The sequence below is a fragment of the Hemiscyllium ocellatum genome, chromosome 33 (genome assembly GCF_020745735.1).
Source record: "Hemiscyllium ocellatum isolate sHemOce1 chromosome 33, sHemOce1.pat.X.cur, whole genome shotgun sequence".
In the NCBI taxonomy this organism is placed as follows: domain Eukaryota; kingdom Metazoa; phylum Chordata; class Chondrichthyes; order Orectolobiformes; family Hemiscylliidae; genus Hemiscyllium; species Hemiscyllium ocellatum.
This window is the reverse complement of record NC_083433.1, coordinates 2,851,241-3,139,598: the sequence shown is the minus strand read 5'-3', so window position 1 is coordinate 3,139,598 and position 288,358 is coordinate 2,851,241. Positions and strand designations below refer to the sequence as shown.

Genomic DNA, 288,358 nt, shown 5'->3' with positions numbered 1-288,358 from the left:
CCTGATTTCTTCACTGCATGTGTAGTTGTACGTTTGTGGGAGAGAAAGGCACAGCCAAGGGGACCAGGGATCTCAACATGGAGACAGTGCCACTGTCTCAACATGGCGTCCCAGTCCCATCCACCCACACCCCAGAGCCCATCCTTTGGCCATTACTCACTCGCTCTTCCTCACTCACTGAGTCTCCAGACCGGGGAGAACTCCCAGGAGAGGTGACCGATTAGGAGGAGCTGGAATGGGGAGTTACGCCATAGAGTCTTGGAGTTACACCGCATGGAAACAGGCCCTTCGGTCCAACTCATCCATGCTGACCAGATATCCCAACCTAATCTAATCCCATTTGCCAGCACTTGGCCCATATCCCTCCAAACCCTTCCTATTCATATACCTATCCAGATGCCTCTTAAATGTTACAATTGTACCAGCCTCCACCACATCCTCTGGCAGCTCATTCCATACACACACCACCCTCTGAGTGAAAACGTTGCCCCCGAGGTCCCTTTTAAATCTTGTCCCTCTCATCCTGAACCTATTCCCTCTCAGTGTGGACTCCCCCCACCCCTGGGGACAAGACTTTGTCTATTTACTCTATCCATGTCCCTCAGGTAGTTCAAGACTTTGAGAAGCTGATTGAATTCACTGTGTTTCTGGCAATCGACGTCCTTCATTCACTGAGAAGTACTTTGGGACATCCTGAGGTTTTGAAGATTCTATGGAAGTAAATGAAAATAAATAAAAATCCTGATAATAGTCTGTATGTAGTGGTGAGTCAGTACTCAGTGAGGGCATACCTGCATCCATCACTCCCTCAGGAAGGACATTCACATACAAACCACCCTCTGTGTCAAAGATTTGCCTCATGTCTTTTTTAAATCTCTCTCCTCTCACCTTACAAAAGTGCCCCCTCGTCTTGAAATAGCCCCACCCTAGGGAAAAGAAACCTCCCTCGGCTCTATCAGGACCCCTCATGATTTTGTAACCTCAGGTCGCTTCTCAATCTCCTACATTCTAGCGAGAAAGATCACATCCTCGCTTTATAACACAAACCTTCCATATCCAGCGACATCCTGGGAAATCTCTTCTGAATCCTCTGCAAAAATGCAGTTATATTTATCACCACACATTATGGTTTTATGGTCAAATTTATGGGTTTAATTGTGATAAAGTTTGAGTCCAGGTAAAAATTCATATGAGAATTGATAAACCTTGTATATATTTTTCAAATAATATTTGTCACGTGCTGAATTTTCAAAACATGGAGCCTGGGGAAATCTGTACAGCACCTGGAGACTCGTCCTGACAGAATCAGGATGAGAATTGGCTGGGAGATCTGACACTTGGAAACAGCGCAACCTGAGACTATTTTAAAGTTTGCACGATTCTCTGACGCTCTGAGCAGAACCTCTTTCCTCTTTCTATCGATATTATTGGCACCTTCTCGATCACCTTGCTTCTGCAGAACAGTGAGATGTCCAAAACTGGGCATGAGTTAACCAGAACCCCACTGATATACCCAATGGAGTACCAGCAGGTGGTGAAAAGGTGGAATTCACCAGAGCAGAGAGCGCCCGAGGTGGATGGTACTGATCCATTGAAGAGGAGGTGATGAAGAAGACTTGAACAGAAAGCTGTGATATCATGATGAGAGGGAGTGAGGGGGAGCAAGGCTGAGGCAGATCAGAAACACCAACATGAACTTGATGGACACAACGTCCTGTTTCTCGGCCTTACGCACTCTCTCTCTCTCTTTCACTCTCTCTCCCTCTCTCTCCTTCTCCCTCTCTCTCTCTCTCTCTCTCTCTCTCACTTCGTCTCCCTCTCTGTCTCCCTCTCCCTCTCTCTCTCCCTCTCTCTCCCTCTCCCTCTCCCTCTCCTTCTCCCTCTCCCTCTCCCTCTCTCCCTGTGTTGAGGTACTGCATTAGCACCAAGCAATCTACGTTAACAAAAGAAAAGGAGGAAGAAACATCAATAGCTTTGCAATCTGAAGAGGTTGTGCTGTGGTTTACATCACAATCAGCACCAAATCCTCTCTCTCTGCTCATTAAAACTCTCGGAGGGAGCAGCCAGACGCCCACGTCCCATCAGGACAGACAAGGCCGTCTGCCCCTGTGCCCATTTCTTGGGGTAAAGGGCACCTTTCCACCTGGCAGTGATGGGGGCAGCTGCCTCTCCAGATCCTGTCAGTCTGATTGCCCCACCTGGCCATAATACCTGGCTCCCCCTCCCCCACCCTGGGACCCTGCCGCTGTCTCCCAGGTCAGTGGGGAGCTGGGGGTGTGGGGGGAATTGTGCGCATGGGTTAGTAACGGTTCCAACCTTCCAGAGCACCCTGTACTCTCCAGGATTGACCAGTCGGAACGGAGAGCCAAAAGTAACGAGAAATGAATTGTTTCCCTGTCTCATGTTTTCAAACAGACTGTGTGTGTGTGTGTGTGTGTGTGTGTGTGTGTGTGTGTGTCTGTGTATGTGTGTGTGTGTGTCAGTGTGTGTGTGGGTCTGTGTCTGTGTTTGTCTGTGTGTGTGTCTCTGTATGTGTGTCTCTGTGTGTGTGTCTGTGTGTGTGTGTATCTGTGTATGTGTGTGTGTGTCAGTGTGTGTGTGTGTGGGTCTGTGTGTGTGTGTGTCTGTGTGTGTGTGTCTCTGTGTGTGTCTGTGTGTGTGTGTCTGTGTGTGTGTATGTGTGTGTCTGTGTGCGTGTGTCTGTGTATGTGCGTGTGTGTCTGTGTGTGTGTGTGGGTCTGTGTGTGTGTCTGTGTGTGTATCTGTGTCTGTGTGTGTGTGTGTGGGTCTGTGTCTGTGTGTTGTGTGTGTATCTGTGTGTGTGTGGGTCTGTGTCTGTGTGTGTGTATGTGTTGGGGGGGTTGGGGAATGTTGAAGAACAAGGTAAAGGTGTTTACTGTGAGGCATCTGGAGATACTTTGTGATGGAATGCCCAGGATTGCAATTCTAGCCAATATCCAGCCAGCATCGGGGGCCAGCTGTGAGACCAGGCAGGGACGCTGGGACAATCACTGTCCTATGCAGGGCAGTTGGTTAGAGTCTGTGGGCAAGGTCTGGGGAAGGCCAGGGATAGGCCGAACAGCTTCTGAAAGTTGAACCTTATAAAATCTGTCCCCTGGGTGAAGGCTGGATGTGGCCACACAGACGTCCCTTTCACATTCGAACACTTACCTTTTCACCTTTGACCCAGAACAGCATTTGATGCCAGGAAGCCATGCACTCGGTGGTGCCAAAGAGCTAATCATTTGTTGACAACATCTCATCATTTCCATTTTAATTACTTGTCAGCAGGAACGTGACTCTAAACCTTAGGCTTCAGCTAAAATATTGTGTCCCATCCTTCAGGAAGGTCATCAGGTCCTCATGGGAACTGCGGAGGAGATTCTCTGGAATGGTACCAAGTTTGAGAGACCTTAGCTTCACTGAGACTGGAGAAGGTGTGATAGTCCCAGCGAAGACCAGAAGGTACACAGGAGGTTTGACTGAGCATTCAAACCGATGAAGGAACAGATAAAGAGAAACTGTCTCCATACGCAGATGGGCGAGAAACCAGAGAGAGACAGATAATTGGTGAAAGAACCAGGATGTTGCCTGGTCTGGAGGGAAGGTCTTATGAGGAAAGGCTGTGAGACTTGGGTCTGTTTTCATTGGAAGGAAGAAGGCTAAGGGGGGGATTTGATAGAAATATCTGAGATGATCAGAGGATTAGATAGTGTAGACAGTGAAATGCTTTTTCCTAGGATGATGACATCAGTGTGTACGAGAGGGCATAGCTACAAATTGAGGGCTGATAGATTTAAGACAGATATCAGATGCAGGTTCTTTACTCAGAGAGTGGTAAGGGTGTGGAATGCCCTACCTGTCAATGTAGGTAACTCAGCCACATTAGGGAGAGTTAAACAATCCTTGGATAAGCACATGGATGATTTTGGGATAGTGTAGGGGGACGAGCTGAGAATAGTTCACAGGTCGGTGCAACATGGAGGGCCGAAGGGCCTGTTCTGTGCTGTATTGTTCTATGTTCTGTGTTCTATGAACCCAAAACAGCATGAGGAAGGTTTCATTTATCAGGGTAAGTAGTTGGGATCTGGAAAGGACTGTCCAAAAGGGCGGTGGAAGCAGATTCAAGAGGAAGGTTCGCAGGGAATTGGATAAAAACTAATGAAAGGTGGGATATAGGCCGGGTCCTGGCAGGTGGGACTAGATTGGGTTGGGATATCTGGTCAGCATGGACAAATTGGACCGAAGGATCTGTTTCCATGCTGTACTTCTCTATGACTCTATGACAAAAAAACACAGGACGGTGGACAAACAGCATTGTGATTGGTCAGCCCCTCCCCCTAGTCCCTCCTCCCTACCTTTTATCTTAGCCTGCTTGGCTACTCTCTCTTATTCCTGATGAAGGGCTTATGCTCGAAACGTCGAATTCTCTATTCCTGAGATGCTGCCTGGCCTGCTGTGCTTTGACCAGCAACACATTTGCAGCTGTGATCTCCAGCATCTGCAGACCTCATTTTTTACTTGAAGATTTTAACCTACTGCGAATCCTCTTACAAGGATGCCTTCCTTGAAGAAGCTCTCTTCCTCCCTCTACAAGGGTTTCAGTGAGTCCCTCTCTCACTGCACCCCCCAGGTCATCTCCTCTGCACAGAAACTCTTCAGCCACGTTCTCAAACAGACTCGTTACCACAGATCACCCTCACCTTGACCTCCTTCCACCTATCCCACCTCCATCGCCCCTCCCCCTAGTCCCTCCTCCCTACCTTTTATCTTAGCCTGCTTGGCTACTCTCTCTTATTCCTGATGAAGGGCTTATGCTCGAAACGTCGAATTCTCTATTCCTGAGATGCTGCCTGGCCTGCTGTGCTTTGACCAGCAACACATTTGCACCCTGGACTGAATGGCCTCCCTTCAGTCCCCTTTGTTGTAACGAGTCAATGGGACGGATGAGGAAGGGGGTGATATCATCGGCTGTCTCCCTCAGAATTGACCTTGGTGTGAAAGAAAAAGACAATGCCGTTAACTTTGTTTAATTGAGTTATAGGAAGGACATTATTGAACAGGAGAGTGTTCAGAGGAGATTTACCAGGATGTTGCCAGGTATGGAGGGTTTGAGTTATAACGAAAGGCTGGATGTGTTGCTTGTGCACACAGCAGCCTTCGGATATCCAGGGAATGGTGAATTCTTCCAGGAATGGCAAGTCACAGAGTGGGGCTAGAGTTGGGCGAGAGGGATACCCTAGGACTGGGGTAGGTCATTACTGAGGTGAGTTTGATGTGATACGGTGAGGGATCCCGTGATGGTCTCACTGTGAGAAACCCTCCAAATAATCCCAGCACAACCCACACTGAGCCACAAAAAGGTAAGATTCAGCTCTAAGTGACTGACTGAGCACATCAAACACAACAACTGATTGGTTAGTCCCACGGGTGTGCATTCCCAAAAAGAAAAATAAACACCTTGACCTTCATCGAGTCATAGAGCCGTACAGCTCGGAAACAGACCCTTTGGCCCAACTGGTCCGTGCTGACCATAATCCCAAACTAAACCACTCCCACCTGCCTGCTCCTGGCCCATATCCCTTTCCTATTCATGTACTTATATACATGTGTTTTAAACACTGCAACTGTACCCACACCCACTACTTCCTCAGGGAGATCATTCCACACCCGAACCACCCTCTGTGTAAAGGATTTGTCCCTCGTGTCTTTTTTAAATTTCTCTCCTCTCACCTTAAAAAACGTGCCCCCTAGTTTTGAAATCCCCCCCATCCCAGGGAAAAGACAACGACCATTAACCCTCTCTATACCCTTCATTATTACACAAACCTCTATCAGGGCGCCTCTGCTGGGTGATCTAATTCTGCTCCTGTGTTTTATGCGGGGCAGTGGGGGGAGGGTGGGGAATTGAAGTCAAACCCCTCACAAGGAGAGAGGGAGAGTGTGTGTGTGTGTGTGTGTGTGTGTGTGTGTGTGTGTTCCCCCAGCTCCACAGCTGACTGATCTCCTGCTCAGTGCCAGCCAGCCCTCTCCATCTTGATTCAGGGTGTCCGTTCCAATTTGCTCTCTGGCGTGGCTGTTTTTATTTCCCTCCTTTCTCAGCCTTTCCTGCCCCCACCCCTCCACCACCTCTCCCACAATCCGTGGCAACCAGCCAAATGCAGAGAGTTTGGTGAGAGTGCCGGGAGGCTACGACAATTCATTAAACAGGTCTCTGTGCATCAATTAACTGGGAGACGGCGCAAACCCATCAGCAGCTCATTCCCTCAGGGACCTGTTGTTGCTGAGTCTCCCCCAGGCTGGGGGTGGAGGTGGTAGCGTTGTCCACTTCAATCCCTCACCTCCCTCCCCCCCGTGCCCCCCACCCCGAGCCCTGCACTCTGGGTCCTGTTGGTGGTGGTGGTGGTTTATCTATTTGTTCCCTGTTAAACTCCGATTGCTCTTTCTCTCTGGTTCCAAGTTCCTTGTAGGCGGGGCCAGACTCACACCTCTCCCTCTCCCCACCCCCATACCGGGGGCAGGGGGTGGGTGACACAACACCTACAGGCCATTCAGCCCATACACCTCCCCCCTCCCCTCACCCGCCATTCATGGTTTGACTTCCACCTCCCTCCCAGAGAGCAAGTACCTGTCTGTTCTCAGACTCAGGCACACCCACCGGTAACCACTCAGCCACCTTGAACAGCACCAACTCTTTGAAGAGCATCCCATCTAGTTCCACTTGCTACCCCATCCCTGAAACCTCACAATTGCCCACATAGCTCAATCCACCCTGACCCACCCAGTCCCATTTCCCTCTGACTAATGCACCTCACACTATGGGCAATTTATCCTGGCCAATTCACCCGACCTGCACATCTTTGGACTGTGGGAGGAAACCGGAGCACCCGGAGGAAACCCACGCAGACACGGAGAGAATGTGCAAACTCCACACAGACCGTCGTCCAAGGCTGGAATTGATCCCGGGTCCCTGGCGCTGTGAGGCAGCAATGCTAACCACTGAGCCATCATGCCATCAACAGGGACTCAAGGTCATTTTTCTCTTTATTTATTGGACGTAAGCATCACTGGCCAGGCCAGTAGTTATTGCCCATCCCTAATTGCCCAGTTAAAAGACAACCCCATTGCTGTGGGTCTGGAGTCACATGTAGGCCAGACCAGATAAAGATGGCAGATTTCCTTCACTGAAGAACATTAGTGTCCCAGATGAATTTTGTTCCTGAACACCAGTTTCACTGTCATCATGAGACTCTTCATTCTAAGTTTCTATTTGATTGAATTCCAATTCCACCCTCTGCCAGGGCAGCATTCGAACCCCTGTCCCAGGGACACACCCTGGCTCACTTAAATTTTGACCAGTGCAGGTGCTTTCTGAAGAAGGGTCACTGGACCCGAAACGTTAACTCTGTTTCTCTCTCCACAGATGCTGTGAGACCTATTGAGCTTTCTCAGCAATTTCTGTGTTGTTCCTGATTTACAGTATCTACAGTTCTTTCAATTCTCCCTGTAACCCTTGACCCCCCCCGTACTAATCAGGAGCCGATCTGTCCCTGTCTTAAGGACACTCAAGCACTTGGTCTCCACAGCCCTCTGCTGCAATCAGTCCCTCAGATTCCCCACTGCCTGGCTGAAGAAATTCCTCCTCATCTCCGTTCTAAAGAACATTCCCTTCATTCTGACCCACACTCTTGTCGAGGCCTCCTGAACATACCTAAACCAGAATCAGAGAATCCCCACTGTGTGGGGAACCAGGCCATTCGGCCCATCGGAACAGCACCAACTCTCTGAAAAGCATCCCATCTAGTCCCACTTGCTACCCCATCCCTGTAACCTCACAATTGCCCACATAGGCCAATCCACCCTGACCTCCACATTCGGAGGCTGTGCCCTTGGGTCCTAGTCTTGCGTACTAGTGGAAACTTTTCCATGTCCACTCTATCCTCTCATGATTTGAGACGTCGGTGTTGGACTGGGGTCTACAACATTATAAGGTGATTGTCTATTTGGAAGCACTAGCTTTTGGAACGCTATTTTCCACCTGTTGGACTATGACCTGGTGTTGTGGGATTGTTAACTCTAACCTCCCAGTATGCTGTAATCCTTCCGAACTTGAGGTGTTTGGTGCTGGATCCACTTAGGATTGGACAGCCTCTGGTTAAATAGAATTTTCATGCTTTTAGCCTTTGGCTCTGCCCAGAAGTTGGATAAATTGACCAAAAATAAGAGGACCACAGTTAGCTGCCAAAGTTAGCCAATGCCATGGAATATGGCGATGGGGCTGCAGTGAGGGTGTTGTGTGCAGTTCTGGGAGGGATGTGATCGACCTGGAGAGGGCTCAGAGGAGATTTACCCGGATGTTGCCTGGGCTGGAGTGAGGAAGAGATTGGACAGGCTGGAGTTGTTTTCCCTAGAGCAGAGGAGACTGAGAGGGACACGACTGGGATGTATAAAGGGATGAGGGGCATAGACAGGAAGGAATGTTTCCCCTTGGTGGAGAGACCAATGACCGGGGTGTAGATTTAAGGGGAGGGGCAGGAAAGGAGATTTAAGAAATGCTTTTCACCCAGAGGGTGGTGAGGATCTGGAAGTCACTGCCTGTTAGGGTGGGAGAGGCAGAAACCTGCATCACATTTCAGGGGATTTAGAGGTGCACTTGTGATGCCAAAGCATGCATGACTAATGGCCAAGTGTTGGGAAATGGGATTAGAACAGTCAGGCAGTTGATTTTGAATTCCTCTTCAAAAGCATTGAATGCCATGTGAGTCTGGGGACTCCCCGGTGGTGGGAAAGGCGCTATTGAAATGCAATTTCTTCCTGTAGGAGAAAGATGTAACAGAGCTGGGCCAGTCCACGCTGGTATCCCTGTGGCCAAGTGACACACTCATACTCACACACACCACACACATACACACACACATGCACGCACTCACACTCTCTCTCTCACACACACACACACTCGCACTCACACACACGCACTCACACTCTCTCACACACACACTCACACTCATACACACTCTCACACACACTCACTCACACTCTCCCACACACACTCACAATCTCACACACACACACTCACACACACACTCACATACACACACACTCACACTCACACACACACTCACATACTCATACACACACTCACACACTCACACACACTCACACTCACACACATACACACACACATGCACGCACTCACACTCTCTCTCACACACACACACTCACACACACACACACACACACAGTCACACTCTCACACACACACACACACACTCACACACGTACACACACACATGCACGCACTCACACTCTCTCTCTCTCACACACACGCACTCACACTCTCTCACACACACACTCACACTCATACACACTCTCACACACACTCACTCACACTCTCCCACACACACTCACAATCTCGCACACACACTCACACACGCACTCACGCACACACACACTCACACTCACACACACACTCACATACTCACACACACTCACACACTCACACACGTACACACACACATGCACGCACTCACACTCTCTCTCTCTCACACACACTCACACACACGCACTCACACTCTCTCACACACACACTCACACTCATACACACTCTCACACACACTCACTCACACTCTCCCACACACACTCACAATCTCGCACACACACTCACACACGCACTCACGCACACACACACTCACACTCACACACACACTCACATACTCACACACACTCACACACTCACACACACACACACACACACTTACACACACACACTCACAAACACACACACACTCTCACACACACACACTCACACACTCACAAACACACACACACACACTCATACTCACAAACACACACTCACACACACACACTCCTCACATACACAAACACAATCTCATTCACACACACAAACACACTCACACACGCACATACACACACAGACAAGCATACTCTCACCCACACACTCTCACTCACACCTCCCGAGCTAGTGTGAGGTAGTGGTAGGAGGGGGTTGATCAGTGAGTGTGTGGAGGCTGGGGACTGACAGCGATCATTGCTGGATCTGAGCCAGCCCCTGGCCAACTGTCAGTCTGTACGTTCAGAGGATTGAATCAATGCTCCAGCAGCAAATCACTGTGAGCTGTATCGATCCGAGAGCAGCCCCAGTCAAACACACCCCCTGCCACCGGGCCAGCCTGTATTGGGCAATCCTGCAAGAACACCCCTCCCTTTCATCTGCGTGGCACCTGTCACCTCCTCAGCATGCCCAAAACACTTTGCAGCCGATTGTAACTTGGGAAACACAGTGGCCATTTTGCACAACACTACCTCCCCCACTCCCACCCTGGGAATAATGTGGGGTTCCCTCACTCCCACCCTGGGAATAGCATGGGGCTCCCCCACTATCACCCTGGGAATAGCGTGGACTCATGTCTCTACAGTGAATGTAAAAACGCCCATTATTTCCTTAAGCCCAGTAGCTAGGGAATAGGTGAAGATAAGAAATAGGAGCAGGAGTAAGCCACTCGGCCCATCAAACCTGCTCTGCCATTGACTGAGATCGTGGCTGACATGATTGTGGCATCACCATCACTTTCCGTCTTAGTCCCGTCAAAACCTTCGATTCTGTTATTGATCAAAAATCTGTCTGATTCAGCATTGCAGTCCCTCTCACCCCAATATTCTCCAGGGAGGATTCCCAAAGACCAACTCGAATCATAGAATCCCTACTGTGTGGAAGGAGACCATTCAGCCTATACTGACCTTCACTCCCAAACCCATCCTACCCCTGTAACACTGCTTTTCCCCATGACTAACCCCCACCCAGCAAGCACACTCCTGAGCACTATGGGTAATTTCCAATGACCAATGTACCCAAACCTGCACACATTTGGACTGTGGGAGGAAACCCACACAGACACGGGGAGAATGTGCAAACTCCGCACAGACAGTCTCCCGAGGCTGGAATCGAACCTGGGTTCTTGGCACCATGAGGCAGCAGTGCTAACCACTGAGCCACCGTGCCGCCCCAATCTTTAGAGAGGAGAAATTCTTCCTCGTCTCTGTCAGAAATAGGATGGTGGGGTGTGTTATTCTGAAATTGTGAGCCCTCTTTCTAGTCTCCCCCCATGAGGAGGAAGTGCCCTTTGAGCATCCCCTCGTCAAGCCTCTCAGAATGTGTTTCAATCTGACCCTCCCTCCTTCCGAGAAAATCCAATAAGTCCAGGCTCCTTGTGGTGCCCCGGTTAATACAGCTCCCTCACACGTCATCACTGTAATCAGAGGGGTGGGTCATTACTATATCACTCTGTGTGGAAATGTTCCCTGAATGATTGAAAAACTGGTTTCTAGAAGGTCACTAGTCCGGAGTACCTAGGAGCAGTTTTGGTTCCTTATTTAAGGAGATCTCATTAATTGGAGGCAGCTTGGAGGATGTTCAGTAGGATGGTCCCCGGGATGGAGGGATGTTCAGTAGGATGGTCCCCGGGATGGAGGGATGTTCAGTAGGATGGTCCCCGGGATGGAGGGATGTTCAGTAGGATGGTCCCCGGGATGGAGGGATGTTCAGTAGGATGGTCCCCGGGATGGAGGGATGTTCAGTAGGATGGTCCCCGGGATGGAGGGATGCTCAGTAGGATGGTCCCCGGGATGGAGGGATTGTCTTATGAGCAAAGGCTAAACAGGCTGGGTCTCTACTCCCTGGAGTTTCGAAGAATGGGAGGTGATCCCGTTGAAACATCTCGGAGTCTGAAGGGGTTTGACGGGGTGGATGCTGAGAGGGTGTTTCCCATCAGGGGAGAGGCTCAGAGCAGAGGGCACAGCCTCAGAATAAAGGGGCACCAATTTAAGACCGAGCTGAGGAGGAATCTCTTCTGTCAGAGGGTTCAGAGTCTTTGGAACTCTTTGTCACCGAGAGAGCTGTGGGGGCAGAGGCCTTGTGTATGTTTAAGGCTGAGATCGAGAGATTCTCGATCAGTCAGGGAATCAAGGGGCAAGGGCAAGAAGGTGGACGTGAAGATCAACCACGATCCCATTGAATGGCAGAGCAGGTGTGAGGGGCCGAATGGCCTGCTGCTTATGGACAGAATCACAGAAGGCTTACGGTGCAGAAGGAGACCATTCAGCCCATTGCTCCAGCACTGAGTCTTCAAACGAGCATCATTTTCTCTTGCTGGTCTCCTGCTTTACCCCCAGACCCCTGCACACCATTTCAATCGAATGCCCCTCTCAAATGCCTCATTTGGATTTGCCTCCAGCACATTTCCAGGCAGGGTATACCATCCTCTAAAGACTGGCTGGGTGAATACGTTATATCTCATATCGCCCGTACTGCTTTGCCCAACAGCCCATTGAATCTGGAGGCTGCTGGATTATAGTGAATGCAATTTCTCAAATGTAACATTGCCTGGATCTCACGGCCATGCAGGAGAGAGTGGGGACCAGGCCTGGCTTCCTGTTGACTTGTGAAGATCTTTATAAAACACTGACAGCAGTTGTTATAGAATCCTGACCTGCACAACTGCCCCACTGCTAGATTCCCTTGTCACAGATTCATAGAGTCATAGAGATGTATGGCGCGGAAACAGACCCTTCGGTCCAACCCGTCCATGCCGACCAGATATCCCAACCCAATCTAGTCCCACCTGCCAGCACCCGGCCCATATCCCTCCAAACCCTTCCTATTCATATACCCATCCAAATGCCTCTTAAATGTTGCAATTGTACCAACCTCCACCACATCCTCTGGCAGCTCATTCCATACATATACCACCCTCTGGGTGAAAACGTTGCCCCTTAGGTCTCTTTTATATCTTTCCCCTCTCACCCTAAACCTATGCCCTCTAGTTCTGGACTCCCTGACCCCAGGGAAAAGACTTCGTCTATTTACCCTATCCATGCCCCTCATAATTTTGTAAACCTTTATAAGGTCACCCCTCAGTCTCCGACGCTCCAGGGAAAACAGCCCCAGCCTGTTCAGCCTCTCCATGTAGCTCAAACCCTCCAACCCTGGCAACATCCTTGTAAATCTTTTCCGAACCCTTTCAAGTTTCACAACATCTTTCCAATAGGAAGGAGACCAGAATTGCACGCAATATTCCAACAGTGGCCTAACCAATGTCCTGTACAGCCGCAACATGACCTCTCAAGTCCTGTACTCAATACTCTGACCAATAAAGGAAAGCATACCAAACACCTTCTTCATTATCCTATCTACTTGCGACTTCACTTTCAAGGAGTTATAAACCTTGTCATTGGTGGCCTTTCGAGAGCGGAAGCACTCAACGTATTTCAGAGTCACTCCTACACCTTACAAAGAAGGCCTGGATACTTGGCTGATGGACCAGTCACTGTATTGGCCACGAACTCTTTCCTTTCTCAACTCCTGATGGTCCAGTCCTCCCAGACAGACGGAGAGGAATAACTTCAAAGGTAATGTGAAGCCCACCCTTGCGGAGCGACAGCATTGACGTTAGTGACCAGGAGGAGCTCAATCCCAAACCTTCAGCATAGCCACCACAGTGCGAGGCATGAAATCCCGAGGGAAGAGGCAGAGGCCAAGAGGGAGCAGACAGGGAAAGGAAAGGAAGTCAAAAACAGGAGCTATTCAGAATCCAAAGGTTCCCCAGTTACTCCCAAAGATCATGGTGGGCCCAGTCCAGGCTGTAATCCCCTTTCACAAAGTCCCACAGCACAGATACAGGCCCTTCAGCCCAACCCATCCATGCTGACCAGGTTTCCCAGACCCAATCACTCCCATTTGCCTGCATATGGCCCATATCCCTCTGATCTTTCCCATCCATCTACCTTCCTTTGAAATGCTGTCACCTTCCTGATATCTCAGAAACCCTCACACCTCTGCTCCAACCTCCACCGCATTGGAAAGTAGAGAGTTCCATTTTCACCACCTGCCGTGGGTGGGATTTGAACCCATGGCCCCCAGGACATTAGGCTGGGGCTCTGATTATTAGCCCAGTGACTTCACCACTTCACCACCATCCGGAAAGAAAGCAGGCCCTACCCTCCAGATACCACCAGCCCACAAAATGTCCTGGCCCATGTAGATATCAGTCATATAACCCAGCGTGGGGTGGATGAGTACACTTAAGAAGCAGACAGTTTTTAATTAGTAATGGGTTGAAGGGGTATGGAGGGGGTGGTGGGGGGCGGGGGGAGGGGTGGAACTGGGCTTGAAGGCAACATGAGATCTGCCATGAGCATAGTAAACGGTAGAGCAGGCTGGAGGGGCCGAATGACCTACTCCAGCTCTGAGTTGTTATGAGTCTGCAATCAGAAACCCATATCCCCCTGAGGGACTGCCGACAGGTACAACAGTTTGTGGGATCCTGCTGCACCCAGATTGGCGATAGAATTACAGTAACCGCATTTCAACAAGTTATCTCATGTCAGGTGCTTTGCACTGGCACTGTAAAGGGCACTATAGAAATGCAAGTTCTTCCTTTCCTTGGCCGTACAGCCTGCTAAATCCGCTCTGTCATGGGACCGGGAACAGGGATGAGAACAAGTCTGAGCCCCGAGCAGCTCAGCAAAGTCAAGCTTTGATATTTTGGCTTGAGATACTCACGATGCGTCATGAGATTATTTGCAGGAATCCATGCTGAAGCATTAGTTCAGTCACTTCCTATTGGGTCATTAACCTGTTTCACCAGAGAGCTCTGGTTACCAGGGACTAGTCACCTCACATGAGCCCTGTGCTGAAATATGATAGCAGTCAATTCCTGTCAGTGTAATGATCTGCCGAGAGACAGATCCATTTATTACAAAGTCATGAACTAACAGCTTTCACTTGGAACACTCTGCTTAGCAGGAACAGTTCCTGTATGAGTCTGTGTGTGTGTAAGTGACCCTGGACTGTTCCTGACAACACACTCTGTGGAATTCATGATTTGGAGACACCGGTGTTGGACTGGGGTGGACAAAGTTAAAAATCACACAACACCAGGTTATAGTCCAACAGGTTTAATTGGAAGCACTAGCTTTCGGAGCAACGTTCCTTCATCAGGTGATTGTGTGAAGGAGCGTCGCTCCAAAAGCTAGTGCTTCCAAATAAACCTGTTGGACTATAACCCGGTGTTGTGGGATTTTTAACGTTGTGGTAGCTGCAAATCCCTTTTAGTCATCGGGGATGTGGGCATCACTGGCCAGGCCAGTATTTATTGACCCAGAGGGCAGTAAAGAATCAAGCCCATCACTGTGGGTCTGGAGTCACATGTAGGTCAGACCACGCAAGGATGGCAGATTTCCTTCCCTAAGGAACATTAGTGGAACCAGGTAGGATTTTTTGACAATGGATTCATGGTCATCATTAGACTCTTAATTCCAGATTTTTATTGAATTCTAATTGCACCATCTGCTGTGGCAGTGTTCAAACCCATGTCCCCAGAACATCAGCTGGGTCATTGGATTAACAGCGATAATACCACGCGGCCATCGCCTCCCTTCATATGCACAGCATCACAGAATTATTACAGGGCCAAAGGAAGCCATTTGGCCCGTTGTGTCTGCACTGGCTCTATTCCCTAATGGCAATCTCCTGTCTTTTCCCCAGCACACCATTACCATCCAAAAAAACACTCCAACCAATGCACTCTTGAATGCCTCAATTGCACCTGTGTGACAATGTTGTGGCTGTAAGAGGTGTGTGTTGTTTTGATTCCCTTGAGAGAGAGAGAGATAGAGGGAGGGACAGGTGTCAAACAGTCTATGAGGAGATAAGCAACTTATAAAGCCTTGGGAATTTTTGTAAATGCTGGAACAATAGAAGCAACCTGAATGGGTGTAGTCAAGCTCACACCCACAGTACAAGGGAGTTTTATAAACGTACAGCACAGAACAGGTTCTTTGGCCTATGATGTTGTGTCAAGGATTATTCCTATTCTAAAATAAAATAAACTCACCTACATATCCCTCAACTCACTGCTATCCATGTGCACATCCAGCAGTCACTTAAATGTCCCCAATGACTCTGTTTCCACCACAACCTCTGGCAATGCATTCCATGCATTCACAACTCTCTGCATTAAGAACCTACCTCTGATGTCTCCTTTATACCTTCCTCCTAATATCTTCAAACTATGACTCCTCGTACCAGTCAATCCTGCCCTGGGGAAAAGTCTCTGGCTATTGACTCTATCTATGCCTCTCATTATTTTGTACACCTTGATTAGGTCTCCTCTCTTCTTCCTTCTCTCCAGAGAGAAAAGTCAGAGCTTATTCAACCTTTCTTCATAAGACACGCCCTCCAGTCCAGGCAGCATCCTGGTAAACCTTCTTTGCATCCTCTCCAAAGCCTCTTTCCTATAGTAGGGCGACCAGAACTGGACACAATATTCCAAGTGTGGTCTCACCAGGGGCTTGTAGAGCTGCAGCAAAACCTCGTGGCTCTTAAACCCGATCCCCCTGTTCATGAAAGGCAAAACACCATATGCTTTCTTAACAATCCTATCCACTTGGGTGGCAACTTTGAGGGATCTATGTACTTGCACACCCAGATCCCTCTGTTCCTCCACATTGCCAAGAATCCTGTCTTTAATCCTATATTCAGCATTCGAGTTCAACCTTCCAAAATACATCACTTCACATTTATCCAGGTTGAACTCCACCTGCCATTTCTCAGTCCAGCTCTGCATCCTGTCTATGGCGCACTGCAGCCTGTAATAGCCCTCGATACTATCGACGGCACCTCCAACCTTTGTGTCATCTGCAAATTTACTAACCCACCCCTCAACCACTTCATCCAAGTCATTTATAAAAACTACAAAGAGCAGAGGCCCAAGAACAGAGCCCTGCGGGACCCCACTCACCACTGACCTCCAGGCAGAATACCTTCCACCTACAATCACTCTCTGCCTTCTGTCAGCCAGCCAATTCTGAATCCAGATAACCAAACCTCCCTGTATCCCATACCTCCTGACTTTATGAATGAGCCTACGGTGGGGAACCTTATCAAATGCCTTGCTGAAGTCCATATACACCACATCCACTGCTCGACCTTCGTTGACCTGTCTCGTCACCTGCTCAACGAACTCAGTAAGATTTGTGAGGCATGACCTGCCCCTCACAAAGCCATGCTGACTGCCTTTAATCACGCTATCCTTTTCTAAATAGTTATATATCCTATCCCTCAGAATTCTTTCCAAAACTTTGCTGATCACAGATGTAAGACTGACTGGTCTGTAATTGCCAGGGATTTCTCTATTACCCTTCTTGAAAAGAGGAACAACATTCACCTCCTTCCAATCCTCCGGTACGACTCCCGTAGAGAGTGAGGAGGCAAATATCCTCACCAGCGGCTTAGCAACCTCCTTTCTCGGTCCCCGGAGCTGCCTGGGATAAATCTGGTCTGGCCCTGGGGACTTATCAATCTTAATGCTTTCCAAAATTTCCAGCCCATCAACTTCATCAATCTTGATCTGGTCAAGACTGTATCCCAGCTCCTCAAAGTTTTCATTCACAACAAGTTCCCTTTCCTTGGTGAAAACCGAAGCAAAAAACTCACTTAGGGCTTCCCCTGTCTGCTCAGACCCTATACACAAGTTCCCTATGCTGTCCCTGACCAGCCCTACCTTCTCCCTGATTATTCTCTTATTCCTCACGTATGAGTAAAATGCCTTTGGGTTCTCCCTAATCCTTCCTGCCAAGCCTTTTTCGTGCCCCCTCCTGGTTCTCCTCAGTCCATTTCTGAGCTCCTTTCTACCAAGCCTGTAATCCTCTAAAGCTGTGCTAGACACATGCTTCCTCCACCTTATGTAAGCTGTCTTCTTCCTTTTGATGAGAAGCTTCTCTGTTCTGGTCATCCAAGGTTCCTTAATCTTATTCCTCTTTGCCTGTCGCACAGGAACAATTTGTGCATCACTCACAACAACTGCATTTTTCCAAAATCTGCCTGCCTAAGAGATCTTCAATCTCTCTACTGCTATTGGGGGGGGAGGGTGTAGAAAACCCCCAACGAGGTGGCTGCTCCCTTGCTGTTCCTAACTTCCACCCCATACTGACTCAGTAGACAAACCTTCCTCAACGACCTTCATTTCTGTAGCTATGATGCACTCTCTGATTAGCAATGTTACACCGCCCCCCCCCCTCTTTTCCACCCTCCCTGTTCTTTATAAACGTTCTAAACCCTGAAACATCTAGCAACCATTCCTGACCCTGTGAAACCCACATCTCTGTTATGGCCACAACATCATAGCCCCAAGTACTGATCCATGCTCTATGTACATTACTCTTATTTCTGACACTCCTTGCGTTAAAGCAGACTTACTTTAACCGATCCCTTTGGAGGGAGGGAGACACTGAGGGAAGGAGGCAGTGAGGGAGGGAGACACTGAGGGAGGGAGACACTGAGGGAGGGAGACAGTGAGGGAGGAGACAGTGTGGGAGGGAGGGAGGCACTGAGGGAGGGGGCACTGAGGTGGATGCTGTTTCTCAGAGGAGATGCTAAATTAAGGGCCAGAAAACCCACTCAAGTGGCTGGAGAAGACAGAACTACTCCATGGAGGGGAAGGGGACATTTTAATAAGTTGCCTCACATAAGGTGACTGGCCAAGGTAGGAGCTTGTGGTGAAGAATCGGGAGCTGGGGGGCGGGGGGGTCTCTGAGAGAAACCTATAAAATTCTAATGGTGCTAGGCCACAGCAAGGATGTTCCCAATGACCTAAATGTATGACCTTGTATCCTTTAGACTGTGACCCCATGGTGCTGGACTCCCTGGTGCTTAGGAACATCCTTACTCTCTTCACCCTGTGTACTCCCATTAGAATTTTAGTGGTTTCTATGAGATCCCTCCTCATTTTTCTAAAGAGCCCTAACCAATCCAGTATCTCTGCTTCTGTCAGTCCTGCCATCAGTCTGGGAAACTCCCTCCATCATTCCTCAGGTATGGGGACCCAAACTGCACGGAATACTCCAGGTACGGCCTCACCAACTCGCCGTACAGTTCCACTGAGACATCCTGCTCCTGTAGTCGAAGGCCTCCTGTTACATCCTTTAGCCAATACCCTGAGCGGCGGATGCACATGTGGATAGGTTGGCACCATGCACCCGACAGTCCGGCTGTGAGTTCACATCACGGCAACACCTACTGAGCTGCTGAGAGAAAGTCTGATCAAAGCAACAAACTCGCGACGAAAGAAAGTTGTGTTTCTCTGTAGTGCCCCTTCCTGAGGATGACACTTGCGTGCTGACAAATCAAAATATCACAAGTCAGTACTTAGAATAAATGCGACAAATATCTCTCTGTGACAGGACGTTCCAGAATCAGCATATTGAAATTGGAGTGAAATGAGGGATGGGTTAGGGGCCTTGCAATGAATAACAGTTAGGTTACATTTGACACACAAACAAATTTTTTTGCAAAAAAACAAACATCAGTGTTAATAAAACAAAGCCTGGGTGCAATCCTCCCAGCAATGCATCTTTCCTTTCTCTGTCTATGTAGCTTTCATTTAATGACAGATTTTTTAACAAGAATAAATTATCTGTTATTTTGCACTTCTTCACAAAAGATAAATGATCCCCGAACAGTATTTATCTTATCCCAGCTCTAATCCAGCGATGTAGCATCTCCCAGCCAATCTGTACCATTATACAACATAGCACCATTTTGGAACCCCTCATCCAGGACAATTTAACCAGAATCCACATCCCAGGCCTCCCCTGCTCTTTGTGAAACCCTCAGGAAATCAAAGTGCAAAGACCAGGAATAGTCCAGGGTATGGGCTAGAGCTGTACCTTGTGTTAACTTGGTCTATTTCAGATCGACTCCAAGTCCCGCCCTGTAGTAAGGCAGCACATGAAACAACACCCTCCTGAGGGTTGGATGGACACTGTAAGAGTGGACGGTCTTCCCTGTTCTGGAGATCTATCACTGAAAGCTCTGTTACACTCACTGCATTGTGAGACACTTGGATTGTGCACGGGGTAACCAGTCAGCTCAATCTGAGCTGAATTTCCACTCTCTCCCCTCCTCGCGCCAATATTTATCATTCCCCCCACAGCACCAATTCGGTAAGTATCGCTGCTTTTCTCAGTGTTGGAGCGTGCTGTGTGTAAATTGGCTCCTGCATTCTCCCGGGTTTGCTTTTATAGACCAACGATCCAGGGATTTTCAGTTTGAAACTTTGCCAGAGTTTTTTTGGGAATTCAGAAGGGGTTTAAATAATCGGGAAACACAAATTTACGGTCAGTAAATGCGATTGGGATTGTTCTGAAAATCTGAACTGGTGCCTGGTTTGAGAAGGTGGACAGTGTAAAGTTCTGATCGGCCTGGCCAGCAGCTCCTGTCTCACAGGGCCGTGAACAAAGGCCACTGCTACTGATGTCAGCTTCAGAATGCTCTGCTGGTTTGCCTGTGGAGGGGCAGGAAGGAAAGGAGAGAGAGGCCCCTTTAAACAGCTGAGGCTGAGAAACTATTCCACTGCATAATCACAGATCCCAATCCCCCTGGGAGCTGCTTCCCTGACACCATCATTCAGAGATTCCAATCTATCGCAATTAGAAGCTGTCTCTCAAAGAGCCTGCAGCCTGACAGAGTCTGCTGACACAAGGAATCAGTCACAGTCTCTGCAGCACCGTTGCCTATGCTTTTTGTTTCAATTAGTATCCTGGAGATGGGAGTGGAACAGGAGATTGGCCACTGGCAGCTCTCCCTCTCAATGAGGATCAGCACCTTCCCACCAACTTTTCAGTCAGTCAAACACAAGAACAAGAACCAAGCAGAGGCCACTCGGCCCTTCAATCCTGCTGCCCCATTCAATAAGATCGTGCCTGGCCTGGTTTTAACCTCATTCTACATTCCTGCGTATCCCCGATAATCTTCCATTAGGAGGGGAATTCAATGCAAGAAAAGGACGTTCTGCATCAGCTGTACAGGGCACTGGTGAGACCACATCTGGAGTATGGTGTACAGTACTGGTATACTGGTCACTGTACTGGTGTACTGTCATCAAGGAGCTATCTCCCTTAGCCTTCAAGATATTTAAAGAGTTTGTATCCCCTGCCGAATGAGGAAGGGAATTCCAAAGACTCACAACTCTCTGAGAGAACCAAATGTTTCCTCCTGTCTGTGTTAAATGGGCGCTCCCTTATTTTTAAACATTGAGCCCTAGCCCTAGATTCTCCCACAAGAGGAAACATCCTTTCCACATCCACACAGTCAATTCCTCTCAGGATCTGAGATATTTCAATTAAGTCACCTCTAACTCTTCTAAAACCCAGAGGATACAGGGCCCAGCCTCGCTCACCTTTCCTCATCAGGCAATCCATTTCTTCCACGGATAAGTCTGGCAAACCTTTTCTGAACCGCTTCCAGTGGATTTACATCCTTCCATAAGTACAGTGACCAGTACAGTGACCAGTACAGTGACCAGTACAGTGACCAGTAGAGTACATCGTACTCTAGTGCAGTAACCAGTAGAGTACAATGATCAGTACAATACAGTATACCAGTACAGTGACTAGTACAGTACACAGTACAGCAATACAGTACAGTGACCAGTACAGTACACCAGTACAGAAGACAGTACACCAGTACAGTGACCAGTACAGAAGACAGTACACCAGTAGAGTACAGTACAGTACTCCAGTACAGTGACCAGTATACCAGTACTGTACACCATACTCCAGATGTGGTCTCACCAGTGCCCTGTACAGCTGATGCAGAACGTCCTTATTCTTGCATTGAATTCCCCTCCTAATGAAAGATAACATTTGATGAGCTTTCCTGGTTATTTGCTGTACCTGCAGACTCACCTTCTGTGATACATGCACTTGGAATCCCAGCTCTCTCTGTACCTCGATCTGCAGCCTCTCACTATTTACATAAAATGCTTTTGTTTATTCTTGCCGTCAACATGGATAATTTCCTACTTCCCCACACTGTGCTGGAATTGCTGGATCTTTGCCCAGTGCCTCCATCTCTCTGTATCCCTTTGTCGGTGCTCGTTACGTCCTCTTCACAACTCACCTTCCCAGTGAGCCTTGTGTCAGCAACTTTACAGATCATGGCTCCTCTCCTCTAGCTGAGACATTTCAAGAAACTGTAGAGAGGTGAGGCCCCCACCACCGACCCCTGTGGTACACCACCCGTGACATCCTGCCAGCCAGAAAAAGACCCACTTGGTCCCACTCTCGGCCTCCTGTTCACCAGCCGATCCTTGATCACTGCCAATCTGTTACCCTCTACACCATCTTCCACAAAGCCTTCTGGAATTCTAAATACAGTACATCGACTGATTCCCCTTCAGCTATACCACAAGTTACCTCTTTACAGCATTCCAATAAATTGCACAGTGGCTGAGTGGTCAACGCTGCTGCCTGACAGCCCCAGGGACCTGGGTTCAATCCCACCCTTGGGTGACTGTCTGTGTAGATTTCCCCTGGGTGATTGAGCTTCCTCCCACAGTCCAATGATGTACAGGTTCGTGTGGATTGGGCCTAGGAAAAGCAGGGTTATAGGGATTGGATGGGATGCTCTTCAGAGGGTCAGTGTGGACTCAATAGGCCGAATGGCCTTCTTCCAAACTTTAGGGATTCTGTGATAACTTCTATGAAATTGGTTCAACATGATTTCCTTTGACAAAACCATGTTGACTCTGCCTGATGAGTTTGAACTTATCCGTGTCCCCGTCATTGTCTATAATCATCGCTTCTGGTGTTTTCCCTACGAGAGATGTTCAACTAACCATCAACTATCTCAGCGGCTGCTTCCTTTAAAACCCTGGGATGGAATCCATCAGCGCGCTGGGGACTTGCCAACTCTCAGTTCCAATAACTCACTTCCCCGAAAGGGAGTTGAGTACCCCTCTCGCTACAATTCCGGATTTACCGTCATTTCCAGGAAACTGCTTCTGTCCGTTCTAGTGAAGACTGATGCAAAATACCTGTTCAATTCATCTGCCACCTCTTTATCCTGCGTTACTTATTCCCTCGGCTAATTTTTTACAACTTACTTTGTTAACTCTGGAGTGCTGCACCCCAGTTCTGGTCTCCCTGTTATAGGAAGGATATTATTAAAGCTGGAAAGGATTCTGAAGAGAGTGACCAGGATGCTGCTGGGTATGGAAGGTTTGGGTGATAAAGAGAGGCTGGTTAGGCTGATGCTTTTCATTGGCTGTGTAGGGGGTTGAGAGGTGACCACATAGAGGTTTATAAAATCACGAGAGGTATAGAGAGTGTGTCTTTTTCTGAGGTGGGGGGAGGGAGGTATTTCAAGATTAGAGGTCACATGAGAGGAGGGAGATTTAAAAAAGACATGAGGGGCACATGTTTTACACGGAGAGTGTTTTACACGTGGAATGAACTTCCTGGTGGGTTTGGGCACAATTACAATGTGTAAAAGACACTAAGGTAAGTATGTGAAGAGCTTACTTCACGTTAACTCATCTCTGCAAAAACTGCCCCACCGAACACATCCCTGCAAAAATCCACCACCTCCAACCTCATAGTCCCACAACCGCGCACCGCCCGTTTCTACCTCCTGCCCAAAATCCACAAACCTGACTGCCCCGGCCGACCCAATGTCTCAGCCTGCTCCTGCCCCACCGAACTCATCGCTGCAAACCCCACACTCTAAGTACGTGAAGAGGGAACGTTTGGAGGGATATGGAGTAGGAGCAGGCAGGTGGGACTGGTTTAGTTTGGAATTGTGGTTGAACCAAATGGTCTGTTTCTGTGCTGTTTAACTCAATGACTCTACGAAGAAACTTTTCCAATCTGTTTTTATATCTTTGGCTAACTTTCTCTCATACTCAACGGGAGCCACAGAGCTAATACAGTAAATTTTGCTGCCATTTTAAAATCACACAGTTTTTCTCAATTTTATATTTCTACTCCAGTCCGTATTTAGGTCAGAAATACCCTGCATAAGTTTGCCTTGCCATAATTATAGCCTCTTGCCAGTTGCAGCAACCCCCACTGATAAAAGGTGTCATTACACTGTGACAACTTTACATAGACTTTGGTTGTAAGTTGACTTGAAGTGGACTCAAGTCTATAAAGTCTGATATACTGTCTAGCTAGCAGAAGGATAGGAAGTATTGGCATAATGGAAGGATCAACTGACAGGATGAACCATGAGCGATTGCACCATTCCCTATTATCTGTACATTACAAGGCTAATTCTTGTTCAGGAAGTTGCCAGGTGATTTGCTACCTTGCTTCTCTTCAGTTATTGACGGCTGTGAGTCAGCAGTTAATTGAAGGGTTCACATATAAAGCAGGAGAGCAAAGCTAAAACAATACATTGGCACCTGCTGACCCCTCAAGATGAAATTACAACGTAAAAGCCACTTTCTACACTGACCTCCGGCAGTGAGAGCAATGTTAATGTGGAGCACTGTGACACAACAGGCAGTGAGAGAACATCATTGACAAGGCAAAGAGTTAGGGAACTACAGCATTATGAAGGTTTAAAGGAGAATTAAGTGGCTGTTACTTCTCACATACATTCGAGCGCAGGATCTCATGGAAACCTGTAAGATTCTGTAAGGACTGCGCGGGTTGGAGGCAGGAAGGAGGTTCCTGATGGTGGGCGAGGTCAGAGCCCAGGGGTGATAGGTTAAGGATAAGGGGGAAACCATTCAGGGCCAGGATGAGGAGACATTGGGGTGGCACGGTGGCTCAGTGGTTAGCACTGCTGCCTCACAGCGCCAGGGACCCGGGTTTGATTCCACCCTCGGGCGACTGTCTGTGTGGAGTTTGCACGTTCTCCCCGCGTCTGTGCGGGTTTGCTCCAGTTCTGTCCCACAGTCTAAAGATGTGCAGGTCAGGGTGGATTGGCCAGGGCTGAATTACCCAAACTGTGCAGGCTAAGTGGGTTAGCCATGGGAAATGCAGGGTTACAGGGATGGGGTGGGTCTGGGTGGATTGCTCTTCAAAGGGTTAGTGTGGACTCAGTGGGCTGAATGGCCTGCTTCTGTGCTGTAGGGATTCTAAACGTTCTTCACCCAGAGAGTGGTGAGCTTGTAGGGTTCATTACCAAAGACAAACCATCATTCATCCTCATGAATGAGGTAGATATGGCTCTTGAAGCTAAAGGGATATGAGGGGAGGGCAGGATTAGGGTATTGAGCTCGATGATCAGCCATGATTGGAGTGGTCAGCCACAGGGCAGTGGGGTTGACTGGTGCATGTGTCCCAGAGATGTTCCCTGAAATGTTCTGCTTATCATCCTATTCCCACTTTCTCTCTGACCCCTTTAGCCTGAAGGACTATATCTAACTCCTTCTTGAAAAGTGAAAAAAACTGCAGATGCTGTAAATCAGAAACAAAATCAGAAATTGCTGAAAAAGCTCAGCACATCTGTCAGCATCTGTGGAGAGAAATCAGAGTTAACATCTCAGGTCGAGTGATCCTTCTTCAGAACTCTAACCCTTCCTCAAACCCAAAATGCAAACTCTGATTTCTCTCCACAGATGCTTCCAGACCTGTTGAGCTTTTCCAACAATTTCTGATTTTATTCCTTCTTGAAAACACTCAATGTTCTGGTCTGAACAGCTTTCTGTGGCAGAGAATTCCCCAGGCTCCCCACTCTCTGGGTGAAGACATTTCTCCTCAGCTCAGTCCCAATGGCCTCCCCTGTATCCTTAGGCCATGACCCCCCTGGTTCTGGGTTCCCCTGTCATCAGGAATGGCCTTCCTGTGTTTACCCTGTCTAGTCCTGTTAGAATTTTAGAGGTTTCTATGCAATCACACCTCATCCTCTGGAACCTCAGGGAATATGGTCTCTCCCTGAACATCCCCCCACCCATCCCCCACCACGGCTTTAATGAGTGAAGCTCCGGGACATCTCTGCAGGAGTTTCTCAGGGGACTGTCTTAGGCCCATCTCCAGCTGCTCAATCCTCCCCCCACCATAAGGTCAGAAGTCAGGATGGATGTTCACTGATGATTGCACAATGTTCAGCCCCATTCACCGCTCCTTAGATACTGAAACAGTCTGTGTCCAAATGCAGCAAGGTCTGACCAATATCCAGGCCTGGGCTGACAAGTGGCAGGTAACATTCACTCCACACAATGACCATCTATAGCCAGAGAAAATCTAACCACCATCCCTTGGTTTGTAACTACTGTCAATGATTGTAAAACCACTGATGGTTCACTGATGTCCTTTCGGTACAGACGGTGCCACTCTTACCCAGTCTGGCCTACATGTGACTCCAGACCCACAGCAACAGGGCTGACTCTTAGCTCCCCTTTCAAATGACCTGGCAAACCATTCCATTAAGGATGGGTGACATGGTAGCTCAGTGGTTAGCACTGCTGCCTCACAGCGCCAGGGACCCAGGTTCAATTCCAGCCTTGGGTGACTGTCTGTGTGGAGTTTGCACATTCTCCCCGTGTCTGCATGGGTTTCCTCCAGGTGCTCCGGTTTCCTCCCACAGTCCAGAGATGTGTAGGTTAGGGTGGATTGGCCATGGGAAATTGCCCACAGTGTCCAGGGATGTGTACGCTAGAAGAATTGGGTAAAACAATGACTGCAGATGCTGGAAACCAGATTCTGGATCAGTGGTGCTGGAAGAGCACAGCAGTTCAGGCAGCATCTGAGGAGCAGTAAAATCGCGTTTCGGGCAAAAGCCCTTCATCAGGAATAAAGGCAGTGAGCCTGAAGCGTGGAGAGATAAGCTAGAGGAGGGTGGGGAGAAAGTAGCATAAATTACAATGGGTGAGTGGAGGAGGGGATGAAGGTGATAGGTCAGGGAGGAGTGGGTGGAGTGGATCGGTGAAAAAGAAGATAGGCAGTCCGGACAAGTCCTGACAAGTCGTGGGGACAGTGCTGAGCTGGAAGTTTGGAACTAGGGTGAGGTGGGGGAAGGGAAAATGAGGAAACTGTTGAAGTCCACATTGATGCCCTGGGTTTGAAGTGTTCCGAGGCGGAAGATGAGGCGTTCTTCCTCCAGGTGTCTGGTGGTGAGGGAGCAGCGGTGAAGGAGGCCCAGGACCTCCATGTCCTCGGCAGAGTGGGAGGGGGAGTTGAAATGTTGGGCCACGGGGCGGTGTGGTTGATTGGTGCAAGAATTAGGCTAGAAGAATTAGTCAGGGGTAAATGTAGGGGAATGGGTCTGGGTGGGATACTCTTCAGAGGGTCAGTGTGGACTTGTTGGGCCAATGGCCTGTTTCCACACTGCAGGGATTCTATGAGAGTGAGTCTATCAGGGAAGCCTACATCGATGAAGAAAATGTTTTTGGCAACTCTGTGTCCGTAAGGGCGGCTGTTCCCATGGCTCAGTGTGTTTGTGTGCACTTGTGTTGGTCCAAATTGGCCAGAGCCCCCCGCGCTCCCCCCACCCATCCAATTAAACTGAATTCAACTGAAGTGAACCATTGAGCTCCATGCCCTGAACTCAGGCTGTTTGCTAATCCTGATTACAATCTGGGCACTGCTGTGGTTTAGAAAGGCAGCCCAGCCCCACCTTCTCCGGGGGGGCAACTAGGGATGGGGGCAATAAACACTGGGCCCAGCCAGCGATGCCCACATCCCACCAATACATTGACAAGAAGTACCTCTCGCAAACTGCGTGGATCGGCAAGATCCCCCCCAAGTGTCGAACAGAGAGGAAAGACAATTTGCTGAGGGTCAGCCACACTTGATACCAGCTCCATTGGCCCCCAGGAGACTGTAGGCAGGAGCAGGAACCCTTTCCAAACCGTGAATCCTTCCCAGCTTTTATCTGAGCGAAGAAAACAGAACTGCAAGGTCATTAGTTTGAGAACAGGAAAATTCATTTGTTTGGGCACAGTTAGAGTGGCTGAGACTGCTTTAAATCCTAGTGATCTCCGTGAAGGGATGGCTGGTTTTGACAAGCTGTCAGCCTCTGACAAAGGATGGAACATCTCAGCCTTGATTCAGACATTGATTTACAGCAGCCCTGAACACCACGCTGGGATTTTACAGAATCCCTCGACGATACGGCCAGACCTTTCTGCTTTTCTTGAAGCTCACGGTCTGCAAACACTCCAATTTTGGGATCAGGGATCTTCCGGAGGAGGGATAGCGAGGGGTAGCTCTGGATCAGCTCCCACCATTTCCTGAACTAGTGGTCAGTGGGGAAAAAAAAATATGAAATCTGAACAATGCAGACGTGCATTTGTATGGCACCTTCACCCATCCTTTACAAACAAGGAAGTACCTGCACATCAGAGTCACTGTTGTATTGTGGGTAACACAAGTGACAAAGTTGTTGTAAAGCAAGATCCCAGAAATAACGGTGCATGATGATCAGAGAAACTGCTCGTGTGACTCCCACACCCACCCACCTAGTCCATCTCCACCCCCCCCCTCCCCAGGCCCCATCCAGGAAACCAGAGGAAGACACCCCCTGTCCCATCTGGGAATGTTGGATATGGGATCTTTCAGTGCACCGAAGAATAAAGAGGGCACCAGTTCAAAATCTGATTTTAACGCTGGCACAGGACAGTGCAGCATTCCCTCAGCGCCCACCCTGGCTCTTTCACTCTGGATTATTGGCTGAACTCCTGGAGAGAGATTTAAAGTCAGATCCTAAAAGCTCTCCTCCTGTCTTTCTTTCAGTGTCTCAGTCTGGGATTATCCGTCTCTTGTCTGTAACTGCCTGTTGTTCTGTCTGTCTGCTTCCCTCTCACCGTCACAGAATCAAAGAGTGATACAGCGCAGGACGGTGGCACAGTGGTTAGCACTGCTGCCTCACAGCGCCAGGGACCTGGGTTCAATTCCTGCCTCAGGCGACTGTCTGTGTGGAGTTTGCACGTTCTCCCCGTGTCTGCGTGGGTTTCCTCTGGGTGCTCCGGTTTCCTCCCACAGTCCAAAGATGTGCGGGTCAGGTGAATTGACCATGCTAAATTGCCCGTGGTGTTAGGTAAGGGGTATATGTAGGGGTATAGGTGGGTTGCACTTCGACGGGTCGGTGTGGACTTGTTGGGCCGAAGGGCCTGTTTCCACACTGTAAGTAATCTAATCTAATCTAAAAGGAGGCCATTCAGCCCACTGGGTCAGCTCTGTCCAATTCCTCCCAGCGCCCTTCCTTATAGCCACAGAGCCCAGCGATAACTCTCCCTTTTCAAACATTCCTCCAGTTCCTTTTGGAAAGTTTGGTTTGAATCCACCACCCTTCCCGGCAGACCATTCCGGATCCAATACGACCACGGTGCCTCTGCTCTCTTGATCCTTTTCACCAATTACATTGTTCCTCCCGGCGTTCCTTCAGCATCGCTGGGTCAAAATGCTGGAACTCTCTTCCCAACGGCATTGTGGGTCTCCCCACAGCAAGTGGACTGCAGCGGTTCAAGAAGGCAGCTCCCCCCACCCTCTCATGGGGCAAATAAGGACGGGGCAATAAACGGGCTACAAACACACCCAACCAGTGACTGAAAAACAATGCCCTTAAACCTGTGTTCATCCTCTGGTGACCAACACCTCTGTCAGGGGTAACGACCCATCCTCACTTTGTGAGCACTTTCTAAATTTCCCCTGTCCTTGGTGGATTTATTCCTGGTTAGGAGTCACACGATACCAGGTTATAGTCCAACAGGTTTATGTGAAGTCACAAGCTCTCAGACCATCGGACTATAACCTGGCATCGGTCTGGCCTTGCCCACCCCGGTCCAACACCGGCAGCTCCACACCATTTTTATTCCTGAGCTTTGGGAGGCGCAGGGTGAGTGCCCGAGGAGGAAGGGCTTCTCACTCTCGGCAGGCTGGTCAGACAAAGGAATGCAGTCTCTGTTCAGCTTCCAGGGGCCTTGCTGCAGGCTGAGGGTGAGCTTTCCATTTGGAAACACCTCAGATCCCTGTTCCTGGTGGACAGAACAAGGGGATTGGGAGCGAGCTGGGCCAACAGCAGGCACCTGGCCTTGAAGGGACGTGACAGGGGAGCTGAGACTATCTTGGCAATGGAACGCAGTATATTGATTAGAACTACTGCCAGGCTCAATCTGTCCGATAATATCGCAGCTCCAACAGCAATGAGGGCCAACGTAAGGGAAGCTTCTAAATAGGGAACGTGCAGAACAACAGGGAGGGTCCATTAGTGAGGACAGTGGGTACATGTGGAGAGGGTTAACCTGACTGGGGCCTAACAAAGGGGGCTTGATAGAGACAGGGCACAAAAACTGTTGCCATTTGTGATAGCGGGCGGATGAGACCAGAACGAGGGTCACTGTTGTGAAATTCAGGAGAAACCTCCTTATCCAGAGACTGGTGAGAATGTGGAACCCACTGCCACAGGGAGAGGTTAAGGGGAACAGGGTGAAGTGGAGAGGAGAATAGAAGGATACATTGGGAATGATGGTGAGGGCTGAGGGGAGGTTTATGAGGAGTGTAAGTAACAGAAAGGCCCGATTGTGTCCTGAGGCAGTGAGTTAGCTCAGAGGAGTTCTCTGTGCAGATTATTCTGTCACTGCGTCATGTCCCAGCTCCCAGTTTCCTCTGTTCCTGCCCCAAGACTCTTGGCCAATCCTGAGGGAGTTCTCCTGGGCCTGGACACTGAGTGCCCCCCTTTCCTGCAGCATCAAATGCTTCCGCAACACTTCCCCACCCCCCACCCCTCCCCACCCCTACCATATCTGTCATGAAGAGAGACAGACAGACTGATGGAGAGAGAGAGTGAGGCAGAGACAGGGAGACAGAGGGGGAGAGAGAGATAGACAGACAGAGAAAAGATGGACATACAGAGAGAGAGAGAAAGGGGGAGTGAAACAAAGAGAGAGACAGACAGACAGACAGAGAGAGGGAGACATAGAGAGAGACAGAGAGAGAGAGGTAGACATCAAGGAAGAGAGATGGACAGGGAGGAAGAGAAAGTGAGAGATAGACATAGATGGAGAGAAACAGAGAGCGCGACAGAGACAAATAGACTGATAGAGAGGGAGAGAGAGAAAGAGAGATAGACAGAGAGAGCAAAAGACAGAACAAAGAGGAGGATAAAGAGAGATAAAGAGAGATGAACATAGAGCAAGAGACAGAACAAATAAGAAACGAGAAAGAGAAAGAGAGCGAGTAAAAGAGAGAGCCAATCGCAGACTCGGGGCATGGTCAACAGAATGTATGGCCGGGCACAAAGGTCGGCCAAGGTAAGATGCTGCAAGGGATTGAACACCAGGGTGAGAATTTTAAAATCAACGCTGGGTGAGCAGCCAAAGCAGGTCATCAAGTCGACAGTAAAAGCCCTCTGACACATCCTGAGATATTATTTTTATGTTGATCTGACTGATGACAGACTGTCAACTTGAGAGCCTGAGGGAATTAATTGAGTTAATAGGTTGACTTGTTTCAGATTAGACTGAGTTTCCCTCCATCAATGACAAAGCAGACAAAGCACGTGCTCCCACCTGTCACTGTACCTGGGAGAGGTGATTGTACTGTCACCACGGCCACCACAGCAGCACCAGCCCAGTGTGGAGAGGCCTTACTGCTGTGTATCAGAGGAACCCTGTAGCTTGGTTCGTGTGTGGCTGTACCTTCCTTGGTTATTAAAGTCCTGGAGTTAGATTGTGAACTCAGAGAGCTAGGCTGAAAGGCAGCAACTCCACCACAGGGTCACGAAGCTTCATTCGAGATTGTTGAGGTCAGACGTCTCACAACACCAGGTTATAGTCCAACAAGCTTTCAGAGCACTGCTCCTTCATCAGGGGAACCCGCTCCGAAAGCCTGTGATTTCAAGTAAACCTGTTGGTCTATCACTTGGTGTCATGTGATTTCTGACCTTGTCCACCCCAGTCCAACACCGGCCCTTCCACATCATGGAATCGCTCACTTTACCCACTGAATGGATCTTTTTCAGAGCACTCCAGGTTTTTTTGGATAATGAGGAAATCTGAAAGAGTCCGCTTTTCCTAATTTACAAAAACTGGGCATAATTAGCCTGTTAGTTTGCTGCCATTTTTCAGCTGAAGGCTATTCGGCATCTTGAGTCTGCTCACTACTTAATAAGATCACGGCTGACCTTTTACTTCAACAACCCTGGATGTAGGTTTGCTCACTGAGCTGGAAGGTTCATTTTCAGTTGTTTCGTCGCCATACTAGGGAATGTCTTCAGTGATCCTCCAGACAAAGCACTGCTGATGTTTCCTGCTTTCTATTTATATGTTTGGGTTTCTTTGGGTTGGGAATGTCATTTCCTGCGGTGATGTCATTTCCTATGACGATGTCATTGCCTATAGTGACGAAACATCTGAAAACGAACTGTCCAGCTCAGCAAGAAAACCGACACCCAGTACCTCAACCTGAGCTATAAATCATCTCAAAACTCACCTTAGTTATACTTTCCACCCCATCCCATAACACTTCAGACCCTAAGTATTCCAAACTCCGTTTGCCTCAACCTTGAATCAATTAAATGGTCAGTAGTTGCCTGGGATAACGAGTTCCAAAAATGCACAGAGGGAAGGAGTACTTCCTCAGCTCAGTCCGAAACAGCTGACTCCTTATCCTGAGACGGTGACTCTACAACCAATCTGTCCAGCCTCTCAGCATTGACCCTTCAACCCCTGTCAAAATCAGAGATGTGAGAATGCTGAAGGCTCTTGTGGTGTGCTGATAGTGTCCCACCTCTGAGCCAGGAGGCAAAGGTTCACATACAACCTACTCCAGAGAGGGTGCAGTGACACCCCCCGGACAGGTTGAGTAAAAGCAACTTGTGAGAGCAAGGACCCCCTTCCAACCACCCTTAGATTCATCCCCCACCCCCTCTCTGTCACCTTTAGTCTGTATTACTCTGAAGGGGCTCTGTGTGGTAGGGAGCACTGGGGATTTACTGATGGTCATTATTCCACGTAAAATACCACAGGTGAGATAGTGATGGGAAAACACAAGCTTTCAGTCATGTGTACGAGTGCATTAATTGGATATTAATTGAAGAGAGGTGTGAGCTCTCGGGTCTTGTGGTGTTGTGGTAGTGTCCCTATCTCTGAGCTAGGGGACACAGGTTCAGGTGTAACCTACTCCAAAGGTGTGTAATAACAGACTGATCTGTGAGTGGTGTCAAATTGTGTCGGTGTTACACTTGTGTTCTCCTACACCTGCCAGCCTTATGCTCTCTAAACCAGGTCACACAATCGCTGTGAATTGTTGCTGACCTCTGACTGTAGTGGCATAGATGCACAGCTGTTGGGAACAGGAACATAGCTCCCCAAATTCCCAGTAATCAGGTCAGTCAACATCTGCCAGTGCAACAGGCAGAAGGAAGGATGGAGAATGACTGGGAAATTAAGAGACAGATCTCATTAAAGCACATACAGTTTTGACAGGGATTGGCAGAGTCAATGCTGAGAGGCTGGACAGACTGGTTGTAGAGTCACCATCTCAGGATAAGGAGTCAGCTGTTTCAGACTGAGCTGAGGAAGTACTCCTTACCTCTGGAACTTTGGAACTTGTTAACCAAGGCAACTGCTGACCATTTAATCGATTCAAGGTTAAAACAAATGGAGTTTGAAATAATTAGGGTCTGAAGTGTTATGGGATGGGGTGGAAAGTATAATTGAGGTTGAAGGTCAGCCATAATATTAATAAATGGTGTGGCAGGCTCAAGGGGCCGAATGGCCTACAGCTGAACAAGTAATAAGAACGAAAACACTGATGTACAATAGAAAGCTAGCTAGAAATATAAAAGCAGGGGGTAAAAGTCTCTATAGATATTTAAAAAGGAAATGAGTTAGCAAAGTGAGCACTGGACCTGTAGAAAATTGAATCTGACAAAGAAAATTAGGAAATAAGGAGATAGTAGATGAATTGAGATGCAAGTAACATCCCAACAATGGTTCGAAACCAGAAAATGGAAGGTAGGAAGAACTCAAGAAAATGGCAAACACCAGGGAAGAGGGTGAAGGAAAAGTTGGAGCTTTGGGCGAACAGGGGTCTGGGGGCTGATGACCCTCACTCTGGGATCTTTAAGGAAGAAGCTCATGAGAGAATTAACACATTCGAAGAGCTTGAGCTGAACAGAAACTAGTGAATGTAGTCAACATTGTAGAAAAAGGGAGGGAGGAGGAAAGCAGGGAACTATGAGCAAGTTTGATTATTATTGGATAATTGATTGTCATGTGTATCCAAAATAAAATAAGTGTGTCATCGTCCTGAACTATTCTCATTAACTTGAAATAAAATGAAAAATGAAGGAGGAAACCTTACAGAGAGTCTAACTTTTCCTTTTCTGCTGCTACAGACCCCTCTCTGGGCTACACCAGCCCCACACCACGCTGCTGTGAGGGACACAATCTGGGCTACAGCAGCCCACACCACGCTGCTGTGAGGGACACACTCGGGGCTACACCAGCCCCACACCACGCTGCTGTGAGGGACACAATCTGGGCTACACCAGCCCCACACCACGCTGCTGTGAGGGACACACTCGGGGCTACACCAGCCCCACACCACGCTGCTGTGAGGGACACAATCTGGGCTACACCAGCCCCACACCACGCTGCTGTGAGGGACACAATCTGGGCTACACCAGCCCCACACCACGCTGCTGTGAGGGACACACTCGGGGCTACACCAGCCCCACACCACGCTGCTGTGAGGGACACAATCTGGGCTACACCAGCCCCACACCACGCTGCTGTGAGGGACACAATCTGGGCTACACCAGCCCCACACCACGCTGCTGTGAGGGACACACTCGGGGCTACACCAGCCCCACACCACGCTGCTGTGAGGGACACAATCTGGGCTACACCAGCCCCACACCACGCTGCTGTGAGGGACAGACTCTGGGCTACACCAGCCCCACACCACGCTGCTGTGAGGGACACAATCTGGGCTACACCAGCCCCACACCACGCTGCTGTGAGGGACAGACTCTGGGCTACAGCAGCCCACACCACGCTGCTGTGAGGGACAGACTCTGGGCTACACCAGCCCCACACCACGCTGCTGTGAGGGACACAATCTGGGCTACACCAGCCCCACACCACGCTGCTGTGAGGGACACAATCTGGGCTACACCAGCCCCACGCCACGCTGCTGTGAGGGACACAATCTGGGCTACACCAGCCCCACACCACGCTGCTGTGAGGGACACAATCTGGGCTACACCAGCCCACACCACGATGCTGTGAGGGACACACTCTGGGCTACACCAGCCCACACCACGCTGCTGTGAGGGACACACTCTGGGCTACACCAGCCCACACCACACTGCTGTGAGGGACAGACTCTGGGCTACACCAGCCCTCACCACGCTGCTGTGAGGGACACACTCGGGGCTACAGCAGCCCACACCACGCTGCCGTGAGGGACAGACTCTGGGCTACACCAGCACACACCACGCTGCTGTGAGGAACACACTCTGGGCTACACCAGCCCTCACCACGCTGCTGTGAGGGACACACTCGGGGCTACACCAGCCCACACCACGCTGCTGTGAGGGACACACTCTGGGCTACAGCAGCCCACACCACGCTGCTGTGAGGGACACACTCTGGGCTACACCAGCCCACACCACGCTGCTGTGAGAGACACACTCTGGGCTACAGCAGCCCACACCACGCTGCTGTGAGGGACAGACTCTGGGCTACACCAGCCCACACCACGCTGCTGTGAGGGACATACTCTGGGCTACACCAGCCCACACCACGCTGCTGTGAGGGACAGACTCTGCGCTACACCAGCCCACACCACGCTGCTGTGAGGGACATACTCTGGGCTACACCATCCCACACCACGCTGCTGTGAGGGACACACTCTGCCTCATAGCGCCAGAGACCTGGGTTCAGTTCCCGACTCAGGCGACTGACTGTGTGGAGTTTGCACATTCTCCCCATGTCTGCGTGGGTTTCCTCCGGAAGCTCCGGTTTCCTCCCACAGTCCAAAGATGTGCAGGTCAGGTGAATTCAGGTGAATTGGCCATGCTAAATTGCCCGTAGTGTTAGGTAAAGGGGTAAATGTAGGGGAATGGGTGGGTTGCGCTTCGGCGGGTCGGTGTGGACTTGTTGGGCCGAAGGGCCTGTTTCCACACTATAAGTAATCTAATCTGGACTACACCAGCCCACACCACACTGCTGTGAGGGACAGACTCTGGGCTACACCAGCCCACACCACGCTGCTGTGAGGGACAGACTCTGGGCTACACCAGCCTTCACCACGCTGCTGTGAGGGACAGACTCTGGGCTACACCAGCCCACACCACGCTGCTGTGAGGGACACACTTGGGGCTACACCAGCCCACACCACGCTGCTGTGAGGGACACACTCTGGGCTACACCATCTCTCACCACACTGCTGTGAGGGACAGACTCTGGACTACACCAGCCCTCACCACGCTGCTGTGAGGGACACACTCGGGGCTACACCAGCCCACACCACGCTGCTGTGAGGGACATACTCGTGGCTACACCAGCCCACACCACGCTGCTGTGAGGGACACACTCTGGGCTACACCATCTCTCACCACGCTGCTGTGAGGGACAGACTCTGGGCTACACCAGCCCACACCACGCTGCTGTGAGGGACACACTTGGGGCTACACCAGCCCACATCACGCTGCTGTGAGGGACACACTCTGGGCTACACCATCTCTCACCACGCTGCTGTGAGGGACGGACTCTGGGCTACACCATCCTACACCACGCTGCTGTGAGGGACAGACTCTGGGCTACACCAGCCTTCACCACGCTGCTGTGAGGGACAGACTCTGGGCTACACCAGCCCACACCACGCTGCTGTGAGGGACAGACTCTGGGCTACACCAGCCTTCACCACGCTGCTGTGAGGGACAGACTCTGGGCTACACCAGCCCACATCACGCTGCTGTGAGGGACACACTCTGGGCTACACCATCTCTCACCACGCTGCTGTGAGGGACAGACTCTGGGCTACACCAGCCTTCACCACGCTGCTGTGAGGGACAGACTCTGGGCTACACCAGCCTTCACCACGCTGCTGTGAGGGACAGACTCTGGGCTACACCAGCCCACACCACGCTGCTGTGAGGGACAGACTCTGGGCTACACCAGCCTTCACCACGCTGCTGTGAGGGACAGACTCTGGGCTACACCAGCCCACACCACGCTGCTGTGAGGGACAGACTCTGGGCTACACCAGCCTTCACCACGCTGCTGTGAGGGACAGACTCTGGGCTACACCAGCCCACACCACGCTGCTGTGAGGGACAGACTCTGGGCTACACCAGCCTTCACCACGCTGCTGTGAGGGACAGACTCTGAGCTACACCAGCCCACACCACGCTGCTGTGAGGGACACACTTGGGGCTACACCATCTCTCACCACGCTGCTGTGAGGGACAGACTCTGGGCTACACCAGCCCACACCACGCTGCTGTGAGGGACACACTCTGGGCTACACCAGCCCACACCACGCTGCTGTGAGGGACAGACTCTGGGCTACACCAGCCCCACACCACACTGCTGTGAGGGACAGACTCTGGGCTACACCATCCTACACCACGCTGCTGTGAGGGACACACTCTGGGCTACACCATCTCTCACCACGCTGCTGTGAGGGACAGACTCTGGGCTACACCAGCCCACACCATGCTGCTGTGAGGGACAGACTCTGGGCTACACCATCCTACACCACGCTGCTGTGAGGGACAGACTCTGGGCTACACCATCTCTCACCATGCTGCTGTGAGGGACAGACTCTGGGCTACACCAGCCCACACCACGCTGCTGTGAGGGACAGACTCTGGGCTACACCATCCTACACCACGCTGCTGTGAGGGACAGACTCTGGGCTACACCAGCCCACACCATGCTGCTGTGAGGGACAGACTCTGGGCTACACCAGCCCACACCACGCTGCTGTGAGGGACACACTCTGGGCTACACCATCCTACACCACGCTGCTGTGAGGGACAGACTCTGGGCTACACCAGCCCTCACCACGCTGCTGTGAGGGACAGACTCTGGGCTACACCATCCTACACCACGCTGCTGTGAGGGACACACTCTGGGCTACACCAGCCCACACCACGCTGCTGTGAGGGACAGACTCTGGGCTACACCATCCTACATCACGCTGCTGTGAGGGACAGACTCTGGGCTACACCAGCCCACACCACGCTGCTGTGAGGGACAGACTCTGGGCTACACCAGCCCACACCATGCTGCTGTGAGGGACAGACTCTGGGCTACACCATCCTACACCACGCTGCTGTGAGGGACAGACTCTGGGCTACACCATCTCTCACCATGCTGCTGTGAGGGACAGACTCTGGGCTACACCAGCCCACACCACGCTGCTGTGAGGGACAGACTCTGGGCTACACCATCCTACACCACGCTGCTGTGAGGGACAGACTCTGGGCTACACCAGCCCACACCATGCTGCTGTGAGGGACAGACTCTGGGCTACACCAGCCCACACCACGCTGCTGTGAGGGACACACTCTGGGCTACACCATCCTACACCACGCTGCTGTGAGGGACAGACTCTGGGCTACACCAGCCCTCACCACGCTGCTGTGAGGGACAGACTCTGGGCTACACCATCCTACACCACGCTGCTGTGAGGGACACACTCTGGGCTACACCAGCCCACACCACGCTGCTGTGAGGGACAGACTCTGGGCTACACCATCCTACATCACGCTGCTGTGAGGGACAGACTCTGGGCTACACCAGCCCACACCACGCTGCTGTGAGGGACAGACTCTGGGCTACACCAGCCCACACCATGCTGCTGTGAGGGACAGACTCTGGGCTACACCAGCCCACACCATGCTGCTGTGAGGGACAGACTCTGGGCTACACCAGCCCATGCCATGCTGCTGTGAGGGACACACTCTGGGCTACACCAGCCCACACCATGCTGCTGTGAGGGACAGACTCTGGGCTACACCAGCCCATGCCATGCTGCTGTGAGGGACAACACACCAACGGGATAGAAGGTACACCTGCTAACTTTGCCAAAGACACAGAGACAGGGAGGATAGAAGAGGACACACGAATATAAACATAGTTGAAGGGAGTGGGCAAATGGAGTATAATGGCGGAAAAGGAGAAACGTCTATTTACAGGGAGAATGAAGGAGAAGCTGGTTATCTCCATGTTGAGGGGGTTACAGAGCTCTGAGCTCTGAGCTGCAGAGTGTGTCCTGATGCATGAATTGCAAACGTTTATTTTCAGGTTCAGCCAGGCAAGTGAATAGGACAATATCCATTATTGCAATGGAATTGAATTCAAAAGTAGCACTGGGGACAGCAGATCTGGAGGACTGTGCACTGTATTGGTCACCCGAGCTAAGGAAGCATGTGAACACATTCGAACCAGATCAGGGAGGGCTTACCAGACTGAAGGCAGGAATGGCTGGGGTCTCTTTCCATCAGACGTTATTGTGGAAGACACCAGCAGCTGACCAGAACCTTCAAGACAGTCAGGGGTCAGAGGTGAATGCAGTGGCCATCACGAAGGAGAAGGTGCTGGGGAAGCAGAAAGGTCTGAAAATGGATAAATCACCTGAATCAATGGACTATACACCAGAGTTCTGATAAAGATAGCTGAGGAGATTGTAGAGGCATTGGTGGTGATCTTTCAGGAAACACTGGAGTCAGGGAGCGTCCCAGAGGACTGGAAAATAGCAAATGCAACACCCCGGATAAGACGTGAGGGAGGCAGAAGGCAGGAAACTATAGGCCGGTTAGCCTGACCTCAGTTGGTGCTAAGATTTTAGAGTTCATTATTAAGCATGAGATTGCGGAGTATTTGGAAGTGCTTAGTAACATAGGGCTGAGTCAAGGGTGGTCATGCCTAACAAATCTGATAGACTTCTTTGAGGAGATAATGAGAAAGTTAGACAAAGGAGAGCCAATGGACCTGATCTATTTGGATTTCCAAAAGGCCTTTGATAAGATGCCATACAGGAGGCTGCTAAATAGGATTACAGCCCACGATGTTAGGGGCAAGGTATCAGCATGGATAGAGGATTGGCTGACTGGCAGAAGGCAGAGAGTGGGAATAAAGGGACCTTTCTCAGGATGGCAGCTGGTGACTAGTGGAGCTGCATAGTGGTCTCTGTTGGGATCACAACTACTCACATTATGTATGAACAATCTGGATGAAGGAACTAAGGGCATTGTTGTTAAGTTTGCAGATGACACAAAGGTAGGTGGAGAGATAGGTAGTGTTGAGGAAATGGGGAGGCTGCAGAAGGACTTGAACAGGTAGGAGAGTGATGTGGCAGATGGAATACAATGTGGAAAAACTTTGGTGATGCTGTTTGATAGGTAGAATAGAGGTATAGGCTACTTCCTAAATGGGGAAAGGCTTTGAAAATCTGAAGCACAAAGGGAGTCCTGGTTCAGGATTTTGTCAAGGTTTAACATTCAGTTTGGAAGACAAATGTAATGTTAGTGTTCAGTTTGAGAGGACTAGAGTACCAGAGCAGGGACATAGTGCTGAAGCTGAATAAAGCTCTGGTCAGACCACATTTGGAATATTGTGAGCAGTTTGGGCCCTGTATCTAAGGAATGATGTACTGGCAGTGTAGGGGACCCAGAGGAGGTTTAAATAAATGATCCAAGGATGAAGGGCTTGTCATATGAGCAGTGGGTGAGGACTCTGAGTCTGTACTCAGTGGGGTTTAGAATGATGGAGGTGGGGATCTGGTTGAAACTTACAGAATATTGAGAGGCCTAGCTAGAGTAGATGTCGGAGAGACTAGAGCACAGGCTCAGAGCGAAGGGAGGACCCTTTAGAACCGAGATGAGGAGGAATTTCTTCAGCCAGAGGGTGGGGAATCTGTGGAACGCATTGTCAGAGAGGGGTGCGGAGGCCAAGTCACTGAGTGTATCTAAGACTGAAGTAGATAGGTTCTTGATCAGTGAGAGGGGGGTCAAACGTTACAAGGAAAAGGCTGGAGAATGGGGTTGAAAAACAAAGTCAGCCATGATCAAGTGGTGGACCAGACTCGAAGGGCTGAATGGCCTAATTTTGCTCCGACATCTGATGAGGAAAGCTTGGACAGGCTGGAATTCAGAAACGAAGAAGAGGTTTCATTAACACAGGGGATCCTAAGGGGATCTTGACTGGGTGGATATGGAGAGGGGGGTTTCTCTTGTGAGGGAATCTCAAACAGGCAGTCACTCTCTGAAAATAAATTGTCATCCATTCAAGTCAAAGATGGTGAGAACATTTTTCTCACAGAGAGTCGAGAGTTTTGGAATTCTCTTCCTCGGAAGACAGTACTGTAGAAGGAAAGTCTGTGAAGGCTTTGAAGACAGAAGTGACGAGATTCTCAATAAGCGAGTGGTGGGGTGGGGGGCAGGGAGAACCGAGAGATTTTCAGGGCCTGTGGGGAAGTGATTAGATCAGCCATGATCTCACTGAATAACACAAAAGGTTTGAGTGACTTACTCCACCTCCTTGTTCATATCTTCACATGCTTGTGTTTCTGAGGCTGTTCGTGGGATCTTGCTGTGTGCGAATTAGACGTCATGTTTCCCAGCAACAACAGTTAAAATACACTTTGCTCAATGCAAAAGGCTTTGGGATGTGCTAGGCCGCTCTATAAATGTAAGTCTTTGCTGTCTTTCTTTATCTCTCGGTCATTGAGGGAGCTTCTGTGGTTATTGGCTTGAACAAAGCTTTCAGGTCATTTCTGATTCAGAGTGGGATTAGCTCATCAGTCAGCGAGAGTTGGTCACTGAGGCAGCATCTCATCGAATGTGTCAAAGGGACTAATTCCCTCCCAGCCTATGAAATATGACTTTTATTAGCAGGAGGCAGTGGCAGATGGAGCAGAAAACCTTCGACAATAAAATGAAATAAAATATTCTCAGCAAGGTCACTCTCTCGATTCATTCAGCAATAGCCTGCTCACAGGAACCGAAATTTACAAACAATCACAAACCAAAACCGAAACATTTTAAGAAACATTCGTATTTTTGTTTCTGCTTTGAAGAAATAAGCGAAAGAGGTTTTCTTTGGGGTGTGGAGTGGAGGGGAGGGGAGGTTGGTATTTTTGTGTTACTGATTTTTTTTTGTACTGAATGGAATATTTATGAGACAATTTTCTACACACTTCCCCTTACTGACCAGGCTGAGACAGAGCCAGGCTTAAGCAGTTCATTGGAGAGTGGAGCATGAAAAAACAAAATTAGATTTCCATAGCACCACTCACATCCTTAGGACATCCCAATGTACCTTAAGTCAGTTAATTACTTTGTGATGCATGGTCAGCGGTAATACAGGGAACAAGACGAGGGGTGGGAGGTGAGGGGTAGGGGGGTGGGGGTGGGGGCTGGGTGAGGGGGGAAGGTGCTTGAGGGGAACTCACACACGGCAAGCTCCAACACACGCACAATAAGCCCCGACTCACACCCAGCAAGCTGTGATAATGACTGGATCACCAGTCTTAGTGATGCTGGCTGGAGGATAAATATCAGCCGGGGAGAATTCCCCACCTTGTTTCCAAAATAGTGGCCTTGGAATCTTTTCCGGCCCTACAGAGGGCAGTTGAGGCCCTGAATTTAATATCATAACTGAAAAACGGTACCATCAACAGTGCTGCACTCTCTCTCCTTGAGTATCGTTTTGCTCTCCCAGTCTGAGAAAAGACATTCCTATATCTGGTCAGCATAGACGGGTTGGACCGAAGGGTCTGTTTCCATGCTGTATATCTCTATGACTCTATGACAGATTCCCAGGATAGCAGGGCTGACGTACGAAGAAAGCTCAGATCGACTGGGCTTGTACTCAGTGGAATTTTAAATGAGTGAGGGGAGAATCTCATAGAGCGCAGCAGGTCAGGCAGCATCCAAGGAGCAGGAGAATCGATGTTTCGGGCATGAGCCCTTCTTCAGGAATTGACGTTTCGGATCATGCCCGAAATGTCGATTCTCCTGTTCCTTGGATGCTGCCTGACCTGCTGCGCTTTTCCAGCAACACATTTTCAGCTCTGATCTCCAGCATCTGCAGTCCTCACTTTCTCCGAGAATCTCACAGAACCAAATACAATCTTGATGGGAATGGACAGGCTAAATACAGGAAGAATGTTTCCAATGTTGCAGAAGTCCAGCACAAGGGGTCACAGTTTAAGAATACAATTACAACACTTAAAAAGCATCTGGATGGGTACATGAATAGGAAGGATTTAGAAAGATATAGGCCAAATGTTGACAACTGGGACTAGGTTAATTAAGAATATCTGGTGAGTTGGACCAAAGGGTATGTTTCTGTGCTGTACATCCCTTTGACTCTATGACTCCAATAAGGGGTAAGCCATTCAGGACTGAGATGATGAAGAATTTCTTCCCTCAAAGAATTGTGAACCTGTGGAATTCACTCCCACAGGAAGCTGTTGGGACCGGTTCATTAAGTATATACAAGAGGGGGCTAGATGTGGCATTTGCAGTTAAAGGGATCGCGGGGTATGGGAAGGAAATGGGAATGGGAGACTGAGATTGCATGGTCAGCCCTGATTGTATTGAATGGCAATGCAGGCTCAAAGGGCCGAATGGCCTACTCCTGCACCGACATCCTATGTGTCTATGTTTCATCTCTCTACCCCTAAGCATGTGAAGATGTGAATGTTGCCTGGTGTGCGTTCTAAAGACCAAAGCCCCATGGATTCTCACATGACTATCTCAGAGGTAGGGTTGGTAACTTCCCCCAGCTGACTGGAAAGGACAACAACAGTCTTTGTCATCCCACAGGACTAACCTTGGCCATTTATGGAAATAAATTGAAGCAGGTCATGGCTAAATGCAGAAAGCCCTGGATAATATTTAGGTTTGGGCTGACAAGTGGCAATAACCTTCACAGCACTCAATAACCATCTCCAGCGAAAGAGAATCGAACTACTGCCCCTTGATGTTCAATGGTATTATCATCACTGAGTCTTCCTCTGTCAATAACCAGGGGCATACCATTGATCAGAAACTGAACTGGACTAGTTGTATAAACCAGTCAGAGGCTGGGAATTCTGCAGTGAGTAACTCACCTCCTCACTCTCCAGAAACTGTCCACCCTCAATATGCACAAGTCAGGAGTGTGATGGAATATTCCCCACTCGCCCTGGATGGGGGCAGCTCCAACAACACTCAAGAAGCTCAACACCATCCAGGGACAAAGCAGCCCCTGCCTGATTGACAACTCATCCACAACCTGCAACATCCAATCTGTCCCCCACTGATGCACACCATCCACAAGATCCACTTCAGAAATCCGCCAAGGCTCCCTGGACAACACCTTCCAAACCTACAGACGCTACCATCTAGAAGGACAAGGTGAGTGATACATGGGAACTGTACCACGTGCAAATTTCCCTGCAAACCACTTACCATTATCACTTGGAAATATATCGATGTGGAAGCGCCAGTGTTGGACTGGGGTGGGCAAAGTCAGAAGTCACACAACACCTGGTTATAGTACAACAGGTTTATTTGAAATCACAAGCTTTCAGAGTGTTGCCCCTTTGTCGGGTGGATGGGAAATATATCGCTGTCCTTCAGTGTCACTGGGTCAAAATCCTGGAATTCCCTCCTGAAAGGCAACATAGGTGTATATGAAGCAAATAGCCAAGGAACTGGGGCAGGGGGCAGGGATTCAGATTTTTGGATCATTAGGATGCCTCCTGGGGCAGGAGTGGCCAGTATAAGAGGGACAGGTTGCACCAGAACTGGAGGAGGAGAATATCCAGGAGGGGAGATTTACCAGAGCTACTCGGGAGAGTTTAAACTAGGCAGCGAGGTGGGACCTTAGTGAGCCAAGGCAGAATGTTGAGGCTGGTAAAGAGAGAACGTTAAATAGACAAGACAGGCAAGAGCATGACAGGGAACGAGGGAAGACTGATGAATTAAAGTGTATTTATTTCTGTTTGTAAAGTTAAACAAAATTTGCTAATAAATATATTTACAAAAAAAAAAGTACATTTATTTCAATGCAAGAGGCCTGACCTGTAACACAGATTAACTCAGGGCATGGATTGGTACTTGGGACTGGGGTATCATTGCTATTACAGAGACATGGCTCAGGGAGGAATATGACTGGCAGCTCAATGTTCCCAGGTTTAGGTGCTATAGGAAGTTAGAAAGGGAAGCAAGAGAGGAAGGAGAGTGGTGTTCCTGATTAGGGACAAGATTACTGCTGTACTTAGAGAGGATATTCCTGAGGGATCGTCCAGTGAAGCTGTACAGGTGGAACTGAGGAATGAGATGGGGATGATCATATTAATGGGATTGTACTGTAGGTCCCTCCAATTGCCAGCAGGAAATTGAGAAACAAGTATGGAGAGAGATCTCAGATAGCTGTAAGGATAGGGTTGGACGAGTAGGGGATTTTAACTTCCCAAACATAGACTGAGACTGCCATAGTGTTAAAACTTAGATGGGAGGAGTTTATTAAATGCATTCAAGAAATCTTTCTCAGTCAGTATGTAGATGGACCTACCAGAGAAAGGGGCAAAACCTGATCTCCTCTTGGGAAATAAGGCAAGGCAAGTGAACGAGGTGTAGGGGGTGGCAGGGTGTTCAGAAACGAAACTGAACTGAAGAAGAGTCATGGGACCCAAAATGTTAACTCTGATTTCTCTGCACATTTGTTGCTAGACTTGCTGAGCTTTTCCAGCAATTTTGGTTTTTGCTTTTGTTTCTGATTTCCAGCATCTGCACTTCTTCTGGGTTTTTTTTGTTTACTGGGGAGCACTTTGGGAACAGTGACTATAACTCTATAAGCTTTAAAATAATTATCGAACAAGATAAAGTTCCACAAGTTAAAGTTCTCAACTGGGGCAATGCCAACTTTGACAGGAGCTTTCAAACGTTGATTGGGGGAAGTTGATCGTAGGTAAAGGGGTATCTGGTAAGTGGGGGGCTTTCAAAAGTGAGATGATGACAGTTTAGGAACAGCATGTTCCTGTTAGTGTGAAGGGTAAGGTTGGCAGGAGTAGGGTACACTGGATGATGATAGATACTGAGGCTCTGGTTAAGAAAAAGGAGGCATATGTCAGGAAGAGACAGCTGGGTACAAGTGAATCCCTTGAGGAATATATGGGCTGTAGGAGTACACTGAGGAGGGAAATCAGGAGGGCAAATAGGGGACATGCAATAACTTTGGCAGATAAGGCAGAGGAGAATCCAAAGGGATTCTACAAGTAAATTACAGGCAAAAGAGTAACTAGGGAGAGAATAGGACCCCTTAAGGATCAATGAGGCCAGCTGTGTGTGCACCTACAGGAGATGGGAGTGATCCTGAACAAATATTTCATGTCAGTGTTTACAGCAGAGAAAGAGACGGAAGCTGGGGAACTTGGGGGAATAAACAGGGATGTCTTGAAAAGGGCCCACATTACAGTAGAGAAGGTATAGGTGGTCTTAAAATGCATAAAGGCAGAAAAATCCCCAGGAGTTGATCAGGTGTATCCCAGGATATTGTGGGAAGTTAGGGAAGAAATTGCAGGGTTCCTAGCAGAGATATTTCTACCATCGACAGCAACAGGTGAGGTGCCAGAGGACCGGAGGGTGGTTAATGTTGTGCCATTATTTAAGGAAGGCAGTAAGGAGAAGCCAGGGGACTACAGACCGGAGAGCCTGACGGCTGTGGTGAGTAAGTTGTTGGAGGGAATTCTGAGAGACAGGATCTCCATGTATTTGGAAAGGCAAGGACTGATTAGGGTGAGTCAACATGGCTTTGTGTGTGGGAAATCATGTCTCATTAACTTGATGGAGGGTTTTGAAGAGGTGACCAAGAGGATTGATGAGGACAGGTCAGTGGGCATTGCCTACATGAAGTTTTGCCAAACCTTTGACAAGGTTCTGCACGGCAGACGGGTTAGTAAGATTAGATCACATGGGATCCAGGGGAGCGAGCCAATTGGATACAAAATTGACTTGACAATAGGAGACAGAGGGTAGTGGTTAGATCAGATTAGATTCCCTACAGTAGCGAAACAGGCCCTTTGGTCCAACAAGTCCACACCGACCCTCCGAAGAGTAACCCACCCAGACCCCTTCCCCTACGTTTACTTCTGACTAATGCACCTAACACTAACTCACCTGACCTGCACATTGGGAGGAAACTGGAGCACCCGGAGGAAACCCACACAGACACGAGGAGAGTGTGTAAACTCCACACAGACAGTTACCCAATGGGGGAATTGAACCTGGGACCCTGGCAGCAGTGCTAACCACTGAGCCACCGTGCCACCCAGAGGTAGAGGGTTGTTGTTCAGAATGGAGGCCTGTGACCAGTGATGAGCCACATGGTTCGGTGCTGGGTCCACTGCTGTTCCTCATTTATATAAACGATTTGGATCCGAATATAGGAGACATGGTTAGTAAGTTTGACACCAAAACTGGTGGCACAGTGGACAGAGAAGAAGGCTATCTAAGAGTACAATAGAATCTTGATCAACTGGGCCAGTGGGCTGAGGAGTTGCAGATGGAGATTAATTCAGATCAATGTGAGGTGCTGCACTTTGATAAGACAAACTGGGGCAGGACTTACACAGTTAACTATCACATTCCTGATGAAGGACTTATCTTCGAAAGATCGATTCTCCTGCTGCTCGGATGCTGCCTGAGCGACTGTGCTTTTCCAGCCCCACACGTTTTATCTCTGATCTCCAGCATCTGCAATCCTCACTTTCTCCTCACACAGTTAATGGTCGGGCCCTAGGGAGTGTTGTTGGATGGAGAGATCTAAGGATGCGGGTACATAGTCCCTCGAAAGTGGTGTCACAGCTAGACAGGATGGAAAAGAAGGCATTTGGCAAACTGAACACGGAGCAGTTGGGGTCATCATGTTATGGCTGGACAGGACATTGGTAAGGCCGCATCTGGTGTACTGGGTACAATTCTGGTCACCGTACTACAGGAAGGATGGCATTAAACTGGAAAGGGTGCAAAAAAGATTGACAAAGATGTTACCGAGACAGGAGAGTTTGAGTTAGAAGGAGAGGCTGGGAGTTTTTTCACTGGAGCAAGGAGGCTGAGGGAGTGACCTGATAGAGGTTTATAAAATCATGAGGGACATAGATAGGATGAATAGACAAGGTTTTTTTTCCCCAGGGCTGGTGGTTCCAAACCTGGAGGGCATAGGTTTAGGGTGAGAGGGAAAAGATTTAAAAGGGACCTAAGGGGTAACTTTTTCACACAGAAGGTGGTGCATGTATGGAATGAGCTGCCAGAGGAAGTGGTGGAGGCTGGTACAATTACAACATTTAAAAGGCATCTGGATGGGTATATGAACAGGAAGGGTTTAGAGGGATATGGGCCGGGTGCTGGCAAATGGGACTAGGATTTGCAGTAGTGAGCAGAGTGGGTTCTTTCTTGATTGTATGTTTTTGGAGATATGTCTCTTGATTAAACTTTAAATATAAGCCATAACTATTAATTTAACCTGGGGAAATGTTTTGTAGAGGAATAAGTCGGTATTATTTTCTGGGTCTATAGATTGTGAAGGAGCAAAAATGGCCTTTAGTACAGTGATATATACTTCTTGTCAGATGTGGGAGTTTAAAGTCAATTTAAGGGTTACTGCAGATTATATCTGCAATAAATGTTGGTTGCGAATCTTATCAGATCAAATGGATCGGTTGGAGAGATAGAAGCAATGAGGAATTTGCAACAGCAACAGTATGTGATTAATGGCAGGTCTAGGAAGGGGGGGTAAATCTCAGATACAGTCACAGAGATGGGTTAACTCCAGGAACGGTAAGAGAGGTCGGCAGCTAGTGCAGGAGTCTTTTGTGGCTATACCCATTTCAAACAGGTATGCTGTTTTGGAAAATGTAGGGGGTGATGGATTCACAGGGGAACGTAGCACAAACAGCAAAGTTTCTGATACTAAGACTGGGTCTAAAACAACGAGGGGTACGTCGGGTTCCAAGAGATCAATTGTGTTTGGGGACTTTCTAGTCTGAGGTACAGATACACGTTTCTGTGGCCAGCAGAATGGTGTGTTGTTTCCCTGGTGCCAAGATCAAGGATGTCTCAGAGAGGGTGCAGAATGTTCTCACGGGGGAGAGGGGCCAGCAGGAGATCATTGTCCACATTGGAACCAATGATGTAGGAAGGGAAAAGGTTGAGATTCTGAAGGGAGATTAAAGAGAGTTAGGCAGGAATTTAAAAAGGAGGTCCTCAAGGGTAGTAATATCTGGATTACTCCCAGTGCTACGAGTTAGTGAGGGCAGGAATAGGAGGATAGAGCAAATGAATGCATGGCTGAGGAGCTGGTGTATGGGAGAAGGCTTCACATTTTTGGATCAGTGGAATGTTTGGGGAGGGTAGAAGTGACCTGTACAAGAAGGACGGATTGCACCTAAATTGGAAGGGGACTAATATACTGGCAGGGAGGTTTGGTGGAACTGCTTGGGAGGATTTGAACTAGTAATGTGGAGGGGGGGACCCAGGAGATCATGAGAAAAGAGTTCAGTCTGAGGCAGGTACAGCTGAGAACAGAAAGAGTCAAACCGTCAGGGCAGGCAGGGACAAGGTAGGACTAATAAATTAAACTGCATTTATTTCAATGCAAGGGGCCTAACAGGGAAGGCAGATGGACTCAGGACATGGTCAGGAACATGGGACTGGGATATCATAGCAATTACAGAAACATGGCTCAGGGATGGGCAGAACTGGCAGCTTAATGTTCCAGGAAACAAATGCTACAGGAAGGATAGAAAGGGAGGTGAGAGAGGAGGGGGAGTGGTGTTTTTGATAAGGAATAGCATTACAGCTGTGCTGAGGGAGGATATTCCCGGAAATACATCCAGGGAAGGTATTTGGGTGGAACTGAGAAACACGAAAGGGACGATCACCTTATTGGGATTGTATTAAAAACCTCCCAATAGTTAGAGGGAAATTGAGAAACAAACTTGTAAGGAGATCTCAGCTATCTGTAAGAATAACAGGGTAGTTATGGTAGGGGATTTTAACTTTCCAAACATCGACTGGGACATCCATAGTGTTAAAGGTTTAGATGGAGAGGAATTTCTTAAGTGTGTACAAGACAATTTTCTGATTCAGTATGTGGATGTACCTACTAGAGAAGGTGCAATACTTGATCTACTCTTGGGAAATAAGGCAAGGCAGGTGACTGAGGTGTCAGTGGGGGAGCGCTTTGGGACCAGCGACCATAATTCTATTAGATTTAAAATAGCGATGGAAAAGGATAGACCAGATCTAAAAGTTGAAGTCCTAAATTGGAGAAAGGCCAATTTTGATGGTATTAGGCAAGACATACAAGAAGATCAGAGGATTAGATAGGGTAGACAGTGAAAGTCTTTTTCCTAGGATGATGATGTCAGAAGGGAGCATAGCTACAAATTGAGGGCTGATGGATTTACGGCAGATGTCAGAGGCAGGTTCTTTACTCAGAGAGTGGTAAGGGTGTGGAATGCCTGACCTGCTAATGTAGTCAACTCAGTCACATTAGGGAGAGTTAAACAATCCTTGGATAAGCACATGGATGATTTTGGGATAGTGTAGGGGGATGAGCTGAGAATAGTTCACAGGTCGGTGCAACATGGAGGGCCGAAGGGCCTGTTCTGCGCTGTATTGTTCTATGTTCTAACTTTCGAAAGCTGATTGGACACAGATGTTCGCAGGTAAAGGGACGGCTGGAAAATGGGAAGCCTTCAGAAATGAGATAATGAGAGTCCAGAGAAAGTATATTCCTGTCAGGGTGAAAGGAACATAGAACATAGAACAAAGAACATTACAGCGCAGTACAGGCCCTTCGGCCCTCGATGTTGTGCCGACCTGTCATACCAATCTGAAGCCCATCTAACCTACACTATTCCATGTACGTCCATATGCTTGTCCAATGACGACTTAAATGTACTTAAAGTTGGCGAATCTACTACCGTTGCAGGCAAAGCATTCCATACCCTTACTACTCTCTGAGTAAAGAAACTACCTCTGACATCTGTCTTATATCTATCTCCCCTCACTTTAAAGTTGTGTCCCCTTGTGTTTGCCGTCCCCATACTTGGAAAAAGGCTCTCCCTGTCCACCCTATCTAACCTTCTGATTATCTTGTATGTCTCAATTAAGTCACCTCTCAACCTTCTTCTCTCTAACGAGAAAAGCCTCGAGGCCCTCAGCCTTTCCTCGTAAGACCTTCCCTCCATACCAGGCAACATCCCAGTAAATCTCCTCTGCACCCTTTCCAAAGCTTCCACATCCTTCTTATAATGCAGTGACCAGAACTGTACACAATACTCCAAGTGTGGCCGTGCCAAAGTTTTGTACAGCTGCAGCATAACCTCCTGGTTCTGGAACTCAATCCCTCTATTAATAAAGGCCAAAACACTGTATCCCTTCTTAACAACCCTGTCAATCTGGGTGGGAACTTTCAGGGATCTGTCTACATGGACACCAAGATCTCTCAGCTCATCTGCACTCCCAAGAATCTTACCATTAGCCCAGTACTTTGCATTCTGATTACTCCATCCAAAGTGTATCACCTCACATTTGTCCACATTAAACTCCATTTGCCACCTCTCAGCCCAGCTCTGCATCCTATCTATGTTTCTTTGCAACCTATTACATCCTTCGTCACTATCCACAACTCCACCAACCTTAGTGTCGTCCACAAATTTACTAACCCACCCTTCTACGCCCTCATCCAGGTCATTTATAAAAATGAACAGCAATGGACCCAACACTGACCCTTGCGGTACGCCGCTAGTAACTAGACACAAAGATGAACATGTTCCATCATCTACAACCCTCTGTTTTCTTCCAACAAGCCAATTACTGATCCAAACTGCTATATCTCCCACAATCCCATTCCCCTGCATTTTGTATAATAGCCTGCTGTGGGGAACCTTATCGAACGCCTTGCTGAAATCCATATACACCACATCAACCGGTTTACTCTCATCTACCTATTTGGTCACTTTGTCAAAATACTCAATAAGATTCGTTAGGCACAACCTACCCTCACAAAACCGTGCTGACTGTCCCTGATCAGATTATTCTTTTCTAGATGGTTACGAATCCTATCGCTTATAACCTTTTCCAACATTTTACCAACAACTGAAGTGAGACTCACTGGTCTGTAATTCCCAGGGTTGTCTCTACTACCCTTTTTGAACAAGGGAACCACATTTGCTATCCTCCAGTCCTCAGGCACTATTCCTGTAGACAATGGTGATTTGGAGATCAATGCCAAAGGCTCAGCAATCTCTTCCCTTGCTTCCCAGAGGATCCTAGGATAGATCCCATCCGGCCCAGGGGGCTTGTCTATTTTCACACTCTGCAGTATTTCTAATACCTCTTCTTTGTGAACCTCAATCTCTCTTCTAGTCTAGATGCAAGTACCTCTGTATCTTCCTCGCCAACATTTTCATTTTCTATTGTGAACACTGTCAAAAAATATTTATTTAGTGCTTCCCCTATCTCCTCTGACTCCCCACACAACTTCCCACTATTATCCTTGATTGGCCCTAATTTAACTCTCATCATTCTTTTATTCCTGACATACCTATGGAAAGCCTTAGGGTTAACCCTGATCCTATCAGCCAACAACTTCTCATGTCTCCTCCTGGCTCTTCTGAGCTCTCTTAGGTCTTTCCTGACTTCCTTGTAACCCTCAACCGCCCTGGGTTTTCATATTTTGTCCGAACATAAGCCTTCTTCTTCTTCTTGACCAGGGATTCCACTTCCTTAGTAAACCACGGCTCACGCGTTCTATATCTTCCTCCCTGCCTGACAGGTACATACTTATCTAGGACACACAGGAGCTTTTCCTTGAATAAGCTCCACATTTTTAATGTGCTCATCCCCTGCAGTTTCCTTCCCCATTCTACGCTTCCTAAATCTTTCCTAATTGCATCGTAATTTCCCTTCCCCCAGTTGTAACTCTTGCTCGGTGGAGTACACCTATCCCTTTTCACCTCTTGGGCTGAGAAGTAGCAGATGGAATTTAATTCAGATAAATGCGAGGTGCTGCATTTTGGGAAAGCAAATCTTAGCAGGACTTATACACTTCATGGTAAAGTCCTAGGGAGCGTTGCTGAACAAAGGGACCTTGGAGTGCAGGTTCATAGCTCCTTGAAAGTGGAGTCACAGGTAGATAGGATAGTGAAGAAGGCATTAGGTATGCTTTCTTTTATTGGTCAGAGTATTGAGTACAGGAGTTGGGAGGTCATGTTGCAGCTGTACAGGACATTGGTTAGACCACTGTTGGAATATTGCGTGCAATTCTGGTCTCCTTCCTATCGGAAAGATGTTCTGAAACTTGAAAGAGTTCAAAAAAGATTTACAAGGATGTTGCCAGGGTTGGAGGGTTTGAGCTATAGGGAGAGGCTGAACAGGCTGGGGCTGTTTTCCCTGGAGCGTCAGAGGTTGAGGGGTGACCTTATAGAGGTTTACAAAATTATGATGGACATAGATAGGGTAAATAGACAAGATCTTTTCCCTGGGGTCAGGGAGTCCAGAACTAGAGGGCATAGGTTTAGGGTGAGAGGGGAAAGATATAAAAGGGACCTAAAGGGCAACTTTTTCACACAGAGGGTGGTACGTGTATGGAATGAGCTGCCAGAGGAAGTGGTGGAGGTTGGTACAATTGCAACATTTAAGAGGCATTTGGATGGGTATATGAATAGGAAGGGTTTGGAGGGATATGGGCCGGGTACTGGCAGGTGGGTCTAGATTGGGTTGGGATATCTGGTCGGAATGGATAGGTTGAACCGAAGGGTCTGTTTCCATGCTGTACATCTCTCTGACTCTATGATATTTGGTTGGCATGGACGAGTTGGGCCGAAGGGTCTGTTTCTGTGCTATATGACTCGAGACTGCAGTGGTTGAAGAAGGCAGTTTATGTTTATGTTCGCTAGGGCAGCTAGGCACGGGGAATGAATACCAGCCCAGCCATTCCATGAAGGAATTTGAAAGGAACAACAATTTTGTTGTAATATTCCAACGATTTTACTCACTGGAATTGCTTGACAATTAATTTTGAATTTCTGAGAGACTTCAGGACATTCCTGAAGGAATGTTGATCTCTAACACAAGATCAATCCTTCACTCGGCATTACACTTTAATGAAGGTTTCCAGCAAAGTGCCTGGAGCTTACCATGGCACTGATAAAGTGAGAGGAGATCTCACACTGTCAATCAGCTGTCGGACAGTGACAATGAGGGACTGTGTCAGAAATGTGACATTTATTTTGGCGAGAGATTAGTGGTGGGTCCACAGCATTACATCAAACTCACCAGAAATGGGCAAATTGTAATAGATTAGTGTTTGCAACACTCAGAATGGGGTCATTAATCTGTAGTTTAGGTGTGTACTACCTACAAGAATCGCACAGTAACATATTTCAGAGCGCGTTTTCGTGTCGTTCACACAGTGTCAGACATCCTGGCTTCCGTGGCTTTAACTGATTACAATTTCAATTCTGATCTGATGCTGTGGGTCCAAACCTGCACTCCAGTGAAGAGAAGCGTAGCAGGTCAGGCAGCATCCAAGGAAGAGGAAATTCGACGTTTCGGGCATAAGCCCTTCTTCAGGCCGAAGAAGGCCTGAAGGCCTGAAGCTTATGCCCGAAACGTCGAATCTCCTGCTCCTTGGATGCTGCCTGACCTGCTGCGCTTTTCCAGCAACACATTTTCAGCTCTGATCTCCAGCATCTGCAGACCTCACTTTCTCCTCCAGTGAAGAGAGTCCACACTAAGACTGTGTCTCCGTACAGTGCTGACAGAGTGCGGTGAAGCAGGGGGTCACATTTAAGACAGAGATGAGGAGAATTTATTTCTCAACAGAAGATCCTGAGTCCTTGGAACTCTCTGCCTCAACAGGTGGTAGAAACTAAGCCTTGAGTATTTTTCAAGGTTTTGGTGGATGGATTGCTGATAAGTAAGGGGGTAAGAGGTTAATGGGGAGTAGGGGTAAGACAGTGCCTTTCAGAGGGATTTGTTCTGTGTTGTTCCTGTTGTAGAGAGGTATTGTCACTGTGGCACCAGACTACCTGCTTCACAAGCTGACGATAAACAGCTCTGAGCTCCCCTGAACATTTTTCTTCAATTGTGGCTGGAGTCAGGTTCCCACAGATCCAGGGTTTTAGATGTCGTGGGGGTCCGGAGTTGGCTGTTGAAGCTGATTGTTACAAAGAGTTTGGAATCAGAGTTTGGAATCAGTGAGTTGGGAATAGAACAACATAGAACAATACAGCGCAGAACAGGCCCTTCCACCCTCGATGTTGTGCCGACCTGTGAACTAATCTAAGCCCATCATCCTACACTATCCCATCATCATCCATGTGCTTATCCAAGGATTGTTTAAATCTCTCTAATGTGACTGAGTTGACTACATTAGCAGGTAGGGCATTCCACACCCTTACCCTGCCTCTGACATCTGTCTTAAATCTATCACCCCTCAATTTGTAGCTATGCCCCCTTGTACAAGTTGACATCATCATCCTAGGAAAAAGACTCTCACTCTCCACCCTATCTAATCCTCTGACCATATTGTATGTCTTTATCAAATCCCCTCTTAGCCTTCTTCTCTCCAATGAGAACAGACCCAAGTCCCTCAGCCTTTCCTCATAAGACCTTCCCTCCAGACCAGGCAACATCCTGGTAAATCTCCTCTGCACCTTTTCCAATGCTTCCATATCCTTCCTGTAATGAGACGATTAGAACTGTACACAATATTCCAAGTGAGGCCGCACTAGCGTTTGTACAGTCATGATTTGGAGATGTCGGTGTTGGACTGGGGTGTACAAAGTTAAAAATCACACAACACCAGGTTATAGTCCAACAGGTTTAATTGGAAGCACCCTAGCTTTCGGAGCGACGCTCCTTCATCAGTTCAACCACCTGATGAAGAAGCGACGCTCCAAAAGCTTGTTGCAGCATGACATCACAGCTCCAGAACTCAATCCCTCTATGAATAAAACCTAACACACCGTATGCCTTCTTAACAGCACTATCCACCTGGGTGGCAACTTTCAGGGATCTATGTACATGGACTCAAAGAACCCTCTGCACATCCACACTACCAAGAATCTTTCCATTGACCCAGTACTCTGCCTTCCTGTTATTCTTCCCAAGGTGCATCACCTCACATTTAGCTGCATTGAATTCCATTTGCCACCTCTCAGCCCAATTCTGCAGTTTATCCAAGTCCCCCTGCAACCTGTAACATTCTTCCAAACTGTCCACTACTCCAATGACTTTAGTGTCGTCTGCAAATTTACTAATCCATTCACCTATGCCTGCGTCTAAGTCATTTATAAAAATGACAAACAGCAGTGGTCCCAAAACAGATCCCGCAGCACACCACTAGTAACCGGACTCCAGGCTGAATATTTCCCATCAACCACCACTCGCTGCCTTCTTTCAGAAAGCCAGTTTCTAATTCAAACTGCGAAATCACCCTCAATCCCATGTCTCTGCATTTTCTCCAACAGCTTACCATGTGGAACCTTATCAAAGGCTTTACTGAAGTCCATGTACACCACATCAACTGCCCTACCCTCAGCTACATGCTTGGTCACCTTCTCAAAGAGTCATAGAGTCATAGAGATGTACATCATGGAAACAGACCCTTCGGTCCAACCCATCCATGCCGACCAGATATCCCAACCCAATCTAGTCCCATCTGCCAGGACCCAGCCCATATCCCTCCAAACCCTTCCTATTCATATACCCATCCAAATGCCTCTTAAATGTTGTAATTGTACCAGCCTCCACCACATCCTCTGGCAGCTCATTCCATACACATACCACCCTCTGCATGAAAAAGTTGCCCCTTAGGTCTCTTTTATATCTTTCCTCTCTCACCCTAAACCTATGCCCTCTAGTTCTTGACTCCCCAACCCGAGGGAAAAGACTTTGCCTATTTACCCTATCCATGCCCCTCATAATTTGTAAACTTCTATAAGGTCACCCCTCAGTCTCCGATGCTCCAGGGAAAACAGCCCCAGCCTGTTCAGCCTATCCCTGTAGCTCAAACCCTCCAACCCTGGCAACATCCTTGTAAATCTTTTCTGAACCCTTTCAAGTTTCACAACATTTTTCCAATAGGAAGGAGACCAGAATTGCACACAATATTCCAACAGTGGCCTAACTAATGTCCTGTACAGCTGCAACATGACCTCCCAACTCCTGTACTCAATACTCTGACCAATAAAGGAAAGCATACCAAATGCCTTCTTCACTATCCTATCTACCTGCGACTCCACTTTCAAGGAGCTATGAACTTGCACTCCAAGGTCTCTTTGTTCAGCAACACTCCCTAGGACCTTACCATTAAGTGTATAAGTCCTGCTAAGATTTGCTTTCCCAAAATGCAGCACCTCATATTTATCTGAATTAAATTCCATCTGCTACTTCTCAGCCCATTGGTCCGTCTGGTCAAGGTCCTGTTGTAACCTAAGGTAACCCTCTTTGCTGTCCACTACACCTCCAATTTTGGTGTCATCTGCAAACTTACTAACTGTACCTGAAATGCTCACATCCAAATCATTTATGTAAATGACAAAAAGTCGTGGACCCAGCACCAATCCTTGTGGCACTCCACTGGTCACAGGCCTCCAGTCTGAAAAACAACCCACCACCACCACCCTCTGTCTTCTAACTTTGAGCCAGTTCTGTATCCAAATGGCTAGTTCTCCCTGTATTCCATGAGATCTAACCTTGCTAAACAGTCTCCCATGTGGAACCTTTTTGAACGCCTTACTGAAGTCCATATAGATCACATCTACTGCTCTGCCTTCATCAATCCTATTTGTTACTTCTTGAATAAACTCAATCAAGTTTGAGAGACATGATTTCCCATGCACAAAGCCATGTTGACTATCCCTAATCAGTCCTTGCCTTTCCAAATACATGTACATCCTGTCCCTCAGGATTCCCTCCAACAAATTGCCGAACACTGTCGTCAGGCTCACTGGTCTGTAGTTCCCTGGCTTGTCCTTACCACCCTTCTTAAACAGTGGCACTATGTTAGCCAACCTCCAGTCTTCCGGCACCTCACCTGTGACTATCAAAAAACTCAATGAGGTTTGTAAGACACGACTTGCCCTTGACAAAACCATGCTGACTATTTCCAGTTAAATTGTTGCTTGCTAGGTGATTATAAATCCTATCTCTTATAATCCTTTCTAAAACTTTGCCTACAACAGACATAAGGCTCACTGGTCTATGATTACCTGGGTCATCTCTACTGTCTTTCTTAAACAAGGGCACACCATTTGCAATCCTCCAGTCCTCTGGTACTAAACCTGTAGACAATGATGACTCAAAGATCAAGGCCAAAGGCTTGGCCATCTCCTTCCTAGATTCCCAGAGAATTCTTGGAAAAATCCCATCTGGCCCAGGGGAGTTATCTACTTTCACACCTTCTAGAATTGATAACACCTCCTCCTTACTAATTTTAATCCTTTCAAGTCTAATAGCCCGTATCTCAGTCTTCTCCTTTACAATATTCTCCTTTTCCTGAGTGAGAAAAATCAGAGAATTTGGAATCATAGAATTGGGAATTAGAGCGCTCTGCATGGAGTCACAGTTCACACTGAATTTACTGCCACATTCTGTCTCTGTGACTGGAAAACCCACAGGGATCAACACTCCAACGACAAGTGACAAGTCGATAAATACTTGGAAGTTGTTGATGCTGGCATCGGCTTCAGACTAGAGCATGCCAGAGGATAGAATCCGAGATCAGAGAGTAAAGTCAAAGCCCCTCGGCCTGCACCCCGTGGGGAGCAGAACAAAGTGCTCAGGCAGGAAGCCTTGCAACCTGAGACTGTGTTCGATAGATCAAAACATGGCTGTGTACAAACGGAATAGGGTCACCTTCTCAGTTTGCCAGGCTGCTCCGGGTCCTTCCCAACGCTGAGATCAATAGATGGTTTAAGTCAGTTAAGAGTATCATGAAGTTAAAGAGACAGAATGGAAAGGAATTGTGGATCAGCCATGGCATCATGAACAGAGCGTTTGCCCCATTCTCTGAAAGTGTACCCGCTGACCAGCGTAATTACAGAGAGGGCTATTTGCATTGTGGATTAAACAGTAACAGCACAGGAGGCTTTACTTATCGGGTGCTTTTTTTTTGAAGACTAAGAGGCTTGGATAGGGTGAATAGACAAGAACTTTTCCCTGGGGTAGGGGAGTCCAGAACTAGAGGGCATAGGTTTAGGGTGAGAAAGGAAAGATTTAAAAGGGACCTAAGGGGCAACTTTTTCACACAGAGGGTGGTACGTGTATGGAATGAGCTGCCAGAGGAAGTGGTGGAAGCTGGTACAATTACAATATTTAAAAGGCATCTGGATGGGTATATGAATAGGAAGGGTTTAGAGGGATATGGGCCAGGTGCTGGCAAACGGGACTAGATTAGTTTAGGATATTTGGTCAGCATGGATGGGATGGACTGAAGGGACTGTGCTGTACATCTCTGTGAGTCTAAGCCAGTGAATTGTGAGTGGGGGCCTTTCAGATGTGGGTGAGTGCGTCACAGCCCTCTCCCCTGAATCACAAGGATCTGGATTCAAGAGCCATTCCATATATCTGAGCCCACTATCCAGGAGGTACACTCAGTGCAGAACTGAGGGAGCAGTGTGTCTGAACTCCTGCTGTATTTATGGAATAACACCAATAAAGGTAGTTTCCATGGTGACAAGACTTCAGGAACTGATGACATCCTTTGTGTTTACGTGATCTGTGTTTAGTAATGTTTAAGCAGAAATCAAACCAGAGATTTATAAAAGGAGTGAGGCCTCATTGCTGACGGCCTTGGGGTGGATTGTCCCCACTCCTGGGGGGCAGGAGGGTGAAGAGAATGAGGAACCCACCTCGAGACTATGCCTACTCCCCAGGCTCCCGGACAAAGCTCCTGGGAACTGGCGAGAAGTGACCCAGCTGCAACGGGATGTTATTAACAAGGTAAATGAGCAGCCGGTTTCTCAAGCGATAGAATTGTACCCCCAGGAGGGGAGGCTGAATGTCATGAAAATAACATGCAGTCTGCACATTAACATTACTGATTGGAGAGTCTGCAGCTCCCCTCAGGTGGTGGTCTAGTGGTAATATCGCTGGACTAGCAAATCCCAAATGCCCCAGCTCATACCCTGGAAACATGGGTTCAAATCCCATCACAGGAGCTAGTGGAATTTCAACTCAATGAATACATCTGGAATTCAGCAGTAATGGTAACACTGATTAAATTATTGTTTTAAAAACCCATTTAATCCATCGGTGAAGGAAACTGCCATCTTTACCCAGTCTGGCCTCCATGTGATCTCAGACCCACAGCAATGTGGTTGAATCTTAACTGCCCTCTGAAATGGCCTAGCCGCCCCACGGTTCAGGGACTATTTGGAAGGGTTCAGAAAAGCTTTACATGGATGTTGCTAGGGTTGGACGGTTTGAGCTATAGGGTGAGGCTGGAGCTGTTTTCCCTGGAGCGTTGGAGGCTGAGGGGTGACCTTATAGAGATTTATAAAATCATGAGGGGCATGGATAGGGTAAATAGACAAGGTGTTTTGCTCAGGGTGGGGGAGTCCAGAACTATAGGGCATAGGTTTAGGGTGAGGGGGAAAAGACATAAAAGGGACCTAAGGGGCAATTTTTTCACACAGGGGGTGGTATGTGTATGGAATGAGCTGCCAGAGGAAGTGGTGGAGGCTGGTACAATTGTAACATTTAAGAGGCATTTGGATGGGTATATGAATAGGAAGGGTTTGGGGAGATATGGGCTGGGTGCTGGCAAATGGGAATATCTGGTCGGCATTGATACGTTCCACCGAAGGGTCTGTTTTTATGCTGTACATCTCGATGACTCTATGACTCTCCTAGAGATGGCCAATAAACAGTGGCCTTTTCGATTGAAAAAGGAGCAAGAAAGAATCCACATGTAGAGACCTTCTCCTGCAGCGCCTCGGGCAGGTTCTTGTTGCTGTCTCAGCCTCACTACCAGGAATCCATCAGCACTAGAACCCCATCCCACAACCCCCAACACCTCCATTCCCAAACTGACACCTCAATCCCCAATCTTACCATGACCATGTCAACCTCCCAATCAACACTTTAACCCCCTGTCCTAGCGGGTTGACCTTTACAAATAAATAGTGTGCATTTGGAAAGGGGTGGCCAGGGAGAATGGTCAGTAACCGTGCATCCAATGCCCCAGGGAGGGGAAAGGTCAGAGCAAGTTGGCAGCAAGCCACACTGCTTGATTAAAGAGAGAACAAAATCTGAGAGCACTTTGCATGCTACACATGTATTTAATTTAAAACCGCTTGTTGGAATTTGAGTTCAGCGGCACTGCTGAAGGAATTATCTCATTTATAATGCATAGAGCACTCTGCTTGTCAGCGTTGTCAGGTTGTTCTGTATTCCCCCATTCCTCGCACATCACCCCCACCCCCGCAACCTCTGCAACTTCCCCCCCCCTCTCCTGCTCAAAGCCATCTTGCAAGCTGCAGATTTGGAACAGCACCACACACTGCGAGAGAGCTTCTTCCTGAGCTGTTCCGATTTGATTCACATATCCTCCCAGCAGAGTGTGTCGTCAGAACCCTGCTCCCTCTGTGGCATAACACAAGGTTCATCACTGAGAACAACAGCACTCAGATGGGCACCTTTTTACACAGTGACAAATCATCAGGTAGTTCACAGGGGCAGTCAGCAGACAAAGAAACAAACACTCAGTCTCGGAGGGAGATGTTCAGACAAATTAGAAATGTCTTGGTGATAGAGGAGGGTTCACAGCCTTAAATGAGGGAGGCAGAAGTTCGTTGGGATATTCCAGAGTCTTGATGGACTGCTAGCAATCCAGAATGTTCAAGAGGCTGGATGTGGAAGAACATGACCCAGGCAAGAGTTTCATCCACTGAGCAAAGACTGACATTCGGCCCATCTACTGAACCTTGTCAGCAAACATCACGGAGAACTGCTTTTTTAAGAATTGCAAACTGTACTCAGCGAGCACCTTTCAGTCATGAATCATTCTGTATTCCTGAGTCTGGCCTTGTGCAGGGTGTGGTGGGTTAACAGGAACCGAGAATTAACCCTTCCCTTTCCATGGTGAAGTGCTATGTCTCATAAGCAGTGTGTCAGTGTGCCTTTAAGAGACAGGCTCATAGTTTCATCCCTGCATCATAACATGGGAGCCGAGGGTCTCAGGCTCCATCTTACTTTCAATCACTTGAAGCATGACACGCTACTGGAAACATTGTGTAATCTACTACTTGACATTAGCCCAGACACTTATGTACCTAAAGAAAGGAATGGTTTACCTTATCAATTAGTTGTAGTAAATGTCTGTTGGATTCTTCAATACCATAAAACCCACATCCAGTTACTGAAGTTGTGGGAGATAACGAGAATGCTGCAGCACCAGGTAAAACACGTAACAGGAGACTAACTCACACCAAGCAGTGCCCTTGTCACTGGGTCATTAGTTTAAAACTCACTCCAAAGACTTAGCCTTGCAATCCAGACTGACCCTTGCGTTTTTATTTATTTGTGGGATGTGGGGCAGCATTTATTGCCCGTCCCTAGTTGCTAAGAGACAGTGAGGACTGCAGACGCTGGAAAGTCAGAGTCAACAAAAATGTGGAGCTGGAAAAGCAGGGCAGGTCAAGCAGCATCCGAGGAGCTGGAGATCGGAACCATTCCTGATGAAAGCTCCTGCTCCTCTGATGCTGCATGGCCCCTTGTGCGTTTTCCAGCTCCACACTTTACTGCCCTGTCCCTAGTTGCTCCTTGAGAGGGTGGGGGAGAGTTGCCTCCATGAATTGCTGCAGTCTACCTGACCCACAATTCCCTGGGGGAGGGAATTCTGGGATTTTGACCCAATGACGAAACATCAGGATTTGTGTGCCCGAACCGTCTGCGGTAAATAAGAACAACAAAAGGCATAAACACGGTAAGAGGGATTCACGAGCATCTCTGAGGCATTTCAACGGTCAACTCTAAACAACATCAACCTTTCAATGTTCTCAATTATTCTCCTGGAGTTCTCTTGGTTTCTAAAGGGAGTTCTTTCGAATCTTCATTCACCCTGATCACTATGTGGACCCACCTCCAATGGGTGACACCTTCATCATAGAATCCCCACAACATGGAAGCAGGTCATTCAGCCCATTGAGTCCCCACCAACCCTCCAAAAAATGGATCCAACCCCCTCTCACCCTATCCCTATAACCCTGCATTTCCTGTGGCTAACTCATCTAGTCTGTACTTCCCTGGGCGCTATGGGTAATTTAACATGGCGAAAGTGAGGACTGCAGATGCTGGAGATTAGAGTCATGCTGGAAAAGCAGGTCAGGCAGCATCTGAGGAGCAGGAAAATTGATATTTTGGGCAGGAGCCCTTGGTCAGGAATTTAACATGGCAAATCCACCCTAACCTGCACATCTTTGGACTGTGGGAGGAAATCCACACAGACATGGGGAGAATGTACAGACTCCACGCAAATTGAACCTGGGTCCCTGGCGCTGTGAGGCAGCAGTGCCAATCACTGAGCCACTGCGCCAGTAAATGCCCATACCATCTCCAAATCAGACCCACAGTTATACCCAGCATCAATCCAACATATGACAGAGCAGAGGGAGAGTACAGCCCTTCTGCAATGTACCATTCCTTCCCTGGGTGGCGGGAACTGCTGCACAAACTCACTGGCATTGATAGAATGTGCTAGAATGGGAATGGGTTCCTTCATTCATTCACAGCAGCATTGGTTAGGCCAGCATTGATTGCCCATCCGTACAGGAACACAAACCCTAGAGAGCCAGGGGTAGGTAAGGCCGGGGGGATACTGAGCACAGTCACTTAGAATTCGAACCCTGTCTGTGTGCTGAGTATGTTTGAAGCATTTCAAAGGTTTACCCTCTCAGGGCCAAGTATGAACATCAAAGCACAGACACCTCTCAAACTCACCAGTTTATGACAAATTCAAACATCACCCCGGAGCTCAGAGAAGAGATCATTCAGCCCATTGTTCTTGTTCTAGCTCTACTAATTTATCCAGTACCCTAAAAACTCATCTCTTTAATCGAACTTTTTAGGGGAGGTGTATTGGTCATGTCATTGGTAATCCAGATCGCCAAGCTAATGTTCTGAGGTCATGGGTTGGAATTGATAGCAAAGAGTGACATTTAAGTTCAATAAAAATCTGAAATAAGAAAAGAGATATCCCTACGGTGACCACCTAACCATTTGTCATAAAAACCCATCTGGTTCACTCATGTCCTTTAGGGGCAAAATCTACCATCCTTACCCAGTCTGGCCTACATGTGACTCCTGACCCACAGCAACACGGTTAGTTCTTAACTTCCCCCTGGGCAATTAGGGGATGGGCAATAAATGTTGGGCTAGTCAGTGACATCCACAATCCAGGAACAAAGCTTTTAAAACTTCACTCGTCTTTGGATAGTTCCTATTGAATCTGCCCTTTCAGGCAGAGGATTCCAAATCACTGTGGAAACTAAAAATTCTTTTCCCACCTCCTCCACCCCCTCGTTATTTGCAAATAATTTTAATTATCTGTCCCTCTGCTTAACCAGCCCTCTTCCTGCAAAGCAACGGAACTGAAACAGTTCAACATGTTGCACACTCCTATCGAATCTCTTTGGAATTCTCTCTCTACTCAGACAGGAGCTGCCTTGGCTTAGGGTCATAGAATTATCAAGATGTACAGCCCAGAAACAGACCCTTTGGTCCAACTCAATCCATGCCAACCAGATATCCTAAATTAATCTTGTCCCATTTGGCTCACATCTCTCTAAACCCTTCCTATCGATGTATTATCCAGATGCCTTTGAAATGTTGTAATTGTACCAGCCTCCACCAATGTCCAGTGTCTTCCCAGGACTAAGGTCTGTCATCCCTGGCAGCCCCACCAAGATCTTGACCCTGTTCCTAATGATTAGAACTTAGAATTGGAACGATTCTCCAGGTGGGGCCTGTAGCCAGTGCTTGGTAGAAGCTTGGTTAGATGTTTAATTCTTTTTTTAAAATCAACCTGTTCAGAGATGTTATGACACACCCTCTTGAACCCAAGCCTCAGAGGTATGGACACTACCTGAAATAATTCTACAGCGTCATGACCAAGTCACCTGTATGTACATTTGAACAGTGCTTGGCTACAGTCCTAGTCCTGCCTCGTACAGAGTCAGCTACTGCAGTGGCACTTCATCTTTTTATGTTAGCCAGGGGTCCCTGAATGGACCAGATTACCACCGTAACCCAGGGAGACTAGTTGGCTGACCTCGCTACAATCGGTACATTACCTCGGGACCAAAGAATTCCCTGGCATTTGCTTTTAACTTTTGACTCCTTTTTATATCCAGAAATACTATCACACACAACTGAACGACTTCCCAACCAACAAATCACCATGACCTTTTTATTTGTTTGTAACCACAAACCTTCACCAGTAACAACTCGTGTCAATAATTAAATCTTTACAAGCAAAACCCATCACGGGGAATGTGAACCACCAACAGAGAAGGGGAGGGTAAGGGACAGCAGGAAGGAGCAAAACCAAAATGGAGTTGGAGAGGGAGAATGTGTTGCTGGAAAATGTGTTGCGCTTTTCCAGCAACACATTTTCAGCTCTGATCTCCAGCATCTGCAGTCCTCACTTTCTCCTTGGAGAGGGAGAAGCCTGGCTATTTTGTTTTTAATCCTATTTTTCAAATCGACCTGTTAGGAGATTTATTACACACATTAGGGAGATTTAAACAACCTTGGATAAGCACATGGATGATGATGAGATAGTGTAGGGGGAATGAACTGAGAATAGTTCACAGGTCGGCGCAACATCGAGGGCCGAAGGGCCTGTTCTGTGCTGTATTGTTCTATGATCTATGTTCTATCTGCAGAAGGGGGGACTTGAATCCAGGCCTCCTAGTCCAAGGATAGGGCCACTACCATCACAGCACAAGAGGGCAGAAGCTTGACAAGTTTGGAAACTGATCAGTTGGGAGCACAGGAGATCTCCCGGTGGTGGTTAATGGGTGAACACTGCTGAAGATGTTTTGGTGATAGAACAAGCTGTTTGCTTTGTGTGTGAGAATACTGGGGTATGAGACAAAAAGAGAGTTGGTTCATAAAGTAGAGAAATCACTTGGAGTGTCTCAGGAATGCAGTGAGGAGGAAGGGGGCGTTAGACAACAATTATCTCGACAGTGAAGTGCAGCAACGTCAGTGGGTCAGCCGAACGATTCCTCACATCCCGCACAGTAGCATTTAAAAATAACTTTTACATAAAAATTATTCTTGTGAGAAACCAGGACAGATCAGGGTGAAATCAAGGTGAATTCACAAGGCCAAAAAACTGTACAAAAACCAGGATTCTGTTCAACTCATCTGTATCAAATATTTATCAATTGTCCTGTCAATTTTCCAGGTTAATTGCAGACCCACATTCTTCAGCATTCCCCGTGTCCTTTCGGCTAACCCTGTGCTGTTCCTCCACAGACAGCACTCTGAGGCATTTGGCCTACAGAGAGAGAGCGGGCGCTCTTGTAGTTTCATGAATGAATTTATTGAGCAGTCTCAGTTGACATGGGAAAAATATAAAATATATATCACTAAACTGTCAGTCTCAGTCAGACAGCCACAGTATGGGTCTTGTGCCAAGTACAATAATGTCTGACAGGCAGGGAAGATGTAGAGAGAGCTTTACTCTGTATCTAACACTGTGCTAACCCTGTCGTGGGAGTGTTTGATGGGGACAGTGTAGAGGGAGCTTTACTCTGTATCTAACTCTGTGCTGACCCTGTCCTGGGAGTGTTGATGGGGGACAGTGTAGAGAGAGCTTTACTCTGTATCTAACCCCGTGCTGTCCTTGTCCTGGGAGTGTTTAATGGGGACAGTGTAGAGAGAGCTTTACTCTGTATCTAACTCTGTGCTATCTCTATCCTGGGAGTGTTTGATGGAGAAAAAAGTATTCCCACCTGAAGTAAGGAACAAAGGGACTGTGCACATTCGTGCCCTGTGATTGTTCCCTGCTGTCTATGCAGAGTAATTTCAAGGCCTGTATTTTTATTGAAGTCCCTGTGTGTGTGGGTGTTGCTGTTTTAATTTTTTTATATATGCTTTGCCCTTGTGGTCACCCAGAGATGGAAACACGCTCTTTGCTGCCATCTGGAGGCCATAGTCAAATGTCCCCACTCATCAGCAATTCACAGCCAGTACTGATGACTTGTTACCTTGCTGCCTGTCCTGATGGTGCTGACTCCGTACAGGGGCACAGTCTCACATCATGGCAAAGCCCAGCCACTCACCTGGGCATCCTCCATCTCCACAGCCACCTACCAGCAGGTAATAACCACCCGGGAGGAATGCAAGAAATATTAAAAAGAGTTATCACCCCATATTCCCAGATGCTGCAGGTTACTGCTGACCCTCCTTTGGCAGCTTTGTTCCTTCCCATTCCTGCAGCAGTTTAGGGAACTCACTGAAACAAAGGTAATGGGGAAAAGGCAGGATACAGGAGGTGAGAATGATCAGAGCAGCCATGATCTCATTGAATGGCAGAATATGCTCGATGGGCTGAGTGGTCTGTTTCTGCTTCCGTGCTTTATGGATCATGGTCAGGGATTGCAGCTTATTATCCCTGTGCTTGCAGAGAGTACAGGGTTTCCTTCAGCTTTCAGTAAGAATGTCACTCTTGTCAGTGTTTATGTGCATTTCCCACTTATATAACAATTCTGCAGGTTTATCTTTTTTTTTTGCATTTATTTCACAGTCCTCTGTTGTGTTAACTGAATTCTCCAATTTACTATCAGCCTCAGATTGTATTTCTGAATCCTGTTGAAAAGTGATGAACAGCAATGATCCCAGAGCTGACAACTCCACTATTTGATATTCAAAGTAACAGAGAATAATTATACAGAGACGGGCCATTCAGCCCATCCACTTTGTGCTGTGTTTGTATTCCATTTGAATCTTCTGCCTCATCTTAAACTGTCAGCATCTCTCTGTGTTCCCTTCTCTTTCCTGCATTTGCCTTGCTTTCTTTCACAATCAATCAAAGTTTTAGCTGCAGCCATTTGGACTAGGTGCACATTTTTAAACTGAGAGGAGAGAGATTAAAAAAGATATGAGGGGCAAATGTTTTACACAAGAGGGTAGTTCATATATGGAATGAACTAGATGTGGGCACAATTACAACATTTAAAAGACATTTGGATAAGTACATACACAGGAAAGGGTTGGAGGGATATGGGCCGGGGGCAGGCAGGTGGCAGTTTGGGGTTATGGTCGGTATAGATCGGTTGGGCTGAAGGGCCTGTTTCCGTGCTGCATGACTATATGACTCTTAAAATCTCTGAGGAAATTTTTTTTAAATCATTTTTCTCTTGGGTTTGTTAGTAATGTGTATTTAAGGTTTCTCAGTTTGGATTCGCTGTACATCTATCCAATTCAACATGTTCATCATTTTAAGGACTTCAGTCAGGTGTCCTCTCACTTACTCAAAGTCCCACTTGTTCAATCCTTCCGATAGTCGTAATCTCTCAGTTTAAGTCTGATCCTGGTAAGATCTCCTTATGGTTTCTGCAGTGTTTCTATATTCATTCTCCGGTGTAGCTAGAACTGTGCATGTTACTCCATGTACATAATTACATGATTTTTAGATATTATATTGAGAGGGCTCAATCACTTGGAAGGCCAGGCTAATGTTGGGAACATGGATTTGACCTGAAAATGTGTTGCTGGAAAAGCGCAGCACGTCAAGCAGCATCCAAGTAACAGGAGATTCAACGTTTCGGGCATAAGCCCTTCATTCCTGAAGAAGAGCTTATGCCCGAAATATCGAATCTCCTGTTCTTTGGGTGCTGCCTGACCTGCTGCGCTTTTCCAGCAACACATTTTCAGCTCTGATCTCCAGCATCTGCAGTCCTCACTTTCTCCTCCAACATGGATTTGACCCCAGCAAAGCTGTTGGTGAAATGTGAGTTCAATTAAAATCTGAATTAAAAGCTGAGCTAATGATGACCATGCAACCACTGTCGATTGCTGTGAACACCCACCTGGTTCACCGTTATCCTTGAGAGAAGGAAATCTGCTTTCCACATCTGGTCTGGCCTATGTGTGACTCCCGTAGCAATGGAGCAGATCGTTAAATGCCCTCTGAAATAGACCTAGCAAGCTACTCTAACCAAAGGGCAACTAGGCATGGCAATAACCACGGAGCCAGCAAGTGACTCCCACATCCCATAAATGAATAAAAAAGTAAATTTACATAAGTCCCAGTGCTTTATTCGCATTTTTAATTGTTTTGCAAAGTTGGAAAGAATGATGTTTTTTGCTTTGAAAGGTTAAGTCTGCCAGCACCCATCCAACTCTTTACCCAAGAAAAGTGATTACCCTGCAGAAAATTATCGAGTGTTCATTATTCAGTCTATTCAAAACTTCAAATCCAATTCTCTTTGTGCCTGTGTTTCAAGGCTGAGCCCCAGCTACAGGTAAGTTACCAATATACTCCTTTAAATTTCTCAAGGAACGTTACTGGGTTACAGCCTCCCAGGTAAATAGTGCTGTGAGGAAGGCATACGGCGTACTGGCTTTTATTGGTAGAGGAATTGAGTTCCAGAGTCCTGAGGTCATGTTGCAGTTGTATAAGACTTTGGTGCGGCCACATCTGGAGTATTGTGTGCAGTTTTGGTCGCCATACTATAGGAAGGATGTGGAGGCACTGGAACGGGTGCAGAGGAGGTTTAACCAGGATGTTGCCTGGTATGGTAGGAAGATCGTATGAGGAAAGGCTGAGGCACTTGGGGCCGTTTTCATTGGAGAAAAGAAGGTTTAGAGGTGTACAAGATGATTAGGGGTTTAGATAGGGTTGACCATGAGAACCTTTTTCCACGTATGGAGTCAGCTATTACGAGGGGCATAGCTTTAAATTAAGGGGAGGTAGGTATAGGACAGGTGTTAGGGGTAGATTCTTTACTCAGCGAGTCGTGAGTTCATGGAATGCCCTGCCAGTAGCAGTGGTGGACTCTCCCTCTTTATGGGCATTTAAACGGGCATTGGATAGGCATATGGAGGAAAGTGGGCTAGTGTAGGTTAGGTGGGCTTGGGTCGGCGCAACATCGAGGGCCGAAGGGCCTGTACTGCGCTGTATTTTTCTATGTTCTATAAGTATTTTGACTCTGCTTTCACTCCACAGACCTGCTGAGTTTCTCCAGCACATTCTGTTTTTCTTCCCCCATATTTGCTTTATTGTGCCTGTCTTCTTTGTTCTGATGTGTCAAACTATTCCTTTTGCATAGCATCCACAGATGCTGGAGATCAGTGTCGAAGGGTGTGGTGCTGGAAAAGCACAGCCGGTCAGGCAGCATCCGAGAAGCAGGGAAGTCGATGTTTCAGGCTTAAGTCCTTCATCAGGAAGCCTGATGAAGGGCTTATGCCTGAAACATCAATTTTCCTGCTCCTCGGATGCTGCCTGACCGGCTGTGCTTTTCCAGCACCACACCCTTCGACACTGATCTCCAGCATCTGCAGCCCTCGCTTTCTCCTAGTAAACAATTTGACCAGACTGAATGACAGTGTCCAATTGAGTGTTCAGTCCCTCATGAACCCAGTTTAGCAGAGCCTAGCTAGTCACTCTTCCACACCTCACTCAAAGGGAGGACCTGAACATGTGCAGCAGCACCGAAAGGAGTGAGAGAGGGAGGAGGGATGTAAACTGAGAAAGTTAATCAAACAAACTGGTCCACGGACTGGCTACGTTCTGAGAAAAAAAATCAAAGTGTGAAGTGGAAGAAAAACAGGTTATCAATCAGTGGTAAGTGTTTTTCTCACTCATATTTCAAACTGGGATAATTTTCATAATTATAAAATTAAGGCTTCTTGATAGTAAAGCTTAGTAGAATGATGGATGAGTAGTTTCTGTTCATTTTAACTATATTTCATACTATTTATTTTTGTCTTTGCTAATGACTCACTGAAAGTTAACATATTGTTATATAAACCATAACATAAATTAAATCATGGGGACACAATTGTCTAGGGGTATTATTGCTGGACATTAATCCAGAAACTCAGCTAATATTCTGGGGACCCGGGTTCAAATCCCACAACAGATGGTGGAATCTGAATTCAATAAGAATCAAGAATCCAATGATGACCATGAATCATTGTCGATTGTTGGAAAACCCCATCTGGTTCACTAATACCCTTCAGGGAAGGAAAGTGCCATCCTTACCTGGTATGGCCTACATGTGACTCCAGACCCACAGCAACATGGTTGACTCTTAACTGCCCTGTGGGCAATTAGGGACAGGCAATAAATGCTGGCCCAGCCAGTGACACCCACATCCAGTGAGTAGTTTTTTTAAAACACTGGTATGAGAAGTAATTAGGAAAGTTAATACTGTATGTTGATCATTCTTGCAAGAGGGTTTGAGTTCAAGAATAAAGCCATCTTACTGCAATTTTATAGCAACTTGGTGAGACCATAGCCCAGATAATCGATACAATTTTAATTTCTTTTGAGAGACGTGGGCATCCCTGGCTGACCAGCATTTATTACCCCACCCCTAGTTGCCCCTTGAGAAGATGGTGCTGAGCTGTTTTCTTGAACTGCTGCAGTCCACTCATAGTGGGTAGATCCACAATGCCCTCAGGGAGGGAATTCCAAGACTTTGATCCAGCGATGCTGATTGAACGGCGATATATTTCCAAGTCAGATGATAAGTGACTTGGAGGGGTGCAGAGGGTTGTGTTCCGAAGTATCTGCTGCTCTCGTTCTTCTCGATGGAAGTGGGGTCGTGGGTTTGGAAGGTGCTGTCTGAGGATCCTGTACAAAGTACACGCTGCTACTACAGGCATTGGTGGTGGAGGTAGTGGGTGTGTGTGGATGTGGTACCAATGATGCAGGCTACTTTGGCCTGGATGGGTGTCAAGCTTCGTGAGTATTGTTGTAAGGAGGAATATACCTGCTACAGAGTCAGTGCGATGGAGGTTCACCACACTGATTCCTGGAACAGCTGACTGTCCAAAACGGAGAGATTGGGGAGACTGCCTTTTCAAAACACTTTTTTTAAAATGGGGCTTGATGGAGAGATGTAGGATGTTTTCGGACTGGGGGTGTTGTCGAGAACCAAGAAACAAAGTCTCAAAATAATGAGGAGGCTATTTGGGACAGGGATGAGGAAATCGTTGGGATTTCCTACTTCAGAGGAATTGTGCTGACTTTGTCATTGAGTAAGAGTTTGTAAGATTTCTAAATATTACAGATATGAAGGGAAATGGGACCATGCAGGGAAACATCATGGAGGTCAATGAGCCATGGTCTAACTGAACGTTGAAGAACAGCCTACACCTGCCCATATTTCCCCTCTGTCAAAGGAGAGTTCAAACAACACTGTCAGGCATTCATTCCTGATGACTGTCACAGCTGAACCCGATCCCGTTCCTCCCAATGGGCCAATCAGCAGGGAATCACTGGACAGTGATCAGGAGCAGGAACCCAGGCTGATTAAAAATCTGTCTTAGCCTCGAATACTCTTTACAACACAGCTTCGACAGCCCTCTGCAGTAGAGAATTATCAAAGGGAATTCCTCTTCATCTTTATCTTAAATCAGTGATTCTTTTCTTGAAAGCCCTGTGCCCTTAGACATTCCCAAACAACCTCTCCACATCTACCCTGTTAAATCCCCAAAGAATCTTAAGTAGTTCCATAAGGTCATTTCTTACTCTCCTAAACTCCAATGAGTACAGGCCCAACCTGCTTAACCTTTCCTCAAAGAAAATCCCTCCAGTCCTGGGATCAACTTCTCTCTGGACCACATCCAACGCTGATATTTGCAAGTTAACATTATTTACCCAGCTGCCTTGATACTGATGAGATGAACTTCTGACGCAATCTCAAACTAGCTAATAAACAGAAGAGTGGTTCAACCGGAAGAGAAATGGCCACTCGCTCGGTGTCTCTATATAGAAGTTGGGCTCCTTTACCTTGTCATTTGTGACAGATTTGATTGCCAGTGTGCAGTCCAATGTTTAAACTGGCAAGCTTCCTACTCTACAGGATCGATTTTAAATATCGTAATCTGCACATCAATGTGATCAATAAGGTATCCTGACAGAAAAGGGTCCAGCTATCTTTTAATTTTCCTAAAACTGTAATTATTTAGCTTGCCAGAAGAGCAGTGAGCTCCTACTGACTGCTACTCTCTGCTGTTTTCACCATTCATAGTTAGAGACAAAACAAACTGCAGGTGCTGGAATCCAAGGTAGACAAGCAGGAGGCTGGAAGAACACAACATACAGACAGCATCAGGAGGTGGAGTAGTTGACGTTTTGGGTGTAACCCTTCTTCAGGACTGGGGGTGGGGGTGGGGGGGGAGCTGCAGATAAAGGGGGTGGTGGGGGCAAGGTGGTGAAGTGGGGATAGGTGAAGACAGGTAGAGGGTACAACCTGGTTGGTCAATGGGAGGATTGGATCAGGTTGGTGACAGGGAGGAGGAGGGGAAGGGGTGGGAATGGGAAAGGTGGTTATTTGAAATTGGAGAATGTTGAGTCCTCCAGGCAGTAGGCTGCCCAGGTGGAAGGTGAGGTGTTGTTCCAAAACTGTAAATTGGAGGAACAACACCTCATCTCCCGCCTGGAGGACTCAACATTCAGTTCTCCAATTTCAATAACCTCCCTTCCCATCCCACAGGACCATTCCAAACAGGAGATGGGGAGTTTTCCCAATGTCCTAACGAATATTCATTCCTGAGCAAACGTCAAAGCACTTCACTGGCTTAAAGATGCACCTGCACGGTGTGAGGTGGTTATCAAAATGCTTTTCCAAAGCAAAAATTGTGTTTACAAGAAGTGACGAACTTTTATAGCCAAGCAAACATTGTGAAGTGGATTTTCTTTTTAATAAAAACGGCTGTGTAAAAGATACTCCACAAAATCGAGCAGGAGCTTTAAAACTAATACAATGCAACAACTGATGGATATGTGGTCCTCTCCCTCCACTCCGTGACCCACAGGATCCTGGGAAAGAGAAGGCTGTGGCCTGCCAACCTAATGTCTGTATTGGTCACGGAACACAGACCGAATCACTGTCATATCAGCTGAATTACTTCGCAGGAAACCCTTCCCCAGTGGTAACAATAACCCCACACCCTCACCCCTAACAGTACCCACCCAAGGTGAAGCTTGGAGCTTTTACAACCCCCAACTGCTGCTTAAAATGCAGCACCGTGTATGTGGTGTTGCAGTGGATCATGTGGTACCTCTTCTGTTTGACTAATTGGTGCATATAGAGAGAGAGAGAGAGAGAGAGAGAGAGAGAGAAGGAGAGACAAAGAAACAGTGTCAGAGACACAGGCACAGAGAGGGTATGAAGCCTGGCTAATTTCACCTCACCCTTACCTAGGGTTATTGTACAGAGATTAGAAGCAGAACAGATAGACAGACAGACACATGGAAACAGAGCTATATAAAAGGACACAGTGTGGCCCCGCTCAGACCAGAGTAGGATGGGTCACAGGAGAAATGGAAAACACAGGGGTCAACACAGAATACTACACTCTGGTACAAGCAAGAGTTGCTATGTCTTCATGATTGAAGTTGGGGGGAGGGATGTCTTTGGATATAATGCAGGGCCTCTGCAGGGCCTGCCTGTGAGGGGAGAGGGTCAGACAATGGACTGGATGTGTCCCAGTTTCTCTTCATACATGCGGTGAAATGCTTTGGCAAGACTCTGAAATGGAGCATCGCAGTTCTCCATCTCTTTCTGTAAAATAAGACAGAACAAAAAATAATGCAGCCAAATTGCAACAAGAAGCTTAATCAATCGGCTGCACCCCAATCGCCCACTGACCCCAAATACCTATAACCCAATCATCTCCTGCCTCATTAACAACTTCTGCCATTCTCTATCCCTGTCTCTGGGATTTGCATTTAGAGTCATACAGATACATACAATACAGAAACAGACCCTTCAGTCCAACTCGCCCATGCTGACCAGATATCCTGAATTAATCTAGTCCCATTTCCCTGGAGCGTCGGAGGTTGAGGGATGACCTTATAAAGGTTTATAAAATCATGACGGACATGGATAGAGTAAACAGACTAGGTCTTTTACCTGGGGTGGGGATTAACGTCCCATTGTACTCGGAGGTAACCTTCTTTACTGTCCACTACACCTCCAACTTTGGTGTCATCTGCAAACATCCAACTGACTCTCCAATTTCAACACCCAGGGAGTTCTACACAACTTGGTGGGTCAATTTGAAGGTAGTGTTAACCACAAGAGGGGTCAGCACAAAAACAGCATCTCACTGTCATAAGTGCAGAATGCAAAGTTCATTAGTAACTAAAGAGGCATCTATCAGGTAAGAAATTAACTCAAGACTCTGTCAGATGAACATTAAAAAATATCCCAGTGCTACTTGGAAGAAATTTTCTGGTGACCTGGCTAATGCTCATCTCATTATTACATGGCACAGCAGGTTTCCACAAAGCTAATTGGTTCCTGTGTTTCCTACAATACATGAGTGACTATGGTGTTGGCTGTGAAATGCCCCTGTGATGGAGAAAGGTGCTCCAATAGTCTCGTTGATAATCAGACTGGCATACAGTGAGTTACCAGCTGATTCTCAGGCTGCTACAACGGTGAGAAGGGGAGGAGAAAGAGAAAGTTGGGATTGTCCCCTTCACTTACCGCAGAGGTCTCAAAGTATTCCAAGCCCTGGCCCGCTGCCCATTCCTGTGCCTGGCTGTACTCCACGGTACGCCTCCCTGCTAAATCCGTCTTATTGCCCACAAGAACTCCTGCAAACCAATCAAAGGCAATGAATGTTTGAGGTACCGGGTTCACTGTGCAACTTTACTACTTTATACAGCGACATTCTCAGAGACAGGGAGACACTGACCTGCCAGCTGGCCACTGGGTGCCTGGGCTCGGGCCCTCTCCAACCATTTTGTGCAACTGTTAAAGGACGCCTCACTGGTGATGTCGTACACAAGACAAATGGCAGCCACAAGCTCCCACTGTTTTAAATGAAGGAAAGGCAAGATTTAACAGAGCTGGGGAATACGTTCAATATCCTCTTGTAGACTCTAGAGATTCTCTAAGAAAGGTTCTGATTGACTAAAAGACAGTCTTCATTTCAATACCATATCCAATTCAGAGAGCAAGCTCCAACCCCACCACAAGGACACAACACACTGAGCAATGGAGCAATAAAATGCCAAGAACAGCTTTCATCTTTCTGAACTAATAACCAGCACATAGTAAGTGCGTTACTTGGCTCGTAAAAGTCACCAAAAAAAACTGTTGAGTTATTGTGAAAAGGAAGATAAGCTGCCTATAGCAATATAACATATACACTTTTAACTTCTGCAGTTGAGTGAAACTGGCAATATCAGACCAGGAGTCCATTTGGCTCCTCAGCTGCAGGTTGATTCCTGGGTGCCTGGAGTCAGATCTGGGCCAGCCAGGTCCTATTAGCAGGTTTCCTTTCTTGAAGGTAATTTTACCAGCTTAGAGACAACCTTTATTTATTACTGTACAGTCATGTTTAACTTATCACACTGCCTCAGCAGGATCTGAACTTGCTTTCTCTGTGTTGCTAGTTTAGGAACATCTTTTCAGGCAGCCCCTCAGTATTTGAGGACAACTTGTTTGCGCTCAGGTTCAATGGGTATTGAGATGCTGATAAGTCCAACATACAATGTATTTCAAGGGTCGACTATATGAGAAGTCTGGAGATGTTTGTGCTCTCTCCGAGGCCTCAACCTCCCTTCTGTGTCTTCCCGTTCAGTATTTTAGCCACTACACCTCATATCAGAGAGTCACCGCTGGGGTATGCTTCTTCTAGGAGAAATTGAGGACTGCAGATGCTGGAGATCAGAGCTGAAAATGTGTTGCTGGAAAAGCGCAGCAGGTCAGGCATAATCCAAGGAGCAGGAGAATTGACGTTTCGGGTATGAACCCTTCTTCAGGCTCCTGAAGAAGGGCTCATGCCCGAAAAGTCGACTCTCCTGCTCCTTGGATGCTGCCTGACCTGCTGCGCTTTTCCAGCAACATATTTTCAGCTATGCTTCTTCTAGATAGCCTTGCCACAGGCTTTTGAGTGACCTTGGCAGAGACCTGATAATGAGTGTCTACCTGCCCTTGCAGGCCCAGATGGTGGGCGCACCCTGCTCGGGAGGCAACTATAGGATCAAATACTTACAAGAAACCCACCAACGGAACTCAGTACCTGGCTTTCCACCATGTCATAGAAGATTTCTTTCCCTGAAGAATCAAATAAGAAGAGTTCCTGGACACCGGGAGGGAAAGAGAGAACAAAAAAAATCAACATCCGTTCACTGAAAACATCTCAGAATTCTCATTCAAACAAAATGGCCGCTTTGTAAGTACTCACCACACAGTCAGCAGTGTCTGGGATGGGTACCGGATTAACAAAGACTTCCACTCCAGTTGTCTGGACAAAATAAGAGCATTGAAATCACTTTCAGACCTGGGTAACCTCAGCAAAGAGGTATCCATAACTAAACCTCACACCTGTAAGATTCAAACTGGGACAAAGTGAGGACTTGAGCTATAGGGAGAGGCTGAACAGGCTGGGGCTGTTTTCCCTGGAGCGTTGGAGGCTGAGGGGTGACCTTATAGAGATTTATAAAATCATGAGGGGCATGGAAGGGTAAATTAACAAGGTCTTTTCCCTGGGGTGGGGGAGTCCAGAACAAGAGGGGCATAGATTTAGGGTGAGAGGGGAAAGATATAAAAGAAACCTAAGGGGCAACTTTTTCATGCAGAGGGTGGTGCATGCGTGGAATGAGCTGCCAGAGGAAGTGATGGAGGGTACAATTGCAGCATTTAAAAGGCATCTGGATGGGTATATGAATAGGAAGGGTTTGGAGGGATATGAGCCAGGTGCTGGCAGGTGGGACTTGATTGGGTTAGGATATCTGGTCGGCATGGACGAGTTGGACCGAAGGGTTTGTTTCTGTGCTGTACATCTCTATGACTCTATGATGCAGCTGCTGGAGAGTCAGAGTCAGTGTGGTGCTGGAAAAGCACAGCAGGTCAGGCAGCATCCGAGGAGCAGGAGAGTTGCCCTTTCGGGCATAAGCCCTTCATCAGGAATGTGGAAGGGAAAGGAGGCTGAGAGATTAATAGCAGGCTGGGGATTCAAATTGAACCAAACTATCAAAAACAAAACGAGCTGTGAGATTGGGGATTGAACACAGTGAAATGTGAAAACATCAGAGCTGACCGCCTAACACTGTGCTGGCAATTTTGTTGCCTGTCTCCCGACAGGCGGACAATCACACCTTCAAACATACCCAACAAAAATCTATCCGTCTTAATCCTGGAAGCCTCAACTGACCCTCAGCATCCACACTCTTTCTGGGAGGGGGTTTAGGGACAGGGAAATTGTTCCAAATTTCCACCACTCTTTGTGTGAAACTGAACTCCCTGATTTCAATCTTAAATAGTGTGGGGGCTCATCGCTGAAATTTGAACAGTTTAGGGGGCTTTATCAACAATTTGAATAGATTGGGTCTGGGGTTTGGGATGAGAACTGGTTTAGACAGATTTGAATAGATTTGGGGCTACGAAAAGTCCCAGCTGGTTTAAACACTTGCAGGTTAGTGTCCTCAATCTTTAAATAAAACGTGGGTGAGACAATTTATTTAATTTCGGTGACTTATGACTGATTAAATTAAAAGTGAGAGAAAAGACTCTTAAAGTTGCTAAAGAGGCTCGGGGATTTGAAGATGATTCTCAAATTTGCCAAGCAAGTTTAGAAGGAAAGAAAAAGGCCATACTTTTAGAATTAGCAAGTATGTTAGATTTAGGTTTAACAAGGACAAAAGTAAAGCTGAAATGTAAGGGAGTTACTCAAATACTTAGGTGTGTCTGAGAATTGCCACCAGACCAATAGCTGTAAACCTCTCTCTGAGAGGTACTTGTCTAGAGAAGGAGTTTGCCCAGAGAAAATCCTCATCGCTGACCTGGAGAGCCAATCTACAAAGAGAAGATTCGACAGCTGGCTGGTTTTGAAATTTGAATTTTTCAGTAAATCTTAATCGTGGGTTTTATCGAAGTAGTATTACAGAAGGGAAAGTAAAAGATAGGTTAGAGGAAGGAGTTGTAAATAGTTGCTAGTTAATTATTATCTGTTATACTTTAAGAAATTAAGCTGTTAATTTTTACTTTAAATAGTCCTCGGCCTCTTGAATTTTCAGAGATTATCTGTTTGTGTAAAACGGGATAATTTTTTTGTGTTGCTGGTTTAAATTAAGCAGGAGGGTTTAAGATTATCCTTTGATCTGAAGAGAGGTGATTGACACAGCGACAGATAGGTGTTCCTATTTCCCCCTTTTTGCTAACCAGTGGCTCCCACATGGGAACAGCTGATGTTTGGGGCCTGCTTGCTAGACGCACGAGCGTCCTTGAAATCTTGCTGGTCATCTAATTCTGACAACCCCACAACACCGAGGTTTCAAGATTTAAGAATTTTAAGATTACATCTCCTTGTTCTGAGATCCCCATGTGAAGAAATAGTTACTCCCCATCTAGCAATTCCCTTTATCACTTTAAGTACTTCGATCAGATCACACTTAAAACTTCTCCACACAAGCCAACTTCCTACAGACTATCCTCCAAATGTAACACTTAAACCTTGATAACAAGTTTATTAGAGGTCTTAAATTAAAATTGTTTCCAAGATAGTTATGCTCTTTTTTTTGTCATAATTCTCACACTAAATAGCATGTACTACAATACCTCCAGGTAGTTTTGAAAACCAGCATTTGGAAAAATTTTTAAAATGAACCATATTAATTACATTTGCAAACTCTCAATTAAAACAGAAGGCACAATCTCAGCAATCATACCTTGATGATTCTGACTACAATATTGACACAAATAAAGATGAAGCCCCTTGATTCTCAGTCATCGCTTGAGGGGGCTGTGATGGTGAATGAGAAGACATTTCTGCCCCTCCACTACTCCACTCATGTTCTGATCATTGTACATGAAATGTACCAGGTTGTGTTCATCCATCAGCTCCTTTACTTTCTGATTATTGTCTGCCTGTCCTCCAATGCCTCAAGTCTAAATTTATCATCCTCGCTTCAAACCTCACCAGGCTTCATCCTCTCCCCATCTTTGTATCCTTCTCCAGTTTCTGAATTCATTACACTCCTCCAATTCTAAACTTCTTGCACACCTCTGCTTTTAATCAGTCTACTGTCAGTCTTTAACTTCTCTAACATCCCACCTCTCACTGCTCCCTTAAAGCTACCTCTTTGACCAACCATTTCCTTATATATCCTACCGACCTGATGTAACATGGTGTCCAAAGCCTTGAAGAAATTTTATTATGTTAAAGACACTTTATAAGTCCAAGTTATTGCTTTGAGTACCATTATTTGAATCCATCATCAGAGTGTGGACATTTTTAATCAAGGCTGATGTTCATGGTCATTTACCTTGCTTTTTACTACTATATGTACTGCTGCAAGGGCTTATAAACCTGACATTACCTCCTTTCAAAGCTATAGCTTTGCTGATTAGACATACCAGAGTATAATTCTTCAGAAAGTGAGCACTTTCACTGCGAAACGCATGCACCAGTGCACTCTTCCCAACAGTGGAGTCACCTGGAAAACAACAAAGTACAACAAGAACTCATTCAAAAAGAAACAGCAAGTAGCACAGAGACAACACAGCACAAATTCAACTGTATACACAGCTTTTGAATTTTCCTTTACAAATGACAGAATATAAATTTGTTGTCATGGAAGTAAGTCCATCACAAGCACCAATTCTGATGAAAGTCTTCAGTCTGTTTTTCTCTCCACAGATTCAGTCTGGCCCGCTGATTACACGCAGCATTTTCTGCTCTGATTTCAGGTCTCAATAATCGAAATGGTTCGCCGGTATCCCTTTAGGGAAAGCACACTAACATTCTGACTCAGTCTGGGGCTCCAGGCTCAGCGTGATTGACTCTTAATGGCCTTTCTATCTACACAGCTGTTACTTAACGGCCAACCAGGGGTTTAGGACCCACTACTCTCTCAAAAAATACATGCAACATTTGTCAAACCTGCTAGAAACACCGCATCCAAAAAAAAAGTTTCTTTTAAAGTTACTGAAATAGCCAATATGCAATTAAGTCATAAAAGGTCTGTGTTGTATCTACTAGAGAAGGTGCAAAACTTGACCTACTCTTGGGAACGAAGGCAGGGCAGGTGACTGAGGTGTCAGTGGGGGGAGCACTTTGGGACCAGCGACCATAATTCTATTAGATTTAAAATAGTGATGGAAAAGGATAGACCAGATCTAAAAGTTGAAATTCTAAATTGGAGGAAGACAAATTTTGACCATATTAGGCAAGAACTTTCAAAAGTTGATAGGGAGCAGATGTTTGCAGGTAAAGGGACAGCTGGAAAATGGGAAGCCTTCAGAAATGAGATAATGAGAGTCCAGCAACAGTGTGTTCCTGTTAGGATGAAAGGAAAGGCTGGTAGGTATAGGGAATGCTGGATAACTAGAGAAATTGAGAGTTTTGTTAAGAAAAAGAAGGAAGCATTTGTCAGGAATAGACAGGATAGATTGAGTGAATCCAGAGAAGAGTTTAAAGGCAGTAGGAGCATACTTAAGAGGGAAATCAGGAGGGAAAAAGGGGGACATGAGATAGCTTTGGCAATTAGGGTCAAGGAGAATCCAAAGGGTTTTTACAAATACATTAAGGACTAAAAGGGTAATTTGGGAGAGAATAAGGCCCACTGCATCAGCGCCACCTCATCCTCCCACGAGGAGGTTGGTTGAACAGTTTATCAACTTCACCAACACATTCCACCCCAACCTTAAATTCATCTGGACCATCTTTGGCACTTTCCTCCCCTTCCTGGACCTCTCCACCTCCACCAACGGTGACCGATTCAACACGAATATCTTCCACAGCTACCTGGACTACACCTCCTCCCATCCTGCCTCCTGTAAAAATGCTATCCCTTATTCCCAATTCCTCTGCCTCCGCCATATCTGCTCCCAGGAGGACCAGTTCCACCACAGAACACACCAGATGGCCTCCTTCTTTAAAGACCACAATTTCCCCTCCCACATGGTCGGTGATGCCCTCAAGCGAAACTCATCCACTTCCCACACCTCCGCCCTCAATCCCCACTCCTCCAACTGCAACAAGGACAGAAAATCCCTGGTCCTCACCTTCCATCCCACCAACCTCAGTATGCATCGCATCATCCTCACGTCATTTCCACCACCTACAAATGGACCCTATCACCAGGGATATATTTCCCTCCCCACCCCTATCCACCTTCTGTAAAGACGTATCCCTCCGCGACTACCCTGTCACGTCCACGCCCCACACCAACCCACCCTCCCCTCCGGCACCTTCCCCTCGAAACCTGTGCCCATACCTCCTCTCACACCTCCATCCAAGGCCCCAAAGGAGCTTTCCACATCCATCAGAGTTTTACCTGCACTTCCACACATCATTTACCGTATCTGTTGCTCCTGATGCAGTCTCCTCCACACTGGGGAGACAGGACAACTATGTGCAGAGCGCTTCAGAGAACATCTCCAGGACACCAACACTAAACAACCCCACCGCCCCGTAGCCGAACACTTCAACTCCCCCTCCCACTCTGCCAAGAACATGCAGGTCTGGGGCCCTCTCCATCACCACTCCCTAACCACCCGACGCCTGAAGGAAGAACACCTCATCTTCTGCCTGAGGACCCTCCAACCACACGGCATCAATGTGGATTTCACCAGTTTCCTCAATTCCCTCCCCCTACCTTATCCCAGATCCAACATTCTAACTCGGCACTGCCCTCATGACCTGTCCATCTTCCTTCCCACCTATCCACTCCATCCTCCTCTCCGACCTAACACCTAACATCCCCACCTCCATCTACTTATCGCACTGTCAGCTACACTCACCACCACCCCCAGCCCCACTGCCCTCCGATTTATCTCACCACCCCCTTGGCTCACAGCCTCATCCCTGATGAAGTGCTTTTGCCCAAAACGTAGACTCTCCTGCTCCTCAGATGCTGCCTGACCAGCTGTGCTTTTCCAGCACGACACTCACGAATCTCCCCTCAAAGATCAGCAAGGTGGCCTTTGTGTAGAGCCGCAAGAGATGGGTGAAGATATTAAATGCATATTTTGCATCAACGTTTACTGTGGAGAACAACATGGAAGATAGAGAATGTGAGAAATAGATGGTGACATCTTGAAAAATGTCCATATTACAGAGGAGGAAGTGCTGGATGTCTTGAAACGCATAAAAGTGGATAAATCCCCAAGACCAGACCAGGTGTACCCTAAAACTCTGTGGGAAGCTAGAGAAGTGATTGCTGGGCCCCGAGATATTTGTATCATCGATAGTCACAGGTGAGATTCCAGAAGACTGGAGGTTGGCTAACGTGGTGCCACTATTTAAGAAAGGTGGTCAGGAAAAGCCAGGGAACTATTGACCAGTGAGCCTGATATCAGTGGTGGGCAAGTTGTTAGAGGGAATCATGAGGGACAGGATGTACATGTATTTGGAAAGGTAAGGACTGATTAGGGATAGTCAGCATGGCTTTGTGCATGGAAAATCATGTCTCACAAACTTGATTGAGTTTTTTGAAGAAGTAACAAAGAAGATTGATGAGAGCAAAGCGGTAGAATGATCTATATGGACTTCAGTAAGGCATTCGACAAGATTCCCCATGGGAGACTGATTAGCAAGGTTAGATCTCACAGAATACAGGGAGAACTAGCCATTTAGATACAGAACTGGCTCAAAGTTAGAAGAGAGAGGGTGGTGGTGGAGGGTTGTTTTTCAGACTGGAGGTCTGTGACCAGTAGAGTGCCACAAGGATCGGTGCTGGGTCCACTACTTTTTGTCATTTACATAAATGATTTGGATGTGAACATTACAGGGACAGTTAGTAAGTTTGCAGATGACACCAAGATTGGAGGTGTAGTGGACAGCGAAGAAGGTTACTTCAGATTACAACGGGATCTTGATGAGATGGGCCAATGGGTTGAGGAGTGGCAGATGGAGTTTAATTTAGATAAGTGCAAGTCCAGATCTAGAGGGCATAGGTTTAGGGTGAGAGGGGAAAGATTTAAAAGGGACCTAAGGGGCAACGTTTTCATGCAGAGGGTGGTACATGTATGGAATGAGCTGCCAGAGGAAGTGGTGGAGGCTGGTGGAATTGCAACATTTAAGAGGCATTTGGATGGGTATATGAACAGGAAGGGTTTAGAGGGATATGGGTTGGGTGCTGGCAGGTGGGACTAGGTTAGGTGGGGATATCTGTTCGACATGGATGAGTTGGAGTGAAAGGTCTGTTTCTGTGCTGTACATCTCTATGACTAAGTGAGGAATATCCCCCCCCGCACCAAATCTGGACTGTTAATTACTTGCCAGAGGTTAGAATGCTGGTTAGATAGAATCCAGTCATGTACTTTTCTAGTCAGTTTTACTTCTAATTCCACATCAGAAACTCCGATAAAACTGATTACTTATTCCCCACATCCAGTTGAGTAACTAACCCTTGATTAATATAACCATTAACTGGTTGCCAGATTTTCATCTCAGACATCCTTAGAGGACCCGACTAGATGATAATAGCATGGACTAGGTCAGTGATGTGATGAAATAAAACAGAACAGGAGCACACAAGGAGCATAAAGGCAACACAACACAACACACACCCAACTGTATACACATGTTGGTGATATGATGTGTCACTAGACAATCTAGTTATCAATGAGGGTTCAAGTTTCACCCTATTTGAGCTTTCGAATTTTCCATCATGTGAGGGAATACAAACTTGTCATGAAAGTAAAGCAGTGACCAGTGCATCCATGCTGCAAGATTTTATGCAATTCTTCTGCACAGCACAAGGTAATATTTTCATTTCTACAGTAGCGCCTCGACATACGAACGACCCCGTTCAGGTACAAATCGGTTTACAAACAGGAGTGTACGTAAAAGTTTGCTTCAATATGCGTATGAAATTCAAGGTACGAACGAAGGTACAAACGCAAAAAGCCCGTGAGCGACCACGTGGTTTCATTGCTCTGCTTTGCTACGCACTTGTTGAATGCAAAAGCTCTCGGGCCCCGCATGATCTCATTCAGTTCATCTTTGACGCGTGCGCTGTGAACAGCCGTCCAAGCATTCTTATGCCATCCGAACAACGCGAAAAATTGATTCAGTTCAAGAACTTTTCGGTTTGCGAACCGGGTCCCGGAACGGATTAAGTTTGTAAGTCGAGGCACGACTGTAGTTGCATTGCTGAAGCTGCTGACACACAGTTTGGGTCCACAGGTGGGTGTCAGCAGCCGATCACACTGTGTTGGCACCCACTCTCCACAATGTGAGGCCAAAAGGCAGGAAATGTCAACAGGAACTTTCCAGGGGGATGCTAGGTAGTGAGTAAAAAAACCTCCCTCAGAAGGTTCTTTGAAAGGTGAACCCCATGTGCTGGTTCAGGATTATCCAGAACGCTAGCCAATGCTGATGCTTTTAGAATGTTGAGGTGAAAAATAAAAGGCATTCTAGGAACAAAAAACACTTGCACACTCAATCTCTTATCATAATCATTTTACCCACAAACAAACAAGGCTGGAGTTGACATAGGTCAGCATAACTGTAACTACGAAGATCACATGACATAACCAACAACAGTGTCTGTTACTCATTTATTATTTAGAGTTTAGAAACACAATTAGCCAAATCTGAACGTCCAATTAGCCATTCGCTTTGAAGACCAACATTGAAGGCTTTAGGACATTATTTGAAGTGGAGCTGGAGAGACCCATGTGTTAGCTGAAAATGTGTTGCTGGTTAAAGCACAGCAGGTTAGGCAGCATCCAAGGGACAGGAAATTCGACGTTTCGGGCCAGAGACCCATGTGTTATACTTGATAATGGGTCTCAGAAGAGCTGAAGGGACAAGTGAGGGTGAAAAAAACTGGAGGTCTTTTATTGACCTTTCACCCATTCACAATCAACATAATTGAAAAGCTAATTGATTATACAGTGAAGTTCCTTGATAGTGGAGTCGCAGGTAGATAGGATAGTGAAGGTGACGTTTAGTATGCCTTCCTTTATTGTTCAGAGATGGAGTACAGGAGCAGGGAGGTCATGTTGTGGCTGTACAGGACATTGGTTAGGCCACCTTTGAAATATTGCGTGTAATTCTGGTCTCCTTCCTATTGGAAAGATGTTGTGAAACTTGAAAGGGTTCAGAAAAGATTTACAAGGATTTTTTGCAAGGTTTGTGAAGGTCTGTAGCTCAGGTTGAGGTTTAGGATGTAGGTTTGTTAGTTTTTTGCTTTTGGGTCCGCTACGTAGATGACACCTTTATCATCACAAAAACGAAACAAGATAGAAGAGACATTTAACATCATCAACAACACCCTCACAGGCATAAAGTTCATCAAGGAGGAAGAAACCGACAACAAACTCGCATTCCTGGATGTCACAGTTGAAAGAAAGGACAACGGAGAACTACAAACCTGCATATACAGGAAAACCGACAAAACACTGACCAAAATACTTAACTACACCAGCAACCATCCCAACATACACAAAACGAAGCCGTATCAGAACACCATTCCAACGAGCTACCCCACACTGCAGCACAGGCAAACTTTGGAAAAACAGAGGACAACCACCTATACAATGTATTCAAGAAAAACGGATACTCAAAAAAATACAGTCCGCAGATTCCTCAGGAACAAACCACGACAAGCAGACCTAACACAGCCAGAAACCCGAACCACCTTACCATACATCAAAGAAGTCTCAGAAAATGACAGCCAGACTACAAAGACCCCTCGGAATCCTAGTAGCACACAAACCCACCAACACTCTCAAACAAAAAGCTAACAAACTTAAAAAGACCCAGTACAACCCATGGACAAAAAAACCAACGTCATCTACAAATTCCATGCAAGGACTGCCACAAACACAACGTAGGACAAACAGGGAGAAAGTTAGCCACCAGGATACACAAACACCAGCTAGCCACAAAAAAGACACGACTCTCTCTCCCTCGTAGCCCTACACACGGATGAAAAAAAAAACCCACCATTTCGACTGGGACAACACATCTATCCTGGGACAGGCTAAGCAAAGACATGCCAGATAATTCCTAGAGGCCTGGCACTCCAAGCACAACGCCATAAACAAACACATTGATCGAGATACCATCTATCAACCCCTCAGAAAGACGAACAGGAAAATTACAACATCACAAACCCTAGGAACCCCACATCCAGGAGAAAGATATAAATAGACAGCAGGAGACAACAGCTTCGCTTCACTTGGAGGTCGCCACTGATGATGTTACCAAGCCAGGTAATGAAACGTCTGGATATCAAACCTACAGCTCAGCGAGCAAACCTACACCCTAAATTTACAAGGATGTTGCGAGGGTTGGAGGATTTGAGTTATAGGGAGAAGCTGAACAGGCTGGGGCTGTTTTCCCTGGAGCGTCGGAAGCTGAGGGGTGACCTTATAAAGGTTTACAAAAATATGAGGAGCATGGAGAGGGTAAATAGGCATAGCCTTTTCCCTGGAGTGGGAGAGTCCAGAACTAGAGGGCATAGGTTTAGGGTGAGAGGAGAAAGATATAAAAGAGACCTAAGGGGCAACTGTTTCACACAGATGGTGGTACCTGTATGGAATGAGCTGCCAGAGGAAGTGGTGGAGGCTGGTACAATTGCAACATTTAAGAGGCATTTGGATGGGAATATGAATAGGAAGGGTTTGGAGGGATATGGGCCGGGTCCTGACAGGTGGGGCTAGACTGGGTTGAGATATCTGGCATGGACAGGTTGGACCGAAGGGTCTGTTTCCATGCTGTACATCTCTATGACTCTATACAGTCATTGTTACAATTCTAGTTGGTTTCTGCAGTACACTACAATGAAAGGTCAAATACATGTCATGGGCTGAGGTATTCCAGGAGGAACCTGACAAGCTCTATAGCAACTTGGGTCCTTCTGTCAGAATGTCTTGGTTGAAGAATATACTGAGGGAGCGCCGCACTGTCGGAGGGTCAGTGCTGAGGGAGCGCCGCACTGTCGGAGGGTCAGTGCTGAGGGAGTGCTGCACTGTCGGAGGGTCAGTACTGAGGGGGTGCTGCACTGTCGGAGGGTCAGTGCTGAGGGAGTGCTGCACTGTCGGAGGGTCAGTACTGAGGGGGTGCTGCACTGTCGGACGGTCAGTGCTGAGGGAGTGGGCACTGTCGGAGGGTCAATGCTGAGGGAGCGCCGCACTGTCGGAGGGTCAGTGCTGAGGGAGTGCCGCACTGTCGGAGGGTCAGTGCTGAGGGAGTGCCGCACTGTCGGAGGGTCAGTGCTGAGGGAGTGCCGCACTGTCGGAGGGTCAGTGCTGAGGGAGTGCCGCACTGTCGGAGGGTCAGTGCTGAGGGAAAACAAAACCTGATCATTTGCAGATGGCAGCGCCGGGGATTTTGGTGTTCGCTGTTTCACTGCTGCCCTTGAACACTGACTGGGGGACGGGGTCGGCGCTCTACAAATGTAAAGTCCTCGCCTGTTCTAATTACTCACCAGCCAGCACACATTTGGCTCGTAGTTTGACCATGACTCCTCCCGCTCGGTTCTGAAGCCCATGGGCCTCGTCACTCCATCGGTAATAACCTGGCTACTCCTAGGCCAGGCCTCAGTTTCGGGTAGGCCGCAAGCCGCAGTCACGGACTCCTTGGTTACTGCGCCCTAGCAACACCCTCCCATTGGCTGCGGCTGAAAGGGGGTGCGTCCGGCTCTAATTGGCCAGCACTCCATCCATCAGAATCCCCACCGTTCTGATTTGAATATTTTGGTTCAGTCAGGGAGTATCACCTGATAATTGGCCAATATCTTGTCCATCACAACGTACTGCAATATGATTGGATGTCCCTAATGTCGATCAAGGAATATGGCCACCTCATAACCCGCCCCCCCCTCAATGAGCTATTGCATCCGTGCTCTCTTTAGAAATATACTCTTGGTAACAGATGCAAATGAGCTATTATTCCTTCATATTTCCGAAAATAAAAACTAATTCACGGTTTTTATATAATTTACATATGAAACAAGAATAAAACTACTGGATAACCCTAGATTGAGATCTGCCAGTCCAGTCACCAGTAATTTATTATTAGAATACCTTTTCATTGCTGCTTATTCTGGAAAGCTCATCACAAACTGTTCCAAATCCAGATTCGCCAGTCCTTTCTCCCGTTTTAAATCAGCTGCCTAGTTAGCCTAACGTTATGACCCCTTGATCTACATTTACACATATTCAATCCCAGTGGGTTATCCAAGCAAACATTCATTCCTTTTTGAAATAAAAGCCAAACACCAAAAAAAAAGTCATCTGCTAAGATTACACTAGATACTTTGTGAACAGTTTTGGTCCCTTTATCCAAGGCATTTGAAGGCAGTCCAGAAAAACGTTCACTTTGTCAAACTTGAGCAACTCGATCGGTATTACCTCATCTTTTTAAACTGGCAATGCCTAGTTCTAGACTTTCCAACAAGAAAACATCCTCTCCCCATCAACTCCATCAAGGCATCTCAGGATGGTTTGGTATCAAGTCACCTCCCTCTACAAAACCCCACCAATAATCCAACTTTTCTTTACAACACAGCCCACCCGTTCTAGATGTTAGTCTGATCATCTCTGCTGCAATGGGAGCAAAAGATTAGTGCTAGTATTAAATACAAATGTAGTATTTAACCAAAGCACATCCTGACTGCTACAAAACTATAGGAAAACAGAACAATTTTTAAATATAAAAGTCTTTATTGAACACTGGAACAATGTCACAATTGGCCCATGGTTTACGCAGTTTCTTCCTTGGCAATGCGATCCTTCTTCAGTGGTCCCTGAAAACAAAAATGAGACAAAAAAAAAGTGTTAAGTAGAGCTGGGTGAGGCAACTTTTAAAAAAAAAGAGCCACAAGATTATGTGCTCATCACACCTACAAGACAATTCTTGTAACTAAAGCGGTCAGTCAATTTGCAAATCTACAAAAGGTCCACCACAGGAAAGACACTGGTGAATAGATGACTCACCATAAATGCCTTCTTCTCCTCAATGGTCTGGAAGCGGCCATGACCAAATTTGGAAGAGGTATCAATAAACTTCAGGTCGATCTTCTCCACAGCACGGCGGTTGGTCTGCACCAACAAGGACTGCAGGGATGAAAAGAACTTGTCAACATTCTATACCACAACCAGCTTTAAACTAAAAAAAGTGTATATAGTGTGTGGACAGAAGAGAGACAGGCAGTCTGCACATCAACCGAAACAGGAATGGCATCTCACTTGGCAAGACACTGGGAGGTTAATATAGTTAGCTATTCCTTTGTCACAGGATCAAGCATCTACAGAGTGAAAAGAGCATCTTTAGCAGAGACTGCATGATGTGTGGATACCATTACCTTTCAATGTAACTAGGAACAAACAACAATGGACCTTTTATCTGCACAACTTACTCAGCACCCCATGGAGAAACCATTTAATACATTCAATGGCAAGACAGTTTTGGTCTCTGAAAACCAAATGATACAGGAGTGGGCAAGAAGGTGCAGTCAAATCTAAATATCAGCTTTTGACAGCGACAGATTATGCAGTGTGACTCCTGCTCCTGTTTCTTATTGCATCATCAAATGCTATGTGTATTGCCATCTCTAGGAAACTAAAAATGCTCAAGGGTAGCTACCAACAGGGAAGAGGACTGAAAATGACTATGTAGTCATATCAAGACAGACAAGTAGTTACCTTGCGCAGTGTAAGCACACGTTTCTTGGTACCAACAACACAGCCCTTCACCATTACAAAATCATTTGTCACTTCACCATAGTGAGGAAATCCTCCCTGTTGAGAGATGAGAACAACAGTTAACAGAAGAGCCCCAGGAAATGAGCCACAACGTGTAATGATAGCTCGTCAAAAAGCTTACTAGTGGGTTGATGCTCTTGTCTGTCAGGTCGTACTCTGTAGCAGCATTGTTCTTCACCAGCTTACCATCCTTGGTTTGGTAACCTGATCCAATCCTGTAGATCTAGGGAAGTACAGAATTCAGTTGAAGTACTATTTTTCAGGAAAACCTGGTAACAGTGCATTCTGAGACAAGGTGCAATGATTTCAATCCTTGAAAATGTATTTAACTAATAAAGGATAGAGAAGTCATTATCATAAAAATGATAATGTTATCTGCATTAAAAAAGAAATGAGAACAGCAGTTTTGGTTCTGGTTAATGCCAAAAAGGTGTGGCCAACAATCAATTGGCTGGGCATAACAGTAAGTGCATGAAACTGGGACTATTAACCCACAATCCTTACACCTTCATGGACAACTGAGCCCACGGCATTAATGGCAAGGTATGGCTAGAGGATTGGCTGACTGGAAGGCACCACACGAGTGGGGAATAAAAAGGTGTCCTTTTCAGAATGTGATGGTTATAGCTCCACAGGGAAGAGTGTTGGGACTATAATTATTCACATTATACATTAAACAAACCTGGACAAAGAAACTAAGGGCATGTTGCCAAGTTTGCAGATGATACAAAGATAGGTAGAGGGACATGTAGCATTGGGGAAGAATTAAATAAAATCTTGGAAAATTAGGAGGCACAAACTATTTTCTAAACAGGGAAAAGCTTTGGAAATCTGAAGCACAAAAGGGAATTGGAGCATAGTTCAGGATTCTTAGTTTAACATGCAGGTTCAGCTGGCAGTTAGGAAGGCAAAAGCAATGTTACCATTCATCGAGAGGACTGGAATACAAGAATAGGGATATACTATTGAGATTGTACAAAGGTTCTGGTCAGACTGCATTTGAAGTGTTGAATAGTTTTGGGCCCCACATTTAAAGGATTTGGTGGCCTTGGAATGGCACAACAGGAGGTTTACAAGAATGATCTTAGGAATGAAGGGCTTGTCATATAAAACAGTTGAGAATCTGGGTTTGTACTTTGGAGTTTAGGAAGATGATGGGAAACTGGATTTAAGCTAACAGAACACTGATGCCTGCAGAGTGAATGTGGAGTGTTTCCACTAGGAGAGATTAGGACCCAAGGGCATAATTCAAGTAAAAAGAGGACTCTACAGAGAATTTATTCAGGCACAGGATGATGAATCTGTGGAGCTCATGGGCTCCAAAAGGCCTCTGCAGCAGTCATTTAGTGTCTTAAAGACAGATAGACAAGTTATTTATCAGTAAGGGGATCAAGGTTACAGGGAGAAGGAGGAATGGGATTGAAGAACATATCAGCCATAACTGAATGGTGGAGCAGTCTCAAATGGGCCAAATGGCCCAATTCTGCTCAATATCTTGAGGATGAAGCAATTTGCATTTGAGAATGGAGGCATGTTTTTAAGAGAGAGTGCGCGCGAGAGAGAGCGCGCGCACGAGATTGTTCAGCACAGACTGGTTAGATTGAAGGGTCTGTTTCTGTGCCGTGTCTTTATGACTCCGTTGGACTGATGACCCAACTACCATCCTTTAGAGAAGGGTACCTGCCATTCTGACCCAATGTAGCCAAAGTGTGACAGTGTATCCACTGACTTTGACAGTGACCGTGTCAAGTCCTGGACAGCTATGTTCATACTTTGGCACAACACTTACATCTCAAGTGAGACCCGCATCCATTTCAGACCACACTTTAAAGTGCTTTTACCTTCTTGTTGATCTCTGTACGGTGATGGTATCCCTTCTGACCTGCACGAGCAACGGAGAAGGCTACACGGGCAGGATGCCAAGCTCCAATACAGGCAACTTTACGCAGTCCCTTGTGAGTCTTCCTTGGCAGTTTCTTTGTGTGCCAACGGCTGGTGACCCCTAGGGACAAAGAACTGACCATTTAAATGAACACCCAAGATGCTGACAATTCTTCATTAATCCCTGAAATGAAGACTACCTCAGAAGGAAGGCAGCATGGAATGGCTCCTCATCAGAGTCAGATGCTGTTACCAACATATAATCCATGTCAATCATCACAGAATGCTTCAAGTGTCAAATGTGACTGTGGTCAACCAAAGCTGTATTACAAGTCCAATATTACCAATGCATATAAACAAAAATTCAAAGTTACAATTGTTTGAGACCCACCACACTCAGCAGCAAATTCACAATTTCCACACCTTTGAAGCCATGGCCTTTGGTTACACCAATGACATCGATCATCTCATCCTGACCAAACACCAGGTTAACAGCAACCTGCTGTTCCAGTTTCTCTCTTGCCCAATCAACCTTCTCTGCAATTGTCCCACCATTCAACTGGATCTCCATGATATGGGACTTCTTCTGACGCAAGGGAAGCAGGCGCATCTGTAGAGAGAAAATATTCCCAAAATGAAGTTAGAACAAGAGTCAACTTTAGTGGAACGCATCTCTTTAGGACGCAAAGGCTCCAATCCTTTTGGGGGGCAAGAAAGAGGGTGGAGTGAATAGCTGGAAAGAAGATAGGCAGGTAGGACAAGTCATGGGGACAGTGCGGAGCTGGAAGTTTGGAACTGGGGTGGGATGGGGGAAGGTGGACCTGACTAGGTAGTTGCTGGGGGAACGGTCTTTGTGAAAGGCGGAAGGGGGTGGGGAGGGAAATATATCCCTGGTGGTAGAGTCCATTTGGAGATGGCGGAAATGTCGGCGAATGAGTTGGTTTATGCAAAGGTTGGTAGGGTGGAAGGTGTCCTTGTTCCAGTTGGAGGGTGGGGTCTGTGGGCAGAGGTGCGGGATGTGGACGAGATGCATTGGAGGGCATCTTTAACCACATGGGAAGGGAAATTGCAGTCTCTAAAAGGAGGCCATCTGGTGTGTTCTGTGGTGGAACTAGTCTTCCTAGGAGCAGATACAGCAGAGGCATTGGGAATACAGGTAGCATTTTTGCAGGAGGTAAGATGGGAAGAGGTGTAATCCAGTTAGCTGTGGGAGTCGGTGGGTTTGTAAAGAAATGTCGGTATCAAGTCGGTTGTCATTAATGGAGATGGAGAGATCTAGGAAAAGGGAGGAGGTGTCAGGGATGGTCCAGGTAAATTTAGTCAGGGTGGAATGTGTTAGCTTTAAATTGAGGGGTGTGGAACGCACTGCCTGTAACAGTAGTAGACGTGCCAATTTGAAGGGCATCTAAATGATCTTGGGTAGGCATTTGGATGAGAATGGAATAATGTAGGTCAAACGGACTTCAGATTGTTGCTGACCTGTGGAACCATCGAGGGCCGATGGACCTGAACTGCGCTGTAATGTTCTATATGCAACCCATCCAGAATTAGAGGATTGAAGCAGAACTCCGCACCATTCAGTAAACCTGACATGAATCCAATGGTCTTGGCTTGGGTCCCCAAAAGGTATGATATGGGGATTCCAAAAGAAAAAATGGCCTTACTATTGAGAACTTGTAAAACACGTTTGAGTGTCCCAAAATAATTTAGTGGCAATGAGAAACCCTGTGCAAATACAAGCTTCTGTACCCAAACCTTTTCTCAAATTCATTCAGTTCTGGTGCCTACCTGTGTGTGAGCAATGATGCGAATAACCTGGCAGTATTTCTTCATGCTGTTGAAGTCCTTCTCCAGTTGCTTCTTGCCATCATCATCCTGCCATTTCTTGCAGTACTTGGTGAAAGCCTTCTTCTTGGATTTGTACCTTTTATAGAGAGAGACAAAAGAACATTTGGCGCAATCCTTCATCACACAGTGAGCGGAAGGAATCAGCACCAAGCAGGTCGGCTCATTGTTGGGATCAAAGGACATTTTCCTCCAACAATCAGAGCCTGGAGCTCATCAACCCATGTTGCCATAGTCGAGTGGAGCCGCTGACAATTCAATCCAGATTAACACCTTTCCGCATCATCTTTATGAACTGTTGAAAGATTCAGGAATTGTGTGACATATTTACCAATTCTTGTAGAACCGACGCTTGCATTCATCACTGATGTGCTCAGCAAAGACCGTCTTAAAGGTCCGGAGACCACGGGGAGTCTCAATGTAGCCAACAAGACCAACAATCACCATTGGAGGAGTTTCAATTACAGTCACCGCTTCAACCACCTCCTTCTTGTTCACCTCTGGAGAGTCAGAAAATTGTTTTTTTTTAAAATGTTCGACAAAAAACACAACTAAACAGACCAAGAATTTCTTGACACAAATTCTGTCAAGAGCAGAGTAGTGCCAACAGTTTGCTTTAATATAATGCAATTAGCACAGCATGGCTGGTTTAACCAACTCAGGTACCTGGTTAAAATGTGAACAGATTGACCAAGCCTACCCATAGTGAATCTTTCGATTTGCACAGCTTCATGTTTTGGTGCAGGGACAAAAGCAATTGCAAGCTAGTTTGAGTACATCATTTGAGAAACAATTATCTTGACAAAGTGTCTAGTTTTTATTGCACTACAGTCAGCTTACTCGACATTCAGCAAGACCACCACAGGTGGTTAAATTATGACCGCCCGTCGAGTTTATCATCATATGTAGTTATTCTGCATGCTAGCACAAAGATAAAGCTAGAGCTATGAAACATCACATGCTTCTCCAAAAACTGAGCACGTTTCATCATTAAATAGTTTTGTATCGCTAACTGCAAGCCTTGCAGGTATTCTGCTCGAGACAGAGAGAGACAGACAGACAGACACAGACAGACACAGACAGACACAGACAGACACAGACAGACACAGACAGACACAGACAGACACAGACAGACACAGACAGACACAGACAGACACAGACAGACACAGACAGACACAGACAGACACAGACAGACACAGACACAGACAGACACAGACAGACACAGACAGACACAGACAGACACAGACAGACACAGACAGACACAGACAGACAGACACAGACAGACAGACACAGACAGACAGACACAGACAGACAGACACAGACAGACAGAGACAGACAGACAGAGACAGACAGACAGAGACAGACAGACAGAGACAGACAGACAGAGACAGACAGACAGACAGACAGACAGACAGACAGACAGACAGACAGACCATACACCAAGAAAAAAAAGAAATTCACAACTTTTCAGATCATGGCTTTTCATAAAGTTTCCAAACAACAACAAAAAAAGGCTGGCAATGGACAAGTAGTCTAAACAAATGTGCAGCCAAGACTTAAGGCATAAGCTTTAGTTTAAAAAGTGAGGTCTGCAGATGCTGGAGATCAGAGCTGAAAATGTGTTGCTGGTTATAGCGCAGCAGGTCAGGCACATTCCAAGGAACAGGAAATTCGACGTTTCGGGAAAAAGCCCTTCATCAGGAAATTCCTGATGAAGGGCTTTTGCCCGAAACGTCGAATTTCCTGTTCCTGATATGCTGCCTGACCTGCTGCGCTATAACCAGCAACATAAGCTTTAGGTTTGTTGTAATTCAAGCAAAGCTATTTACCTGCAAATGTTACTCAGCTTAGCTCCCTATGCAGATTTTTGATTAGAAGGGCATTGAAGGCTACAGCAGCCAGACAAAAAGAGTAGTTATGACCACAATCACTGAATGGCAGAGTAGGTGCAAGTGGCTCAAACAACATGCTCCTCTTTCTCATGCTCCTGCCAAACATATGCGTCCAGATGACACTGGAGGCTAACCTACCCTTAAACCAGCTACTGTCCATTTTTGAGGACCAGTTCCAGAAGGGAAACTTTACAAAAATTAAGCATGGTAGCTGAATGTTTGCACTGTTGCCCCATAGCACCAGGGACCTGGTTCAATTCCAGCCTTGGGTCTGGAGTTTGCACGTTCTCCCAGTGTCTGTGTGGGGTTTCCTCCAGGAGCTCCAGTTTCCTCCCACAGTCCAAAGACGTGCAGGTTAGGGTGAATTTGCCAGGCTAAGCTGCCCATGGTGTTCAGTGACGTACATGCTAGGTGGATGACCTAACTGTCAATATGGGATTACAGGTGTGATACTCTTCCATTGGGGTGGGGGGAAAGAAGAGAGAAGGGGGTTTAATCACAGACTCAAATGTACAAAAAAACTGACTGACATTCTACAAGTACACTGCACAAACTCCAACTTGGCCTATAACAGCTTCAGGAACTTACACCACATACTCCAGGGAGATGAGTACAGATCTATTGTTCAACTATCACAATTTTTTCAAAAAAAGCAATATTTAAAGTTTGAGCTTACACACCGATGAGATATCAGAATATTTCTGTACTTACTTGAACCAGGCCTGTCAACATCACGAACAATGTGAGTCATGCCAGCCTTGTAACCCAAGAAGGCAGTCAGATGGATGGGTTTGGAAGAATCATCTTTGGGGAAACTCTTCACTTTGCCCCTGTGCCTCCGGCTCCTTTTTCGGGGGAGGAAGCCCAGAGAACCGTGTCTGGGTGCCGAGAACTTACGATGAGACTGTAGATAGGCAAAAGATAATTCAGAATGGAGGTTCATCCCCCAGATCAAACTGGGGTTGCAAACTTGAAAATAAAAGAGGAACCTGTTTCCAAAGGATCATTCCTCAGAAACAGCTGTATAGACAAAAGAAAAGGACACTACAACAGAGACAAATCTTTATGCAATATTGCAATGACCTTTATTAATCCATCCTCAATCACCCTCCATATTTAATTTCTATACTACTACAAAACTAAACTACAATTACGATTATGACCATTAGAAGTATAGTACTCCTGCAATAAGTATGTATCCTTGGATTCACGCCTTGATCAGCTTTTGACCCATTGATCTGGCAGCTGGGGCTCCATTTGGTGGTGGCCAGGTTAAACACACCATCCTAACGCCATCGGAAGCATCTGATCCAAACACAAAATCAGGAAATAACCGCGCAAACTTGAGACGAGTCGAACAAACAGCGATATATTCAGCGATCGCGGCTCGTGGCAGCAGGATGGCTCAGATTGAACTCGGATTGTATCCCCTGAACCACAGTCAGCCGCCGCCATTTTATGGGCAATCGGAGAGGAATAAAAAACGTGATTAACCACTTTCCTCAACATCATCCTCAAAATATTCGATCAATATAGTAGCGGCTGTGTTGTTAAAAATGATCTCTACGAGTATTTACTTATATTAAATCTCTACGCGCTCGGATGGCTATGATATTGACCAGATTAAAATAACAAACTCACCATTTCTCAAAGTGACCTGAAAGAGCGAGTCAGACTGCTGCCTTTCCTTTTATACCCTGGTTCCACATCACTTCCTGCCCACAACAATCCTCTTTTACTTTTTTATAATTAATTACAAAATAAAAATTGCTATCTTTAATTTACAATTATTTTGTATGCATTTAAAAATGCGACTTTTCGATTTTTCTTTGTTGATTTATTCTCCAGCTCAACAATTAAATACTATGTCACTTCCTTTAACACTTTATTTACCAAAGCCCTATTTTTACGTCTTACTATTTTCTATTTAATTTTGCAAAGATGGTTCTTTACCCTTCAGATTAAATTAACATTGCTGTTTTGTCAACTTTGTTTCTCTTCAGGGGTACATTTCCTCCTAGCACCTACTTTCTCAAAAAAATTCATTTATATAAAGCAATACTACAATGATACATAACATAGGGTCAGGTGAATTGGCCATGCTAAATTGCCAATAGTGTTAGGTAAGGGGTATATGTAGGGGTATGGGTGGGTTGCGCTTCGGCGGGTCGGTGTGGACTTGTTGGGCCGAAGGGCCTGTTTCCACACTGTAAGTAATCTAATCATAAATATATTTATGTAACACCTTTCACAACCACCAACAACTTAAAAACACTTCATGGCCAGTTAAATACTTTTAAAGTGTAGTCATTGTCATAACGTGGGAAACACAGATGCCCATTTGTACACAGCATGATCCCACAAAAAGTGAGCATGATCACATAATCTGCTGGTTGGTTGAGAGATAAATATTAACCAAGACCCAGGGGATAACTCCTCAACTCTTCTTCAAAATAGTGCCCATGGGCATTTTACATCTAGCCAAGTCAGCATGCCTCAGCTTAAATGCCCCATCTGAAAGTCAGCACCTCTGGCAGGTCAACAGCCACTCTGTACTGCACTGGAGTGTCAGCCTTGAGTTTTATGCTCACGCCCTGGAAATGGCACAAACCTGGTATCTTGAGGCAAAAGTGGTATCCACAGCATCATAAACTGGCACAGCTAATCCAGATTCATACTTCAGACTGGAGAGTACTACATAAACCATTTTAATAGGGTGATCAGCAATGCCAGTTTTACCAGGATACATTTTCATTAAATATACTGGTGTCCTAATAATTTCCTAAAATTATCTGTAATGTCCTGATTTTCACCATTTCCTTTTTTGTCAAAATGGGTCAAGGTGGTGAAAGTTGTGTGAACTGTTATTTTTCCTACTGTATCTATCATATTATGTTGTAGGCAGCTGATCTGATAATCCATTCCCTTGATTTCCCCAAGAAAATCACCAGAACCTTTTTAGCTCCATTGCTGATGACACCATTTAAAAATTGATTTGGGCAGCATTGCTGTCTTTGGCTTGAGCATTCTGGCAGATGTCATCACATGAATTCATAATCCCAACTAACCCACCCTCAGATTTCTCCATTGGCTACCTGACATGTCAATCACCATGGAGCCCCTGCCTTCCCAGTCTGTCCCCAGTTGCTTTTGAAAATCTGGTCAGCCTGCATTTCAGCTAAACCCAATTTTACCCAACCCCAAACTGTTAACTCACAAAGCTGGAAGCACTGGGGAAACCTATCTCAGCTTAGGCAGCTCTTTCTTTTTGAAAAATATTATCTGTTCATAAAATTTGTAAACAAAATTACAGTGAACTTTGGACAAACATAACAGAATGGTGAAATAAATTCAATTCGTAATAGACTTAATATTTACAAAGTCCATTCCATTTCAGGTTTACAGCCTGAAGGCAAAAGATATCAAAATTGAAGTTTACTGAAAGTAAAGTAGACATAAAAAAGATTTGTGTAGAATATGTTTCCTGTCCTCGTAATCCCAATGTACATTCTTTGTAAGGCATGAGGCTTGCTCGGTTCTACAGTTTCTCTCTCTACAATGCGTGAAAGACCTTAGACTGCAACCATTCCCCATTGGGCCTTGGAACCTTCCCGTGTCATACTTGGTCGAGCATAACTCCTGGCTCTGGAGAACCATTACGTTGTAAGCAAAGAGCATCACTCCCGGAGCGGATGGTCCTCCAGGTGCAGTTGATGTCTGTCCCAAGGCACAGCTCATGGAGCACAGTATCACCGAGCGGTTCAAGGTGAATTTTCATAAAAACCATGGCATCATGGGCGGCAAGGTGGCACAGTGGTAATGGGCAGCACGGTGGCACAGTGGTTAGTACTGTTACCTCACAGCGCCAGAGACCCGCGTTCAATTCCCGCCTCAGGCGACCAACTGTGTGGAGTTTGCACGTTCTCCCCGTGTCTGCACGGGTTTCCTCCAGGTGCTCCGGTTTCCTCCCACAGTCCAAAAACGTGCAGGTGAGGTGAATTAGCCATGCTAAATTGCCCATAGTATTAGGTGAAGGGGTAAAATGTAGGGAATGTGTCTGGGTGTGTTGCGGTTCAGTGTGGACTTGTTGGGCCGAAGGGCCTGTTTCCGCACTGTAAGTAATCTAATCTAATCAAATCTCTCTCCAGATCTTCCTTACAAAAGCCCATTGTGCAAGGAGATGCACAACAGTGTCTTCCCCAACACAGCCGTCCTCAAGGGCAACATGAGGAGGTGGTGAGTCCCCCAGAGGGTAAGAGGGATCTAATGGGAAAGGCCTTTCTTGCTGCCACCTAAGCCACATCTTGGTCCTTGCTGAAAAGCTCTGTGAGACGACTGTGACAGTCTGCTCAAGGATCCATCCGGCCAGAACGATGTTCTCCTTTCCCAGCAGGGCCTGGAGGATGGTAAGTGCTGACCGTTGCTTGATGGACTTGTGCTCAAAAGTGTTTTTCTGCACAAGGATTCCACAAGGTTCAATGGCCTGTCCACTTGGAGAATTTCAAGGTAACGAGGCCAGAGCCACCTTGTCAACAATGGGGACAGGTAAAGCCTCAACACATGGTGGTTCTTGATGTGTGTCCACTGAGGTTAAGTCTCCCTCATTGGAGGGCCAGGTGACTTCCTCACCATCAAGTGACGGGATGCCCATACACATGAATTAACATCTCATTAATTATCCCTCCCACTGGAATTCACTTCTCAAGTAAACCCTGCCGAATTGAGATACTGGATGCATCAGACACTCATTGCATTAACCAAGATTTGGAGGAGCCAAATTAAAAATCACACAACATCAGGTTATTGTCCAACAGGTTTATTTGGAAACACTAGCTTTTGGAGTGCTGCTCCTTCACCAGGTGGTTCGAAGCTGCGATCTGAAAGCAAATGATTCCAAATACACCTGTTGGACTGTAACCTGGTGTTGAGTGATTTTTAACTTTGCATTAACCGAGTGTGTACCGGTCAACATTGCTCTTTGGCCTCGAGTCTGGGTGAGGCATGGCTGTAGAAAATAGTGATGCCAAGTCTTCATATATAATGCAGGGGTTTACTGGAGTCTGTCGATGGCATCCTTGGCCATCACTCTCCTCGAGATTCAGCTGTTGTGCCTTAAGTGTGATCGCAACATCTCAATGTATGTCTTCCTGACAGTGAAGCCATTTCTGGTCACCCACTCTGCTGCTGATGGGAGAGGTTTCACAGTGTGAGATTGAAATGCCTTGCATGCTTTGATTGGTTGAGAATCCTCCAAAACTTTCACTTTGCAGAATCTCCTTCTGTCCTACTGTGATAAGAAGACTACAACAGACATTAGGACAGGTCAGTGGGATGTGTATTTGCAAATTGAACAATAATTGAACACTCCTGTCACCAATGTGTCCTCAGGAGCGTTTCTCTCCCCTTTCCCTCTTGTTTTGTCTAGGTGCAGGACTGACAATAAAGCTAACTCTGACAATAAAGCTCATTCAATTCAATTCAACATCAGTGGCTGCGGTGGAGGGAGTCTGCTGACAGTTCACCCTTGGGACAGCATCTCCTTTTGGGAGGGGAAGGGTGGTCCACCCAGCTGACGGTCTCCAGTACAGGCTCAGGTGCATTCTCGGCCTCAGCTGCTGGAGACAATGGCAGCAGGACAGGGCTCTTCTGGAGCGACCTGGGAAAAGGCTCTTCCTCGCCAACGGCAATTTGTATTTCTCAGAAGAAGGGGCACCTGGAGTGAGGTAGAGATGCCTCAGCTGGTGCCATCTTGTCAATGAGGCTCAGTGAGAGAGTGTAGGCCGGTCTGGTGACCACTGACTGTTCTCCTGGATTTGGGTCTCTAAGGAAGCCACTGCCCCTCTCCATAGAGGCAGCACATTGGTGCCACCACAGGAGGGAGAACTCCATCTTTCAGTCCGGGTTACTGAATGTCTGATGTTGCTGCACTTGTCTCCGCAACTTCACTACATTGTTGACAGCTGAGGATGGAGCCACACTTCTGCAATGGGCCTGAGCTGGTCTCTGGCAAACCCCTGAGGGTCAGAGATCTTTGGTGTTTCATCCTAGAGCAACACAAGTCAGTGACATGCTCCTCAAATTGTGACCCAAATCCAATCTATATCCAAGTATCTACCATAGGAAAGGGTTAGGGTCAGGGTTAGGGTTTAGGGTCAAGGTTAGAGTTAAGGTTAGGATTAGGGTTTAGGGTCAGGGTAGGGTTAGGTGAGGGTTAGATTTAGGGATAGGGTGAGGATGAGGGTTAGGATTAGGTTGAGGGTTAGGCTGTGGGTGAGAGTCAGGGTAAGGGTTAGAGTTAGGGTTGAGTTAAAGTTAGGCTTAGGATTAGGGTGAAGGTTAGGTGATTGTTAGGGTTAGGGTTAGGATTCGAGTTAGGGTTAGGGTGAGGATTAGGGTTAGAGTTGCGTTAGGATTAGGGTTAGGGAAAGAGTTAGGTTAGGGTCAAGGTGATGGTTAGAGTTGTGGTGAGGATTAAGGTTCGGGTTCAATTCCCTCCCTAACCCCCACTGCTGATGTGACAGTCTCCATTCTGGCCAAAGTGAATACCTCGCGCCTGCAAGCTCTGACAGACCTCCTCCCTTGAGAGGGTTCTGGCACCCAGGAGCTCAGGCTGAGGCCTGCATGTGCCTTTGGTGTTCACAGACCATTCTTTACCTCTGTGAATCTGTGACCATTTCGAAGAGCTGATGCAGAACAACATGTTTGCCTTTGTGCTCAACCAAGAAGGACAGATTGCTAACCAATTCCTGCACCAGTCTTCTGTCCCTCTCCCAGCTTGATGGCCCTGTCCTCAAAGGATTTAAGACTCTCCTAGCCCCAAAGCAGCCGTCACACCCCCTCCCAGACTTGTCCTTCTCAACATCACTGAGCATTGGTTTCTCCTGAGATGAGAGAAAGAGGAGGATTGTGGGTGATGTGGGAGAACCCTGGGAGCTTACATAACTGAGTGGGGTGTTGAGGCATCCCCTCTGAGGGTGTAGGAAGTACAGTTGACAGTGAGGCTTAACCCTTTGAGTGGAAAGAAATGGCTGTGAGCTCCTAGTGTTCAACATGTGTGTGAAACTGGGGACTGCAGGCCTAGGCTGTTTCTAAGATACCTGCACAGTGGCAGAGTTGGGACTGAGTGATGCCCATGAGCATGAAGAAGATGCCACATCCCCTTGCAGGGTTCAGGAGGCCATTCATCTTCTTGAGGCACCTTAGGGAGGAAATACCCTCCCTAAGGGCATTTTGGGTCTACCTACAGTACGTGGACTGCATTGGTTTCAGAAAGTAGCTCACCCCTGCCTTCTCATCAGGAAACTAGGGACGGGCAATAAATACTGGCCCAGTCAGCGACGCCCATTCCCACGAGTGAATAAAACAAAGCTTGTTCCACTTTTATGTGGATTGGCAGCACTGACCCACTCTGCCATCTGCTTGTGGTCCGGACGGGTGTGATGTGAGACCTCTTGGTGTCATCTCCAAAGAACAGGATGGACGCCCTCTCAGTGAGAGCAGTGTCAGTGAACTCGGAAGCTAGCCGAGACTTCATGGGTTGGTATTTTGGTGGGCACCATGGACTCCTTTGTAATTCCTGGCCTGCAGAGCCATCCAGCTGGTCTTTAACCCTGATGACAAAACCTTTGACCCAGGACCTCCCCACAACAGGGAGACCCTCCTGTCACTCACAACCTGCGATTTGTCAAAAACTGAGCAACATCCCGCTTGCATAGCTAATGAGCTGAGCAACATGTGAATGGAATGAACCTACTCACTCTGGGCATTGGTGAATATGACCCCAATTCAGATGCTAAAAGCCACACTTTGGTATCAAATGGAAAATTTCAGCCTTTGGCTTCTATACGTTCCCCATGGCCCATTGTCAGATGAGGACAACAAGCACCAGACTTTCCTTAGAAGTTGGAGTCTCGCTGTAGATGGACTCCCTGAGACCATGTACAAGATGGCAATCAAACAGGAAGAGTCGTTCATGGTAAGAACATGGTAGGCAGTGCCCCCTGAGCCAGGACCAGGGAGATGATCGCACAGTCACTGACTCTGTTCCATCCTTCTGTTAAACATGGCCGGTCACATACTTCAACTCTATCTCTCCACCTTCACATGGAGGTGCTGATGTTGGGCTGGAGTGGACAAAGTCAGAAGTTACATGACACCAGGTTATAGTCCAACAGGTTTATTTGAAATCACAAGCTTTCGGAGCACTGCTCCCTCATCGCACTTCACCTGACGAAGGGTCAGTGCTCTGAAAGCTTGTGATTTCAAATAAATTTGTTGGATTATAACCTGGCATCGTGTGACTTCCTCCACCTTGGTACACGAATTCTAAATACATACGTGCAGCAAACAAAAATCTACTGATCAACGTTTGGAAATTTCCAATGGACCCTCACACTCAGTGACTTTTGGGCTCGGAATTTCAGAACGTTTTCTGTGAAAATGCACATCCTGGCATCACCCTGAACGAGGAGAGTCAGTCCTCTGGTGGAGGACTCCTCCCAACCACAGTGAATAGTTCCTCTCTGTCAGTCCTATCACATCTTTTAATTATTGCAAACAGTTTGATTAGATCACCTCTTAATTTTCTATACTCCACAGAACACAACACTGTGCAAACTGTCCGCATACATTAGCCCTCTAAATGTCAGTATGACTCTGGTATATCGGTGTTGCACTCTGTCTAAAGCTAATATATCCACCCACAGCTCCAGTGGTGCCAAGAATTGAAATCAGTTCCAGGGAAGTGATGAATATGAAACCTTGGCAATTTCACTCTTGAATTACAGCTCTATTCCTTTCCTGGGGTGCACTGGCATTCAGGAATCATCAAGGCTGATAAAGCAAGACACATAAATTAAGATTCACACCATTGGAATGACATAATTGGTGAAGCAGTGCAGATTAATGGTCAGTTCTGCAGATTTTTATTGTAACTCTCACAGCTTCTCGAAATGCTTCCAGACAATTCTTCCAATGATGTCATCAGTGCGGTGGTTTCAAATGGAAATATGAAATTGACTAAAGCAGAGAAATGGACAAATGTGGGGATTGTTTATGGAAATCTTATCTTGGGGAAAAAATTATTTCCTTGACTGGATCTTCTTATTAATTGTTAACTGTGAAAACTTAACATTGTCCAGAAGATACTGAAGACACGTTTAGAAAACAATTATAGCAAGATCTTGCATTTCTGTAGTGCCTTTCATCATTAAAGTAATTTTGAAATAAAGGCACTATGTTCATCTGGGAAATTTCAGCAACCAATTTGCACACAGCAAGCTCACAAAAACAACACAATAATGACTGGATGATGTTTCAGTGGGACATGTTTTAGTTCTGAAGAAGAGCCATTTTTATTTTGAAACAGTAAACATTCGCGAGAAGGTTAATGAGGCTGATCGGAGGTATGGAGGGACTACCTTATGAGGAGAGGTTGAGTAGGTTGGGCCTGTACCCACCGGAGCTTAGAACAGCCCACACCATTATAGAAGCCAACCTCCCAACCATGGACTCCAATAACACAGCTCATTGCCGCAGAAAGGCTGCCAACATCATCAAAGACACTGCCAACCTCGGAAATGCTCTCCGACAACCTCTGCCATCTGGTAAAAGACATAGAAGCTTGAACACATGCACCAACAGGTTCAGGAACAACTTCTTCACTGCTGTTATTGGACTGAAGAATGGTCTCTCTAATTTCAAATAATGCTGAGCTAGCTAATGTTGATTTTGCCTAGCGCATGCCTTACGCAATTTAACCTGCATGCCTCTGTCTAAGTTTCTTTTGTCACCCTATGATTTGGATATCTTTGCTTACTATGAACTACCTGTAGCACTCACAAACAAAGCTTTTCACTGTATTTAGGTACACATGACAATAAATCACACAACACCAGGCTATAGTCCAACAGGTTTATTTGGAATCACTAGCTTTCGGAGCGCCGCTCCTTAATCAGCACAACCACCTGGTGAAGGAGCAGCGCTCCAAAAGCTAGTGCCTCCAAATAAACCTTTTGGACTATAACCTGGTGTTGTGTGATTGTTAACTTTGTCCACCCCAGTCCAACAATGGCTCCTCCACATCATGACAATCAATCAATCAAGAATGAGAGGGGACTTTATTGAAACATCCATGATTCTTAAGGGGGCTTTGACAGGGCAGATGGGCGAAGGTGGATTTCCATTGTTGAGAGTCTAAGACCAGAGGGTATCATCTCAGAATAAGGAGCCACCCATTGAAAACAGAGATGAGGAGGAATTTCTTCTCTTAGAGGGGCTGTACACTCTGGGTGGTTATATAGACAGATTTCTAATCAAGTAAAAGTAAAGTCTTACCAGACTATAGGGCTGCTCTCTCATTAGAGAGAGATGACTGGTGTGGTTTAACCTGAGGGTCACTGCACCTCAGGTGAGTGGAGGAGATTGAGAAGAAGAATCCTTCACGGTAACTCCAGTCACGCTGTTGATGTCTCTCTGCATTACAAATCAGCCGTCCAGCCAACTCAGCTAGACCAACCTCAACCAAGCTGGTACATGCCAAATGGGACTCAAACCCACAATTCTTGGCTTAGGAGACCAGTTCCTTATCCAGTAAGGGGAATCAAGGTTTGAGTAAAAGGCAGGAAAGTGAAGTTGAGGATTATCAGATAAGCTACATTCTCATTGAAAGTAGAGCAGACTTAGAGTCCTGGAGTCACAGAGTTGTACAGCATGGAAACAGACCCTTCGGTTCAACTCTTCCATGCTGACTAGATATCCTAAATTAATCTAGTCCCATTTGCCAGGATTTGGCCCATATCCCTCTAACCCTTTCTATTCATGTACCTATCCAGATGCCTTTTAAATGTTGTAATTGTACCAGCCTCCACCACTTCCTCTGGCAGCTCATTCCATACACACACCACCCTCTGCGTGAAACATTTGCCCTTTAGGTCTCTTTAAAATATTTCCCCTCTTCCCTTAAACCTATGCCCTCTACTTTTGGACTCCTCTACCCTGGGCAAGAGACCTTGCCAATTCACCATATCCATGCCCCTCATGATTTTAGAACCTGACGGGCATGGGACCTGATGGGCTGAATGGCCTGTTTCTGCCCTTTGTCTTATGGTTAACTCTGTTCCTTTCTCCACAGATGCTACTGGAGCGACTGGTATTTCCAAAACAATCTGTTTTTGTTAGTGTTTAGCGATGTTGACTGAGGGATAAATATTGATCCAGAACACTTGGGACTTCTGCTCAGGGGGTGCTGATGTGCGATATTGGAAGAGTGATCATTTTCAGATGGAGTTGGTTGGAGAACAAGCGAATTTTAGTAAAGACATAGTGCTGGATAAGGTTTCACACAGACACACACAGACACACACACACACACACACACACACCTGACTGTCCAACTCCCACTGGTATAATGAAATCTTCATTTTCATATTGGTTTATGAGGTCGCATTGTTTTAATTAGATTTCACCCTCTCTCTGTGAAATATTCCAGCAGAGCTATGCTCCCTGTTCACTGTGGGCCATTTTAACCTTCACTTGCTTCCTGTTTTATTAATGAGGAAACTTGATCAGATCAGTTATGGATTGAAGTAAAATGCAACAAATGATTGACAACTAAAGGGACACTTCCATCGTCAAGATGACGTTATGAATGCTGCACTAAAGAGACTGTCCAGTGCTAAAGCTGTGTCCAAGCCTCATTGTCTACTTCTGAGTGCTCCAGGGCTCTAGGTATAAAGTTTAAATTCATAGTCAATAAAATGTGGAGCTGGAAAGGCACAGCAGGTCAGGCAGCATCGGAGGAGCAGGAGAGTCGACATTTCGGGTCAGGATCCTTGGGTCAATGCACCTGCTGCTCTGATGTTGCCTGACCTACTGTGCCTTTCCAGCTCCACATTTTATCGACTCTGACTTCCAGTATCTTCAGTCCTCACTATCTCCAAGTTTAGATTCACCATGTGTCACTGTTCATCGGCTGCCGGTGCTGGGAGCTCTCCTTTTCTGATTTAAGGATTCATCCACCAATAAGACAATGGTGCTCAGACCAGCTCCGACCCAGAGCCTTCAAATATCAAACTAGATGAAGCAGCAAAGAGTCCAATCCCTGCCCCAGCTCAGTGGCTGCTGAAACCTGTACCTCAGGTGGAAGGATCTGTACCCAGGTACCCTGTACCTGTGGTGATGATGAGAGGCAACTTTGCAAACATTTTCACTGCACTCACTCGAGTGTATGTGATAATACAGGCAGTTCTACCCCCCTTTAAAAAGGTGTATTTTGCAGATGGTTAAAGGATAATATCTATGTCCGTGCCCTGGCTTCAGAGATGACTTCAATCAGAGCTCAATATCAAACCAGTCAGTTCATATCTATTTCAGTTTATCCTGATAGTTCAGTTTGACACTGAAAGATGAAAATATCTCCATCCCTTTGGGGCAATTTGAAGACCATTGATGTCTAGATTAGCTGTACTGGCTGAATGATTTTCTGATAATTAACTACAGTGTTCACCCCTGCTCCTCAGGTGCTTTTTCTCTGTCACTGTTCATACTAATTACCGCAACCTAAGTGCTCACCCTCCATAGCCAAAGGGACGGTGTTACCAGGATATGTGGCTGTGAAGGACTTCAAGCTGAGAAACAACAAGAAACTATTCAGTCTCTTAAATCTGTTCTGCTATTAAATTAAACATTGGCTCATCTGTCCCATCCCCATTTACCCACCATTCGTCTATATCCTGTGATACCATTATGTATGTTAGCTCGCTGAACTTGAAGGTTGCTTTTAGACTTTTCGTCACCATTTTAAGTAACATCATCAGTGAGTCTCTGGTGAAGCGCTGGTGTATGCTGATGGTGTTACTTAGTATGAGGACAAAATATCTGAAAACAAACCTTCCACGTCTGCAAGCTAACTTCCGTACTTAGTATCAACCTAAGCTACAAATCTTCTCAAAAATCATTATCCTTTAATAAGGTTTTCCAACAAACGTCTTTCAATTTTAGAGGGGCTTGATTGTGTAATGGGACTGTCACTGTGTTTAATAATCCAGAGGCCCAGGTTGCAGCTGGTGGAATTTAAATCGAACTAATGGACCTGGGTTTTAATGTTTCACTGATGGCGATGTTGTAAAACTGCATTTGGTTCACTAATGCCCCTTTAATGAAGGAAACCTGTCATCTTCACCTGGTCCGGATTATGTGTGACTCCAGACCCTGCAGCAATGTGGTCAACTCTTAATTGCCCTCCAAAATGTCCCAGCCAGTCTTGAGGATAATTAACGATGGGAGACAAATCTGTCAGCAATGCTCACATTTTTTTTAGATTCCCTACAGTGTGGAAACAGGCCTTTCGGCCCAACCAGTCCACACCGACCCTCCGAAGAGTAACCCACCCAGACCCATTTCCCTCTGACTAATGCACCTAACACTATGGGCAATTTAGCACAGCCAATTGACCTGACCTGTATATCTTTGAACTGTGGAAGGAAACCTGAACACCCTGAGGAAACCCACGCAGACACAGGGAGAATATGCAAACTCCACACAGACAGTTGAGTTGCTTGAGGCTGGAATTGAACCTGCGACCCTGGTGCTGTGAGGCAGCAGTGCTAACCACTGAGGCAACATGCCGCCCAAAATGCAGCACATCACCTACGTCCCATGAAAGAATCAATTGAATATGGTCTTAGCTGCCTGGTAGATGAAAGGGTTTGGGTAACCGGGGTCAGGGGCAGGTTTGGATGTCACCAGCAGACAACTGTTGCCCAGCTCCCAGCCTTCATAGCCTTGCAACTGTGGGTACTGGGCACTGATGGAATCACAGGTCCCGATGTGGCTCAGATTTCCTTTTACTCTCTCACGGAATGTGGGCGTTGCTGGCTGGGCGGGCATTTATCGCCCGTCCCTAGTTGCCCCCTGAGAAGGTGGGGGTGAGCTGCCTTCTTGAACCGCTGCAGTCCATGAGCTGTAGGTAGATCCACAATGCCCTTAGGGAGGGAATTCCAGGATTCTGACCCAATGACGCTGAAGGAATGGTGATTTATTTTCAAGCCAGGATGGTGAGTGGATTGCAGGGAGTTGGTGTTCCCATGTATCTGCTGTTCCTGCCATTCTAGATGGTTTGGAAGGTGCTATCTGAGGACCTTTGGTGAATTTCTGCAGTACATCTTGTAGATAGTACATACTGCTGCTGCTGAGTGTCAATGGTGGAAGGAGTGGATGTTTGTGGATGTGGTGCCAATCAAGGGCTTTGTCCTGGATGGTGTCAAGCTTCTTGAGTGTTGTTGGAGCTACACTCATCCTGGCAAGTGGGGAGTATTCCATCAAACTCCTGACTTGTGCTTTGTAGATATTGGAGAGGTTTTGGTAGTCAGGAAGTGAGTTACTCACTGCAGGATTCCTAACCTTGACCTGCTTTCGTAGCCTCTGTGTTTATGTGGCAAATCCTTTTGAGGTTCTGGTCAATGGTAACCCCACCAGGATGTTGATAGTGGGGGATTCACTGAGGGGAACACCATTGAATGTAAATGGGTTATGAATAGATTGTCTATTATTGGTTATGGTCTTTGCCTCCATTAAGGGATGATTTTATTGTCATCAATCCCAGATGAGTGTAACCCGCACTCGGCCAGAACTTCACTTTGGTCTCACAGACCCAGGCCAGGCTGTGTGAGCAATTTTATGGAGATTTCCTCCATGTGCCCCACAGAGGGGGTGTCTGTCTGGGCTGCTGCTGTGCACACTCTCTCCCTTGGCCTTATCCGTTGTCCTAATGCACCTTAGTGTTCAGCTTTGCTGTTGATTGGTGCCACAGGTCCCGAGGGCTTCCCATGTGGGAAGTCTCCTGAATACCATTAGTGACGTGGTGCAGAGGGCAATGAACACAGCAATCCCCTAAAACTGTTGGGCAACAGAACGTTTATGGACTCCCAGGCCGCGTGAGCTTTCTGTTGCCTCGAGGGGTCTATTTTTCACAATTACACTGGGTGGGGGAGGCTCCAGGTTCCATTTTGTTGGCGGGCAAAGGAGATGGAGGAGGGGGGTGGGGAGCTGCTTCTGATGTTTTGTTTGCACTTCAACCCCACCCTCTTGGGCCTCCGTAAATCCTGGACACAGAGGAAAGGGGATGGGCAAGTCAGAGGGTGTGCCTACTCCTAGACCATTAACAAGTCCAGGGTGTGAGCTATGGAGGGGATTGCTTGCCTCTCTTCCAAAGCCACTCTGTGCCCAGGTGTCCCTGGACAAGGAGCACACGGTCTCCACTGGTAACCTCAGAGTCTACTGCAATTCGTAGGCACTGCAGGAGTGGAGTAACATCACTCCCGCACCACCTCCTCCCCATCCTCCACCCTTCCACCTCCCCCACACACAACCAAATTTTAATTTAACTTTATACATTTCCTTTCAGAACTTGACTTTTGTCGCAGTGCCCCTTTGAGGGGCTGTAAAGTGCTAAATTGGTTCTGCAGAGTATAATTTGGTACAATTTTTTTCTATCAGTTCTTCAAACAGTATAAAAGCACTCCCCCACCCCACTCCTGAGGTGTGTCATAATATCTCTGAACAGGTTAATTAGAAAAGAAAATAAAGGAGACCCCAGGGGTTCTTGCGGTGTAGTGGTAGTGCCCCTGCCTCTGAGCCAAGAGGCCCAGATTCAAATCCCAGTTGCTCTGAAAGGTGTGCAATAACATCCCTGAATGGGGTGATTAGAAAACTTGGTTTAATTTTTAAAAATTTAAGCTAGCCCAAGGGTTCTTGTGCTGCAGTGGTAATGTCCCTAACTCTAGGCCAGAAAGTCCCTGTCAAGTCCCCATTTACTCCAGAGGTGTGTAAGACTATCCCCGAACAGATTGATTAGTAGATAAAAGAATGCCCATGGGTCTTTTGTGGTGCAGTGGCAATGTCCTTACCTCAGAGCCAGGAGGCCTGGGTTCAAATCTCACTTGTTCCAGAGATGTGCAGTAACATGCTCAAACAGACTGGCAAAAAAAAGAAAGATCATTGGACACAGGGTTAGGACAATAATGCTTCGTAATGCGGCCTTCTGTGAATAATCCATTTACAAGGAAAAGCTTACTGTTTAAGTCTCATAGGAGGAAGTGAGGACTGCAGATCCGGCAGAGTCAGAGTCGAGAGTGTGGTGCTGGAAAAGCACAGCAGGTCAGGCAGCATCCGAGGAGCAGAAGTCTTGACGTTTCGGGCATAAGCCCTTCATCAGGAATGGATGTTTAAGTCTCATGTCTCACCTGTTTTGGGATTGAGGAAACTCTGCAATAATGGACATGCCATCTCTCAGCTGCAAGGCCTCAAATGGCTTTGGTTTAATGTTCCATTATTTAGCCCCAATTGACTGAAAATTGGCAGCTGTCTAAATTTAGCAGGCATCAGGTTGAGAACCTGAACCTGCCATCGCCGTCACGTTCACAACGCACACGTGCTTCCAGAAATGATGCTGACTAATCATCTTCATGTTGAACCCAGGGCTCAATAACTGAGCCACACTGGTCAATTTTTAGCAGATCAGGGATTGAACCTACAAAGCGACTAATGTGCAGAGGCAGCTATTCAACAATCTGACAGAGTAAGAATGTCAGTTAGGGCTCACGCAATGCAATATTTGGGGATCATGCCCCCAGGTTTGTGAGAGAAAGTAAAAGAAAGATCATTTGAGGGCTTATGTAATGACAAATTGTGACAATTTTTCTCTCTCTGCCCATCACTCATGTAATATATTAATAACCTCTTACAGTTCTCAATATATCTGATGGTTAGAGTTAAAACAAACTATCCTTTTAGCATTATATTACGTAATTCATTAATTATACCTTAAATATGGTTACAAAATTACTTGTAATGCATAATTTTATTTTAAATATATGAAATCTGTAACAATCTAGAGTGTAACAAGAAGCTCTTTGATATATGTGATTTTTGAATGTTATTATCAAAATATGTTTGAAGTATTTAGTAGTTTTGTTTCAATACTTAGTCTATGACTTTGTATTCAAATTAATACAGTTACAAGATTAGACATGATCATTATATACTTTCAATTCTATTTACAAGATTATTCAGATTGCGTAATAATTTTGAAATACATTTAAACAATTATTTGATGGAGAGTTGCATCTTAATGTGTCTGCAAGATTAGTTGTTTTCCAAATTAATATTTTCACTAAGTTTGCAAGGATAGTGTGAGCACTAGTATTTCCTATGGTTATTTGTGAGACGATTTCACGCAGTTGGTACTTTTAAAATATATTTGAAAGATTATTTAATAGGCATTTAATATACTTGCTAGATTTAATAGATAATAATGTTACTGCATTTGCATCAACATGAACATTAATATCGTAAAAATATATTATTTAATAAAATTAATACAAAAACAGTGAAAACTTTTTTAAAAAATAAGTTAATCAAATAATTTGATTATGCAGAAAGTTAATATTAAAGATTAACTCGCACACGAACATCACGGTTTTAAGAATGGATTAATTAATGTGCACAGTCATATTTTAAAGATTAGGTGACAATTCATTACACTTTAAATTTAAGGTGGAAACAAACTGCAATTAATATTTTTATTTGTGCACAAGGATTGCCCTCTTGCATTTCCTGCCTGTGCATCTTCCCCGGGTTTGTACTGTATTTGGGAATGCTCTTTTTCCCCAAACCCCCCTGGCCCAGGGTTTGCACTTTGTAGCTTCCACTGGCAGCAGCGGCGCGCGCGCTCCCGGCGGCGGCTGGGGCCGAGGCGGCGGCGGCGGCGCGCCCCCGAGTGGGGGTTGGCGCGTGCGCGCTGGCGGAGAGGCTGCAGGAAGATGGAGGCTGCAGCAGCTTATGGAGCCGGGCGCGCGGGGGGAGCGTTCGACCCCGTCACCTTCATCAAACAACCGCAGACCATCGTGAGGGCCGTCAGCTGGGTAAGGGGGGGGTCAGTGAGGGAGGAGGAGGGGGGTGAGGGGGGTCAGTGAGGGAGGAGGAGGAGGGGGGTGAGGGGGTCAGTGAGGGGGGTGAGGGGGTCAGTGAGGGGGGTGAGGGGGTGAGGAGGGAGGAGGGGGGTGAGGGGGGTGAGGAGGGAGAGGGGAGGATCAGTGAGGGAGGGGGGTGAGGGGGGAGAGGGGAGGATCAGTGAGGGAGGGGGGTGAGGGGGGAGAGGGGAGGATCAGTGAGGGAGGGGGGTGAGGGGAGGATCAGTGAGGGAGAGGGGTGAGGGGGGAGAGGGGAGGATCAGTGAGGGAGAGGGGTGAGGGGGGAGAGGGGTGAGGGGGGAGAGGGGAGGATCAGTGAGGGAGAGGGGTGAGGGGGGAGAGGGGTGAGGGGGGAGAGGGGAGGATCAGTGGGGGAGAGGGGGAGGAGGGAGAGCGGGGAGAGAGGGGAGGGTCAGTGAGGGAGAGGGGGAGGAGAGAGGGGAGGGTCAGTGAGGGTGAGGGGGGAGGGTCAGTGAGGAAGAGTGGGGGGAGGGAGAGGGGTGAGAGACGGGAGGGTCAGTGAGGGAGAGGGGTGAGAGAGGGGAGGGTCAGTGAGGGAGAGGGGTGAGAGAGGGGAGGGTCAGTGAGGGAAAGGGGTGAGAGACGGGAGGGTCAGTGAGGAAGAGGAGTGAGAGAAGGGAGGGTCAGTGAGGGAGAGGGGGAGAGAACGGAGGATCAGTGAGGGAGAGGGGGGAGGAAGGTGATGGGTGAGAGAGGGGAGGGTCAGTGAGGGAGTGGGAGGGGAGAGGGGAGGGTCAATGAGGAGAGGGGTGAGAGAGGGGAGGGTCAATGAGGGAGAGGGGTGAGAGAGGGGAGGGTCAATGAGGGAGAGGGGTGAGAGAGGGGAGGGTCAGTGAGGGAGTAGGGGAGGGGGTGAGGGGAGGATCAGTGAGGGAGAGGGGGGAGGAGGGGGAGGGGAGGATCAGTGAGAGAGAGAGGGGGGAGGAGGGAGCGAGGAGGATCAGTGAGGGAGGGGGGTGAGAGGGGAGGATCAATGAGGGGGGGAGAGAGGGGAGGATCAGTGAGGGCGTAGGGGGAGTGGGGTGAGGGGGGAGCGAGGGGAGGATCAGTGAGGGAGAAGGGGGTGAGGGGGGGAGCGAGGGGAGGATCAGTGAGGGAGAAGGGGGTGAGGGGGGGAGCGAGGGGAGGATCAGTGAGGGAGAAGGGGGTGAGGGGGGGAGCGAGGGGAGGATCAGTGGGGGAGAAGGGGGTGAGGGGGGAGAGAGGGGAGGATCAGTGGGGGAGAGAGGGGAGGATCAGTGGGGGAGAGAGGGGAGGATCAGTGAGGGAGGGGGGAGAGAGGAGAGGATCAGTGAGGGAGAGGGGGGAAAGGAGTGGGGGGGAGAGAGGGGAGAATCAGTGAGGGAGAAGGGTGAGGGGAGAGAGGGGAGGATCAGGGCAGGAGAGGGGGGAGGAGGGAGAGGGAAGAGACAGGGGAGGGTCAGTGAGGGAGAGGGGGGAGGAGGGAGAGCGGGGAGAGAGGGGAGGGTCAGTGAGGGAGAGGGAGGAGAGAGGGGAGGGTCAGTGAGGGAGAGGGGGGAGGAAGGAGAGTGGGGAGAGAGGGGAGGGTCAGTGAGGCAGAGGGGGGAGGGTCAGTGAGGGAGAGGGGTAGAGAGGAGAGGAGGGAGATGGGTGAGGGGGGAGGGTCAGTGAGGAAGAGTGGGGAGGAGGGAGAGGGGTGAGGGGGAGGGTCAGTGAGGGAGGGGGGAAGAGGGAGAGGGGTGAGAGAGGGGAGGGTCAATGAGGGAGAGGGGTGAGAGAGGGGAGGGTCAATGAGGGAGAGGGGTGAGAGAGGGGAGGGTCCATGAGGGAGAGGGGTGAGAGAGGGGAGGGTCAATGAGGGAGAGGGGTGAGAGAGGGGAGGGTCAGTGAGGGAGAGGGATGAGAGAGGCAAGGGTCAGTGAGGGAGAGGGGGAGTCGGAGGAGGAGGAGTGGGAGGGGGGAGTGTGAGGGGGAGGGTCAGTGAGGGAGAGGGGGGAGAGAGGGGAGGATCAGTGAGGGAGGGTGGAGGAGGGAGAGGGGAGGATCAGTGAGGGAGGGTGGAGGAGGGAGAGGGGAGGATCAGTGAGGGAGGGGGGAGGAGGGAGAGGGGAGGATCAGTGAGGGAGGAGGGAGAGGGGAGGATCAGTGAGGGAGGGGGAGGAGGGAGAGGAGGGTGAGGGGAGGATCAGTGAGGGAGGGGGAGGAGGGAGAGGAGGGTGAGGGGAGGATCAGTGAGGGAGGGGGAGGAGGGAGAGGAGGGTGAGGGGAGGATCAGTGAGGGGGGAGGAGGGAGAGGAGGGTGAGGGGAGGATCAGTGAGGGAGGGGGAGGAGGGAGAGGAGGATGAGGGGAGGATCAGTGAGGGAGGGGGAGGAGGGAGAGGAGGGTGAGGGGAGGATCAGTGAGGGAGAGGAGGAGGAGGGAGAGGGGAGGATCAGTGAGGGAGAGGAGGAGGAGGGAGAGGGGAGGATCAGTGAGGGAGGGGCAGGAGGGGAGAGGGGGAGGATCAGTGAGGGAGTAGGGGAGGGGGTGAGGGGAGGATCAGTGAGGGAGAGGGGGAAGGGGGTGAGCGGGGAGCGTCAGTGAGGGAGTGGGAGGGGGGATAGGGGAGGATCAGTGAGGGAGAGGGGTGAGTGAGGTTAGGGTCAATGAGGGAGAGGGGTGAGAGAGGGGAGGGTCAGTGAGGGAGAGGGGGGAGGAGGGAGAGGGGAGGATCAGTGAGGGAGTGGGGGGAGAAGGGAGGATCAGTGAGGGAGTGGGGGGGATAGGGGTGGGTCAGTGAGGGAGAGGGGTGAGAGAGGGGAGGGTCAATGAGGGAGAGGGGTGAGTGAGGTTAGGGTCAATGAGGGAGAGGGGTGAGAGAGGGGAGGGTCAGTGAGGGGGAGGAGGGAGAGGGGAGGATCAGTGAGGGAGTGGGGGGAGAAGGGAGGATCAGTGAGGGAGTGGGGGGGATAGGGGTGGGTCAGTGAGGGAGAGGGGTGAGAGAGGGGAGGGTCAATGAGGGAGAGGGGTGAGTGAGGTTAGGGTCAATGAGGGAGAGGGGTGAGAGAGGGGAGGGTCAGTGAGGGAGAGGGGAGGAGGGAGAGGGGAGGATCAGTGAGGGCGAGGGGGGAGGAGGGAGAGGGGAGGATCAGTGGGGGAGGGGGGGAGGAGGGAGAGGGGAGGATCAGTGAGGGAGTGGGGGGAGAAGGGAGGATCAGTGAGGGGGACGGGGGTGAGAGGGGAGGATCAGTGAGGGAGTGGGGGGGATAGGGGTGGGTCAGTGAGGGAGAGGGGTGAGAGAGGGGAGGGTCAATGAGGGAGAGGGGTGAGAGAAGGGAGGATCAGTGAGGGAGAGGGGGTGAAGGGAGGGGGAGGATCAGTGAGGGAGAGCGGGGAGGAGGGAGAGGGGGTGAGAGGGGAGGGTCAGTGAGGGAGTAGGGGGAGGGGGTGAGGGGAGGATCAGTGAGGGGGAGGGGAGGATCACTGAGGGAGAGGGGGAGGAGGGAGAGGGGGAGGAGGGAGAGGGGAGGATGAGTGAGGGAGAGGGGGGAGGAGGGAGAAAGGAGGATCAGTGAGGGGGAGGGAGAGGGGATGAGCAGTGAGGGTGAGAGGGGTGTGAGCGGGGAGGGTCAGTGAAGGTGAGGGGAGGAGGCAGAGGGGTGAGTGGGGTGAGAGAGGGGAGGGTCAGTGCAGGAGGAAGAGGGGAGAGGGGTGTGGGTCAGTGAGGAAGGGGGGGAAGGGGAGGGTCAGTGAGGGAGAGGGGGAGGAGGGAGAAAGGGAAGGGTGAGGGGGGTGGGTCAGTGAGGAAGAGGGGGGAGCGTCAGTGAGGGAGAGGGGGAGTGGGGAGGGTCAGTGAGGGAGAGGGGTGAGGGGGAGGTGAGGATGGGGAGAGAAGGGAGGGGGAGGAGGGAGAGGGGAGAGAGAGGGGTGGGTCAGTGTGGGGGGAGGGGGAAGAGGAAAGGAGAAGGGTGAGAGAGGTGAGGCAGAGGGGTGTGAGAGCGTGGGGGGGAGGAGGGAGGGGGGCGAGAGAGTGGAGAGGGAGGGGGGGCGAGAGAGTGGAGAGGGAGGGGGGGCGAGAGAGTGGAGAGGGAGGGGGGCGAGAGAGTGGAGAGGGAGGGGGGTGAGAGAGGGGAGGGGAAGGAGGGAGGGGGGTGAGAGAGTGGAGGGGAAGGAGGGAGGGGGGTGAGAGAGGGGAGGGGGAGGAGGGGAGGGGGTGAGGGAGAAGGAGGGGGAGGAGCGAGGGGGAGATGGTGAGGGAGTGGGGGTGGAGGGAGGGGGAGGAGGGAAGTGGTGAGGGAGAGGGGGAGGAGGAGTGGGGGAAGAGGGGGAATGCGAGGAGGGAGGGGTGTTGAGAGGTTCAGGAGGGGGTGGGTTGCAGAATGGGTGTGTGGGAGTGGGCATGGGGGGTGGGTAAGGAGGGGTGTTGGGCAACCGGGGAGTGCGGAAGGGGGGGTCTGAGGCTGGGAGTTTAGGGGTGGATTGGGGTTGGGGTGTGGGAGGAGATAAGGGAGCGGGGGTGTGAATGTGGGGGGTGTGAGGGGTGAGGGAGGGGGTATGGTGTAGTGGGGAAGGGGGGGTGAGGGGTGGGGAGGGCCGTGAGGGTGGGAGTGTGAGGGAGGCGGGGGAGGGGTGGTAAGGGAGGAATTTGCAAGAGGAGAGAATGAATCTAATTTGGGGGAGAAAGTGGGTTCAGCCAGTTTTGGGGAGAGAATATGGTCCTTGGATTGGGGGGTTTGCGTGTGTGAGGTTGTGGTGGGAAGAGGAGAGAGAAGATAGAAATGTGGGAGCAGAGGGAAAGGAATGGAGTGAATAGACATTGGATTCGATACACTTCGGACCACGAGCAATGTCAACTCGCAGTCCAAAAAGATAAGGTATCAGTTTGACAGGGAGCTTTTCAAAATGTCCTAGCGTTAATTAAGAATCATTGCACACTCCATGTCCCTGTGCTAAGGTATTTTAGCAACGTTTTGAATAGTTAACACAGGTTTACGCACCTTGTTTATGCGATTTGTATTTCTGATTCTCAGTGCCATATACAGCATATGTTTCTGGTTAAAAGCTACAGTCACCCTTTCAGCACCTCCTGAGATTTCTGCAATATTAATGTTGTTGGGCAGTATTTAGAAACCGCCTCAGAGCTAAACATTAAATGAAGTTAATTCAGGCGAGTCGGTCTCTGATCTGCTTTTTGTGTTGCTGTGGCTGTTTGTTGGTAGCAGCTGTCTACCAATTACATGTAATTTTGCATTTTTGTTATGTAACAAATGCTTTTTAGGCCTGAGAACAAAGTCACATTATTATTTAAAATTGTGATGTATTTCTTTTTTGCTCAGACGATCTGTGTGTCTTTTTCTTACCCAGCCTGTTGCTGTTATCTCTCCTCTGGCCTAGCCTCTGAGTGTGTGTCTCTCTCTCATTCTCACCTGGTCGCTGTTATGTGCCTTGTGCTGTCTCTCACTCGGCCAATCTGTTTGTCTGTCTCTCACTCTTGACCAGTCTGTGTGTGTGTGTATATGTGTCTCTTTCGCTCTTGGCCTGTCTGTCTGTGTCTCTCGCCCTCTGCCTGCCAGTCTGCGTCTCTCGCATGCTCTCAGCCTGTCTGTCTGTGTGTCAGTCTCTCGCTCTCGGCCTGTCTGTGCGTGTGTCGGTCTCTCGCTCTCGGCCTGTCTGTCTGTGCGTGTGTATCTCTCTTGCTCTCGGCCAGTCTGTGTGTATCTCTCTCGCTCTCGGCCTGTCTGTGTGTATCTCTCTCGCTCTCGGCCTGTCTGTCTGGGTGTGTGTATCTCTCTCGCTCTCGGCCTGTCTGTCTGTGCGTGTGTCGGTCTCTCGCTCTCGGCCTGTCTGTCTGTGCGTGTGTCGGTCTCTCGCTCTCGGCCAGTCTGTCTGTGCGTGTGTTGGTCTCTCGCTCTCGGCCTGTCTGTCTGTGCGTGTGTATCTCTCTCGCTCTCGGCCTGTCTGTCTGTGCGTGTGTCGGTCTCTCGCTCTCGGCCTGTCTGTCTGTGCGTGTGTTGGTCTCTCGCTCTCGGCCTGTCTGTCTGTGCGTGTGTCGGTCTCTCGCTCTCGGCCTGTCTGTCTGTGCGTGTGTATCTCTCTTGCTCTCGGCCAGTCTGTCTGTGCATGTGTCGGTCTCTCGCTCTCGGCCTGTCTGTGTGTATCTCTCTCGCTCTCGGCCTGTCTGTCTGTGCGTGTGTATCTCTCTCGCTCTCGGCCTGTCTGTGTGTATCTCTCTCGCTCTCGGCCTGTCTGTCTGGGTGTGTGTATCTCTCTCGCTCTCGGCCTGTCTGTCTGTGCGTGTGTCGGTCTCTCGCTCTCGGCCAGTCTGTCTGTGCGTGTGTTGGTCTCTCGCTCTCGGCCTGTCTGTCTGTGCGTGTGTATCTCTCTCGCTCTCGGCCAGTCTGACTGTGCGTGTGTCGTTCTCGCTCTCGGCCAGTCTGTCTGTGCATGTGTATCTCTCTCGCTCTCAGCCTGTCTGTCTCTGTGCGTGTGTCGATCTCTCGCTCTCGGCCTGTCTGTCTGTGCGTGTGTCGATCTCTCGCTCTCGGCCTGTCTGTCTGTGCGTGTGTATCTCTCTCGCTCTCGGCCTGTCTGTCTGTGCGTGTGTATCTCTCTCGCTCTCAGCCTGTCTGTCTCTGTGCGTGTGTCGATCTCTCGCTCTCGGCCTGTCTGTCTGTGAGTGTGTCGATCGCTCGCTCTCGGCCAGTCTGTCTGTGCGTTTGTCGATCGCTCGCTCTCGGCCTGTCTGTCTGTGAGTGTGTCGATCTCTCGCTCTCGGCCAGTCTGTCTGTGCGTTTGTCGATCTCTCGCTCTCGGCCTGTCTGTCTGTGCGTGTGTCGATCACTCGCTGTCGGTCAGTCTGTCTGTGCGTGTGTATCACTCTCGCTCTCGGCCTGTCTGTCTGTGCGTGTGTCGGTCTCACTCTCGGCCTGTCTGTCTGTGCGTGTGTATCTCTCTCGCTCTCAGCCAGTCTGTCTGTGTGTGTGTCGGTCTCACTCTCGGCCTGTCTGTCTGTGTGTGTGTATCTCTCTCGCTCTCGGCCTGACTGTCTCTGTGCGTGTGTATCTCTCTCGCTCTCGGCCTGTCTGTCTGTGCGTGTGTATCTCTCTCGCTCTCAGCCTGTCTGTCTCTGTGCGTGTGTCGATCTCTCGCTCTCGGCCTGTCTGTCTGTGAGTGTGTCGATCGCTCGCTCTCGGCCAGTCTGTCTGTGCGTTTGTCGATCTCTCGCTCTCGGCCTGTCTGTCTGTGAGTGTGTCGATCTCTCGCTCTCGGCCAGTCTGTCTGTGCGTTTGTCGATCTCTCGCTCTCGGCCTGTCTGTCTGTGCGTGTGTCGATCACTCGCTGTCGGTCAGTCTGTCTGTGCGTGTGTATCACTCTCGCTCTCGGCCTGTCTGTCTGTGCGTGTGTCGGTCTCACTCTCGGCCTGTCTGTCTGTGCGTGTGTATCTCTCTCGCTCTCAGCCAGTCTGTCTGTGTGTGTGTCGGTCTCACTCTCGGCCTGTCTGTCTGTGTGTGTGTATCTCTCTCGCTCTCGGCCTGACTGTTTGTGTGTGTGTGTGCATCTCGCTGCCTGGCACTGATGGAGAATAGGCATTTACAGTGCTGTGTGAGCATGGCAACAATGTTAAAGTATGAGCGATTTTGTTTCGCTGAGACCGGTTGGATTTCATGGGAAATATGAAGGAGTGAGTGGAGCAGGAGAAGTACATAAGATTGGCAGGAAAGCACAAAATGGATGGAGGAGGAGTGCCTCTTTCCAGTCACCACTTCCACAGAGTCGCAAGAGAAACAAGAATTAATTTCCTGAGCCTGGGGCGAGATGAAGAGCAACAGACAGGAATGGAATAATATACTGGAATAATAACATAAAATTTCAGTCCACTAGTACAATGGATTTTAATCTTTGGTCCATTTATAGAGTTTCCTTTTGCCTCTCAACTCATTTCAGCCAGAAGTTGATTGGTCAGAGTTTTTTTTATGTTTAATTAGTTTGATGATATGTGTTCCTGAGATCAGATCCAGTTTTAAAATCTCAGAATTAAGATGCAGAAGGAGGCCATTTGACCCATTGTGATGACACCAGCTCTCTAAGTTTTCACTTTATACCAAACTCATGCGTTTCACTGTAACCCTATTCATTTTTTCTCTTTAAATAACATCCAATGCCTTCTTGAATACCTCTGTTGAACCTGTCTCCATCACCCTTCCAGGCTATGCATTCCAGAGCCTAACCACTCGCTGGGTGAATAAGGATTTTCTCACCTGGCATTCCCTTCTGTCACAAAGCACTTCAAGTCTGTTGCTCTGGTTTTCAATCCTTTTACCAGAGTTTCCGTTTCTCCCAACGTACTCTGTTCAAACCCCTTCGTTATTTTGAAAACTTGTACCAAATCCCCTTTCACCCATTTCCTATCCAAGGAAAACAGTCCCAACTTCCTAAATCTATCCTCATAACTGAAATTTCTTTTTCCTGGACTCATTGTTAGTACATAGAACATTCCAGCGCAGTACAGGCCCTTTAGCCCCTGATGTTGCGTTGACCTGTGAAACCAATCTGAAGCCCATCTAGCCTACACTACTCCATTCTCATCCATATGTTTATCCAATGGCTATTTAAATGCCCTTAAAATTGGTGATTATCTTATGTCTCAATTAAGTCACCTCTCAACTTTCTTTCTCTAATGAAAACAGCTTCAAGTCCCTCAGCCTTTCCCTAAAAGACCTTCCCTCCATACATTCTAGCAAATCGTCTCTGAACTCTTTCCAAAGCTTCCTCTTCCTTCCTATAATGCGGTGACCACAACTGTACACAATACTCCAAATGTGGCTACACCAGAGTTTTATACAGCCTCAGCATGACCTTGTAGCTCCGAAAATCAATCCCTTTACCAATAAAAGCTAACTCACCATATGCCTTCTTAACAACCCTATCAACCTGGGTGGTAACACTCAGGGACCTATGTGCCTGGACACCGAGATCCCTCTGCTCATCTACACTACCAAGAATCTTACCATTAGCCCAGCTCCTTCCAAAGTGAATCACTTCGCACTCTTCCGCATTAAACTCCATTTGCCACCTCTCAACCCAGCTCTGCAGCTTATCTATGTCCCTCTGTAACCTACAAATCCTTTGGCGTTATCCACAACTGTACCGACCTTTGTGTCATCCGCAAGGTTACTAACCAATCCTTCTATGCCCTCATCCAGGTTGATTATAAAAATGACAAACAGCAGTGGCCCCAAAACAGCTCCTTTTGGTACACCACTAGTAACTGAACTCCAGGATGAACATTTCCCGTCAACCACCACCCACTGTCGACTTTCAGCTAGCCAATTTCTGATCCAAACTGCTAAATCACCCTCAATCCCATGTCTCTGTACTTTGTGCAAAGGCTACCATGTGGGGAACCTTATCAAGTGCCTTACTGAAATCCGTACACACCACATCAACCGCTTTATTCTCATCCACCTGTTTGGTCACCTTCTCAAAGAACTGAGTAAGGTTAGTGAGGCATGACCTACCCTTCACAAAACCATGTTGACTATCCCGAATCAACTTATTCCTTTCTAAATGATTATAAATCCTGCCTTCATCATCCTTTCCAACACTTTACCCACAATTGAAGTAATGCTCACTGGTCTATAATTACCAGGGTTGTCTCTACGCCCTTCTTGAATAAGGGAACATCATTTGCTATCCTCCGGTCTGTGGCACTATTCCTATAGACATTATTCGTGTTGTAAACGGCTCCTGCATGCTCTCCAGTGCATTCACATAGTTCTTATGTACTCTGAACTATGTGCAATACTCCAGCTGAGGTCTAACCAGTGTCCAATATCGGTTCAGCATAAGTACCCTGCTCTTGTACCCTGTGCCCCTGCTAATGAAGCCTAGAATGCTGGATTGCTTAAAGTTTTTTCTACCTGGTTCTTACTGCTTTTTAACTACTTAATACACAGGTACTGGATTAGAGTGGTACTGGAAAAGCGCAGCATCCGAGGAGCAGGAAAATCGACGTTTCGGGCAAAAGCCCTTCATCAGAACTACAGGCAGAGTACCTGAAGGGTTAATGCACAGATGCTCTGGTCTCTGAACTCCTGCACACCCTTTTGAATATTACAGCTGTTAATGTTTCCCCATGTTCTTTATACCTATGCATCACCTCACTTTGCTGCACTGATCTTCATCTGCCACCTATCTGCCCACTCCACCAATATGTCAGTGTCCTTTTTAAGGTTTACACTGTCTTCTTCCTAGTTTACATTTTTTCCAAGGTTTGTATTGTCCGCAAACTTAGGAACAGCTTCTTCCCCACTGTTATCAGACTTATATACGGACCTCTCATATTAGAGTTGATCTTTCTCTGCACCTTCTCTGTTGCTGTAGCACTACATTCTGCATTCTGTTCTATTCGCCTGATGTACTTATGTAAGGTATGATTTGTCTGGTTAGCACACAAAACAATACTTTTCACTCTATCTTAGTACACGTGACAATAATAAACCAAATCAAACTTTGAAATTATCTCCTGCTCACTGAGATTCAGATATTAATATATTACAAGAAAGGCAAGGATCCCAATACTGTACCCTGGGGAAATCCATTCTAAACTGTTCTGCAGCCTGAAAAATGCTTGTGTACGATGACTCTGTGTTGTAATCCTCAGCTGATCTTCTACCTACCTTGCTTCAAATCCCTTTTATTTCATGATCTCTCACTTTCCTCAAGTCTGTTGAGTGGCACTGGAATTGAACACCTTTTGGAAGTCCATGTACGTCACACCTACAGCCTTAGCCTCATCCATTCATTCTGCAGTTTCTTCAGAAAAGGTGATGAAGGGCTTCTGCCCAGCTCCTCAGGTGCTGCCTGACCATCTGTGATTTTCCAGCACCACACTTTTTGACGAGACAGGGTCAGAAGTGAGTTGGAGCGGGTATTTTAGCTGATCGCAGGTTTTGAGGACACCCCAAGGTATTTTCGCTGCATTCGTGGGAGTCTCTTGCCACACTCGTTCCTAGTCAAGCAATTGTTTTCAAAGTCTGGTGTCAGGCATGACATGTCCCATTCAGCGGGGCTGATTTTGAATGATCAGTGCCTCAAGTGCTGGGCAGGTGGGCGTGGGAGAGGACTATCTTTCTTGCCACAGGACTTGAAGGATTGATGCTGGTATTTTGATTTTGAGGTTCTTTGGCCCTCTCAGGTATATTGTTCATGGACAATATTCAGCATCCTTTGTATACGACATGCTTTGTGGCTGAATCATGCTAGGTTTCTCCTCCCTGGTGTAGAAGCACTGATTATTGGAGGGTGAATGAGAATTCCTTAAGGTCAGCTGGGCTGGCTGGAGCGATACTGGGTGTGTTTCATTGTATGTAAAGGCAGTGTGTTTAGTGGGACACCCTGCAGTGAGCTGTGATGGCAGTGGGAAATTGCCAACATGGGCACATGTCTATGGCGTTGTGAACTGAGCTGTGCTGTATGTCTGTTTTTGATGAAAAGGTGGTTATTCATTTGGAGCTTTGTTATGCTCACATGTTGTTTGTAGTCTGCATCATCGACGCTCATTGGGGATGACAGGATAAAGGATCCCCTTGACCATTATTTGATGAAGAGTAGAGACTTCTTCCCCAGTATACTGGCCCATTTTCTGCACTTTTTAAAAAGTTAGGATCTGGTCATTGCAACATTGCTGTTTGTGAGAATTTTCAGTATACAAATTGACTGCCACATTCCCCATCTTCTGACAGAGAACATACTGCAGTCGGGAAACAGTGATCTTGCGGTACATTCAGTGGGCTAGCACTGCAGAGCCCCAGGCAAATGTTCAGGGAACATTGGTTCAAATTCCTCTCCCCACCATGACAGAGAGCTTTGTTTTAAGTCAAATTAAAAGCTGGCCCAATAAAAACCCATAACAAAAACAGAAATTGCTGGAAAAATTCAGGTCTGGCAGCATCTGTGGAGAGCAAAACCAAGGTAATGTTGGAGTCCAGTGACCCTTCTTCAGAACCCCTTCAGGTTGCTGCCAGACCTGCTGAGTTTCTTCAGCAATTTCTGCTTTTATTTCGGACTTCCAACATCTGCAGTTCTTATTTCAGTTAAAAAGTATTACATATGCTTAATGATGTGGACCAGCAAATTTATTTTTGGTGCGCTGTGTATGGTGGCAGAGTTACAATTATGCTAGAACTGGCTTTTAAAGGAAGGATAAGGACTGTCCCCTACTTTTGCAGCACCTTTGAGAACCTTAGAACATCCCAAAACTCTAGACAGAAGCATCATCCCCATTTCATTGTAGTAAGGAAGGCAGGGAATCTGTCTACAGCAAGGTGCCACAAACAACAATATACAAATGATCAAATAATTTGATTTTTAGTGGTGATGATTGAGGGTTAAATATTGATCAGGACAATATGGTAGAATTCCTCTATTCTCCTTCAGAACCATAGTCCCTTTTCATTCCTCTGAGAGAGTCGAGGTAAGCCTTGGATAAATGTCTCATTAGATACGAGTTGAAGTAGGTGATTTCCACTTTGTATTATAGGCATGTATGTACATTTTTAAAATGCTGGTATCAGCACATTATAGGAGAAATTGCATCTGTATTGCTACCTGTTAATGTATGTGATACAGTTGTACGATGTTCTTTGATTTGTATATTTAAAATCACATTCAGCTCCCAGTGATGAACCTGTTACAACCCATACCTTACCCTAATGTTAAATAGGCTAAAATATTCTTCTGATGCAAGTTGCGATTGTAAGCAGAAGGTCAGCAGCCACTTTGAGTGGTATTGTGTGGTTCAAATGCCCAGAGTGATAAAATCAACTTCATTTGTTGTCTTTGGGAATCATGATCTGTGATGTAAGGTGTATGGTTTCTATATATTGTAATATCATGTATTTCAGACTTTTGGATTTTGGACTAGTGGTAAGTGGGTTTTGAGTCTGTTTAATGATTAATTTGTAAGTATCTCTGTAGCCATGGTGATTTTTTTATTCAAAACATGTGAGAGTGAGTTTTTGGAGAGTAGTTGGTTTTATTTACATTTAGGTAAGTTTTGGGAATGAGCAGAGTACATGTATATAGTTGTGCTTTGGAGTTCATTTTAGAAGGTCAGAGATTAATTGTTCTTGTCTGAGTGGAGATGCCCAAAGCTTGATTTCCATTTGCAGAAGTATTGGTTGAATGTTTAAAACAGTTGCTCCTGTAGAAAGGAGACAATTTAGAAATGTTGAGGAATAGGATACCTCCATATAAGGAGTTTAGTTTGAAATTTCAGGCCAGAATTGTTTGGTTAAAGCCCTGAAGGGGTTATTCAGTGCTGAGAAATTTAAACTGTGTGTGAAGGCTTAAAGAGGCCATCAGATTCTCAAGACTGGAAACTGAAGCCAAATTAAATTAAGTCTGAAAGATGTGATGGTGAAGGGAGTTTTCTCTGGTGTGAGTAATTTAAATAAGTCCTGTTGTGATTAATGCGATTGTATTTTACTGTTGTTCTGAAATCTTTAAACTTGTGTTCATAGAGTCATAGAGATGTACAGCATGGAAACAGACCCTTCAGTCCAACCAGTCCGTGCCGACCACATATCCCAACCCAATCTAGTCCCACCTACCAGCACCCGGCCCATATCCCTCCAAACCCTTCCTGTTCATATACCCATCCAAATGCCTCTTAAATGTTGCATTTGTACCAGCCTCCACCACAGGGTTACTCTTCGGAGGGTTGGTGTGGACTTGTTGAGCAGGGGGCCTGTTTCCACAATGAAGGGAATCTAATCTTTTTAAAAAAAGTCTATCAATGATGCATTCACTGAGGATGTGTCTCAGATTACACATTCTGAAGAGAAAGGTTTGGGACCAACTCAGTCCTGCTACGCTACCCTGAGTCCCCAACCATCAAAATCCACAGCAAGTCCCTGGACAATGTGGATCATTTCCATACATCTGGAGTCTCCTTTCAGTGTGACCAGACATTGGTGATAAATCCAACATTGACTTGATTTTGACAGTATTAGGCAAGAACGTTCAAAAGCTGATTGGGGGCAGATGTTCACAGGTAAAGGGATGGCTGGAAAATGGGAAGCCTTCAGAAATGAAATAACGAGAATCCAGAGAAAGTAAATTCCTGTCAGGGTGAAAGGAAAGGCTGGTAAGTATAGGGAATGCTGGATGACTAAAAAAATTGAGGGTTTGGTTAAGGAAAAGAAGGAACCATATGTGAGTATAGACAGGATAGATCGAGTGAATCCTTAAAGTATAAAGGAAGTACTTAAGAGGGAAATCAGGAGGGCAAAACAGGGACATGAAATCGCTTTGGCAAACATAGTTAAGGAGAATCCAAAGGGATTTTATAAATACATTAAGGACAAAAGGGTAACTAGGGAGAGAATAGGGCCCCTCAAAGATCAGCAAGGCGGCTTTTGTATGGAGCTGCAGGAGATGGGGAGATACTAAACGAGTACTTTGCATCAGTATTTACTGTGGAAAAGGACATGGAAGATACAGAATGTAGGGAAATAGATGGTGACATCTTGCAAAATGTCCAGATTACAGAGGAGGAAGTGCTAGATGTCTTGAAACGGTTAAAGGTGGAGAAATCCCCAGGACCTGATCAGGTGTACCCGAGAACTCTGTGGGAAGCCAGAGAAGTGATTGTTGGGCCTCTTGCTGAGATATTTGTATCATCGATAGTCACAGGTGAGGTGCCGAAAGACTGGAGGTTGGCTAACGTGGTGCCACTGTTTAAGAAGGGTAATAAGGACAAGCCAGGGAATTTTAGACCAGTGAGCCTGTGACCAGCCGGTGGGCAAGTTGACCAGAGCCTGATATCAGTGGTGGGCAAGTTGTTAGAGGGAATCCTGAGGGATAGGATGTACATGTATTTGGAAAGGCAAGGACTTATTAGGGATAGTCAACATGGTTTTATAAATGGGAAATCATATCTCACTAACTTGATTGAGCTTTTTGAAGAAGTAACCAAGAGGATTGATGAGGGCAGAGCAGTAGATGTGATCTATATGGATTTCAGTAAGGCGTTTGACAAGGTTCCCCATGGAGACTGATGAGCAAGGTTAGATCTCATGGAATACAGGAAGAACTAGCCATTTGAATACAGAACTGGCTCAAAGGCAGAAGACAGAGGGTGGTAGTGGAGGGTTGTTTTTCAGACTGGAGGCCTGTGACCAGTGGAGTGCCACAAGGATCGGTGCTGGGTCCACTACTTTTCGTCATTTATATAAATGATTTGGATGTGCACGTAAGAGGTAAGTTTGCAGATGACACCAAAATTGGAGGTGTAGTGGACAGTGAAGAAAATTATCTCAGATTACAACGGTGGCATAGTGGTTAGCACTGTTACCTCACAGCGCCAGAGACCCGGGTTCAATTCCCGCCTCAAGCGACTCTGTATGGAGTTTGCACATTCTCCCCGTGTCTGCGTGGGTTTCCTCCCACAGTCCAAAAATGTTCAGGTTAGGTGAATTGGCCATGTAAATTGCCCGTAATGTTAGGTGAAGGGGTAAAAGTAAGGGAATGGTCTGGGTGGGTTGTGCTTCAGCAGGTCGGTGTGGACTTGTTGGGCCGATGGACCTGTTTCCACACTGTAAGTAATCTAATCTAAACTAATCCTCTGGCAACTCATTTCATACACGTACCACCCTGTGTGAAAAGATTGCCCAGTAGGTGTCTTTTATATTTTCCCCCCTCACCCCAAACCTATGCCCTCGAGTTCTGGACTCCCTGATCCCTGGGAATTGACTTTGCCTATTTACCGTTTCCATGCCCCTCAATTTTGTAAACCTTGAAGGTCACCCCCTAGCCTCCAGCGCTCCAGGAAAAACAGAAACACTGCATCAATTCACCAAATCTCCCTTCAAAATACTCACTAAACCTAAAGGTATGGTTAGGGTAAACAGAAGGAAACACCACTTCAAAATCATGGCGAGAGACTTGGCAATCTTTAAATGATATTACCATTTCTTGATCTCCAGCAGCCCACTACCACAGAGAAATTTAGGATGAGCAATATATAATACCTTCAAAAAGATTCTCACCTCAAGCTTTTCTGAAACTACATATGCAACTTAAGTGCTGGATATATACAATTGCTCTAAATAAAAGGCCTTTTCCTTCCAATGTAGCACACTTCATTTAGTTGGTATCTTAGTCACTACATTTGTCCTGATCGTGCTGCTACCCCTGCTTCCCTCAGGCGACAAACAATAACCCAAATACCAGGAAGGTGAAGGAAAAAAGGTGTAGTGTTGATGATTTTGACAGTTTTAAGAAGAGCCCATGACTTAAGACAGTCATGGTGCACCTGATTCACATTGTGGATGGTGGAGCTAGACCTCCTTGCTGCTCTTTAAGACTTTTTGGTACAGATTTCTCATTTCAGGCAAAAATGTGATCAGTACATCAGTGCTGCCATTTTCACCCTGCTCCTTGCACAACCAACCTCACCCAAATAATAACCAACGTTCAAGGGGGAAAAAAAACAATTTAAAAAAGGTCATAACATCCACCCAAATTTGGTTGCAATCATATCAGAATCCCTACAGTGGAGGGCAGCACTGACCTTTTTCTCAAGGGAAGGTGAAGTCCTAGTGGTATCACCAGGAGACCTAATCCAGAGACCCAGATAATGTTCCGGGGAGCCAGATTCAAATCCCACCATGGCAGATGGTGGAATTTGAATTCAATAAAAACACATTTGGAACATGTCCAAATGCAACAAGGTCCAGACAATATCCAGGCTAAGGCTGACAAGTGGCAAGTAACATGCACGCCATACAAGATGCCAGGCTGTGACCATCACTAAGAGACAGAATATAGTCACTATCGCTTGACTTATATATGAACAGTTTGATTCTGGTTATCCTTCCTTGCCTTTGCGTGATAAACTTCTGTTAAAACTTCATCTGCAGCATTGCATGTTTGTGTTTCAGTAAAAGGCCACATTGTTAAGGCCAAAAATATCTATCAAGTCAAATTCCTGTTTGGGATTTGAATTGTCAATAATAACATTAGCTGGGGACATAACACATGATATAGTACAAAAGAAGCCCTTTAGAAACTTGAGAAAACATGAGGGTTTCGCAATTACCCCACAACTTCCCGCCCTCAAAATAAACCCACAAAAAGTTCCTTTTACAAATATTTATCGAAATTCTTTTTGTAAGTTCCTGTTGAATCTACTTCTCCCTCCCTTTCAGGCAGTATGTTTTAGATAACAATACCTTGCTGTGATAAAACAGTCCCCCTTATCTCTATCTGAGTAGCAAAAACCAGTTGTAATGCAGATTGAAACTGCGGGAGTTTGTCCTGAGCCCCTGTTTTAGTATGGGGCGATCAGAGACACTTGGGTTGTGGGTGTTTTTTGCAGGTTAAACATTTGATCCATAGTATTGATGTTTATTGTATTTAATTCAAGAATCATGTCACGGTCCAAAGGCTGAAGTGCAGTGTAAATTACATCACAAAATCCATATATAGATGAAGTAATCAGGTTAAAAGCATATAATAATCATGTAATTGCCAAAATAGGAAAACAAATTTAATAGAAAACAGGGAAGTGGTAGATGGGATATCAAAAGAAGGGTAATGTTGAACGAAATGTATAAACCAAACACTGTTGCTGCACCACTGAAGCCCGCACAGTCTTCATTGACCAAGATAGGGTTAGTCTTACATCTGGGAGTGTTAAGTATGGGCTGATCTACCAGTGCTTCCATTATACAAAGGGAAACCTTGCTAATGGATTTATGTCAGGCATTTATTACCACAACTGAGTTGAGAGGAGAAAGTCCTTCTATATCCAGTTTAATCAGCCCATTCCCTGTTCAACGGGAGAGATTGACACTGAGAGACCTTTCTCGTAAGGAGATTTCAGAGAGGGGAGGAATAGAGGTCAGGGAGGGCAGGTTTCGGGGTCGTCTGTTTGCTGCATCACTGAAGCTCTTGTTGATTCTCTGTTCCCTTCTGATTAGATGCCTGGAGGATTAGCTTCCTTAGTAAAACACTGCTACTGGGGAGAAAGAAGCAAAGAGAACAATGGGATTTAGTTGGAGGGAGTGTCACTTGCAGACCACCATCCAGTCTCATTCATTTGGAGGGAGGTTTTGCTTGAAAAATTGTAGCTTATTTCCAGAGTGCTCAATCTTAAATCCACTTGCTTCTTGAGCTTTTAGCTGGATTTGAGCTAGATTTCCATCATCTTGAGTTCTCTGCCTGAGGGCAGGTTCCACCCACAGCATCATGACAAAGAGATGAATTTACCGCAGCCAGACTGGGGTTGACAGCTACTCTGGCTGTTGGTATCTATGTGCAATATGTGGGAGGTCATGGCCCCAGCTTGGGGTTTTCTATTCATTCATAGAATGTGAGCTCAGCCAGCCTGTATTGCCCTTCCTTAACTGATTCCCATTGCCTGTAATTTTGTTTGGGCCCTGTGATGCCACATATGGTTGAACACAGCCTTGGTGTCAAGGGTAGTGTCTCTCTTATTCTCACCTGGAGTTCAGCAATGTCCATCTTTGAGCCCAGACTGTAATGAAGTTTGGGAGCTGACTGGCCTTGGTGCAACCTAGATTGCAAACCAGGCTGAGCGGGCTATTGTTAAGCAAGTGCAACGTGCTAGCACTTTTGATGACCCCTGCCATCATTTTACTGATGATCGAGGGTAACAATCGGCCGAGTTGGAATTATCATGCATTTTGTGTATAGGACATTCCTGGGCATAGACAACTACATGTGCTGGAAGTTTCACCAGCCACAGAAACTTCAGATCTGGGTATCTGAGTTTGAGCAGTGGCTGAGTCACTGTGGTATATTGTTGAGGCTGATTGTTGTATGGGATGGTACATACAGAGAGGTACTCTCACTGCAGCTTAAGTGCCTGGAAGCAGCAAGGGAATGAGCTACCACCAAAAAGATGGTGACGGGGTCCATTGACGTGCTGCTGACACATCACTTTTCTGTTTTGGAAGCTGGTGAGGATTTTGATGTCTCAAGGGAGTGCAATCAGAGCCACATTTGTGGTATTACATGTGCTTTGCTATGTGGTAGAAAAGGAAAATAAAGGAGGAGCAATAGTGATGAGGGATGCATTTGTTATCTTTCTGTGGTCATTGACATGAGTCCAGATAGCACATTGCCCCATTGGTGCCATGGTCAAGAAGCTCTCAGAGCAGCTGCATGACATTCTTCTGGAGGAGGGTGAACAGCCAGAGGTCATGGTCCACATTGTGTCACAAAACTGATCCTTCTCTCAAGGATACTGTATCCTTGATTTTTTTTTCAGAGGGTGGTAAAACACTTCGGGCTCCAAAGCAGCTGGGTTTGGTACAAAGATAAAAGGGCATTGAGAGGCCTCTTTGTTTATATGTAAACAGATGCGACTTTAGGCCAAAGCTTTTATGTTTAGAAGAAACTTGTGTAATGAAAGGGGAGTGGCCAGTCATGGAAACTGAGGTTAAGTTAGGAAGCTCAGCTGTAGAGCTGTGTGGAAGCAGGCTGCTGGACTCTCTCTCCTTCTGCCCTTCTAACTTGGACTTGTAAGCCTTTGTTTCATTTTGACAGTGTGTAAGGGGTTTGTTCATTGGGACTGGTGTGTATATTCAGAGCAGCATAATTAAGTCGTTTGGATAGACTGAGTTCTGTACATATTCTTTATTCAGTTCTTTGTGTTTCATTCTGTAATTTTGTGAATACATTTTTATCTGTTTTAAAACCTGGTAGTCAACCTAGCTGACTTAGAGTAATTTTCACTATACACTTACCAAAACAAATAGCAAAGCTACGGTCTGGGCTGCCTGCTTAACAATGTTTTGAGTGGTCTGGCCTAGTCCATAACAGTTGGCACCAATGGCTTTGGTTGGTATGGAGATGAGGTTCTGCAATCAGAATTTAAGGAGTTAGGTAGGAAATTAGCATGCTCGACCTCAAGTGTATAATAACCTCCAGGTTATTCCCAGTGACTGGTGCAAGTAAGCATCGAAATAGGGCAGATGAATGCATGGCTAAAAAGTAGTGCAGGAGGGAAGGCTTTAGATTCCTGGGACACTGGGACTTGCTCTGGAGTTGAACATTCTGCATCAGATCGATTCTCTGATTTGGTGCTCTGATCCCCAACTAGCCAACCCTCATGGAGTCCAAGGTCAGAGTAGCTGTGGCTCTTTCCTGTATTTTGCAGCCTGGAAATGAGATAGGCTCCAGCATTCTTTCTGTCACACAGCCATTCCCACTGCCTGATATTGGTATTTATTGGTAGAATTGACACATTGACTCTCGAATGTTCTAAATGCACCTTCCTTGTCGTTAAGTCCCAGACCGGGATGAGGTAGGGATGCTCCATTGCACTGTGAGATGACCTGTGTTGTACCTACTTCCTCTTCATAGATTTTGTTCATTGTAACTTGCCAACCTTGACACCTCTGATTAACAAGGTATGGAGCAAGAGAAACCAGCAAATAAAAGGCCATAGCTTAACAGGGTCAGAGAAGCAGTGGTGAAGAAAGGGGACAAGATAGTGGAACCAGTAATTGAGAGCAAGTCTTGTGCAAGTAAGACTCCATCGCGCAGCAGTGGGTAAGCTAGGCTGCTGGAAAGGTTCATTTAGTGTGATGTGTTTGAATTCTGTCAGCTGCCTAGTGGAAGGTATGCCCAGCTCTTCAAAGCTACCTGTGAGCATCTTTGAGCACCACTCCCCTCTTGTGTGAATGACCTGCTCCAGTCTTTACAAGCTACAGAGGCAATACAATAGAGCACAATTCTGACAAATTCATGAACAAACTCTGCTGTGATCTCATCAGATCTGGCCTTAAATCCTCCAGTTCTGGTTATGCAGATGCAAAGCAGCAACTTGCATTTGTACAGTGCCAAAGCACCTCTCAGATACCTTAATTTTAAAAAAAAGTTGATACTGATCCTCATGGGATTCTAGAGCAACAAACATAGTTTAGGTCAAATCGCTATGTTTTAGGAGGACCTCTTAAAGACTGAGACAGAAAGGCAAAGAGATGTAGGGAGAGCAATCTAGAACTTGGGCCCCAAGCAGCTGAAGACACAACTGCCTGTGAATGGAGAATACTCAGGAGACAGAGGTGTGCAGATGACACTGAGGATGATCTGGGGCTGGCAAAGGTAAGAGCTGAGCAAGGCCATGAAGACTTAAAGGATGAGAATTTGAAAATTGAGGCATGCCATTGTAGGTGATGCAAAGCACTCGCAGCTACTGAACTGAGTTTGTCTTTCTGTCGCTGTTTTATAAAGAAATGTGGCAACTGCTCTGAGTACAGCAAGAGCCCACAAACCGTCAAGAGATGGGTGAGCAGACAGCATGATGACATTTAGTACCTGTTCTTCTCTCCCTGGATAGCATGTTGATTGCCAGCTTGATGCTCCTCCATATCCTTAAATTTCCGCAGTCGCTGGGTAGCACCTTTTGCATCTTATGATGTGGCTAACTCTGGCAATGCTGATATTTCTTGCCTGTCGATCTGATTTATCCTTGTGCAGGTGGTGAGGAACTGCAGAACAGAAATTAGGAAGAAAACTCCAGGGATTGATGGGCAATTCCCCCAATTTGGTGGTAGTTTCCTCTGGCCTGTGCCCTCGTCAAACTAGGCGCCAGAGGTCACTGATCTTTGGGAGGATGTTCAATAACAGTGATCATTATTTTGGGCTCTAGGAGTTTCAGTCTTATTTTTCAGTCTTAATTGAAGCCTTAAGGCCGAAGTGTTGCTGTAACGTGGTCACAGTTTCTCAAATAATCCTCACCCTGCTGCCCCAGTTACGCTGCAGCAAATTACTGGCTCTTTCATCTTGGCTGCTGCAGGGCCTGTGAAGAACAAAGTCACCACACAGTCCAGCAAATTAGCGTCGGTATTTTTAAGTTCCGCCTGAGGACCACGTGGACCCAAAACCACCTCCCTTCGGATTGAGCAGATGAAGAGCCAGCATTGAGACCTCTCCCGTGCTCCTCATGTGACAAGCCCACTGTTTGTTGTGTTGGCCGCTTGAAGTTTCTGTTTTTCAGTTCCAAGCTGTAGGAGCCTCAGCGCAAAGTCCAAACTAAAACAGCCAATGCAGTCCTGAGGAAGGGCCTACATTGTTGGCAGAGCTGTCTTTCTGATAAAGTCTTAAACTTAGATCCTGTCTGTGCTCATAACGGGATGCAAAAGGTCCCATGGCCTTATTTGAAGAGGGATTTCACCCTGGTGTCCTGTTTCCTATATATATCCCTCAACTACCGTCATTAAAACAAAGTACTGTAACATTTATCACACTGCACAAGCAGTAATTTGCCATGTTTCTTTTATTCTAGCAACTACACCTTGATGCCTATAAAGTGCTTTGAAATATGCTTTCTATTTTCATTTCAGCAACTCTGTATTTTTAGTTACGAAATGCAGTCGATCTTTGGAAGCTTTACTGCATCCTGGGAATCAGAAGCAATTACTTTGAGTCAAACTGGGTTAGTGGGAAGGATGGTACTTGGAATTTTCCAACTCAGAAACAGGCCCTTTGGCCCATCAGCTCCTCCCACCCCCACCTTATGTTGTCAACATAACCTTCTGTTTCTTTATTCATTGTACTACGTCTTATCCAGCTTTCTATTAAAACATCCTGAATAGCCACCTCAGCTGGCTGGGATCTCTGCACTCTCCAAGTCTGGTCCCCTGTGATGTCTTCACCCATTTTAACCAGTTCACCATTGGCGACCATCTTCATTCAACTGTCTGGAATTCCCTCCTGCACCTCAATATTGGAAGGATTGTGTTTATGTACATGAGTGCTTCAAAAACATTATACCTGTGCCTTGCAGATTAAAATACAGTATTTTAGTTTAAAGGTGAAATGATATCTGAGCTCTGCGGTCCTTCCATATTCAGGCGTGAATGTTGGTGGACAATTGAACAACTCACTGGAGGAGGAGGCTCCACAAATATCCCCACCCTCCATGATGGAGGAGCCCAGCACATCAGGGCAAACAAAAAAGCAACTGAGGTATTTGCAGCAATCTGTAGCTGGAAGTGCCAAGTGGATGGATGCAACGTTTTCACATATACACGGAGGTCTGTTTATGCAAAGATCTGCCAGAGGAAGTGGTAGAGATGGGTTCAGTTGCAACATTTAAAACTCATTTGGACAGGTACATGGATAGGAAAGGGTTAGAGAGATATGGGCCAAATGCAGGCAAATGAGACTAGTTCAGTTTAGGAAACTTGGTCAGCATGGATGAGTTGGACCGAAGGGCCTTCTCCTGTGCTGTATGACTGTGTGTCCAGAGATCACCAGTATCACCGACCCCAGTCTTCAGCCTAGTCGATTTACTGTATGTTGTTATACCTTATCAGGTAGTGTTCTGGAAATCAAGGCTTGCTACTCTTGGAGACTTCACAAATGTAAAAGATTTTTAAAAATTTCCTGCTTTTTTATACCCAGGTTGACAATGTATGATTAGATTAGATTTCCTACAGTGTGGAAACAGGCCCTACGGACCAACAAGTCCACACCGACCCTCCAAAGATTAACCCACCCAGACCGTTTCCCTCTGACTAGTGCATCTAACACTATGGGCAATTTTAGCATGGCCAATTCACCTGACCTGCACATCTTTGGACTGTAAGAGGAAACCAGAGCACCCGGAGGAAATTCATGCAGACACTGGGATAATGTGTAAACTCCATACAGACAGTTGCCTGAGGCTGGAATTGAACCTGGGACCCTGTGCTAACTAGTAAACCACATGCCACCCCTGGTATTATCCAGGTTTCTGTATTTAGCATCTATTTATTTGTCTAAATAGTAATTGTTGTTAACTGCAAGTTGATAGTTATGTGCTGTCAATATATAACTACTTTAGTTAAAACTCTAGCCCACTTATAAAATTCTGCCTCTAGCTCACATACACAAAGACATCAAACAACATGGGTGTTAAAGATTGAGGGAGGTGGGATCTGAGGGCAGCAGTTCAGTGAGTCCTGTCAGAGTTTGCTGATCGGAATGCCGATTCTTTATCTTCCTTATTAGCCTGTTTTTGCAGGAGGCACAGGGTGACTGATTTGCATTTATAAAGGTCTCTAACGTATTAAACAAAAATCACAGTTTACAGTAACTGGAAAGGGGAAACAAACTGGCTGTTTTCAGATTTGAGATGCTTTTCTTTTACTGCAGCAGAGCAGAAACAGCACCTTCCTTCCCCAAGGTCTGATAGCTTCTGCCCCAAACATTCCTACCCCAAAACTGTTTGGCTACCTGGGAGCCAATCACATGGCTGTTGGCAGGCAGAAAGCCTTTGTCATTGGTCTGTGCAGTAGTGACCAAGTATCAATCAGCTACCTGTAGCCAGTCAAATCTCCCTTCAAACACAGCTCCCTGGTTCCAGCTCCTCTGTAATCAGGATTCCCCCACTTGTTGAATCAACAGCTATGTGAACAGTATTTACATTGAGTGTCAGGTAATATGCTTTAAAAAAGTGCAGTGATTTTGAACTAGCCTCATTTTGTAATACAGAAAAATAAAAAACTCAGATCTTTACAATGTGATATCAAGAAACAGCTGAAGGCACTGGATACTGTAAAGGCTACAGGCCTTGACAATATTGCAGTAATAGCAATGAAGACTTGTGCTCCAGCAATTGCAGAGCCCTAAGCCCAGCTGTCCCAGTACAGTGACAACACTGGAATCTGAATTGAATTGAATTTATTGTCAAATGTACTGAGGCACAGTGAAAAGCTTTGTCTTGCGAGTAATCCAGGCAGATCACAGAGTTAAGTAGCATAGATAGTAAATAATGGTTACAGCAGCAAAAACTAAAACACAGCTACAGGCGAATGTTAAGGGTTTGTGAGTCCATTCAGCATTCTAACAACAGTAGGGTAGTAACTGTTTCGAAACTGGCTGGTGCGTGTGTTCAGACTTCTATACCTTCTTGATGGTAGAGGTTGTAGAAAAGCATTGCTAGGGTGGGATGGATCTTTGAGAATGCTGGTGGCCTGTCCTTGACAGTGGGTAGATTCTGTAGATGGAAGGTTGGCCTTTGTGATTGTTAGGGCTGAGTTCACCATTCTCTGTAACCATCTCCGATCTTGAATGGTACAGTTACCATACCAGGTAGTGATACATCCAGACAGAATGCTCTCAGTGGCACACCTATAAAAGTTGGCGAAGTTATTTCCTGTCATGCCAAATTTCCTCAGCTGTCTGAGGAAAAGGAGATGTTGTTGGGCCTTTGTAACCAGTGTGTCCACATGAACAGTCCAAGAAAGCTTGTTGTGGATGACCACTCCCAGGAGCTTGACAGTCTCCACTCATTCCACCTCTGTGCTGTTAATGTGCAGGGGGCATGAGTAATATCCCACCGAAAGTCAGTAATGAGTTCCTTGGTTTTGCTGGCATTGGGAGCTAGTTCAGTGCACCATTTTTCCAGGTCTTCCACCTCCTGTCTGTAGTCTGTTTCGTTGCCATGTGAGGTTTGACCGAATATGGTGATGTCATCAGCGAGCTTGTAAATTGCATTAGTCTGGTATTTGGCAACACAGTCATGGGTATACAGTGAGTACAGTAGGGGGGCTGAGTATGCACCCCTGGAGGGGGTTCCAGTGTCGAGTGTTAGTGAGGATGAAATATTGTCCCTAATCTTCACTGATTGTGGCCTGTGGGTCAGGAAACTGAGGATCTAGTTGCAGAGACTGGGGCTTAGTCTGAGATCACTAAGTTTAGAACTCACTCTCAAAGGGATAATAGTGTTGAAGGCTGAACTGTAGCCTTTGAGTAGGATTCTTATATAGCTGTACTTGGTGTCATGATGTTCTAGGGAGGAGTGAAGGGCAAGTGATATGGCATCTGACGTGGATCTGTTGGTCCAATAGGCAAATAGGAGTGGGTCAGGGGTAGTGGGGTGGCTGGAGTTGTTTAATGCCATGACCAACCTTTCAAAGCACTTCCTACCACTGGGTGGTAGTCATTGAGACATGCTGCATGAGCCTTCTTAGGCACAGGGATAATGTTGGCATTATTGAAACAGGCAGGGACAGTGGCCTGCTGCAGGGAGAGGCTGAAGATGCCCGGGAAGACCTCTGCCAGTCGATCTGCACATGCTCTGAGTGCACGGCCTGGTACTCTCTGTTCCCATCACTTTCCTTGGATTAATGCACAGGAAAACTGATCTGACCTCTGATGCAGTGACTGTTAGGATAGGTTTGTCAGGACGTGTCGGAATAGGTGCTACCTCTCTGCCAAAATTCTGCTCAAAGCGAGCATAGCAGGCGTTGAAATGGTCTGGGAGGGATATGTCATCGTCAGCTCTCTTGCACTGACTCTTTTTAGAACCTGTGATGTCATTCAGTCCTTACCATAGTCGCTGGGTGTCTGTCTGGGTCTCTAGTTTGGATCGGTATTGGTCCCTGGCTATCTTAATGGCTCTGCGAAGGCTATACTTGAATTCCTTATATTTAAGTGGGTCTCCTGATCTGAAGGCCTCACACCTGGTTTTCAGCAGGTTCTGTCTGTCCTGATTCATCCAGAGTTTCCTGTTGGGGAACATCCAGATTGACTTGCTTAGTATGCAGTCCTCCACACACTTACCGATAAAGGCTGTGATGGTGGTGGTGTACCCCACCTGGGTATCTATGGACTGTTTGAACATGGCCCAATCAGCTGATTCCAAACGGCACCGGAGTTGATCCTCTGCTTCCACCGTGCAGCACTGGACCTTTATCCGCGAGGGGAAGTCTTCGCTTGAGCTTTTGCCTGTAAGCCGGGAGAAGAAATACGGCATTGTGGTCTGAGTTCCCAAAACAAGGAGTCTACCTAACAATTTGGATAATTGTCCAGCAATGTCCTGTACAGCAAAATCCATTTTGGCCGATTACCACCACAATCTACACTCAATCATTAATCAAGTAAAGGAAGGTGTCATCAACAGTGCTAACAAGTAGCACCAACTCAGCAATAACCTGCTCAGTGACACCCAGTTTGGGTTCACCAGGACCACACGCCTCCTGACCTCATTACAACCTTGGTTGAGCAGAATTGCAATGATGAGATAAAAGTGACTGCCCTTGACATCAAGTCCACATTTGGTTGATAGTGGCTTTGGGGAGCCTTAGCAAAACAGGAGTCAATGGGAATCGGGGGGCAGGGGGCAAGTCTCTGCTGGTTGCAATCATACCTGGCACAGAGGAAGAGGATGGAGATTGTTTTGGAGAGTTATTGGATGTCAGTCATTTCAGCTCCAGGATATCTCTGCAGGAGTTCCTCAGGATGGTGTACTAGGCCTAACCATCCTCCAGCTGCTTCATCAATGACCTTTCCTTCATAAGTCAAAACTGGGAATGTTCAGCATCATTTCACAACTCCTCAGTGACTGAGGCAGTCCATGCCCAAGTGCAGTAAGAACTGCATATTATACAGAATTGGGCTGAGAAGTGGCAATTAACATTCACACCAGGCAAGTGGTGACCAGGCAATGATAGTCTCTATGAAGAGAGAACCTAACCATCACCTCTTGCCTTTCAATGGTGAATTCATTGCTAAATTCCCCCCACGATCAACATTCTTGGGGTTACCATTGACCAGAAGCAGAACTGAACCAGCCTTTTTAAGTAGCTACAAGAGCAGGTCAGAGGCTAGGAATCTGCAGCAAATAACTCCGCCTTATCTCCCCAAAGCCTGTCCACCATCTACAAGTGTGATGGAATATTGCTCACTTGCCTGCATGGGTGCAGTTCTAACAGTACAGAAAAAGTTCAATGCCATCCAGGTCAAAGCAGCCCACTTGATTGGCACCACATCCACAAATGTTTACTCTCTCTACTATCACCGCTTCGTAGTAGCAGCAGCATGTAACCATGGTGACAGAGTTAGAGTTAGACACACCACCCAGAGCTCCTCTACTCGCGAGTTCCTCCTCTCTTTTCTCCCTCTTGCTGCAGTTCCCCTCCCCCCACCTTTTAACTTACCTCACCTGAAGGGAATGGAGAACGGCATCCATGACCAGCCCAGCGCAGGAGATCAGTTACAGACAGGGGGAGCACAGCGTGCACGGGGTGAGTCCCGGAGTGCGGTGCACACAGGCAGAGTCCTAGAGCGGGGCACAAAGTACGTGCCTCTGGCTGAGCCGCAGCCTGAGTAGGTGTAGAGGGAGCCCAGGCTGGCTGGGGGAGTGAGTCCTGGATGGAGACCAGGACGTTGAGGTAGCAAGGTCTCGTGTTCTGAGGCCTAGCGGGCATGGAGTACTTTAAAGATATTTTTTATTCTCATTCAGGAGTCTTTATAGACTCTGTATTCCCATGTTAGTCTTTTTTTGTTTCACTATTTCAATTCTGTAACAACACTTAAAATATCTGTACCTAGGTCCCCTGTACTTAAGATGGCACCAAGAGGCCAAAATACAATCTTTTCACTGCAGTCATTCAAGTGCATGTGACAATGAAGGCTATTCTGTCCTAACCTAGTCAATTCTGTTCATCAATAAGACGCATTGCAGAAATCAATAAAGGCTCCTTAGACAACAACTTCCAAATCCACAACCACTGCTGTCTAGAAGGACAAGGATGGCAGATACATAGGAACACCACCATCAGTAAGTTCCCCTCCAAGCCACTTCCCATCCTGATATGAAAATGTATCACTGTTCCTTGATTTTTCAAGTCAAGACTGTAACTCCCTGACAGTGCTATGATGAGCCAGTACTATATGGACTACAATGGTTCAACATGGCAGTCACCACCACTTTAAGAGGAATTAGGTGTTAGCAATCAGTATTGATCAATTCATGATTTAATAAAAACAAAAGTGTGATGTCCTACTTGCTGTGCCTCGAGGAGTGGCTGGTTGGGGGGGAGGCTTCTGTACAGGCAACCTTCACTGGTCAGGCTTCAGGCTACCTGTTGGCACACTCACTCTCCCTGGCATGCTCTCCCTTCTCTTGCCTCATCCCCTCTCACTTTCACTCTTTCCCACCCCCCCCCCCCCCATCCTAGCACCCTCCCTTGTTCTCTGTCTCACTCACGCACTCTCTATATCTCTCTCTCTCTGCCTTGTGCTCTCTGTCTCTCTATTGTTCCAGCTGTCTAGTTCTCTCTCTTTCTGTGGGGTTAGGCAGTCAAGCACCAAGCTGGGTAGGTGGTCCATGAGGTTGCCATGGCAGCATGCCCAGGAGTCACTTGTGTGATGTTACATTAGAGTGTATTTTATTTAAAGCTGCATTCTCAGACTGTGTAGCTCAGAGTTAGTTAATAAGCATAGATGAATGATGTTGTGAAATTACGTTACTGTTGTAGGCGATAACACCAATTCAGCTTGATATTTAGGGGCCTAAATTGGCCTACAATAAGCTGAACTGGAACACCCAACCTGGAGCTTATCTTCCTTTTTCTCTCCCACTCTGTTCTGTAGCTCTTTTCGATTGTTGTCTTTGGATCAATTATCAATGAGGGTTACATGAACCGACCCACGGAGGTGGAACAGCACTGCATCTTCAACCGGAATCCCAACGCCTGTAACTATGGCATCACCATTGGTGTGCTGGCCTTCCTCGGCTGCATGGCCTTCCTTGCCCTTGATGCTTACTTTCCACAGATCAGCAGCGTAAAGGATCGCAAAAAGGTGGTTCTGGGAGACATTGGATTTTCAGGTTAGTGTTTGTTTCTCAGAGAGTAGTAGATCCTCATGTTTATTGCCCATGAAATTGGAGGAAAAGGAGAGCATTTGGCTCCTATTGCACCATTCGATAAGACCATGGCTGCTTTGATTGTTTTGAATTCCACATTCCCATCTCCACAAATGACCTTAAATTCTTGTTGGCACGGAATTGATCAACCTCGACCTTAAAAATATTCAGGGCCACTGCCCTGCCAATCTAGCCCTGCTATTTCTACAGCTGTTACACAGCTTAATGGTTTTATCACAGTGCACACTGTCCCCAAATTAGCTGTCACACCCAAGTTTCTGTACTTTACCAGAGCTATTTGTTAGAAATCCATTAATTCTAACCACAGATAAACAATTGGGAACTGTACTAATTAAAACACACTCTTTGTCTTGCACACTCACACGTGCACAGACGCAGGCGTACATATATTGAAACTCTATCTTTCATTCTTTCCCTGATTCTCCCTCTCCCCTCGCTGTCTCTCTCTCTCTCATGCACTGACATACACACACATACACTGCCGCACTGTACAGGCAGACATATTAAAATTCTGTCTCTCTCTTACACAGAAACACAAACTCACTCTCAGCCATATACTGTCTCTCTCATGCACGCAGATTAATATAAGTTTATGAATCTCTCTCTGTCTCTTTCTCTCTCTCCCCCTATGACTCTCACCTCCCCCCCCCCCCCCCCCCCCCCACACACACACGCACACACTCATATATATATAAGTTTATAAAATTGCTATTTCTCATTTCATGTGCACTTATACACTACATAAAAAGCCAAGGAAGTTATTCAAAAACAAAAATTGCTGGAAAAGCTCAGCAGGTCTGATAGCATCTGTGGAGAGAAATCAGAGTTAGCGTTTTGGGTCTCGTGATCCATCCTTAGAACTCAACCCAAAATATTAACTGTGATTTCTCACCACACATGATGCCAGACCTGCTGAGCTTTTCCTGCAATTCCTATTTTTGTTTCTGATTTGCTGCATCTGCAGTTCTTTTGGTTTCTGTTGGGGAAATGATTCAATGGTCACATCCACAGAGGTCACTGAGTTGTTTGTTGGCATTTTCCAATCTTTCTCCCCAGGTTTGTTTTTTGTTTCATTTATGAGGAGGCACAGACAATTGATACATTCGCTGTAAAATTTCTTGTTACTGGTTAAAGGCCACAGCTTACAGCAACTGATGAGGGCAGATAAAGTAGCATTCTTTAGACTTTAGGTGTTTTACTGGAGATGAAGACACCGTGTTGTCCCTTGTAGCAATCCAAAGGCTGCTGCTACTATTGTTCACACCCACAAGCTGTTCATCTACCCCAGGGACAATCAGGTAATCGTCAGCTGATGGCCTTTGGCATCCACAACTCATCACAATTCTACAAACCACTCAGCAACCTGCTACCAGCCGAATCTCGTTTTGTGCCCAGCCCTGGTAAACACAACTTAGAAGGAATTTCAGAAACTTACTGTTTAAATGTTCAGAAATGCCTTCCATAATTCTTGGTGTTCAAACAGCCATTTTCATACCGTTCACAATATTAAAATATATGGTCTTTACACCAAAGAGAGAACTCCTATGGGAATAGCAGAGTTTAATTCGATAAGTGTTAGCTGTGACTCCAAATGTAGCATTCCCTCTCTCTCTCGTTCCCTCTGTCTCTCCATTTATGTACGCTCTTACATCTATGCTCACACTCTGTATCTCACAAATGTGCACACTTTCTCTAACTTCCTTTCCCCTTTTGCTCTCTCTCTCATGTGCCTGCACCCTCTCGCATACACTCACTCTGTCACATGTCCTTTCCACTTGTGTTTCTCTTGCTCAATCCCTTATTGTCATGTTCTCCCCCTCTGCAGCTTGTGAGCTATCTCTCACTCTCACCCAGTGCCACGTGGTCTTGCTCGCTCCCTCTGTGGTACCTGCGATTCCCCCCACCACCACATCATACTACTGCTGCCCACAGAGACAGCACCCTTACATGTAGTGTCTCTCTTCCCTCCCTCTTCCAGTCTGTGCTCTGCACTGAACCGATGATGCTGCTTGGATGGTGTTCTGGATTGTTCATGCCTCAGGACCCACCTCCCTCTGCTGCAGATTCACAGTTTCCTTTGTTTTGTTTCTTCTAACAGCGTTTTGGTCTTTCCTATGGTTTGTGGGATTCTGTTTCCTCACCAACCAGTGGCAAGTAACGGATCTGGAGAAGGATGACCCGTTACAGGAAGGAGCTGATGCTGCTCGAGCTGCTATCACTTTCTCCTTCTTCTCAATCTTCACCTGGGTAAGTCGTCTCACTCTAGATCCTGTACAGCATTGGTACACTGGGTTTGACACCTACCCCTCCTCCTCCCATAACGACAGGGGCAATACAGTGACCAGGTGCCATACGGCACCAGGGACCCCGGTTCGATACCACCCTTGGGCGACTGTCTTTGTGGAGTTTGCACGTTCTCCCCATGTCTGTGTGGGGGTTTCCTCCACAGTCCAAAGCCATGCTCAAAATTGCCCAGTGTCCAGGTATGTGCAGGTTAAGTGGGTTAGCCATGATAAAAAAAAAACCCTGCGGGGTTACAGAGATGGGTTTGGTCGAGGTGGAATACTCTTTAGAGGATTGGTGCAGATTTGATGGGCTGAATGGCCTCTTGCTGCACTGTCTTGTTTCTGGATTCTATGACCCTTCCCCTGGGATCACATCGAGATAGTAGAGTGTTGACCATCTTCTCTTGCCCATTCACTTTCAAGGCTTGGCCTAGAATTTGGGCCAATGCATTCACATCCCATTCAGAAAAGCACAGTGGAGAAAACTGACCGCCTGTCTGGGCACCAAGGGGATTTCATAGAACCAGAGAAAGTTTACAGACAGAAGGTGGCCATTCAGCCTCCTGTGTGTACTGGCTGAGTAAACCAGCTGCCTGGTTGAATCCTGCTTTCTGGCACCTGATTCAAAAACTTGCAGGATGCAGCGTTTCAGGTACATCATTAAATCCAATGAGCAACATTCCAAGATGGCAGCGCATTGGAGCCCTTGAACAATTAACACTTGGCACTCCAACATTTTGGGTCTGAGTTACCCAACAGAGCATCAAGGAATCAGTGTGGCAGACTAACTCATGGTCAGTGAGGGAATGATGCACTGAGCTTGACTATCTAATCCATGCTGTCCCTGTCCTGGAAATGTTTGAGCAGTGTAGAGGGGGGTTTTACTCTGTATCTAACCCCGTGCTGTCATTGTCCTGGAGAATTTGAGGGGGACAATGTAGAGAGAAACTCACTGAGAGTTTAAAAGAGTAGGGGGAACTTTACTCTATGTAATCCCATGCTGTCCCTGTCCTGGTAGTTTTTGAGGGGAACAGTGTAGGGGGAGATTCACCATTTCTTTCAGATGATTATGTTATATACCCCATTAATTTCTAATGAGTGGTCTGAAGAACAGAGCATAGAGATGCTATTAGTGACAGCTTGCTATTTTCAATCCTGACTACTTTTCATCCTCCAATCCTCATGTGTTTTAATTCCAATTCCAATTCCAATTCCTGCACCTTCCTTTTGCAGGGTTATTTGGTTCTCTTTGCCATGGATCGATTAAAAGGCATCACCTTCACTGAGGAATACAATAAATTGTTCCCACCCCAGCAAACCCCTCCTCTTGCTTAACTACAGCATCCTTCTCTGCTTCCAAACACCCAGACTCTGAAGTACAGCAGTTTGAACACTGTGAGCTGCTAGACTATCCCTGCTTGCCTGAGTGGTTTTCTCTCATGCTGCTATAACTCGTGATTGTGGTGACCAATCTGATTTTTGAGGGAGAAAGCAAATTTGATTTTATTGCCTGTGAGAATAAGCAGGTGTAGCTTTGTAAGTTGTCCCATACCCCTACCTTACTCCTTAACTCACTCTGTACCTGTGGCGGTTTGCTGATTGAGATACAGGATGTTTTAGTATCAAGTAATCTGAGGAGCCCCACACTTTGCTCATAGTCATAACCCTCAGACTCACCCTCTCTCTCTCTCGTCTACCTTGGCCTCCAAAGTTTCGCTGTGCCTCTGCTTCACCTGACCACTGCTGTCTCTCTCTTTCCCTTGCCCTTGCTTGCATTAACTCGCTAATTTTGCAAATTGTGATCCTAAGAGCTGATGAACGTGTTTGGTTTATTTATCGTCTTCACCGTCTGCTTTGGATATTTGTACTTCCAGCAAATAAGCTTCACTTGAGCCTGTAGGGTGTATCAGTCCAGCGGGATTCTAACATTTTCCACTCCCCATAGCCCAGCAAGTGTCATGTGTCGTCCCGAAAGTTATATCGGTTTCAGGATTGATTTAAAGCCTGACAAAGGATCTTGCTACAAGAAACTCGGCAGGTGTGGCAGCATCTGTGGACAGAAGTCAGAGTTAACATTTTGGGTGCAGTGATCCTTCCTCACAGATGTTGCCAGATCTGAGTTTCTCCAGCACTTCGTTTCAGATTTCCAGTATCTGCAGTTCTCTGTTTTATAAAAGGTTCTAGCTGGTTAGGTTAATCTCCACAGCTGAGTTAGTATGGACATGAGCTGAGAATGTTTCAGTATTCCATGTTTCCTTATCACTGACGTGTATCTGCAGATGCAAAACAATTAACTGCTTGGATTTGTCGCAGTGCTCATATCAAAGACCTTTAAAACTGCTTTCTAATGTGTTAACCACAGATCTCATAATGTGCTTTGCTTTCTGAAGGTCATTAACATTCTGCATGCTAACATCACTAACTGCAGTGTCCTTTTTACTGTTCCACCTCTCGATGTCTGTTTTACTATGGCCCTGCTACTCCCTACACTCTCATTCCTTCCCCAAAACCCATTCCATCTCTGCCCCCATCTCTCTCTCTCTCTCTCTCTCTCTCTCTCTCTCTCTCTCTCTCTCTCTCTCTCGCTTTCTCTCTCTGGCCCCATCTCTCTCTCTCTCTCTGCTCCATTTCTAACTCTGTCTCTGCTCCATCTCTTGCTCTCTCTCTCTCTGCTCCATCTCTCGCTCTCTCTCTGCTCCATCTCTCGCTCCCTCTCTCTGCTCCATCTCTCGCTCCCTCTCTCTGCTCCATCTCTCTCTCTCTCTCTGCACCATCACTCGCTCTCTCTGCTCCATCACTCGCTCTCTCTGCTCCACCTCTCGCTCTCTCTGCTCCACCTCTCGCTCTCTCACGGTTCCATCTCTCGGTTCCATCTCTCGCGCTCTCTCGGCTCCATCTCTCTCGCTCTCTCTGCTCCACCTCTCGCTCTCTCTGCTCCACCTCTCGCTCTCTCTGCTCCACCTCTCGCTCTCTCTGCTCCATCTCTCGCTCTCTCTGCTCCATCTCTCGCTCTCTCTGCTCCATCTCTCGCTCTCTCTGCTCCATCTCTCGCTCTCTCTGCTCCATCTCTCGCTCTCTCTGCTCCATCTCTCGCTCTCTCTGCTCCACCTCTCGCTCTCTCTGCTCCATCTCTCGCTCTCTCTCTCTCTCTCTGCTCCATCTCTCGCTCTCTCTCGCTCTCTCTCGGCTCCACCTCTCGCTCTCTCTCGCTCTCTCTCGGCTCCACCTCTCGCTCTCTCTCTCTCTCTGCTCCATCTCTCGCTCTTTCTCGGCTCCATCTCTCGCTCTTTCTCGGCTCCATCTCTCGCTCTCTCTCGGCTCCATCTCTCGCTCTCTCTCTCGGCTCCATCTCTCGCTCTCTCTCTCTCTGCTCCATCTCTCGCTCTCTCTCGCTCTCTCTCGGCTCCACCTCTCGCTCTCTCTCGGCTCCATCTCTCGCTCTCTCTCTGCTCCATCTCTCGCTCTCTCTCTCTCTCTCTGCTCCATCTCTCGCTCTCTCTCTCTCTGCTCCATCTCTCGCTCTCTCTCTCTCTCTCTGCTCCATCTCTCGCTCTCTCTCTCTCTCTCTCTGCTCCATCTCTCGCTCTCTCTCTCTCTCTCTGCTCCATCTCTCGCTCTCTCTCTGCTCCATGTCTCGCGCTCTCTCTGCTCCATCTCTCTCTCTCTCGCTCTGTGCTCCATCTCTCGCTCTCTCTGCTCCATCTCTCGCTCTCTCTGCTCCATCTCTCGCTCTCTCTGTTCCATCTGTTGCTCCCTCTCTCTCTCTGCTCCATCTCTCGCTCTCCATCTCTCGCTCCCTCTCTCTGCTCCATCTCTCGCTCTCTCTCTGTTCCTGCTCCATCTCTCGCGCTCTCTGTCTCTCTGCTCTATCTCTCGTTCTCTCTCGTTTTCTCTCTCTCTCTCCCTCTCTTTGTCTATGCCTCCTGTCTGCCCTTGCTCCATTGAAAGGCTGCTCAGGCATTCCTGGGATACCAGCGGTACCGCCTGGGAGCCGACTCTGCTCTTTTCTCCCAGGAGTACACCGACCCGAGCCAGGATACCTCTGCCCCTTACGGCCCGTACCTCTCCGGGGACGAGATGGAAGCCCCAGGCTCTTACCAGCAACCACTGTCGACAGGATCCTACACGAGCGCCTCAGAGGGATATCAGACGCAGGATTACTGAGGAAAGCGACGGCCAGGAGTGAGTGACACCAGAATGCGAATCCCTCACACGCAACCTTTACACATTTTACTGGGCAACCCTTGGTTTAAATGAGAGAAAACTCTGATACACCACAAGTGTCTATCATCACTGGGTCAGGGTTTAATATTCTTGAGTTTGAAACACGTATTATAACTCCTGCAGGTGCTTAAAGTGAATATAAAATATTTCCACGTCGCCTAGCCTGTTCTGTAAGATGTGATCACTGAAATGCAGATAATGTTTGATGGAATGGTATATATATGTATATATATTTATTTTAATTTAAGGTTTACTTATTGATTCTGGAAAACAGTTGGCTGCTGAAAACTTGCCCACTCCCCGGATGAGCCCACCAATGCCATCTCCTCTCTGCGAGTTCACTATCCCTCCTCCCAGCTCCCTCACTCAGGAATGGGATCTTTGCACAGCACCAGCACTGACAGGGAATGGGGCTGGGGGAAAGGACTGGAGCAAACGCGAGAGACTATGGGCCCCTGCTCCCACTGGCGCCGAGGTGTGGAACAGGCCATTGTTCAGGATGCTGCCTCAACCGGTGTTTCCCAGGGCCACAGGGCCAGAGTCGGGTGTGAAGGAAAGCTATTCTCATTTACTGAAAAGCACAAAGTAGCCAGCTCAGCAAAGTTTTTTTCCCAGGGGAGGATGTTGGGTTAGAAGCACAGTGATTCCTGTTCACTTGAGAAGCCCTTACAAATGATCAGAGACAACATTTGCCCTGCTCCAGTTATTTAAAACATGGGGAAGGAGTCACGATGGTGTGGGGGTTGGGGAAACATGGACTCAACTTGATCTGGAGCCTGAGTTTTCGATAGTGAGAGAGAGTTCACCTTTGTCATGGCACTGGGTCTCATCAGGGATTGCCCTGTGAGAGAAGGGGGGGCGAGGGCGGGAGTGGGTGGGTGTGTGTATGTGTGTGTGTGTGTGTGTGTGTGTGTGTGTGTGTGTGTGTGTGTGTGTGTACACACATGTGCCTGGGTGTGGTGTGTACCCTGCCTTTTGGCTTGTTTTCCTCCCCCACCATGTCCTATCTCTCTCTGCCCCTTACTGTCCGTCTGTCTCTCTTGGTCTCTCTCTCTCTCTCTCTCTCTCTGTCTGTCTATGTCTCTGTCTCTGTCTCTGTCTCTGTCTCTGTCTCTGTCTCTCTCTGTCTCTGTCTCTTTTTTTCTTTCTTTCTCTCTCTCTGTCTCTGTCTCTCTCTCTCTCTGGCATCGTTCTTCCTCCTCCTCATGGGCATCAACTGGATAATCTGCCACCTTGGCCCAGCCCTCCCTCCTTCCCTCCCAGACTGCAGGGTGCATGGATAGAGCTCTGCAGCCAGAGAGAGTGACCTCTCAGCATTCCTTTGACCTCTTGCTGAAGCCTGTGGAGGTGGGAGTAAAGGGGCAGAAAGATCCCGCTGTGGCCCAGCAATCAGACCAGGCTGTTTGTGCTTTTGAGGTGGAGTGCAGAGCAGGAGACTGTAGATCAGCCAGTACTCGGTGAGAACATTAATAGGGTGGAAGATAGCCTTGGGTGGTTATTAATTGGTATCAGGAGGTCTCTGTGTGATTGAAAAGGTGCCACAGCCTACACACCGTTAACACCACTATCAATAACAGCAGCTGTCAGCAAACCCCACATCCTTGGTGCGTTCTCTGAGAGGCTGTGTCCCCAACCAGAACTGTCTTATTGAACCTCACTCTACATATTGCCTAGTATTCTGTGTACAGAACAGGGGAAACTGCAATTAAACTACAGATCCTTAACAATGTTAAACAAAAGTGTATAAATCTGTATTTCATATAGTATTTTATTGTTGTATTTAAAACAAAATACCTTTTTATGTGTTACTATGGATACCAGGCTAGGCCCAGGCTTTCCGAGGTAACGCTGCCAAGTGAAGGCATCCAGAAACTTTCTTCTATGGAAGATAACACCACAAAAACAACATTAAATATCAAAAACATCTGATCCATGTCTTTAGTTTCTGTATTAAGACTTAAGCTGATAGTCCATAGCATGGAACAGAGTCAGTGACTGGACAAGAGCCATGTGGGCAATTGGCCAGTGGTCATTCAGTGATATTGATCCTTTTGCCCCCAGCATTGGCAGTACCATTCCTGATGGTCTCAGTCACTCTCTCTCTCTCCCTCTCACCAGCTGACGTGGAATGCTGAGGTTGAGATAAAGTGCGGGAGAGATTGCAGACTGCAGGGCAGCACTTGTGAAAGCCTGGTGATGTACCTGATCTGGTTCAGTCTGGCCTCTGCACTGTTTTGATTGGTCCTTGTGCAGGAGGACATTTGAAGCCAGCACCTGACTGGTGAATGCTGCACTTTCCTGTTGCTCCGTGGGTTTGAGTCCGAGCTGACCGTGAGAGCACAGAATCTGGGCTGATGCTGCTGTTGCCTGTCCTGAGGGAGCGCTGCACTATAAACTGCGCTGCCTTTCCAGTGGGAGGCTCTATTGACGGTCTCAGCTGGATGTGAAAGATTCCCATGATCTCTGGTTCAGAGAAGAGCAGGGGCGATCTCCCTTGTGTCCTGGTCCAGTATTTATTTCCCCTGAAGTGATACCACAAGATCAAATTGTCTGGTCAGTACCATGTTTGAAATTTATGGAATCTTGCTTTGCACAAATTGACTGCCGCAGTTCCCACATCGCAGCAGTGACTGCACTGCAGAGTACGTTACTGGTGGTAAAGACAATTGAGGAATTCTGAGCACTGTAGAAATGTTAGTTTATTTATTCATTTATAATCAGTCTGGGAATTGGCCCCTCCCTTGTCAGCAGTTACCTCAGACCGTCAGGGGTATGTAAAGTGATAGGTGGGGCTGGGGATGCTGTCGAGGGATATTGTTGGAATTTGCTGAGCCCTGTTAGGAGTGTGGCCTGTCCCAATGTGACACTCTGCCCATCTGCAATACCTGATGGGCTTAAAGTTACCCTTGTCACATTGCTGCTCGCCAGATTCATCCCACCCCCATCACCCCGGGGAGTTGGAGGGTAAAGGGAATGTTACAAGTGTGAACCAGCCCCAGTCTGTCATCATTTGTTCAATGCCGGACTCTCCCTCCACCAGAGAGCATACTGCACTAGCCACTAACTTATTGCAAACTCTGTGTGTAGCACTGTGTATAGAATTAATTGTGTATAACATGGAACCCTGTGTCTTTATATATTGTTGTTGCTGCTGTGTGTTCCACACAATGCAGCCTGTGTTTGTGGTATGTTGAGCAGATATTAATTATTTATCTGTAAAATTGTGATTCTCAATAAAATGTTTCAAGTAGATAAATGGCTTCTTGTGTATTCCCACCCCTTTCTCGAGCTCACTTTCACACACACTCGCCAAATCTCGACCCCCCAACTCTCAACTTGCCAACTCTCTCTAGCTCTGTCTCCCTCTCTCTCTAACTCTGTGTAACTCTGTCTCTCTAACGCTGTCTGTCTCTCTCTCTAACTCTGTATCTCTCTCTGTCTCCCTCTCTCTCACTCGGTGTGTCTCCCTCTCTCTCTAACTCTGTCTCTCTAATTCTCTCTCTTTCCCCCCCATCCCAACTCTGTCTGTCTCTCTGTCTCCCGCCCCCCCCAACTCTGTCTGTCTGTCTGTCCCCCTCTAACTCTATCTGTCTCCCCCTAATGTGTGTCTCTCTCTTTCTAACTCTGTTTCCACACTGTAGGGAATCTAACCTTGGAACCTGTGTGTGTGTCTCCCTCTCTCTCTAACTCTTGTCTGTCTCTAACTCTGTCTCTCTCTCTCCCCCTCTAACCCTCTCTCTCTCTCTCTCTCTCTCTCTCTCTCTAAATGTCTCTCTCTCTCTCTCTCTCGCTTGTTCTGTCTCTCTCTCTCTCCCCCTGACTCTGTCTATCTCTCCCTCTCTCTAACTCGGTGTGTGTCTGTCTGTCTCTCTCTCTCTCTCCCTCTCTCTTCCCCCCCCCCCCCCCCCCCCCAACTCTCTCTGTCTCTCTCTCTCTCTTCCTCTATCTCTCTCTCTCCCCCAACTCTGTCTCTGTCTGTCTCTCTCCCCTCCTCTAACTCTGCCTCTCTGTCTCTCTCTCTCTAAATGTCTGTCTTCCTCTCTCTAACTCTGTCTCTACCTGTCTCTCCCTCTCTCTAACTCAGTGTGTCTCCCTCTCCAACTCTGTCTCCCTCTGTCTCTAACTCTGTCTCTTTAACTCTCTCTCTCTCTCTCTCTCTCTCTCTCTCTCTCACTCTCTCTAACTCACTGTCTCTGTATAGCTCCCTGTCTCTGTCTTTCTCTCTCTAACTCTGTCTGTCTCCCTCTCTCTAACTCGGTGTGTGTGTCTCTCTCTCTCTGTGTCTCTCTCTCCTCCTAACTCTGTCTCCCTCTCTCTAACACTGTCTGTCTCTCCCTCTAACTCGGTGTGTGTCTCCCTCTCTAATACTCTGTCTGTCTCTCTAATTGTCTATCTGTCTGTCACTCTCTAACTCTTTTCTTTCTTTCTCTCTCTAATTCTGTCCCTCTCTTTCTCGCTCTCTGACACTCTCTCTTTAACTCTCTCTTCAACTGTGTGTCTGTGTCTGTCTGTCTGTCTCTCTAACTGTCTGTCTCTCTAACTCTGTGTCCCTCTCTCTCTAACTTGGTCTCTGTCTAACTCACTGTCTCTCTCTCTCTAACTGTCTGTCTCTCTCTAACTGTAGCACTCTCTAACAGTGTCTCTAATGCACTCTCACTCTTTAACTCTGTCTCTCACTGTAACTCTAACTCCCTCTCAACTCTCTGCCTCTCTCTGTCTCACTCTATCTGTAACACTCTACAAATGTCTCTTTAATGCACTCTTGCTGTTTAACTCTCTCTAACACTATCTTTCTCACTGAAGCTCTCTGTCTCTTTAATTGTCTCAGTCTCTAATTCTCTCTCGCTAACTCTGTCTCTCTTGTTAACTCTGTCTCTAACTTTCTCTCTAACTCTCTCGTTAACTCTCTAAATCTCTTTCTAACTCTCTGCCTCCCTCTGACTCTCTGCCTCCCTCTAACTCTGTCTCTACCTCTCTCACTCTATCTGTAACACTCTAACAATGTCGCTAATACACTCTTGCTCTTTCTCTTTCTCTTTGTCTATCTGTAGCACTCTCTAACAATGTCTCTCTCTAACACAGTCTCGCTCTTTAACTCTGTCTCTCTCTCTCTCTCACTGTAACTCTTAAGCTCTTTCTAACTCTCTCTCTAACACGCTCTGTAACACACTCTCTCCCTCTCTCTGTAACACTGTCTCTGTAACACACTCTACCTCTCTGTAACACTCTCTAACAGTCTCTCTCTAACACTCACCCCCTCTCTAACACACTCTCTCTAACACTCACTCTCTAACATATTCTCTCTCTCTAACAATCTCTAACATACTCTGTCATGTGCTCTCTGTCTCCCCTCCCCCCCACACTGTAACTCTTTGTAACACACACTCTCGATAACATTCTCTCTTTCTTTGCAATGCACACACATTCCCCTCTCTTCCTCTCTGTAACACACACACACTCTAACTCGCTCTCTCTGTAACACGCTCTCTATCTCTGGAACACACTCTGTCCCCCTCCCTGTAACACTCTCTCGCTCGATATCTCTCTGGAACACACTTACTCTCTCCCTTTCTCTGTCTCTCCCCCTCTCTCTGTAATGCACTCTAACATTCTCTCTCTGTAACACTCTCTCTCCCCATACATTCGCTGCAAAACTCACCGTCTCCCCCCTTCTAAATTCTCTTTCTAGCACACACTCTGTGTAACGTACATGTTCTCTCCCCCTTCAGCAACACTCTTCCCCCCCTCTCTAACACTGTAAGACACTCTCTCACTAACACACTCTCTGTAACACATTCTCTCTCTCTCCCCTCTCTGTAACACACTCACTCTCTCCTCTCTGTAACGCACTCTTTCCACCCCCTCTCTGTAACACACGTTCTCTCCCCTCTCTCTATGTAACACATACTCTGTCTAAACCCCCCCCAACCGCATTCCCTGTCTCCCTCTCTGTAACACACTGTGTAACTCTCTCTATGACACTCTCTCTAACACATTCTCTCTCTCCTTTCCCCCCCCCCCCATAATACAATCTCTCTCTAACGTACAGTCTCTCTGTAACTCTTTCTCTCTGTAACACTCACACTCTGTAACACTCACTCACTGTAACACATTCTCTCTCCCTTTCCCCCCCACACACAATCTCTCGCTCTAAGATATTCTCTCTGTAACACTGTCTCTTTCTCTAACACTCTCTCTTTGTAACACCCCCCACCACCACCATCCCCCACCCCCCAACAGGTATTTTTGTTCTCTCTCTAACATTCTCTGTCTCTCTAACATTTGCTCTCTTTTTACTTGAACTATTGCCCAGGTAACTGAAGATGTGGCCACTAATGGTGGAGATTGGGAATGATTGTGGGGAGAGACCAGATTGAAAGAGTATGGAGATCTGGAAGGGTTGTAGGTCTAGAGGGGATTATAGTGACAGTGAGGTCATGAAAGGATTTAAAATGCAGGATAAGAATTTCTGAAATTTGGAATTGACAGTTTTGCCAGACTGGGGTGAAGTGGGTGGCACTGTGAGTAGGTCTGAACTGCAGCAGCATTGGTTCTGGGGAGCTTTGATGTTTGCAGAGAGTGGGCTCACTTGGAAGCTATTAATATTGTCCCATTTGGGTGAGAGCAGCTAACCGCCTGGAGCAGGGGATGATCCCAGGATAAACTGTGGCAGACTTGGTGATGTATATGTGTCTCTCCCAGTGTTTTCCCATTCTGATTTTTATAGGCTGTTCTGTGAAGTTTTGCTCTTCTGTCTGGAAGTTTGTGGATGGTACTTTTGTTTTTACTGGCAATAGGGTCTGTAGAAGACCGCTTTCAGATAATTGCATGAAGCAAGGTCATGGAGTCATAGTCATCCAGCATGGAATCCAACCCTTCGGCCCAACCAGTCTGTGTTGACCATAATCCCAAATTAAACTACTCCCACCTGCCTGCTCCTGACCCATATCCCTCCAAACCCTTCCTATTCATATCAGGCAGCATCCAAGGAACAGGAAATTCGACATTTCGGGCATAAGCCCTTCATCAGGAATGGTGAAGATTCCTGAATCAGATTCCTGATGAAGGGCTTATGCCCGAAATGTCAAATTTCCTGTTCCTTGGATGCTGCCTGACCTGCTGCGCTTTTCCAGCAACACATTTTCAGCTCTGATCTCCAGCATCTGCAGACCTCACTTTCTCCTCTTCCTATTCATATGCCCAACCAGATGCCTTTTAAATGCTGTAATTGTACCAGCCTCCACCACATCCTCTGGCAGCCTGTTCCATACACGTACCACCCTCTGGGTGAAAAAGTTGCCCCTTAGGTCCTTTTTAAATCTTTCCCCTCTCATTTTGAGCCACACCCTCTAGTTTTGGACCGCTCTACCCAAGGGAAAAAGTCTTTGCCTGTTTACCCTTTCCATGTCCCCTCATTAGTTTATAAATCTCTATAATAGTCACCCCACAGCCTCCGAGACTGAGGGAAGGAGTGAGGAATAGGTGGTGTTGGAATGCTTTCTCGAAAGCTAGCAGACATGGGAGGAGGCTGAATGGTCATCATCTTTGCCGTACCATTATATGACATGGCCTCCCAGTCGAGAGAAGTATTGGTTTTAAATTTCTCATCTACATTTCCAAACCCTTGAATGCTCATTCCTTACTGTCTGTGTGATCTCTACAGACCCCCTGAGCTCCCCGAAATCCCCCCTGTTCCCTACAGACCCCCTGAGCTCCCCGAAATCCCCCCTGTTCCCTACAGACCCCCTGAACTCCCCGAAATCCCCCCTGTTCCCTACAGACCCCCGAGTTCCCTGAAATACCTCCGTTCCTATAGACCCCCTGAAATCCTTCCCCGTTCCCTACAAACCCCTGAGCTCCGTGAAATTCCCCCCCCCCCCCCCCCCCCCGTTCTGGCCTCTTGCACATTGTGGGCAGCATGGTGGCACAGTGGTTAGCACTGCTGCCTCACAACGCCAGAGACCCGGGTTCAATTCCCGCCTCAGGTGACTGACTGTGTGGAGTTTGCACGTTCTCCCCGTGTCTGCGTGGGTTTCCTCCGGGTGCTCCGGTTTCCTCCCACAGTCAAAGATGTGCGGGTCAGGTGAATTGGCCATGCTAAATTGCCCGTGGTGTTAGGTAAGGGGTAAATGTAGGGGTATGGGTGGGTTGCGCTTTGGCGGGTTGGTGTGGACTTGTTGGGCCGAAGGGCCTGTTTCCACACTGTAATGTAATCTAAAAAAAATTGTAGTTGCTTTGCCGTTAATGGTCCTGTTTTCAGTTGCTTGGGCCCTGAGCTCTGCAATCTCCTCCCGAACCCACTCCCCACTCTCTCTCCTCTTTTAAGATAGTCCTAAAAAAAACCTTCCTCTCGTCAGGTGTCTGGTTACCAGCCTTAAACACGTGGTCTGGTGTCATGTTTAGTAATGCACCCATGAAGCCACCCGCGGCATTATGGTCCATGTTGGCCCCAGTTACACCAGCAAGAGTTGGCACTGGCTGGGCCATCTCTGGTACCAGGAGCAGGATTGCTCTGAAAAAGCAGGTCCTCATAATCTCTGGGTTATTACCTGAGCCACATGTACATTGGCAAAGAGATGAGATTTGGGAAGTGAATATGTAGCGAAAGGAGTGATGCAGGACAGAGGGGTTCCATTTTATGGATCACTGACGTCAGTATTGGGACAGGAAGGAACTGTACCGTCAGGACAAGCTCCTCCTGAACTGATCTGGGACCAGGATCCTCGTGCAAAGGCTCAGTAGGGTGATCACAAGGACTTTCATAACCTCTCCTGAGCTGTCTTCACCCTTTAATTCGTTTAAAGTTACCAGAACAAGTTATAGGACAGTATATGGAGAGGGTCAGGAATTGAACTTCTCACACAGCAGGTAAGGAGGCAACTATGAGAAAGGGACAGTCAATATGGGACAGAGGGGGTTAAATACATGCAGTATGCAAAACAAGGGAAATGACTTTGTAGCACAGATTGAGTATGGTGAGTATCACAGAGACGTGACTGCAAGGGGATCAGGGCTGGGGGCGGAGTATCCCAGGATACACCACCTATCAAAAGGATAGATGGGGGGACAAGGTTGCATTGTTAGTAAGAAATGAAATTAAATAAATAGCGAGAAGTGATGGAGAGTCAGAAGATGTAGAACCTTGAGTGGGTAGAGTTGAGGGACAGTGAAGGGAAAGAGACCCTACTGGGAGGTGGGTTCAGGTCTCCCAAGGGTAGTCAGGATGTGAGGAAGAAAATGTCAGGAGATAGAAAAGGCATGTCAGAAAGGCACTGTTCCATTAGTCATAGGGACTGCAATGTGCAGGTGACCTCGGAAAACCAGGTTAGTAATGAAGCTCAAGGAAAGGAATTCTTGAAACATCCCTGAGCCGGGAATAGGAGCGGCTTGTGGTAAAGCCACAAAGAGTCCGGGCACATGTGACATTAGGGATGTGTAATAGACAATAGGTGCAGGAGTAGGCCATTCGGCCCTTTGAGCCAGCACCACCATTCATTATGATCATGGCTGATCACCCACAATCAGTATCCTGATCTGCCTTATCCATGTAACCCTTGATTCCGTTATCTTTAAGAGCTCTATCCATCTTTTTCTTGAAAGTATCCAGAGACCTGGCTTCCACTGCCTTCTGGGGCAGAGTATTCCATATCTGGGTGAAGATGTTTCTCCTCAATTCTGCTCTAAGTGGCCTCCCCCGTATTTTTAAACTGTGCCCCCTGGTTCGGGACTCACCCATCAGCAGAAACGTGCTTCCTGCCGCCAGAGTGTCTAATCCTTTAATAATCTTATTCATCTCAATCACATCCCCTCTCATTCTTCTAAACTCAAGTGTATACAAGCCCAGTCGCTCCAATCTTTCAATGAGGCAGACTTGATTAGGGAGCTGAAGGTGAAGGAACCACGAGAGGGCAGTGACCATGACATGATAGATTTCACCCTGCATTTTCAGAGGGGGGAGCTGGAATCAGATGTAAATGTATTACAACTGAGTGAAGGTATCGACAAAGAATTGAGGGAGGAGCTGGTCGGAGGTGATAGGACGGGGAATCTGGCAGGGAAGACAGGGGAGCAGCAATGCCAGGGGTTTCTGTGGGTGATTCGGCAGGCACAGCAGAAATTCATCCCAAAGAAGACGAAACATACTCATAGGAGGATGAAGTAACTGTGGCTGACACGGGAAGTTAGGGAGAGTGTAAAAGCAAAAGGAAAAGCATACAATGTGGTGAAGAACAGTGAGAAGCCAGAGGATTGGGAAACCATTAAAAACCAACAGAGGATAACTATAACAGGAGTAAGGAAGGAGATGAAGTACAAGGGTGAGCTAGCTAGTAATATAAAAGAAGATTACAAGTTTGTTTTAGGGTCAGAGGTGAATGCAGTGGCCATCACGAAGGAGAAGGTGCTGGGGAAGCAGAAAGGTCTGAAAATGGATAAATCACCTGAATCAATGGACTATACACCAGAGTTCTGATAAAGATAGCTGAGGAGATTGTAGAGGCATTGGTGGTGATCTTTCAGGAAACACTGGAGTCAGGGAGCGTCCCGGAGGACTGGAAAATAGCAAATGCAACACCCCGGATAAGACGTGAGGGAGGCAGAAGGCAGGAAACTATAGGCCGGTTAGCCTGACCTCAGTTGGTGCTAAGATTTTAGAGTCCATTATTAAGCATGAGATTGCGGAGTATTTGGAAGTGCTTAGTAACATAGGGCTGAGTCAAGGGTGGTCATGCCTAACAAATCTGATAGGCTTCTTTGAGGAGATAATGAGAAAGTTAGACAAAGGAGAGCCAATGGACCTGATCTATTTGGATTTCCAAAAGGCCTTTGATAAGATGCCATACAGGAGGCTGCTAAATAGGATTACAGCCCACGATGTTAGGGGCAAGGTATCAGCATGGATAGAGGATTGGCTGACTGGCAGAAGGCAGAGAGTGGGAATAAAGGGACCTTTCTCAGGATGGCAGCTGGTGACTAGTGGAGCTGCATAGTGGTCTCTGTTGGGATCACAACTACTCACATTATGTATGAACAATCTGGATGAAGGAACTAAGGGCATTGTTGTTAAGTTTGCAGATGACACAAAGGTAGGTGGAGAGATAGGTAGTGTTGAGGAAATGGGGAGGCTGCAGAAGGACTTGAACAGGTAGGAGAGTGATGTGGCAGATGGAATACAATGTGGAAAAACTTTGGTGATGCTGTTTGATAGGTAGAATAGAGGTATAGGCTACTTCCTAAATGGGGAAAGGCTTTGAAAATCTGAAGCACAAAGGGATTTGACAGTCCTATTTCAGGAATCTCCTCAGGTAACCATGCAGGTTCAGTTGGCAGCTAGGAAGGCAAATGTAATGTCAGTATTCACTTCGAGACGGCCAGAATACAAGAGCAGAGATGTCCTGCTGAGGCTGTATAAGGCTCTGGTCTGACTACATTTGGAATATTCTGAGCAGTTTTGGGCCCCATATCTAAGGGAAAATGTGCTGGCATTGGAGGAAGTGCAAAGGAGATTTGAACAACGATCCCATGGATGAAGGGCCTGTCATATGAGGAGCGATTGGCGACTCTGGGTCTGTACTCAATGGAGTTTAGAAGGATGAGGAGAGTGGATCTGGTTGGAACTTACAGAATACTGAGAGGCCTGGGCAGAGTGGACGTGGAGAAGATGTTCCCACCAGTAGGAGAGACGAGGACCCGAGGACACAGCCTCAGAGTGAAGGGATGATCCTACAGAACTGTGATGAGGAGGAGTTTCTTCAGCTACAGGGTGGGGAATCTGTGGAACTCATTGTCAGAGAGGGCTGGGGAAGCCAGCTCATTGAGTGTGTCAAAAACTGAGGTAGACAGGTTCCTGATTTGTACGGGGAGAAAAGGTTACAGGGAGCAGGATGGTGAATGAGGCTGACAAACATATCAGAGCTGAAAATGTGTTGATGGAAAAGCGCAGCAGGTCAGGCAGCATCCAAGGAGCAAGAGAATCAACGTTTCGGGCATGAGCCCTTCTTCAGGAATGGGCTCATGCCCGAAACGTCAAATCTCCTGCTCCTTGGATGCTGCCTGACCTGCTGCGCTTTTCCATCAACACATTTTCAGCTCTGATCTCCAGCATCTGCAGACCTCACTTTCTCCTCCCTGACAAACATATCAGCCATGATTGAACAGTGGACCAGACTTGGGTGGGCTGAATAGCCTAATTCTACTCCTGTCTTTTATGGTCTTATGGGTGCTTCTTTGTTTAAAAGGCGTTTTCTAAATATAAGCCATGGTTTTATTTGGAGACAGCATGAAGCCAAGTGTAATTAAAAGTCTCTCCAATGGAGGGAGCTAACAGCCATAATGAATGGCTGCCTGTAGCCCTGAACTTCTCAGTGACCATCCCCACTCAGCACTCTCTGCCTCACTCCTCTTCAGTTCCCATCATCCCTTTCTTTTAGCAGTGGTGGATATTTCACGTTGGATCCTCACGCTCTCCCCACACCCCACACCCCCTTCCAGAGTATGGGTTCAGGTGATCAGAACCCTCGCACCCTCTCTTTCTTTCTACACATCTCTCTGTCTATCGCTCCATCTATCTAACTCTCTCTATATACCTATCTCTCTCCATCTCTCTATATCTATCTTATCCCTGTCGTTTTGTATCTCTCTGTCACGATCTGCCTCCGCCTACCTTTATCTCTGTGTATGTCTGCATCTATATCGCTCCCTTTCTATCTCCACAGATGGAGGATTAAGACTTGATTATCGGAGATGGAGCAGATCACAGCAGCAATGTTTGCTTGCTGTGAGGTGGGGTGGTTCAGTTTTAATCAGCTCTGCAGTTTTGATGACAAATAAACAAGCTGAACAACTGATGGGAGGATATGAAACAATTCATTCCAACGCATCGAGATTGGAAATAAATGTGAGAGAGCCACTGGGGGAGGGGGAAGGGGTTGTTTGGAAGTGACTGGAACAGAATGGAACCCGTCAGCCTGCAGGAATTCAGGCTGAGGGAGGCCAGGTGTCGGTCAATCTCAACAAAATGGACAAGAGAAGTGACAAAAATCCGATGGGGAACACAATCACCATCGAGGAAGTGCAGCACCTTCCTAAAGTAACCAAATCAAGCAGCCATTTTGTACAGAGCAAGATCCCTGGGTGGTGTGAAGGTGGATTGCAGTTTCAGGAACCCAGGGACAGTTTCCCATGAAACGTTTTGTGTCCCTCTGACCTGAGACAGGGTATAACAGCTCCCGTGGTAATCCATTCCCTCTGACCTGGGACAGGGTATAACATCTCCCGTGGTGATCCATTCCCTCTGACCTGGGACAGGGTATAACATCTCCCGTGGTGATCCATTCCCTCTGACCTGGGACAGGGTATAACATCTCCCGTGGTGATCCATTCCCTCTGACCTGAGACAGGGTATAACAGTTCCCTTGGTGATCCATTTGCAAACCAACGACGATGACCCTTTCTGCTTTGACCCTGACCTACCTACACTCGGGACTTCACTGAAGCCAATTTTCCAGAAATTCCTGTTTCCCTCTCGCTCCCTGTCACTGCAAGAAGTTTGTGTCTGACTGTTCCTTGTGTTTCAGCTCCTTAACTGGTCAGAATCTCAGCAAAAAAACAAATCCAGGCAACGGCCAACTGTATTTTCAAAGCTCCCCTTGATGTTTCTCCTGGAACCATAATGGGGAGGAGCTGGACAAAATCAGGAATCACAGGACACCAGGTTAGAGTCCAACACATTGGGGATTTAATTGAAATCACAAGCTTTCGGAGCGCTGTCCCTCCATCAGTAACTTCACCTGGGGCAGCGCTCCAAAAGCTTGTGATTTTAAATAAATCCCCAATGTGTTGGACTCTAACCTGGTGTCATGTGACTTCTGATTTTACCCTGGGATCATTGGAATGGCTTATTCCAAGAGATGGATCAATAATTCTTGGTGTTTCTCTGGCGTGTGGAAGACTTTCTGCAAAGGGAAGGGCATTAATTTTGATTGAAAAGGAAAAGTTGTTTCCACAGAATCAGGGAATTCTGTGACGCTGCTCAAAGCTGTCATTCAGCCCATTGTTTCTGGATTGGCCTTTGGAGTATTTTGACTTTGTTCCAATCTCTGGCCTTTTCTCTATAATCCTGCTTATTGTTTATATTTGAATAACCTCCAATGCCCCTCCCGATGCCTCAGTTGAACCTGCCTCCTCCAAACCCCCAGGCATTGCACATGGGAACATTTACAAAGGGTGTTGCCAGGGCTGGAGGACTGGAGCTCTAGGGAGAGGCTGAACAGGCTGGGGCTGTTTTCCCTGGAGCGTCGGAGGCTGAGGGGTGACCTTATAGAGGTTTACAAAACTATGAGGGGCATGGATAGGATATATAGGCAGAGTATTTTCCCTGGGGTGGGTGAGTCCAGAACTAGAGAGTATAGGATTAGGGTGAGAGGGGAAAGATATAAAAGAGACCTAAGGGGCAACGTTTTCACCCAGAGGGTGGTACGTGTACGGAATGAGCTGCCAGAGGAAGTGGTGGAGGCTGGTACAATTACAGCATTTAAAAGGCATCTGGATGGGTATATGAACAGGAAGGGGACTGGAAAAGCACTCCACCCTGGAGGCTCCCTGCCTCCATTCCTGATGAAGGGCTTTTACCTGAAACATCAATTCTCCTGCTCCTCGGATGCTGCCTGACCGGCTGTGCTTTTCCAGCACCACACTCTTGACTCTGATATCCATCATCTGTGGTCCTCACCTTTGCTGATATGAATAGGAAGGGGTTAGAGGGATATCGGCCAAATGCTGGCAAAAGGGACTAGATTGGGTTGGGATATCTGGTCGGCATGGACGGGTTAGACCGAAAGGTCTGCTGTACATCTCTCTGGCTCTAATTTTCTGATTTTCCAAAACTTCACTCCAGCTCAGAGTCACAAACTTGACTTCTCTCGGATACTGTTTATTTGTTTTGATAAACCCCACGCCTGTGTATCACCCATGACTAAACATCTTGCTCGCTCCTCGGTTTCCCACTGTTCACCTCCTGCGGCTTCTCTCAAATATCTTGCTCTCACTCAGTTGCTGCTGTTAGTCTCTGCTCTGCCTGAATTCATCCCAAAACATTTAATATGTTAATGAGGAAAAGTATTGCAATAAATGACATCAGCTCAAAAGTACAAATATTAACAGTATCGGTTTAACCACTGAAGGACTGGGATTAGATTCTTTACTCTGGAGACTTACCTTTACAACATGCGAAAGAATTTGCATTGATATATAGCCTTTCACATCGTCAGGACATCTCAAAGCATTTCTGAAGTGCAGGTATTTTCCAATCAATCTGTGCAGTAATTTGATGGGATTTGATGACAGGCCTCCTGGTCCAGACGTTGGGACACTACCAAGAGGCTCTAAGCAATGCCAGACAAATTTCCACATAACAAAAAGGCAGTATCAGAAAATGAGACGATTGACCTCAGTGTGGCACTTCCTCAGCACTGACCCTCCGACAGTGCAGCACTCCCTCAGCACTGACCCTCCGACAGTGCAGCACTCCCTCAGCACTGACCCTCCGACAGTGCAACTCTCCCTCAGCATTGACCCTCCGACAGTGCAGCACTCCCTCGGCACTGACCCTCCGACAGTGTGGCACTTCCTCAGCACTGACCCTCCAACAGTGCGACTCTCCCTCAATACTGACCCTCCGACAGTGCAGCACTCCCTCAGCACTGACCCTCCAACAGTGCAGCGCTCCCTCAGCACTGGCCCTCCGACAGTGCAGCACTCCCTCAGCACTGACCCTCCGACAGTGCGGAACTCCCTCAGTACTGACCCTCAGACAGTGCAGCACTCCCTCAGCACTGACCCTCCGACAGTGCGGTGCTGTGACACTCCCTTGTGCTGAATGTCTGCCTGTATTCTGGACTCCAAACTGTGGTTGGGAATTGTTCCTATTAGAGTTAGACTGACCCTGTAGGTGAAGCCAAATCCTCCTCAGCAGGATTACAGTGTTATATTAGCATGAGGTGGAGTGTGGCATGGTGTTGGAGCAGGTGTCTGTATATCGAGAATTGGAAGCTAGTAGAGTAATGAGTAGGAACATCTGCCAGAAGAAATCTGCAGTGCCATGTTTCCACCTGTGGTGTTAATATGATCAGCATCGAGGGTCATGACCATTTCTGGTCCATCTATGTTGTCTGTTTTTGTCACAATCTTGCACTTAGATGGTAGTCTTAGTTTGAATCTATCTCACGCCTGGTCTCCCTGGCCCTTCAATATTAACATGTTTGCAGTAATGGGGAGCAGGTAAAGGAGCTTTCGTGATGAACCAGGACAGGAAAATGTCAACAAATTTTATTATCGATTGTCACTTTGCTGAGGAAAGAAATTCACTCGATCCTTTTTTTAAATATGTACAGAATTACACTCCAGCACACGAAACAACGCGACACACCACACCACACACTGGGGGGATCTTCAGCTGCTCTCACCTCCTTGTCTCCAACTCAGGCAATAATCACCTGCTCCCAATGGGGAATGGCAAACACCATGGGCTGCTGTAATCTGGGGCCCACTCCCTGAAGGGGCAGTGGCTGCATACTCAATTGGAACTGTCCAGGTTTGTAGGTCTTCTGGGGGAAGAGCAGGAGATGTGAGGTGAATTGAGAGTGCTTTCAAGGAGCTAGCAACTAAATGGGCGAATAGGCTCCTTACATGCTGCTGGACGTTACCAACAGTGTGGGGTTCCTGAGGGGAATGTGAGCTGACCGTTCCCTTCCTGGCCTGGAGGATGTTTAAATCTCATCGGCTGTTCGGGGAAGGGTTGTCACAAACATTAGGAATTTTAATCTTTAATGTCCTATGTTTTGTTTTGAGGAATATTTCCTCTACCCAAATGAATTGCAGCACGCGTCGCCCGAGTCAATATCACTGAGGACATGGCACAGACCATTCAGCCCATCAAATCCATGCTGCTGTTCATTTTGTTTCTCACCCCCATCCCACTGCCCCTCACCCCTGTCAGGATATCTCTGTGTTTCTCTGAGTTCCCCTTAATTAATCCAGAAAACTCCCCAGGTCTGAATATTTAAGATTCTCTCTCTAAAGCGGCTGAAACTCCAGACTGAGGCGTCACGATTAAGTTATGAATCACAAGTCAGACAAGTACACTGGGTGTCGGGGTTTGAGATGGCAGTAACGGACGTTGTTCACAGGTTGGTCATCTGCACGCTCTTCGTTTCTGATCTTCCTCTTCTGTTCTGTCTTTCCTGACCTTTTCCAATCCTGTTCCTTCCTGCTCAGTTCCCCAGGGGCTCGCAGGTTTGACCAAAGGCCAGTTGGACATCAGCGTTACAGATGAGCGTGGTTGGGTCTTCTGTCAGAGCTGCACAGCTCTTTAACTGGGCAGTGATCTCCATCGCACACATCTGCAACAGAACGTCCCCTTAGAGAAGTAATAGCTCCCCGCATCCTCTCAACACGAGCCAGCGCTGAGTAATAACTCCCCAGTCGATGCACCCCTGCCTCCTCCCTTTCACCCTCTTGATTACACTGCTGAGGCTCTTAGCCTCCAAGAGCCAGTAGAAGATTCTAGGCTATTCAACCATGTGGAGAAGCACAAAGGACTACTTCACAGAAGAACTTGTACACATCCACTCCTGTGCAGACACCTGTATTCTCTTACACATAGAATCCCTGCAGTGTGGGAACAGGCCATTTGGCCCATTGAGTCAGCACTGACCCTCAAGAGCGTCCCACTCAGACCCATCGCCCTACCCTATCCCTGTAATCCTGAATTTCCCATGGTTAACCCACCTAGCCTGCATATCCCTGGACACTATGAACAATTTCCCATGGCCAACCCACCCTCAGCTGCACATCTTTGGACTGTGGGAGGAAATCAGAGCACCCAGAGGAAACCCAAAACGACATGGGAAAATGTGCAAACTCCACACCCGAGGCTGGGATCGAACCTGGGTCCTTGCACTGTGAGGCAGCAGTATTAACCACTGAGCCACCCATATGGTACTGACTATATGTACCCAGACAGCTACACACACACAGACACAGACACACACACACACACACACACACACACACACAGTGTGCAGATGCAGAAACCCACTCCCATTGCAGTGGGGACTGGCTGATCCTGATGTTTTCCTGTTCTGATCCTGGAATACTGTCCTTGGTCAGGTCGCTGATGGAGAATTTTACCGTCTAGAGGTATCTCTGCCACTGAATCCCCAGCAGCGGGTGAAGCTGATGCCAGGACCCACTCGGTACTAACCCGCCTGAACAGCCAAGAGAGGGAAATCTCACCATCATCGTCTTCCAATCGCCCAGCACTTGGTGCTGCCAATCCTGTGCCAAGGAATCCCCACGCCTTGCCAGATCATGGGTGGTGCCCTCTTTGACCCCACCCCGTCGGGTATACTCGGAGCTCCAGATGCCCTGCAGTAACCCGGAGGCTCTGCCGACTGAGTAATGATGGGGTTTCGAAGTTTGCCTGTACCAGCCACAGGCTGGAGAGCTGGACAGGAGACAGCAACCCAGCACCAGCCCAACGACGACGGTCACTGTGAGAGGAGCCATCCTCCAGCCACACCAGGCCAGATGTGTCTCTCACACTCTGACACACAGCAGCTCCTTCTATCACCCACCTCCGATCCACATGCCCGCTGCTGTATTTGCAGTTCAGGAATCTGCAGCAGACTATAAGCAGCACCTCCAGCTCAAGAGAGAGAGAGACAGAGACACTCTCACACACATTCACACACACACTCACACATACGCACACTCACACACACACGCTCACTCACACACAACACACGCAGACAGACACATACTCACACACACACACACACGCAGACAAACACACACACAAACATACACGCAGAGACACACACACACACTTACATGCACGCACACACATGCACATTCACACACACATGCAGACAGACACATGCGCAGACACACACTCTCACTCACACACACGCACACACACGCAGACAGACACACACAAACACACACACACGCAGACACACACACTCTCATCACATACTCACACACACTCACTCACACACACACACACACACACACAAACACACACACACACACACTCACTCACACACACACACACACTCACTCACACACACACAACCTTCTGGACTTCCATTTCTCAGTGACTGATGATGATTTTGGGAATGTTGATGTGTGTTTGTGGACGGGGACTGATCTGTGAAGCCTTGTCGGGATGAACCAGGGAATCTCCGGCACTGTCAAAGGAAACAGGATTCAAAACACTTGCATTTATATAGCACCCATACCTCAATGGCTGTAAAAGTTTTCTGTTATTCACAGAATGAAACAAAGAAACAAAATAGAGTCATAAGGCGCAGAAACAGACCCTTTGGTCCGACCCAGCCATGCCGACGTGTTGCTGGGATTTATTACCCATCCCTAATTGCCCAGAGGGCAGTTAAGAATCAACCCGTTGCTGTGGGTCTGGAGTCACATATAGGCCAGACCAGGTAAGGATGGCAGATTTCTCTCCCAAAGAGCATTAGTGAACCAGATGGGTTTTTACAACAATTGATAATGGATTCATGGTCATTACCAGATTACTAATTCCAGATCTTTATTGAATTCAATGCCCACTCTCAGCAATGGCAGGATTTGAGCCAGCCCCCCCAAACATTACCTGGGTGTCGATATTAATGGTCTAGTCATAGTACTCAGACACCACCTTCTGACAATGTGAATGTTGATCATTCACTGCACATTCATTCCTTCTGACTTCTCCTGTCTGTGGGGGGCAGTTGAGGATACAGTTGTGTTGACTAGTGACGCCTTCTGGGGTTAACCAGCCACCAAACACCAACTGCTCCTGGGATCACCTGTGTGAGTGATGTACAGAAGACTGCATGCGTTCGTGTGCAACCCAAACCTGAAAATACAACAGCATTCCAACTCTGGATCCATGTCCCAACCCCAGACCTATGTCCCAACTCTGGATCCACATCCCAACACCAGAACCATTCCCCAACACCAGAGCCATGTCTCAACACCAGATCCACATCCCAATACAGGATTCATATCCCAACTCTGGATCCATGTCCCAACTCCAGATCCATATCCCAACACCTGATCCATGTCCAAACACCGGATCCATATCCCAATACCGGATCCATGTCCCTACATCCAAAACAGCTCTATACTTCATGAAGAGAACAATGTGTGTGTGTGTGTGTCTGTCTGTCTGTCTGTGTCTGTGTGTGTCTGTGTCTGTCTCTGTGTGTGTGTGTCTGTGTGTGTGTGTGTGTGTCTGTGTGTGTGTGTGTGTGTGTGTGTGTATGTTTTTAATGGCTTTGAATGATTACCTAGACCTAACTAAACTGTTTGATTGACGCCCCATGCACCATCAGCAGCAGCTATGCCTGTCTCTTTGTTGGCTACGTAGAACAGTCGATCTTCCGTAATTACACCGGCACCACTCCCCACCTCTTCCTCCGCTACATTGATGACTGCATTGGTACCACCTTGTGCTCCCACGAGGAGGTTGAGCAATTCATCAACTTCACCAACACATTCCACCCTGACCTTAAATTTACCTGGACCATCTCCGACACCTCCCTCCCCTTCCTGGACCTCTCCATCTCCATTAATAACAAACAACTTGACATTGACATTTTTTACAAACCCACCAACTCCCACAGCTCCCTGGATTACACCTCTTCCCACCCTACCTCCTGCAAAAATGCCATCCCGTATTCCAAATTCCTCCACCTTTGCTGTATCTGCTCCCAAGAGGACCAGTTCCACCACAGAACACACCAGATGGCCTCCTTCTTTAGAGACCACAATTTCTCTTCCCACGTGGTTAAAGATGCCCTCCAACACAACTCGTCCACATCCCATCCCTCCGCCCTCAGACCCCACCCCTCCAATCGTAACAAGGACAGAACACCCCTGGTGCTCACCTTCCACCCCACCAACCTTCACATAAACCAAATCACCCGCCGACATTTCCGCCACCTCCAAATGGACCCCACCACCAGGGATATATTTCCCTCCCCACCCCTTTCTGCCTTCCACAAAGACCGTTCCCTCCGTGACTACCTGGTCAGGTCCACGCCCCCCAACAACCCACCCTCCCATCCTGGCACTTTCCCCTGCCACCGCAGGAACTGTAAAACCTGCGCCCACACCTCTTCCCTCACCTCTATCCAAGGCCCTAAAGGAGCCTTCCACATCCATCAAAGTTTTACCTGCACATCCACTAATATCATTTATTGTATCCGTTGCTCCCGATGCGGTCTCCTCTACATTGGGCAGAGTGGACATCTCCGAGCAGAGCGCTTTGGGGAACATCTCCGGGACACCCGCACCAATCAACCACACCGCCCCGTGGCCCTCCCACTCTGCCGAGGACATGGAGGTCCTGGGCCTCCTTCACCGCTGCTCCCTCACCACCAGACGCCTGGAGGAAGAACGCCTCATCTTCCGCCTCGGAACACTTCAACCCCAGGGCATCAATGTGGACTTCAACAGTTTCCTCATTTCCCCTTCCCCCACCTCACCCTAGTTCCAAACTTCCAGCTCAGCACCGTCCCCATAACTTGTCCTACCTGCCTATCTTCCTTTCCACCTATCCACTTCACCCTCCTCTCTGACCTATCACCTTCATCTCCTCCCCCACTCACTTATTGTACTCTATGCTACTTTCTCTACACCCCCACCCTCCTCTCATTTATCTCTCCACTCTGTAGGTACTCTGCCTCTATTCCTGATGAAGGATTTTTTTCCCGAAACATCGATTTTCCTGCTCCTTGGATGCTGCCTGACCTGCTGTGCTTTTCCAGCACCACTTTAATCTAGACTCTGGTTTCCAGCATCTGCAGTCCTTGAGTATACCTAGCAGCAGTGTGTACCATCCTCAAGACATTCACTAAGCACAAACAACACCTTCCAAACCCATGACCACTTCCATCTCGAAGGACAGGGGCAGCAGATACATGGGAACACCACCCCCTGCAAGTTCCCTTCCAAGCCAGTCACCATCTTGACTTGCAAATATATCACCGTTCCTTCACAGTCATTGGGTCAAAATTCTGGAATTCCCCCCCGATGGCATTGTGGGTCTACCTACAGCACATGGACTGAGGCGGTTCAAGAAGGCAGCTCACCCTCACCTTCTCAAGGGGCAACTAGGGATGGGCAATAAATACTGGACCAGCCAGCGATCCCATATCCCCATGAAAAACTGTTTCTATCTCTTTGCTGAGATCGTTGTTCTAATGTTTAAACAAGGGAATTCCAGTGTGAGCAGGTGTGGAGGTTAGGAAACTGTGAAGATAGCAGTTGACTAACTAAATAACTAACTAATCCACTTCATTTGGAAACTGGCAATAACTTCAGATCAACAAGAATCCCATCAGTCACACGATGCCTATTCTCAACAACTTTCTGCCCATATCACAAGTTCATGCTCTGGGTAAATGTACAGCACTACACCCACACAGTTGTCACAACGCAATCTGGCCTGAGGCAGGGTTAATTGCATTCCTAGTCTGTAAATAAAAAATGAGGAACAGATACTGCTACTGCTCAAGTGTCCTCAGCACTGATATCAGCAATGAAACCAAAACAAAATACAATGGAGGCTGGAAATCTGCAATAAAAACAGGAAGGGCTAGAGAAACTCAGCAGGTCTGGAAGCATCTGTGGAGAGAGAAACAGAGTTAAGGAACTGCAGAAGAGTTCTGAAGAATCATTGAACTTAAAACACGAACTCCATTAACACCTCTTCACAGACGCTGAAAACAATAAATGCTGAGGATCACAGCGGGGTCAGAGAGCATCCATGGAGGGAGAGAGCATCTACATTGGGTAGCTAGCTGTCTCTCCATAGACGCTGCCTGACCCACTGTGATCCCCAGCATTTATTGTTTTCACTACAGATTCCAGCAACTGCAGTAATCTGCTCCTGGACAGAGGCTGAAAAGTGTGGTGCTAGAAAAGCGCAGCAGGCCAGGCAGCATCCGAGGAGCAGGAAAATTGATGTTTCGGGCAGAAGCCCTTCTTCAGGAATGAGGCTGGTGCGCCAAATGGGCTGAGATAAAAGGTGGGGATTGGGGGGGTGGGGGGGAGATTCCTGAAGAAGGGATTATGTGCTTTTCCAGCAATACATGTTTAAGCTCCGATCTCCAGCATCTGCAGTCCTCACTTTCTCCGGGATATTTACAGAGGGCAGGATTCTGAGCATTCCCTTTTCAAAGGGAGAGCTGAGAAAGCAGAGATTGGAGTTGTCTCTGCTTGTCTCCTGCCCAGTGAGAAATGCAGGTTACAAATGGAGCTGATACATGATCCGTCCCCGCTCCAGTAACTCCGAGTCCAGGGTTCGAGTTCCATATCCAGTTAATTAACTAAATCTGGGATTCTATATCTAGTGTCAGTGACATGAAAGTACCTTATTTATTTATTTTTCTCCTTGTTACTGAGGAGGCCTGTCATGTTTAACTTCCAACTTTATTTCTTTATTTTTCTACTTTGTCCGTAAGATTTCACAGCTCAGTAGCTTTGTACCTTAGATGACACCAGGAATGGTAACACGGAACAGTTCAGCACAGGAACAGGCCCTTCAGCCCACCATGTTGTGCCAAACATGACGCCAAAATCAACTCATCCCTTCTGTCTGCCCTTGGTCCATATCCTTCCATTTCTTGCCTATTCATGTGCTTACCTAAAAGTCCCTGAAATACCCCGATCGAAACCTGCCTCCACCACCCATCCCTGGCAGTGTGTGCCAGCCTTCTACCTCTCTCTGTGTAAAAAAAAACTTGTCCTTCCCATCTCCTTTGACCTTTCTCCCTCTCACCTTAAATGCATGTCCCCTAGATTTAGGCATTTCAACTCTGAGAAAGAAAGATTATGGCCACCAACTCTATCTATGCATCTCATTATTTTATAAACAAGTCTGTCCTCAGCCTCCACTGCTCCAGAGAGAACAACCTGAGTTTTTCTAGCTTCTCCTTATAGCTCATATCCTCTAATCCGGGCAGAGGTTGAAGATTATACACAGGGAAGTCTGGTTATAACTGCGCAGGGTATTGGGAGGCTATGCCTACAGTACTGCAGACAGTTTTGATCCCAGTATTTAGGGACATATTGACATTGGAGACAGTTGAAAAGAGATCCACCGGGGCTGGGATGGAGTTCACTTATCAAGAATGGCTAAACAAGTTCGGTCTTTATTCCTTGAGGTTTAGAAGGGGGAGGGGTGATCTTATTGGAAGAAGTGGGCGGCACGGTGGCACAGTGGTTAGCACTGCTGCCTCACAGCGCCAGAGACCCGGGTTCAATTCCCGCCTCAGGCGACTGACTGTGTGGAGTTTGCACGTTCTCCTCGTGTCTGCGTGGGTTTCCTCCGGGTGCTCCGGTTTCCTCCCACAGTCCAAAAAAAAATGTGCGGGCCAGGTGAATTGGCCCTGCTAAATTGCCCGTAGTGTTAGGTAAGGGGTAAATGTAGGGGTATGGATGAGTTGCGCTTCGGCGGGTCGGTGTAGACTTGTTGGGCCGAAGGGCCTGTTTCCACACTGTAAGTAATCTAATCTAAAAAAAAAGATTCTGAGGGGGCTGGGTAGGGTCGATGTTGGGGAATCTCAAAGTCAGGGACAGAGTAACAGAATCAGGGGACACTCATTTTAAACCGGGATACAGACGAATTCCTTCTTTCAGGTGAGCGGGGAGGTGAATGTGTGGCATTGTCGACCCTGCAAGATTCTGGAGGGTAGGTCACCAGAAGGATTTAAAGAGGGACATAGATGTTTGAAGGGAATTGAGGACTATAATGAGCAGGTACGAGAGGGGTTGAGGCCTGGAGCAGGACAGTCTGACCTTGTTAGATAGTAGCACAGGCCTGCAGGGCTGAATGGCCTACTCCTTCTCCTATTTCTACTGTTCTTCTTATTCACAATTTCCTTCAGGATAATTCCGGGTGGGCAGTTAATCCTGGCTGATTCGGCCCAGATCTCTCTGGGAGTTATACAGTGGTGAGTGTACCAGCTGTGAATTTCAGTTGCCCAGGCTGTGTAAGGGAGTCTCTGTTTTGACTGAAACTAGTGTCAGTGTCAAAAACACCAGCGACCCACACAAAGTGGCCCCGGTGATCTCCAACAACAGTTAAACAGAAACCCAGAGAGTAAGGGATGCCTTGCAGCACTCACCTGGTTCAATAGTGCTCTGGTCAGGCTGTTTGGCAGGACCTGAAATGTTCAGTGACTCTGTAGGTGTCATGGATTCTCCTGATGGTCCTGCACCTATCCACCCTCAGAATCGGGTGCTGCTGTTTGTGGGATCACACTCTGTACAAATCGGCTACGTTGCGATCCCCCACTCCAACATAATTCGAAAAACCTTTGACAACATTCTTTATTTCTGAAAAACCTTTACAGCCCTAACTCTCAAAGTAACACCCTTGGCTGGCTTGAGTCAAACTGTTTTAACTTTCAAATACTATCCTTTAACCTGGGGCTCCCTCCTGATACTTGACAACAGGGTCTGTACAGAACCACTGCTCCTCCTGAAGGGTCATTACAGACGTAACGTCCTCACTCACCTACAAAACACTTGCTGTGTGGAGTTTGCATATTCTCCCTGTGTCTGCGTGGGTTTCCTCCGGGTGCTCCAGTTCCTTCCCACAGTCCAAAGATGTGCAGGTCAGGGTGGATTGGCCATGGGAAATTATCCATAGTGCTCAGGGATGTGTAAGTTAGGTGCATTAGTCAGGGGTAAATGGGTGGGATACTCTTCACAGGATTTGTTGGACCAATGGCCTGTTCCCACACTGTAGGGATTTTATGATTTTTTTTCTAATCCAACTGTTCAGAAATGTTATTAAACTCCTTTGGGGCAGGTGAGAGTTGAACCTGCTCCTCCCAGCTGAGATGTGACACCACTCCTGCACAAGAGCTGAGTTGGTCAACATGGAAACAGAGTTTTATCATAGGATGAGAACCAGAATCTAATTTCATCAGAAACATGTCAGACGAAATGAACTGGCTGCTCATTGTGACATTAACTTTTTATTTGCTGTCATCCACCCGTACCAAATTAAAAGAACAACTGATCCAAATGGTGGCTAGGAACAATCTGGCAATTTGATGTTAGCTCCTTACTCCAAGCCAAAGAACAATTGCTCGGCCAGTATTTATTGCCCATCCATAGTTGCCCCTTGAGATGATGATTGTGAGCTGCCTTCTTGAACCACTGCAGTCCACCTGCTGTAGGTAGATCCACAATGCCATGAGGGAGGGAATTCCAGGATTTTGACCTAGTGACACTGAAGGAACATTGATATATTTCCAAGTCAGGATGGTGACTGGCTTGGATGGGAACTTGGGGGTGGTGTTCCTGTGTATCTGCTGCCCTTGTGGGTTTGGAAGGTGCTTTTTCTTAAAATAAAAAGTCCATTCATGGGATGAGGGTGTCACTGGCTAAGTCAGCATTTATTACCCATCCCTAACTGCCTAGAGAGCAGTTAAGAATCAACCACATTGCTGTGGGTCTGGAGTCCAGGCCAAGTGAGGGTGGACATTAGTGAAGCACATGGGATCTTTGCCCCTGACAACCGGCAATGGATTCATGGTCACGAGACTCTTAATTCAAGATATTTTACTAAATTCCACCATCTGTCACAGCAGGATTCAATCCAGAGACCCCAGAACATTAGCTGGAAATAATACCCCTGGTCCATCACCTCCCTGCTGTCTAATTGTGTGGTGAATAGTTGCAGTTCACCTTGTAGATGGCACACAGTGCTCCCACTGAGTGTTGCTGATGCAGGGAGTAGATGCTGAAGGTGGTGAATGGGGTGTCAAGTCTCTGGAGTGTCCAGGTAATTGGGGAGTATTCCATCACACTCCTGACTTATACCTTGTAGATTCTTGCTCCGACTCTCAGGAGTCCCAGATCTTATTGACATCACTGACCTGACCACAAGCCAGGGAGCATCAGCCAGCTCCCTGCTGTGGAAAGTGTTGCAGTTTTGAAGTCAGGTCCCATCCCCATTCCATAGCTGCTTTGTTGAGTAGAAAGAGACAGTGCTGAGTTACAAACAAAGGGAGTGTCCTTTATATTGGACCTGCCAACTGGAATTAAATGGTTGGAAAACAAAATCCGCAAAACACAATATTTTGTCATTTTTATTATACACAGACTCAATCCCTCCCTAAACAGCTTCAAAACCGGTCAGAATGAACTCCTTCCAAAAGAGGCTGGCATCAGATTTACAAAGTTTCCGCACCCTGTAATCGGAGCAAGTGGGAGATCAGAAATCCAGGAGATGGAACACGCTTACCTCATCTCATTCCCTTATGGGAGTTGGGTTGGTGCAGGGGGCTACTTGGACAAGAACGAGGATAAATTAACAGAGGAATGTCTAACAGCAGGAGAGTACGAGAATAAAAAAACTCCCCATAGAGTTGAGTTGTGAGCCCACAGCCATCTCTAACGTTCAACATATCCATCGATGCATCTACAACCCCCTATCCAACAGATCTGATTATTCGTCCCTATATTTGTTTCCAACTTACTTTATAGGATTTTAAACACATGCTTCCCCTACTCCAGTTCAGAACATTCTGTATTTTCCTATTCATTGGTTTATGAAAATTCATCTGGGGTCGAGGGTCAAATTTAAAGCCCACAATACACCAGCTCAGTCACAGGGCATCAGTGTGTCCCACTAGTCCCCCAGCACAGGCCTGGAGGAAGCAGCTGTGGGAGATTCAATCATAGAAAACACACAACTTCAAGGGACATAGGATTCCAAGGGAGGCATCCTCCGTAAGTGCCCCAATAACTGACCTGGACTGGACTAACTGGAGTTAGATGCGCACAGCAGGTAATGCACAGAGCGAAGGAAGGAGTGTGAGTGAATGAGAGATGGGGGGAGGGGGGGGGGGGGGGTGGGGGAGGGAGGGAGGAGAAGAGAAGAGAGAGAGAGCGAGCGCATGTACAAAGAGAGTGCGGACATGTTCTCACACTGATCCACAAGGTTCAGATAGAGACCACTGGGCTGATGTATCAGAGAAGCACTACCCCTACACCAACAGGAGTTCAGGTTTAGGTTAAAAACACCAAAGCAGGTGTTTGTTTTGAGTGAGTGTACAATGAACCGCTTGTATTCATCCTTAGCCTTGCTGCACCATGGGTAAAATTGGAATCTAGCGTTGGCAGGACATGGTGACTATCACTGTGTCCCATCTTCCTCTTCGTCATCCTCATCGTCCTCCTCATCATCCTCTTCGGAGCTGAAGGTCCCATCGGGGAGGCTATAGACACGAATCACTTGCTGCAGAGAAGGACAGAGACAGAAAGGCAGGTTCAGCAACTAACAGGCACCAGGTGAAGCAAAGGAAATGTCACCCAGTGATAAGAGCAGCACCCCCTGGGGCGGGGGACCAATGTGAACAGCCCCTCTCCCCTGCACATGTCACCAACACACACAGGAGGAGCTGCTCCAATTATTTTACAGCCTATAGGCAATAATAATTCACCCCTTTCCCAGCCCTCTGCCACCCCGTCAGAATCTCTGCACGTTGGCTGTTATCCTTCAAAAGGATTAATCACCTACCCATGTCCCCTTCCCAAACAAACAATGGTTAGGAACATGGGACTGGGATATCATAGCAATCACAGAAACATGGCTCAGGGATGGGAAGGACTGGCAGCTGAATGTTCCAGGATACAAATGCTACAGGAAGGATAGAAAGGGAGGCAAAAGAGGAGGGGGAGCAGCATTTTTGATAAGGAATAGCATTACAGCTGTGCTGAGGGAGGGTATTCCTGGAAATACATCCAGGGAAGTTATTTGGGTGGAACTGAGAAATAAGAAAGGGATGATCACCTTATTGGGATTGTATTATAGACCCCCACCAATAGTCAGAAGGAAATTGAGAATCAAATTTGTAAGGAGACCTCAGTTATCTGTAAGAATAAATAGGGTGGTTATGGTAGGGGATTTTAACTTTCCAAACATCGACTGGGACTGCCATAGTGTTAAGGGTTTAGATGGAGAGGAATTTGTTAAGTGTGTACAAGACAATTTTCTGATTCAGTATGTGGATGTACCTACTAGAGAAGGTGCAAACCTTGACCTACATTTGGGAAATAAGGCAGGGCAGGTGACTGAGGTGTCAGTGGGGGAGCGCTTTGGGGTCAGCGACCATAATTCTATTCGTTTTAAAATAGTGATGGAAAAGGATAGACCAGATCTAAAAGTTGAAGGTCTAAATTGGATAAAGGCCAATTTTGATGGTATTAGGCAAGAACTTTCAAAAGCTGATTGGAGGCAGATGTTCACATGTAAAGGGACGGCTGGAAAATGGGAAGCCTTCAGAAATCAGATAGCAAAAATCCAGAGAAAGTATATTCCTGTCAGGGTGAAAGGGAAGGCTGGTAGGTATAGGGAATGCTGGATGACTAAAGAAATTGAGGGTTTGGTTAAGAAAAAGAAGGAAGCATATGTCAGGTAGAGACAGCATAGGTCGAGTGAATCCTAAGAAGAGTATAAAGGAAGTAGGAGTATACTTAAGAGGGAAATCAGGAGGGCAAAACGGGGACATGAGATAGCTTTGGCAAACAGAATTAAGGAGAATTCAAAGGGTTTTTACAAATATATTAAGGACAAAAGGGTAACTAGGGAGAGAATGGGGCCCCTCAAAGATCAGCAAGGCCACCTTTGTGTGGAGCCACAGAAAATGGGGGAGATACTAAATGAATATTTTGCATCAGTATTTACTATGAGAAGGATATAGAAGATATAGACTGCAGGGAAATAGATGGTGACATCTTGCAAAATGCAAGATGCAAGAGGAGGAAGTGCTGGATGTCTTGAAATGGGTAAAGATGGATAAATCCCCAGGACCTGATCAGGTGTACCCGAGAACTCTGTGGGAAGCTAGAGAAGTGATTGTTGGGCCTCTTACTGAGATATTTGTATCATCGATAGTCACAGGTGAGGTGCTGGAAGACTGGAAGTTGGCAAACGTGGTGCCACTGTTTAAGAAGGGTGGTAAGGACAAGCCAGGGAACTATAGACCGGTGAGCCTGACCTCAGTGGTGGGCAAGTTGTTGGAGGGAATCCTGAGGGACAGGATGTACATGCATTTGGAAAGGCAAGGACTGATTCGGGATAGTCAACTTGGGTTTGTGATTGGGAAATCATGTCTCACAAACTTGATAGAGTTTTTTGAGGAAGTAACAAAGAGGATTGATGAGGGCAGAGCGGTAGATGTGATCTATATGGACTTCAGTAAGGCGTTCGATGAGGTTCCCCATGATAAGCAAGGTTAGATCTTACAGAATACAGGGAGAACTAGCCATTTGGATACAGAACTGAGGGTGGTGGTGGAGGGCTGTTTTTCAGACTGGAGGCCTGTGACCAGTGGAGTGCCACAAGGATTGGTGCTGGGTCCTCCACTTCTAGTCATTTACATAAATTTAGATGCGATCATAAGAGGTACAGTTAGTAAGTTTGCAGATGACACCAAAATCGGTGGTGTAGTGGACAGTGAAGAGGGTTACCTCAGATTACAACAGGATCTTGACCAGATGGGCCAATGGGCTGAGAAGTGGCAGGTGGAGTTGAATTCAGATAAATGCAAGGTGCTGCATTTTGGGAAAGCAAATCTTAGCAGGACTTACACACTTAATGGTAAGGTCCTAGGGAGTGTTGCTGAACAAAGAGACCTGAGGGTGCAGTTCATAGCTCCTTGAAAGTGGAGTCACAGGTAGATAGGATAGTGAAGAAGGTGTTTGGTATGCTTTCTTTTATTAGTATTGAGTACAGGAGTTGGGAGGTCATGTTGCGGCTGTACAGGACATTGGTTAGGCCACTGTTGGAATATTGTGTGCAATTCTGGTCTCCTTCCTATCGGAAAGATGTTGCGAAACTTGAAAAGATTTACAAGGATGTTGCCAGGGTTGGAGGATCTGAGCTACAGGGATAGGCTGAACAGTCTGGGCTGTTTTCCCTAGAGCATCGGAGGCTGAGGGGTGACCTTTTAGAGGTTTACAAAATTATGAGGGGCATGGATAGGGTAAATAGACAAAGTCTTTTCCCTGGGGTCGGGGAGTCCAGAACTAGAGGGCATAGATTTAGGGTGAGAGTGGAAAGATATAAAAGAGACCTAAGGGGCAACTTTGTCACACAGAGGGTGGTACGTGTATGGAATGAGCTGTCAGAGGATGTGGTGGAGGCTGGGTCAATTGCAACATTTAAGAGGCATTTAGATGGTTATACGAATAGTAAGGGTTTGGAGGGATATGGGCCGGGTGCTGGCAGGTGGGACTAGATTGAGTTGGGATATCTGGTCGGCATGGATGGGTTGGACCGGAGGGTCTGTTTCAATGCTGTACATCTCTATGACTCGTAACTGCCCTGGACTGCTGCTGAATTCCCAGCTCAGTCTGCACAGTGATGTCAGTTTGTCGGAGGAGCTGCGTTGAATGATAACCAACAGCACACCACTCCATCCCCACCCCCCCCCACCCCCCCAAATCCAATCACCTCCTGCATGGAGTTTCCGACTGAAATGTAGCAGCACGCTCTCTGCCCCACCTTAATGAGAACATTCCAAAGCTGCAGCCCCTCCCACCGGAAAATGCATTTTCCCAAAATGCACGAGAATACTGTTCAGCCAAACACTGAATAATGCACAGGGCAGCTCTCAGCCTTTATTCTCTTCACCCACTGGTTCTCCTCAAACAAGCCTCTGCATCATGCGGACCGTGGCTCTGAGTGGGAGTCACTCTCCTACCTGCCCCCTAACACCAGCAGCAGCTCCTCCCCCACCCTCAGGACACACACTGGCACAGTACCCAGAGCTCACCTTGTTAGGATCTTTCAGGATGAGATATTTCCCTTCATCCAGTTTCATGCAGATGTCAATGACACAGCGGAGGATACCCCAAGCGTTCTCCATGCTCAGGTTAATCTGACTGGCAAACTCGTTGGGTTTGAACTGCTGGGTGCCCAGGATCACGTGGCGAGATGAGTCCTTGATGTGGAATCGGGACACATACCTGTAGACAGAGAGAAAGGGACAGAGATTAGTCTCAATGGCTAACGATCCTCCCTTTCACTGTCAGACATCTCTCTATGTTCAGTTCCAAAGCCTGGACCCCTTACCCGAGTTTGAGATATTCCGACCCAGCCAGCAACGCACAGCAGGTCCACCGAGCCAACTTGTAGCTGTTATTCTTTAACTCTGTGGCAAGAACAGCTCCCCTCTGAGAGTCCAGCTTCTGACGCCAGTCCACACCATTACAGTACTGCAGAGGAACAGGAATTCAGTCTCTGACAGAAAGCCACAAACACGACCTCATTGTTAACAGGAACATCAACAGATCCTTAAAGAACAGGGTCAGACACTGAACACCGAAAGGAGCCAACGGCTGCGGGCAGCTCAGTCACCTGTGAAACCCCACCTCTGCCCACTCCCAGACCCCCCAAGTCAACACCACCACACCCCCCACCCAATCCCAGACCCCCCCAAGTCAACACCACCACACCCCCCACCCTCCACCCACTCCCAGACCCCCCAAGTCAACAGCACCACACCCCCACCCTCCGCCCACTCCCAGACCCCCCCAAGTCAACACCACCACACCCCCCCACCCTCCGCCCACTCCCAGACCCCCCCCCAAGTCAACATCCCCACCCTCCGCCCACTCCCAGACCCCCCCCAAGTCAACATCCCCACCCTCCGCCCACTCCCAGACCCCCCCCCCAAGTCAACACCACCCCCCCCCCCCCCAAGTCAACACCACTCCCCCCACCCCCCCCACCACACAAACTGTCGTCAATACCAGCAAGCTCCTGGTTCCCAAACTATCAAAGGGACAATGACAGGGACCCTCCACCAACGCTGACACACTCCCTCCTCCAGCCAAATGCTGACACACTCCTTACTCCTCCTCCTCCTCCCCTGCCCCCACAGCATGTAAACGCTGACACACTCCAGGGCCAGCAGCTGTTGTTCTGATCGATACTGTGCAGCAGATAAGGAGCCCCCGATAGCTGGCTCTAACGAGTGACGTGCAGTCGCTCAGCCCGTACCCGTGAGTCCCATTCATTCAGCGTCTTGATGTTGATGAAAGAGACCTCGCCGTTAGCACCCGTCATGACCCCATCGTGTTCACATCGCACAATCAAATCAATGTCTTCGCCCAGCCTCCACCTCCGATACCTGCAGGAGGCAAATCAGAGGGAAATGTCTGAGGGAGGGAGCTCGTGACACTACCACATCAGCATTAGAGAATTAAAGCAGCTCAGGGTACACTGATGTCACTGGAGAAATGATCCAGGAAGCAAGTGGTCAAATCTCACCAATGTAACTGAAGTTTATGATTGAAACTGGGCTGTTAAAGGTGGGTACAATGGAAGTATCTCTGAACTGTCAGAGTGTCTTTTGTGAAGCTCTAGGTAAAGGAACCAGCCCTCCTTACACGGTCCGAGCTCATTTTGATGGGGGTTACACACCAACCCAGTTGACTCCTAACTGCCCTCAGAACCAGCCAGAGATATGTCACTAAGCTCTTGTCCACGCAGCAGCTTCACCACCATCTCCTCAGGGGGACAGGAGAGCGGGCAGTAAATGCCAGTGGTGTCTGCGTCCCAAAACACCACGTGAAAATGTCGTGAATTTACAGGGGAGTACAAGCAGAGGGTGGTGGAAACCGGCCAGTGAACAGCTTGGCAGCTACTCATTCCATGTCTCGACCAGGCTATGGTGCTGTTTGCACACAGGACATCACTGCTCTGTGCGGTGCACCAGTTTCTCATTAACTGCTGGGACACAGGTTCTGTCAGCTCACATTGTGTTAAGCCACTTGCCTGAGCCAGCCTGCATATGACTACTCATCGCAAGATTTAGATCCAGTGCCTCACACCTCAGAAGACAGCGAGTGAACCCTCATCCTCACCTGTATCCCACTGAAGCCACCTCGTTTTTGTCTACGTCGTCTTCCACAAAAGGGTTTGGATTCGGGAACTTGTACTTCTCTACGCCCTAAGGCAGAGAGGGAGAGACCGAGACTGTGAACAGCAGCTGACATTACTGGAGAAAAACACTCCTGTCCAAGGGACAGTACACTGACCAGCTACAGCAAGCAGTCCTCTTATCATCGGACATGACCAAAAGGATCTCTATTCCACGTAATAACCCGTTCCCCACCTTCCCAAAGTCAGGCAAGGCTTTAGTGGTCAAGAATTAAACAGGAGACTCTATGTAATCCCCACAGAACTCTTGAGAAACAATAAACACCAGTGTTCCTGACATCGTCAGCCTTGTGTCTGTCAGAACACCCCAAAACACTTTCCATCTAACTATAGTGACCTTCACATGTTATAGCACAGGCAAAACAGACACCCAATCAGCAATACTGAGCTTCGAGAGAATTAAATGGGATCGCAGTGCACAATCACTTATTCCTGCCATATACAAAAAAAATTGATTGGTAACATCTGATAAAGAAACAAAAGTAAATATTCAGCTTCTCTGCCGCACACTGTCGAACCGTTTCTGTCCCTCAGTGACAGTGTAACACATTGTGGTCAATCAGCCTGCTCTCCCCATTCACTGGCATCTTGGCTGAACTCTGACCTCTGCCCTCATCGAAATACCCACTTTTGACCCATATCCCTCCTAAATGTTTCAGTAAAATTACGGTCAAGCTCAGATTTAAAATTAACAACTGACCCAGCGTCGATGGTCATATGTGGAAGAGGATACTGATCTCTCACCACCTTTTCAGTAAAGAAAGATTTCCTCATTCCACTCAAAGTCAGGCTAGTTTTTATACTGCGTTTCTATTTGTTCACAGAAAGTGGGGGTTGCTGGCTGGGGCAGCATTTATTGCCCCGAGGGCACTGAACAAATCTCAGGGTCTGGAGTCACATGTGGGCCAGACCAGGTAAGGGCGGCAGATTTCCTTCCCTAGTGAACCAGGTGGGCTTTTATGTCAATCCACAGTGGGACATGGTCAGGATCAGAACAAGTCTTTACTCCAGACTTTATTTAAACTTCTCCATCTGCCAAGAAGTGATGTGAAGCCTGGTTCCCAGAACACTGGCCTGGTGTTCTGTACTGTCAGTCCAGGAACATTACCCCGACAGCACCTCTCCACAAGACCTAAACTCAGCAACCAGCAGAGACAGAGACAGTCTCCCTGTATCTCTCATTTCCGTTCCTCTTCACATCTCGGATTCAATACGCCCCGTTCCCTCAAACGTGTGATTCTCACCATTCTCCACGCTGCCATATCGCAGTATATTTCTTAGGCTCAAAAGCAAAAACGGTCTGTTGTCGGTAGCTGCAGAGCTGCTATTGAACTGAATACAGTATTCTGACCGAGGCCTAGTCAGGGAATCGGAATCTTCAGCATCTGTTAAGCTGCAGTTTACAATATCAACTGAGCAGTCACTTACATCGTTTGATGTCCCCTTCCTCACCATCTTCAGGCATTGCTGAGAGAAGTTGTGGTTGATGTAAGTGGCCTCCATGGCCAGATTACGGGGAGAATTGAAAGAATTCCCTTCATCTTGAGGCGGCTCGTTGGCAGTTTCACTGACTGTCAGGAGGTCTGTATGTTATAAAAAGACAGCAAAGAGTAACCAGTAGCCACCGGGACTGGCAACCAGAGCCGACCAGCAGTCGGACATTCAAAATAAAGATGTGCATGAGACAGGGTGACGAGGAGGTGAAGGTAACGTCACTGGGCTAATAAACCAGAGCCCAAGGCCAATGTTTTGGGGCCAGGGGTTCAAATCCCACCGTGGAATACTGAAATTCAAATTCAAAAAAATCTGGATTAAAAAAGGGGATCTAACAGTGACCGTGTGATCACAGGCAATTGTTGTGAAAACACAGCTGGTCCTTTAGGGAAGGAAATCTGCCATCCTTCCCTGACCTGGCCGACACGTGACTCCAGACGCACGGCAACGTGGTTGTCCCAATTGCCCACTGGGTAATTACAGGCAGGCAATAAATGGCCATGATGTCATGTCAGGAACAAATAAAACAAGAAGGATTTGTAAATGTTGGGAGGGGAGTGGGGGAACACTGCCCACTGTGATGCTGTGCCTGGCTGCTCCCTCCTTACCAAAGTCGGAGTGGTCACGTTTATCGAAGAAGAGTTTGGATCCAACCCGCTGCACGATGATGTCCCATGAGTAGACCGACCTGGTGCAGCACATCAGAGTGGCCAAGATGGCATCGGTGGCAAACACATTGCCCTGAGACTTGGCCAGCTGTAAACAAGTAAAAAAACCAAATCAGTGGCTCATTGTAAATACCCGACAGACCAGTGAAATACTCGGTGTTCAACAAAACCGGAATAATCAACCACCTTACACTCCACTTCGAGACACTGGGTTATGTTGGGATAAAACACCATTAAAGGATTGGACTGGCAAATTAGGAACAGCTCTGTGACAAGAACACTCAAACATAAGGACCTTGCAGCACAATCACTCAGCACCTCCTTCAGCTATAGGGGGAGGCTGAATAGGCTGCAGCTGTTGTCCCTGGAGGCATCTGGATAGGTTTAGAGGGGTATGGGCCAAGTGCTGGCAAATGGCATGAGATTAGGCTGGGATATCTGGGGCAGGGACGTGTTGGACCAAACTGCCCGTTTCCTTGCTGTCCATCTCGATGATCTAAGTTCATAGAACATAGAAAAATACCGCGCAGTACAGGCCCTTCGGCCCTCGATGTTGCGCCGACTGAAGCCTACCTAACCCACACTAGCCCAATAACCTCCATATGCTTATCCAATGCCCGTTTAAATGACCATAAAGAGGGAGAGTCCACCACTGCTACTGGCAGGGCATTCCATGAACTCTCAACCCACTGAGTAAAGAATCTACCCCTAACATCTGTCCTATACCAACCCCCCCTTAATTTAAAGCCGTGTCCCCTAATAACAGCTGACTCCATTAGCGGAAAAAGGTTCTCACTGTCAACCCTATCTAAACCCCTAATCATCTTGTACACCTCCATCAAATCTCCCCTAAACCTTCTTTTCTCCAATGAGAACAGCCCCAAGTGCCTCAGCCTTTCCTCATACGATCTTCCTACCATGCCAGGCAACATCCTGGTAAACCTCCTCTGCACCCGTTCCAGTGCCTCCACATCCTTCCTATAGTATGGCGACTAAAACTGCACACAATACTCCAGATGAGGCCGCACCAGAGTCTTATACAACTGCAACATGACCTCAGGACTCCGGAACTCAATTCCTCTACCAATAAAGCCCAGTACGCCATATGCCTTCTTCACAGCACTATTTACCTGGGTGGCAACTTTCAGAGATCTGTGTACATGGACACCAAGATCCCTCTGCTCATCCACACTACCAAGTATCCGACCATTAGCCCAGTAATCCATCTTCTTGTTACTCCTACCAAAGTGAATGACTTCACACTTAGCTACATTGAACTCCATTTGCCACCTTTCTGCCCAGCTCTGCAACTTATCTACATCCCGCTGTAACCTGCCACATCCTTCTTTGCTGTCAACAACTCCACCGACTTTCGTATCATCCGCAAACTTGCTCACCCAGCCTTCAAGCCCCTCCTCCAGGTCATTTATAAAAATGACAAACAGCAACGGTCCCAAAACAGATCCTTGTGGAACACCGCTAGTAACTGCACTCCAAGATGAACCTTTACCATCAACTACTACCCTCTGTCTCCTTCCAGCCAGCCAATTCCTAATCCAAACCTCTAATGCACCCTCAATGCCATACCTCCGTAGTTTTTGCATTAGTCTACCATGGGGTACCTTATCGAACGCCTTGCTAAAATCCATATACACCACAGCTACTGATTTACCCTCGTCCACTTCCTTGGTCACCTTCTCAAAAAACTCAATAAGGTTTGTGAGGCACGACCTGCCCTTCACAAAACTATGCTGACTATCCTTGATCACATTATTCCTATCCAGATGTTCATAAATCCGATCCCTTACAATTCTCTCTAAGACTTTGCCCACAACAGAAGTGAGACTCACTGGCCGATAGTTACTAGGGCTATCCCTACTCCCCTTCTTGAACAAGGGGACCACATTCGCTATCCTCCAGTCTTCTGGCACTATTCCCGTTGACAATGACGACATAAAAATCAAGACCAATGGCTCCGCTATCTCCTCCCTAGCTTCCCAGAGGATCCTAGGATAAATGCCATCAGGCCCAGGGGACTTATCTATTTTCACCCTTTCCAGTATTCCCGGACCTCTTCCCTACATACCTCAAAGCCATCCATTCTAATCACTTGTGACTCAATATTCACATCAGCAACATGCCCTGTTCCTGAGTGAATACTGACGAAAAGTATTGATTTAGTGTCTCTCCAATCTCCTCCGCCTCCACGCACAACTTCCCACTACTATCCTTGACTGGACCGATACCTACCCTAGTCATCCTTTTATTCCTGACATACCTATAGAAACTGGAAGTTTTTGCTGCAAACGTTTCGTTCCCTGGCTAGGGAACATCATCAGTGATGATGAACAGCACTGATGATGTTCCCTAGCCAGGGAACGAAACGTTTGCAGCAAAAACTTCCAGCTTGGCGAGCAGAACCACAACAACGGATACCCGAGCTACAAATCTTCAATCAGATTTTATACCTATAGAAAGCCTTTGGGTTTTCCCTAATCCTACCAACTAAGGACTTTTCATGTCCCCTTCTCGCTGCTCTTAGCTCTCTCTTTAGATCCCTCCTGGCTACTTTATAACTCTCAATCGCCCCAACTGAACCTTCACGCCTCATCTTTACATAGGCCGCCCTCTTCCCTTTTACAAGGGATTCCAATTCCTTATTAAACCACGGCTCCCTCACAAGACCCTTTACTCCCTGCCTGACTGGTACATACTTATCAAGGACACCCAATAGCTGCTCCTTGAACAAGCTCCACATATCGATTGTGCCCTTCCCTTGAAGCCTATTTTTCCAATCCACGCATCCTAAGTCATGCCTCACCGCATCATAATTTCCCTGCCCCCAGCTATAACACTTGCCCTGCAGTGCACACTTATCCCTCTCCATCACTAGAGTAAAAGTCACCGAGTTGTGGTCACTGTCCCCGAAGTGCTCACCTACCTCCAAGTCTAACACCTGGCCTGGTTCATTACCTAGAACCAAATCCAGTATAGCCTCACCTCTTGTTGGCCTGTCTACATATTGTGTCAGGAAACCCTCCTGCACACATTGGACAAACACCGACCCATCTAACGAACTCGAGCTATAGCTTTCCCAGTCAATGTCTGGGAAGTTAAAGTCCCCCATAACAACCACCCTGCTACTTTCACTCTTCTCCTGAATCATCCTCGCAATACTTTCCTCTACGTCTCTCGGACTATTAGGAGGCCTGTAGAAAACTCCTAACAGGGTGACCTCACCTTTCCTATTTCTAACCTCAGCCCAAACTACCTCAGATGGCAAGTCTTCCTCCATCGTCCTTTCCACCGCTGTAATACTATCCTTGACAAGCAATGCCACACCTCCCCCTCTTTTACCCCCATCTCTGACCCTGCTAAAACATTTAAACCCTGGAACCTGCAACAGCCATTCCTGTCCCTGTTCTACCCACATCTCTGTAATGGCCACAACATCGAAGTCCCAGGTACCAACCCATGCTGCAAGTTCACCTACCTTATTTCTTATACTTCTCGCATTGAAGTATACACACTTCAAGCCACCTTCCTGTTTACAGGCACCCTCCTTCGAGATCGATGCCTTGTTCCTAACCTCCCTACACTCAAGGTCCTGTACCCTAAAGCTACAGTCCAGGTTCCCATGCCCCTGCAGAGTTAGTTTAAATCCCCCCCAAAGGGCACTAGCAAACCTCCCCCCAAGGATGCTGGTGCCCCTCAGGTTCAGTTCATCACTTTCGAGCAATTTTTAAACTGGGGATGCACATTGAGTGAAAAGTCTTAGTTGATGAGAAGGATTTGCAGTTTTAATTCATTAATAAACGACAGCAGGGAGTCACCTGGCTCCAGTATAAAATGCTGTCAATGAAACGTGACTCAGTAGCACCTTCCAATCCCATGTCCTTTACCATCAGAAGGATGAGGGCAGCAGACACATGGGAACCCCACCCCATGTAAATTCCCCATCAAGCCCCTCACCATCCTGACTTGGAGGTATATCGCTGTTCCTTCCGTGTCACGGGGTCCTCCCTATGGACATTGTGGGTCTACCTACAGCACATGGGCTGCAGTCTGTGCATTAAAAAGGAAGCTCACCACCACCGTCTCAAGGGATATCAAGGATGGACAATAAATACTGGCCCAGCCCGTGATGCCCACACCCCACAAAGGTGAAAAAATATAAATGCTGGGCCTAGACTCAAAAGGTGACTGATGGGAAACTGGCCATCATCTCCAAACCCGCTGGGTACAAACTCACTCCCTCCAGCTTGTCTTCAGCCCTGGCTAACAGCTCCACGAATCTTTTTGTCCCTCCTCCACTCTCGGAGCCCTCTCTGACCACACCCAAACAGGAGCTCACCTTCCGGATGACGGGATCGTCGGTGGTGGTGACAGTGTGGAAAATCCTCTTGATGCTTCGCAGCGGTTTCTCGTTGCGGGTGGTGATTCGGTCAAAGGCCTTGTCATAGTACTCCAGTGTACCGCAGCACTCTCTGTAGGGAGCAGGAGCAGACAACACTGAGACAACAACCAGGTCCCCCACCTCCGAGGCACTGACTGACCGGGAAACATCCGTCACACATTGGGGAGAACCACATTACTCTTCAAAATGGGGCAGGGGGCAGAGGGCTTGCTTTAATATCTTGGCTGAAAAGACAAAGTAGCACTCCTGCAGTACTGCGCAGAAGAGTAAGAGATTGACAACTCAACCTGCAGCAGGGACAAAATGGGGAGTCTTGAGAACTGAGTGGCTGAGCCAGAGAAATGTGTTCCAGAGAAAATACAGTCGGTTCTGCTGTAACACATTTCCTCAAAACGAATTGGCTTTAACAAGATTGAAGACCATTATTTGTAGAACATAAACTCTCCTTACCTGCATTGGTTATAATGTGATTCCGACCTCATTAGTTTCAAGGGCACTGCTGTTGCGCGATTTTTTAAAGCAAGATCACACGGGAACTGAACTATCGCTTTATATCAGAACTGATTGGACTGCACCAGGAGTCAGGGCATGAGCTGCAATGGTAAAGGAACCAGCCTGTCTCCATGGAGCCAGGGAGAGGATGGAGGGACACGGAGAGGGGCAGGGAAAGACACGCTATCAGTTTAGATATACTCACATGTCACTGGGTTCCGCCACTTCCATGTACCTCATCTTCATCAACCGAGGGAAATCCATCTCTTCCTTCACCTCCCAGTCACTGCGCACTTCAACAGAGGAATCTCTTGGCTTCAGCTGGAAACAGCGAGTAGGGAATGTGTCAGCAACCACAGACAGTTACCAATGTGTTACTCACCCATGGCTACCAACTTTAAAACAGGGCTGATAACAACAAAAGAAAACATCTTCCAAAGTAGTTCATCAGGAATTTATCCCCTGTACTGACAAAATGTCCCAGAATGAACAGTAATTATATTGCCCCGTTAAGATAATCTTCCTGTGAGGCATCTTAGACTATCAGACAACAATTAAATATTCAAATCAACACAATGTCAAATCAGGAGAGCTGCCTGAGCGCAGAGGAAGGACAGACTCTCTCTCAAAAAGCAAAACACAGAAGCCTGCAGGTATCCAGAAGGAGCCATCAGCTATTTCAGGCCTTTGGAAAAACTATCCAATTATTCCCACTGCCCTATTCTTCCACACAGTCCTGTCACACTCTCTGCTCTCTATTAACACCATCTCCCCCTAATCCCAATCCCCGCACCTCTGTCTCCAATATCTCTCTCTTTTAAAGCTATTCTTGACCCCAGTCCATTACCCTGAGCCAATTATAGACTTTTACAGCACAGGTGGTCATCAGGTAATACTAATGCATCTGTGCCAGAAAGGACCTGGCATCAGTTGCCCCAGCTTGTCAGTGTGACTGAGCACTGGGCAGAGGACATGTGAACATGCGTGTGCACCCCCTCCCCCACATCCCCCACCCCACCCAACAACGAAGTGAGTTACAGACCTTGTGCTAACCACCCTCTGACAATCGCTGTACTTTGCTGACACACACCGGGACAGTGTTAGTGAAGTTTAAACATTCTGACCTGGTTTTTCTGGTCCCATTTCTGTCGCACGCCAAACTGCTTCTGAAATTTCTTCTGCAGCCGCAGACGGTCCCTGGAACAAAAGCAGGAAATGCAACTTATCGAGATGGTTGGGAGGACACCCCACGTCACGTGGTCTTGGCCGGAGGAGCTGGCCCGACCGGACCGGACCCGAGCCGGCCGGTGGATTTCGGGCTCGGGTGGAGGCAGCACCAACAGGTTTTACAGATTTTTGCCAACATTCCCCAAGGGAATGTGGGGGGTTATGGCTAAAGCTTGCACCTATTTTTGATTGCCCTTGAACCGAGAGGTTTATTCAGTTATCTCAGGGCAGTTCTGTGTCAATGACATCACCATTGGTCTGGAGTCACCTATCTAGAGATAAAAGATCTGCAGATGCTGGAATCCAAAGTAGACAAACGGGAGGCTGGAAGAAGACATCTAGGCAGGCAGCATCAGGACAAGAAGTAGTCAAGGTTTCGGGTAGAGACCCTTCTCTCTCCTCCTCTCCCTTCCCCCCCCGCCTCTCCTGATGCTATCTGGACTTGCCGTGTTCTTCCAGCCTCTTCTTTGTCTACTTTGGAGTCATACATCGGTCAGACTACATAAGGATAGGAGATTTCTTTCGTTATAAGGACATTAGTGAACTGGATGGGTTATGACCACAGTCAGTGATACTTGTTAATAATCTCTCAGATTTAGTCGCTGCATTTGAATACCACCAGGTTTACTTTCAACCAATGCTTCCTGACGTGACCCACAGGCCTGGAGATTATTAGTTCAATGACGTAACTGCAAAACCACCAATTTCACATGCACAAAGCAACAGACAAGTCTATAACAAAGCAAAAGCATCCCAGAGACACAGAGAGAGAGAGACAGACAGAGGCAGAGAGAGAGAGAGACAGACAGACAGAGGCAAAGAGAGAGAGAGAGAGAGAGAGGCAGGCAGAGAGAGAGAGAGAGAGAGAGAGAGAGAGAGAGAGGCAGGCAGAGGCAGAGAGAGAGAGAGACAGACAGAGGCAGAGAGAGAGAGGGGCAGGCAGAGGTAGAGAGAGAGAGAGAGAGAGAGAGAGGCAGAGGCAGAGAGTGGCTGTCTCTCTCTGTGTCTCCCTCTGACAGGGAGAGGCAGCATCTTGTCAAAGGGAGAGCAGGACAGAGAGTTGAACAAACAGTGAGTGGAATGGTTCCCTCACCTCTCCTTTTGCTTGGCGCTTTTCGGAAGTGTCTGCATGTTAAACTGCAGCAGCTGGCGCCGGTCCTTCTCACGTCGCATGTTTCTCTGCTGCAAAATGGAAAGCAATGTTAAACTTCACTGAGCGAGCAGCAGCATCTGCATTCTTTCAAAACAAAAACAAAAAGAGCCACTCTTACTTAATAAAAACCTGTTCGGAGAAAGGGCCACTCAACCCAAAACATTATCTGTGGAGAGAAACCAGAGTTATCGCCAGAGCTGCTGAGGCTTTCCAGCAACTTCTGTGTTAGCCATTTTACTGACACCATTTCTAACACTCCTGCAAACTGCAGACACCGGGACAGGGACAGATTAACTGTGGAACTTCCCTGGAGCCCTCATAAAACAGGTAGGCAAGAGTTGTTGAATGGGTCTCCCTGCTCAGTGATCCCACAGAAAGCGCCCCCACCCCCATGACTTTGTTATAAACCTGGAGGACACACCGTAATCTGGACAGTCTGACCAAAGACTGTATGAACACTAACCACAACCAGGTATGTCAGCGATAACACAAAACATCACCGGTATGGCCAGTTCCATCTCAAACACCTCCAGCTGGAGTGAAAGATCAAGGTGCTGAAATGGTTACTGTCTATGGTCACTGCTAGACTTTCTCAACACTTTCTGTATTTTTGTCTGCAAGGCTTGGATCTGCTCAGAGAAGACACTGGACCATGTAGCTGGTCTCCCCAAGGCTTCATCCTTGTCTGCACATAAAACATGCTGAAAACGTGTTGCTGGTTAAAGCACAGCAGGTCAGGCAGCATCTCAGGAATAGGAAATTCGATGTTTCGGGCATAAGCCCTTCATCAGGAATGGCTTATGCCCGAAACGTCGAATTTCCTATTCCTTGGATGCTGCCTGACCTGCTGTGCTTTAACCAGCAACACATTTTCAGCTCTGATCTCCAGCATCTGCAGACCTCATTTTTTACCCTTGCACATAAAACATCCAGAACAATCCCCCCAGCCCGCTACGTGCACGCAGACCCCTGGCAGATACCTGAGCAAAGCGCATCCTGTTCCTCTGGTATGCAGTCTTCTGGGTGCGGGCCGTGTCGACCAACTGGAAGCTGCTCTCATCCTCCTCGTGGAAGTAGGCGTACTGACTGCCCCCACCAAACTGGGAGGAGTACTTATCTGTGGGAGGGAAGCACAGACACATCACGTCACCAGATCCAGAGAAGCTGCAAGATGTTCACAGACATGAGAATGAATATGAATTCTTGTAGCACCTTTCACCAGGTGGTCTCCAAGCACTTCACTCTCATCTAAACACAGTGCACAGTGTAGTGTTATGGACTGGGCCGCACCACTCAAACCACTCTGAAGCCAGCAGCCCAGACTGTAACTTTCACTATTTGTTTGGGAAAGTGTACAGTGAAAATTACCCCAAGTTTTAAAACTGACAAAAATTTATTCATAAAATTGTGGAACGAAACACAAATAATTCAATACAGAATACCCACAGAACTCAGTCTATCCAAACTGGACTTAATTATGCTGTTCCAAAAATACACAACAAACCCCTCAAACACAGTAAAACTAAAACAGAGGCTTACAGGTCGAAGATAGAAGGGCAGAAGGAGAGCGCGAAGTTCCAGTCTCAACTGACTGACTTCAGCAGCCTGTCTTCACACAGACCCTGCTGCTGAACTGAACAGCTCGCGAGCTGGCCATGCCCCCTCTCCTCCCCCCACCTCCCTCCACTCTCCACCCCCCGCCCCTCCTCCCTCCCCCACCCCCCTCGACTATCCAGGTTACTTCTCAAACAGAAAAGCTTTGGCCTGAAGACTCATTTGCTTACGTATAAACAAAAAACCTTTCAGTAAACCCTTTCGTCTCTGTACCACTTAAGCCGACTCGGAGCCTGGGCGGTTTTACAACCTCTCTGCAAAACTAATCAGGGACTCGGTAACTTTGAAAGAAGGAACAGCTTTTAGAGAATAAAAGGACCAGTTTTGGGACAGTCGTCACTGTCACAATACAGGAAACACAGCGGCCAATTTGAGCACAGCAAGCTCCCACAAAACAGCAATCTGAAGATAGGATAGTGAAGGCGGCGTTTGGTATACTTTCCTTTATTGGTCAGAGTACTGAGTACAGGAGTTGGGAGGTCATGTTGCAGCTGTACAGGACATTGGTTAGGCCACTGTTGGAATATTGCGTGCAATTCTGGTCTCCTTCCTATCGGAAAGATGTTGTGAAACTTGAAAGGGTTCAGAAAAGATTTACAAGGATGTTGCCAGGGTTGGAGGGTTTGAACTATGGGAGAGACTGACAGGCTGGGGCTGTTTTCCCTGGAGCGTTGGAGGCTGAGGGGTGACCTTATAGAGGTTTACAAAATTATGAGGGGCATGGATAGGGTAAATAGACAAGGTCTTCTCCAGGGTGGAGGAGTCCAGAACTAGAGGGCATAGGTTTAGGGTGAGAGGGGAAAGATATAAAAGGGGCCTAAGGAGCAACTTTGTCACGCAGAGGGTGGTACGTGTATGGAATGAGCTGCCAGAGGATGTGGTGGAGGCTGGTACACAGAACATAGAAAAATACAGCACAGTACAGGCCCTTCGGCCCTCGATGTTGCGCCGACCCAAGCCCACCTAACCTACACTAGCCCACTATCCTCCATATGCCTATCCAATGCCCGTTTAAATGACCATAAAGAGGGAGAGTCCACCACTGTTACTGGCAGGGCATTCCATGAACTCACAACCCGCTGAGTAAAGAATCTACCCCTAACATCTGTCCTATACCAACCTCCCCTTAATTTAAAGCTGTGTCCCCTCGTAATATCTGACTCCATATGTGGAAGAAGGTTCTCATGGTCAACCCTATCTAAACCCCTAATCATCTTGTACACCTCTATCAAGTCACCCCTAAACCTTCTTTTCTCCAATGAAAACAACCCCAAATTGCAATTGCAACATTTAAGAGGCATTTGGATGGGTATATGAATAGGAAGGGTTTGGAGGGATATGGGCCGGGTGCTGGCAGGTGGGACTAGATTGGGTTGGGATATCTGGTCAGCATGGACAGGTTGGACCAAAGTCTATGACTCTATGATGATAACTGACCATTAATTTTAGTGACGCTGATCAAGGGATCAAGATTGATCAGGAATCACAGTGTGATGGCTCACGCACACAGATAACGTCTGGCACCTGAATACAGCATGCACACACTGCAACATTTATCCATTCCTTTCTGGTGAAAAATATGAAAACTGGCTCAACCACAGGTAACAATGAAACGAAAAATAGTGTTCAAACAAACAGGAAGGCGTATAAAGTTTATGAAAAGGCCGAGCCCGGGTAGCAGTTTTGAATTCAACAAAAAAGGCCCAAGAGACTGATTAAAAGGAGGACAGGTTAAGCATGAACACGGATCGTTCAGACTCTCTCTGATAATGTAAAACAACAAACGGTTAGTAAAAAGATTCCTTACAGTCTGAAACGGGAATTAATAATAGAAAACACAGAAGTGGGAGAGCCATTAAACAACAACTGTAGCTCTGTATTCAGAAAAGGAGAAACTAATAACTTGCCAGAAATGAAACAAAGAACCCTGTGGTGGCTGGAAATCTGCAACAGGAACAAACTGCTGGAAAAACTCAGCAAGTCTGACAATGTCTGTGGAGAGAGAAAAACAGATGCTCGGGAAGCCAAGGTCTATTGGGAAGAAGGAATTGAAAGAAATTGTCGGTACTTAATTTTGAAAAGGTAAGAGAGTTATAATGAAAGGGAACTAAGAGCTGATCCATCCCTGAGGTCTGAGAATCTAATGAACTGAAGTAGCCTTGGAGATGGTAGATATGACAAATGGATACGTGTGAAGTTAGCCTCTCAGAGTCATACAGCAAGGAAACAGACCCTTCAGGCCAACTGGCTCAAGCCGACTATAACCCCAAACAGAACCAGTCCCACAGGTTATCCATCTCGGTGGGAAAAACAAAACTGCAGAGTTAGTTAAACAGAGAGACTGGGAAATGTTAAGGTACAAAGGGACTGGAGTGTCATATCACAACAATCCCTGAAAGCAGGTGCAGCAAGACATCAGCATTAATAATATTTGGTCTTCAGTGCAGAAGGTTTGAGTGCAGGAGCATGGGTGCTCCTATAACTGTAATAGGTATGTATTAGACCACACCTGACATATTACGTGCAGTTTTAGTCTCTTACCCAAGGAACGATATACTGGCTCATAGGGAAAATTCAGCAAAGGTTCACCAAACTAATTCCTGGGATAACAGGCTGGTCGTATGGGTAGAGCTTGGGTTGACTGGGCCCATATTCACTGAGGTTTAAAAGAATGAGAGGGGATCTCATTGAAACTTATAAAGTTTTGACAGGGCTGGCCAGACTGAATCCTGTGACTATCTGGCACCTGGCTATGGATGCGGTGGTCTAGCTCTCAGGATACAGAGCAGCTCAGTTACACAGTGATGAGGAGAGGTGAACTTGTGAAATTTGATCCCACAGGAAACTCTAGAGACCAAGTCTCCAAATAAATTCAAAACACAATTGACAGATTTCTGCCATTAAACATGTCACGGTGTACTGGGAGAGAGTAGCAGCAGGATTTGGAGATAGGCGATCTGGCTTGATGGGCCAAATGGCCTACTCTTGATCCTATTTTCTACTTTTCTATACAGACAGCCTCTCCCTCGGGCTGACCAAAACACACAAGCAGGGAACTCCCCAATGCAAGCGGGCTAGCACACCCACCGACAGAAACTGACAGAACAAACGCACACTGGGCAGAGACACTACAGTGAGCAGGTCAGTCAGGCAAATGGGGGTGGGGGGACTGAAAACACAGCCTGGATTCCTGCTCCAGGAACAAACTCCTACACAAAAAGGATGCAGGGTAAAGTCAGAACACCAGTCAGGTTCTGCCATGATGCTCTCCACAGCTCGAACAGCATCACCCATCAAGCACACTGCTACTTACTGGTATACCGCTTATCCTGGTACGTGGCTCCCGTCCAATCAGCAACCTAAAAATATAAATTGTTGCACATGCTTAGAGGAAGTAGAGTAAGCTCCAAGTGTAAGCTACAACCAGGCACACACACGTTTTACACATTCACGGAGAAGTGAGGCTGGCTGAACATATTTAAACATTCGAACACCTTGATCAGGGAAACACACAAAGCCCTGGTGTTCATCCACGAGTGGGGCATCCAACTGCTCTACACTCTTCACAAAACACACCCCATCACAGTCCACCTCACACTCAGCAGCTACGTCCACACCCCCATGGCAATTCCACCATCCCTTCCATGCCCAGGCTGCCCATAGGCAAGGACACACAGAATGTGCTAGTTGGTGCTGCCTTTGTCAACACTGGCAGTGCTCGCCTCTTTAAGGCTGCGAAGCTGAGGGCTGGGCAGGGAGTAAGACACTGATCTCCACCTTCGCTCTCTGTTCACTTGGCCCAGACCTCAGGGAGGAGTCTCACCTTTCCCAGCCGGTCCCCCTTACTGAATGGCTGGTATGGCATGTCCTTGAACTGTTCTGGGACTGCACACGGTCCCCATCCAAACGGATTATCCTGGATCACAGGGGTCAGGAATCGGGCCATCTTCCACCAAAAGCTGCAAAGAGAACCCCAAACAATAAATAAAAACATTTGAGGGGGGAGAGAGCTGTGGGAGCTGCAGCAGCTCACCACCACATTATAGAGTTACACAGCATGGCCCTTCAGCCCATTTTCCAGTTGTGATGGTTCCCGTCCTTGGCACTCTTTCAGGCAGTGAGCTCCAGATACCCATCATCCTCTTGGTGAAAACATTTTTCCCTAAATCACCTCTCAACATTGTGCTCCTTCCTTGGTCACTGTGCCCCTGATTATTGACCCCATCAATGCCCTTTATAAGTTTGTACATCTCAGTCAGAATCCCCCTCAGTCTTCTGTCCTTAAAGGGAGACAGCCCTAGTCCCTTTAGTATCTCTCCCTCACTGAGCCACTCGAGCCCAGGCAGAATCCGGGGGAATCCCCTCTGCACACCTGCTCACACAGCCATACCCTTCCTCTCCTGGTGACCAGAATTGCACACAGCGCTCCAGCTGTGGCCTAACTCATGTCAGACACAGATTCATCATAACCTCCAATGGCTTGACTAACAAAAGCAAATATCCCAATATGCCCTGTTAACCACTTCATTCAGGCAGTGAGTTCCAGTTCAAGGATCTGTGGATACATACACCGAGGTACCTCTGATCCTCAGCACTTCTTAGGGTCTCACATTTTTCACGTACTCTGTTGGCTTGTTAGTCTTCCCAAAGGACATTACCTCACACCTTTAAGGATTAAATCTGATTTGCCATTGTTCAGCCCAACTGACCAGCCCGTCTTCACCTATCTCTGTCTCTACAAAGATCGCTACTTTAGCCCCTAAAGGGCCCCACTGTTTTCCAGGTTATCTGAATATTTACACAATACATTCGGACAGTCCTTTATTTAATCATCCTGCGTCTTTTTCACACTCCCTCTTCGCTTCCCTAATTTCTTTTTAAATATCCCTCTGCACTTTCTATTCTGCTCTAGGGCTTCTGATGTTTTGAGCCCTTTGTATCTATCATTATTCCTTTTTCGCCCTCATCTACTCCTACATACTCCTCGATAACCAGGATTCTCTGGTTCTCACCTTTTCAGGAACGTGTTGGTCCTGCACTCCTTTTTGAGAGGATTTCCATTGTTCCAATGTAGATTTTCCTACAAGTTGATGCTCCCATTCCACTTTGGCCAGATACTGTCCTTTCATGTTAAAATCAGCCTCCCTCCAAATCAGTACCTTTATTCCTGGTTCATCTTTATCCTCTTCACCTTGTTGTTGTTTTACTGAATTGAGCTCACTATCACTGAAATTGTCTCCCAGTGACACTTTCCTGAAGAAGGGCTTATGCCCAAAACGTCGACTCTCCTGCTCCTTGGATGCTGCCTGACATGCTGTGCTTTTCTAGCAACACATTTTCATCCCAGTGACACTTGCCCGGCTTTATCCCCTACTCCATCCCTCTCGTTAGACACAATGCACATAATGACTTCAAAAAAAGCTTTCCTGGATAGATATATTAAACATTGCGTCCTCTCCAAGACATTCATACTTCATCTATCCGAGTTAAAACTGAGAAAGTTGACCATCCCTATTGCAATTACTTGATTATTTTTTATGTTTCTCTGAAATCTCCGTACGTATTAGGTTTTCTATCTCCCCCTGACGTTGCAAGTCTAGGACCTAGCTAGGAATGGGCAATGAGCTCAGTGTGACTCAGTGACACCCATGTTTAGATTAGATTACTTACAGTGTGGAAACAGGCCCTTCGGCCCAACAAGTCCACACCGACCCGCAACTCACCCATACCCCTACATTTACCCCTTACCTAACACTACGGGCAATTTAGCATGGCCAATTCACCTGACCCGCACATCTTTGTGACTGTGGGAGGAAACCGGAGCACCCGGAGGAAACCCACGCAGACACGGGGAGAATGTGCAAACTCCACACAGTCAGTTGCCTGAGTCGGGAATTGAACCCGGGTCCCTGGCGCTGTGAGGCAGCAGTGCTAACCCACCGTGCCACCGTGTCCTGAGTGATTACACGGTGGGGGTTGGTCACTCTCCCAAGCGCAGTGTGCCGATTCTGACCAGAGTCACTCCAATGTTCCACATCGAGTTGGGGCTCAATGGGGAAGACTCTCACCTGAAGGACGTGGGTTCAGGCCCCGGTCCAGACCCACCGGGCGTTTCGGGTTGGGGGGGGAAGGGGGTGAGGGTGGCTGGGCCGTGGGAGATGCTGACCCTGCTCACCGCCCCCCGGGGGGGGGGGGGGGGTCTCTCAGGGTGAGGGAGGGTCAGTGAGCCCCAGGGTCACCACCTGAGAGCAGGGACGGGGGAGTCCACCTGTGCCCGGGTCCAGCAGCCCCTGGGTAAAGGGGGGGGTCAGGGGGTGAGGGGGGGGGGGGGGTCTTCATGACCCTCACACTGACACCAACAAACACCAGGACAATCTGTAAACAGCAATCCGAGCTGTTCCAGCACCGAGACCGCTCAGGGCGCTAGACAAATGCAGCTCACCAATCCCAGGCGCAGCACCGAGATGTTGCCCGCCCCGGGCGCTACACAAACGCAGGATGCGCCCCCCCCGGGCGCTACACAAACGCAGGATGCGCCCCCCCCCGGGCGCTACACAAACGCAGGATGCGCCCCCCCCGGGCGCTACACAAACGCAGGATGCGCCCCCCCCCGGGCGCTACACAAACGCAGGGTGAGGTCCAGGCCCGAGGCCTCAGGCCCACGCCGGTATTTTCCTGGCTCTTTCCCCCCCCCCCCGGGCGGTCCATTCCCGGTTTGCCCGAGTCTCCGCTCCCCCCGGGCCCCGGCCCCGCCCTTTTACCCGAATCTCCGGCTCCGCCGCCGCCGATGGAACCGGATTCCAGAAGCTTCGGGCAACCCCCAGCAAGAGCGGCCGCCACACTGCCGCAAACTGTCGTAAACCGGGACCGCCACACTGCCGCAAACTGTCGCAAACCGGGACCGCCACACTGCCGTAAAGCACCCAACCCGGGACAGACACTGCCGTAAACCGGCCGTCACACCACCGTAAACTGTAATGACGGTACCGTCGCAAACCGCCGTAAAACAGAGCCATCACGCAGCCGTAGTCAGTGGAAGTTGGTGCCACGTAAATGTCACCTTTCCCGCTCAGACTCAGAAATATAACATTTCAACAGCTGCTGGGGGCCCAATAATCAGTGAAAACGGAGAAATAAACTCAGCGGGGACCCGCTGGCACACTACCGTAAAGGAGTTTCGGGTCATGCCACGACAATGTCGTGAATGTTGCCGTCAGATTAAATCAATCTTTGACACCAACCTGTAGATGGGCCGAGGGCCGGGGGCCGGGGCCCGGGGCCCGGGGCCGTGTTTCCCTCCGCGGCCTCTGGTTCAGGTTAATCCAAACGGGACACAGGTTTGATGGAAATCGGGAATCGGGCGCCGCGGGTTGAATCCACTTGACGGCAGCGATCCCCGGAAACAAGGAGCCGATGGGTGGCGGCAAGATGGTCCACACCGCCACCGAGCTCCGGCCTCCCCCGACGGAGCCACCATGAGGAGATGATGGGAACAGCAGCGCAGTCCCTGCCCCAGGGTCAGAGCTGGAGCCAGTGGAGAGAATGTGGACCACTGCCAGAGATGGTCAGGGTCAGGGTCAGGAGCAGGGACAGGGTCAGGGTCAGAGACAGGGACAGAGTCAGGGACAGGGACAGGGTCAGGGTCAGGGACAGGGACAGGGACAGGGACAGGGTCAGGGTCAGGGTCAGGGTCAGGGACAGGGTCAGAGACAGGGACAGAGTCAGAGACAGGGACAGAGTCAGGGACAGGGACAGGGACAGAGTCAGGGACAGGGACAGGGACAGGGTCAGGGTCAGGGACAGGGACAGGGACAGGGACAGAGTCAGGGACAGGGACAGGGACAGGGTCAGGGTCAGGGTCAGGGACAGGGTCAGGGTCAGGGCCAGGGCCAGGGCCAGGGCCAGGGCCAGGGTCAGAGACAGGGACAGGGACAGGGACAGGGACAGGGACAGAGTCAGGGACAGGGCCAGGGCCAGGGCGGGGGGTGACCTTGTAGAGGTTTATAAAATCATGAGGGGCCATGGATAGGGTAAATATACAAGACCTTTCCCCACCCCACCCCCCCCCCGGGTAAGGGGGTTCCTGAACTAGTGGCATATTTTTAGGAGAGAGGATAAAGATATCAAAAGGACATGAGGGGGGCAACTTTTTTCAACAGAGAGACTGGTTCTCGTGTGGAATGCACTGCCAGGGGGAGTGGTGGATGTGGGTACAGTTACAACATTTATAAGACATTTAGGTAAATGCACAAATAGGAACTGTTTGGAGGGATATGGGCCAAGCGCAGGAAGGTGGGACAAGTTTAGTTTGTGAATACGGTCAGCACTGACTGGTTGCACATTATATAAATGACAAAAAAAGCAGTGGACCCAGCACTGATCCCTGTTGCCCTCTCGTGCCAGTGTCCAGCACAGAAACAGGCCATTCAGCCCTAATGCTCTGTGCTGGGGTTCATGATCTACAAAAGATTAAATTAGATTAGATACCCTACTGTTTGGAAACAGGCCCTTCGGCCCAACATGTCCACACCGACCTTCTGAAGAGCAACCCATTCCCCTACCCTATATTTACTCCTGACTAATGCACCTAACACTATGGGCAATTTAGCACGGCCAATTCACTTGGCTTGCTCATCTTTAAATTGTGGGAGGAAACTGGAGCACCCGTAGGAAACCCACACAGACACAGGGAAAATGTGCAAACTCCACACAGACAGTCGCCCACAGTTGGAATCGAACCCAGGTCCCTGGCCCCTCTCTCAACCCTCTTGCCTCTATCTCAAGCAGGCATCTGGTGGGGAAAGCCCAGAGCGGTGTAGGTCAAGCCCAGCATGGCCAGAAGGTGATGGACTGTGGTGTTGAACTATTAACTGGAAATCTTTGTTCTTTCACAATTTAGTAAGGACTGTAATGTTCAACATTTTAACTTTTATTTCTTTATTTTTCTGCTTTATACCAAAATTGTGGACCTAGGTACCTCAGTACCTAAGATGGCATCTGCAGTTAATTGTAACAAAGTCAGTCAAGTGGACCTCATAGAATATGAGTTCCCTGATTGTGGCTGTTAATCTGGTCCAAACAGGGAGCCCTGGCTGACAGAAATATACCAGAGAGTGACATCCAGAAAACGTTGGTCGATTTCTTCTGGGACAAAAAGATGCACTGGGTTGCTGCGCAGGTTCTGAGTCTCCCTATTGAGGAGGGCGGTCAGTCGCTGCTGTGTGTCCACACCCAGGTCGCGACCTTCCACCTTCAGACCTTGCAGCGATACCTTTACGTCGAGTCTCCTCCTAGGTGGTGCGCCCTGGCGACGTATTTTTTCCGCCAGGTGCGTAACCTCAACTACGACACGCAGCTCCTGTTCGTCGACCGTGACGGTTTGGAGGTTGCCCTCAAGGTGCTGCCTGTCTTTTACCAGGACCTGATCACTGTCTGGAACATGGTCGAATCACGTCGCGCCTACCCTCCGGCAGGAGTAGCGGCTGTCGTCAGGGAGCCGTTGCTCAGGAATCCGCACCTCCGTGCTCGCGGGTTCGAGTGGCTGTCGGAGGGGAGGGCCGTGGCAGCGAGGGTTACCAGGGTCGGGGACGTGCTGGGTGCCGGGGGCCTGGGCTGGACATTGCCACAAGACATAGCGAGCAGGGCAGCGGTAGACGTCTGGTACGTGGCCACCGCCATCCGACGCCTTAAAACGGCGGTGCTCGGACCCGACGTAGTGCACCAGTTGGAGGACGCTCAGGTGTGCGGTGGGATCCCGTCCGCGCTCACCCCTGCCCGGACGGAATTTCACATCGGCCCCAAGGTCCCGTACTTCCCGCGGGAGCCTGTGCCCCACAACCTGAGCCGCCTCCGTAATTTTAGTTTTGTCCCGTTCAAGGACGTTAAAAGGCGGGTCCTGTACAGACTGCTGCTGCACACCGTCCACCTCTTCTCCCTCATCCACCGCCCGGACACGCCCTGGCGTGCCCATTTGCCACCGGGCGGTGGGGATCCCCAGTGGAGGGCTCTCTACGCAGGAGTCCTCCCCCTTTCTCTCGGGGATCTGGGGTGGAGGGTGCTGCACGCAGCAGTCCCCTGCAACCGCAGATTGCGGTGGTTCACGGACTCCCAGCCCAACTGCTTGTTCTGTGGCGCTGTGGAGTCCGTGGACCATGTGTATGTTGGGTGTGGGCGTTTGCACTCCCTTTTTGATTTTCTGAAAAACCTTCTCCTCTGCTTTTGGTTGCACTTCAGTCCCACGCTCCTGATCTTCGGGCACCCAGTGCGGAGGAGGGAGGGCAGGTCTGAAGACCTCCTCGTGGGTCTGCTCCTGGGCCTGGCCAAACTGGCCATAAACAGGTCCAGGCAGCGGGCCGTGGAGGGGGTCGTTAGGGCCGACTGCCTGCCCCTCTTCCGCGGTTACGTTAGGGCCCGGGTGTCCTTGGAGAAGGAGCACGCGGTGTCCACCAACACCCTGGAGTTGTTCAGGGAGAGGTGGGCGCCGCAGGGAGTGGAGTGCATCATTTCCCCCTCCAACTCTATTTTGATTTAGTCCCTGCCCTCCCCTTCACTGTTTTGATCACACAGCATTGCCCTTTGATGTGAAGGGCACTGCTCGTCACAGGCCACTCGGGTGTTTTCCTACTTTTCCTGGTGGTGGAAATTAAATAAAGATTTGTGCACTTTATGTCTCTCACTGTGTCTCACAACTACACACACACACACACACACCATGGGTGCTGGGAAAAAAATAAGCACTACCGCAGTTAGGCGGTAGTGTGGGGGTTAATTTAAAAAAAAAAGAAAGAAGAAAAAAAATATAACCAGGGGATCACAAAAAAAAATTGTAACAAAGTCAGTCAAGTGGACCTCATAGAATATGAGTTCCCTGATTGTGGCTGTTAATCTGGTCCAAACAGGGAGCCCTGGCTGACAGAAATAAACCAGAGAGTGACATCCAGAAAACGTTGGTCGATTTCTTCTGGGACAAAAAGATGCACTGGGTCGCTGCGCAGGTTCTGAGTCTCCCTATTGAGGAGGGCGGTCAGTCGCTGCTGTGTGTCCACACCCAGGTCGCGACCTTCCACCTTCAGACCTTGCAGCGATACCTTTACGTCGAGCCTCCTCCTAGGTGGTGCGCCCTGGCGACGTATTTTTTCCGCCAGGTGCGTAACCTCAACTACGACACGCAGCTTCTGTTCATCGATCGTGACGGTTTGGAGGTTGCCCTCAAGGTGCTGCCTGTCTTTTACCAGGACCTGATCACTGTCTGGAACATGGTCGAATCACGTCGCGCCTACCCTCCGGCAGGAGTAGCGGCTGTCGTCAGGGAGCCGTTGCTCAGGAATCCGCACCTCCGTGCTCGCGGGTTCGAGTGGCTGTCGGAGGGGAGGGCCGTGGCAGCGAGGGTTACCAGGGTCGGGGACGTGCTGGGTGCCGGGGGCCTGGGCTGGACATTGCCACAAGACATAGCGAGCAGGGCAGCGGTAGACGTCTGGTACGTGGCCACCGCCATCCGACGCCTTAAAACGGCGGTGCTCAGACCCGACGTAGTGCACCAGTTGGAGGACGCTCAGGTGTGCGGTGGGATCCCGTCCGTGCTCACCCCTGCCCGGACGGAATTTCACATTGGCCCCAAGGTCCCGTACTTCCCGCGGGAGCCTGTGCCCCACAACCTGAGCCGCCTCCGAAATTTTAATTTTGTCCCGTTCAAGGACGTAAAAAGGTGGGCCCTGTACAGACTGCTGCTGCACACCGTCCACCTCTTCTCCCTCATCTACCGCCCGGACAAGCCCTGGCGTGCCCATTCGCCACCGGGCGGTGGGGATCCCCAGTGGAGGGCTCCTGATCTTCGGGCACCTGGTGCGGAGGAGGGAGGGCAGGTCTGAAGACCTCCTTGTGGGTCTGCTCCTGGTCCTGGCCAAACTGGCCATAAACAGGTCCAGGCAGCGGGTCGTGAGGGCCAACTGCCTGCCCCTCCCCCGCAGTTACGTTAGAGCCCGGGTGTCCTTGGAGAAGGAGCACGCGGTGTCCACCAACACCCTGGAGTTGTTCAGGGAGAGGTGGGCGCCGCAGGGAGTGGAGTGCATCATTTCCCCCTCCAACGCTATTTTGATTTAATCCCTGCCCCCCCCCCCCTCACTGTTTGATCACACAGCATTGCCCATTGATGTGAAGGGCACTGCTTGTCACTGGCCACTTGGGTGTTTTCCTATCTTCCTGATGGTGGAAATTGAATAAAGATTTGTACACCTTGTGTCTCTCACTGTGTCTCCCACCTGCTCACACACACCATGGGGGCTGGGGAAAAGATAAACACCTCCACAGATAGGTGAAAGTGTGGGAGTAAAAAAAGGAGAAAAAAAAATAAACCGGTGAGTCAGAAGTTCAGGTCAGTCGGAGAGCTGGCTCTGAGGGAGCTGGAGCACTGTTCAGGACTCTCCACGCATAAGTAAAAGTTGACTTGGTGATGGGATTGCAGCCTCTGTGGAGTTATTTCAGCAACATTAAGTGATGATTTGTAAACTTTTCACATGTGAGTACATGACAATAAACCTGATTCAAATTATCCTTCGATTCCTTTGCCCTTGTGTGTTTATCCAGCTTCCCATTAAATATATCAACACGACACTGCCCGCTGCTCCCAGTCAGAGCAAGTTCCACTTTCTCGCAGTTCTCTGGGTAAGGAGGTTTTCTGCTGAATTCTCTGTCGGATTTGTTCGTGACTTTCTTATATTAATGGCCCTTCTCCCTCACCCCAACAAGTACATATACCATAGAACAGTACAGCACAGGAATAGGCCCTTCGACCCACGGTGTGTTGAACATGACACCAAATTAAACTCATCCCTTCTGCCTGCCCTTGGTCCATATCCCCCCATTCCCTGTATCTCCACGTGCTTATCTTAAACACCGCTATCATAGCTGCCTCCACCACCCATCCCTGGCAGTGTCTTTCACATTCCTACCACGCTCTGTGTTTAAAAAGTACCCCTTACATCTCCTTTGAACTTACCCCCTCTAACCTCGAACATATGGCCCTTAGTATTAGACACCTCTATGTTTGATCCATTCTTATAACCTCGACTGGGTCACTCCTTGTCTTTTTCTGAGTGAAAGGGTCACCCCCAATTTTCTTCAGTTTCCTGCAGCTGATAAGAATTTCTCAACTCCACCTTCATCCCTTTGCATCTTTTTCTGTTTCTCTTCTCGGGTCAAAATCCGAAGCTGAGAGATTGCTGTGTTTATTTCTGATTAATTCCTTGGCTGGGTCACAGGTAACTGGGAAAAACTTTAGGTGAAATCTTTCTAAAAAGCGATGCTGTAAAATGGAGATCTGAAAATGTACAAAATATTTTTATTTAAATTTCTCTTTCAATAATTTTTGTGTAAAATAAAGAAGCATAATCTTCACAGTTTATTGTAAAACATAATAAAATATGAATCAGTAACAGTACAAGTTCAGGTCAGCGCTCTTTGGTAACACTCCTCCATCCAGCCCTGTCATCTGTAAGTTAATTTGAGTCACTCACGTTTCTCTGGGACTGGCTCCAACTGCTGAAGATAACATCGATTATGATCAAAATGTAGGAAGGATTCAGCTTTCTTCAACAATGATTCCCTGAACTGGGATCATTTCTGATTTTTAAAACCTGGAATTGAGCTTCGTTTTAAAATAATCTCTGAGACCCCGGTCAGTGGGTGCTCGCTCTGTCTGAGACCCCGGTCAGTGGGTGCTCGCTCTGTCTGAGACCCCAGTCAGTGGGTGCTCTGTCTGAGACCCCGGTCAGTGGGTGCTCTGTCTGAGACCCCGGTCAGTGGGTGCTCTGTCTGGGACCCTGGTCAGTGGGTGCTCAGTCTGAGACCCCGGTCAGTGGGTGCTCTGTCTGAGACCCCGGTCAGTGGGTGCTCTGTCTGAGACCCCGGTCAGTGGGTGCACAGTCTGGGACCCCGGTCAGTGGGTGCTCTGTCTGAGACCCCGGTCAGTGGGTGCTCACTCTGAGACCCCGGTCAGTGGGTGCTCTGTCTGAGACCCCGGTCAGTGGGTGCTCAGTCTGAGACCCCGGTCAGTGGGTGCTCTGTCTGAGACCCCGGTCAGTGGGTGCTCTGTCTGAGACCCCGGTCAGTGGGTGCTCACTCTGAGACCCCGGTCAGTGGGTGCACAGTCTGGGACCCCGGTCAGTGGGTGCTCTGTCTGGGACCCCGGTCAGTGGGTGCTCAGTCTGAGACCCCGGTCAGTGGGTGCTCAGTCTGTCTGAGACCCCGGACAGTGGGTGCTCGCTCTGTCTGAGACCCCGGCCAGTGGGTGCTCTGTCTGAGACCCCGGTCAGTGGGTGCTCAGTCTGTCTGGGACCCTGGTCAGTGGGTGCTCAGTCTGGGACCCCGGTCAGTGGGTGCTGAAGTTTCTGTAAACTTCCCACGTGTTTGGAGTTTGTGTGTGACTCCAGACAGTGAGCACTAGAGTTCGGTAAAGACAAGGACGGCAGATGCTGGAAACCAGATTCTGGATTAGAGTGGTGCTGGAAAAGCACAGCAGGTCAGGCAGCATCCGAGGAGCAGGAGAATCGACATTTCGGGCAAAAGCCCTTCATCAGCTGTAGTTCTGATGATGGGCTTTTGCCTGAAACGTTGATTTTCCTGCTCCTCGGATGCTGCCTGACCTGCTGTGCTTTTCCAGCACCACTCTAATCCAGCATTAGAGTTAGCAATGACACTGGCCACACTGGGCTATTTGCCCTGAACGATTTAATACTCGGGTTTATGCTTCCAGAGGGCTGGCTTCTCAATATCGCCTCCACCTGGAGTCTCTGGGTAGTGATTTAGGAGGTAGGGGGAGGGATTTGTTGGAAACTTCGACCCCTCCACCACCATTCCCTGTCCCGAAACCAGGAGCGTGCAACACTGCGTGAAGACAGGCCAGTCCTGTGGGGCTCAGGGGTCCTCAGTAAGAAGCCCCTGGGGCAGTGATGAGGGAGGGAGGGAGGGGGGTGCCAGCAGGTGAGGGTAAGATTCCGAACCCCCAGCCTCCCACACAAGCCCCCAGCCCCTCACCACGCTGCGCGCACTCTCCTGATCCTCACAGCCACCGGAATCAAAGCACAACTCGAAGGTCGCTCCCCAGCTGTCCCCAAAAACCCCTTGTGCCTCCCCCGCCCCTTCCCATGCTCCCAGCCCCCTCGGGCCCACTCCTCATGACAGCACACACTGCTCCTTGCTCTTTGGGGTGTCCTTGTTGCGACCTCTCTCTGACATCGAGGGACTGGCCTTTCCTGTGAAAACACAAAGACAGAGGGTGAGTAAGGGCTGCCAGGAGAGAGGGGTCAGCCTGGTCATGAAGGGCTAGAAAGAGGGGAGCAGGGGGTGGGGGTGGCGTTGGTGTGGGTCCTGCATTCTCCCGAGGGCTCCGGGACGTTGCCCACTCTCTTCCACTTTTTGCTCATCTGGAACGTCACTTCCCCATCTGGAGATGAGGCTAACGCTGGGCTCTGGGGAATAGTTCTGCTGTTGCAACAGGTCTCAAAAGGATGGGGGTTTGAATCCCACCTGGAGGGAAAATTCCAGAACTTCAAGCCCCAGGTCACCAGCAGTGGAGCAATGGGAATGGGGAAAAGCCAGGGATCTGGGATGGGGTTGGTGGAGGTGATCGGGTTTTGCTCTCAGGCTCACCTTTCTGTCCTGGATCTCCTCACTTTCTCCTTTGGCACTTTCTAACCTTCAGGCCTCTTAGTTTGGGATTATAGAGAGACAGCATGGCCTGGGTGGGCTGAAGGGTTTGCTTTGGTGCTGTATGACTCAACATTGAGTTCAACATCTTCAGGATCTGAACAACCCCTTCCCATCTTGTGTCTCATTTGCGTGGGTTTGTTCCCAGGAGAAATGACTTATTTTCTGCCGTTGACAAATAGCATTAACATCTATTCTGCACCTCGATCGCTCCTCTACCTCCATTAGCACTCCCTTTGTCTTTGGCTCTGAGTCCCCTCACCAATTGTTCCACTCGCTCCTCCTCCTCCACCAACAGCGTTATTTTCGAGACCCTTCCATTCTAATGAAGAGTTATACTGGATGTAAAGCATTAACCTGTTTGTCTTCCCTCAGACGCTGACCCCTGCTGACTGCCTTCAGCGCTGTCCCTGTCCCAATCTCCATCACCCCAGGGTCTGGGTTTGACTCATGACCTACGGAAGGGGACGAGCCACAAGGAGGGAGTTCAAAATCAAGGCGTTAAACCTCAAATGAAAACGGTCTAATCAGGAGAGGGGAAACCTGATTGCCAACTCCCATTGGATAGGAGAGGGTAAAAGGGGGTTAAGAGAATTGTGGGGAGGTGGTGGTCAAATAGTAAGGTCACTGCTGTCAGAATCTAGAACCCAGGCTCATGTTCTGAGGATGTGAGTTTGAATCCGACTGTAGCTTAATACAGTAGATTGTTGTAAGAACTCACCTGGTTCACTCATGTCCCTTAGGGAAGGAAATGGCCGTCCTAACCTGGTCTGGATTATAGGTGACTCCAAACCCACAAGGCCCTTGGACAGGTACATAGATAGGAAAAGTTCAGAGGGAATGGGCCGAACGCAGGTGAATGGGCCTAGTTCAGTTGAGCAATCCTGGTCAGCATGGAGGAGTTGGCTAAAGGCTCTGTTTCCATGCTGTTTGACTCTGAGGTCAACTCTTAACTGCCCCCTGGTCAACTCGGGACGGGAAGTGAATGGATGAATGAAGGATTGATTTTGAAAAGCCCACAGAGTGGGTGATAGGTACCTGCGCCCAGGTCTGTTGGGTTTTCAGTCTCCGTGAGCACTTTTCCACTTTTGCCTGAGTCTTTCTTAAACTTCAGTTTGAGATTTCTCCTGGAGGCTCTGGACTCGGAGACTGGTTGGGAGTCACTCTCCGCTCCCTTTAACCTCCTGGAGCTATTCCGGACCCAGTTTGAGAAGCTAAAGCGGGTAGAGGTTTGGTGGCTGGCGTTGGGCATCTTGCTGGGTGGCACCAGGTCTTCGAGAGGCTCTGGCTCCTCCAGTCCCCGGACATCGTTCTTCAGCAGCCAATCCTCGACTACCTGGACGGATTTGCTGTGATCCTGTTTCTTACTGTCCCTCATGGTTCCTCTCCTCTCTCGGAATCTCACGCTCCTCTCCCTCACCGTCACCTCGTCCGCGGGAGGCAGTTGGTGTTCCGAGGGGACCCGGTGCACTCCCTCCGTCACCAGGAGGTATTTGGGGTTATGGAACTTCCTCTTGAGGTCGTCGGAGCGCAGGGGGATGGGGCTGGCGCTGAGGCTGGGAGTCACACCTGTGAAAGCAGCCTTGATATCCAGCAACTCGTGGAGATCCACCAAATCCGAGTTGGCATAGAGCTGCCGGAATTCCATGTCAAAGTTTTCCAGGATCTGGCCGGTGTAGATGGCGACGGTGCTGCGGTTTAACCGGGAACTGCTCCACGTGAAGCTGGTGACAAATCACAAACCCAACTTTACATCCTCCCACCAGGAGGGTTTGAAGACAGTGTGTTCACTGAGCATCTGGAGGGGGGAGGGGGTAGAGGAGCTGTGTCTGCACGCAGAGGGTCCCCCCAACTCCCTGCTCTCGATCTATGATCACACACCATTGGCCTTGTCCTCCCTCAGTCAGGGCTGGTCACAGTGCACCCTCACAGACACACACTGACAGACAGACAGAGAGAAACAGTCACACAAGCAGGCAGAGAAACAGACAGACTGACAGACAGGCAGACACATGCACATACACTGACTGACTGACAGAGAGAAACAGACAGGGAGACAGAGAGAGAAACAGACACACAGACAGGCACACACAGAGACAGACAGACTGACACATACACAGAGACACGCAGAGAGACAGACCCTCATAGACGCACACACAGAGGCAGACAGACATACAGAGGGACTGACTCACATAGACACACATACACACACAGAGGTAGGCAGAGAGACAGACAGGCAAACACAGACTCACACAGATATACTGACAGGCAAACAGACAGACAGAAACACATGTTCAGAGAGACAAGCATGCACATATAAACAAGAAGACAGACATGCGCCAAATACATACACACACCAAGGAGAGACAGGCAGACATACACACACAAGTAAAATGTACTTACTTTCACTTAGAAAAACACACAGACTCTGTCTGTCTGTCTGTCTCTGTCTCCAACATACTCACTGAGCACTGAGGGGAGTGAGAGTGGAAATGAAGGGACTGTGGGACTGGCCAGACTCGTTCAGTTGGACACAGGGGTATGGACAATTGCCTCTTGTTCATAAACGTGCAGGTGATACAGACTGGTCACTTCCACCCCAGTGATGGGGAGATCTCAGAAAGATGATTCTGAGAAAAATCATAATCATAAAAGCAGGTTCATTCAGGAAGGCTGGCATACAGGTCCTGAGGGAAAGTAATGTTTAACTTGGTGGTATTTTTATAAAATGGTAACAGAGAGAGTTGATGAAGCGATGTGGTGCACATGGATTTGCAAAGCACTTGAAAAACACGGCAGACGTGACAAATTTCTAGCTCTGAGAATAAAAATGGGATGTTAGTCATTAGTCAGGAACGGGGCTGCATGACAGGAGACAATGGGGAAAGGGTGTTTCTGGGGCGGGAGAATGTTTTGGAATGTTGTCAGCTTTATACTGAAAACAAAACCTGCTGGAGATCACAGCGGGTCAGGCTGCATCCATGGAGAGAGAGCAAACTCACGTTTCAAGTCTCAATGATTCTTCATCAAACCTTGCTCTCTCTGTGTGGAATGCTGTCTGACTCACAGAGATCTCCAGCACTCTGTGTTCAATACAGATTCCAGCATCTGCAGTAACTTGCTGTCCCTCGGTCCTGATATATGGTTAATGGCCTCGATTTGGGCTGTGGTGGGAGGGACAGTTTGAAAGTTTTGTAGATGATATTACACTTGGGAGAATTGTAAGTTGTGAGGAGGTGTGGGACAGTGTGGAACTCCGAAAGGACATTGACATGTTGTGAAATGTCCAGAGAAGATTCAACACAGAGAGGATTCAACACAGAGAGGTGTGAGGTGATATTACTGAGGCAAAAGAACATAGAGAGACAGGATGAAATATAAAGAGACTTCCTGTTTTTGATTCTGATTTCCAGCATCCACAATTCTTTCGATGTTTATGAAATAATAAGTGACTGTTCTAAGAGTGTTTCGAAGCAAAGGTGGGTCAGTCATCAAGGCAGCAGACAGACTGGGAGAGCAGTTAATAAAGGAGCCAGTATCCTCGGCTTTATAACCACGGACACCGAATACAAGAGCAAAGGGGGTGATGTTGAACTTGTACAAGACCCTGGTTAGACCCCAGCTGGAGGATTGTGGGTGCCACGTTCTCAGGAAGGCGGAGAGCGAGGGAGGGAGAATCTTTCCAGCGAGGAGATGGTTCATTGCTGAAGGTGGGAAGAGGCTGGGACCGTTCTCCCTGGAAAGGAGGAGGATGAAGGAGTTTGGAGAGGGGTTTTCCACATCACGAGCGGTCTGTTTTGGTTCATAAAAGGACAGAGAATCAGAGCAACAGATTTTCAAAGAAGCGAGTGGGATGTGAGAAACAGGAATATCAGGCAGTGAGTGGAGACGGGTGCGGGGTGTACAGTTTGAGAGCTGGGGGGGTGGGGGCTGGTGTGGTGTGAGGCAACTCCACCCGAGGCTTTTGGGGAGTGATCTGAGAGGGAAGGGTGTGCGGGCTGTGAGGGTGTGAGGGAGGGAGATAACAATGAGGCAAATTCAGAGTGGGAGGAGCTCTCACACACTGCTATAACCATACAGAGGGAGTTACGGGGGGGGGGGCTCCGGGGGGAGTAACAGAGGGCGTTACAGGGGAAGTAACAGTGGGGGCTACGGTGGGGGGAGGGTTACAGGGGGGCTACGGGGGGAGTAACAGAGGGGGTTACAGGGGGGTTACAGAGGGAGTAACGGGGGGGTTACGGGAAAAAAGTTACAGGGGCAGTTACGGGGGGAGTTATGGGGGAGTTATGGGGGGGCTAGAGAGGGTGTTACGGGGGGGTTACAGAGGGAGTTATGGGGGGTTACAGGGGGAGTTACAGAGGGGATTACAGGGGATTACAGGGGGGTTACAGGGAGAGTTACAGGGGGAGTTACAGGGGAGTTATGCGGGGGCTAGAGAGGGGGTTACGGGGGGTTACGGGGGGGTTACAGGGGGGTACAAGGGGAGTTACAGGGGGGTACAGGGGGAGTTACATGAGGGTTACAGGGGGAGTTACAGAGGGGGTTACAGGGGGGTACAGGGGGAGTTACAGAGGGGGTTACAGGGAGAGTTACAGGGGAGTTACAGGGGAGTTACAGAGGGGTTACAGGGGGAGTTATGGTTATGGGGGTTACAGGGGGGTTACAGGGGGAGTTACAGAGGGGGTTAAAGGGGGTGTTACGGTGGGTTACAGGGGGATGTACAGGGGGAGTTACAGGGGGGTAGGCATTGGGAACAGAAAGCCACCTCCCATTGATAGAACCTGCTAACAGCAGTCCCCTGCTCCACTAACACCGCAGTGTTGGGGAGAGCTGGCCGCAGTTACCTGTATGATCCTGAGAGTACTTTGTCTCCATCCACAATCATAAACCTCTGGCTTAAGGAACCCGGGACATATCCCGATGCCAGATAGAGGCCTGTGCCAGCAATGGAGCGGACCCGCAGGTACTGCAGAGACACAAGAGGCTTAGAGACACAAGAGGCTTAGTCCCCCTCTCCCTCTCTCTCTCTATCTCACCCTATCATGGTCTCCCTGTCTCTCTGTTTCTCTCGCTCTCTTTATCATTGTCTTTCTCTCTTCCTGTCTCTCCCTCACTGTCCCCCTCTCTCTATCTCACTCTGTCACTATCTCCCTCTCTGTCTCCCTCTCTCTCTCTCTCTCACTCACTGTCTTGCTATCACATTCCCTCCCTCAGATGAAAACATTCCTGTGAATTGAGCAGTATCCCCCAATTCCCCTGGACTCTCGGCTAACTTTATACCCAGTGACCCACCATTCCAAACCTCCACCAGCTCCACCTCCCCCCGTCACCACCCGCCTCTCCCCACAGTCTGACCCCCCCTTAACCCTTCACCCTGAACCCCGATCTCCATACCCCCACACCCAACACTGACCCCACACGCAAACCCCCACACCCTGAGCCCCACACCCCGACCCCCTCACCCTGACCCCACACCCCAACACCCACACCCTGACCCTCACACCTCGACCCCTCACCCTGACCTCCTCACTCTGACCCACACACCCCATCCTCTGACCCCGACCCCCACACCCCAATCCCCTCACCCCGACCCCTCACCTCGACCCCTACACCCTGACCCCCCTCACCCCGACCCCCCTCAACCCGACCCCCACACCCCGACCCCTCACCCTGACCCCCACACCCTGACCCCCTCACCCCGACCCCCCACACCCCGACCCCCTCACCCCGACCCCGACCCCCACACCCTGACCCCCACACCCTGACCCCCACACCCTGACCCCCTCACCCTGACCCCCACACCCTGACCCTCTCACCCCGACCCCCACACCCCGACCCCCACACCCTGATCCCCACGCCCTGACCCCCACACCCCGACCCCCACACCCTGACCCCATCCTCTTTAAGACCACCTCCTGGTCCAGATCAGGACTGAGCCCATTGATTTACCCTGAATGCTTCTTGTGGTGCAGCAGCAGTGTCCCTGTCTCTGAGTCAGGAGGCCATTTCAAATCCCCCCTGCTTCAGAGGTGTGGCTAAGAACATCCCTGAACAAGGTGATGGGAAACTATCTCAATTTAGCCCAAGATCCTGCCTGGTGTGGTCAGGGGAGGGAGAGGGAGGGGGAGAGGGAGGGAGGGGAGGGGGAGAGGGAGGGAGGGGTAGGAGAGAGAGGGGTGGAGGGGGAAGGAAGGAGAGGGAGAGGGATGGGGTAGCAGAGAGAGAATGGGGGAAGGAGAGACAAGGGGGAAGAGGGCGAGGGATAGGAAAACGAGGGAAGGGAGTGGGAGGGAGGGGGGAAGTGGGGGTGGAGTTGGGGTGTGGGGTGAGGGCAGGGGGTGACAGCTGCCTCAGCAGGAGGGGCAGGGGATAGTGCAAACCCTCACATAGAGTCAGTCCCCTCACCCCTCAGTGGGGCACTCACACGAATCATCAAGTTGTTCAATTCCATTTTCTTGCACATTTCCAGGAAATACTTCACATTGTCCTGCTCCAGGATGATGTAAACAGGGACTCGCCGGCGGCTGGAAGCTTCTATCAGATCCTTAAATATATTCCGGTCCGTGAACTCATCCATGGCCACAGCAATCACCTGAATAAATCCAACTTTAATGAGCTGCTTCCAAAACATTCACCATCCGTTTCCCAGCTTTGTTTTTAATTCAGTCGCGGGATGAGGGTGTACTGCCAGGACCACCATTTATTACCCATCCCCAGAGGGCAGCTAACAATCAACATGGCGTCACGTGTAGGCCCAGACCAGGTAAGAACCTGAAACGTTGGCTTCTCCACCTCCTGGTGCTGCCTGGCTTGCTGTGTTCTCCCAGCCTCCTGCTAGTCTACCAGGTAAGGATGGCTGATTTCTGTTCCTAAAGGATGTTAGTGATGCAAATGTTACTTTTCCCAGACCTTTAATTCTAGATTTTTTTAATTGGATTAAAATTCCACCATCTGTAGTGGCAGGATTCAAACCCAAGTCCCCAGAACGTCTGCAATAGTAGCTCGATAAAACCACCAGGCCAAGACCTCCTCACTGTGTATTCTTAGGACTAAGTGACTGATGACTGGAAATTGGTTTCTGAGGGACAGAGACACTCAGAGACTGTAGGGCTGGGTGGGAGAATGAGGCTGACTCAAGTTATCTAGGAGCTGGACTTGATGGGCTGAATGCCCTCTTTCTGTCCAGTACTGACCCTGTATCTCTTCAGTTCGAATGGGAATTAAGTCCTCAACCTGATATAAACAGTCCATTTGTTATCACTGCATTAAAGGTTTTAACTGACACTGTGAGAGAGAGAGGAACGAAGGTGGAGGCAGAGGGAGGGGTGGAAGGAGGGAGATCGATGGAGAGAGGTGGAGGGAGGAGGTGCTGAGGTGAGGGAGAGGCTGAGGCAATGGAAAGCAGAGGATGAGGGGGAGAGAGGGCAGAGATGTGGAGGGAGGGAGTGAGGTGGAGTGATGGAGATGGAGGGAGAGACTGAGACGGGAGGAAGGGTGAGGTGGAGGGAGGGAGTGAGCCTCTTGCTTGGAATTAAAATGTCTTTAGGAATGAAAAGGATCGAAGGGGAGAAGCTCATGATAGTCATGATCCCAATTTAATTCCGGGACTGAAATCCCTCAGGGATATACTGGTCCATTATCATGAAGTTAACAATCACACAACACCAGGTTATAGTCCAACAGGTTTGTTTGGAAGCACTAGCTTTCGGAGCGACGCTCCTTCATCAGGTGGTTGGAGCAGGATTAGAAGACACCGAATTTCTAGCACGAGATCAGCGTGAGCAGAGTGCAGGATTTCTCAGTCACAATGCAGTGACTCAGCGTGAGCAGCTGTGGGAAGGATTTTCCAACTGAGGTGTCAATTGACATTACTCTGGGATTTTGTGCCCATTGTATTTCCTGTGGCATGAGGTAGGAACGGGCTGATCCGGTTTAGGTAATCACCTGTAATCCTTTCATTTGAATTACAGGGAAATAATCGCTTTGCAAATTTCAGCCTCCACACCACACCAGCCGAGAGGGGGAGGGTTGTTTGTACAAACTCTATCACCTTTCCCAAGATCACAGCTGAAAGATAATAGTCACCTCAGGCTCTCGCTCCCCCCATTTCACTCCTCGAGCTAACCCTCTCCTTCCATCTCACCCCTCCTCCATCTCACCCCTCCTCCATCTCATCCCCCCGTCTCACCCCCTCCATCTCACCCCCTCCATCTCACCCCCCTCCATCCCCCATCTCACCCCCCTCCATCTCACCCCCCTCCATCCCACCCCCCTCCATCTCACCCCCCCTCTATCTCACCCCCTCCATCCCACCCTCCATCTCACCTCCTCCATCCCTCTCCCTCCATCTCACCTCCTCCATCCCACTCCCTCCATCTCACCCCCTCCATCCCTCTCCCTCCATCTCACCTCCTCCATCCCACTCCCTCCATCTCACCCCCCTCTCCATCTCACCCCCCCATCTCACCCCCCCTCCATCTCACTCCCCTCCATCTCACTCCCTCCATCTCACCCCCCTCTATCCTTCCATCCCACCCCTCCACCTCGCCCTCTGCAGTGCTGCAACAGGAGGATAAATAGACCATTAATCCAGGAAAAGGTCTGGAGCCCTGGGTTTGAATCTTGCTCTGGTAAATAGTGGAATCTGAATTAGATTAGATTAGATGAGATCACTTACAGCATGGAAACAGGCCCTTCGGCCCAACAAGTCCACACTGACCCTCCGAAGAGTAACCCACCCAGACCCATTTCCCTCTGACTAATCCACCTAACACTGGGGGCAATTTAGCATGGCTAATCCACCCTGACCTGCACATCTTTGGACTGTGGGAGGAAACCAGAGCACCCAGAGGAAACCCACACAGACACAGGGAGAACGTGCAAATTCCACACAGACAGTCGCCTGAGGCGGGAATTGAACCTCGGACCCTGGTGCTGTGAGGCAGCAGTGCTAACCACTGAGCCAGGATATCTGCCATCCTTACCTGGTCTGGTCTACATGTGACTCCAGACCCACAGTAATGGGAATGACTCTTAACTGTTCTCTGGGCAATTAGGGATGGGTGATAAATGCTGGCCTAGCCTATGACACCCACATCCCGTGAGTGAGTAAATAAGGGGTCTACAGGAGCTTTCTAAAACACTGTAGTGCCTTTCCCCTCAGGTGGGGCACTTTAAATCTAGGGGCATGACTTTAGGTGAGAAGAGAGAGATTTGAAAAAGACACGAGGGGCAAATTCTTTTACACAGAGAATGGTTCGTGTGTGAAATTAACTTCCTGAGGAAGTGGTGGATGTGGTTACAGTTACAACATTTAAAAGACATAAGTTCACGAATAGGAAAGATTTGGAGGGATATGGGCCGGGACAGGTAGGTGGGACTAGTTTAGTTTGGAATTATGTTTGGCACGGACTGGTTGGGCTGAAGGGTCTGTCTCCATACTGTGTAACTCTCTGACTGTTGTGACAGTGAGCTCCATAAGGAGACACGAGAGTAATGTTGATGACATGGAGATAAAGCTGTTTGGAAGTGTTAAAGGATTGAATTTCTGAGGTTAGATACAGTTTGGGTCATGAAATACTGGATCAAATGGATTTGTGAAGTGGGGGCGCGGGGGGGGGGAGGTGGTGGTAAGAGAGAGAGTTATCAAGCAGAGGGGAACAAGGTAGTGTTCAGGAAGGTGACTCAACTCCTGCAGCTTACAAAGGGTTAATGTGTGGCTGTGTGTCGATCAGATCAGAGAGCTGCAACTTGTTGGGAGATTGAAATGATAACAACATCCTTCCTCTTCCCTTACCTGGGCTGCAGGCCCAGGCTGACGCTATTTGCTTAACATGATTCTGATCCAGAACGAGATAAACAAAACCCAAAGTCAGCATCACTGGGGTTTGACTCCCTTCCTGTGCCTGTACAGAGAGCTGACTCTCACCACCAAACCCTCACCGTCAGCACCAACCAAGCCTTCACTCAGAAAGAAATATTTTTAACAGCGGTGGGCTTGGGCAGCTTTCTGTCTTTAGTGATACTGTGCAGCAACGCAATAAATAGGAACAGCAGCAGGCCATTCAGCCCCTCGGGCCTGTGCTGCCATTCAATCAGATCATGCTGACTTTCGGTTTTCACTTCACCTCACTGTGACCCTTCTCTCTCCGAAAGGACAAAAATATGAACATTGCAGCTCGCACTCACCCCACAGCCCTCTGGGATAGAGAATTTGAACAATTCACACCCTTCACCTGAGCAAATTGATATCTCCTCATCTCAATCCTGAGCTCCTGTCCCAGGGAGTGTGCCCCATGATCACGATGGTCCAGCTCCAGGGCTAACGTTCTGATTGGGTGACAGTATTCCCCTTCACTATCTGCTCATGCACTTAGTGGGGCCTCTGGTGCGTTCAACCACTCAACTAAGAGAAGATGGTACTAGTCAGTGATGCCAACTGTGGTTGAATAGCCCCCTGAGCTGATGCAGCAAAGGACAGCTCATGGCAGTGGAACTGAAGCTCAGCAGCACTGGAGTTGGGTGTTGGGAGACCAGGGAGGGCTTCAAAAATATTCTCACTGTGAATCTCCAGCTCAACATCCCGGGTGTTACCATTGACCAGAAACTGAACCGGACTCACCACGTCAACTACAACAGCGGGTCAGAGGCTGGGAATCCTGCAGCGAGTAACTCCCCTCCTGACTCCCCAAGGCCCTGTCCATCATCTACAAGGTACAAGTCAGGGGTGTGAGGGAATACTCCCCACTTTCCCTGGATCGACTCATACAGCACGGAAACAGACCCTTCAGCCCGACCCATCCATGACAATCAGCTTTCCTAAACGGAACCAGTCCCATTTACCAGCCCTTGGCCCATATCCCTCCAAACCCTTCCTATCCATGTACCTGTACCTATCCTTCCTATCCATGTACCTGTCCAAACATTTTAAATGTTGTAATTGTACCAGCCTCCACCACTTCCTCTGGCAGCTCATTCCATACACGCACCACCTTCTGTGTGAAAAAGTTGCCCCTTAGGTCCCTTTTAAATCTTTTCCCTCTCACCCTAAACCTATGCCCTCCAGGTTTGGACCCACCAGCCCTGGGGAAGAAACTTTGCCTATTCACCCTATTTATGTCCCTCATGATTTTATAAGGTCATACCTCATCCTCCTAAGCTCCTGGCAAAGAAATGTCCCAGCCTATCCAGCCTCTCCTTCTAACTCAAACTCTCCTGTCTCGGTAACATCCTTGTCAATCTTTTTTGCACCCTTTCCAGTTTAATGCCATCCTTCCTACAGTACGGTGACCAGAATTGTACCCAGTACTCCAGATGTGGCCTTACCAATGTCCTGTCCAGCCATAACATGATGACCCCAACTGCTCCGTGTTCAGTTTGCCAAATGCCTTCTTTTCCATCCTGTCTAGCTGTGACACCACTTTCAAGGGACTATGTACCCGCGTCCTTAGATCTCTCCATCCAACAACACTCCCTAGGGCCCGACCATTAACTGTGTGAGGAGAAAGTGAGGATTGCAGATGCTGGAGATGAGAGATAAAACGTGTGGGGCTGGAAAAGCACAGTCGCTCAGGCAGCATCCGAGCAGCAGGAGAATCGATCTTTCGAAGATAAGCCCTTCATCAGGAATGTGATAGTTAACTGTGTAAGTCCTGCCTCAGTTTGTCTTATCAAAGTGCAGCACCTCACATTTATCTGAATTAATCTCCATCTGCAACTCCTCAGCCCACTGGCCCAGTTGATCAAGATTCTATTGTACTCTTAGATAGCCTTCTTCTCTGTCCACTGTGCCACCAGTTTTGGTGTCAAACTTACTGACCATGTCTCCTATATTCGGATCCAAATCGTTTATATAAATGAGGGACAACAGTGGACCCAGCACCGAACCATGTGGCTCATCACTGGTCACAGGTGTCCATTCTGAACGACAACCCTCTACCTCTGGGTGGCACGGTGGCTCAGTGGTTAGCACTGCTGCCTCACAGCACCAGGGTCCCAGGTTCAATTCCCCCATTGGGTAACTGTGTGGAGTTTACACACTCTCCCCGTGTCTGTGTGGGTTTCCTCCGGGTGCTCCAGTTTCCTCCCAATGTGCAGGTCAGGTGAGTTAGTGTTAGGTGCATTAGTCAGAGGGAAATGTAGGGGAAGGGGTCTGGGTGGGTTACTCTTCGGAGGGTCGGTGTGGACTTGTTGGACCAAAGGGCCTGTTTCCACACTGTAGGGAATCTAATCTAATCTAACCACTACCCTCTGTCTCCTATTGTCAAGTCAATTTTGTATCCAATTGGCTCGCTCCCCTGGATCCCATGTGATCTAATCTTACTAACCCGTCTGCCGTGCAGAACCTTGTCAAAGGTTTGGCAAAACTTCATGTAGGCAATGCCCACTGAACTGTCCTCATCAATCCCCTTGGTCACCTCTTCAAAACCCTCCATCAAGTTAATGAGACATGATTTCCCACACACAAAGCCATGTTGACTCACCCTAATCAGTCCTTGCCTTTCCAAATACATGGAGATCCTGTCTCTCAGAATTCCCTCCAACAACTTACTCACCACAGCCGTCAGGCTCTCCGGTCTGTAGTCCCCTGGCTTCTCCTTACTGCCTTCCTTAAATAATGGCACAACATTAACCACCCTCCGGTCCTCTGGCACCTCACCTGTTGCTGTCGATGGTAGAAATATCTCTGCTAGGAACCCTGCAATTTCTTCCCTAACTTCCAGTAAAAAATGAGGTCTGCAGATGCTGGAGATCACAGCTGCAAATGTGTTGCTGGTCAAAGCACAGCAGGTTAGGCAGCATCTCTGTCCTGGGATACACCTGATCAACTCCTGGGGATTTTTCTGCCTTTATGCATTTTAAGACCACCTATACCTTCTCTACTGTAATGTGGGCCCTTTTCAAGACATCCCTGTTTATTCCCCCAAGTTCCCCAGCTTCCGTCTCTTTCTCTGCTGTAAACACTGACATGAAATATTTGTTCAGGATCACTCCCATCTCCTGTAGGTGCACACACAGCTGGCCTCATTGATGCTTAAGGGGTCCTATTCTCTCCCTAGTTACTCTTTTGCCTGTAATTTACTTGTAGAATCCCTTTGGATTCTCCTCTGCCTTATCTGCCAAAGTTATTGCATGTCCCCTATTTGCCCTCCTGATTTCCCTCCTCAGTGTACTCCTACAGCCCACATATTCCTCAAGGGATTCACTTGTACCCAGCTGTCTCTTCCTGACATATGCCTCCTTTTTCTTAACCAGAGCCTCAGTATCTATCGTCATCCAGTGTACCCTACTCCTGCCAACCTTACCCTTCACACTAACAGGAACATACTGTTCCTAAACTGGCATCATCTCACTTTTGAAAGCCTCCCACTTACCAGATACCCCTTTACCTACGATCAACTTCCTCCAATCAACGTTTGGAAGTTTCTGTCAAAATTGGCCTTGCCCCAATTGAGAACTTTAACTTGTGGACCAGACCTATCCTGTTCCATAACTGATTTTAAACTAATAGAAGCTCAACACTATCCAGGACAAAAGAGCTGCACATTTGGAACTACATTCTCAAATATCCACTTTCTTCATTATTGAGTCTCAGTCAAAGCAGGGTGTACTATCTACAAGATGTTCTATAGTAACTCCACAACGGTCCATCAGCAACACCTTTCAAACCCACAACCACCTCCATCTAGAAGCATGAGGGCAGTGGATACATGGGAACACCACCCCCTGCAAGTTCCCTCTGAACCACCCACCATCCTGACTTGGAAATATGTCTTGAATTGGAAATATGAATGTGCAGATCGACTGGCAGAGGTCTTCCTGGGCATCTTCAGCCTCTCCCTGCAGCAGGCCACTGTCCCTGCCTGTTTCAATAATGCCAACATTATCCCTGTGCCTAAGGAGGCTCATGCAGCATGTCTCAATGACTACCATCCAGTGGCCCTAACTTCAGTGGTAGGAAATGCTTTGAAAGGTTGGTCATGGCATTAAACAACTCCAGCCACCCCACTACCCCTGACCCACTCCTATTTGCCTATCAGACCAACAGATCCACGTCAGATGCCATATCACTTGTCCTTCACTTGACCCTAGAACATCCTGACATGAAGAACAGCTACATAAGAATCCTACTCATTGAAGGCTGAACTGTAATCAACACTATTATCCCTTTGAGACTGAGTTCTAAACTTAGTGATCTCAGACTAAGCCCCAGTCTCTGCAACTGGGTTTCCTGACCCACAGGCCACAATCAGTGAAGATTAGGGACAATATTTCATCCTCACTAACACTCAACACTGGAACCCCCTCCAGGGGTGCATACTCAGCCCCCCTACTGTACTCACTGTATACCCATGACTGTGTTGCCAAATACCAGACTAATGCAATTTACAAGCTCGCTGATGACATCACCATATTCGGTCAAACCTCACATGGCAACGAAACAGACTACAGACAGGAGGTGGAAGACCTGGAAAAATGGTGCACTGAACTAGCTCCCAATGCCAGCAAAACCAAGGAACTCATTACTGACTTTCGGTGGGATATTACTCATGCCCCCCTGCACATTAACAGCACAGAGGTGGAATGAGTGGAGACTGTCAAGCTCCTGGGAGTGGTCATCCACAACAAGCTTTCTTGGACTGTTCATGTGGACACACTGGTTACAAAGGCCCAACAACATCTCCTTTTCCTCAGGCAGCTGAGGAAATTTGACATGACAGCAAATAACTTCGCCAACTTTTATAGGTGTGCCACTGAGAGCATTCTGTCTGGATGTATCACTACCTGGTATGGTAACTGTACCATTCAAGATCGGAGATGGTTACAGAGAATGGTGAACTCAGCCCTCACAATCACAAAGGCTAACCTCCCATCTACAGAATTCATCTACCAGGCCCACTGTCAAGGGCAGGCCACCAGCATTTTCAAAGATCCATCCCAACCTAGCAATGCTTTTCCACAACCTCTACCATCGAGAAGATACAGAAGCCTGAACACATGCACCAGCCGGTTTCGAAACAGTTACTCCCCTACTGTTGTTAGAATACTGAATGGACTCACAAACTTTTAGTATCCGTGTGTTTGCCGCTGTTTACCTATCATTTACTTATCTATGCTATCTAATTATGCGATCTGCCTGTAGTGCTCGCAAGACAAAGGTTTTCCCCGTGCCTCAGTACATGTGACAATAAATTCAATTCGCTGTTCCTTCAGCGTCTCTGGGTCAGAATCCTGGAATTCCCTCCCTCAGGGCATTGTGGGTCTACCCACAGCACATGGACTGCAGCGGTTCAAGAAGGCAGCTTCTCACCGAGAGATGGGTAATAAGTGGTGACCCAGCCAATGACACCCACATCTCTGAACGACCTACAGCACACAGACTGCAATGATTCAAGAAGGCAACTCCCCCAACCTCCACCTCCACCCACTCCTACATCTCAAGGGGTTACTAGTGACAGGCAATAGATACTGGGCCCAGCCAATGATGCTCATGTCCTGTGAGTGAATTCTTTTAGAAGTACAAGCTGAGTAGGAATGGGAATAGTTTGCTGAGTGGCTTGAATTCTCTATTCCTGAGATGCTGCCTAACCTGCTGTGCTTTGACCAGCAACACATTTGCAGCTGTGATCTCCAGCATCTGCAGACCTCATTTTTTACTTGAAATCAGAACAAACAGGATTTAGAGAAAAGACTGTAATTGTTTATTTACCAGGGACCATGTAGTGAGGGCCAGTTTCTGCCATCTCACAGTTAACGCCATGACTAATGAAGGTGGCTCTGATGACTGGTGTATGACACCAGATGGGAATCAAAGTTAAGTGATGACAGGAAGTGGGGAGTAAGGTTGGGAAGGAGCAAGTATGAAAGGCCCACCAGACCTAGCCAGAGTCCTTCTCTTCCTCCAAAACCTCCTGGCCAAGCCGCCCACCCCCCGACTCACCAGAAATAAACTGTGGGGGAGGAGGGGGTGAGAAATCGCATCTAAGTTTAGATGGATCTGTAAGAAAAACATTTCCTCCTTATGATTCCCAGAGAAACTCCAGGAGATTCCGGTTCCCTCTGACACCTCACAGAATCATTCCACCCACACGCCCAGCAACCCAATCATCTCCCCCACCAGACATACCCAAAGGCTGGTTACTACGGCAACGTTTAGTGAACAGTTTCATATCCTTCTGTAAACGCTTTGTCTAAAGCGTGAACAATCCATATTTGCACAACTTCAGAAAACTGCCCAGCCCACTTCATATCAGGAAATGTTTTTCAAGAGAAAAATATCGTTTCTTTTTACCCCAATCACACTGAGTCAGAGTGGGGTCTCAATAGCCCCCATCCCTAATTGCCCCTTGTGGTGGACCAGCTGGAATACACTGAGTTCCTTACCTTGGGAAAGACAGACGTTGGAGGCGGTCCACAGAAGGTTCGCACTCTTAACCCTTTAAACCACTGTGTATCCCTCTGAAACCACTGCGTAACCCTCTTAAACCACTGTGTAACCCTCTGAAACCACTGTGTAACCCTCTTAAACCACTGTGTAACCCTCTTAAACCACTGTGTAACCCTCTGAAACCACTGCGTAACCCTCTTAAACCACTGTGTAACCCTCTTAAACCACTGCGTAACCCTCTTAAACCACTGTGTAACCCTCTGAAACTACTGCGTAACCCTCTTAAACTGCATAACCCTCTTAAACCACTGTGTAACCCTCTTAAACCACTGTGTAACCCTCTGAAACCACTGCGTAACCCTCTGAAACCACTGTGTAACTCATAGTGTAAATCTCGTCAGGTCTCATCAGTGTGCAGTGGGAGTTAGTCACATTGCCCAGAATGATAGTTACTAATGAACCTTAACAGGATCTGATAAACTTCAATCAGGAGCTCCAGCACAAGCAGTACCTTCAATTCCCAGGGTTACTGGCTTCTTCCTCTGAAGAGGAGGCCATGGTCTTGTGGTATTATCACTGGACTGATAATCCAAGCAATGTTCGGGAGATTAGGGTTTGAATCCAGTCAGAACAGATGGAGTTTGAATTCAATATAAATCTGGAACTATGAATCTAATGATGATCAGGAATCCGTTGTTGACTGTTGGAATCACTAATCTGGGTCACTAATGTCCTTAAGGGAAGGAAACTGCCATCCTTACCTGGTCTGGTCTACACCTGACTCCAGACCCAGAGCAATGGAATTGACTCTTAACTTGCTTCTGGGAAATTAGGGATGGGCAATAAATACTCAGCTGGCCAACGATGCCCTTATCCCATGAATGAATTTAAAGTGAGTGACATGTCGACCAAAACGGGCCAATTTTCCTTCTGAGGTCACTCCAATGGGGTCGTGGTCACATTAACTGATCGCAGACTTTAAAACCTGATCCACATTTCACCTTGTGTCTCCGTAGGATTCGATCTCATAACCCAGGCTCTTGGATTGATGTCAGTCCAACACCCACGGTCAGTGGAGGGGCAGGGTGAGCCAACTGGATTAAGCACCTGACTGAAAGGATGGGATTTAATGGGTTTCTTTCAAGGTAGGGAGGGGGCGTAGCAAACTGACGTTTAGAGAGAGGGAGATCTGGAGATGAGTGAAGGGGGCTGTGCAGAGTCTGTTGCAAAACTGAAAGAAACCAGGACTCAAGGTGCCACAGGCAACCTGACACCTGGGTAGATCATACAAACACCGCGAATCGAGAAACCAAGCTGAAATAAAGGAGCTCCAACTTCAAACCGAAACAAACAAAACATTCGGCAGGGGGAGGGCTCGGTGTGGGGCAGGACACAGGCTCACCTCAGATTCAAGGAGCAAGAATTCAGAACTACACTCTCTCCCTGCACTTTACAGTACACTTACACTGTCACAGGGTCAGTGCTGAGGGGTGTCGCACTGTCGCAGGTTCAGGGCTGAGGGAACGCCGCACTGTTGGAGGGTCAGTGCTGAGGGAATGTCGCACTGTCGCAGGTTCAGGGCTGAGTGAGTGTCGCACTGTCAGAGGGTCAGTGCTGAGGGAACGCCGCACTATCGGAGGGTCAGTGCTGAGGGAACGCTGCACTGTTGGAGGGTCAGTGCTGAGGGAGTACTGCACTGTCGGAGGGTCAGTGCTGAGTGAGTGTCGCACTGTCGGAGGGTCAGTGCTGAGGGCGTGACTTACTGTCGGAGGGTCAGTGCTGAGGGAGTGCCATACTGTCGGAGGGTCTGTGCTGAGGGAGTGTCGCACTGTCGGAGGGTCAGGGCTGGGTGAGTGCCACACTGTCGGAGGGTCAGTGCTGAGGGAGTGCCGCACTGTCGGAGGGTCAGTGCTGAGGGAGTGTCGCACTGTCGGAGGGTCAGGGCTGGGGGAGTGCCACACTGTCGAAGGGTCAGTGCTGAGGGAGTGCCACACTGTCGGAGGGTCAGTGCTGAGGGAGTGCCGCACTGTCGGAGGGTCAGTGCTGAGGGAGTGCCGCACTGTCGGAGATCCCTCACTAGTGTCCTGTCTGAGACACATCCCTGCACCAACTTGGTCAAGGCAGATTCTCCAGTCATTATCACAATATTATTTGTGGGATCTTGCTGTGTCCAGTTGCCACGTGTCCTCTGTTCCAACAGTGACTGAACCTGGAAACACTGTGACGGTGGGGAGTTCTATAGAAAGAGTTTGTGACCATCACTCACCTTCCTGGCCTCTTGAATCATCTTACGCACAATCTCCTTGATGTTGGGGTCATGGTTTCTCGGGGGGTGCATGTGGATATTGACCCTGGTGACCCCTCGGTAGGTGACAGGTTCTGACCAGCCCAGGTCCAGGTCAGGTATCGGTGTGTCACTTTGCTCGGGCCAATATGTCGACTTGCTGTCACTCACTGCGCTCCTGTCTTTGGTGCTGTCCTTCCCCTCAGCCTCATACCTGTGGTAGCTCCTGCGAATGTGCTCAGTCTCCTTTGAGGAAATAAACTCTTTGATTCCTTCTTTCTCCAGGAGCTTGTGAAAATTAACTTCACCAGATTTCAGCAGCACGTCCAGGGCTAGGCGCTGGTTTTCACAGTAATAAAACTCTGGATTTTTGTCAGTAATTCGCACATTAATGTGACTATCTGCCAAACACTCCAACTGTGAGCTGCCCATGTTCAGTGACTGATCCTTTCTCTCCCTCTCTCTCTCTCTCTCCCTCCCCTCTCTCTCTCTCTCTCTCTCTCTCTCTCTCCCCCCCTCTCTTTCTCCCTCTCTCCCTCCCTCTCCTTCCTCTCTCTCTCTCTCTCTCTCTTTCTGATTTACCGTACGGATATTAAGCAAAGTCCAACAGGTAAGGCAACTTTCTCTCTCAGGTGTATCCTCCCCTAAGGACAACAATTGACAAGCGACTTGAACTAACCACAAAGTAGATTTACTCAGTGCTGCCCATTCTGCTTTGCGGGAGGCGGGGTTTTGGCTATAATGGAGGGTTGTCTTTCGATCAGGTGAGTACAAGAGTGAGTCACATTCCCAGAAGCTATGGCTGTTTTGAAGGGCTGGGTAAACTTGTTTCATGTTGTGAAGGCTGACAGATTTAACACAGAGGTGAGGAGGAATTAGGAGCAAATTACTGTAGGTGTTGGAATCGGAATTGTAAGCAGCAAAAGCTGGATATCACAGCAGGTCAGACAGCATCCCATGGAGAGAAAGTGAGTCTAGGTGACGTTCACATCAGCTCTGATGAAGAACCATTGAGACTTGAAACATTCGCTTGTTCTCTCTCCCCCATGGATGCTCTCTGAGCTGCTGTGATCTCCAGCATTTGCTGTTTTCAATGAGGAGGAATCACTTCATGAATCTCTGTAGAATTGGATGTGAGCATAAGAGGTACAGTTAGTAAGTTTGCAGATGACACCAAAATCGGTGGTGTAGTGGACAGCGAAGAGGGTTACCTCAGATTCCAACAGGATCTGGAACAGATGGGCCAATGGGCTGAGAAGTGGCAGATGGAGTTTAATTCAGATAAATGCGAGGTGCTGCATTTTGGGAAAGCACATCTTAGCAGGACTTATACACTTAATGGTAAGGTCCTAGGGAGTGTTGCTAAACAAAGAGACCTTGGAGTGCAGGTTCATAGCTCCTTGAAAGTGGAGTCGCAGGTAGATAGGATAGTGAAGAAGGCGTTTGGTATGCTTTCCTTTATCGGTCAGAGTATTGAGTACAGGAGTTGGGTGGTCATGTTGCGGCTGTACAGCACATTGGTTAGGCCACTGTTGGAATATTGTGCAATTCTGGTCTCCTTCCTATCAGAAAAATGTTGTGAAACTTGAAAGAGTTCAGAAAAGATTTATTGCCAGGGTTGGAGGATCTGAGCTATAGGGAGAAGCTGAACAGGCTGGGGCTGTTTTCCATGGAGCGTCGGAGGCTGTGGGGTGACCTTATAGAGGTTTACAAAATTATGAGGGGCATGGATAGAATAAATAGGCAAAGTCTTTTCCCTGGGGTCGGGGAGTCCAGAACTAGAGGGCATAGGTTTAGGGTGAGAGGGGAAAGATATAAAAGAGACCTAAGGGTCAACTTTTTCATGCAGAGGGTGGTACGTGTATGGAATGAGCTGCCAGAGGATGTGGTGGAGGCTGGTACAATTACAACATTTAAGAGGCATTTGGATGGGTATATGAATAGGAAGGGTTTGGGGGATATGGGCCGGGTGCTGGCAGGTGGGACTAGATTGGGTTGGGATATCTGGTCGGCATGGACGGGTTGGACTGAAGGGTCTGTTTCCGTGCTGTACATCTCTATGACTGTATGACTCTATAATTCACTCCCCCCCCAGAGTGCGGTGGTTGCTGGGACTTTGAGTAAAACCAGGAAGGAGGAGATGGAGGGAGTTTTGATTAGTAAAGGGTTGAAGGGTGATGGATGAGCGTGCAGGAATGGGTTGAAGGGTGATGGGAGAGCTTCGGGAAAAAGCCTTTCCAGAGAAATCAGTGACCATTTCACACTCGTTTATGGTGTTTCTGTGTTTCAACAATAACAACTTGCGATTGTGTAGCGTTTAAAGGAGAATGAGAACAGCCCAAGCTGCAAATTCTTGGGAGTGTGATCAAACAGAAGGTATATCTCACCAGTGTTCGGAGTCAGAGAGTCATTGAGTCATACAGCATGGAAACAGACGCTTCGGTCCAACTCACCCGTGCTGACCAGATACCCTGAAGTAAAGTGGTCTCATTTGCAGGAGGACTGGAGCAGGATTCGAACTGACTGTCTCGGAGCAAACACATGTCCACCCAGCGACTGGCTTAACCCGGGGGAAATGTCCAACTGAATCACAGAGATACTTACAGGCTCCTCAATAGCACAGATTGTTCTCTCAATACGACTCCTAAACTCTTGCACTGTTCCCTGATTCACAGGTAACCAACTGTGAGCTTGGTCAGATTTCAAACCAAACACCTCCCTCCCTTAGGACGGAAGGGATTTCAGCAAGATCACACAAAACTGGTTGGCTTATGGTCAGCAAGAAGAGAACTCTGACAGTGCGGCACTCCCTCAGCACTGACCCTCCAACAGTGCGTCACTCCCTCAGCACTGACCCTCCGACAGTGCGTCACTCCCTCAGCACTGACCCTCCGACAGTGCAGCACTCCCTCAGCACTGACCCTCTGACAGTGCGTCACTCCCTCAGCACTGACCCTCCGACAGTGCGGCACTCCCTCAGCACTGACCCTCCGACAGTGTGTCACTCCCTCAGCACTGACCCTCTGACAGTGTGTCACTCCCTCAGCACTGACCCTCCGACAGTGCGGCGCTCCCTCAGCACTGACCCTCCGACAGTGCGGCACTCCCTCAGCACTGACCCTCCGACAGTGCGGCACTCCCTCAGCACTGACCCTCCGACAGTGCGGCGCTCCCTCAGCACTGACCCTCTGACAGTGCGTCACTCCCTCAGCACTGACCCTCCGACAGTGCGGCACTCCCTCAGCACTGACCCTCCGACAGTGCGGTACTCCCTCAGCACTGACCCTCTGACAGTGTGGCACTCCCTCAGCACTGATCCTCCGACAGTGCGTCACTCCCTCAGCACTGACCCTCCAACAGTGTGGTACTCCCTCAGCACTGACCCCCTGACAGTGTGGCACTCCCTCAGCACTGATCCTCCGACAGTGCGCCACTCCCTCAGCACTGACCCTCCGACAGTGCGGCACTCCCTCAGCACTGACCCTCCGACAGTGTAGCACTCCCTCAGCACTCCCTGAGTACTGACCCTCCCAACAGTGCGGCACTCCCTCAGCACTGACCCTGCGACAGTGCAGCACTCCCTGAGTACTGACCCTCTGATAGTGCGGCACTCCAGCACTGACCCTCCGACAGTGGAGCACTCCCTCAGCACTGATCTTCAAACAGTGTGGCACTCCCTGAGTACTGACCCTCTGACAGTGTGGCACTCCCTCAGTACTGACCCTCCGACAGTGTGGCACTTCCTCAGCACTGACCCTCTGACAGTGTGGCACTCCCTCAGTACCAACCCTCTGACAGTGCGGCGCTCCCTGAGTACTGACCCTCTGATAGTGCAGCACTCCAGCACTGACCCTCCAACAGTGGGACACTCCCTCAGCACTGACCCTCCGACAGTGCGGCACTCCCTCAGCACCGACCCTCCGACAGTGTGGCACTTCCTCAGCACTGACCCTCTGACAGTGTGGCACTCCCTCAGTACCAACCCTCTGACAGTGCGGCGCTCCCTGAGTACTGACCCTCTGATAGTGCAGCACTCCAGCACTGACCCTCCAACAGTGGGACACTCCCTCAGCACTGACCCTCCGACAGTGCGGCACTCCCTCAGCACCGACCCTCCAACAGTGCGGCACTCCCTCAGCACCGACCCTCCGACAGTGCGGCACTCCCTCAGCACCGACCCTCCGACAGTGCGGCAATCCCTCAGCACTGACCCTTTGACCATGCGGCACTCCCTCAGCACTGCACTGTCGAGTGCCAGACAAGATTATCAGCTTAAGACTTTGCGGAGGGATCTAAACCCATGAGTTTTTGACTGAGAGGCAAGTGTTTATCCTCCTGAACCCTAACCGATAGCTGACAGTGGATTTTTAGGGAGATTTTGTTTTCGGGAGATGAGGGTGAGGACTCTGACTGACATTGCTCGCTGTGGGATACTCTCGCTGCAATCCTTGCGGACTTCTCCTTCGAGACTGTTGTTTGTTGTCATCTGACCTGGAGTCTCCAACGCGAGGGCACTTTGCATGTGTTTTGAATGCCGGGCACAGTAAACCCAGGACGTTTGGGTGGATCGGCCCTTGTTCAGAATTTCCCGCCCATGCCGGCAGTGAAGTGGAGGAAAATGCCATTGAGGTCGGCCATTTTCAATTGTAGAGAAGGTTCAATGGGCCAAATGGCTTCCTTCTGTACCTGAATCAATACGTGGCTGGATACCGAGACGGGGGGACTGTGTACAAATGACAATGTCAGTGTTAAATCAAGGACATATTTTATTGACCACGGCGGGGAAAGACAAACAACAACTTTCCGGAGGCTGAGAGGAGGAGGGGTGTCACCGGTTAATCGGCGCCACGTAGTTACTTGGGAATAAACCAATCCTTCCCCATAGACAGCCCTTCCACCATGAGGGGTCTGTGTTGTCCAAGACCTCGATAATGTCTCCAGTCTTAAACTCCAGCTCATCGTCCGCCTCTGCTGTGAAATCAAACATTGCCTGGACCCTCCTGAGTTTCTGCAAAGAAACAGGCAACTTCAAATGAGAAACCATTTCGGTGACAGGACGATGGTCATCACGCGGTATATCCTTCACTGCCCGCTGCCGATGGCTCCCTTCTCCAGTCCCTCTGCGATTTTGAAGATTTCCTCCCACGTTTTACTCCCCTTGCTTTCAAACCCCTCTGAGGACCCACCCCTCCCCAACCTCCCTCCTCTCCCACACATTCCCTGTGTCCATCAAATTAGTCATAAAGTCATAGAGATATACAGCACAGAAATAGACCCTTCAGTCCAATTCATCCATGCTGAGCAATATCCTCAACTAGTTCCTTGAAAGTGGAGTCGCAGGTAGATAGGATAGTGAAGAAGGCGTTTGGTATGCTTTCCTTTATTGGTCAGAGTATTGAGTACAGGAGTTGGGAGGTCATGTTGCGGCTGTACAGGACATTGGTTAGGCCACTGTTGGAATATTGCGTACAATTCTCGTCTCCTTCCTATCGGAAAGATGTTGTGAAACTTGAAAGGGTTCAGAAAAGATTTACAAGGATGTTGCCGGGGTTGGAGGATCTGAGCTACAGGGAGAGGCTGAACAGGATGGGGCTGTTTTCCCTGGAGCATCGGAGGCTGATAAATCTTATAGAGCTTTACAAAATTATGAGGGGCATGGTTAGGGTAAATAGATAAGTCTTTTCCCTGGGGTGGGGGAGTCCAGAACTAGAGGGCATAGGTTTAGGGTGAGAGGGGAAAGATATAAAAGGGACCCAAGGGGCAACGATTTCACACAGAGGGCGGTGCGTGTATGGAATGAGCTGCCAGAGGAAGTGGTGGAGGCTGGTACAATCTGGATGGGTGTATGAATAGGAAGGGTTTAGAGGGATACGGGCCAAGTGCTGGCAAATGGGACTAGATTAGGTTGGGATATCTGGTCGTCATGGACGAGTTAGACCGAAGGGGTTGTTTCCGTGCTGTACATCTCTATGATTCTATAATCTAGTCCCATTTGCCAACACTTGGTCCATATCCCTCTACACCCTTCCTGTTCATATACCCATCCAAATGCCTCTTAAATGATGCAATTGTACCACATCCTCTGGCAGCTCATTCCATACACGTACCGCCCTCTGTGTGAAAAAGTTGCCCCTTGGGTCCCTTTTATATCTTTCCCCTCTCACCCTAAACCTGTGCCCTCTCGTTTTGGCCTCCTTCAGACCTTGTCTATTTACCCTATCCCTGTCCCTCATGATTTCTGGCACATTGCCAGTTTTGATCATTCCAGCACTGGGGAGGAAGCGCCGAACCGAAGCTCAGGAACTCCCTGGTGAAACCTCCTTCTCTGCCCTCCTCTTGGTTTCCTCCTTCATCTCAGTACCTGCCTCTTTGACTAAGCTTTTGGTTACTTCTCAGCTTACCTCCCATTGGGAGTCACTATTACATGTTCTTTGAACTGCATGACATTCCTGTGACTGGTTGACTGTGTATTTCTTACCACCCAATTGTCAGAACTTGCAGTGGACCCTTTGCATGGATTGACAAGTCTCTGTTGTATCTGTTAGACTGACACGACAGCCAGAGGGTAATGAGAAAACATTCTTTAGTGCAGGTGGGAACCGGATACACTGCCTGAAAATAGTCATCCAGCACAGAAACAGGCCCTTCGGCCCAACCAGTCCGTGCAGATCATAATCCCAAATTAACCAGTCCCACCTCCCTGCTCCTGGCCCATCTCCCTCCAAACTCTTTCCTACTCATGTATTTATCCAAATGTCTTTTAAACTTTGTAACTCTACCCACACCCACCACTTCCTCAGGAAGTTCATTCCACGCACAAACCACCCTCTGTGTACAAAAGGGAAATCCAACAGGAACTTTCACAAGGGGGATGGGATAAAGAGCTGAAAAGGGAACGTTTGTGGGCTGCAGGGAAAGGGCAGGGGGAGTGTGGCAAGTGAGATCAATCCAGTTAAGAGCCAATGGGCTGAATGGCCTCTTCCGGTGCTATTTGTTCCCCAGAGCACAGCCGTCAGTTTGTGTTGTTACAACTAACCCCAGGGTCTTTATTGACAGTTAAATTTGCCATTCCTCAAGTCTAGGTGTAATACATTGGAAAGTTTCACTCTGTTAAAGGGTGTCATATGAATGTTAGTTGTTGTTGTAAGTGAAGGCAGGTGGTCCATGAGATATGGTGGAACAGGCCAGAGGGGCTGAATGGCTTGCGCCTGTTTCTCTGTCCCTCAGAACATGCAGAGCTATGAACTGAACTGGCCGAGGGACTCTCTGGGCCTGTGACAACACCGGCATTCTCTGAAAACTCTCGGATTCACAGAGTCTGAGAGAAATAAACACAGGACGAGGCCATTCAGCCCATTGCTGGTGGTACTGGCTCTTTAATAGAATGATCTCACTTGCTGCATTCCCCCTGCCCTTTCCCCACAGCCCTCAAACGTTCCCTGTTCAGCTCTTTATCCCACTCCCCTTGTGAAAGTTCCTGTTGGATCTGCCTGCACGTTCCAGAACCCTGTGTTAAAGAATGTTTTCTTGTTACCCTCTGGCTGTTGTGTCAGTTGAATAGACACAGTAGAGACTTGTTAATGTGTGCAATGGGTCTATGCAGATTTACTACATTATTGGCAGGTTCTGACAGGGAACACAGTAAATGTTGGAGTTACACAATTGGCCAGTCACTGTTCGAAAGGAGGAAAACTCAGGTCTTTGTTTGGACCATCGCCTTCAACTGGCAACAGGACTCACAGGGATAGGGAGAACACAGAGGTACCTGAGGGAGGGTAGGAAAACAGAGAGAGAGAAAGGGAGAGAGAGAGAGAGAGAGAGAGAGAGAAATGAAACACAAAATGTCGTGAGTGACAGGATCACAAAAAATATTGAGACAGAACAAAGGAAGGTACGGTGGGAGTGACTCCAAGAAAGAGGGTGAGACAGAAAGACATGCTAATGAGAGATTGAGAGAATATGCAAGATATTAAAGGATTGGACACTCTGGAGGCAGGAAACATGTTTCCGCTGATGGGTGAGTGCCGAACCAGAGGACACAGCTTAAAAATACGGGGTAGACCATTTCGGACAGAGCTGAGGAGAAACTTCTTCACCCAGAGAGTGGTGGCTGTGTGGAATGCTCTGCCCCAGAGGGCAGTGGAGGCCCAGTCTCTGGATTCATTTCAGAAAGAGTTGGATAGAGCTCTCAAGGATAGTGGAATCAAGGGTTATGGAGATAAGGCAGGAACAGGATATTGATTAAGGATGATCAGCCATGATCATATTGAATGGTGGTGCAGGCTCGAAGGGCAGAATGTCCTACTCCTGCACCTATTGTTTATTAACAGGAAAAGATGGGGTAGGTAGAGATAAACTCTATCCACTGGTTGGGGATTCTAGAACTAGGGGCAGAGCCTGGGCATTAGGGCCAGATCATTCAGGAGAGATATTAGGAAACACTTTTACACACAAAAGGGTGGGAGAGATTTGCAAATATCTTCTATAAACAGCAGTTTGTGTTAGATCAGACACTAATTTTAAATCTGAGACAGACACAGTTTTGTTAAGCAAAGGTTATGAAGATATGAAGGTAGGAGCAACAGGGCTGTGGTGATCGGAGATTTTAATTTTCCCAACATTGACTGGGATTCACTCAGTGTTAGAGGTGTATATTGAGCAGAATTTGTAAGGAACACCCAGGAGGGTTTTCTAGAGCAGTATGTAAATAGTCCACTCAGGAATGAGTCATACTGGACCTGGTGTTGGGGAATGAGCCCAGCCAGGTGGTTGAAGTTTCAGTAGGGGATTACTTTGACAATAGTGATCACAATTCCACAAGTTTTAGAATACTCACTGATAAAGATCCGAAAGGATGAGTGCTAAATTAGGGGAAGGCCATCTATACCAAAATTCGGCAGGAGCTGGGAAATGTGGATTGGGAGCAACTATTTGAAGGGAAATCCACATTTGATATGTGGGATGCCTTTAAAGGAAGGTTGATTAGAGTTCAGGAGAGACATGACCTTGTGACACTGAGGGATCGAAATGGCAAGCCATTTACAGGTGAAATTGTAAGACTAGCTAACAGGAAGGTTTAGGCGACTGAAGACAGACAAAGCTTTGGAATCAGGAATATAGCACCAATCTGAAACGAGGAATTAAGAGGGCTAAAAGGGGGTCATGAGATACCTTTTAGCAAACAGAGTTAAGGAAAATCCCAAAGCCCTTTTTTCATATATAAGGAGCAAGAAGGTAACTAGGGAAAGGGTTGGCCCACTCAAGGACAAAGGGGGAAAGTTATGCATGGAGTCAGAGAAAATGGGTGAGATTCTTAACAAGTATTTTGCATTGGTATTCACTGAGGAGAGGGACATTGAGGTTAGGGATAGATGTTTGAGTACTCCAGGTCAAGTTGGCATAAGGAGGGAGGAAGTGTTGTGCATTCTAAAAGGCATTAAGATGGACAAGTCTCCAGGTCCAGATAGTTACTGAGGGAAGTGAGAGAGGAAATATTGGGGGCCTTAACAGTTATTTAACAGAGGTCCTAGAGGGCTGATGAATTGTTAATGTTGTCCCCTTGTTTAATAAGGGTAGCAGGGATACTCCAAGTAATTATAGACCGGTGAGCCTGATGTCACTGGTAGGGAAGCTGCTCGAGAAGATACTGAGGGATAGGATCTATTCCCATTTGGAAAAAAATAGGCTTATCAGTAATAGGCAGCATGGTTTTTGCAGAGAAGGTCATATCTTACCAACTAAATAAAATTCTTTGAGGAACTGACAAAGTTAATTGATGGGGGAAGGGTGCAGGGCTATAGATGTCATAAACATGGACTTTAGTAAGGCATTGATAAGATCCTCCATGGTAGGGTGATGGAGACGTTGCATGAGGTCCATGGTGTACTAGCTAGATGGATAAAGAACTGGCTGGGCAGCAGGAGACAGAGGGTAGTAATGGAAGGGTGTTTCTCAAAATGGAGACCTGTGACCAGTGATGTTCCACAGGGATCTGTGCTGGGGCCACTGTTGTTTGTGATAAACATAAATATCTGGAGGAAGGTATCAGTTGCCTGATTAGGAAGTTTGTAGATGACACTAAGATTGGTGGAGTAGCAGATAGTGAAGGGGACTGTCAGAGAATACAGCAGAATATCGATAGATTGGAGAGATGAACAGAGAAATGACAGATAGAGTTCAATCTGGGCAAATGCGAGGAAATGCCATTTTGGAAGATCCAATTCAAGAGCGAACTATACAGTTAATGGAAAATCCCTTGGGAAAATTGACATACAGAGAGATCTGGGTGTTCAAGTCCATTGTTCCCTGAAGGTGGCAACGCAGGTCAGTAACGTGGTGAAGAAGGGTGACAGCATGCTTTCCTTCATCAGACGGGGTATTGGGTACAAGAGTTGGCAGGCCCTGTTACAGTTGTATAGGACTTTGGTTCAGCCACATTTGGAATACTGCGTACAGTTCTGGTCACCACATTACCAAAAGGATGTGGACGCTTTGGAGAGGGTGCAGAAGAGGTTCAGAAGATGTTGCCTGGTATGGAGGGCACTAGTTATGAAGAGAGGTTGAGTAGGTGAGGATTATTTTCATTAGAAGGATGGAGGTTGAGGGGGGGACCTGACTGAGGTCTACAAAATCATGAGCGGTATAGACAGGGTGGGTAGCAAGAAGCTTTTTCCCAGAGTGGGAGACTCAATTACTCGGGATTGCGAATTCAAAGTGAGAGGGGAAAGGTTTAGGGAGATATGTGTGGACAGTTCTTTAGTGCAGAGGGAGGTGGGGACCTGGAACATGTTGCCAGTGGAGGTGATAGGGGTGGGCATGATGGCGTCATTTAAGATGCATCTAGACAGATACATGAATGGGCAGGGGGCAGAGGGATACAGATCCTTACAAAATAGGCGACAGGTTTAGATAGAAGATCTGGATTGGTGCAGACTTGGAGGGCTGAAGGGCCTATTCCTGAGCTATAATTTCCTTTGTACTAAGGTCAGGGCATTGAGTACAGGAGTTGGGATGTCATGCTATAGCTGGACAGGACTTTGGAAAGGCCACATCTGGAGTACTGGGTACAATTCTGGTCACCGTACTATAGGAAGGATGGCATTAAACTGGAAAGAGTGCAAAAAAGATTTACAAAGGTGTTACTGAGACAGGAGAGTTTGAGTTATAAGGAAAGGCTGGATAGGCTGGGATATCTTTCCCTGGAACGTAGGAGGCTGAGGGGGTGATCATGTAGAGGTTTATAAAATCATGAGGAGATAGTTAGGGTTAATAGCCAGATGTGGGGGAGTCCAAAACTAGAGGGCATCGTTTGAGATGAAAGGAAAAGATTTAAAAGGGACCTGAGGCATAATGTTTTTCACACAGAGGGTGGTGCGCGCATGGAATGAGCTGCTTGAGAATGTGTTCAAGGTGGGTGGAATTACAACATTTAAAAGATATTTGGACTGGCAGCTAATTAGGAAAGGATTAGAGGGGTATGGGCCAAATACAGGCAAATGGGACCAGTTCAGTTCAGGAAACCTGGTCAGCATGGATACGTTGGGCTGAAGGGCCTGTTTCCATGCTTTATGACTCTGTATATGGACCAAAAGCAGGTATATGGAGTTAGGCCACAGAGTAGCCATGACCTCACTGAAGGATGGAATGGGCTCAAGGGGCTGAATGGCCTCCACCTGTTCCTATATTCCCGAACAGAGAAAGAAAGAACAAGGAGTGATCATGTAACAGAACAAGAGAGAGATCCGTGGAGAAAGTGTGGGATCTCAGAGTGGGATTGGGAGTGGAAGGCTTTGATTGAGAATCTTCAAGAAGACCAGGATCTGTTCTGAGGTTTTGCAAAATTATTTTCCCAGGATGTGTCCGTTGCTAGCCTGGCCGGTATTTATTGCCCATCCCCAATTGCCCCTGAACTGGGCAGTTTGCGAGAGCAGTTTCAAGGGGAGTCAAGTGTCAACCCCATTGCTGTGGGTCTGGAGTCACGTGTAGGCCGTACCTGGTCAGGATGGATGGGATTTAATGACAATGAATGATAGATTCATGACCATCATCACAGAGATGAACCTTCAATTCCATAATTAATAAATAATTTCTTAAGTTGCTGTAGTAGGATGGAACCTGTGTCCCCACAGTATTAGCCCAGGGTGCAGAATTACCAACCCAGTGATATTACCGCACACCACTGTCTCCAAGAAAGTCTCTGTTTCAGTTTAACATTAGCCTGGCCTTTGCAGAGACACAACAGTTCACATCCTATTGCTGTTCACAGGGTCTTTACCATCTCCATCTCTGTACACGCGCTTATAAAGCTACAGACCCTCAACAAGCCAGGGACTCGATCCCAATGCCTCTGACAAACCTATGCTCAGACTTACCAGTGCTGGTGGGTTCTCATTGACTTTCCTGGGGGCAGGTAGTTCCTGGAAAGGGGGCTGCGGGCTGGGAGACTGCCTGAACCTGGGGGACACGTCATTGAATGATGGCTGGGAGTTGAGACCCTTTCGGAATGCTGACGAGGGCTCAGAGAAATGTGCGCTGGGCCCTGGTGGGATAGCCGGCCGTGGATCTGGTACTCGGGAATCCGGCATTCGGAAATCCGGAATTCGGGAATCTGGCATTCTGGAATCTTGAATTCGGGGATTAGACATTCGGAAATCTGGCATTCGGGGATCTGGGAATCTGGGATTAGATGCTCGGGGATCTGGGAATCTGGGATTTGACAATCGGGGATCTGGGAATCTGGGATTAGATGATCGGGGATCTGGCAATCTGGGATTAGATGCTCGAGAGCTCATCATTCGTGGATCTGCCATTCGCGAGTCAGGATGGCTAAAACCTCCCTGCAAAAGAAATAATTGTTTAAGTCCTTTACATGTTAGATTATTTACATACACAAATATTATGTAAATTATTGAAACGCTTGTATATCTGCACATTTTGGTCAATTTCTGGAAACACCCGTTGTTAGAAGTACTTGCCTGAATTTTTGAGGAGTTACTGGAGCGAGAGTAACAGGGTAGTTGTTATGGGGGACTTTAACTGTCCAAACATTGACTGGGAATACTACAGTTCGTGTCCTTTAGATGGGTCAGTTTTTGTCCAGTGTGTGCAGGAGGGTTTCCTGACACAGTATGTAGACAGGCCAACAAGGGGCGAGGCCACATTGGATTTGGTACTGGGGAATAAACCCGGCTGTTAGATTTGGAGGTAGGTGAGCACTTTGATGATAGTGACCACAATTCGGTTATGTTTACTTTAGTGATGGAAACGAATAGGTATATATAGCAGGGCAAGAGTTATAGCTGGGGGAAAGGCAAATACAATGCGATTACTCAAGATTTAGGATGCATAGGATGGGGAAGGAAATGCAGGGGATGGGCACAATTGAAATGTGGAGCTTATTCAAGGAACAGCTATTGTGTGTCCTTGATAGGTATGGACTGGTCAGGCAGGGAGGAAGTGTTCGATCGCGGGAGCGGTGGTTTACTAAAGAAGTTGAATCTCTTGTCAAGAGAAAGGAGGAGACCAATTCTGGTCTCCTTCCTATCGGAAAGATGTTGTGAAACTTGAAAGAGTTCAGAAATGACTTACAAGGATGTTGCCAGGGTTGGATGATGTGAGCTGCAGGGAGAGGTTGAACAGGCTGGGGCTGTTTTCCCTGGAGCGTCGGAGGCTGAAGGGTGACCTTATAGAGGTTTATAAAATTGAGGGGCATGGATAGGATAAATAGGCAAAGTCTTTTCCCTGGGGTCAGGGAGTCCAGAACTAGAGAGCATAGGTTTAGGGTGAGAGGGGAAAGATATAAAAGAGACTTAACTTGTTCATGCAGAGGGTGGTACGTGTATGGAATGAGCTGCCAGAGGAAGTGGTGGAGGCTGGTACAATTGCAACATTTAAGAGGCATTTGGATGGGTATATGAATAGGAAGGGTTTGAAGGGATATGGGCCAGGTGCTGGCTGGTGGGACTAGATTGGGTTGGCATATCTTGTCGGCATGGACAGGTTGGACCGAAGGGTCTGTTTCCATGCTGTACATCTCTTGGACTCTAAGTGTGAGGTGATTCACTTTGGTCAGAGTAATCGGAATGCAAAGTACTGGGCTAATGGTCAGATTCTTGGTAGTGTAGGTGAGCAGAGAGATCTCGGTGTCCAGGTACACAGATCCTTGAAAGTTGACACCCAGGTTGACAGGGTTGTTAAGAAGGCATACAGTGTTTTAGCTTTTATTAATAGAGGGATCGAGTTCCGGAACCAGCTGTACAAAACTCTGGTGTGGCTGCACTTGGAGTATTGTGTACAGTTCTGGTCACCGCATTATAGGAAGGATGTGGTAGCTTTGGAAAGGGGTCAGAGGAGATTTACTAGGATGTTGCCTGGAGGGGAGGGAAGGTCTTACGAGGAAAGGCTAAGGGACTTGAGGCTATTTTCGTTGGAGAGAAGAAGGTGGAGAGGTGACTTAATAGAGACATATAAGATAATCAGAGGGTTAGATAGGGTGGACAGGGAGAGCCTTTTTCCAAGAATGGTGACGGCGAGCACGAGGGGACATAGCTTTAAATTGAGGGGTGATAGAGATAGGACAGATGTCAGAGGTAGTTTCTTTACTCAGAGAGTAGTAAAGGTATGGAATGCTTTGCCTGCAATGGTAGTAGATTTGCCAACTTTAAGTACATTTAAGTCATCATTGGACAGGCATATGGACGTACATGGAATAGTGTAGGTGGGATGAGCTTCAGATTAGTATGACAGGTCGGCACAACATTGAGGGCTGAAGGGCCTGTACTGCGCTGTAATGTTCTATGTTCTATATGAATATTTTTTGTCAGTATTCACACAGGAAAAAGATAATGTTATTGAGAAGAATACTGAGATACAGGTGACTAGACTGAGTTGAGAGGGTGTGGTGCTGGAAAAGCACAACAGGTCAGGCAGCATCGTGGAGCAGGAGAATCAACGTTTCAGGCAGGAGCCCTTCATCAGGAATGAGGCTGGGAGCCTCGGGGTTGGAGAGATAAATGGGAGGGGGGTCGGGCTGGGGAGAAGGTAGCTGAGAGTGCAATAGGTGGATGGAAGTGGGGTTAAAGGTGATAGGTCGGAGAGGAGGGTGGAGGGGATGAGTGGGAAGGAAGATTGACAGGTGGGACAGGTCATGGGGATGATGCTGAGCTGGCGAGTCTGCTTGAGGACATGACAAAGAGGAGGTGTTAGCAATTCTGGAAATAGATAAGTTCCAGGGCCCGATGGGATTTATCCTAGGATTCTCTGGGAAGCCAGGGAGGAGATTGCACAGCCTTTGGCTTTGATCTTTATGTCTACAGGAATAGTGTCGAAAGACTGGAGGATAGCAAATGTTGTTCCCTTGTTCAAGAAGGGGAGTAGAGATAACCCTGGTAATTATAGACCAGTGAGAGCCTTACTTCAGTTGTGGGTAAAGTGTTGGAAAGGATGATAAGAGATAGGATTTATAATCATCTAAAGAGGAATAAATTGTGTTTGGGTAGGTCGTGCCTCACAAACCTTATTGAATTCTTTGAGGTGACCAAACAGGTGGATGAGGGTAAAGTGGTTGATGTGGTGTGTGTGGATTTCAGTAAGGCTCTTGATAAGGTTCCCCACGATAGGCTATTGCACAAAATACAGAGGCGTGGGACTGAGGGTGATTTAGCAGTTTGGATCAGAAAGTGGCTAGCTGAAAGAAGACAGGATGGTAGTTGCTGGGAAATGTTTATCCTGGAGTTCAGTTACTAGCTGGATAACGCAAGGATCTGTTTTGGGGCCACTGCTGTTTGTCGTTTTTATAAATGACCTGGATGAGGACATAGAAGGATGAGTTAGTAAAATTGTGGATGACACTAAGGTCGGTAGAGTTGAGGATAGTGTGAAACGATGTTGCAGGTTACAGAGGGACATTGATAAGCTGCAGAGCTGGGCTGAGAGGTGGCAAATGGAATTTAATGTGGAAAAGTGTGAGATGATTCACTTTGGAAGGAGCAACAGGAATGCAGAGTTCTGGGCTAATTGTAAGATTCTTGGTAGTGTAGATGAGCAGAGGGATCTCTGTGTCCATGTGCATAGATATCTGAAAGTTGCCGCCCGTGTTGATAGGGTTGTTAAGAAGGCATATGGCTTATTAGCTTTTATTGGTAGAGGGATTGAGTTTTGGAGCGATGAGGTCATGTTGCAGCTGTACAAAACTCTGGTGCAGCTGTGCTTGGAGTACTGTGTACAGTTCTGGTCACTGCATTATAGGAAGGTTGTGGAAGTTTTGGAAAGGGTTCAGAGGAGATTTACCAGGATGTTGCCTGGTATGGAGGGAGGGTCTTCTGAGGAAAGGCTGAGGGAACTGAGGCTGTTTTGATTACAGAGAAGAAGGTTGAGAGGTTTCTTAATTGAGATATATAAGATAATCAGAGGGTTAGATAGGGTGGACAGGGAGAGCCTTTTTCCTTGGATGGTGATGGCTAGCACGAGGAGCAGAGCTTTAAATTGAGGGGTGATAGATATAGGACAGATGTCAGAGGAAGTTTCTTTACTCAGTGGAACACACTGCCTGCAACAGTAGTAGGTTTACCAACTTTAAGGGCATTTAAATAGTCATTGGATAAACATATGGATGAAAATGGAATAGTGCAGGTTAGATGGGCTTCAGATTGGTTCCACAAGTCGGTGCAACATCGAGGGCCGAAGAGCCTGTTCTGTTCTATGTTCTAACATTTGAAGTGGGAATTTTGCATGTAAACAGTCACTGGCTACAGTAGTGTGACGATGCTGCTCCTTTAACAATGTCGTTTTGTTTTGGGTTTTGTTTACAAGACGTCATAAAGGCAGAAATGTCTGGGCAAGAGCCTAGTTCAACAATGGCAGGGGAGTGGTCAGTTTTCCCAGGTCAGGTTAATTCTAGTTTGGTTTAGTTGTAGCAGTTAGAAGCTGCTGCGCTGCAGAGAAAGATTCCAAGCTTCAGCAGATGATTCCTGATTGGCTGTCTCTCTGAAATCTCTCCCGCCTGTAAGAACCTGTGTTTGAATTAACCTCTTGCCAAGGGGTATGTTTATGGGATGTTGAGGGAATAGGAACTGCTCCTTAGTTATGTCGCTACATCAGTTGGGTTTTCAAATAGTTGTTATCCTAAATTTTCCCTGCTCACGTTTCAACAATAGTGTTTAAATAAATTATTTTGCTTAAAGCCGAGTGGTTTTACCAGCTGCATCACACCTGGAATATCCACTTCACATCTGCCTTTAAAATAAGACAACGTTAAGGTTTGGGCTACCTTCTGAAAATATCTTGAGGGGATGTGGCCTGGTCCATAACACTGTAGTTGCAGGCTCTGACCAGCCACTGAGGAATAAGTTTCTGAAATTTCTTCTCCAATTCATGTAATGAACTTCGATAGAAAAACTGTTGTCATCCAGAAACACCCCTGGTACCTCCACCCGTACCCACAGCCCCGAGAGATCCCCCGAGAGATTTTGATCTTTTGCAAATTGATAACCGTTATCATTTCACCAGTGATGGTGGGTTTAACTACCCAAACCTTAAAGCTTGGAATTCATTCTCCAAACCACCATCTCTTCACTCCCTGGAGATGCTTCTTTGGTCCCCTGAGAGTTTGCGTCAATTTAATTATACTCCGGGGAAATGCCTTAGAGCATTTGAACTCAAGGTTTGTGCGAAGATTTGTAGCTCGGGTGCTCGTTGTTGTGGTTCTGTTCGCTGAGCTGGAAGTTTTTGTTGCAAACGTTTCGTCCCCTGGCTAGGCGACATCATCAGTGCTCTGGAGCCTCCTGCGAAGCGCTTCTTTGATGTTTCTTCCGGTATTTATAGTGGTCTGTCCTTGCCGCTTCCGGGTGTCAGTTTCAGCTGTCCGCTGTAGTGGTTGGTATATTGGGTCCAGGTCGATGTGTTTGTTGATGGAGTTTGTAGATGAATGCCATGCCTCTAGGAATTCCCTGGCTGTTCTCTGTCTGGCTTGCCCTATGATAGTAGCCACACACTCAGACAACAAGCAACATGAATTCGACTGGGACAACACTACTATCATAGGGCAAGCCAGACAGAGAACAGCCAGGGAATTCCTAGAGGCATGGCATTCATCCACAAACTCCATCAACAAACACATCGACCTGGACCCAATATACCAACCACTACAGCGGACAGTTGAAACTGACACCCGGAAGCGGCAAGGACAGACCACTATAAATGCCGGAAGAAACATCAAAGAAGCGCTTCGCAGGAGGCTCCAGAGCACTGATGATGTCTCCTAGCCAGGGGACGAAACATTTGCAACAAAAACTTCCAGCTCGGTGAACAGAACCACAACAGCTTTTGAACTATGTGTGAATTGTAAAATCAGTACCAATGGTTTTGTCTCCCTCAGTGGGGGATTCAAGAGACTATTGGACGAGTATGTGGATAAAAAGAATGTGCAAGAGTGGGAGTATGGGGAAGAAGGCAGGAGATTAGTATGAGGTAAAGTTGTCCCTTTGACCAGCACGTGGAGATACAATGGACCTGAATAGCTCCACTGACACTGTTACAATTCTGTAATTTGTGATTATAGGGACTGCTCCTTACAAACATTCAAAAGAAAACTTATACTTAATCCAACGGTTTCCTTCACCATAAATTTTTTATTCATCCACAGGATTAGGGAGTCAGTGGCTTGGCCAATATTTATCGCTATTCTCCAATTGCTGAGGGCAGTTAAACATCAAACCCATTGCTGGGGGTCTGGAGTCACATGTAAGTCAGACCAGGTAAGGATGGCAGTTTTCTTTCCTAAATAGCATTAGTGACCCAAATGGGTTTTCCCAATAATCAACAATGGTTTTACGGTCATCACTGGATTCTTAATTCCAGATCTTTATTGCCTTAAAACTTCACCACCTGCTTCTCAGAACATTACCACGGTCTCTGGATTAACAGACCAGCGACACTAACACCAGGCCATCATCTCCCCTCTAGGGACAGCCAAGGGGCTAGAAGTGTTGGCAGTAAGTGAGTGACTATAATAGGAATATCTATTTGGAATGAGATGCAGTGGGTTTTACCCACTCTCCCTTTATTTCACAAACAGTTCCCACTCCCTCAGCACTGACCCTAAGACAGTGCAGCACTCCCTCAGCACTGACACTCTGACAGTGTGGCACTCCCTCAGCACTGACCCTCCGACAGTGCGGCACTCCCTCAGCACTGACCCTCTGACAGTGTGGCACTCCCTCAGCACTGACCCTCTGACAGTGTGGCACTCCCTCAGCACTGACCCTCCGACAGTGCAGCGCTCCCTCAGCACTGACCCTCCGACAGTGCGGCACTCCCTCAGCACTGACCCTCCGACAGTGCGGCACTCCCTCAGCTCTGACACTCCTCAGCACCTACCCTCCGAAGTACAGCGCTCCCTCAGTACCAAGCTGGGATGTGTGTACAGTATCGAATCTGAGCTGAAATCTGTGTGATGGGAATGTGGTGAATGGACTGCTCCCTGCAACTTGACCCACTGCTTTACTCACCTTTGTTTCTTTTTTGGACTCGCGCAGGTAGATCTGTGTGGTCTTGGAGATTGAGCTGACTTTGTAATATTCCACCAGTTTGTTCAGTGAGTCAAATTTCTCTGACCACAAGAAATAGTGTCCCTTACCATCGCGCAATACCTTAAAATGCTGTACGTCCTCCTCATGCCTGAGAGAAAAAAAAAATCCGTTTTCCAATTCAGAATCCATTCAGAAAGTGAATTCTATTTTCTTACTCAGTCACAGATGTGGGCATTGCTGACAAAACCAGCTCTACTAGCCCGACCCTAACTGCTCTTGCATGGCTCAGTTATTACAAATTGTTTGTTGATTTTTGGTTTGATTAATTATGCATAAGTACGGTGAAACGTTTTGTGCAAAACAGACAGATCATACTTTACAAAGATCATCGTGTAATAGAACAGAGTGAGGAATACAATATGACAGCTGCAGAGAAAGAGCAAGATCAACATTAAATTTAAAATTTGAAAGATCCATTCAGAAGTCTGACAACAGTCTGACAACAGAAGGTCACTGGGTTGACTGCGTTGCTATGGATTTAATGTCACGTATGATCACATGAGCAGAATCTATTCAGATTTTTCATTAGTAACAGTTGAAGGGTTATGGGGAGCGGGCAGCAAAGTGAAGTTGTGGACAAGATAAGATCAGCCAAATTGCATAGTATGGGAGAGAAGGCCAAATGGCCTCCTCCTGCTCCTATTTCTCACGTTCATGTCAACACAATGTTGGCCAGACCTGGTAAGGACAGTAGATTTCCTTCCCTAAAGGACATTTATGAACCTGAGGGCTGTTTTTTTAAACAACGATTGACAACAGATTCCTGGTCACCATCGGTGAGATGACATTTATATCCCTGACTTACCATAGAGTCATAGAGACGTACAGCATGGAAACAGACCCTTCAGTCCAACCTGTCCATGCCGACCACATATCCCAACCCAATTTAGTCCCACCTGCCAGCACCTGACCCATATCCCTCCAAACCCTTCCTATTCATATACCCATCCAAATGCCTCTTAAATGTTGCAATTGTACCAGCCTCCACCACTTCCTCTGGCAGCTCATTCCATACACATACCACCCTCTGCGTGAAAAAGTTGCCCCTTAGGTCTCTTTTATATCTTTCACCTCTCACCCTAAACCTATGCCCTCTAGTTCTGGACTCCTGACTCCAGGGAAAAGACTTTGTCTATTTATCCTATCCATGCCACTCATAATTTTGTAAAGCTCTATAAGGTCACCCCTCAGCCTCCGACGCTCCAGGGAAAACAGCCCCAGCCTGTTCAGCCTCTCCCTGTAGCTCAGATCCTCCAACCCTGGCAACATCCTTGTAAATCTTTTCTGAATCCTTTCAAGTTTCACAATATCTTTCGAATAAGAAGGAGACCAGAATTGTACGCAATATTCCAACAGTGGCCTAACCAATGTCCTGTACAGCTGCAACATGACCTCCCAACTCCTGTACTCAATACTCTGACCAATAAAGGAAAGCATACCAAACGCCTTCTTCACTATCCTATCTACCTGCGAATCCACTTTCAAGGAGCTATGAACCTGAACTCCAAGGTCTCTTTGTTCAGCAACACTCCCTAGGACCTTACCATTAAGTGTATAAGTCCTGCTAAGATGTGCTTTCCCAAAATGCAGCACCTCGCATTTATCTGAATTCAACTCCACCTGCCACTTCTCAGCCCATTGGCCCATCTGGTCCAGATCCTGTTGTAATCTGAGGTAACCCTCTTCGCTGTCCACTACACCCTCCAATTTTGGTGTCATCTGCAAACTTACTAACTGTACCTCTTATGCTCGCATCCAAATCATTAATGTAAATGAAAAAAAGTAGAGGACCCAGCACCGATCCTTGTGGCACTCCACTGGTCACAGGCCTCCAGTCTGAAAAACAACCCTCCACCACCACCCCCTGTCTTCTACTTTTGAGCCAGTTCTGCATCCAAATGGCTAGTTCTCCCTGTATACCATGAGATCTAACCTTGCTAATCAGTCTCCCATGGGGAACCTTGTCGAACGCCTTACTGAAGTCCATATAAATCACATCTATTGCTCTGCCCTCATCAATCTTCTTTGTTACTTCTTCAAAGACTCAATCAAGTTTGTTAGACATGATTTCCCATGCACAAAGCCATGTTGACTATCCCAAATCAGTCCTTGCCTTTCCAAATACATGTACATCTTGTCCCTCAGGATTCCCTCCAACAATTTGCCCACCACCGAGGTCAGGCTCACTGGTCTATAGTTCCCTGGCTTGTCTTTACCGCCCTTCTTAAACAGTGGCACCACATTTACCAACCTCCAGTCTTCTGGCACCTCACGATGATACAAATACAAAAATACTAATTGACTTTAAGTTCCACCAGTTGTCACCGTGGGACTTAAACCATGTTCCTGCAGCATTGCTCTGCGCCCCGAGATGACCATTCCAGTGACAGTATCACTCCCATCGCCATCAGCCCACATTCTGACTGATTGGAGCCATGAAGGTCAAGGGTCTGGTGTCCAGTGGGCAGAGTTAAGGAACAGGAGCCGTTAGCACTTGCACCATGACCCTAGGCTGAACAACCTTGTGACATAGTGCTGGGACCTTCTTCCGGTTTATGTAGGATTCCAGAGGGTGGTATAGTATAGAAGCAGGCCATTCAGTCCATCCAGTAAATGCTGGTGTTTATGCCCAACTCAAGCTTCCTCCCAACTCTTCTCATCTCAATTGATCATCCTAAGCCTCTATTCCCTTCTCCCTCACAGTACTAGTCTTGTTTCATATCAAGTGCATCAGCATTAGCCACTCCACCCTATCCACAGATTCACTATCCTTTAGTAGCATCTCCTCATTTTAGTCTGAAATGGTCTACCCCATACCCTGAGACTGTGTTGACTGGTTTTGAACCCCACCCCGCCCCCACCCACCCCCACCCACCCACGGAAACATCCTCCTTGTATCTGGCAGTTCAGCCCTGTTAGAATTTTACATATTTCAATCAGAACCCCGTTTCGTTATTCTAACTCTCAGTTAGAATACAGGCCCAGTTGAACTAAAAGCAAGGAACGGTGGATGCTGGAGATCCAAAACAAAAACAGGAATTGCTGGAGGAACTCAGCAGGTCTGGCTGCATTACCTGAACTCAAAAAGTTAACTCTGTTTTTCTCTCCACAGGTTTTGCCAGACGTGCAGACTTTCTCCAGCAATTTCTGTTCTTGTCCCAGTGAAACAAATCTCTCCTCATTCGACAGGTCTGCCATCCCAGGTATCAGGAGACAGTGAGGACAGCAGATGTTGGAGAGTCAGATTTGAGAGTGTGGTGCTGGAAAAGCCACAGCAGGTCAGGCAGCATCCAAGAAGCAGGGGAGTCAACGTTTCGGGCATAAGCCCTTCATCAGGAATTGGATACCTTCCCAGCTCTCAGCCAAGTGAACTGCTGTGACACCCTGTCTTAGACAAATACATCTTTAAGACAAGAAAGAGTTGAATTCTAAACTAAGTTTGCTTAAAAGATTGAGACAAGGCCATAGTCTGGTTACAATTATCTGTGAAACAGTGTTCATTCCTGCAATGTAATTTAGAATTGATTCTTACAATAAACACTCATTAGCATAGCAGAATTATATTGTTGTAAGTAACGCTCACTCACCTGACTGAGATGGAAAACTCATTCTTGGAACTCTGGCTGGCCCTGATGAGGAAGAATCCCACGTCCTGCGCTAACAGAATGGACTCTGCCTCACTGCGAGCGATCCCACCATGGAACCAGCTGTTTGAGACAACAGTGTGACAGTTCACAATCCGTCAGCATTCCAGAACAACAAACCCTAGACACCAATGAAACCCAGTCCATCAGATTTCTCCCACGCTGCTGCTCCCTGTGGTGTCCATTTCCTGTAGTGTACACAGGGGCAGATACTCCCTGTGCTGTATACAGGGGCAGATACTCCCTGTGGTGTACACAGTGTCAGATACTCCCTGTGGGGTACACAGGGGCTGATACACCCTGTGTTGTACAATGGAGCAGATACTCCCTAAGGTGTACACAGGGGCAGATACTCCCGTGGTGTACACAGGGGCAGATACTCCCTGTGGTGTACACAGGGGCAGATACTCCCTGTGGTGTACACAGGGGCAGATATTCCCTGTGGTGTACACAGGGGTGGATATTCCCTGTGGTGTACACAGGGGTGGATATTCCCTGTGGTGTGCATAGGGTCAGATACTCCCTGTGCTATTCTCTGTAAAACACACAGGGTCTCCTACTATCCATAATATACACAGGGACTGCTATTCTCTATAATACATACAGGTGCTGCTATTCTCTAATATGTACAAGGGCTGCTATTCTCTATAATATACACAGGGACTGCTATTCTCGATAATATCCACAGAGGCTGCTATTCTTTATAATATACACAGAGGCTGCTATTCTCTATAATATACACAAGGGCTGCTATTCTCTATAAAATACACAGGGACTGCTATTCTCGAAAATATCCACAGAGGCTGCTATTCTCTATAATATGCACAGGGTGCTATTCTCTATAATACACAGGGGCTGCTATTCTCTATAATATACACAAGGACTGCTATTCTCTAATATACACAGGGACTGCTATTCTTGATAATATCCACAGAGGCCGCTATTCTCTGTAATACACAGGGTCTGCTATTCTCTATAATATCCACAGGGACTGGTATTCTCTATAGTATCCACAGAAGCTGCTATTCTCTATGATACATGGGACTGCTATTCTCTATAATACACAGGGGCTGCTGTTCTCTATAATATATACAGGTGCTGCTATTCTCTATAATATCCACAGAGGCTGCTATTGTCTATAATATACACAGGGACTGCTATTCTCTATAATATACACAGGGGCTGTTATTCTCTAATATACAAAAAGGCTGCTATTTTCTATAATATGTGCAGGGGCTGCTATTCTCTATAATATCCACAGAGGCTGTTATTCTCTATAATATACACAGGGACTGCTATTCTCTATAATATACACAGGGGCTGTTATTCTCTAATATACAAAAAGGCTGCTATTTTCTATAATATGTGCAGGGGCTGCTATTCTCTATAATATCCACAGAGGCTGTTATTCTCTATAATATACACAGGGACTGCTATTCTCTATAATATACACAGGGGCTGTTATTCTCTAATATACAAAAAGGCTGCTATTTTCTATAATATACACAGGGGCTGCTATTCTCTATAATATCCACAGAGGCTGTTATTCTCTATAATATACACAGGGACTGCTATTCTCTATAATATACACAGGGGCTGTTATTCTCTAATATACACAAGGGCTGCTATTTTCTATAATATACACAGGGGCTGCTAATTTCTATAATATACACAGGGGCTGCTATTCTCTATAATATCCACAGAGGCTGCTATTCTCTATAATATACAGGGACTGCCATTCTCTATAATATCCACAGAGGCTGCTATTCTCTAATATACACAAGGGCTGCTTTTCTCTATAATACACAGGGACTGCTATTCTCTATAATATCCACAGGGACTGATATTCTCTAATATCCACAGAAGCTGCTAGTCTCTATGATACACAAGGGCTGCTATTCTCTACAATATCCACTGGGACTGCTGTTCTCTATAATATACACAAGGGCTGCTATTCTCTATAATATACACAGGGACTGCTATTCTCTAATATACACAGGGACTGCTATTCTCTATAATATCCACTGGGACTGCTGTTCTCTATAATATACACAAGGGCTGCTATTCTCTAATACACACAGGGACTGCTATTCTTTATAATATACACAGGGACTGCTATTCTTTATAATATACACAGGGAGTGCTATTCTCTATAATATGCACAGGGACTGGTATTCTTTAATATCCACAGGGACTGCTATTCTCTATAATATCCACAGGGACTGCTATTCTCAATAATATCCACAGAAGCTGCTAGTCTCTATGATACACAAGGGCTGCTATTCGCTATAATATGCACAGGGACTGATATTCTCTGTAATATATACATGGACTGCTATTCTCTACTTTCTGACCTGGAGCTGGTATTCTCTATAACTTATCCAGAAACTGCTATTAATTGGGATTTGTGCAGTCTGCTTTCATTCTATTTGAAACTGAGATGATTGAGTTGGTTTTGGAATGTACGGTTCACTGCGCACCACGGTACTGTCAGTCTGCCTTGTATTGCTGGCACTTACCTGGGTACATTGATGTCAATGTAGTTCTTTGGCACAAATCCCTCGTGCCCATGTAGTTCGGCTTTGTACCAGTCATCTTCAGTGCTCAGTACCTGGGAAGAGTGAAATATGCAGGGTTCAGAACAAGTGAAGGATGAGAGTGAAATATGGATTACTTTTCGGGTTCTGAAGGGACTGGATAATGCTACCGGTGATAAGCCAATTCTCTCTCCCTGCCAAAACCTGAAATGGGTCAACTTAAACTCCATCTGTGCTGCAGAAATAACTTTTCTGGAGATGAGTGACTAACCTAAGGAAATAATATTATTAAAAGTATATGAAGCCTAATATCCTGAGAGGAAGAATTTCGAGCAAACGTGGGTTTGATAATTGATGCTCTCGAAGGTTGTGGGCTGAGGTCTTGTTACGGCCTGAGCAGTGCAATTTATTGAATTTATTTATCTATCAATGTGTAATGAGTGTAGTTGTGAGTTCTTTTGTAGAGTAGTATAGTAGCTGGTTTATTGTTTATTGTTGTTATAATGTTATATTTTCATCTTTTTGTAATTTTATAATTTTGTAAAGAAATTTTTTTCAATAAAAATATTTGTAAAAATGTATATAAAGAATATCCAGGCAAATGGTGCAGTAACAAACATCAATTCATTCAAACATGAGTAAGAGGCATCTCCTTCAGAGTCAAAGAACACTTTTCGGATCCAATATCGGAATGACTTAAGACGTGAGGTTTTGGTGAATGGAGCACAGGATGAAGAGGCTGATGGATCTTGAGGTTGGGAGTGGGTGAGGGGGGAGAGATCCCCACATGCCTGAATCTGTCATAGATTGATTTATAGAAATTGATCACCAGGGTTTTGTTAATAACTTCCTTATCATTGGATCATGGGTCCAGCAGAATGGGAGAGGGTGAAGCAAATGAACCTTTTTTTTAACTTGAGTTTTTAAAAATTCAGTCACAGGATGTGGGCATCATTGGCTGGGCCAGCATTTATTATCCATGGATGTAGGAAATGAACCTTCCAGCTCAGCGAGTTAACCTACATCCAGAACCTCAATCTGAGTTACAAATCTTCTCAAAACTTGCTAATTTATTATCAATCCCTAATTGCCCCTTGCGAGGATGTTGGTGAGCTGCAGTATAGCCAGGGGGTCCATTTAGTTTCATTTCTTTGGGGTAAGCCTGTAGCAGCCAGCGGTAAGACATAGTCAGTGATGGCTCGGGCACTTAGTATTTCAGGTCCACAGCTGTTCTGGTATGAATTTCTGTTCCTCCAGTAATTGCCGGTAAAGACCTGGTAAATGTGAGCAGACTCCATTATTGGGGGGTGCCAAATGGTATTCCCTTCTGGGGATTGTTGACTTCTTGTGTAGAGTGACCGGAATGAGGGCCGAGTGGATTTTGTTGAGTATGAGTTCCCTGTTTGGGGCTGTTAACCTGGGGCCAATCAGGGAGCCCTGGCTGACAGATATAAACAAGAGGGTCAGATAGTCTCCTCACTTGAAGGAATAGATCTAAGCTAGGTGGTCAGAGTCCATGTTCCATGTGCATATAAATAAAGGGTGACTTGGTGGTAGGATACTGGCCTCTGTGGAGTTATTTCAGTGTCCCTGGTCAGTTACCTCAACATGAGGTTGAGTGTAAACTAGGAATCTGGACTAAAAGCAGAAATTGCTGGAGAAACTATTGTTACTGACATTTACACAACAAGTAATCAGATAACGGGTGGGGTTTCTGGCCGGGGTAGGGGAGGGAGTCCAACACCAATGAGGAGAACCCCAACTGCATCATGGGACTGCACCCCAGAAACTTCTGATTGGCTCCATCCTAAAAGAGTCGCTACCACAAGAACACACAATTTTAAGGTCATTGGCAAGAGAACTAGATCTAACATAGAATAGCATTGTGGAGTGGTTACACCACCACAGATAGAGGCCATTGAGCCCATCGAGTCGGTGCTGCATTCCAGTCAGTCCCATTCCTTCCCTCGCTCCATCTCTGTCATGCTGAAAGTTTATTTCCCTCAAGTGGCCATCAAAATTCTTTTAAAAATTATTTATCATAACCACTACCAATGTTCCCTCTCAGGTAAAAGTGTAAACAGACAATTGAGGGTCTCTCTCTCTCTACCTCACACACACAGTGCACAATTAAAACTAAATGAGAGGGAACATTGGTTATTGTCACTTCCACCTCCCTCACAGACAGAAGGTTCCAGATCATTCCGACTCATTGAAATGCAGAATGGTTACAGCACAGGAGGAGGCCATTCAGCCCGAGTCACAGCAACCCTCCAAAGTGCATCCCATCCAGACCCACTCCCCTACAACTCTGCATTTTCCACGGCCAATCCACCATAACCGGCACTTCTTTGGACTGTGGGAAGAAACCAGAGCACCCGGAGGAAACCCACGCAGACACGGGGAAAATGTGCAAACTCCACACAGACAGTCGCCTGAGGTTGAAAGCGAACCTGGGACCCTGGTGCTGTGAGACAGCAGTGCTAACCACTGAGCCACCGTGCTTGCCCAGTTCATACAAGCTCTCTACCAGAACAATCAATCTCCCCGCACTCCCCCACCATTTCTTCATGGACCTGGATTCTTTTTCCCTCTTTATCCAAGTTCCTTTTGAAAGTCTCAGTGGAACTTGCCCTCACAACAGAACATCTCAGACCCAAAATACTCACTGGAGAGAAATGTTTCTGTTCCAGTCACCTTTGAGGTTAAAAAAAGCGAGGTCATAGTGAGTTACTGTGACCTGGAACACACTGCCTGAAAGGACAATGGAAGAATATTCAGTTGGAACTTTAAAGAAAAGAGTTTTCAGGGGAAGGGGAGGGTGCAGGGCTTTGGGTATGGGGTTGCAAAGAGTCAGTAGAGGCACCACAGGCTAAATGGCCTCACTTGCAATATGATTCTTCAAAGGCTTGAATGTACAGCTTCTTGCAGAGTTTTATCTCTGAACAGGCAGCTCTAGCCCGAGAATTTTCTCAGAATCGTCTGGTGCAGATTATCGACAGTGCACCTGTGTAGCCCCAGACCACAGCCAGTGCTAAGCTGCCTTCACCCAATACCCTGCTCTTGTCTCCCTCACAGTCTCTGCTTTCTGACACCATCTGATAGGGACACACACACACTGGTAGCACACTCTCCTTTATCATCAGCTCGATCTTTGACAAACAGAGCTGCTGCTGTTGCATCCAGACAGTGTGTGTATGTCCGTGTGAGTGTTTGTCTGTGTGAGTGTGTGTATGCATGTGTCTGTGTGAGTGTGTGCGCAAGTGTGTCTGTCTGTGTATGTGCGTGAGTATGTGGCGTGCTATATTACCTCTCAATCGTCACAATCTTCCTTTTCCCTCCCTCACGGGAGAACCTGGGGCAGAAAGTCTATCCCATCCCCCTCCACCCAAGATGGTAACAGGCAACAATGAAGAACTGAGACAACTCTCAGTTAAACTCAACTGGGGTCAAAGATTCTCTGAAGGATGTGAAAGACTATTTGTCAATTCAAGAAGAATGTTCCTGATGATAGGAAATGGTGCATTCCGAATTAAGCAACAACTTCATTGGTTTTATATTTACATGAATAGATATAATATACTCATAATGAATGTAGGTTTGCTCGCTGAGCTGGAAGGTTCATTTCCAGACGCTTCGCCACCTTACTAGGTAACATCTTCAGTGGACCTCAAGCGAAGCAATGCTGAAAATTCCTACTTTCTATTCATGCTTCGCCTGAGGCCCACTGAAGATGGTACCTATGAGGGCAATGAAACGTTTGGAAATGAACCTTGCAGCTCAGTGAGCAAACCTACATCCGAAACCTCAAAATGAGTTACAAATCTTCTCAAAACTCACTAATACTCATATTATACAATTAATCAGTAGAATTGGGGTTTGTACTTTGTGCACTGGAATAAAAGTGACTAGAAATGTTTAATACCTGGACTCTTCCTAACCAATAGTTAACCCGTGGGATTTTGCTGTGCACCTTTTGAGTATCCTAAATGTCAAAGGTGTCCACACTTTTAAAAATATCGGTATTGGGTATGGTGGTGCTTTGGGGCTTCCTGATAGTGCTGTAGGCTGTCTCGATAGGATTGCCAGTCCAGGGACAGATAATCGTTGTTTGGATAGGATTAGGACACAAGTCAGCCCCGATCGCATTGTAAGGTCAGAACAGGATGAGGGTCCTGCCTGCTTTTCCTGCATTCTTCTTTCTTGCTTGCACTACTTAAAACTTTTCAAAGCCTGATTAGATTGTCCCGGCTTCAGCTCTTCAGAGACAGAATACTGTAATCTGACATCGACATTTTGAGGCAGCTAACACTCTGTACTACAGGACCCCCTCTCTCTCTCTCTGAACAGTCTGTGGTCCTCTTGTATGAGAAACTTGGATTCTCTCAGACTAAAATGCAAAACTGAGAGTGTGTTGCAGCTTCTGTTAAATGCACCAATCTCCACAGTGCAAACCAATATCACTCCATCGCCTCTGAAAGTAATCATTTTACTCCTCAGCATGTAACCACAAGAGCAGCAAAACGCCTGGTAAATGCTGACACACCCTGATCATGCTGCTGCCGAGGGGTAGAAGATTGCAGTAAACTTTGAGCACAGCAAGCTTCCACAAGCAATAAAGGACCGAAAGAATAAAAGCGAAATCCAGCAGATGCAGAAAATTTGAAATAAAAAATAGGAAAGCGCTGGAGAAACTCAGCAGGTCTGGCTGAATTGGAGAAACAAGATCCACAGCTTGAGTCTGTTATGACTCTTCTTTTGAATCGGTTTAGTTCTGACCGAGGGTCAGTGCTGAGGACGCGCCGCATTGTCAGAGGGTCAGTGCTGAGGGAGCGCCGCATTGTCAGAGGGTCAGTGCTGAGGACGTGCCGCACTGTCAGAGGGTCAGTGCTGAGGGAGCGCCGCATTGTCAGAGGGTCAGTGCTGAGGACGTGCCGCACTGTCGGAGGGTCAGTGCTGAGGGAGCGCCGCACTGTCAGAGGATCAGTGCTGAGGGAGCGCCGCATTGTCGGAGGGTCAGTGCTGAGGGAGCGCCGCATTGTCAGAGGGTCAGTGCTGAGGACGTGCCGCACTGTCAGAGGGTCAGTGCGGAGGGAGCGCCGCATTGTCAGAGGGTCAGTGCTGAGGACGAGCCGCATTGTCAGAGGGTCAGTGCTGAGGGAGCGCCGCACTGTCAGAGGGTCAGTGCTGAGGACGCGCCGCATTGTCAGAGGGTCAGTGCTGAGGGAGTGGGCACTGTCTGAGGGTCAGTGCTGAGGGAGTGCCGCACTGACGGAGGGTCAGTGCTGAGGGAGTGCCGCTCTGTCGGAGGGTCAGTACTGAGGGTGTCGTGCACTGTCGGAGGGTCAGTGCTGGTGGAATGTTGCACTGTCAGAGGGTCAGTGCTGAGGGAGCACCGCACTGTCGGAGGGTCAGTGCTGAGGGAGCACCGCACTGTCGGAGGGTCAGTCCTGAGGGTGCGCCGCACTGTCGCATAGTCAGTGCTGAGGTAGTGCTGCACTGTCGGAAGGTCAGTGGTGAGGGAGTGCCGCTCTGTTGGAGGGTCAGAGCTGAGGGAGCGCCACACTGTCGGAGGGTCAGTGCTGAGGGAGCGCCACACTGTCGGAGGGTCAGTGCTGAGGGAGTGCCGCACCGTCGAAGGGTCAGTGCTGAGGGAGTGCAGCTCTGTTGGAGGGTCAGTGCTGAGGGAGCGCCGCTCTGTCGGAGGGTCAGTACTGAGGGAGCGCCGCACTGTCGGAGGGTCAGTGCTGAGGGAGTGCCGCACCGTCGGAGGGTCAGTGCTGAGGAAGTGCCGCACCGTCGGAGGGTCAGTGCTGAGGGAGTGCCGCTCTGTTGGAGGGTCAGTACTGAGGGAGTGCCGCACTGTCGGAGGGTCAGTGCTGAGGGAGCGCCGCACTGTCGGAGGGTCAGTGCTGAGGGAGCGCCGCAGTGTCAGAGGGTCAGTGCTGAGGGAGTGCCACACTGTCGGAGGGTCAGTACTGAGGGTGTGCCGCACTGTCGGAGGGTCAGTAGTGAGGGAGCGCCGCACTGTCGGAGGGTCAGTGCTGAGGACGTGCCGCACTGTCAGAGGGTCAGTGCTGAGGGAGCGCCGCATTGTCAGAGGGTCAGTGCTGAGGACGTGCCGCACTGTCGGAGGGTCAGTGCTGAGGGAGCGCCGCACTGTCAGAGGATCAGTGCTGAGGGAGCGCCGCATTGTCGGAGGGTCAGTGCTGAGGGAGCGCCGCATTGTCAGAGGGTCAGTGCTGAGGACGTGCCGCACTGTCAGAGGGTCAGTGCTGAGGGAGCGCCGCATTGTCAGAGGGTCAGTGCTGAGGACGAGCCGCATTGTCAGAGGGTCAGTGCTGAGGGAGCGCCGCACTGTCAGAGGGTCAGTGCTGAGGACGCGCCGCATTGTCAGAGGGTCAGTGCTGAGGGAGTGGGCACTGTCTGAGGGTCAGTGCTGAGGGAGTGCCGCACTGACGGAGGGTCAGTGCTGAGGGAGTGCCGCTCTGTCGGAGGGTCAGTACTGAGGGTGTCGTGCACTGTCGGAGGGTCAGTGCTGGTGGAATGTTGCACTGTCAGAGGGTCAGTGCTGAGGGAGCACCGCACTGTCGGAGGGTCAGTGCTGAGGGAGCACCGCACTGTCAGAGGGTCAGTCCTGAGGGTGCGCCGCACTGTCGCATAGTCAGTGCTGAGGTAGTGCTGCACTGTCGGAAGGTCAGTGGTGAGGGAGTGCCGCTCTGTTGGAGGGTCAGAGCTGAGGGAGCGCCACACTGTCGGAGGGTCAGTGCTGAGGGAGTGCCGCACCGTCGAAGGGTCAGTGCTGAGGGAGTGCAGCTCTGTTGGAGGGTCAGTGCTGAGGGAGCGCCGCTCTGTCGGAGGGTCAGTACTGAGGGAGCGCCGCACTGTCGGAGGGTCAGTGCTGAGGGAGTGCCGCACCGTCGGAGGGTCAGTGCTGAGGAAGTGCCGCACCGTCGGAGGGTCAGTGCTGAGGGAGTGCCGCTCTGTTGGAGGGTCAGTACTGAGGGAGTGCCGCACTGTCGGAGGGTCAGTGCTGAGGGAGCGCCGCACTGTCGGAGGGTCAGTGCTGAGGGAGCGCCGCAGTGTCAGAGGGTCAGTGCTGAGGGTGTGCCACACTGTCGGAGGGTCAGTACTGAGGGTGTGCCGCACTGTCGGAGGGTCAGTAGTGAGGGAGCGCCGCACTGTCGGAGGGTCAGTGCTGAGGGAGCGCCGCACTGTCGGAGGGTCAGTGCTGAGGGAGCACCGCACTGTCGGAGGGTCAGTGCTGAGGGAGCGCCGCACTGTTGGAGGGTCAGTGCTGAGGGAGCGCCGCACTGTTGGCAAATATAATTCTGCAAATACAAATTCACCCATAGACTTACATGTGTCTTAATCTCCACAACCACCTGGTGAAGGAGCAGCACTCCCAAAGCTAGTGCATCCAAATAAACCTGTTGGACTATAACCTGGAGTTTTGAGATTTTTAACTTTGTCCACCCCTGTCCAACACCGGCACTGCACCATTATAGCATTTAAATAATGAACCATTCAGTAATCTTATTGCTTCAGTGTCATAAAAACATCAGTCAACCATAACTGCCTTCAAAGCTGACAATGGAGGAAAATGCTGAAAATTATTACACCTTACAAACTATATTTTCATTGTATTTAAGATTCAGAGGCTGAAAGTTAATGACCATCAATGATAACCGCTTGCATTTAGTGTCATCAGTCTGAGTTGTACAGTACAGAAACAGACTCTTCAGTCCAACTTGTCCATACCTAACCCTAACCCTAATTCCAATGTGACCTAGTCCCATTTGCCAGCACTTGGTCCATAATCTTTTTATCCATAGATAAAGACATCCAGATGTCTTTTAAATGTTGTAATTGTACCAGCCTCCACCACTTCCTCTGGCAGCTCATTCCATACACGCACTGCTGTCTGTGTGAAAAAGTTCCCCCTCAGGTCCCTTTCAAACCTTTCCCCTCTCACCTTAAACCTATGCCGTCTAGTTTTGGACTCCCCCACCTGAAGAAAAAGAACTTGTCTATTTAACCTATCCATGCCCCTCATGATTTTATAAACCTCTATCAGACTCTGATGCTCCAGGGAAAACAGCCCCAGCCTGTTCAGCCTCTCCCTGTAGCTCAAACCCTCCAACCCTGGCAACATCCTTGTAAATCTTTTTTGAACCCTCTCAAGTTTAGCAACATCCTTCCTACAGAAGGGTGATTAGAACTGTACACAGTATTCTAAAAGTGGCTTCACCAAAGTCCTGTGTAGCCACATCATGACTTCTCAATTCCTATACATGTTGGCCAGGTCGGATAAGGATGGTAGAGTTCCTTCTTTAAAGAAAGGGAACCAGATCCTTTTTTCAACAACAACAACACCATGGGCGGCACGGTGGCACAGTGGTTAGCACAGGAATTGAACCCAGGTCACAGCACCAGAGACCTGGGTTCAATTCCCGCCTCAGGCAACTGACTGCGTGGAGTTTGCATGTTCTCCCCGTGTCTGCGTGGGTTTCCTCTGGGTGCTCCGGTTTCCTCCCGCAGGCCAGGTGAATTGGCCATGCTAAATTGCCCCTAGTGTTAGGTTAGGGGTATGGGTGGGTTGCGGGTTGGTGTGGACTTGTTGGGCCGAAGGGCCTGTTTCCACACTGTAAGTAATCTAATCTAAACTGAACAGCTTTCTAAATTCCAAAATTTGCTATTTTCAAATTGAACCATCTGCCTTGGTCAGAGATGGACTCACAGACCCCAAAATATTATGGTAAAACATCTTTAACATTGTGACATATCCCAAGCCTCTTAATTGGAGCATTATCAAAATTGGCGCTGGAAATTAGGACTACTCCCACATCATGAAAAAATATTTTAAAAAGTTCAGCCAGCCCTTGTATCCGGAGTTAATAAGCAATGCATGGCATAATGAAACGGGCTGTCACCTTGCTGAGAAATATCAGTATGTTTCATTCTGAGTGTGAACAGACTGTCACAATGTGGCTGCTGTATTCCTGAGCAAATTTACAGAGAATGTTCAGTGCTTTCTCTGTGTTTTTGGCATGAATCTTGCATCTATCTTTGGTCGCCGTACAATATTTTATCCAAAAGTGACTTCCAACTGCACAAAAACAGGCAGCAAATTGGCTGATGTGCACCATTGAGGGGCCTTCCATCTAGTTTATGAATATCAAGGAACAGGAATAGGCTACTCGGCCCTTCAATCCTGCTGCCCCATTCAATAAGATCGTGCCTGGCCTGGTTTTAACCCCATTCTACATTCCTGCGTATCCCCGATAATCTTCCATCTCCTCGGTCATCAAGGAGCTATCCTCCTCAGCCTACAAGATATTTAAAGAGTTTGTATCCCCTGCTGTATGAGGAAGGGAATCCCAAAGACTCACAACTCTCTGAGAGAAACAAATGTTTCCTCCTGTCTGTGTTAAATGGGCGCTCCCTTATTTTTAAACATTGAGCCCTAGTCCTAGATTCTCCCACAAGAGGAAACATCCTTTCCACATCCACACAGTCAATTCCTCTCAGGATCTGAGATATTTCAATTAAGTCACCTCCAACTCTTCTCAAACCCAGAGGATACAGGGCCCAGCCTCGCTCACCTTTCCTCACCAGGTGATTCATTTATTCCAGAGATTAATCTAATAAAGCTTCTCTGAATTGCTTCCAACACATTAACTTCGAGCTTCACAGCGCAGTCCTGGAAACAGGGATTCTGATTTTGGGGTGACTTGTGGAAACTTGAGAACAGTTTCAATTGAATCGATTGATAATGTACTTTCCCTCCTGGTTTGGGTTCAGGCTGAGGAGCTCAGGAAGGAGAAGCTCATGGATGTGAAGTGGCCACTCTCAGAGGGAGCCGACAGCTGAAGAGTAATTACTTTACACAGAGAGTTATTGGAGTCTATCAAAGTGCAACGAGTGGTTGAGCCAGAAGTAACGTCCTTGAAGGGGAAAAGGGGATATGCATTTAAAGCAAGGAAAAATACAGAAAGGAGAGAGCAAGGATTAGATTGGGATTGACACAGGCTTATGAGAGAACGTGGGGCAGTAGGATTAGTTTGGGATTAATACAGGGCTAAAGGTAAACAGCAGGGCAGTGGGATTAATTTGGAAATTGAAATAGGCTGTAGGGAGAGCAGGGCAGTTGGATTAGTTTATGATTGATACAGGACTAAGGGGAGAGATTGGAGCTGTGGGATTAGATTGGGATTGATACAGGGCTATGGGAGAGTCTGGAGCAGTGGGATTAGATTGGGATTGATAAAGGGCTATGGAGAAAGAGTGGAGTTTGCAGTTGATCTCAAGGGGTAAGCAGTAATGCAGTAGACTGAGTGGCCTCTGGGGAATGAAACGGCTAATCGATGGCGAGTATTTTAATCCGTAATTTGGCAATAAATATGTTCGTGATTAGGTCCTAGTCACTGAATCTGGACATTCAGAACTTCTCCCAACTAATACAGACCTTTCAGGACCTGGCTGATAATGATCTGTGTCCAGAGCAGGTCCTAAAGGCTGTATTCTGCATTGTGACTCAGGAAACCGAATCTATGAAAGACCAGTCGTAATAAATGCTAAATCAAAGAAATCCTAGTAACAACTTGCTGATGTAAGACAGTTTTCATGAGGTCAGTCTCATGCTGCTAATACTGGACACAATATTTAACTTGACATCTAAACTTTCACATTACAAACCAACTCAGTTTTAGGACTCTCTCGGACTCCTGACTGCACAATAGATTTACCATTTGTTCTGGCTGTCCTTTCTCTTTCCCCCTCTATCACATACACCCTGCATATTACAACAACAATTCACATTTCTATAGTACCTGCAATGAGGTGCAAGATCCCAAGGGCCAAATCAAAAAGAATTAACACCAACCCACAAGACGTGAGAAACAGCTTGGGCACTTATATAGTCACACAGTCATAGAGATGTACAGCACGGAAACAGACCCTTCAGTCCAACCCATCCATGCCAACCAGATATCCCAACCCAATCTCGTCCCACCTGCCAGCACCTGGCCTATACTCCTCCAAACCCTTCCTATTCATATACCCATCCAAATGCCTCTTAAATGCTGCAATTGTACCAGCCTCCACCACTTCCTCTGGCAGCTCATTCCATACACGTACCACCCTCTGCGTGAAAAAGTTGCCCCTTAGGTCTTTTTTATATCTTTCCCCACTCACCCTAATACTATGCCCTCTAGTTCTGGACTCCCCGACCCCAGGGAAAAGACTTTGCCTATTTACCCTATCCATGCTCCTCATAATTTTATAAACCTCTATAAGGTCACCCCTCAGCCTCCGACGCTCCAGGGAAAACAGCCCCAGTCTGTTCAGCCTCTCCCTGTAGCTCAAACCCTCCAACCCTGGCAACATCCTTGTAAACCTTTTCAAAAGCCTTTCAAGTTTCACAACATCTTTCCGATAGGAAGGAGACCAGAACTACACGCAATATTCCAACAGTGGCTTGTACTGCAGTGGTAGTGTCCCTACGCCTGGACCAGGAGGTTCATATTCAAGCCCCACCTGCCCCAGAGGTGTGCAATAACATCTCTGAACAGGCTGATTAGGAAAAACTAAAGTAGCCTGGGCGAAGAAGTAGGTTTTAAGGACCATCTTAAAAGAGGGAGTTGTTGGGAGCGAAGTCCAGAACCTAGAAGCTCAAGGAGCGGCAGGCACAACCGGAATCATGGGATCACTACAGTGTGGAAGCAGGAAATCACGTCCACAACAACACTCCAAGGAGCATCCCACCCAGATCCACCCCCCTCCCTGCATTTCCCATGGCCAATCTTTGGACTGTGGGAGGAAATGGCAGCACCCAGTGGAAACCCCCACAGACAAAGGGAGAATGTGCAAACTCCACACAGGTAGTCGCCTGGGGCTGGAATCGAACCTGCGTCCCTGGTGCTGTGAGGCAGCAGTGCTAACCACTGTGCCACCTTGTGAGCCACTGTGCACAGCCCCACAATGACACAGTGATTAACACCAAGGCTACTCCAGGCCAGAATTAGGGAAATGCACAGCTCATGGAGGATCATGGTCCCAGAGAGGCAAAAGGTAGAGAGTGGCAAGGCCATGGGGAGATTGGAAGACAAGAATCAGCCTTTAATAATGAGACACTGGAAACAGACAAGTGCAGAGGTCACGGGCAAGTGGGAAATGGTGTGGATTATGAACAAACAGCTGAACTTTAGATACACTGATGTCTGACAAGGATGGAAGATGGAAGACCTGTCAGGTGGGCATTGGAGTAGCTGAGATGGGAAACAGGGCTGGTGTACTTGTTGTGGCAAACACAGAGTGGGGAAATGTTACGGAGGTGGATGTAGGCGATCTTAAGGCTTGTTCATTGACCTGAATACACCCTAAATCTGGTTTATCATCGTAAACCCTGAGAAATGACATTTAAGAGCAATCTCAAACTGAAAGCTCATGTGTTTTGGTTTTCTGAGCATGGACGGCCTCCTTGGTCTAATGCAGAACAGTGGGAGACAGTGAGAGGATTCTCAGGTGGAGGAGCAGTGTGTTCATCAGCACTGTTGGGTGTGGGGGCATTAGTGGGGGAGTCAGGGAATGGAGGGATAGGCCCCGACTTGAGTCTGATACAGCAGGATCCCATAATGGCAGCGAGGAGGTGCTCTCCAGTCATTGGCGGTGAGGATCCCATGGTATGCCAGCCCAGAATTTTGAGATGGAGCCCCAGTTTCTGTCAACTGGGACCGGGTGGGGTTCAAACCTGCAACATATATCAAAGGCATTAGAGCAGGAACAGGTCCTTCGGCCCATCGATCCTGCTCAGCCATTCTACAAGATCTGGTTGGGGCTTTAACTCCATGTTCCCGCCTGTCCCCCTGATAACCCATCAACTCTCTCCTCAATCCGAACTCTGTTGGACTCAGCCTCGGATATGTTCAATGATCCAGCCTCTGCTGGTCTCTGTAAAAGAGAATCCCAAAGTCTAACGACATTCTCAAGAGAAGAAATTCCTCCTCATCTCCATTCTAAAGGTGATTTTCCTTTTTAAATGATGTTCTGATTTCAGATCTCCCCCAAAAGGGGGGAACATCCTCTCAGACTCGTCAAGTCCCTTCTGAACGTTATCGCTTTGATAAGATCTCCTCTCCTTTATCTAAATTCCAGTAGATGCAGTGGAATAAAAGCAAAATCCTATGGATGCTGGAAATCTGAAACAAAGACAGAGAATGCTGGAGAAACTCAACAGTCTGGCAGGAGAGAGGGACAGAGTTAATGTTTCAAGAATCTGCCTCTCTCTCTCTCTCTCTCCACAGATGCTACTAGACCTGCTGAGTTTCTCCAACATTCTCTGTCATTGTTTCTGAATTCCTTGACTTGTTTGAGCTCAGCTGTGATGCCCACTATGGTCAAATAGTTACTGGCTCTTGCTCTCCAGACACCCATGAAGGACAACTCCCACTTGTACACCCAGCAACGTTCATTGCCTTGAGAAAGCACCGGGAGATATCAGTTGAATATCATGTTAAGAAGAAACAATTAATAAAATCTCACAAATACAATAGTCTCAAGTGATGGTGGCGATTGTAAAACAGGGTGTGATTTATACACGGATGTGAAACATAGTCCACAACTGTGAACTGTTTGGTAATGCTAAGTGGAGGAAGTTGGATAAAAGTTAGCTATTCGATTCCTGCACAAGCTTCTTTCTCTTTAGCAAGAAGTTTGAAAGTTCTGGTCTGTCACGTAAGCAGTCACTAAAATAGTAGGTCATGGGGCTGATTCAATGTTGCTGCTGCCAATTCTGAAATTCTAAAATTAAATAGGGATCAACTTCCTTCCTTCTGTAAAATTACCAGATCTTCCTCTTACAGTATGATTGTGTGTACAGTACAGAAAGCGATTGTTCAGTCCATTGGCTCTATGCTGGTGTACAGTAACTTCCTCCAAATCACTCTCTTTCATCCTATTGACATATTTCTCTCTCTTTCTCTCTGCATTAATCCAGTATCCCCTGAAATGTGTCTCTGCTATTCATGAGTGGACCTAGAGGTTCAGGGACAAAGGTGTGTAGACAGGGTGGTTAAGAAGGCATTTAGCACGCTTGCTTAAATGCTCAGGCCTTTGAATAGAGGAGTTGGGATGTTATGTTGTGGTTGCAGAGAATTTTGGTGAGGTTTCTTGTGGAGTACAGTGTGCATTTCTGGTCACTCTGTTTTTGGAAGGTTATTACTAAATTGGAGAGGGTTCAGAAAAGAGTTACCAAGACGTTACAGGGAGTGGAAGGTTTATGCTGTAAGGGGACGCTGGGACTCTTTTCATTGGAGCGAAGGGGATTGCGGGATTAGATTAGATTAGATTAGATTAGATTACTTACAGTGTGGAAACAAACCCTTCGGCCCAACAAGTCCACACCGACCCGCCGAAGCGCAACCCACCCATACCCCTACATTTACCCCTTACCTAGCAATTTAGTATGGCCAATTCACCTGACCCACACATCTTTGGATTGTGGGAGGAAACCGGAGCACCCGGAGGATGACCTTATAAAGATTTATAAAATCATGAGGGACATTGATAAGCTGAATAGTAATGATCTTTCCCTGGGGTTGGGGAATTCAAAACAAGAGCGCATAGTTTTAAGGTGAGAGGAGAAAGATTTAAATTAGACCTGAGAGGCAACCTTTTCACACAGAGGGTGGGTCGTGTATGTAACCGTCTTCCAGAGGAAGTGGTAGATGCAGGCACAGTTACAACATTTAAAAGACATTTGGACAGGTCCGTGAACGGGAACGGTTTAGAGAGACATGGTCAGAAATCAGACAACACCAGGTTTTAGTCCAACAGGTTTACTTGAAATCACAAACTTTTGGAGCGCTGCTTCTTCATCACACTTCACCTGATAAAGGAGCAGTGCTATGAAAGCTTGTGATTTCGAGTGAACTTGTTGGACTATAACTTGGTGCTGTCTGACTTCTGACCTTGTCCACCCCAATCCAACACCAGCAGCCCCACATCATGGGCCAAATGCAGGCAAGTGGGACTAGTTTAGTTGGGGAAACTTGGTTGACATAGTCAAGTGGATCAAAGGGTCTGTGTGGCACCCCCTGGGTAAAGAGTTGATTCTGAATTCAGTACTGGATTTATTGATGACTATTTTACATTTAAGAAACCCTAGCTTTAGATTCTGCCTCAGGGGTATGTGAAATGGATATCTCAGGTTACAGTACAATAATTGAGCCACATATCTTTAATATCATTTACAGCACTTGCATAGTGCAATTTAACAATAATTTTGAAGCCGGTTGGAGTGTGCAAGTGGAGGTGCCAGTGAGAAAGGGCTAAACTTGGTGTAACGGAGTCTCTAAGGCGATGCTAGTCTTATTCAAACAGAATTTTACATTGCGTGTGATGGTGATTGGGCTAAGTCCAAAGCTACAATCTTACATCTGAAAACAAAGCAGGCCATGCAGAGATAGAGTTGGCTCATGTTTTCACAGTTTCCCGATATACCTATCAAAGTAGATAAAGAATGGCAGACACTAAAAGAACTGGGAAGTTGATTTGCAGAGGTTTCGTCCCCTGTCTAGGTGACATCTTCAGGGATTTGGAGCCTCCTGTGAGGTGCTGCTGTACTGTGTCTTCTGGGATTGATGTGGTTCCATTCTTGCTGCTTCAGGTTGCTGGTTCCAGTTGTTTGTTGTAGTGGCCGGTATATTGGGTCTAGGTCAGTGTGTTTGTTGGTGGCGTCCGTGGACGAGTGCCATGCTTCTAGGAATTCTCTGGCTGTCCTCTGTTTAGCCTGTCCTGTGATCGTAATGTTGTCCCAGTCGAATTCCAGAAGACACAGTACAGCAACGCTTCACAGGAGGCTCCAAAGCCCTAGACAGGGGACAAAACGTCTGCAAATCAACTTCCCAGCTTAGTGAACATACCCATAACCACGGCAACCAGCACCCGAGCTACAAATCTTTACACAAACCTTTAGAACTGAATGAATTAATTCATAATTTGCAAAAATATAGATTCCCTTAAAGGATAAAAACCTCATGGGAAAGTGATCAACTATGATTAACAACAGAAGATAAAGGTATTAGGAAAAACACAGACAGCAAGAGCAGGAATAGTCCATTCAGCCCATCGAGCCTGTTCCACCATTCAATACGATCCTGGCTGATCCTCTATCTCACTCTCCCTCTATCCTGTTATTCTACAGAAATCTAGCTATTTCTTTCTCAAACATATTCAGTGACCTGACGTTCACAGCCTGCTGTGGGAGAGAATTCTACAGGCTCACCACCCTCAGAGTGGAGACATTTCTCCACATCTCAGTCTGAAACAGCCTATCCTGCATCCTGAGAGTGCACCCCCACCACCCCCACCCACCCCACTCCCATCCCAGTCACACAGGGGAAACACCATCGCTGCCTCCAGTCTGTCCAGCCCTGACAGAATTTGATCCGTTTCAATCAGATTCCCTCATTCCTCGAAACTCCAGTGAATACAGGCCCAGGTGACCCAATACGACAAACATGCCATCTCAGGAATCAGCCTGGTGAGGTTTCACTGCACTCTCTCTGTGGTAAGTATATTCTTTCTCAGGAAAGGAGACCAAAACTGCACACAACACTGCAGGTATGGTCTCTCCAAGGGCCCTGTACAGCTGCAGTAAAACATCTCTGCTCCCGTACTCAAACCCTCCTGTAATGTGTGTTCCTGTCTGCCTGCTGCCCCTGCCTGCTCACTGTCAGTGACTGGTGCACACCGACATCAGGTCCCTTCGTACATCAACATTTTCTAATCCATCATCATTTAAATAACGCATTCTTTCTGTTTTTACATACTGAAGTGGATAACGTTACACATTTGTACGTTACAGAACTTTCATAGAATCCCTATAGCAGAAACAGGCCATTCGGCCCGTGAGGTCCATACCAATCCTCCTAAGAGCATTCCACCCAGACACACCCACAACCCTACCACCCTGCATTTCCCATGGCTAACCTAGCCTGCACATTTCTGGACACTATGGGCGTTTATGTGATATCGAAGCCATGTATTTGCCCACTCACTCAACTTGAAGCCACTTCACATTCTCCTCACTTCTCACAGTTTCACCGAGGTTCTGTATTATCAGCAAATTTGGAAATATTACATTTGATTCCCTCAACCAGATTGTTGATCTATAGCTGGGGCACAAGTGCTGCTTCATCCAGTATCTCATCTGTCACCATCTTCAACTCTAAAAATGACCTCTTATTCCTACTCTCTGTATCTGGTTTACTGAACGATTCACAAAGCTACCATCCCCAATCCCATGTGCTTTAACTTTGCACCAAAACCTCTTATGTCAGCCTCTATCAAAAAGCTTTATGAAAATCCAAATACACCCTATCCATTGCTTCTCCCTCATCTACTCTGCTGGAGACATTTTCAAAAAAACTCCAGTGGGTTTGTAATCATGATTTCATAAACCCACGCTGACCTTGTGCAATCCTGTTGGTATTTTCTAAGTATCCTGATACCACATCCTTTACACTCACTCCTCGGTATACACAAACTCGCTACCCACGTGCCCCTGTACTTACCAGGCCAGCCCAAGACTGAATTCTTTTCTTTTTTTTAGGTAAGTCCCAAAGATTCAAATGGTACAGATGGAACTTCTATTATAGAACTCTTTGTTTTTGCATTTTCCACTAGGGGTCTGTAGCCCCCCTTCCGTTGCCCACAGATATCAAGGACTTGGTGTATCATAGACTCCAGTCGATGTTAGACTGACCAGTCTGTATTTCCTGATATTCCACTCTCTTTTTTCAAAACAGTGGGCATGTCACCCTCTAATCCCCTTGGTTTGTTCGAGAATAGGCAGAATTTTAGAAGATGCCAACAGTGTAACCACTATGTCCATGTTCTAGATTACTGACAGTGTGGAAACAGGCCCTTCGGCCCAGCAAGTCCACACCGACGCGCACCCAACCTGACCCATTCCCCTACATTTATCCCTGTACCTAACACTGTGGGCAATTTAGCATGGCCAATTCACCTAATCCGCACATTTTTTTGGACTGTGGGAGGAAACTGGAACACCCCCACGCAGACATGGGGAGAATGTGCAAACATTACACACAGTCAGTCGCCTGAGGCGGGAATTGAACCCGGGTCTCTGGCGCTGTGAGGCAGCAGTACTAACCACTGTGCCACCCATGTCCATGTTCACCACCTTAAGTATCCTGGGATATAGATTATCAGCTCCTGGAGATTTATCAGTTTGCAGTCCCATTAATTTCTCCAGCACTATGTTTTTGGTAATACTAATCTCCTTCATTTCCTCCTTCTCAATAGACCCTTGTTTCTCTTGCACTTCTTGGAAATGCTTTCAATCTCCATCTGTGAAGGTGGAACTAAACTAATTGTTTAATTGCTCCATTATTGATTCTCCCACTTCAGACTTTATGGGACCTACATTTGGCTTCACTAATTATTTTTGACTTACTGAAGCTCTCCCAGTCCCAGTTCGAATAAAGGGAGAAGCCTCAAGGCCTACCAAGAAAAGTAGTCAAGCCTGAGGGTGGGGAAGGTATTTACAATCCAACAAGGGTAGTTGATGAAGAAAGGACACATAGAACTGGTAAGAACCGAGTAAGAAACAAATTGCAAAAGTTTCTACAGCCACACATTAAATAATTGCAAACATAAACGTGGCTCTGTTACAGGCAGAAACAGGAAAAATAATAATACAGGATAAAAAAACACCACAGGCATTCAATTAAATACTTTGCATCAGTCTTAAATTATTTTTTATTTATTCGTGGGATGAGGGTATCACTGGCTGGGCCAGCATTTATTGCCCATGGCTAATTGCCCAGAGGACAGTTAAGAGTCAACCACATTGCTATGGGTCTAGAGTCACATGTAGGCCAGACCAGGTAAGGATGGTAGTTTCCTTCCCTAAAGGAAAACAAGGTGGGATTTTCTGACAATTGACAATGGATTCACAGTCATCATTAGATTCTTAAATACAGATTTTTATTAAATTCAAATTCCACCAACTGCCATGGCAGGATTCAGACCCAGGTCCCCAGGATATTACCTGGGTTTCTGGATTAACAGGCTGTTAAAAAAAACAGTAAGTAGCGTAGAACCAAAGATCTCATGGAAATGTGCAACTTAGATATAACTATTTGTGAGAAATATTATGAGTGAAATTAAAGGAACTGAAAAGGCCCTGCTGTAGATCTGCATCACAGAATTTTAAAAGACGTGGCTCCAGAGAAAGTGGATGCGTTAGTTTTGATCTTTCTGAACTCTCTAGATTCTAGCACATTCCAGGGTTTAGGTTCGCTAAATTAAGTCTAGAAATGAGCCGTTCGTTTTATGATAAGAGATCTGAGCAGTTTAAGCCTTTACTCTCTGGAATTCAGAAGCGTGAGAGGAGATCTAATTGAAGTGCGCAAGATGCTAAAGGAGATTGACAAAGGAGAGGCAGAGAGAATGTTTCTAAAATAAAAGGGTCATAGTTTTAGGATAAGGGATGGCAGATTTAAAACAGAACTGATGAGAACTTACTTCTCTCAAAGGTTAAAAATCACATAACACCAGGTTATAGTCCAACAGGTTTAATTGCAAGCACTAGCTTTCAGAGCGCTGCTCCTTCATCAGGTGTTTGTGGACACAGGATTTATATCAAACGTTTACAGTGCGGTGTAACTGAAATTATATATTGGAAAAGACCTGGATTGTTCGTTAAGTCTCTCATCTTTTAGAACTACCATATTGGTTTCAGTTCTTTCATATGTAAATTTAAAAACTTTTTTTAAAAGTTACATTCTCAAGAGAACTTTAATAATTGGCGTCATGTTGGCCAGATAATGTACTGAAGGTCTCCAAATCATTCTCTCAAAGGGTTATGAATCTGTGAAATTCACTCTCCCACAGTCAGGACATAGAGTAAATATAAGGAGGAGACAGAGAGAATTTTAAACAGTAATGGGTTGTAGGGTTATGGGGAGCAGCAGGAAAGTGAAGTTGAAGCTGAAATAAGATTAGCCACAATTGTATTAAATGGTGCAGCCTCGAGGGACTGAGTGGCCTATACTTGGTTCTTACATTCTGTCGAAGAAACAAATCTAACGTCATCATTTAAAACAGGAGGCAGCGGAAACCAGGAAACTGTTGGCCAATTCTCCAGCATCAATAATGAGGGAAATACTAGAGTCAATTTGTCTAGGACAAGGTAACAGGTCACTTAGAAAATCATAATGTTTTCAGAGGATTTATGTAAGACAAATTGAGTTTTGATTAATCTGTTTGAACTATCGATATTGTAACTAGCAGCATAATTAAACAGTAATCCGTTGTTGTAGAGTATTTTCAAAAAGTATTTGACCAGATGTTGCACAAATGGCGATTACACTGAATCGTGGCTTAGATTAGATTAGATTAGATATCACATTAGAATCCCTACAGTGTGGAAACAGGCCCTTCAGCCTTACAAGTCCAGAGCACTCGAAGGAAACCCACGCAGACACGGGGAGAATGTGCAAACTCCACACAGACAGTCACCCAAGGCTGGAATTGAACCTGGGACGCTGGTGCCACCATGCCACCCTGGTTAATATGCAGAAAACAAAGAGTAGCAATAACTAGGCTGCTTTCCAGATTGGCCAGTTAGCTGCAGGGTGAGAGTCAGGAGAATGGCAACAGTGCAGCCTCCTAGTCTGACTGAGTTAGGTATTTCCCTAGCCTTCCTCATTCAGGGAATGTCACCATAAACCTCTGAAGCAGGTGGTGGGACTTCAACCCAGGCTACCTGGTCCAGAGGGAGGAGCACTACCACTGCACCACAAGAGCCGTTTCTGCCTGAGGTAAACTTGGGGACTACTCCAGAGAGTGAAACGCAATAGCAAAATGGCCAAGGAATATGGATCAGGAAGAAACATCAGCAGCAAATGAGCCAAGGTTCCCTTGGGCAGTATACACAAAGAATGGAACCTGAGTAACGAGATGATTCGAGTCTGTGTCTCAGGTATTTACAATTGATAATCTATATCACTGACCCCCCCCAATGAGGGGGTGGGAGCAATGTATCCAAATCTGGTGACATGAAAAGGTTAGCTGGGAAAGTAGATTGATCAATGGGTACAAACAGCTGAAGTGATCTTGGAGGGGAACTGCAAAGTTATTCACTCAGGACACAGAAGCAAAATATTTTCAAATGGAAAGCAATGTTGATATTCAGAGGGTTCTGAGTGTTCTTGTACATAAATATGCAGGTACAGCAAGATATTAAGAAAGCAAGCATTTCTTGCAAAGAGACAGAAATATAGGAGTGAAACATTAATGCCGCAATTGTACTTGGCCTTGGTGAGACCATACCTGGAGACCATGTACAAACTGAGGCCTATTTACCTGCTGGGATGGAAAGATCCCTTGGCACTGTTTCAAAGAACAGCCTGAAATTTCTCCCTGGTCTTTAAAACAACGTTTAACTCTTAAATCACCAAGAAACAGATTATCTGATCATTGTCATTTTGCTGTTTGTGGGAATATCAACTGGTTGCTACGGTTCCTACATTACAACAGTGACTATACTTCAACAAGAATTTAGTTTGTTACCAAGCATTTGGAACCGTCGTTGCCCATAAGGGAAGGAGAGGCAGAAACCCACAGGAGTATTTAGATGCGCACTTACACTGCCAAGACTTACAAAACTATGATGTGGGGGTGTTGGTGTTGGATTCGGGGTGGACAAGGTCAGAAGTCACATGACACCAGGTTATAGTTCAAAGGTTTTATTTAAAATCACAAGCTTTCGTAGCACCGTGTGAAGTGAAGTCACGCGACATCAGGTTATTTTTCTGATGTGCTTCTCGCTGATACTTTCTACTGCAACCCCTTGCTCTCCTATTACAGACAGTTCACCAACTGAAGGAGCTTGTGATTTCAAATAAACCTGTTAGACTATAACCTGGAGTTACGTGACTTCTGATCTTACAAGACTATCGCCAAACTGGAAAATGGGATTACAACAGTTCACTGATTATTCTTACCAGGGCAGACGTGGTGGGCTGAAGGGCCTTTGTCTGTATTGTAAAACTCTATAACTCTATGACTGAGCACTCTGGAGACTTCTGAAGCTACTGAAAAGTGCTATACAAATGCAAATCGTCCTTATTTCCTGACATAGGGCACACTAGCCTTCTAGGGAGAGTAGCAGAGATTCACCGGACTGACTCTGAGGACAAAGGATGTTCCATGAGGAGAAATTAAGTAGAATGGAGCAGTTACAATCCAAAGAAGGTTTACCAGACTATAATGTGGAATGGGAAATTGTCCTAAGAGGAAAGATTGGACAGGCTTGTATTTGCTGGGGTTTAGAAAGTTAAGAGGATACTTGATTGAAAGAGAGAGAGCTTAAAGGGCCTTGACCAGATGGAGTTAGGTGTTTCATCTTATGGGAGAATCTACAAGTTAGGGTCACTGTTTGAAATTCAGATGTTGCCCATTCAAAACAGCATGTTGGAATGGCACGGTGGCTCAGTGGTTAACACTGCTACCTCACGGTGCCAGGGACCCGCACTCAATCTCACCCTTGGGCGATTGTCTGCGTGGAGTTTGCGTGGGTTTGCGTGGGTTTGCTCTGGTTTCCTCCTGCACTCCAAAGAAGTGCAGTTAGGTGGGCTGGCCATGGGAAATGCAGATTGAGCCTTCCTAACCCCAGTGGGTACAGGCCTGTCCAATCTTTCCTCATAAGGCAATTCCCTGTACTGTTTTGAAGACCAGGGAGAGATTTCAGGCTCTTCTTTGAAACAGTACCATGGGATCTTTCCATCCCAGCAGGGAAACATGGTGAGCTTGGGTAGAATGTTCTCCAGAGGGTCGGTGTGGTTTTGATGGGCTGAGTGGCCTGCTTTCACACTGGAGGGATTCTATGAAACCCGGAGAAAATTTTTCTTTCAGAGAATTGAGTGTGTTTGTAACTCTCTTTTTCAAAAGGTGGAGTTTTTAAATCTTCTTTAAGGCAGAAGGAGTAAGCTGGCAGGAATGGTGGGAGAATGGATGAGAGAATCTGATCAGATCAGTCAATTTCTGATTGAATAATGTAACAGGCTTGAGGGGTTAATCCTCTTACTTCTGTTTGTACATTGCCTGAAATATAGTGACCATTGACATACACAAAATTATTGTGGCAATTGCCAGGATGGATGCTGGGATGGTATCTCCCTTGGATTAGGTGTCCAATCTAGGAGACAGAGCCTTAGAATAATAGGCTGGTTACTTAGGATTCAGATGAGATGGAATTGTTGAGGATCTTTCCAAGTGATCTAACACACAGTCCCGTGGGTGCTCAGTCTCTGAAGATGTTTGATATGGAGATCGATGGATTGTTGGATGGTAAGCGATTCGAGAGATACGTGGATACAGCGGGAAAGTGAAACTGAGGTCAAAAGTCAGTCACAATTTTGTTGAACAGTCAGGCAGGCTTCAATGAGAGTCACTGTAGAATGTCATAGAGCTTTTACAGAACAGAAGGAGGCTCTTTGGCCCATCTCATCTGTGCCAGTCATCAAACCTCCATCTATTCTCACCCCAGTTCCCAGTGTCCGACCCACAGGTAAAACAGAGATAAAGACACTTCAAGCGCAAATGCCAAGGCGAAGGGTAATATTACAGACATTTCTTCACAGCAACCCCTCTCTGTTTGATGTTGTGTAACTTGAATATAGTTGGACAAAGAATGCACAAAGGAATTTCCAAAGGATCGGAAAGGCAGTACAGATCTGATGGGCCAATGGGACTCTTCAGTACTGTATGACACTATGAAAATTCACTTAATTGGGTTATTCCAAACATTTAATGCAAAAGTGTAAAGGAACAGAGTAATCAGAAATATATATTGAGCTGATGTAGAAAATGGATAAACACCTCAAAACAAGAAAGCTGAACGAACTCTTTCCAAAAGAGACAACTCAAAAGAGCAATGAACAGAAGCCGATCTGTAAGATCAGGTACTTACACTGAAAACGCAGAGTGACGCTGTCCTGTCATAACTTAATCCACATCTGAATCTCTCATACAGAAAGAAACTAAATGAATGTGCAGGAAGGCATGTTTTACTGTCACCAAGATAGAGGATTCTGAAGAAGGTTCCAATATTGAGATGACAGAAATCGATCCGTAAAGTACTGGTTGGGAGATGAGTATTTGCCTCGACATGAGAAGAAATCTCTGCCTTTCTAAAAAATGCAATTTATAACTGTTTAGTTTGCTTATTTTCAGTTGATATCCTCAAATATTGCTACGGATTAAACAGCACTCTCCGAATTAGAAAGTCCTGCTTACAAGCCCCACTCCAGCACAACTTGAGTCAAAAATCCAACAAGACACTCCCAGTGCAGTGCTGAGGGAGGGCCGCACTGTCGAAGGGTCAGTGCTGAGGGAGTGCCGCACTGTCGAAGGGTCAGTGCTGAGGGAGTGCCGCACTGTCAAAGGGTCAGTACTGAGGGAGTGCTGCTCTGTCGAAGGGTCAGTACTGAGGGAGTGCCGCACTGTCAGAAGGTCAGTGCTGAGGGAGTGCCACACTGTCAGAGGGTCAGTACTGAGGGAGTGCCACACTGTCAGAGTCAGTACTGAGGGAGAGCCGCACTGTCGGAGGGTCAGTGTTGATGGAGCACATATCAGAAAATGCCATAACACTGTTCAACGAGGAACTGGAATTCTCCCCCTTTGTCTCTCCTGGGGACAATTTTCTAGCCTAATCAACATCACTGAAGCAGTTTCACTTGTTTTCCATCACTTGTTTTGTGACAGAGTGTCACGAAAATCATACAACAATCATTTAAAATCTGTTACTGGAGAAATTTGAAACATGCTTCTTTCATTGGTCCTGGATATCACTGACAAGACCAGCATTTGTCATGTTTCCTGACTTTTCCTGATCTGATTCACTCGACTGTAACCGAAGCAGCTACGACACTGTGAGCCTGGAGTCTCGTAGACAAGATTGATTTGCCTTACGGGCATCAATGAATCAGATGGGTTTTTAATCACAACTCCAGCCACCATTAGACTGGCTTTTAATTCCGGATTTTTACCGAGTTCAAATTGCTGCTATGGTTGGATTTGAAATCATGTCTCCAGAACATTAGCGAGGCTTACTCAACCAGTGATATTGCCACTACATCACCATCACTCAAAGGATGTTTATTTTGGAAAGTCCTAATGAAACAATAAAAACATTGATTTGTTCAGTCTCAAGGTTCTGCCAGGCTGGTTTGACTTAACCACAAGGTTTCCCACTCTCCGCTCTCAGACACTGAGGATCTTTCAGAGCATGTAAGTCACAGTGACTTTTTCAGCAAATTGTGCTGCAGATTGCAAGCTAGGAAGAAAATTCTCACAGTAACAAGAGGGCAAGCTGGTAAGAGTTATATCTAGCACAAAACAGGATCGTTGTGGTTGTTGGAGGTCAGTCATCATAGCTCCAGGACATCTCTGCAAGAGTTCATCAGGGTACTGTCCAAGGCCCAACCACCTTCAGCCACTTCATCAACACTTCCCTCCATCATAAGGTCAGATGGGGGGATATCTGCCGATGATTGCACAATGTTCAACCCCACTCATGACTCCTCCGATACCGAAGACGTCCATGTTCAAATGCAACAAGATCTGTACAGTGACAACGAGAGCAAGTTTGTGACAATACCCCTTGCTCTGGCATTGATTGCCATTCACTTTTGAAATGTCTTTATCTCTGTTTCAGCTGGCAATGGGCCAGTCCTAACAAGAGATGGACTGCTTCACTACCTGTGGTATCGCACATGGTCTGAAACAGAGTTACTGAACCTGAAACATTAACTCTGTTTTCTCTCCACAGATGTTGCCAGATGTGCTGAATTTCTCCGCAAATGTCTGTCTTTCTGCTAGATGTGGACAATATCCAGGCTTAGGCTGACAAGTAGCAACCGACATTCATGCCACACAAATGGCAAGCAATGACCATCTACAATCTAACCACCACCCCTTGACATTCAATTCATCACTGAATCTCCCACTATCAACATCCTGGGGCTTACTATTGACCAGAAACGAAACTGGACTAGCCATATAAATACAGTGACTACAAGAGCAGATTAGAGGCTGGGAATCCTGCAGCGAGTAACTCACCTCCAGACTTCCCAAAGTCTATCCACCAGCTACAAGACATTAGTCAGGATGGAATACTCCCCACTTGCCTGGATGGGTGCAGCACCAAAAACACTCGAGACGTTTCACACCATCCAGGACAAAGCAGCTCCCACTTGATTGGCACCACATCCAAAAACATCCCCTCCCTCCACCACTGACATTCAATAGCAGCAGTGTGTACAAGACGCACTGCAGAAATTCACCAAGCCTCCTTAGACAGCACCTTCCAAACCCATGACCACTTCCATCAATTTAAAATAAAAGTTGTTTTAATCACCAGTGTGACATGGGCATTGTTGGCTAGGCTAACATTTACTGCCTGCTCCTAGTTGCCCTTGAGAAGGTGGGAGTGAGCTGCCTTCTTCAACAGCTCCAGTCCATGTGCTGTGGGTAAACTTACACTGCTGTTACAGAGAAAGTTCAAGGAATTTGACACAGCGACACTGAAGAAATGGCGATATACTTCCAAGTCTGGATGGTGTGTGGTTTGGAGGGGAACTTTCAAGAGGTGGTGTTTCTGCATCTTTGCTCTTGCCCTTCTAAAGGGAAGCAGTCATGGGTTTGGAAGGTGCTGCCTATGGATCTTTAGTGATCATCTGCAACGCATCTTATAGATAGTACTCACTGCTGCTACTGAGGGTCAGTGGTGGAACGAGTGGATGTTTGTGGATGTATGCCAATCAAGCGGGCTGCTTTGTCTTGGATGGTGTTAAGATTCTTGAGTGTTAATGGAGCTGCCCCCATCCAGGGCAAGTGGGGAGTATTCCATCATACTCCTGACCTGTGCCTTGTAGATGGTGGACAGGCTTTGGGGAATCAGGAGGTGAGTTACACATTGCAGGGTAGCAGATACATGGGAACACCACCTCCCTGTGAGTTTCTGTCCTGACCTGGAAATATATCGCTGTTCCTTCACTGTCGCTGGGTCAAAATCCTGGTATGCCCTCCCTAAGGACGCTGAGGCTCAACCCACAGCACATGGACTGCAGCGGGTCAAGAAGGCAGCTCACCCCCACCTTCTCAAGGGGCAACTGGTGATGGACAGTAAATGCTGGTCCAGGCAGTGATGCCCATGCCCCTCAAGTGAATAAAAAAAAGCAGGGTCTCATCTGACAGGCAGTACCTATGACAGAGCTGAAAATGTGTTGCTGGAAAAGCGCAGCAGGTCAGGCAGCATCCAAGGGGCAGGAGAATCAACATTTCGGGCATGAGCCCTTCTTCAGGAATCATTATTCCTGAAGAAGGGTTCATGCCTGAAACATCGATTCTCCTGCTCCTTGGATGCTGCCTGACCTGCTGTGCTTTTCCAGCAACACATTTTCAGCTCTGATCTCCAGCATCTGCAGTCCTCACTTTCTCCTAGTACCTACGACAGTACAGCTTGCTCTCAGTCCTGTACAAGTGTGTCGGTCTAGATTTTTATGCACAAGTCACTGAAGTGGGAACCCATAACCTACTGATTCAGAGAACAATGCTCTATCCACTGCACTCCTGCTGATGGAAGAAGGACAGTTGTTGAGGGGTAGCCCCGAACTCTCAGTACATACTAGCTCAGCATCTAGCCGAGACCCTTCACCGCATGGCTGATCACTGTGTGTATCACTAACATTTACTGGTTACATTTACTCTTAAGTGACAAAGCAGAGCTTCACTAACTGAAAGGAGAAAGATGTTAATGAGTGAGAGACACTTCCATTGGGCCTATCGTGAGGCTATTGGCATTCTGTTCAACATCTTAAACCAGGTGCCAGATGCTGGTTTTAAATCCTCGGTCAACTTATTCCTTTCTTATCTGTGTCGGAAATTCAAAGACTTAGTTAAAATATTCTGCATTTCTTCAGACTTCACCTATTAAGATCCGTCCCGTGTCCTGAACAAACTTTAAACCTTAAGTGAATAATGCAGTTTTCATTAAGTAAAATGTACGATTTATAACAAACTATTTTGGAAGACTATGAAGTGTTCTTGATTACTTGTCTTCGCTGTTCCAATAAACTTTTCGAGGAGCACTGGGATCCCTGCTCTCATGCAGTGAAGAGAAACTGACTAACTCTGTACTCTGGGGCTCTGAACTTTAGCCGACAGCTTCTCCTGCTGCCGAACATCTCTCGTCGATATCTCCTTACCCCGGCTTCCCAGCTGGTTTTGAGGCTATCAACGGGTCTCTTGTTTAAGCTCTTGCTAACATCGTCGTCACCTCCAAACTTGCCCATTCCAACTGCCCTCTAGCTGACTTTTCATCTCTCACACTCTATAATCTTCAGTTCATTCAAAACTCACCTCCCAATGTCCGAACTCAGGCTGGATCACCCATCACCCTTGTGCTCGCTGATCTACATCAGTTCCCAATCTGTCAATGCCTTGACTTTAAAATCCACATCCTTCTTTTCAAGTCCCTCGATGGTCTCACCTGTCGAACCTCTATAATCTCCTCCAATCCCTTGACCTTCTGAGAACCTTGCATTCCAGATTCACGTCCTTGACTTTAATTCCTCCAACACTGGCAAACTAAGGCTCTAAGGACTGGAATCCTTTCCCTAAACTGCAATGTCTTGCAATCTGGTCAAATAATCACATATCCTACTGTCTCCTTATGTGGCTTGTTGTCAAATTCTCACCTGATGATACTCTGGTGGAATGCCTTGGCATGTTCTTCGAAATTAAGGATGCTACTTAAAGGCATGTTGTTAAATCACACTTCCTCAGCAGAATGCTTTGGCTCCTCTAATTTGGAATGATGAGAAATAACAAACGTTGTAAACTGTGATCTTGCTGCTTTCCAAACTTTGACACAAGTCCCAGCACCAATTGTGCTCAATACATGGGACGTGTTAAGGGAGTTGAATGACCAAAGCATGACTTCAAGAGGGATGCATGAAATTGTTCATCACTGAAATTACCCTCGTCAAATGGTCTTGATCCCAAATGCAGGAATGCTGAAGAAGGGACTTGGAGGGCCCTAAAGTACCTGCAAGAGGGGCACATTCCTTTACGAAATTATCCATTGTTTACAAAAACACTCACAGGTTTCTTGCTGCATTAGAGAGACAGCATTCTCTGTCAGAGAGAGACGATTGTTCATAGTTTGAAGGGGCCCCCTCTGCAAACGTAGGGCAAGGGGACGTGTCAGGCCTCCATTAACATGTCAGTTCAGGGCTGGTGGTGTTGTTCTGAACCACAGTGAAGCTGTCAAAACAACTGAGCTCAGCAAACCCCAATAAACACTGCAAGGCACGCAGCAACATTGTCCAAGGCCGCCAGAGTCTGTGGGAGGTGATGATCTAGTTGAATTATATGGAGCAACGGTGGTCCCAGCTCCAATCCCTCTTTGGGGGATTCTTCTGCTTGATTCCTCTTCCTGTCCCTAATCACCACCAGACAATGATGCTGGAAGCCCTGGCCCTACCCATACAGGACTGAACCTGGCCTCCCGAGTCAGGCAGGCTCTCCCTGCGCTGGGGTTGCAATATGGAGCAGCAAAGGATAAGACAGTCAAAACCAGGAACTGCTGGAGAAACTCAGCAGATGCTTCCTGACTTGCTGGATTTATCCAGCACTTTCTGCTTTTTATTTGCTTCAGATCTCCGGTGTCTGCAGTTCTTGTTTTCATTTACAGCACTGGGTAAGATTGCACAGAAACGTTACAGTGCAGCAGCAGCAGGCCATTCAGCCCAACATGTCTGCATCGTCTCTCTCTGAGTATTTTAACTCAGAGTCAATCTCCTGCCTTTGCCCTGTAACCCAGCACACTGTTTCAGTTCGAACAATCATCCCGTGTCTTCTTGAATGCCTCAACTGAACCTGCCACACTCAGAGGCAACACATTTCGAACCCAGCCATTCACTGCGTGAGAAAGGTCCTTCTCACCTTGTGCCTGCGTCCTTTGCAAATTAGTTTAAAATTCTGCTGTCTGGCCTCGAGCTATGCACAAATGGGAACAGATTCTTCCCATCCACCCAGCCCAGACTCACCCACTCTGGAACCATTCTCATTAACCCCCTCTGCACTCTCTCCTATGTATTTACATCCTTCCTATAGTGTGGCACCCTGAACTGAACATAACACTGCAGATCTAACCAGTGCCCTTTATAAGTTCAGCGCAGCCTCCCTGCTCAATGTCCCTATTAATGAAGCTTACTTGTGTGCCTCATTAACAGCTCTCCCTACTTGTCCTCATCCGGGAAAAGAACCAGCGAGGACTGCAGGAAGGACGGGGTACGGAACTGGCGAAGGGAGATGAGAAAAAGCATGGAGAGAGAAAGAATTAAACAGGGGAACAGTCCTCTTGAACTGAGAATTGTTATTCTCAAGAACGTCGCCTTTAGTGAAACTGAGGCAAGGTTAGACATTCAGTCAGCAAAGTTCCATTTGTAATTAATATGATTAAATGAAAGGAAAGGTAACATGCCACTTATGAGTTAAGAACTTGTGTACGTATGAGAGAAAGGTGATTTTGAATGTTTTTGTGGGGATTGAGTATGTCTGTGAGGGGAGCAGCACAAACTGGGAGCCGTGCTCAGAGAGAGAGAGAGAGAGAGAGAGAGAGAGAGAGAGAAAGAGAAAGACCGAGACATTCCATGTGCTTCCCTGATGGGATATCAAGAGTCACCCTGTGGCTGGTTTTAGCATGTGCCTGTGGCATCAGGCATCAGGTTCATTATTTTGATAAGATTCCTTTGAGTTATCTACAGCTTATAGATTTTCATTTCTGCCTCTTTGGAATAGGATGATTATTTTAACTGGCAATTAACACAAAGAGGCAGCTGAACAAGTCAACAAAATGACTGTTTTGGAAATACTTGTGCTTCTTGAATCATAGAATCCCTACAGAATGGAAAGAGGCCATTTAGCCCATCAAGTTTGCACCAACTCTCCAAACAGCAGCCCACCCAAGCCTAACCCCCCACCCTATCCCCGTAGCCCTGCGACTACCGTGGCTAATCCACCCAATCTGCACATCTTTGGAGCCTCAGAACTCTGCACCATGTGCTCTAGGAGCCTTTCCAAACTACCCATTAGTTCTCAGGGAGTGTCATCAGAGATTCTGAATTAAGCAATGAATCAGTCAACCTTCCCACCCAGCAACTTCCCCCCTCTCTCTGGTCTCAAGATCCACATTGTTAGGTTGTCAGTGCACAGCAGTGAGAAAGGAGATGAGTTTTCACCACCAAATCCACACAACACCCCAGCTCCATGGGTTAAAATGGTGCCCTCTCTAACCTTGGGATGGGGCTTTCACAGACCCTCAAATCATCAATGGAAACAGTGGGGGGGGAGATGGGGGGTGGGGAATACATTGCCACAAATGAGCAATGTTGGTGGCATTGTTTCTGTCAGATCAAAGATCCCCAACTCAGAGACTCGCTCGCTTTTTCATTTTGATGCCTTTCCCCCAGCTGATAAATAAGTGGCTGGTGACGACAATTGGAATGATCGAGTTGACAGAAAACCCCAATTCTAGGTTCTCCTCAGGATTTGCCCTGAGGCCAGGCGGCCGGTTTGAGAAGCTTGATTTTGTCGCCAGCACTGCGACCACGGGCAGGATGTCAGAAAAGTTACTTCCACCAACAAAGACAAAAGTTACCTTCAGGATGTCGTCTTTCTTGAAGCTCAGCTCATCCTCTCCAGCTCCGTTGAACTCGTACTTGGCCACAGCCTCCATTCCCTGAGTGGGAGTCCCACTGGTCAGAGATTGACCGGAAAACCTTCAAATGAGAAAACGGGAAGGAATCTCCTGTGACTGAGCAGCTCCGGGAGTGGCATCTGAATGCGTGCAGCAGGAGACGATGGGTTGCCGGGGGGCGGGAAGGCGTTGGTAGGGAAGTGGTCGAGCTGGGGGAGGAGAGACGGTGGGAGGGAGCTGGGTTAGAGGCGCAGAGGACGTGCAGAGACAAGACACAAATTACCTTTTCTCAACAACGTTCAAACTTTGGTTGATGGAAGGTCTTAAACAGGTTTTCCTTTTGCATTTGTAAATGCTCACTCAATAAGTTAGCAGGCAGACGGAGAAGTGTCTAGCACAGCCCAACACCCCTCTTGACTGCAATTCGTCAGATGATAGTTAAAGTTGAAGCCAATTTCTTCTTGCACTCCAGGAAAACCACAACCTGAAATGCTGAAAGCAGAGGGTTAGCCAAAGGGATTCTCACACAGCTCCACTCCCTGCAGACACTCACACAGTAATGCAATTTTCAAAGCAGGACTCACACAGGACTGGCCTGCACGGGGTCAAAATGGGGACTCTCCCCTTGTCAACGTGTGGAATTCCAGTCCGACTGTCAGAATCCGTTGCTCGGAAATCTGCTTATTTTTTGATGGCAGGTTTCTTTTTGCATTCAAAGTTCTGAGTGCAGCTAAGCTGCTTCCTGTGGTGCTCAACACTGATGTGAGGTTTCACTTGTAAAGGAGGCTGTGGGACAGAACTGCACCGACAAAGAATCTATTTCAATAGCAAACTAATTTCTTCACTCAAATAAAAATCACACT

General features: G+C 47.7%; 7 protein-coding genes and 1 non-coding gene across 12 annotated transcripts; 1 reads left to right on the top strand and 7 right to left on the bottom strand.

The window, feature by feature from the left end:
• Positions 1-73,698: 73,698 nt before the first annotated feature.
• ift27 (intraflagellar transport 27 homolog (Chlamydomonas)) lies at positions 73,699-88,631 on the bottom strand. Its single transcript, XM_060849431.1, has 7 exons — positions 88,422-88,631; positions 80,392-80,471; positions 77,222-77,281; positions 77,057-77,116; positions 75,725-75,842; positions 75,514-75,623; positions 73,699-74,583 (listed from the first exon to the last, which is right to left on the bottom strand). The coding sequence occupies exons 1-7, from the start codon at positions 88,453-88,455 to the stop codon at positions 74,485-74,487; spliced, it is 561 nt and encodes a 186-aa protein (XP_060705414.1). The 5' UTR covers positions 88,456-88,631; the 3' UTR covers positions 73,699-74,484.
• Positions 88,632-89,638: 1,007 nt separating this feature from the next.
• Positions 89,639-98,011, bottom strand: rpl3 (ribosomal protein L3). The gene is made up of 10 exons (XM_060849167.1): positions 97,959-98,011; positions 97,029-97,221; positions 94,757-94,925; positions 94,369-94,504; positions 93,004-93,190; positions 92,541-92,701; positions 90,821-90,922; positions 90,640-90,735; positions 89,932-90,051; positions 89,639-89,741 (listed from the first exon to the last, which is right to left on the bottom strand). Exons 1-10 carry the CDS (start codon positions 97,959-97,961, stop codon positions 89,697-89,699), a joined length of 1,212 nt encoding a protein of 403 aa, XP_060705150.1. The 5' UTR covers positions 97,962-98,011; the 3' UTR covers positions 89,639-89,696.
• On the bottom strand, positions 92,775-92,868 carry LOC132831964 (small nucleolar RNA U83B). Its single transcript, XR_009646892.1, has one exon. It is a non-coding gene; the product is annotated as a small nucleolar RNA U83B (small nucleolar RNA).
• A 16,124-nt stretch (positions 98,012-114,135) lies between the features above and the next one.
• LOC132831295 (synaptogyrin-1-like) lies at positions 114,136-153,696 on the top strand. Of its 4 annotated transcripts, XM_060849344.1 has the most exons (5): positions 114,136-114,238; positions 143,653-143,890; positions 146,046-146,194; positions 150,181-150,414; positions 152,278-153,696. In XM_060849344.1, exons 1-4 carry the CDS (start codon positions 114,137-114,139, stop codon positions 150,394-150,396), a joined length of 705 nt encoding a protein of 234 aa, XP_060705327.1. In that variant the 5' UTR covers position 114,136; the 3' UTR covers positions 150,397-150,414; positions 152,278-153,696. The 4 variants fall into 4 exon arrangements, with proteins under 4 accessions (XP_060705327.1, XP_060705328.1, XP_060705326.1 ...); XM_060849345.1 differs by lacking the exon at positions 152,278-153,696 and having other exon boundaries at positions 150,190-151,380; XM_060849343.1 differs by lacking the exon at positions 152,278-153,696 and having other exon boundaries at positions 150,181-151,380.
• A 14,027-nt stretch (positions 153,697-167,723) lies between these two features.
• LOC132831175 (neuropeptide B-like) lies at positions 167,724-169,020 on the bottom strand. Its single transcript, XM_060849186.1, has 2 exons — positions 168,748-169,020; positions 167,724-167,852 (listed from the first exon to the last, which is right to left on the bottom strand). Exons 1-2 carry the CDS (start codon positions 169,018-169,020, stop codon positions 167,724-167,726), a joined length of 402 nt encoding a protein of 133 aa, XP_060705169.1.
• Positions 169,021-177,613: 8,593 nt separating this feature from the next.
• On the bottom strand, positions 177,614-202,926 carry eif3d (eukaryotic translation initiation factor 3, subunit D). 2 transcript variants are annotated; one of them, XM_060849443.1, is made up of 15 exons: positions 202,799-202,926; positions 199,381-199,516; positions 198,871-198,916; positions 194,924-195,060; positions 193,884-193,972; positions 192,688-192,760; positions 191,769-191,884; positions 191,009-191,141; positions 186,595-186,742; positions 185,921-186,075; positions 184,417-184,502; positions 183,551-183,680; positions 182,621-182,763; positions 182,322-182,514; positions 177,614-178,780 (listed from the first exon to the last, which is right to left on the bottom strand). In XM_060849443.1, exons 2-15 carry the CDS (start codon positions 199,501-199,503, stop codon positions 178,679-178,681), a joined length of 1,674 nt encoding a protein of 557 aa, XP_060705426.1. In that variant the 5' UTR covers positions 199,504-199,516; positions 202,799-202,926; the 3' UTR covers positions 177,614-178,678. The 2 variants fall into 2 exon arrangements, with proteins under 2 accessions (XP_060705426.1, XP_060705424.1); XM_060849441.1 differs by lacking the exon at positions 202,799-202,926 and adding an exon at positions 202,319-202,427.
• A 7,775-nt stretch (positions 202,927-210,701) lies between these two features.
• On the bottom strand, positions 210,702-230,404 carry LOC132831417 (protein FAM83F-like). Its single transcript, XM_060849551.1, has 5 exons — positions 229,913-230,404; positions 217,684-217,851; positions 216,104-216,225; positions 212,298-212,983; positions 210,702-210,805 (listed from the first exon to the last, which is right to left on the bottom strand). The coding sequence occupies exons 1-5, from the start codon at positions 230,360-230,362 to the stop codon at positions 210,726-210,728; spliced, it is 1,506 nt and encodes a 501-aa protein (XP_060705534.1). The 5' UTR covers positions 230,363-230,404; the 3' UTR covers positions 210,702-210,725.
• A 4,274-nt stretch (positions 230,405-234,678) lies between these two features.
• On the bottom strand, positions 234,679-287,978 carry grap2a (GRB2 related adaptor protein 2a). The gene is made up of 7 exons (XM_060849284.1): positions 287,779-287,978; positions 287,457-287,577; positions 255,680-255,771; positions 253,104-253,223; positions 249,436-249,604; positions 242,302-242,766; positions 234,679-234,938 (listed from the first exon to the last, which is right to left on the bottom strand). The coding sequence occupies exons 2-7, from the start codon at positions 287,532-287,534 to the stop codon at positions 234,759-234,761; spliced, it is 1,104 nt and encodes a 367-aa protein (XP_060705267.1). The 5' UTR covers positions 287,535-287,577; positions 287,779-287,978; the 3' UTR covers positions 234,679-234,758.
• Between the last annotated feature and the right edge of the window lie 380 nt (positions 287,979-288,358).

Coding starts and splice junctions, on each gene's coding strand:
- LOC132831417 (XM_060849551.1), bottom strand. CDS start 230,362: ATGGGCAGCTCACAGTTGGAGTGTTTGGCAGATAGTCACATTAATGTG. Junction 217,852..229,912: donor TGATTCAAGAGGCCAGGAAG/GTGAGTGATGGT, acceptor GGATTTATTCAG/GTGATTGCTGTGGCCATGGA. Junction 212,984..216,103: donor GTACTCTCAGGATCATACAG/GTAACTGCGGCC, acceptor ATTTGTCACCAG/CTTCACGTGGAGCAGTTCCC.
- ift27 (XM_060849431.1), bottom strand. CDS start 88,455: ATGGTCAAACTACGAGCCAAATGTGTGCTGGCTG. Junction 80,472..88,421: donor AGCCAAATGTGTGCTGGCTG/GTGAGTAATTAG, acceptor GTTGTTTTCCAG/GTGACTCCACTGTTGGGAAG. Junction 74,584..75,513: donor AATACTTTGAGACCTCTGCG/GTAAGTGAAGGG, acceptor CTTATTTTACAG/AAAGAGATGGAGAACTGCGA.
- grap2a (XM_060849284.1), bottom strand. CDS start 287,534: ATGGAGGCTGTGGCCAAGTACGAGTTCAACGGAGCTGGAGAGGATGAG. Junction 249,605..253,103: donor GAGTTTTCCATCTCAGTCAG/GTGAGTGAGCGT, acceptor TTTTTCTCTCAG/GCATGAGGAGGACGTACAGC. Junction 242,767..249,435: donor AGTCCAAAAAAGAAACAAAG/GTGAGTAAAGCA, acceptor TTTCTTTTGCAG/GGAGGTTTTAGCCATCCTGA.
- rpl3 (XM_060849167.1), bottom strand. Junction 94,926..97,028: donor TGTTGACAGGCCTGGTTCAA/GTAAGTACAGAA, acceptor CTGACTCTCCAG/AGGTGAACAAGAAGGAGGTG. Junction 94,505..94,756: donor CGTCGGTTCTACAAGAATTG/GTAAATATGTCA, acceptor TCTCTATAAAAG/GTACAAATCCAAGAAGAAGG.
- eif3d (XM_060849443.1), bottom strand. CDS start 199,503: ATGGCCCGATTCCTGACCCCTGTGATCCAGGATAATCCGTTTGGATGG. Junction 186,076..186,594: donor ACGTGACCACTCCGACTTTG/GTAAGGAGGGAG, acceptor TATAACATACAG/ACCTCCTGACAGTCAGTGAA. Junction 182,764..183,550: donor TGAATGAATGGGACTCACGG/GTACGGGCTGAG, acceptor GTTCCTCTGCAG/TACTGTAATGGTGTGGACTG.
- LOC132831175 (XM_060849186.1), bottom strand. CDS start 169,020: ATGGCTCCTCTCACAGTGACCGTCGTCGTTGGGCTGGTGCTGGGTTGC. Junction 167,853..168,747: donor GCGATTGGAAGACGATGATG/GTGAGATTTCCC, acceptor GTTCTGTTGCAG/ATGTGTGCGATGGAGATCAC.
- LOC132831295 (XM_060849344.1), top strand. CDS start 114,137: ATGGAGGCTGCAGCAGCTTATGGAGCCGGGCGCGCGGGGGGAGCGTTC. Junction 143,891..146,045: donor GGGAGACATTGGATTTTCAG/GTTAGTGTTTGT, acceptor TTCTTCTAACAG/CGTTTTGGTCTTTCCTATGG. Junction 146,195..150,180: donor TCTTCTCAATCTTCACCTGG/GTAAGTCGTCTC, acceptor CTCCATTGAAAG/GCTGCTCAGGCATTCCTGGG.